General features: G+C 38.1%; 2 protein-coding genes and 1 pseudogene across 3 annotated transcripts; all 3 read right to left on the bottom strand.

The window, feature by feature from the left end:
* Positions 1-1,368: 1,368 nt before the first annotated feature.
* On the bottom strand, positions 1,369-102,270 carry LOC150088338 (uncharacterized). The gene is made up of 5 exons (XM_090370127.1): positions 102,170-102,270; positions 78,974-79,058; positions 60,091-60,352; positions 36,045-36,362; positions 1,369-1,676 (listed from the first exon to the last, which is right to left on the bottom strand). Exons 3-5 carry the CDS (start codon positions 60,350-60,352, stop codon positions 1,369-1,371), a joined length of 888 nt encoding a protein of 295 aa, XP_090226253.1. The 5' UTR covers positions 78,974-79,058; positions 102,170-102,270.
* LOC150088339 (ran-specific GTPase-activating protein pseudogene) lies at positions 20,840-25,576 on the bottom strand (annotated as a pseudogene).
* Positions 102,271-133,433: 31,163 nt separating the features above from the next.
* LOC150088337 (ras-related protein Rab-22A-like) lies at positions 133,434-256,110 on the bottom strand. 2 transcript variants are annotated; one of them, XM_090370726.1, is made up of 8 exons: positions 256,030-256,110; positions 249,481-249,612; positions 239,421-239,545; positions 223,013-223,109; positions 192,319-192,388; positions 169,406-169,499; positions 152,514-152,669; positions 133,434-133,730 (listed from the first exon to the last, which is right to left on the bottom strand). In XM_090370726.1, exons 3-8 carry the CDS (start codon positions 239,461-239,463, stop codon positions 133,540-133,542), a joined length of 651 nt encoding a protein of 216 aa, XP_090226852.1. In that variant the 5' UTR covers positions 239,464-239,545; positions 249,481-249,612; positions 256,030-256,110; the 3' UTR covers positions 133,434-133,539. The 2 variants fall into 2 exon arrangements, with proteins under 2 accessions (XP_090226852.1, XP_090226853.1); XM_090370727.1 differs by lacking the exon at positions 249,481-249,612 and having other exon boundaries at positions 256,030-256,099.
* Positions 256,111-256,716: the final 606 nt, after the last annotated feature.

Raw genomic sequence — 256,716 nt, 5'->3', positions numbered from 1 at the left:
TTGCTTCTGAATCTGGTTTTCCATTCATATTATTAATAGCTGTTCCATCTTCAATATAGCACCTGAACACCATTGATCTTAAGTGTATTGATCCTTTGACATGTTCTTTTATACATGCACTCTCCTTTAAAATAGTATTCACTATTGAAGCAGTGAGACCTAATTCCCTTGCAATAGATGACAAACTTTGTCCTGCTTCATACTTCTTCATTAATCATCTTCATTTCTAAATCAATTTTGTTTTGTTACCTAGCACTACCAGCACTTGCACTTTCCGTTGGTCCCTTTCCTTTCATCATTGTATTTCATGTTGGTCCCTTTCCTTTCATAAATAGGAATGAAGAGAAGTTTCTGAAAATTTGTTTTTTATAGGATTGAAGATTTCAGTGAGGGGAACACATTTCACCATAATACTGTAACATAAAAACCGACAGAATTCCCGTTATCGGGATTATTGTAAAGGCAATGAGATCGAGTTTACTCCCCGTTTATAATAGATTGCGCTAACAGAAAAGCTCAATAAACCAGAAAGTGTAAATTGTTTTTACTGTTTTTTGGTCATGACCTCCAGAAACGTGCTTTAGAAAAATATCACAAAGGCATTCAAAATTGATTCTTATAACATATGATAACGATGAAAGTGTAGTGCAATTTCCATTATAAATATGAACTTTTAGAGAGATAAATAGCTTAGTAATATAGCAAAATTTTCAACTTCCAAGGACTTGGAACGAATTACGAAAAAAAAAAAAAAAAAAACTGTGTTATCGGGTTCACATTACGATATTTTCACGATACCACCATTTATCCCTAAAGATGCAAAATATGTTTCCATGTTTTTTTCAGTTTGCACCGGCCGGTAAAAACTCACATAGAGTCAAATTTGCGTAAGTCGAGTATTTCGTAAGTTGGCGAATTCCTGTATATATATAATTTTGTAAGTGCAGGGATCAACTGGAGGGGAGTCCTGGCTACAACCACTCTTTAACATTACAAATCTCTTATTGGCAATCCAGGTTCTTCCAATTCAGTTTCAATTCAAGACATCTGTTTCTTGATCATTTTGGTATAGGTTCCAATAAAATCCTTATTTTTTTTTTTTTTTAGAAACTGCAACCAGGAACAATAAAAGCAAGGCAGCAAGAAAACTAAAATTAATGTTAATAATAATTTTAAAAATCTTGAATTTAACTTTAAAAAAAAGTGTAATATTTTTAAAAATTGAAATCTGTAGTTCTAAATCTCTTAATTTCTACTTCAAATCTCTTGTCAAGGAATATTAATCAAATGTAAAAGACATGATTTATACACTGTTTTTATCACATTCAATATGTTGTGCCTTGTTTTTGGATGCAAAAAGTCACAAAATTATAATTTTACACATAACAACCAGAAACCAAAAATAAAAAGAACTGAGGCTACAAAATCAGTGTTGCTGATGAGATATGAAGGAGGTACTCCAACCCCATTAGCAGATTTTATGAATTCAGCTAAGGGAAGAATCACATGAAGAATATCTGGTACCATGAAATTAATATCCCGTAGCACTTGATGTAAGCTACCTTCTTTACGTATCACATTGGCAACAAACTGGTCAAATCCACTGGCAAGGATGTGTAGAATGGCAATATTCAGGATGACCAGAAGTTTTCTTGGCGAAATTGGATTATTTATATCTAAATGAGTAAAAGAATACTCAAATTAAATGTTATGCATATTGGAAAAAGCAATAATTAAAACAAACAAATGTATACGATGAGCTACAAAATGAAACACATTACTGCATACAGTTCAACTCTTTTTTGATACCTTTCTTTCCTGCTAAGACAAATGTTGAATACTGTGCTATTTTGCTAATGTGCACAGTGTAAAGTGAATATAATCCATGTTACAATATATAGGGCTGATTTGTTGATCCTCTGATATGTTCTTTTATACATGCACATTTCTGCATGTATAAAAACTGCAAATAAACTAAAGTACATTTCTGCATTACTGTTTGCATGTTATAATATTATTAATATTACTGTCAGCAAAATATCCTTTAATATTTTCTCCACCATTAGGAATTATTCATGAAAGAAACACAGTAAGAGTTATACTGGATGATATTTATAAAATGCAATGGCTGCAAAAGCTTTAGTTATTTGTAATTTTTGAAGTATTATGGATTATTATCTGAATTATAAGAAAGTGAACATTACAAGGATATATCAATGTTTCATGATAGTGAAAGTGTTTTGGAGAAAGAATTTCTAAATACAGTGAAACCTCCTTTAATGGACACACCTTGTTGTGGCCACTCAGGCTTGGGTCTCGCCCATAAGTATTTGGAATTACGTGTTAAGAGACCTCTCTAAAGTGGACACTCTCTAGTAAAGGTGTGGACTTTGATAGTTGTCCTTTCCGATTTTTCACCCTCCCTGCAGCAGACACTTGGCGCCTCCATAGCCAGGTGGGCAGAGCAGCAGTGCGTAGCACACGCTTCTTGATTACACCGGGGTTTGAGCCCATGACCACCAAATACAGAGGAAGTGGAAAGGTCAGGGAATGACCACCACATATCCCCGGAGCAATATGGCCTTAGTTGCTAATGCTCCTAAAAAACCAAATAACAACAATAAGAAACAAACAGCAGACACTTAGATTTTTCCAATTTTTTCAAGGGTAAAATTTCGGATGAACACATTCATTGCTGCTAACACACACACATACGCGTTTTCATAGGTCTTCATTTAGCCATGAAGGCAAGTGAACATCAAGGTCATTACAGTACCAGTGGCACTAATTAGACTTCTGATAGCCATGGATTACTTAAGGAGTAGATTGCAGAATATGTTGTTAATATGCTCATTACTGCTGATATAGAATTTACAAATTTTGTTTTGACTGTCTGAAGCAGTTCACTTAGTATGGCAATAAAATTTTAAACCTGGAAGATGCTATTGCTGAGAGAGAAATGGGAGAGTTTCAGTGTAATGCAAGAATAGTTTTAATACAATACTGTATAATAAATTTCTTTAAAAAAAATTAATGCCCTACAAATGGACTCTAATGCATTTGCATCAGATTCCTCTATAAATATATGCTATGTTAATAAAACTGTCAGTCAAACTTAATTGGACACTTTGATTGAAACCACTCTATACTCTATCACCACTAAACATAGTATCTCTAGATCTTCAAAATTAAAACAAAACCGACTTGCATATCTGGCGCTACCATCTATCTATTCTGTAAAGCTCAGTTTTATTACCTCAGAATGTGTGGTTGTTACAGTAAAAAAAAAAACAAAAAAAAAAAAAAAAAACTAAACTGCAGCCATTATCAACCCACTGCAGGATGGAAGCCTCCTCAACAAATCATGCCGAGGGAAATGGACCATAATCTGCCACGCTGGCCCAGTGCAGGTTGGCAGAACGGCCGTATTTAGCAGTCAGGGGCTTGAACCCCCGGTCTACTCAAAGAGCGTGTGCTACTGCACTCCCGCTCCTGACCACTTGGCTACGGATATGTAGTAAATTTCAAATAGACAGAATCATCTGGCCGATTGTGAGAATCTGTGCAGAGTTCCAGGCCTGGGTAAGAATTTACATTTACATTCTTGTACTGAATTACAGTGTGTCTTAAAAACAGTTAACTCTGAAAGAACAGGTAGAAGTGATAGAATATTCTAGAAAAGAAAAGTGTGGAGTTAGTAAGTTAGCTAATCATTTAAAAACTGGAAAGGCTTCAGCAGCAATTATTAAAAATCAAGAAACTTTATTAAACTGTGGCAGGAAAATGGAAAGCAGTATACCATAAGTTTTCTCATGGCAAAAGGCGCTTTGGTGAATAAACCGACTTTTGAGTGGTTTAGCTGGGTATGCAGTCAAAACATTCCCATTCTCTGGGCCTATAATTCAAACCAAATCTTTAGAAATTGCTAAAGATATTGGCACACTGACGTTAAAGCATCTAATGGCTGGTTGGGTAAACTCCTTAGACATCAAAATATATCCTTAAAAGCAACCTGTGGGGAGTCTACTGATGTAAATTTGGAAACCATTGCTGAGTGAGAAAAAAAAAAAAAAAAAGGCTGCTGTCAATACTTGTTGCATATTCACCAGAAAACATACTGAATGCTGATGAAACAGGTCTTTCACGCAGTTCCGGATAAAACAATGTGCCACTTTACTTCTAGTATGTCGCACCTGTGGGGGGGGGGACATGTTGGAGGTAAAGTGGCAAAGGAGCATCTAACTGTGTTTTTGAATACAAGCATAATGGGCATATGTGAAATACTTATATCTTCAAATAGGCCTATGAGGCTGGGAGAATTCATATTCACAGGCAATTATATTGATACACCAACCGTGTTGTATTAAAATAATAATTTACCTTTACTACTGCAAAATAAATGTACATAACATAGATATTTACAATTAAAACCATTTACAATAAATATATAATACAAATAAAATGAAATAAGAGTGATAAAAGCATTATAAAACGTTAAATATGTTAAAATACGTTAAAATACTTGAAACACTTAAAATACCGGATACCGAAGCTTTCAGAGGCATCTGCCTCCTTTCTCAACAGTACATTTTTAATTGCAACACATCCTTAAAAACTCCCCTGTCTCTGTTAATGGTATTGTTCTCGGATGAACAAATTCGTAAGCTCTCAAGCCATTTGCAGTCCCAAAAATCTATGAGCACGGTCGACGATGACAGCTTTGTCTGGGGATATCTGATGATGCTTCTCCCAAAAATGTTCTGCCACAGCAGACTTCCCATAATCCGCAGTCTTTATAGCATTCATATGTTCCCCCAGACGGTCCTTGAACCGGCACCTTGTTTCACCAACATAACAAGGTGCCAGTTCAAGGACTGTTCAAGCTTACGAATTTGTTCATCCGAGAACAATACCATTAACAGAGACAGGGGAGTTCGTATGCATCCCATCCTTGAGGCTGTAGTACTCGGACAGGATGACCGATTCTGCCTGGCACGTTCCCGAGCCATTTCCGGTTCTAGTATGCATGAGGGGAATACTGCCCATGCGCCTGTGGAACCACGTCAGCCGTGAACCTGCTACTATTTAAGGATGTGTTGCAATTAAAAATGTACTGTTGAGAAAGGAGGCAGATGCCTCTGAAAGCTTCGGTATCCGGTATTTTAAGTGTTTCAAGTATTTTAGCGTTTTATAATGCTTTTATCGCTCTTATTTTATTTTATTTGTATTATATATTTATTGTAAATGGTTTTAATTGTAAATATCTATGTTATGTACATTTATTTTGCAGTATTAAAGGTAGATTATTATTTTAATACAACACGGTTGGTGTATCAATATAATTGCTTGTGAATGTGAAATACCTCTTGTTATAGACAAATCTATGAAGGCAAGGTGTTTTAAAGGTTTGGATTAAGCAAACTCAATGTGCATTGGAAATCAAACAATAAGGCCTGGATGACTAGGAAGATAATGACAGAATGGCTGATAATGACAGTTGGATAAAAGAATGATTTTCCAGAATAGAAAAGTTATTTTATTTCTTAACAATGCCACATCTCACCCACACATTAAACTGAATAATGCTGAAATGGTGTTTTTATCTCCCAATGTCACATCCGCTTCTCAACCATTAGATCAAGATTTCAAAACTTGATGAAGAACATAGTTATTCAAAACTTTTAAAAAGTACAAATATACTACAAGTATAATCTGGATTAGTGCAAAATGGAATGAAGTGAGCCATTCTACAATTAAAACTGCTTCCACAAAAGCAGAATTTGATTTCAGTATTAGTCAGTGTGATGGTGACTTTTGCAGATGCAGCTGATGCATCTGTACTTAATGGCTTGCAATGGACACTAGGAAATTCTTCACTGAGTGGCAATGAATATGTTTCTGTAGACTTTGAAACACTGAAGTAAAAGACATTGTATAAACAATAAAGAACTTATGGAGGAAGAGGATGATAAAGAACCTGAAAAGGATGAACAGCGTGACCCCAAATTAAAAAAATATGCTGATGCATCAGATTACCTAAACACATTAAAAGAATTGATATGAGCAAAAAGATGAATATGGAGGAGTAAAAATAGAAAGTGATCTAATTATCCACAATGAAAATGAAATATTCTATACAAAGCAATTCATATTAATTTTTTACTAAAAGTTAATGATGTTTTATAAAAAACAATGCGAATAAGTTTGTCATTTATCAAATGTATAATGATAAGCAATAAAAAAGTCTGTGCTAAGTAACTAGTTACAGTGAATTTCATTTTTCCGAATTATCGAAACTGACCATATGTATACTGACTACAGAAGATTCAGGGTAGGGGCACGTGCCCCCCTGTCATTTTTTGGAGAATATACACCATTTAAATTCCCTTTGGCTACAAAAAAAATTTTTTTTTTTTCCATTGTTAACATAGGATTTTAGCTAATTTTGCATTGTGGCTTAGCTATTTTCACTGGACTACAGTTGGCAACACTGATGCTGATGTGATCACCATTCTAGTTCGAGGTGTCATGCTGTTTGGTTGTGTGTAATGTTTACTTCAAAGTAATTCAGAGTTTAGCTGTGTACCTGTGTCTGCCAGTCACATTATGTTTTATATTTGTTTTGTTCTGTGCATTATTTTGTGCCTCGTTTTTGTGTGTGTGTATATATAATATACATATATATATATAATTTTTTTTTTATAATATGCATATATATATATATATATATATATATATATATATATATATATATATATATATACAGTGGTACCTTGGTTTGCGAGTATAATTCGTTCCGGAAACGTGCCCGTAATCCAAAGCACTCATATATCAAAGCGAATTTTCCCATAAGAAATCATGGAAACCCAGATGATTTGTTCCAAAACTCAAAAATATTCATATACTGTAAAAATGATTAATACAAAATACATACATACCTTTTCATATTTTTAATATTTAAATTTAATATACATAAAGCAATCGGATTTGTGGTAGGACGACTTTCACTGTCACTAACGGAATCACTGCTATCTGTTGACTCTTTCTTTTTGTGCGACTTTAACAAGGAACCTCTCCAATAACACTTGCCTCCTCTTGAGGATTTCGCGGAAATATGACAATTGCATTGTCGTTAAACAGATTCATCGCTCGCACTATTACAAAATGAGGAGGCACGCTTGATACACATAAACAAAGCTGCGCGCATGTAGCAATTGAATAAACAACACCGTAAAGGCAGAGATACACTATTAACATCTCACATTTTACTAAAGCACATTTCTAGGGGTTACTACCATAAAACAATAAAAACAATTTCCAGTTACGTTCCTGCTAAGGGAATCTGTTATAAACTGGTAGTAAACTCAATCTAATTGCATTTGCGATTATACTGATAGCTGAAATTGTGTTGGTTTTTACGTTATTATGGTAAAATGTGTTTCCTCTTCACTGATATAAAAAACATTAAAAAAAATACATTTTCAGAATCTTCTCTTCATTCCTATCGTGTTGCATTCGGTTGGGGTGATTCTGCGTTCGACTGCCATTTCTTGTAAACACAAAGGAGAATCGTTCATAAGCGAATTCGGTTCGTGTTATATAAGCTATCGTTCGCATATTTATAAATCATGTATGATCGAATTCGTGTAGCGTAAACATGTGTTATACGAGGACTGACTGTACTCGTATTATTAAAAATTTATTAAAAATTTTTTGCTCATCTTGCAAAACACTCGTAGACCAAGTTACTTGCAATCCAAGGTACCACTGTATATATAAGGCAATGGTCAGGCCACACCCTGAGTACTGTGTACAGGTCTGGAAGTCTCATTTTAAGAAGGATGTAGAGTTGCAAGAATGAGTACAGAAAAAAGGGCAACAAGATTGGTGAGGGGAACAAAGGGGTGCTTCTTACGAAGAAAGGCTTAAGTTCTGTAAATAGCAGCTTCTGATGACTAGGCACTTGCAAGGCATCAGATTGAGGTGTATAAAGCCTTGAATGCATTGAGCAGGCTCAATGCTGATGGGATTCTTCCTCTTGCTCAGATTGCAAACCTGAGAGGGTTCAGACTGAGTAAAGACATACATTCAAACTGAGTAAAGACAGTTGTAGAAAAGATGTATGGAAATTTGCCTTTAGCCAACAGGTAGTTGATAGCTTAAATAAATTCAAGGCAGAACTAGACAAACATTTGGAACGAATGGATCAGTGAAATGGGATTTTTTTTTGATTTTTTTGGCTGATGCTGCATAAGCTTGCTTTCTTGCATCATATGCCTCTACTAATGCTAATATATAGAAATAAACTTGTAATTATTTTTATCATTACAGATTTATAGTTATGGATAAAAGGCGAGAAGAGAAACAAACTACTCTTATAACATTTTTTAAATAGTTTAAAAGTAATGAAAGCGGTGTTGACAAAAACATACAATTTGAAAGAAGAAGTGATACTGTGGAGAATACAGGACTTATTTCATCACAAGACGCTTTAGAAGAATGTTCAGCTTCAACTTAAAATGAACTTCAATATGCTAGAGATTTTGGTTGCTATGTTGGTTTTATGCAGAAAATAGTTGATGAAGAATGGTACAGTGTACTGTGTGATTCATAGTGTCCAACTGAAAACTACAAATTTCCTTCCGTTGCCCAAGGAAACAAAAATAGATCATTCAAAATGCACTGGGTAAAGGAATTTCCTTGACTGCCTTATAGTCATACATTTGACGGTTGTTTTTGCAGAATTTGCGTGTTATTTGAAGATGTGTGAAACTTCGTGATAGAACCTTTATCGTCAAACAAAAATGCCAAGAATCAATTCAAAGTACATGAGAAAAATGAATACCATAAGAACAACATAGCGAGGTCTCAGCATTTTATCAACATCATGTAAGGTAAAACATTAAGTATTGAAGTAGTAATGGACAGTGCTAACAAGCGAAGAATAGAAACCAATGGACAAAAATTAATACCAATCATTGACTATAATATTTTGGGAATGCAAAATATCACTTTGGGGGGTCAGGGAGGTGATGGTCCATTTTCGTAGACAAAGACGAAGACAACAATGATAAGTTGAAGACGAAAGGGAATTTCAAGGCATTATTAAGATTTCATATTGATGCCGGTGACAAGATCCTTGAAAACCATTTGCAGACTGTTGGAAAAAATGCTACTTTTATTAGTAAAACAACTCAAAATGAATTAATTAAATGCTGCAGAGAAATTATACAAAGTAAAATTGTTGAAAAGGTTAAATTTTCAAAGTTTTATAGTATCTTGGCTGATGAAACAACCGACAATAGCATTTCCGAACAGCTTTCATTCTGTGTTCGGTATTTTGACACAGAAAAGTGCACTATAGAAGAAATTTTTCTTGGGTTTACCAAAGTTATGAACTTGGCTGGTGAATGTTTAAGTGACACTATAATTGACATTTTGGAAAGGGCAAATTTGGATATTGCATTTCTCCGTGGACAAGGTTATGATGGTGGTGCTAACATGAGTGGGGCATTGAGAGGAGTACAAGCAAGAATTTTGAAAATACAGCCTCTCAACTATTTACACACATTGTGCCAATCACAGGCTGAATTTAGCTTTAAACAAAGCAAATACCGTACCTAGTATTCGCAATAGTCGGCATAATTACAAATGTTAACAATTTTTTAAGAGAGTCTGCCTCAAGAACCCAAATCTTGAGTGTGAAAATAACAGAACTTTTACCATCTCAGAAAGCAGTAAAGGCCAGGAAGCGCGAAACTCGCGAAACATTGAAACTTGTGAAACATTGAAAATGTATACACTGATTGCAATTTCTCATTAGCTGCTTTTCGTGGCAGGGACTCCAAATACATTTTATATGAACTGCAGCACTTCAATGTCTTATAATGGTGCGAGTACATGAAACACAAAACTTCAATATCTTGTAATGGAGTGGGAATTAGTGCTGTAAGTCTGTAATTATCTGTACAGTATTATGATTAGTGGCGGGGATGCCATGAAAGCTGGCTGGGACCACCTAGTACAATAAATAAATTAATTAATTTTTAAAAAAATGCACTGAAAAGGATGGTACTTGTGGACATTGTGGAGTCCAAGGCCACAGATATAGTACACACCATAAGTGCCATACAGAACCACGCCCGAAAGCATGATTCTGTATGGCACTTATTCACCAGAAAGCACTAAAGCAGTTCAAATCAAAAATAGATTATGGCCAATAACCTAAATAACTAGCCCTCTGCACATTTTTTGGGGGGAAGCTCAAGTTCCCTCAACAAATTGCGCAGAGAGCAAAATCAGTGGTTTAGGAGATAAATATCAAAATGGAGAAGGAGCGTATTGACATACTGACTGACAAGGAGCCTTACACCCATTTGGTAAGGTCCAGGGATATACTCTGTCGTATAGGGTAACTGAATCTTCTGATGACACCACCCTGGGCAGTTTTAGTAATTAGAAATACTTCTCTCACATTAACCAAGATCTACACACTAATGGCAGCCTGTGCTCAGTTACAAGCCATCTCTGATACCACCACATCATTTCTCTACACTATAGAGCAGGCACAGACATAACCCCTAGCATTCATTACCTGCAGACTACCCACACCACATTCTCTGACAGCAAGCTACTGTTGTCATATTGTCATGTCATTCAGGCCTGTGGCATAGCCACATTGATGACTGCAGTGGTACCAACAATGGAAAACAAATTGGAGGATTTTTTTTTAGCTATGAAATCACTTTTGCCACTAGTGCTATTGCTACAAAATTTATGGAATGGTGGGTACAAGAAGCTTGGACAACTTCTGACCACCAGACTATAACTTTTGATCTATAACTTTTAGCCTGGTGCACCAGATTGACCAGACACCACCAATGAACAATATAATCAGGTTTAATGGGAAGAAAGATGATTGGGAAACTTTTGTGGAATCACTTATGATTAATTTATAGGATGTTTCTCCAGAGGCACATAGCCATCTGCAACCAGATCAGTATGCTGAAAAAGTTGCAGCAGTCCTGAAAACAGCTTGCACAACAATTAAAAAATCAGCTTAGAAAATATGCAGTCTGATAGAGCCCGGAATTCGATTTTCTCAGGTAAAGGGTCCACATGAGAAAGGCCTTTCAGAGAGCCCGTAGATCCTGGCCTCTCACTGATGTAACTGCCCTAAAAGACATTTGAAAGTATCCTGAAAGCCCTGAGGAATTCCTATACTAGCCTGATAAGAAGAAAAAAAGCCTCCAGGAACACTGACTTCAAGGGAGAGGGTGATCTATTGGATTGTCATGAACAAGCTGCCTAGAGGGGATGTTTGTTTGTTATTTGGTTTTTAGGAGCATTAGCAACTAAGGCCATATTGCTCCGGGATATGCGGTGGTCATTCCCAGACCTTTCCGCATCCTCCATATTTGGTGGTCATGGGCTCGAACCCCGGTCTAATCAAGAAGCGTGTGCTATGCACTGCTGTTCCTGCCCACCCGGTTATGGAGGCACCACCTAGAGGGAAAATTATAAATATAACAGTAACAACTGATGGGTCCAAACCACACAGGGAAGGACATGTAACTAATATTCCAAATATGCTCTTTCCCACCAATAGATTTGAGGTGCGATTAAGGTAGTTAGCCTCAGTCTACCCAGACCACTTGCTACAGCTGTATAACAACTGTCTTGTTGCCAGTAAATTTCCTGCTGCACAGAAGCAAGCCAACCTATGCATCATACTCAAAAATCCTGAAAAGCCACCATATCAATCCAGATAATATGGACCCATAGTCCTGCTACCTGTAGAAGACTACCCACTATACAGAAGCAAATCTGCATACCAGTAAACTATATGGCTTTAAACAGAACAATTCCACAGCGGATGCAATGAATCACATAGTAACTTCAGCCAATACAACAGAGGAAAAAAAATTTGGGAACAAGAGTAGCCTTGTGCAAGCGAAGTTTTTACGGCTCCGGAAAATAGAGAAGTTTTTTTCTGTTTTATTAACTTAAATTGGCATATTAACTTATTTTCTAGAGTACTTTTATATTCCTAATTACAATACTTAGTTTAAATTTTAACTTAGATAGAGATTTTGTGGTTATTAATTAGTATTGGTAAGGGTATCCCATCCACATGTTTTACAAATTTTGCTGAGCCGGCGAACAGGAAGTTTTTTAGCTACATTTAGCCGCTTTATTGACTAATTGTTATATTAAATTATTTTCTATAAGTAGCTTATAGACCTAGTCAAGATCCTTGGTTTATTCTGAATTGAGACAGCGAGATTTTGGAAGTTAATTAATACTTAAGTGTCCATAGATTTACCGTTCATAACTTGCCGCCATTGTTATATGATACATTATATCCTGAACTAGATAGCGTTAGCTTAGTATAGTATAGTATATAATATTATCAATTAATCAGTAAAATTTATTAATCTTGTTAAACTTCGTTGTCAATTAAATTGTACTTTTTAACTAAATACATATAATGACTTAGATTTTACAAATGAAACATAAATAATTAATACATAACTTGATACTGAAGTTATATAACGAAACTCGAAGATAATACTCGATACTGAAAAAATATATATAGTGTTACCAACCGTGTTGGGATACAAGTTTAGGGTTATAATTTTGTACTGAAATTGAAAATTCATTGAAATTGAATCAACCAAAACAGAAATTGAAGCAGCAAAGCAAAAGGCTCAAGCTAAATGGAGTGCTGTGGCTCAGGGGAGAACTGAAGGAGGGGCAGTTGCCTTCTGAATCACAGCCTTTTAAAATGAACTGCTTGCTTGATGTTTGGGGGAGCAATCAGGTACGGGTCATGATATTGCCAAGGGGGTTGTATCTGTGTGTGCGCGCGATATAAGGAGTGTGAAGAAATCAGGCGACAACTCAGTGTTGTTATGGGCCTATATAAGAGCTTGAAGGACAGGGTGGATGCCCTCGAAGGATCTAAATTGAGGGGCCCACCAAGCTCTCAGCTGCCCACATCAACGCCAGAGCTTGCACTTGATCATCACGCAACACAGCAGCAACCCCCATGGCAGAATGCGCTGGTCCCACAGGAACTAGTAGTTGTTAGTGACTCTATTGTCAGGGAAACGGGGAACATGTTATGTAAAAAGGATAGGTGAAACAGGACCAGGGTATGTCTGCCAGGGGGCAAAGGCTGATGACGTAGAGCGGATATCATCTTTTAAGGGCACAAAAGGTGATATTGTTGTACATGTTGGCACTAATGATATAAAGAGTAGGAGACCGGCGGAATTACTTAACAAGTACAGGTCACTGTTGAAAAAAAGCTGTGAATTAGGGTTGAATTTTAAAGTGTCTGCAATTCTGCCCAGTAGTAGCAGTATTTGAGGTTTTTTGGCACAAGGGCCTCTTGGGCCATATTGTGCCTGTTCTTGATTTAGTTATTACTAACTTCACATTACTATAATTAGATACAATAATACAAATTTATGTGTTTTAAATACTGAAACAGTTCCTCCAAATTTGCTTTATTACTGAGAATATGTGATAATGTTAAAGGTTCCTGTAAGTTGGATAGGGAGCTAAAGCTGGATTTTTGGACAGTTGAAAGTTCAGAACATTCAATGAGTATATGTTTTATTGTTAGGTGCGACTGACAAAAGAAACAGAGGAGGGTTCTCTCCCATAAGCAAATACAGGTGAGTTGGATGCGAATGACCAATGCAGAGCTTTGCCAGAATCACTTCTTGTCTTCTGCTTCTCCTGAAACTAGATGACCACTGTTGAGGCTCTTTTTTAATCTGCAATAGTTTATAATTGATTTGAGCTTGCCAGAGATGAGACCATTATTTTCTACATTTTTTTTTTTTTTTTTGGATTTGTAGTCAGTGTAGGGCACTTTCAGTTGAGTGGAAAATCCAGAGTCGGGATGTTTAGCAGCGGAATCCGCATGTTTGTTACCTGGGATGTCGACATGGCCAGGGATCCAGCAGAAGGTAACTTTCTGGTTGTCTGTTTGATAGTAAGATAATTTAGACCTGATGTCTTTAAAAATGGGGTGATAGGGAGAAAGAGTAGGCTGAAATGCAGTTATTGTGCTCAAGGAGTCTGTATATATAAGAGATTGCTCAATATGGAAGTTGATTATGTTGTATAGAGCCAGTTTTATTGCAAATAATTCTGCGGTATAGATACTGCATTCAGTAGGAAGAGACAGAGCTACTGAGAAGGTGGAAGAAACTGCTGAAGCACCTATAGCCACATCTGTTTTTGATCCATCAATATAAATTTGTACTTTCTCTGAGTTGGCCAAGGAATGCGATTTGTGTAGCTGTTGAAAGGTGATATTTGCCAGGGAGAATTTTCCCCATCTTAAGAAGAAATCTTGGAGTAGCAAGATCCTTGAATATGTTCTGAAAGTTAATATCCCAATTGAGTAAGAGTTCTTGCAATTGAAGCCCTGCAGGGTGGTTTTCGTTGGGTTTATTTTGATATAGCATGGTGAACTGAGGGTAAAACAAGTACTGCCAGCTGGGGTGGGATGGATTACATTTAATCTTTGCTGCATAGTTACACAGTAAAATTTTTCTTCTGAGATGAAGAGGAGGTTCATTTGCCTCAATATACAGGCTGTGAACTGGGGATGTTCTGAAGGCTCCCACAGGACGCTGGATGGTGTCCAGACGTAGTAGGGAACTTTTCCTTGCAGAGTCATAGACCAGTGACCCATAATCCAAGCGTGATCTTATTAAAGTTCTATAGAGATGTAGGAGAGAGCTTCTATCAGCACCCCAGGACAAAGCAGAGACTGCTCTTAGGACGTTCAGTTTTTTAAGACAAACTGTCCGCAGATAAGCTATATGAGAAGCAAAATTAAGTTTATTGTCTAAGTATAATCCCAATAGATGGAACTTGTTGGTAAAAGGTATTAGGCATTTTTTTAAATATATTTCTGGGTCCGGATGTAGTTTGCATTTTTTACAAAAATGAATTGCAGTGGATTTCTTTTCTGCTAGAGAGAAACCATTCCATAATGCCCATGATTCTATTTTAGCTATAGAAAATTGAAGTTGCCTTTCAATGGTATTCATAGTTTGGGATTTACAAGAGATAATGAGATCATCGGCAAACATGTACGTTTCTACTGTATTTGGTACATCCCATGTCATATTTGTAATTCTTATTGAAAATAATGTTGCACTGAGAATGGAACCCTGCGGTACACTCTCCTCTTGTTCAAATGATTTGGATAAATTGTTCATGTGTCTAACTTGAAACGTTCTGTGGCATAGGAAGTTTTAAAGAAATTGGGGTAACTGCCCTCTCAAGCCGAAAGAATGAAGATCTTGAAGTACACCATATCGCCAGGTGGTATCAAACGCTTTCTCAATATCGAGATTAATCATGACTAGATGTTCTCTCCTTATGAAGGCATTACGGATGTTTGCTTCTGCTTTTATCATCACATCTAGCGTGGACCGCTTCTTCCGAAAACCATACTGGTTATTGTTTAGCAAGTTGTTTGTTTCCAGGAACCACATTAGCCGCCTGTGCACCATTTTTTCCAGGTCAGTGAAATCGGACCTGGTCAAAACAACTAGTCAATGAAATCGGACGGTAGTTATGTGGAAAGGAGCGATCCTTTCCTTGCTTCGGGAAGGCTAGAACAATTGAATGATTCCAGGAGATTGGGTAGGTATTTTCTAAGAATATTCTGTTGTAATATTTTAATAGAGTTCTTTTGGCTCTGTTGTCAAGTTGCTTTAACATTATGTAGCAGATCCCATCAGGACCAGCAGCGGTACTGGATGTTTTATTTGGTGCCCCTAAAAGTTCTGTTAATGTGAATGGCTGGTTGTATGGATGTGAAACTATTGTAGAAAACTTGATCTTTTGCTGTTCTGCAGATTCTTTAATTCATTGAAAGGTTGGGTTGTAGGTGGATACTGCTGATGTACTGGCAAATGATTCCGCTAGGGCATTTGCTATTTCTCCCAGTGATGACAACTCCTTCCCTTCCCAATTTAATATTGTAGCTGAGGCCTGAACATATTTGCCGTTAAGCATTTGTATTTTCCTCCAGATGATTCTGCTGGCCGTGTCCTTATTTATACTTGAGGAAAAGCATCTTTTTTTTGCTTTTCGTCTTATTTGGCGATTAACTAATAACTTAATCACCTTTAAAAGGCTTTCAGCCTTTTAAAGGTGATTAAGTTATTAGTTGTTGGGAATTTGCAAAGCAAGTTCCGAGCTTTGTTTTTTTCCTGTTTAGTTTGTGTACAATCCTGATTCCACCAGGAATTACTGTGTTTACGCTTCCCCTGCAAAGATTTTGGTATTGCAGAATTGGCAGCTTGCAATATTTGGTTAGTTATGTGTTCTGTAACATTATCTATGGGCTGGGAGTGGACTATTTCGTCATTAAATTGGATATGTGAGGCATATCCACTGTAAATTGCAGTGGCTGGAGACTAGGCACCTGCGCGGTGATCTGATTGAGGTATATAAGGCCTTGAATGGGTTGAGCACGCTGAATTCTGATGGGATCCTTCCACTTGTTCAGATTACGAACCTAAGGGGGCATAAATTCAAATTAAGAAAAGACAGATGTAGATTAGATGTGCGGAAATTTGCCTTTAGCCAGCGGGTGGTTAATTGCTGGAACAAACTTCCATCTGTCGTTGTGGAAGTTGATAGGCTGAATAAATTTAAGGAGGAACTGGACAGGCATTTGGAGGGAATGGTGTGATTTTTTTTTTTTTTTTTTTTTGGCTGATGCTGCATAAGCTCATACACTTGCTTTCTTACATCAAATGCCACTGCTACTACTACTACTACTACTATTCATTCCAATGTGCTCTACGAAATTTCCAAGTGGAGCGACGCAGTGAAAGGGGATTTATACGTGTTTGCAGCTTGCAGAGGATCGGTGGATGATCACTACTCATTGGATTTTCGAGAACAAACCACTCCGTATTGGTATATATAGAGGGAGAACAGATTGATAGATCTATTGCACTATAGATCCTGTAAAAAAATGGATATAGGTAGGCTCACCAGAGTTCAAAAGAGTAAGTTGACAAATATCAAGAAGTGATTCTATTAATTTACCTCTCCTGTCTATTTTTGGAGAACCCCACAGAGAATGATGTGCATTGAAATCTCCAAGCAAGCAGAACAGATGTGGTAGTTGGTCTATTAGATTTTCTAGGTCATCTGAAGAGAATGAGAAATTAGGAGGGATATATATAGATGCTATTGTAAGAGTGGTCCCAATTACAGCACATACTACCACTACTTCAAAAGGAGTTTGAAGAAGAAGGTGTTTCGATGAAACATTGTTTCTAATAAGAACTGCCACCCCTCCACGAGCTGGCGAGTCACTCCTGTCTCGTCTGAAAATAGTGTAATTTTTTATGGTAGGACACACTTGTGAATTTAAATATGTTTCCTGAAGAGATATGCCTGCTGATTCATAGCATTTGATGAGATCATATAAATCATCTTTTGTGTTGCGAAAGCCTCTACAATTCCATTGAAGTATTCTTTCCATTAAGTGGTTTTGTTGGTTGTTTTGGTTTCTGACTGCTTTTTAGTTGTAGCTTGTTTGTGTCTATTTATTTTCACTTTTTCTTTCTTAGGAAAGCAAGGACGTGTCATGTCCATTTCATCAGTTGCATGAAGTTCCAAAATTCCATCATCAGCTTCATTCTGTTGATCAATATCCATTCCAAATGAAATCGGAGGTTGTGGTTTTGTGGTTTCTGTCACTTTTGATTTTGCTGTTGGAGGGACATCAGCTGGAATAGTAACTGGGGTATTACTGGCTTGTTCGTTTTTTTGCTGCAGAGCACACTGTTTGGAAGGAGAGAGTATGGAATGTGCCCAATTAGCGATGGATATATTTGGAGGAACTGAAATATCTGTTTGAATAGCTATGGACTGAAATTGTTGAGCAGCTGTGACATATGTATGCTTTGGCTCTGTTTTCGTTATTTGTCTTATCACCTCTGAATATGTAACTTTGTTCTCCACTTTATATTTTTGGATTTTTTTCCCTTGCTTCCATAGATCGCATATTTTGGAGAAAGCCGGGTGATTACCCTTACAGTTTGGGCAATGAGAAGTGGTAGCAGAGCATTCGGATTGATTGTGTTCCTTTGATCCACAATTAGGACATACTGCCCCATCTCGACATGCAGTTTGGGAGTGTCCGTATTTTTGGCACTTATAACATCTGATGGGATTTGGAATATAAGGACAGACACGGCAATGGAGATATCCTGCTATGACAGATGTTGGTAGGATGGGTGAGCTAAATGTGAAGATTATGCTCCTAGTTGGAGCTAGAATACCATCTTTCCGAGTCATGATCCTCTTTGCTTGGATTACTCTTTGTTCACCTAGCTCTTTCATGATTTCCTCCTCCGATACTGTTAATAAATCCCATTTGGAAATTACTCCCTTTGAGAAGTTTAGGGTGGCATGAAGAGTAACTTTTATTGGTTGTCCGCCAAAAGTGGTCAGCTTTTAACAACTTTGCAGAATGCTGGGATCCCATGGGTCTCTACCAGATCCCCAGCTTGGAGTCGCCTTACTGCTTTTGGTGAACCTGCGGCAGACTCATTTCTGCACAAGAAATGGGGATAGTTGACTCAGAGGCTTGTCTGAAAGAGAGTGAAGTATGAGGAATGTTGGTATCTCCTCTTGAGAGTTTGTTTTCAACCTCTTGAGTTGAGAGAAGTCATTTTCGGTGTCTTTGTTAGGTAGTCTAGAGCTCGATGGCTCTAAAGGTGGAAATGTACTGTTTTCCATCTTTGCTCTTTCAGCCCCGGGAGAGTGGATTTCTTCTCCCAGTTTACCGGCCCCACCACGGGAAGGCAGGAGCAGTGCCGCTGGAGTGACCAAGCGGTATGAAAGTAAGTAAGTTAGTTTAAAGAAGAAAAAAAAAAAAGAAAGGTTGTTTTCCCTTTCTGAAACTTACTTACAATTTGTAAGACTTAAGTTTACTATTACTTAATGATAACATAAAAAAAAATTTAACAAATGAACAAAACTATAGCCTTGAGAAAACACTTTAAAAATCACCCAGAGAATCGCTTGATCACTATAATGCTTGGCACTCAGGGCCAATTCTGCTCCGACACCATAGGAGGGCATATATGATGAGAGCCTTGTGGATCAATTCAGCCCTGGAAAGATTGTGCAAGGCTCAAGGGGTAGAATTTTTTTTCAGCCTGGTCTGTATTTTTTAACAGGAGAGACTGCTTCTACAGGGATGGGATACACTTAAATAGAAAGGGTGCAAGAATATTTGCTGATGCTATTGAGGCAGTGTTAGGTGGGTCGGAAAACTGCTAGCTTGGGGGGATACAAGGACTAACAGATTAACAGTAGCCACTGGCAGAGGTGAAAGTGATTCTTGCACTGCTTCTACTGGAATGAGCAGCAGCCTGGAAAACAAGATGCAGGGTATTTCAGAGACTGCTGGGAGTCACTGCGGTACAAGTAAACACATGGGTTGTGTTAGGGTAGCTAAGAATAGGAACAGGTGCATGTATACTTACATGTACAGCAATGCTAGGATTTTGGTAAATAAAGTTGATTAATTTGAGGTATTGCTCAAAACATCAAAGCCAGATATTGTTGGGATATCAGAGACGTCGTGTCACACAGATATAAGGAATGCAGAACTGCCATTTGGGAAGTACAATGTGTACAGAAAGGATAGACAGGATAGGAAGGGAGGAGGGGTTATGCTATTAGTTAAAAAACACATAAAATCCAAGGAAGTGAAGCCAGTTGACATTGCTGGACAGTGCAGTGTCGAGTCAGTTTGGTGTGACATAAGCATTGGGAGATCAAAATTGAGAGTAGGAGTGTGTTATAGGCCTAATGACTCTGATGAATATAATAAGAAACTCTACAGGGAAATAGAGTGGGCCAGTAAATCAGAGAATCTTATAATGGGGGATTTTAATTTCCCAGATATTGACTGGAATTTGTCAGTTGGTCACTCACACACTAGCAAGGCTTTTGTGGATTTATTGGATGATTGTTTTTTACATCAGCATGTTCGGGAGGCAACTAGAGGGAGTAATACTCTTGATCTGATTATCAGTAGTGATTCTTCATGCATAAAGAATCCGCAGATAAAGGAACCACTAGGTGGCAGTGATCACAATGTACTGATGAGGGATTTACTCAAAGATGTAACTACCGTTGGGGATAAAGGGAAGGGTTTTTGTTTCATAAAGTTTACTACAGTGGTTTCACACAGTTTTTAAATTCTATACAGTGGGACCAACTGATGTCACCAACAGCAAATTCTAAATGGGAAGCATTCAAGGAATTAATCTTGGAAGCTACTAGGCATTTCATACCAATAAGAAATACTGTTCAAAGTTTAGACCTAAATGGATATCAGATGAACTAATGAGACTAGTGCAGAGAAGAAAAATGCATGGAACGCATATAAATTATCAGGAGACATACATGCCTGTTGTAGATATAAGATAATCTGTAATCATTAAGTCACAAAGGAAGTTAGGCAAGCAAAGGCAGATTACGAGAAATCTTTGGCAAAGGATGCAAAGAAAAACAGTACAGACCACTTTGCTTATGTAAACTGTAGAAGGAAGGGGATGAATCAGATTGGTCCACTTGATATCAATGGTTCGACTGTTGATGATTTTGCTCAGGTAGCTAACAAATTGAACGATAGGTAGGTAAGGCAAAGATGCAGGTACATTTATTGATGTTCTGATGTATATCATTCTTACACAATATACAGACCTAGAAGTCTTGAGCTGTAGCAATTCATTAAAAAAAACGTTCAATTTCAGAAGTGATATTAAACATTATTCTTTTTATTATCTAGCATACCATCTTGAGTTTCACCCTTTACATATGTTGTTTCACTGCTTTCACCATTACCATGTGGCAAGTCTGTCAGAGTCAATGCACTCAGTTGAGAAATCACTTCCTTTCCATCCTTCTGAGGTCCATCAACTGGAATATCATTCTCCTCTGTATGCCCATCAAACTTTGAATTTTGATCCAAAATTGCCACTTTCTTTGCATCTTCAAAGACAGCTTTAAATTTCTGAGCATTTTCAGCATTTGAAAACCTAATGGCTAACAATTCTGGCTTTGCTTTTTCATCATCAGCAAAGTCAGCTGGAGTACTCCATACCCATGCTCGATCACTTGTGCTGTTAGGCTTCAGTTCCATGAATGGCTGAATATAATGATTGGCACAAATCTTAAGTGTTTTATCTCTCTTCATTAAAATTCTGTAAGATTGCTGATTTACATGCTTTAAAATTTTAACTTCTCCTGTACACTGCTCTTTCCATTCTGGTGGTTGTTCCTTTCTGTCATATCTGAACTTAGCTCTTAATTTTATTAATTCCTCTTCTTCTTCTTCCAAATTCTTAGTTTCAATAAGGGGCAATTTTACAATAGGTTCAAAATGAACTTCTGGACTTGAAGGAACTTCTTCAGGTTCGTCACCCATGTTAAGATCACTACAGGTTTTAAACCGTGCCAAACAGCGAATTAATAAAACCTTAACAATAAAAAGCCCACAAGCTCTTCTTCCGAACGAGTATTTTGCATCTATATTCAAACATGAGGAATTCTGTAGGGAAGTGGAGGCCAGAAGCTTATCAAACTCTGGAAGGGAGCTAAATGATTTTGTAATAACTGAGAGCAAAGTGGAAGAGAAATTGTTGAAATTGAACATAAGAAAGGCACCTGGGGGGGGGGGATTTATCCAGTTATATTAAAGGAAGCAGCAAAGGAAGTAGGCAAACCCTTAGTCATAATTATGACTGCTTCCTTGGACTCAGGAGAAGTCCCCATGGAGATATGCAAATGTTTATTTGCATATATTCCAATTCCCTATTTTTTCCCAATTCACAAAGTGGGATCAAAGGGTGACACAAGTAATTACAGACCTGTTAGTTTAACTTCTGTTCCATGGAAAATAATGGAGTTACTGATGAAAGAAGCATTACAAGATCATCTAGACAAATATATTGGATACTACTATGCAGTCCCAAAGGAACTGGATGCAAAAAAATAATTTTAATATCATATACTTGGATTTTAGGAAAGCTTTTGATACTGTTGCACACGGAAGGATACTGTAAAATTGTAGCAGTATGGCATTAATGGCAAGTTGCTACTATGGATAAAGTGATGGTTGAGTGGGAGAAGACAGAGAATAGTAATCAATGGAAACTGCTCTTCGTGGACTAATATTATTAATGGTGTCCCCCAGGGGTCTATGTTGGGCTCGTTGTTTTCTGTATTTATCAATGATATTGATGAAGGTATATCAGGCATAAATTTCAAAGTCGGCAGACAATACGAAGGGTGGCAGTATTGTTGATAACAGTATGCTACTGCAACAGGATCTAGAAAAGTTGGACAGATGGGCTGAGAGGTGGCAAAGTGTTGCATATCGGTAGCTGTAACCCCAAAGTAACGTACCAACTGTGCAGTACTACACTCAAGGTATTGGAGAATGAAAAAGACTTGGGAGTAATTGAGCAGTCAGATAGAAGTTTTCTGAGCAGTGCAGACAGCTGCAAGAGTAGCTCATGGGGTCTTGTCAATGATATTTAGGCATTTTGCTAGCAGGGATAAGGAGGTGATTTCTCCTTGTATAAGACAATGGTCAGGTCACACCTTGAGCACTGTATACAGGTCTGGAGGCCTCATTTTAGGAAAGATGTAGAGCTGCTGGAACAAGTACAGAGAAGGGCAACAAGATTAGTGAGTGGAACAATGGGTTGCTGTTACCAAGAAAGGCTTAAGTTCTACAAGTTACAGCCTCTGGAGACTAGGTACCTGTGAGGTGATCTGATTGAGAAGTATAAGGCCTTGAATGGTTTGAGCACACTCAATGCTGATGGGATTCTTCCTCTTGCTCAGATTCCGCACCTGAGGGGGTTAAATTCAAATTGAGCAAAGACAGTTGTAGAATAGATGTGCGGAAATTTTCTTTTAGCAGGCGGATGATTGATTGCTAGAACAAACTTCCATCTGTTGTTGTGGAAGTTGACAGCTTAAATAAATTCAATACTGAACTAGACAAACTTTTGGCGTGAATGGATGGGTAAAACGGAAAGGGTTTATTTTGGCTGACGCTATAATAGCTTCCTTTTTTACATCATATGCCTCTACTAATGCTAATTTAATTTATTTAGGATAAATGAAGACGTACCATCTCATGACATTTTATTGTTATCTTTCTTCAACCGCTTCATTCACTTTATACAAGAGGAGATGTAATTTATCTTCTCAAAAATTTGTGAAATTTTCACATTTCAAATCTACCCCACCCCCATTCAAGTTGGTGGCTCCCAGAATATTATATGTCTCCTCTGGTTTAAAATTTTACTGCCCCATTCTGTCAAATTCATTTATTGTCTCTATCAGTCTCCCAACACCACTAATCACTTGGTACACTTTGATTTCCTTTCCTTGAAACTTTAGTTTCCCCAGAGTAACTTTCCTAACAATGAGTAGTCTTCCTCAGTGATTTTAATGTTCACAACTTCAACCAGTTTCTAGTTACATGAACCCAGCTGGTCAAGAAGGTGAGGCTTTTTCAATTACTAATGATCTAACACAGCTTCTTCCTTTACCTATTAGAATAGCAGACAATCCTAACCACATGTCAAACACACTTGATCTTTTTGCTCGCAAATAACCCTTCAAACTACAATGGTCAATGTCACATATCCTCTATGCACTTCACACAATAACTTGGCGATTGTCTCCTCTCCAATGAAACCACTATCGCTTTCTCCTGTGGCCATTCTCAGTCTTATCACATTTGGCATTCCAGGAATGGGAAATAGGAAATCTCATAGATCACATTCTTGTGATGTGCAAGATTTTTGTTCATTCTTTTTTTTTTGATTGGATTATTGTTTCAAATCTTCTGATTCCCAATGTTTTCTCAGTTTGTATCAGTGAAATTATTCTCAAAAGGATGAAATCCTTTATTCCACACTCCACTTCATCCTGCAGTAAAGGGAAGATAATATCTTGGTTGCATTACAAGACAAATGACTGAGGAGTATGACAAAATTCTCTTTAGGCAAATTGAATGGGCTAGTAAGTGCAATGGGACCTTGCTTTTCCAAGAAATGTGCTAAGACTGTTCAAGACGAACATTGCATATTGCAGATGGCTCGCATCCAGATCTCCAGGTTCATTTTCTGCCTACAAAAAAGCTTGCCACAATTGTAAAGCTGTTATTGAACAGTCAAAAACTAGATTTTGAATAGACTAAGAGTATAAAACTTGTTTCTTCTTGTCCAAACGGTATTGGAGCATTGTGGTCTCCTGCAAAGCTACTGGTTTGCAACTTTTGTCCATCTTTTTACTATTGTCTGCTTCTGTATAGATGCTCCTGTCACCTATATGGTTCTATTGCATCCTCAGCTAAAGATAAAGCTAACTTCTGAGCATCCTACTTTTCTTGTAACTCTTGTACTGAAGACCTGGGTAAATAACTCCTTACCACACCTAATATGCTCCACTCAGCGCCTCCTGTGGTCTTCCGACAGAGAGTTGTTAGAAGAATTCTGAACAATCTTGGTAGCAAGAAACAGGCCCTGATGACATTTCTACACTTGTTCTTAAAACCTGTGTTCCTGTTCTGTGTTGCTTTTTCACTCTTTCTTATTCCACTGGTGTTTTTCCTTCTGCTTGAAAATTTGCATATATCCAGCTAGTTCCTAAAAAAATGATGACAAATTCTTCCCATCCAGTTATCACCCCACTGCACTTACCTCACCTCTTTCCAAAGTAATGTAGAAATTCATCAGCCATCACCTCTTAAGCTATCTTTGAAACCTTCCAATCCAATTGATAAATGATGGTCAATATGGATCCGATCAGTGTTAATCCATTGGTGATATACTGGCTTATGTTACTCATCTTTGATTTAAATAAATAGAAAAGTCTGGTGAAACTTTTATCAGTTTCTCTTAACATTTCTAAAGCTTTTGATCATTTGGCATAAAGGTCTTCTAAACAAACTCCCATTTTATGGTTGCTGATTTTTTTTGCAATCAGGTATCCAGTTTTCTCTCTGACCACTCACTGTGAGTGATGGTAGATGGCTCTTTGTCTTCTTACTCTACTCCACTAATACAACCATATCATAAAAAAGGACGAATTGTCGGATATCCTTGCTCTTCTCGGATTTTACAACCGACTCATACAGATCCTAAGGTAGCCATCGTAATATTTAATAAAAATGTTGACGTTTTACTCTTGTCCTGTTTAACATCACAGCATGCTATTTGCATTCAAGTCTTGAGTCCTAATCACTCGACTTATGTTATCTCAATGTATTGCCCCCCGTCATCTGACTTGACTCCTCACTTACACTATATTGATTCCGTATTCAGTTTATTAGGCCCTATTCCTCTGCTAATTTTACTCGACTCAAACTCCAAGTCTGCATTGTGGCATAGTTCTTTCACAGATGCGCGGGGATTACTGCTTGAGGATACCATCTTCTCCCATCAACTTACCGTCTTGAATCAACCAAACCAGCCATGTACCTTTTCCAATTCCCTGGGTGAATCAAACATAGACATCTCTCTGGCTACAGCCCGTATTGCTCCTTATATTATTGACTGGCACGTAGAAACCGACCTAACGACAAGTGACCATCGCTCCATCGTCTTCCTGCTGGGATCAACTCTTGCTCCTCAACAACCTCTTCGTAATCTCATACGTTACTCTCTTAGAAACATAAAATGGGAACGTTTTAATCGTTCCGTTCTCTCTCAATTGCCTGAAGACAACCTAGAAAATTTTAAATCTCTTACCACCGAACAACTAGCACTGCAGATTCAAAACATTATCATCACTGCAATTCAGAAATCTACGCATAAAAAGAAACTAAAAACTAACTGCACACCTTGGTGGAATAACGAACTATCCTCTACTCGGAAACTTGTACATAAAGCCAGAAGAAATTTTCAGCGTAAACGGCGTACTTGGCCTCAAGAAGAAGTCAACAGATTACATGAAGAATACAAAACTCTCAAAAGAAAATACGTAAAATTGATTTATGAAAGCAAATTGCAATCCTGGCACAATTTTGTCCGTACGTCTAGTAATAATAATCCTTGGGGCGTCATCTATAAAATTGCTAAAAATAAAATGATCTTGGGTGACATTTTTAACTCCGTTACCTCCAACAGTATGGAAACTATTACACTAACAGACTCCATAAATGCCATCTTGGACCAACTGCTGCCTAACGATGATCTCACTATTGACACTTCACACCATCTATCTATTCGTGATTTAAACCAAAAATACCTTCCTTTAGAAGAAACAAGTCCATTCACTGCAGAAGAACTTACTTCAATCTTGAATAAAATTCAGTCAAACAAATGTCCTGGCGATGACCTGATTGACAACATATTTATCAAACACTTTTATGACCTAAGGCCCAAAGTTCTACTTAAATTATTCAACAACTGCTTAAATACTGGAACGTTTCCCAAACCGTGGAAACACGCCATTCTTAAGATTTTACATAAACCTGGTAAGCCACTAGATAATGCGAGATCCTACCGCCCCATAGCCTTGCTCTCTCACCTGGGAAAAGTGTTAGAGAGATTAATTGCCAATAAAATAACCACACTGCAGGGAGCCACAAGCTCCACATCCTCTCTTCAATACGGATTTAGGCAAGGGCTTGGATGCGAAGACGCCTTATTAGAACTCCACCACCTCATTGACTGCTCCACTTCCAAGTACGTTATGGCAATCTTTATCGATTTTGAGGGCGCTTTTGATAATTTATGGTGGGAAAGTGCCCTCAGCAGACTCCGTTCCAATCACTGCTCTCTTCAGCTTTATAAACTTGTTAGAAACTATTTTGCTGATCGCACCGTCACCGTCATCACTAAAAGCACGAAGATTAACAGATCTGTCTCCCGTGGTTGCCCCCAAGGATCTATTTTAGGTCCCTTGATTTGGAACCTAGTTCTCGATGATTGGCTGCTTAGGACTCCTGAATTTCAAAATGTGCGACAACTTGCGTATGCAGATGACATTATCATTTTAGTGAATGGAAACTCAAGATCTGAATTAGAACTCTATGCCAATAAAGTACTCTTTGAACTATCGTCCTGGTCCTCTAAGAACAAATTAAAATTATCCCCAACAAAATCGAAGATCATGATTTTTAAACACAAATTAGACTATCGCAGACCACCAGTTGTAAAACTTGACAAGAAATCACTTCCACTTGTCCGAAGCACCAAATTTTTAGGAGTCATCATCGACGACCGCTTTTCCTTTACTGAGCATATTCAACATCTGTCTGTCAAAGTTAAGAGTTTTACCGCGATGCTGCTCCAAATTACCAGACATGACTGGGGACTGAACACTAAAACCCTACATCTATTTTACAATGCTGCCATAATCCCAATTACAACCTACGCTGCCAGCCTTTGGTTTAGACGTACTGCACTCAAAACAGTACAAACCAAGTTATCCACTATTCAACGTTGCTTTCTCCTCAGCCTACTTCACGTTTGCCGAACAGTATCAACTCCAGCTTTACAGACTCTTGCAGGCACCATACCACTTGACTTGCATGTTGTGTTTAGAGGGCTTTGCTTTTACATCCGCAAAGGCATTTCCGTGGAATTTCAGGGAATCATTGTTAACCCTCAGACTGATCCCAAAACTGAGCGAACCAGATGCTGGAATTTGTTAGTGAATACCTGGCAGAATAGATGGAATTCTACCGAAAAAGGAGCTATCACCAAAAACTTCGTTCCCGACGTAACTGCACTACTTGCATCATCCACCAGAAAATGGTTTTCACCCTCACTGTTTACCTCCTACATACTAACTGGGCATGGTTCGCTTAACGCAAAACTCTACCAATTCAGACTTTCCAATACAGTCTCCTGTCGATGTGGGCTACCGGAAGACTCTCCTCACGTACTTTTTGAATGCTCCATTTACGATGATCTAAGATCGGCTCTTAAGGCAACAGTACCAAACTTGTGTCCCGGAGGTGAGAAGATACTCATTTCTGTCAACAATTTCCAGGCCCTTCAAACCTTCTGCAATGCTGCTTTTAATCGCAGGAAGGCTCTCAACCTCAATGTTAATTCAAGAAATGAAACTGAAAATGCATCATAAATCATAATACAACTGTGCGCTGCCTCGTCGTCCTGATGACGTCATATACAAAATTGTTGTGGCTTTCAAGAACACACAAAGATTTTGACAGATGCTGCACTTCTCTGACTCATCCTTTATCAAGACTCTCTTCAACTAAACCTCTGCTCAGTGATACCGTCATCTACCAGAGACTTCTGACACCACTCCAGATTAACAGAATTCAGAATTATATCTAGAACTTGTTCCTGCCGATCATGATTGAATGACATTACAACTTCTGTTTGACAATACACCTTTTCTCTTTGTGGACCACTTTGGGCAGCACTGCATACAGATGTGGGCAAGAAATGGATAAAGATTTTATTTTTATTTTTATTTTTTTTTTTTTTTTTACTTTATGCTATTCTCATCCTTATTTCTTCGTCTTCTGCTGTCCTTTCTCCTGGGAGTGTGTGTGTGTGTGTGTGTGTGTGTGTGTGTGTGTGTGTGTGTGTGTGTGTGTGTGTGTGTGTGTGTGTGTGCGCGCTGTTGCCGGCTTGCTGGCGCGGGGTTCTTTTGAATGGCTCCAAATCCTCTTTGGACATTCAGTACGTGACTGTTGAGGTTGGCCATGGTTCTTGCGCAGTTGTGGCCTACCTCCCCGTGGTGTAGACGGACACTGGGCAGGCTTTCCAGGTGATCGCCTGCCTGGTGACAAAACGGCCAGAAACAACTAAACAACACAACAACACACACACTGCACGAACATAACGTTACACACATTTCTGGCCTGTTACAGTGCTTTCTGTAACCATCACAGTGTACAAAGACGGAGATGAACTTTCGTTCAGGTGCCGTCCTACATAAGATACTATACATGTCTACATGTCTACTCCACTAATACTGTGCTCCTCAAGTTTCAGTTCTTTCTGCCACTGTTTCCCTCTTGTATATTAATATCTTTCCACTGGCTGGAAATTTTATCTATAGTGTTACTGATAAAAGCACACTTTATTCTACTTTCCAGTTTGTAAAAAATTTCCCTGCACAAACAGGCTCAACTTCTTGAATATCCACCACCAATTCTTTAAATGCTGACTAAGTAATTTTCCAATGGGGCAAAGAAAACTTAGTTAACATGTCAGTGATGATATAGGACCTGACAGGTGCCTCCCAAAAATTGTACCCATGTTCGCTCTTTAATTAATGATTAAAAATATGTAATTTTTTCTAGCTTCCTAATAAACACATTCAAAGTTTTACTGCAATAGTTTCTGATTTTTTTTGCAGTTTCTGCAGAGTATTTAAATGGAAACACCTATTGGGTGCCATGCCACCATTCATGCCACTACTCTTTTTTTTTAATTTCATGAAGGGTAGCTTGGAAACAGACAGGTGCTGACATTGCCATGAAGTTTAAATTACATATTTAATTTTAGGATTACTTGCTTTTGAACTCCCAAGAGTTAAGTAAAAATTTACGTTCTCACCATGGTCTTTCCAGAAGATTTGTTACTGCTTTTGCATAAATAAAGATGCAGAAATAAAACAATATTCAATCAAGATAACACTACTCTGCAGGTAGCAAGATACGTAGGTCTTGTTTCTTGTGCCACAAAGCACATCAAATTTGAAATAAATTTTGAAAAAAATTTTAATAGTATTTGTGCACAAATAAGAAGAAATATATGTTTATGTGCACATTACAATTTTGTGTGCTTAATGGCCTTTTCACTGGAAAATGGCTCAAACTAATAGATTCATGTCCATATTTTACGTCTAAAATATATATATTTTTAATTTTTAGAATTAATAGTTTTTTTAAGTAATAAATGTAAAAAATGTAATAAATGTAAATGTAGCATTGTTTAAATATTTATGTTTTATTAAGAAATAATATGAAGTTTCATATTTCCAGAATTTCGCAATATTCATAATTTCATATTCTCAGAATTTCAGAAAGGCTTTTGAAACTGCTACACAAATTGGAGCAGTTGTTAGATTTGTTGGTGCATCAGCAACTGAGGCTATAATGCACTGATTACTGTCTTATAACTTCCTTGTTTGCCTTAAAAGAAACAGGAGCTCAGATAAGTTGATATTTATTAATCAATTTTGGGAACATAAAAATTTTGAAAAATTTAGAGAAATATTTTGATTAATGAGCATACTGCACTGTTTTGTTGTAATAATTATCAAATTCAATTACTTAAACAATACATTTAAATTAGAGCTGTACATTTTGGATGTTTGTGTCTGCTTTTACTATAGTAAAATTTAATTTAGTAACAAATTTTTATAAATTAAACATATAAAAATGCACTATTCCTGGATTGACACAAAGTATGAAATGAACAGGACAAGTGTGCAGAACATGGAACTAGTCAAATGGTCGTGTAGAACAGTCAGTTCTGTTCTAGTTATTGCTATTGAAGGGTGCTGCCTGTTATTGTAGTATTGATTCTGTTGTTGTAGGTACTTAAGGTTTGATAGTTGGAAGTCCTTGCTTGGCTGCAGGCTGAGCTGACTGCCTGGGCAAGGGGAGAAGCTCCTGGGTGCTTGCTCTCACGGCTATGTTTTGGCTGCATGGCACCATCGCAAAGCCATAGCAGCACTACCAAGAGCTCCCACACTCAGGGTTAACAGGAAGCTCCTATTTGTCCCCAGCTAAGAATGGCTTACAACTGTTAACCCCCAGGCAATATGAAACAAAAGAATCAATACTACAAAAGCATCATCCTTCAGCAACAATAACCAAAACTGATAGTCACCCATGCACCATAAAAACCAAAACCAAACCAAAACTGAGTTGACTGCCCCCCACATGACTAGATTCAGAATTCTACATTCCTCCTGCTCACTGTATGCTTTGTTCATTGTGCACGTTGCATTAATCCAGGAAGAAGATGTAGTGCATTTTGATACTATGTTTAACTATTAAACATTTTGTTATTAAATTAAGTTTTAAACACAGAAGAATAAGGCACACAGACTTCTGAAATGGATGTTTAGTTTAAATGTATAATTAAATTTGTTAAATTATGCAAACAATGTAGTCCACTGTGCTCATTAATCAAAATATTGATTGCTACATTTTACATCATGTCTTTAAGTTCTGGTTCTCCATGACAACTGACATCTTCCTCAAGTGGATCAAGTCACTCGAAACCAAACCCCTGCCTGCCCCCGTCCCCTTAATACAGGGCTCATGTCTGGTTAGTATGGGCTTGGCACACCCAGGGTTCTGAGCTGGATATCATCATTCTTCTCTTTCTTGGTGATTCCCTTCTCCTTCTGACACTCTCTCTCTCTCAGGGTAATTTATAAATTTTTTTTTGGCTGGTGCAGCATAAGCCTCAGGCTTCCTTGCACAAAATGGCTAATAATAATAATAATAATACCATTTTGTCTGCTAGTGTTAGTTACATAGTTACAGCACTGCTCTGATGTTAGCAAAAAAAAAAAAAAAAAAAAAAGAAAAAAATTAATTTTGCAAACAGTAATAGAAATCTAACTCTTCTGTCTAAATAAATTTTACATGAAATTCTCAATTTGCATACAGTGATTTTTGTTACGATTTCTGCTTCTGAAACTAGCATCACTTAAAAGTTTTATATAGGAGTGGAGTCATCTTTTCTCACTGAACAACCTGCCCTATCTATTCATAGTCATAGTCAGTGAGCATAATAAATGGCATAATAAATGATTAATAATCAAAATAATCAACTATATGCAAATGATAGACAACAAGAAAACCGAGGGGGGAAAAATGAGTGTGGAGGGATTCGATATGACATTATCAAAACTAAAGATAAATTTCTGTTACTACTTGGGCAGTAGTCTCTCTGTTTCTAATATTTTCATAATTGATTATATGCAAATTACTTGATTATGAAATTAATAAGAAACTGCAGAAGGAAAAAAAAAAGTGAAAAGATTCAATCTGATATATATATCAGATCAATGTATATCAAGCAGTCATAATGCTTGTTACCAGATTTGAGCATTATGAAATATATGTATATATCAGATCGAGCATTATGAAATATATATATATATCATCATCATCATCAGCCATTTTCAATCCACTGCAGGATGAAGGCCTCTCCAGCAACTTTCCAGTTCCTTCTGTTTTGAGCACTGGTCATCCATTTACTACCCACAAACTCATGAATTTCATCTACCCATCTCTGCCTTTGTCTTCCAGGTTTTCTTCTAGCTCCTCTTGGGTACCATTCTGTTATTTTCTTAGTCCATCTGTCATCATGTCTTCGAGCTATGTGTCCTGCCCAAGACCATTTTAGTTCTTTAGTTTTGATAAGAATGTCCTTTACTTGAGTTTGCTGCCTAATCCATGTGTTTCTCTTCTTATCTAACATTCTAATTCCCAATATAATTCGTTCCATTCTTCGCTGTGTAGTTCTTAGCTTCTCTTCCATTCTTTTGGTGAGTGCCCAAGTTTCACTTCCATAAGTCATGGTGGGGAGTATACATTGATTCATTATTTTACGTTTCAGACAAACTGGGATATTGCTCTTCAGTATGTGACTATATTTCCTGAATGCTATCCATCCAAAATTTATTCTTCTCTTGACTTCCAGCCATTTATCATTATTACAGCTAATAACTTGTCCCAGATAAGTATATGACTCCACCTTTTCAATTACTGCTCCTTCAATCATTATTTCCCTTTCCGTGGCATACTTGTTCATCATTACTTTTGTTTTAGCCATATTCATCTTTAGTCCAAAATCCTTACTAACTGTGCATAACTGATTAAGATTTTCCTCTAATTCTTTGGGATCGTGGCTTATGACCACAATGTCATCTGCAAATCGTAAATGGTTTAGGTACTCTCCGTTCACATTGACTCCTTTCTGCGACCAGTCTAATCTTCTGAAAGCTTCCTCAAGGGCAGCAGTAAACAGCTTCGGAGATATTGTGTCTCCTTGTCGAACTCCTTTCTCGATTTTAAATTTGCTACTGTCTTTGTCTAGTCTAATAAAGGATGTAGCACTCTCATATATTTTCTTCAAAATCATAATATATGGAGTATCTATGCCTTGTCTTTCCAGTGCCCGAAACATTGCCTTATGCTGTATGGAGTCAAATGCCTTTTCATAATCCACAAATGCCAGGCATAATGGTGTTTTATATTCATTTGCTTTCTCCATTAGCTGTGATATTACGTGAAGGTGATCCATAGTTGAGAATCCTGTCCTAAAGCCAGCTTGCTCTTTCGGTTGATTCTCATCAAGTATTCTTTCTAATCTGTTAGTAATGACCCTTGTGAACAACTTGTAGATATGGGATAACAAGCTAATTGGTCTATAATTTCCAATTTCTGATTTATCTCCTTTCTTTTATCTCCTTTCTTATGCAGCAAAACTATGATTGCATTATTCCACTGCTTAGGCATCACACCTTTTCTAATGTGAAGAGCCTTGCCAGTTTTTGTGTTATGTCTCTTCCTCCCAATTTTAACAACTCTACAGTAACTTCATCTTCCCCCGGGGCTTTCCGGTTCTTCATTTTCTTCAATGCATGTTCTACCTCATCAGGAAGAATATCGGGTATGTCGTATGTGTTGCTACTTTGCAATCCATCTTCCCCACTGCTGGTATCATTCCCTCGCTCCTTGTATAATTCTCTATAGTAGTCTTCTGCTATTTGAATTATGCCCTCTCTGCTGTTTATAAGTACACCATCGCTATTCTTCAGTTTCAGTATCATTTGTCTTTCTGTATTACTACTCATGGCTGCTGATTTAAATCCTTTGTTTTCCCTTAATGCTTGCTCTACTTTTCTTGTGTTAAATCTTCTTATGTCCTCTCTGAGTCTCTTTCTAATGGCTTTGCATAACTCAGTATACTCAATTTTCTCCCTGTCAGTGTTTTTCTTGCTCTTCATTTGTCGTCTTTGGTTCATCATGACAAGTGTTTCTTGACTAATTTTTTCTTCTTTGGATTTCTGTTTCCCTATAGGTTTCTTGGGCTTTACCACTTTCAGAAAGTTGTAATATTCCTCGTCGATATCTTGGTCCTGAGCAGTCTGCAGAAGCTCAAACTTGTTCTTAAGTTCCAGTACATACTGCTTTTTCTCCTCCTCTGTTATTTCAAAGACCTTTGTATTATTTACTCAAGTCAGTTTTTTCCTTTCCTTTCCTACATCTATATCAAGTGTACATCTTACCATTCCGTGATCACTTCCAACATTTACCTTATTCAGGACGGTAACATCATTCACAATATATCTTCTGTTAGTGAGGATGAAGTCAATTTCATTAGTTGTTAATCCATTTGGACTCTTCCATGTCCACTTTCTGTTCACCCTTTTCTTGAAAAAAGTGTTCATTACTGACATTCCTTGAGATTCTGCAAATTCCACAAGTCTTTCACCTCTTTTATTTCTTTCACCAATTCCAAAATTTCCTATAGTTCCTCTTTCTGCGCTGTTTTGCCTTTTTCCAACCTTAGCATTGAAGTCCCCCATAATAATAGTGTAGTGGGTTTTCTAGAAGAAGACTCATCTAGAAGACTCTCAATTTCAGTGTACATTTCTTCAACCTCTTCATCATCGTGGCTCGATGTTGGCGCATAAATCATTACAATCTTTAGCTTGTGCCTCTTAGAAATCTTGAGTATTAGTCTTGACACCCTTGGTGATGTACTTTTGAATTCCAAAATGTTGTTTTTAAAATCTTTATGGACCAGAAACCCAACTCCACCTTCACTCCTTTCACTGTTACCATTGGTGTACAGCAGATTTCCACTTGATAAACTTATAAGTGATTCATTTCTTCTTCTTGTTTCAGCCAAACCGATAATATTCCAATTCACATTTTCTAATTCCTTTTCCAGCTCTAATATCCTGTCTTCACCGATGAGTGATCGTACGTTATAACAGGCCAAGTTCAATTTCCGTGCATGGCAGCCTGGTCGTACCCAGAGATTCTTAGCACCCTCTGCTTCCACTCTGATCCTCTCGCTGCCGTAAGAGGGAGAGTGAAAGCTGCTGGGGACTGAGGGCCATTTGTATTGTTGTGCTCTCATTGCTGGAGGGTTTGGTCTTTTCCTCTTCACGCTGACCAGGCGTCTTGAAGAGAACCACTCTACACGTTCGTTGCCACCTAAGTGACGTAACAGGGCTTACCATCGAGAAGGTGTGCATGAGTGGATTTTAAGGAGACAGGCCAACCGGACTTCTCCTAAATCTTCTGTAATAGAGAGATATTGGATCCATCAGTGTTTTAGGCTGAGTGTCTGATAACACACAGGATACCTGTTCCCCTCTAAGCCCCCTTATATATATAATATATATATATATATATATATATATATATATATATTTTTTTTTTTTTTTTTTTCCCCTTCTTCAGTTTCTTGTTGTCGATTTCATAAATACTACTGCATATAATCAATTAGGAAAATGCCACAATCATTTCAATTAAGACTGCCGAATATACCATCACAAACTAAAACTTACAGGATAACCTCAGCAGGTCTAAACTGCCCACAGGATTTCCAAGATCAAATTTCGAAACCCAGTGGCTGGCTCCTAGTGTTGCTGTTACAATATACAGGATAACAAGGTTATCATTAATTCATATAAAGATGTTTGCACTTTACAGCTAAGACAGGTGTTTAACATTCTTATGTGTTTCAGACCAATATGGAGAATAAGCAACTGACATTAAAAAAAAAAAAAAATTTACAGAAGTTCTGGATGAGTTAATTTGTTAATAATTCAAATGAAACTGAGAATATTAACATTTATTTCACCACGAAACAGAGGTAAATTGAAAAAATAGAAAACATCATTAGAGTAAGAATTCATTAACTTCAAAATTCATTGTATTAAGCATTTTAAGTAACTGATCCATAACTTACCTAAGAGGTGTATCACAATTATTGTGGACAGCAGTTCAGTTAAACTGAAAAATAACTGATGATACCACTGGCTATAAAAATCATCATTCCAATAATTGAAATATGACCACCATGAGTAGTAATGAGGATATATAATAGATATAAGGAGGATCAACATGGAAAAACGAATGTGCCTGATATATAGCAGTGATATAGTTCTTTTAGCTGTTTCATACAAGCCAATTATGGAAATTACAGTGACAATCCATATCTTCATGGTGTTATTTGTCACATTAAAATATATATGTTTATAGGCTCCAACTCCAGCTTCATAGTTACCTAAACATATTACAAATTTCATTAGGATTTAACTTATATGGTTTTTAATATCATTTTTAATATATCTAAAATAACCAACAGCAAAAATATATATCTTCATATAATAATTAAAACATGTTTGTTCATTCAGAATGAAAACAGGAACCAAAACTTACTTGTCTATATCATTTTCAATACCTACATTAATCACTTAAAAGCCAGAAAACAGAATCTCAATAAAAATTAATACTTTGTATTAATTTTTATTAATTTTATTATTAAATAAAATTTAATTTAATTTAATTTTTTTTAGTAAAGTTGCCTTTAACAAATAATATTAATCTCTGTATAGTTGTTTACCTCACAGTCATTAGGGACTATAACACATTCCCACTCTCTCATTTTTTTTCTTTCATAGTGCTTAAGTCACACCAAACTGACTCAATAGTGCACTGGTTACCCATGTCAACTGGAATCGCACTGCCTTAGATTTAAAATGCTTTTCAAGTGCATAACTCTTAATATGCTTTTCAAGTGCATAGAGTTAGTGATCTGATTATCAGTAGTGATTCTTCATGCATTAAGAATCTGCAGATAAAGGAACCACTAGGTGGCAATGATCACAGTGTGCTGAAGTGGGATTTACTCAAAGAGGTAACTACCATCAGGGGCACAGGGAAGGGTTTTTGCTTTCGTAAAGGCGACTACAATGGTCTGAGACAGTATTTAAATTCTATACATTGCGACCAACTGATGATGTTACCAACAGCAAATTCAAAATGGGAAGCATTCAAAGAACTTATCTTGGAAGCTACTAGGCTTTACATACCAACTAAGAAATATTGTTCAAGGTTTAGGCCTAAATGGATGTCAGATGAACTAATGAGACATATAGCAGAGAAGAAAAATGCATGGGATACATATAAATTAATGGGTGACATGGAAGCATATGATAGATATAAGCTGGTCTGTAACCAAGTTACAAAGGAGATTAGGCAGGCGAAGGCAGATTACGAGAAATCTTTGGCAAAGGAATCAAAGAAAAACAGCAAAGAATTCTTTACTTATGTAAACTCTAGAAGGAAAGGGATGAATCAGATTGGTCCACTTGATATCGATGGTTCAACTGTTCATGATCCTGCTCAGGTAGCTAACAAACTAAATGAATATTTTGTATCAACATTCACACATGAGCAGTTATTTAGGGAGGGGAATGCCAGAGGTGTATTCAACTCTGGAAGTAAGCTAGATAATCTTGTAATAACTGGGAGTAAAGTGGAGGAGAAACTGCTGAAGATAAACACAAGAAAGGCACCTGGGGTGGATGGAATCTATCCATTTATATTAAAGGAGGTGGCAAAGGAAGTAAGCAAACCCTTAGCCATAATTATGAGAGCTTCCCTGGACTCAGGGGAGGTACCCATGGACTGGAGATGTGCAAATGTGACACCAATCCACAAAGGAGGATCAGGATCAAAGGGAGACACAGGTAATTATAGACCTGTTAGTTTAACTTCTGTTCCAGGGAAATTAATGGAGGCACTGGTTAAAGAAGCATTGCAGGATCATCTAGACAAGACTTCAGTTATAGCTTGGACACAGCATGGCTTTGTTAAGGGGAAGTCTTGTCCGACAAATTTGATTGGATACTATGATGAAGTCACAAAGGAACTGGATGCAAAGAATAACTTTGATATCATATATTTGGATCTTAGAAAAGCCTTTGATACTGTTGCACATGGAAGACTGCTGCACAAATTGGAGCAGTGCGGCATTGGAGGCAAATTGCTGCTATGGATAAATGGATGGTTGAGTGGGAGAAGACAGAGAGTTGTAATCAATGGACACTGCCCTTCGTGGACTAATGTTATTAGAGGTGTCCCTCAGGGTTCAGTGTTGGGTCCATTGTTGTTTTCTGTATTTATAAATGATACTGATGATGGTATAACAGGCTTAATGTCCAATTTGCAAACTATACAAAGGTTGGCAGGATTGTTAAGGACACTACTGACGCTATACTGCTGCAACAGGATCTGGAAAGGTTGAGCAGATGGGCTGAGAGGTGGAAAATGAGTTTAACATTGACAAATGTAAAGTACTAAATATGGGAAACAGCAACCCCTGAGCAACGTATCAACTCTGTGGTACTACACTGACAGTGGTAGAGAATGAAAAGGACCTGGGGGTAATTGTGCAGGCAGATATGAAATTCTCTGAGCAGTGCAGATGGGCAAGAGTAGCTCATGGTGTCTTGTCAATGATATACAGGAATTTTTCTAGCAGGAATAAGGAGGTGATTATTCCATTGTATAAGGCCACACCTTGAGTACTGTATACAGGTCTGGAGGCCTCATTTCAAGAAGGATGTAGAGCTGCTGGAATGAGTACAGAGAAAGGCAACAAGATTAGTGAATGGAACAAAGGGTTGCTCTTACGAAGAAAGGCTTAAGTTTTGCAAATTACAGTGTCTGAAGACTAGGCACCGGTGAGGTGATCTGATAGAGGTGTATAAAGCCTTGAATGGTTTGAGCATGCTCAATGCCGACGGGATTCTTCCTCTTGCTCAGAATAATCACCTGAGAGGGCATAAATTCAGATTGAGGAAAGACAGATGTAGGATAGATGTGTGGAAATTTGCCTTTAGCCAGCGGGTAGTTGGTTGGTGGAACAGACTTCCATCCCTTGTTGTGAAAGTTGATAGCCTAAATAAATTTAAGGCTCAGCTGGACAGGTATTTCGAACAAACGGAGGGGTGAAATGGAAGTGTTTTTTTTTTTTTTTTTTTTGGCTGATGCTGTGTTTTTTTTTTTTTGGCTGCATAAGCTTGCTTTCTTGCATCATATGCCTCTACTAATGCTAATGCTAAAACTCCACTATTCCCATCTGTCCTGTCTGTGCTTTCTGGGCACACAGTACTCCTCATATTCAAACTCTGCATCCCTTGTGTGTGAGTGACACCATGTTTCTGATATCCCCACAATGTTCGCATGTGATGACTTGATCAGTACTTCAAACTCACCAAATTTATTTACTATGTTTCTAGGATTAGTGTGCATGCAAGTATACATTAACTGTTCTTATTCTTAGGTACCCTACATGGGCCTTATATTTACTTGTACCACGATGATGCACAGCAGGGCTTGAAATCTCCAACACCCTACTTTCCAGGCTGTTGCATTTCTAATAGAAGTGATGCAATTTATGTAGTGGGCATAACCCACTGTATATGTTTATTTATTTAGTGGGCATAACCCACTGTATATGATATAACTGAAGCAGTATAAAAATGTACATATAAGTGACATGGGTTATGCAGGTATTCAGACAATACTATGTAACAAAAAAGTTCATGATTATATTTAGTTGTTTCTTATATATATAGTTTGTGTGCTGAATCCAAAGGCATCATTTGTTTTTCTCTGTTAATATTTTTGCAGCAAATGAAGGATTTATGTTTTTCCCTAAGGGTATAACAAAAAGATCTAGACTTCCTTATTAATTTCACAAATATATGCACACCCAGTTTCAATTTCAGTGTTCATTTCCATCTAACAAATTCTGAACAATCATCAGAAAAATAAAGGTTTAGCTTTGAAATTGAGTCTTAGCGCGGTGCTACTCTGCAATGGAAACAAACATACATCAGTTAGACATGTTATACACATGAAAGAATCCTATGGAAACATCAAACTTCCCTTAAGAAAGAACAGGGCCAGGGGATTGTGGCACATTTGCGGAGAGGTCAAAGTTATAGGAAGGAATCCTTTTAGGTCTACAATCTGGCTATACTGTTTATTTTTTTTGTGCAAGTAGGATGGTTCAGTCAAAACCATTCATCATGAAACTAGGATTTAGCCACCTTGCACAAATTCTGTTTTTGGAAATAAAAATGTCACTATAAGCCACTAGTTGATTGATACCATCTAGTTTTACCACTGCTTTGAATAAAGTTAGGTAAAATGAAGAATTTCTTAAAAGCTATGGAAAAGAAGGGAGTTGGTTTTTGATATTATTAAAACTAGTTTCCATGCATTAGTGATGCAAGAATCAAAGGTGTATTTGTCAGTTCGCAAATCAGAGAGTTAGCGAAAGATGAACAGTAACTCTCTGATGTGCAAATACCAGACAGTTATATTTAAAGTATTTAACACTTTTGAAAGTGTTACATCCTTTAAAATCTTGATTGAGAATTTATTACACGCTTACCAAAATCTCAGTTGCAGTCTCTCTCTCTTAAAATACACTTCCTCCATTCATTTTGTTGTTATTTGGTTTTTAGGAGCATTAGCAACTAAGGCCATATTGCTCCGGGATATGCGGTGGTCATTCCCTGACCTTTCCGCATCCTCCGTATTTGGTGGTGACGGGCTCGAACCCCGATCTAATCAAGAAGCGTGTACTACGCACTGCTGCTCCTTCCCACCTGGCTACGGAGGCGCCGATTCCATTCATATTTACTTTTTCCCAAATAACCTTGGATACATTAATGAAGAATATGGTGAACATTTTCAACAAGGTATTGCTACCATAGAGTAACATTATCAAGGAATTGAAAATCCAGTATGCTGGTAAACAGACTACCACTGGACATTGATCATAGAGGCTTCTGATCTTACAAAAGAAAAAGCAAATGAAGAAAAAAATGGCTATATTTTTATACTGTTCATTTTAATATGTTAAACTGTTCATTAAATTTCAATAAGCATAATCTGTATTCCTTTCAAAACCTGTATGGTAAGCAATAGGCAAGTTCAAACTTAGAATCAGCTCACCAAAATCCATGAAATACACCATATTTTGGGTATTAAAACAATCAGAAACTTAAAATTTGATTTCCAGTGTTATTCGAAATTTAAGCACAGCATTATTATCTACTGTAAATTTCAGAAAGGAAATTGCTAGAGTATCACCATTTTAATTTTTTATGCTATTAGCTTACTTAAGTTATTCAATAGTCAAGTCTGTAATACCTAAACACAATAACCTAATAAAAACACCATCAGCAGTTACTGCTATTGAATCATACATTGCTGCCTATGTGAAGAAACCATAAGCGTTTAAATTTCATAAAAAATATATGCATCTAGGCAAGTGTATTTGGCTGTAATAGCAAGAAGCCATAAGGAGATGATGGTCAAGCAGCTTGCTTACTAAACACCGCCAACAACTACCTCAGCAGCTATCGGAAGGAGTGTCGAAGTTTATACTGCCCTGACAGTGTATATACGCTGTCAGGTCACTTTATTAGGAAGATGGCAGTTTATGCTGCATACAACCTGTACCAAAATGTATGAATCAAAGGTGTCACACGCAGGAAATACTATACAGTAGAATAGATCTAATTGATTAGTGTAAAATCAGTTTGGCAGCAATGGGGAACAGAACAGGAACTCGCAGACTTCCGGAAGGCATTTTAGCCCTCTAAACGTCTGTGAGTAAAGTGTTTTAAAGGCTAGTGCAATTCAGGTCTTAAAAAAATAGGAAAAAAGGGCAGAAATCATCCATCGACTAATACAAATTCTGCTGAAAATGTTTAAAGTGATGGAGTGAGGCACTGGATGATTGGAGTGGATTTATCAAGTGACTCTTCACCAAATGATGGCACAATTAACCTTTGCATTTAATGTGGCAGCATCACAAGGCATCATGTACAGCTGGTGGGAATGGCAAAAACAAATTCAAAAATAATTCTTAATTTTTAAAATACACATTTTTTAAATTAATTTCTTAAACGTTATTTATTTTGAAAAAATTACTAAAAGGGCTTTTGTGATAACTATTTACCGGTACAGATTTATAATTTCTTGTTTAGAAACTTGTCAATATATAATTTAAAACAGGAGTCACCAAATGGTCGATCATAGTACATATAAATAAAAATGCACAGTTACATCTTGTTGCTACACTCTCAGTTTATGCAAAATTCTTATTTATGTGAAATACATATCATATGAAGAAAGTGCTAGGACTACCCTTTCGTCTGTGAAAGGGTAGTCCTAGCACCAGCACTGGCATATGATGCAAGAAAGCAGCATGAACCAAAAAAAATATATAACAATAAAAAAAAAACCCTTCCCATTTGCTTAAAAAGTTTGTCTAGTTCTTCCTTGAATTTATTTAAGCTATCAACTTCCACAACGAAAGATGGAAGTTTGTTCCAGCAATCAACCACCAATTGGCTAAAGGTAAATTTCTGCACATCTATTCTTCAACCGTCTTTCCTCAATTTGAATTTATGCCCCTGCAGGTGCATAATCTGAGCAAGAGATAGAATCCTACGATTCTTCTAGGATAATGTCTAGGATACCACGATGTATTAATAAAGGAACTGGATACAAAAAATAATTCTGACATCAACTATTTGGATTTCGGGAAAGCTTTTGACATTGTTGCACATAAAAGACTGCTGTACCAAATGAGTAATGTGGCATTTGGAGCAAAGTTGTTGCTATGCAAAGCGGGGGATGGTTGAATGGCAGAAGACAAACAGTGATTATCAATGAATACTACTCTTCCTGGCCTTCTGTTATTGATGGAGTTCTCCAGATTTCCGTGCTGAGCCCATTGTTGTTTTCAATATTTATTAATGATAATGATGTAGGCATAAAAGGCTTAATATCTAAATTTGCAGATGATACGAAGGTTGGTGAGGTGGTTAACCACAGTAATCAGGATATGGCAAATTAGACAATATCCTTATCCAATAGGCTAAGAAGCAGTAACTGAAGTTCAATATTGACAAATGTAAGGTATGGCATATGGGTAGCAGCAATCCCAGAATAACATACCAACTCTGTGGTACCACACGCGGGATAGTGGAGAATGAAAGGGATCTGGGGATAGTCATGCAGTGAGAAATGAAGTTTTCTGAGCAAGATTAGTGAAGGGTACAAGAGGGTGCTCTTTCCAGGAAAGAGTTCGTTCTACAACTGCTGCATTTGAAAACTAGGCACTTGTAAGCAGATTTGATTGAGTAGACTTTTAACAGATTGATTAAGATGATGGCATCCTGCTTTTTTGTGCAAACTACACAAATGAGGGTGTATAAATTTAAATCGAGGAAGAATGCTTTTGGAAATTTGTCTTCAGCCATCAGGCAGTTAACTGCTGGAACAAACCTCCATTTAGTATAGCAGAAATGGATAGTTCGAATGAATTCAAAGAGCTAGAAAATCTGTTAGAGTATATAAACAGGTGATATGAGAAGTGTTGTTGTTGTTGTTGTTGTTGGTGTCTTTTTTTTTTTTTTTTTTTGGCTGCTTTCTTACATCATTTGCCACTAATAATACTAATAATAATTTGAATCGGTAAGTCTGGATCAGTTTAAAAAGAAAACGCTACATGCTGGTTGTGCTCTATAAGGTCAATTCTTGTAAAATGAGGCATAGGATATTTTTAAACTTGACGAGAGGGATATATTTATAATTTGCTGACAAACAAAACACTTGCTGTTCAAGGAATTTATAATGGTGAAAATTAAGCAAACAAAGAATTGCTATTCTGTTATGCAGCAATGTAGATGGCAGTACAGAACTGTCCATTTGTGATTGGAAATTTCCCAAGACAAGATGTGTTAAAGAAGTTAACCAACTTCCATGCAATTATGAGGCCAATAGATGCGTTTGTCTTATTATTGAATTTTTTCAGTTTTGGTTATTGAGCATGGACAGAAGAATGGCTTCAGAAAAAAAAAAAAAAACTCTGGAACATTCTAATGATTCTACATTGCTGCACGGCACCTTCTGCTGAAACACTTCAGTTGATGAATAGACAGCTGTTGTTTTTACTTCCCAGTACCACCAATTTTAGGCAGCCACCGGATCAAGGCATTATTTATAACTAGAGAGCATATAGAACCCACCTAAGGTATTTGATCCACAGCACAAGAGGGGACAATTTGCAGCCAGAGTAAAATATCTAGGATGCTATCTGTGATGTTGTTATTGCTTGGGACAGTACTGCATCAACTGTTTCACGAGTGGCTTTGGGGAGAACATCATTGAAAAAAAGTGGTCCTTCAAATAAATGTGATAGCAATGTTGAGGAATGAAGACTATTAGTAGAGGCATATGATGCAAGAAAGCAAGCTTATACAGCATCAGCCAAAAAAAAAAAAAAAAAAACTTCCCATTTCACCCATCCATTCACTTCAAATGTTTGCTTAGTTCTACCTTGAATTTATTTAAGCTGCAACTTCTACAATGACCAATGGAAGTTTGTTCGCAATCAACCACTTACTGGTTAAACGCAAATTTCCACACATCTATTCTACAACTGCCTTTCCTCAATTTGAATTTATGTCCCCTCATGTGATTAATCGGAGTAAGAGGAAGGATCCCATCAGCACTGAGCTTGTTCAAACCATTAAAGGCTTTATAAACCTCAATCAGATTATCTCGCAGGTGCCTGGTCTCTAGACAATGTAATTTGCACAACTTAAGCCTTTCTTCGTAAGAGCAACCCTTTGTTCCATTCACCAATCTTGTTGCCCTTTTCTGTACTTGTTCCAGCAGCTCTACATCTTTCCTAAAATGAGGCCTCCAGACCTGTATACGGTACTCAAGGTGTGACCTGACCATTGCCTTATACAAGGGGATAATCACCTCCACATTTAACCCAGGGGCTCACATCTGGTGAGTATGGGCGTAGCACATCCAGGGTCCTGAGCTGGATATCACCATTCTTCTCTTTCTTGGTGATTCCCTTCTATTTCTGAGTCTTGTTTTCTCTCTCTCTCGGGGTTCCAGGTCCTTTTCATTCTCTACCACTGTCAGTGTAGTCCCACACAGTTGATACGTTACTCTGGGGTTACTTCTTCCCTTATACAGTACTTTACATTCGTCAATGTTAAACTTCAGTTGCCACTTCTCAGCCCATCTGCTCAACTTTTCTAGATCCTGTTGCAGCAGCGTACTGTCATTACTGTTATTAACAACCCTGCTGACCTTCATATTGTCTGTAAACTTTGGCCTTAAGCCTGATATACCATCATCAATATCATTAATAAATACAGAAAACAACAATGGACCCAACACTGAACCCTGTGAGACTCCACTAATAAAATTTGTCCATGAAGAGCAGTTTCCATTGATTACCACTCTCTGTCTTCTCCCACTCAACCATCCCTTTATCCATAGCAACAATTTGCCTCCAATGCCACACTGCTCCAATTTGTTCAGCACTCTTCCATGTGGAACAGTATCAAAAGCCTTTCTAAGATCCAAATATATGATGATATAATTATTCTTTGCACCCAGTTCCTTTGTGACCACATCATAGTATCCAATCAAATTGGTCGGACAAGACTTCCCCTTAACAAACCCATGCTGTGACCGAGCTATAACTGAAGTCTTGTCTAGATGATCTTGCAGTGCTTCTTTAACCAGTGCCTCCATTAATTTCCTTGGAATAGAAGTTAAACTAACAGGTCTGTAATTACTTATGTTGCCCTTTGATCCTCCTTTGTGAATTGGGTTCACATTTGCACATCTCCAGTCTATGGATTCCTCCCCTGAGTCCAAGGAAGCATTATGGCTAAGGGTTTGCTTACTTCCTCTTTTTTTTTTTTTTTTTTTTTTTGTTAGTTGTAGGCACATCGGCTTCTGTGGCCATAATGCACCTCCCAAAGTTTTTGCATTTACTTTGATCCAAGCCCGAGGCGGGATTCGAACTCGCAACCTTTGTTGGGGTTGCCAAGCAGGCACTCTACCCACCCGGCTAGCCCAGTCGGCCTTACTTCCTTTGCTGCCTCCTTTAGCATTAGCATTAGCATTAGTAGAGGCATTTGATGCAAGAAAGCAAGCTTATGCAGCATCAGCCAAAAAAAAAAAAAAAAAAAAAAAAACCACTTCCACTTCACCCCTCTGTTCGTTCAAAATACCTGTCCAGCTGAGCCTTAAACTTATTTAGGCTATCAACTTCCACGACAAGGGATGGAAGTCTGTTCCACCAACCAACCACTCGCTGGCTAAAGGCAAATTTCTGCACGTCTATCCTACATCTGTCTTTCCTCAATTTGAATTTATGCCCTCTCAGGTGATTATTCTGAGCGAGAGGAAGAATCCCATCAGCATTGAGCATGCTCAAACCATTCAATGCTTTATACACCTCTATCAGATCACCTCGCTGGTGCCTAGTCTCCAGACACTGTAATTTGCAAAACTTAAGCCTTTCTTCGTAAGAGCACCCCTTTGTTCCATTCACTAATCTTGTTGCCCTTCTCTGTACTCGTTCCAGCAGCTCTACATCCTTCTTGAAATGAGGCCTCCAGACCTGTATACAGTACTCTAGGTGTGGCCTGACCATTGCCTTATACAAGGGAATAATCACCTCCTTATCCCTGCTAGAAAAATTCCTATATATCATTGACAATACACCATGAGCTACTCTTGCAGCCCGTCTGCACTGCTCAGAGAACTTCATATCTGCCTGCACAACCACCCCCAGGTCCCTTTCATTCTCTACCACTGTCAGTGTAGTACCACAGAGTTGATACGTTGCTCTGGGGTTGCTGTTTCCCATATGTAGTACTTTACATTTGTCAATGTTAAACTTCATTTGCCACCTCTCAGCCCATCTGCTCAACCTTTCCAGATCCTGTTGCAGCAGCATAGTGTCAGTAGTGTCCTTGACAACCCTGCCTACCTTTGTATCGTCTGCAAACTTCGACATTAAACTTGATATACCATCATCAATATCATTTATGAATACAGAAAACAATAATGGACCCAACACTGAGCCCTGAGGGACTCCACTAATAATATTAGTCCACAATGAGCAGTGTCCATTGATTACCACTCTCTGTCTTCTCCCCCTCAGCCACCCCTTTATCCACAGCAGCAATTTGCCTCCAATGTCACACTGCTCCAATTTGTGCAGCAGTCTTCCTTTAATATAACTGGATAGATCCCATCCACCCCAGGTTAGTTGTTGGAGTTTTAAGATTCCCTAAATTGAAGAGGTTCAAAATAAAAAGAGAGAAAACTACGGGTGTGGAAGTTGAAAGAAGAGAAAAAAGGGGCGATGTTCAGAGAAGTGTTCAGGAAGGTTGTACCTAAGACAGTGGTGAACAGCATGGAATCTGAATGGAAAGCATTTAAAGACTGTATAGTAGGACTGACAGAGAAGGTTTGTGGAAAGCCAGGCAATAGAAAGAGATGGAAAGAAACCCCATGGTGGAATGATAGAATGAGAGAGACTGTGAAGATCAAGAATAATGCATTCAGGACCTACTTTCAGAACAGAAATGATGAGAATAAAGAGAGATATGAAATCATGAAGAGAGAGGCCAAGAGGATAGTTAATGAGGAAAGAAGACTGTATTTGGAAGAATGGAGCGAAACTCTATGACAAGATATTAACGGTAATAAAAATACGCTGTATGGTACAGTGAGGAAAAGGAGAAGAGATGGTGAACAGAACAAACATGGAATGATGTAGTGCAGGCATGGAAATAGATCAAGACAGGTAAGTCTGCTGGTATGGATGAGATAAATGGAGAAATGCTGAAGGCTACAGGCAAGGCAGGGATAGCATGGACATACAGACTGTTCCGTAAGATCTGGGATGAGAGACAGTTGCCGAAGGACTGGAAAGGTTTGGTCATCCCGTAGTTCAAGAAGGGGAACAGGAAAAAGTGCACCAATTATAGAGGCATCACACTGACATCACATGTGAGTAAGCTGTATGAGAGAGTGTTAGAGCAGAAGATAAGAGGAATGATTGAATGGCCAAGGAACAGTACGGCTTTAGGCCTGGCAGATCGACGGTGGATCTAATTTTCTGCATCAGGCAACTGATGGAAAAGTGTTATGAACACAATAAAGAATTATGGATGGCATTTTTGGATATAAAGAAAGCATTTGATGCAGTAAAGAGAGAGAAAGTGTGGGAGGTTTTGAGAAACTTGGGGATAGAGGAACATCTTGTAGAGAGAATTGAGAATATGTGCACCAATACAGTGAGCAAAGTAAGAACAGTGGTGGGGTTGACGGAGAGCTTCGAAATAACATCAGGTTTGAGGCAAGGAGATGTCCTGTCACTACTAATGTTCATAGCTGTCATGAATGATGTGCAATGTAGAGTGGTGGAACAACTTGGACAGGACCAGATGAAAGTCATGCTCTTCACAGATGACTCCTGCATATGGGGAAAGTGTAGGGAACAAGTGCAACAGCAAGTTGATATATGGGCTAGTATGGCCAATGAATTTGGACTGGTTTTCAATCAGGAGAAGAGTGAAGTAATGGTTCTAAAGAGGAGTGGCGAGCTTGACGGATACATTACAATGGAAGGGAAACAGCTAAAAATGGTTAACAACTTCAAGTATCTAGAAAGCACCATTACAAAGACTGGAGTAATATACAAAGAAATAAGTAGAAGGATACAAGCAGGTGGGAATTTCTATAGGCAGACAAGGGATCTGATCTGGAACAGGAACATACCACTGAAGTGTAAGAAGTTTATATATCAGGCCTGTTACATACCAATTCTGACATATGCATCTGAAACTTGGACTATGAGGAAAAAGGATGAAAGCAGAATTCAGGGGGCAGAAATGAGATTTGTGAGGAGCATAGCTGGAAAGACAAGATGCGACAAAATCAGGAATGATGTGATTAGGAAGAGAATTCAGCTTGAAAAACTCCAAAATAGGATTGAAAGGCCTTGTTTGAAATGGTTTGGATATGTCAAGAGAATGAATGAGAGGCATTTGCCAAGAAGAATGTTTGATTTACAATTAAGGGACAAAAGACCAATGGGAAGACCAAGAATGAGATGGCAGGACATGATAAAGACCGATGTCATTGAGAGAGGAGGAAATTGGAGTGAAATAAATAATGATGGAGAGAAGTACACAGACAGGGCATGGTGGTGAGGCTTCATACGTTGACCCGTGGAATAGCAGAACAATGTAGATGATGATGAATTTCTCCTCCACTTTGCTCTCAGTTATTACAAAATCATCTAGCTCACTGCCAGAGTTTAATTCACCTGTGGCATTCCCCTCCCTGAATAACTAACTCCTCATGTGTGAATGTAGATGCAAAATACTCATTTAGTTTGTTAGCTACCTGAGCAGGATCGTTGATATCAACCATTGATATCAAGTGGACCAATCCAATTCATCCCCTTCCTTCTAGAGTTTACATAAGTAAAGAACTCTTTGCATCCTTTGTTTTGCCAAGGATTTCTCGTAATCTGCCTTGGCCTGGGACTTCCATCTGTTGTTGTGGAAGTTGATAGCTTAAATAAATTTAAGGCTGAACTAGATAAACATTTGGAGTGACCAAATGGGCAAAATGGAAAGGTTTTTTTTTTTTTTTTTTTTTTGGCTGATGCTGTATAAGCTTGCCTTGCTTTCTTACATCATATGCCTCAACTAATGCTAATGCTAACTCTACCACCATGCACAGAACCCTATACAGAATGCAAAAGAAAAGTAAAAGACCTTCACAGACACCAATGACCTCAGGCACCAACTGGAAAACAGGGCTACATTGGTGCCAGGTTTGCTAAAAATAGACACAGAACTGAAAGCAAGTGATGCAAACCAATGAGGAAGTATAATGGTGTAAATAATGTTTTCATGGCAAGCCTTTGTCTCGTAAAATCGGACAAATGCTAATAATTTATTGTAATTTTTCCTGGTAGTGGATCTGAGATCTCATTTTGGATTTAAAATTAACTTTGTGGATTTTTTTTTAAAAAAGGATAGTGTACGCTATTTTTGGAATATTATATATTTTAAGGCAGAAGAATTCTCTTACCTGGGGTTTTCTTCAGGAACGGCTGCATCCGGGTGAAGTGTAATTTGGAAGGAGTTGAAATTGCTTGTATATGGAAGGGAATGAAGGAAAAGCAAGCTTTTGTCCTAAATCCTTGCATGGATGTAGTCTACTTTTTAAACTGATCCTTCACAATATTTAGTAGACAAGGGGGCTAGAACCATGGTCTTCTCAAAGACATACACCTCATATTTGTACACTTGTCTATAGCAACCAAACATACATACACACTGACAAGTTAATGACATGTTAAAAGACACTTATAGTCAGCCATGGGAGAGAAAAACTTTGCACAAAGAAGCACATTTTAAAAAATGTTAATGACAGCAATTTGCAACATTGATGACTAAATCACATGCACCTCAGATATATGGACTAAACTGGCTTTGCATTAGCAGCACCCCTTATGCAGAAATGGACTGGTCTGTGATAATGGTCAAGACTCAAAGTTGGAATGATGAACATAAGGTTGTAGTTTGGTAATCAGTTTGTCTGAGATCTTTCCACTTCAAATTAGCATTAGTAGAGGCTTAAGATGCAAGAAAGCAAGCTTATGAAGCATCAGCCAAAAAAAAAAAAAAAAAAAAAACCCTCCCATTTCACCCCTCCATTCGTTTCAAATGCCTGTCCAGCTCAGCCTTAAATTTATTTAAATTATCAACTTCCATAACAAAAGATGGAAGTCTGTTCCACCAATCAACCACCCGCTGGCTAAAGGGAAATTTCCGCACATCTATTCTACAACTGTCTTATTGGGAGAAGCAGCATCAAATCTCCCCGGACGAAGCTATTATCATTGAAAGGGTGCATAGGTTTTGGGACCGCAAGTGGCTTGAGAGCTTTCGGATTAGTTCCATTGGGAGCAACATTAATAGAGATAGGGGAATGCGGATTCAACCCCTCTTTGAGACAGTGATCCTTGGAGGGGATAAACGATTCCACCTGACACGCTCCCGAGCCACTTCCGGTTCCGTTACGTATGAGAACAATGCACGTGTTATTGAATCACGTGGCATGTGCCGTGAACCTGCAGGTATTTAAGATTGCACTGCAAAAATAAAGCGTACTGTTGAGAAAGAAGGCAGAGCCTTCGAAAGCTTCAGATTTTAGAGCTTTTAATTCTGTATATTTTATTATATTTTATTATATTTTCTTTTTTTTTTTTTTTTTTTATATATAACTTTTGTAAATAGTAATTTATTGTAAATTAGTAATATCGGTTTATTAAACTATTAATTTTGTTTTTTGTTTTATTATTTCAAAGCAAGGTTGGTGTAAACTACTAAAAATTTATGTCTTTCCTCAATTTGAATCTATGCCCCCTCATGTTCTTAATTTGAGCAAGAGAAAGAATCCCATTAGCATTCAGCTTGCTCAACCCATTCAAGGCCTTATACACCTCAATCAGATCATCTCGCAGGTGCCTACTCTCCAGAGTAGGAGACCAGCGGAATTACTTAACAAGTACAGGTCACTGTTGAAAAAAAAGCCGTGAAGTAGGGTTGAATTTGAAAGTGTCTGCAATTCTGCCCAGACACGATAGGAGGGAGTATATGATGAGAGCCTTGTCGATCAATTCGGCCCTGGAAAGATTGTGCAAGGCTGAAGGGGTAGAATTTTTTTCAGCCTGGACTGTACTTGTTAACAGGAGAGATTGCTTCTACAGGGATGGGATACACTTAAATAGAAAGGGTGCAAGAATATTTGCTGATGCTATCGAGGCAGTGTTAGGTGGGTCGGAAAACTGCTAGCTTGGGGGGAGACAAAGACTAATGGATTAACAGTAGCCACGGGCAGAGGTGAAAGAGATTCTTGCACTGCTTCTATTGGAATGAGCAGAAGCCTGAAAAACAAGATGGAGGATATTTCAGAGACTGCTGGAAGTCATTGCGGTACAAGTAAACACATGGGTTGTGTTAGGGTAGCTAAGAATAGAAACAGGTGCATGTATACTTGCGTGTACACTAATGCTAGGAGTTTAGTAAATAAATTTGATGAATTTGAGGTATTACTCAAAACATCAAAGGCAGATATTGTTGGGATATCAGAGACGTGGTGTCACACAGATATAAGGAATGCAGAACTGGAATTTGGGGAGTACAACGTCTACAGAAAGGATAGACAGGATAGGAAGGGAGGAGGGGTTATGCTATTAGTTAAAAAACACATAAAATCCAAGGAAGTGAAGCCAATTGACATCGCTGGACAGTGCAGTGTTGAGTCAGTTTGGTGTGACATAAGCATAGGTAAATCAAAATTGAGAGTAGGAGTGTGCTATAGGCCTAATGACTCTGATGAGTATAATAAGATACTGTACAGGGAAATAGAGTGGGCCAGTAAATCAGAGAGTCTTATAATGGGGGATTTTAATTTCCCAGATATTGACTGGAATTTGTGGGTTGGTCACTCACACACTAGCAAGGCTTTTGTGGATTTATTGGATGATTGTTTTCTACACCAGCATGTTCGGGAGGCAACTAGAGGGAGTAATACTCTTGATCTGATTATCAGTAGTGATTCTTCATGCATTAGGAATCTGCAGATAAATGAACCACTGGGTGGCAGTGATCACAGTGTGCTGAAGTGGGATTTACTCAAGGAGGTAACTACCATCAGAGGTAAAGGGAAGGGTTTTTGCTTTCGTAAACGAGACTATGCTGGTCTGAGACAGTATTTAAATTCTATACAGTGGGACCAACTGATGATGTTACCAACAGCAAATTCAAAATGGGAAGCATTCAAGGAACTAATCTTGGAAGCTACCAGGCTTTACATACCAACCAAGAAATATTGTTCAAGGTTCAGGCCTAAATGGTTGTCAGATGAACTAATGAGACATATGGCAGAGAAGAAAAATGCATGGGATACATACAAATTAATGGATGACGTGGAAGCCTATGATAGATATAAGTTGGTCTGTAACCAAGTCACAAAGGAGATTAGGCAGGCAAAGGCAGATTATGAGAAATCCTTGGCAAAGGATGCAAAGAAAAACAGAAAAGAGTTCTTTACCTATTTAAACTCAAGAAGGAAAGGGATGAATCAGATTGGTCCACTGGATGTTGATGGTTCAACAGTTGAGGATCCAGCTCAGGTGGCTAACAATCTAAACGAGTATTTTGCATCTACATTCACACATGAGGAGTTATTCAGGAAGGGGAATGTCGTAGGTGAAGTAAACATTGGCAGTGAGCTAGATGATTTTCTAATAACTGAGAGGAAAGTGGAGGAGAAATTGTTGAGGATAAACATAAAAAAGGCACCCGGGGTGGATGGGATCTATCCAGTTATATTAAAGGAGGCAGCAAAGGAAGTAAGCAAACCCCTAGCCATAATTATGAGAGCTTCTTTGGACTCAGGGGAGGTACCCATGGACTGGAGATGTGCAAATGTAACCCCAATTCACAAAGGAGGAACAAAGGCTGACACAAGTAATTATAGACCTGTTAGTTTAACTTCGGTTCCAGGAAAATTAATGGAGGCACTGGTTAAAGAAGCACTGCAGGATCATCTGGACAAGAATTCAGTTATAGCTCAGACACAGCATGGGTTTGTTAAGGGCAGGTCTTGTCTGACCAATTTGATTGGATACTATGATGTAGTCACAAAAGAACTGGATGCAGGGAATAACTTTGATATTATATATTTGGATCTTAGAAAGGCTTTTGATACTGTTGCGCATGGAAGACTGCTGCACAAATTGGAGAAGTGTGGCATTCGAGGCAAATTGCTGCTATGGATAAAGGGATGGTTGAGTGGCAGAAGACAGAGAGTGGTAATCAATGGACACTGCTCAACGTGGACTAATGTTATTAGTGGAATTCCTCAGGGTTCAGTGTTGGGTCCATTGTTGTTTTCTGTATTTATAAATGATATTGATGATGGTGTATCAGGCTTAATGTCCAAGTTTGCAGACGATACAAAGGTTGGCAGGGTTGTTAAGGACACTACTGATACTATGCTGCTGCAACAGGATCTGGAAAGGTTGAGCAGATGGGCTGAGAGGTGGCAAATGAAGTTTAACATTGACAAATGTAAAGTACTACATATGGGAAACAGTAACCTCAGATCAACGTATCAACTCTGTGGTACTACGCTGACAGTGGTAGAGAATGAAAAGGACCTGGGGGTAATTGTGCAGGCAGATATGAAGTTCTCTGAGCAGTGCAGACGAGCTGCAAGAGTAGCTCATGGTGTCTTGTCAATGATATACAGGAATTTTTCTAGCAGGGACAGGGATGTGATTATTCCCTTGTATAAGGCATTGGTCAGGCCACACCTTGAGTACTGTATACAGGTCTGGAGGCCTCATTTCAAGAAGGATGTAGAGCTGCTGGAACGAGTACAGAGAAGGGCAACAAGATTAGTGAATGGAACAAAGGGTTGCTCTTACGAAGAAAGGCTTAAGTTTTGCAAATTACAGAGCCTGGAGACTAGGCATCGCCGAGGTGATCTGATAGAGGTGTACAAGGCTTTGAATGGCTTGAGCATGCTCAATGCCGATGGAATTCTTCCTCTTGCTCAGAATAATCACCTGAGAGGGCATAAATTCAAATTGAGGAAGGACGGATGTCAGATAGATGTGCGGAAATTCGCCTTTAGCCAGTGGGCAGTTGGTTTGTGGAATAGACTTCCATCGCTTGTTGTTGAAGTTGATAGCCTAAACAAATTTAAGGCTCAGCTGGACAGGTATTTCGAACGAATTGAGGGGTGAAATGGGAGTAGTGGTTGTTTTTTTTTTTTGGCTGATGCTGAATAAGCTTGCTTTCTTGCATCATATGCCTCTACTAATGCTAATGCTAATGCTAATGCTAATTTGCAGAACTTAAGCCTTTCTTTGTAAGAGCACCCCTTTGTTACCCCCAGTTCCTTTTCACTTTCCACTTCCCTGAGTATAGTACCACACAGTTGGTACGTTTCTCTTGGGTTATTGCTACCCATATGCAGTATTTTGCATTTGTCAATGTTAAACTTCAGTTGCCACTTCTCAGCCCATTTGCCCAACTTATCTAGATCCGGTAGGAGTAGCATAATGTCTTTACTGTCATTAACAACCCTGCCAACCTTTATATCATCTGCAAACTTAGACATTAATCCTGATATACCTTCATAAATATCACTGATGAATACACAATACAACAATGGACCCAGCACAGAACCCTGGGGAACTCCACTAATAACATTTGTCCACGAAGAGCAGTGTCCACTGATTACCAGTCTCTGTCGTCTCCCACTCAACCATTCCTTTATCCATTGTAGCAACTTACCCTTAATGCTATACTTCTCCAATTTGTACAACAGACTTCCATGTGCAACAGTATCAAAATTATATTTGACATTCAGTTCCTTTGTGGCCACATCATAGAATCCAATCAAATTGGTCAGACAAGGCCTCCCTTTAACAAACCCATGCTGTGTCTTAACTATTACTGCAGTATTGTCTAGATGATCCTGCAATGCTTCTTTAACCAGTGACTCCATTATTTTCCCCAGAACACAAATTAGACTAACATGTCTATAGTTACTTGTGTCAACCTTTTGAACCCCCTTTGTAAATTGGTTGATTCCTTTGCACATCGCCAGTCCATGGGATACTCCCCTGAGTCCAAGCTCTCATAATTATGGCTAAGGGTTTGCTTACTTCCTTTGCTGCCTCCTTTAATATAACTGGATAGATCCCGTCTACCCCAGGTGCCTCCCTTATGTTTAAATTCAACAATTTCTCCTCCACTTTGATCTCAGTTATTACAAAATCACTTAGTTCCCTGTTAGAGTTTGATAAACTTCTAGCAGTCCCCTCGTTGAATAACTCCTCATGTGTGAATGTAGATGCAAAATACTCATTCAGTTTATCAGCTACCTGAGCATGATCATCAATAGTCAACCCATCTATGTTAAGTGGTCCAATCTGATTCATTCCTTTCCTTCTAGAGTTATTTACAATCCTTTATGACTTAATTACAGACATAGGCTTCTGTATCATCTGTCATAGGCTTCTGTCACCTGATAATTTATATGCGTCCCATACATTTTTCTTCTCTGCCACGAGTCTCATTAATTCATCTGACATCCATTTAGGCCTGAACCTTGAACAGTATTTTTTTAGTTGGAATGAGAAGCCTAGTAGCCTCCAAGATCAAGTCTCTGAAGGCTTCCCATTTAAAATTCAACGTTAGTAACATTATCAGTTGATCCCACTGTACAGATAAAAACTGTCTGCGACCCCTGTAGTCACCTTTACGAAAGCAAAAGACCTTCCCTTTAGCCTTAATGATAGTTACATCTTTAAGTAATTTCCACATCAATACATTGTGATCACTGTCACCCAGTGATTCCTTTATCTGCAAATTGAATGCATAAATAATCATTGCTGATAATCAGATCAATGTATTTCATTAACTAATTAATTCCAGGGGCTCACATCTGGTGAGTATGGGCTTGGCACACCCAGTGTCCTAAGCTGGATGTTGTCATTCTTTTCTTTCTTTCTTGGTGATTCCCTTCCCTTCTACTTCTGACTCTCGCTCGCTCGCTCTCTCTCTCTCTCTCTCTCTCTCTGTCAGGGTGATTCAGAAATTTTTTTTTTTGGCTGTTGCAGTGTGGGCCTCGGGCTTCCTTGCACTATGTGGCTGATAATAATAATGAAACAGTACTAAAATAGAGGTAATATTTACAATAAATATAAGGTTCAGAACTGAGCTTTCTGATTCTTCTCATCATTATGTAGTTCATCCCAGTTCGGAAACATTTCTTTTCAAATTTCAATACAACACTTTGCCTTTATTTCTTTGCTGGAGTAGTCTTTTAATAACGTGTTGTACAAGGGAGGCCTCCTTTCCACCTCACAAATTGGAGAAGATGTGTCAAACATCATCTTCTCCAAAGTATAATTAATAAACCAATTAAGGCCAACCAACCCATGCACAGGGAGAACATCTCCTCAGGCTATGCAAACGTCAAAACGTGCACACTTGTAACACGTCCGAAGGTGTTTTTTATTATTATTATTATTATTATTATTATTAGCTATATAGTGCAAGGAAGCCAAAGCTTTTGCTGCACAAGCAAAAAAAAAAAAAAAAATCCAATTTACTCAGACAGAAAGAGAGAGAAGTAGAAGGGAATCACCAAGAAAGGTAAGAATGATGATATCCAGCTTAGAACCCTGGGTGTGCCACGTCCATACTCACCAGACGTCGTCATACGCAGTGTTCGAAGTGCCCGTCTAGTTTGCATGCCTTTACCCTCTGCTTCCTGTAAAACTGGGCATTGGAAGGCATCGCTGACGCCGTGCTTCCAGTGCTTGTCTAGTATAGCTTTGCCTAAAACAGTAGATTTGGCAGACAGATTCTGCTGATGAAAAATACAGTGAAAGGAAATGAAAGTATCTCGATCAGACAATTGTGTTGTAACGCAACAAATCCTTCATGTTTTCCTCTCTCATGAAAGGTGCGGCAACTGTACATATACTTACTAAATTACATAAATTCGGTTTCGCTTCACGGAATTTTCTTTGAAGAAGGTGAAGATGTCAATTCCACATGTCTTGGCAGTAAGGATACCCCAAACCAGTAAATTTACCCCATGGGCTCACATCTGATGAGTACGAGCCTGGCACACACAGGATCCTGAGCTGGATATCATTCTTCTCTTTGATGGTGATCTCTCTCTCTCTCTCTCTCTCTGGGTAACTTGGAATTTTTTTTTTTTTTTTTGGCTGATGGTGCAGAATAAGCCTCAGGCTTCCTTGCACCGTACGGCTAATAACAATAATAATAACTCCTTGTGACAATGAAAATCTGCAGTTGTTACACGAATATGCGCTTTGGCGCTTCAGCTTTTAAAGACAGAACCAGGTCCGGCTCCACGTGCCATGGACGGGCATCAGATTGCAGTTGAAGAGTTCAGCTGCTTTCTGATGGCAAAGTGACCTGACATAAACAACATACTACACTCACAAACATCTCTCTTATATTTACTTTTATTCTTTCCTATTCAAAATTTCTTGTTTATACACTTAACTTAGCTTAGATTATGAACTTAACTTAAAATTTTGTTTTGTTTTTTTTACTTTACTTCTCTTTTCAAAAATATGTTTTGTCTTCTTATTTCTTAGCTATCTTTTTATTTATCAGGTCCACTTTACAGATTTTCTGTTTTAAATGATTTAGGTGGAGATGGGCATTTGCCTGGGAACCACCCCAAACCAGTACACACACACACACACACACACACACACACACACACACACACACACACACACACACACACACACACACACACACACACACACACACACACAGTTGTTACACGAATAAAAAATAACACCTTCTCTGAGTCAGTGGATTCGTCCAAAGTGATCAAACAATGAATGTTACTGCTTTGGCATATTACATGAAGCTGTTCTATTATATTACGGGCTAATTCGTGTTGATGATCAGTTATGGTCCTCCTTGAAAGAGGTAGTTGTCTGTACTTCTTAACCTTAGCTGCATATGAGCATCCCACAATTTCAACAGTGCATTCTTTTATGATTTCCACATTGCTAAATGGCTTACCTCTTCTTCCAAGTATATATACTACTTTATATGTCGCTTCAGTGATGTCAGTCCCTTGTCCTGCCTGAGGCCACTGTTATCCTTTTAGTCTGTGTATCCCCCCAAGCTAGCAGTTTTCCGACCCACCTAACACAGCGTCGATAGCATCAGCAAATATTCTTGCGCCCTTTCTATTTAAGTGTACCTCATCTCTGTAGAAGCAGTCTCTCCTGTCAACAAGCACAGACCAGGCTGAAAAAAATTCTACCCCTCGAGCCTTGCATAATCTCTCCAGGGCCGAATTGATTGACAAGGCTCTCATCATATCAAATGTGAAATAATTGTGGGGATAAGACATGCAGGTACAAATATCTCGATAACAGCCAACTTGGTTAAGTGCTCCCATTCTGTGGTGTTACAGGTGTACCATGACTAGCTCAACAGCAGTTGACAATCAGCCAAAGGCCACACGTATAGTTGATGCCTATAGTGAGTACTGTGTCTCATCTCATAGCACAGCAGTGATGCAGCATGGTAGCCCAGCTACCCACTCAGTACAACGTAGGAATATCAAGACAAATGTCCACACAGGCTATGCTCCAGACAGTAGCTTATATAGGAAATGGCAACTTTCATGAGTACCCATGTTCGCTGCAAGACACGAGAAATGTGCTTTGCATGGGCATATCAGCACCAAAACTGAATCACTGACATGCGAAATCTGTTGTCTGGTTTGATGAATCATGTTTCCAACTCTGTCATGCTGATGAGTGTTTGTCCGCATTTGGAGAAAGCAACATGAGGCCACAGCGGCATGCCCTGAGTCCTCTGATCATCATTAATTGAAGGTACAATGGGAATGCCTATCTTTCTGTCATCAATTAACAAGTACACCCCCTTTATGATGACAACTCTGACAACTATCCAGACAACTCTGGCATCTATCAACAAGACAGTGCCATGCCACAAGACTCGTCAGATTGCTAACTGGTTTCAGGAATACGACAGTGAATTCTCCATTCTCCCAACTCACCCAATCAAAACACAAATGGCCATGTTTGGGACCTACTGGAAAAGGATATTTGATGCTACAGCCATCCACCTGAGAACATGCAGGGATTAATGGACACATTTGTGCAATGCATAGGTAGCACTACTACAGGACACCATGCAACACCTTACGGAGTCTATGACAAGACATGCGTGGAATGGACTTAGGGACAAAAGTGGCCCCACAAGGTATCAGGTAGCTGTTACTAATGCAAAGCCAACTCAATGTATCATTACAGGGTAATACAAATAACACAAGTCTGGTTATTAAAGACAGGCATTTTAAATAAGACATTTATTACTGATAATTAGAAACCAACCTTAAAATTTTTATATACACTTTGCATACACTTTTCTTTAAACAAAAAACATTACCTTTGAAAACAGTATCCCAACATGAGCAAGTGCAAGCATTACGATCAACATTTACTGCATATTTATCCCATAGTCGATAGACAAGTCCTAAATGGATGAAAGGAAGCACAATTGGAAAGAGTAATGCTCCTCCAACACACCATAATGTTTGCTTATGCTGATACACCCATATAACTGCTGAAATTACTTGTAGAACCATAACATTGGAACGGGGGACATTCAATGGTAGGGGTAATCCTCCACCATGATGGGTATTCACCATCTAGAAAAAACAAACTGTGCGTGTAAATATCTTTTAATCAAAGTATATTAGTCTTTTCATATTTTCTGGTAATAGAGTAACGTTCAATTATAGAGTAATATTATCAACCAATTCTCGTGCAGTGCTGCTTAGAAAGAGCTTGAAGTAAGCAGATATTCTCTTTTATTTGATCGTTTTGTTTGTTATGTGGTGTATCACAGGCAGCTGAACATTTTTTTTTCGGCGCCTCTGTGGCCAGGTGGGCAGGAGCAGCAGTACGTAGCACAAGCTTCTTGATTAGACCAGGGTTCGAGCCCATGACCACCAAATACGGAGGATGCGGAAAGGCCAGGGAATGACCACCGCATATCCCCAGAGCAATATGGCCTTAGTTGCTAATGCGCCTAAAAACCAAATAACAAACAAACAACATTTTTGCTAAGAGGAGGCAATGTTAATTAAGAATTTAAGATAGAAATAAACAATCCTGCCGATGGGACCACTAATAGCTGAGAGAGTTGTAGTAATTGGGTATCCAGTTTTCTCTCTGACTGCTCACTGTAGGTGATAGTAGATGGCTCTCTGTCTTCTCCACTAATGCTGGTGTTCTCCAAGGTTCAGTTCTTTCTCCACTCTTTTCCTCTTGTATATTAATAACCTTCTTCCACTGACCAGAAATCTTACCCATAGTTTTGCTGATGATAGCACATTGCATTCCACCTGCCAGTTTGTGAAACCTTTCCCACACAAACAGCCTTGACTTCTCAAATATCCACTACCAATTCCTTAATGGTGATCTCCGGGTAATTCTCTAGTGGAGCAAAGATAACTTAGTTGATTTCAATCCTTCTAAAAATCAGTCCTGTCTTATATCTCACAAAAAGGATTCTTCTGCTCACATGCTTATCTTCGATGACACTTTGATTTCTAGGTAAGATCACATATCTCTATTTGAGATTACCCTAACTTTTAATCTCTCTCTCTTGGCATAATAAGCACATTACAAATATTGCTTCCCCTGCAATATTTGAGTTTTCTCTTTCATTCTTGGTTACTTTTCTTACAAACAGCTGTTCACCCTGTACAAATCACAAATCCTCCTTACTATGGAATATTATTCGGGCATTGCCCCATAAACTCCATTTTAGACTTTCAAAAGAGGGCAATTAGGTTAATTAATGGCCCCTTCCCTCCATTCTCTGTTTTATAGATGTTCAGTTTCTGCTGTCTGCTTTTCTGTAGATACTTCCATGGTCACTATTCTTCCGAACTGGTTTCTGTAATTCCCACTCTCTCTCTTCCAAAGCAGTCTGAATACTTGCCGCAACCAATCAACATCATTTTACTGTCCAACTTCAAACTCACAGAACCAACTTTTCTTCTTCCTCATTTATTCATTCAGCTTCTGTTTTCTGGAACAACCTTCCTCCATACGTATTTCGTGAAAATTACAATCTACAGAAATTCAAGTGTAACAGGAAAATACTTGTATATGTAAGAGTAATAAGAAGATACTTGTATATGCAAGTGTAACAAGAAAATACTTGTAATGCAACAAGTATCTTCTTTCATCTTCTCAACCTTCAAACTCATGCATGGTACTAAGTACTATAAGTTCTAATACCTCTCATGTTTGCAGTTTTCATAAAAAAAGGAGGAGAAATAGAAAAGTATTCAAATGAAGACTATAAAGCTTGCACTCAGGTTATCTGGGAGTGTAAATTCCTGCACACAATAATGACATATAGTCCTGAATATATGTTCATTAGTTTATGGCTGTATGTATTTTTATTCTCTAATATGTCAGTGGTTAATTGTTTAACTAAATTATAATATATACATAATGCAAGTCTATAAGGTTCACTTTCAAAAAAATTTACAACACACTAGTTTATATATTAATATTACCTAGTATATATGAATTAATATAATTAGGGTAATTGGCTGATATATGGGAAATGGTATCTCTTCAAGATACCACAACGTTTCAATATTTCAGTAATATATACCGAGATAGTGTATATACATCCTAAAATGTTTCAATGAAACATTTGGGTTGATATATGAACACAGGGGTGCACATGAATATTTCTTTGCAACAAATATTCGTGTGCCTTATTAAGGAACACAGCAATTCTGAAACCTGCTTGGTAAGGAGGAATATGTACTTGACATGTGCATGCGAAGAAAATTCCAATGCAGATACTCAGTAATATGCCCACAACTATCTGGCCACCCTGATATGAATGTTACCTGGTAGCTTGACCATAGTTTGTAAAAGATCAGTCAAATTCACACAAGAAAGATTGAAGACAGTCATATTGCAAGCATACAGAAAGCAAGCTTATATAGCATCAGCAAAAAAAAAAAAAAAAAAAAAACACTACACACTTTTTCATCTATACCCTCCAAGAATTTGTCTAGTTCTTCCTTGAATTTATTCAAACCATCCACTTTCACAACAACAGATGGAAGCCTGTTTCAACAATCAACCACCTGCTGGCTGAAGGCAAACTTCAGCACATCTATCTTGCAACCAACCTTGCTCAAATTAAATTTATCCCCCCTCATGTTTCAGCAAATGAAAGAATGCCATTCACATTTAGCTTACTCAATCCATTCAAGGCCTCAAACACCTCTAAATAGTTACAGGAAACAGAATGATGTTTTCAGCTGAATCCAAACAATGTCCAAATTTCCATCAGATTTCAATGTCAATTAACATTTGGACCATATCTTTTACCTGACCTCTACTGCCCACCACATCAATCCTGAATGAAGTTTTATCATTGCTGTGGAAGATATGCCACTGATGCTTTGTTGAGACAACTGATGGTTTCATTATGACAATGCACCTGCACACACACTGGTTCTGAGGTCCATCCATTGTTGGATACAACATTCGCAGGAAGATGGAGAGGACACAGCAATGTTGTGCCACAGTCAAGTTGTTGAGGTCTCTTGATGATAGCAATGTGCTACCATCAGGAGACCTCAACTAATCTTAATTCTCTGTATTTATTAATTTGGGAACATTCAGAGAAAATAGAGGCAACTAATAAACATTTCAATATCCCATAATTTAGAGCAGCGGTGTCCAACCTACGGCCCGCAAATAATTTCTATACAGCCCATGCAGAAATTGAACTAAAACAGCATTTAAATTTTGTTAATTATCAAGCAAAATTTTCTCATTAAATCTTAAGTTTCATTCAGTAAATGTTATTGTGTATTGTACTTAATAAAATTTTTGAATATTTTAATTTTAGGTGTGTCATTATATTTATTTATTCACCTTAATATCGAAAAGCAGTGATCCTTTTCAGAAAATTTGCATTTATTATATATAGCCTGAAAATAAAAAATGGTAACATCAAAATAAAACTTTCTTTTACATGTAACAAGATATGGAACATGCAACACACTAATTTTTCTCCAATCACTCAGTGCAGCCCACAAAACAAATCTAACTTTGAATATGACCCCTGTATGGGAGAAGGTTGGTCACCACTGATTTAGAGGAACTCCCTAAAGCTGCAATATGTCTAAGTCAATATTAATAGAAGCATTTCTGTCTACTGTGTTATGGCACTCACTTTGAATACATATAATCATGCAACACCGCTTGTCCCACCCTTTACATCTGCTTTACTCTAACAACCCTCTTTTTTTGTTATGAAAAATATGGTTACCATTACTCTTACACCTTCATCCTTCAGGAAAACAAAAAGCTTATATTCATTCTGAAAACCAAATAACAGTGGTAAGCATAATAACAGTGGTCCACTAGATATGAATGGTTTAACACTGTTGATGATCCTGCTCAGGTTGTGGACATGGACATAATGCAAGTTTAAACTGGATAAACATAACAGGTTAGGTATTGATGTCCTCTGACTAAACATTGTACAGGCAGATAAACGTCAAAGAAGTTACCTCATAAAACTTTCATGTTATATTTTGGAAATTATATCCTTTCAAGAGTATATATACAGAACTAAATTTTTCTAAAGTTATTCAAGCTCGTTTAAAATAATGCATCTATTATGTACTTGCTGCCATCTCTCATCTATGTTTCCAACTAATAGTAGACACAGATTTAATATATGGAAGCACGAAAATAGAATGAAAAACAGAGGAAGGACTTACTTCTGTTGGCCATTTTTGTCTGATTTTGGCTTACAAATATGAAGAAATTCTGTGGAATTCAGATCCATAACATGCATATAAATTATCAGGTGATACACAGATACACTCTTGCCTTCAGTAGATATAAACTACTCTGCAATCAAGTCACAAAGCAGGTTAAGCAAACTAAAGCAGATTACAAGAAGTATCAGGCAAAGAATGTAAAGAAAAGTTCAAGCATTTCTTTACTAATGTAAATACTCAAAGGAAGGAGATAAATCACATTGATCCACTAGATATGAATGGTTTAACACTGTTGATGATCTTACTCAGGTTGTGGACAACCTAAACAGGTACTTTACATCTACAATCACACCCTATCCTTAAATAATTGAGGAATTCTTTAAGGATGCCAGAAGTGTATTGGATTCTAACAGTGAGCTCAATGACTTTGTGATAATTGAGAGGAAACTGGAAGAGATTTATACAATTATATTAAAGTAAGCAGCAAAATGAGTAAACAAACCTTTAGATATTATCACAAAGTATCCTTGGATTCAGAGGAGGTCTGGTCCCCATGAACCGCAGATGTGCAAATGTAACCTCAATTCACAAGGGAGATCAAAGGATGATATGAATAATTACAGACCTGTTAGCTTGACTTGCATCCCAGGGAAAATAATGGATACACTGGTTAAACAAGTAATGCAGGACCATGTAGACTGGAATGCTACTGCAGTCACAGCATGGATCTGCTAATGGGTGATCTTGCCTGAGTGGATACTATGGAAGAGTAACAAAAGAAATGGATATAAAAAATAATTCTGATATCATATACTTAGATTACAGAAAAGCTTTTAAAACTTACACATAAGAGACTGCAGTACAAATTAAAGCAGTGTGGCATTACGAGTAAGCTACTGCTATAGATAATGGAATGGTTGAGTGGGAGAGGATAGAGTGGTTATCAATTAGCACTGCTCATCTTGAACTAATGTTATTAGTAGAGTTACCAGGGTTCAGTACTGGGACCCGTTGTTGTTTTCAATATTATTAATGATACTGTTGAAGGCATAGCAGCTTAACTTCAAAGTTTGTAGATGATATGAAAGTTGGCCTAGTAGTTATTGACAGTAATCAGAGTGTGCTACTGCAACAAAATCTATAAAAATTAGGCAGATGGGCTCAGAAGTGAGAAGTGAAATTTAACATTGACAAGCGCAAGGTACTGCATATGGGTAACAGTAACCCCGGATTAATGTATCAATTGTACCTACAACATTCAGGGTAGCAGAGAATGAAAAAGCCATGGGGATAATTTGCAATCAGTAATGATGTTCTCCGAGCTATGCAGCCAGACTAGGCGCTTCCGTAGCCAGGTGGGAAGGAGCAGCAGTGCGTAGCACACGCTTCTTGATTAGACCGGGGTTCGAGCCCGTCACTACCAAATACGGAGGATGCGGAAAGGTCAGGGAATGACCAGCGCATATCCCGGAGCAATATGGCCTTAGTTGCTAATGCTCCTAAAAACCAAAACAACAACAACAACAACAAGCAGCCAGACTGCCAGGGCAACTTATGGAGTTGTGTCAAAGATATAGAAAACTTTTTTCAGCAGGGTTAATGAGGTGATTATCCCATTGTATAAAGCAATAGCAATAGTTATTAAACCAGACCTTGATTACTGCATTCAGGTCTGGAATGCCTCATATCAGGATTAATCTGTTGGAATGGGTGCAGAGCAGAGCAACAAGATTTGCGAGGAACACAAAAGGGTGCTCTTACTAAAGAAGGCTTTAGTTCTGCAAATTGTAGACCTACCTTCTGGTGACTAGACACCTGCAAGGTGATCTGAATGAGTTGTCTAAAGCTTTGAATGGATTGAGTAGACCCAATGCTGATGGCATCTTTCCTCTTCTTCAGACTACACACACACAGATGAGGGGAGACATAAATTGAAATTGAGGAAGGATAGTTATTATTATTATTAGCTATATGGTGCAAGGAAGTGTGAGGCTTATGCTGCACCAGCCAAAAAAAAAAAAAAAAAATCCCTGAGTTACCCTGAGAGAGAGAGAGAGAGAGAGAGCGAGAGAGAGAGAGAGAGAGAGAGAAAAGTAGAAAGGAATCACCAAGAAAGAGAAGAATGATGATATCCAGCTCAGGACCCTGGGTGTGCCAAGCCCATACTCACCAGATGTGAGCCCCGGGGTTAAATACAGTCCATTCCGGTTATTTGGGACACATTGGGACTAGTGCATTTTGGCCCGATTAAGCGGCTGCCCCAATTATCCGAAGTTTCACTTAAATAGTTAAAAATACAATGTACCCACTCATCTTTACAATTGGTTCATTGTACAATCAAATCATGTTACGATGGATCACCATCGTAACGTGATTTGATAGGTAGCATAGTAAAGTACCGTTCACTATACGATGTGCAGTAAGCGCCAGTCATTGTGATCACGTTTGTGAATTGAATATTAATTCTATTAAACAGCGATTCTAATTAGCGAAAATAGGAGGAATATTATCCACAGGCTATAAAAGCAAAGATATATTAAGCACAAATTTACCCTTTATTACCTTACCAATTAAAAAAATTAAATGATACGTGAAAATCGGAAGAATATACGTGATAATCGGAATAATTAATACGTACTGTAATAAGTACGTACGAACTAGTTGACATTTCTGTTCACTGACATTTGTGGGTGGGGGTTAAAATTTAAAACAGTAAAAAGATAAGCAATCAATAATAAAGAACACGGCACACACAAATTGCAAGTAACATAATACACGCAAGTGAAAACGGAGTAACGAGTTACAAAGCTTTAAAAATAGGAATGAAGAGAAGATCTGAAAATTAATTTTTTTATATGATTGAAGATTTCATGGAAGTGTAAACACATTTCACCATAATAACCCACAGAATTCCAGCTGTCGGTATTATCGCAAATTCAGTAAGATCGAGTTTACTGTCCGTTTATGATAGATTTCACTAATAGAAAAACCCGATAAACAGGTGACTGCTAATTATATTTATTGTTTTATGGTTGTGACCTCCAGAATTTCGACCGAACCACGTGGTACCGTCGGAACAATTGTAGGGTAATCTCCAGTGCTGCGGTCTCCTGCCCCGATTAAACAGCTTGCTGTCCCAATTAAGCGAAGTAAACCCTGGCTATTTTCTTGATTGGTTTCTGTTTTTTTTAAGATGTGCCCCAAATAAACAGCTGCCCCGATTAACCGGTGGCCCAAATAGCCGGAATCCACAGTATATTTGTGATCCAAAAATTAACATATTTTCTTCAAAGGTTCAGCCATCACAAGAATAAAGGAAAAGATTATATAAAGCTTTAAAGCAAAACTTTATGTAAACTTTTGTTTTTTTAGTTGCAGGATAGATAAGCAAAAAGTCTTTCCTTCAGCATTGTAGAATAAATGAGCATTAGCATTAGTAGAGGCATATGATGCAAGAAAGCAAGCTTATACAGCATCAGACAAAAAAAAAAAAAAAAATCCCATTTCACCCATCCATTCACTCCAGCTCATCCTTGAATATATTTAAGCTATCTACTTCCACAATGACAGATGGAACTTTGTTCCAGCAATCAACTACCTGCTGGCTAAAGGCAAAGTTCTGCATATCTGTTCTGCAACTATCTTTCCTCAATTTGAATTTAAGCCCCATCAGGGTTGTAATCTAAGCAAGAGTAAGAATCGCATCAGCATTGAACTTACTCACCATTCAAGGCATTATACATCTCAATCATATCACCTTGCAGGTGCCTAGTTTACAGACAATGTAATTTGCAGAACTTAAGAGCATCCTTCTGTTTCCCTCACCAATCTTGTTGCCCTTCTCTATACTCGTTCCAGCAACTCTACATTCTACCTAAAATGAGGTATCAGACCAGTACACAGTACTCAAGGTGTGGCCTGACCATTGCCTTATACAAAGGGATAATCACCTTCTTATCCCTGCTAGCAAAATTCCTGTATATCATTGACAAGACCCCCAATTACCCGATTTGGCGCCTGTCTACACTGCTCAGAAAACTTCATATATGACTGCACAATTACCCCAGGCCTCTTTTATTCTCCACTAGCCTGAGTGTACTACCACACATTTGGTACATTTCTCTGGGGTTACTGCTACCCATTTGTAAATGTTAAAATTCAGTTGCCACTTCTCAGCCCATCTGCCCAACTTTTATAGATCCTGTTGCAGTAGCACACTGTCATTAACAACCATGCCAACCTTTGTATCATCTGCAAACTTGGACATTAAGAATGCCTTCCTCAATATAATTGATAAATATACAAAACAAAAATGGGCCCAACACTGAACTCTGGGGTACTCCACTAATAACATTAGGCCACAAAGAGCAGGGTCCACTGATTACCACTCTGTCTTCTCAAACTCAATCATCCCTTTATCCATTGTAGCAATTTCCCCTCAATGCCATACTGCTCCAATTTGTACAGTAGTCTTCCATGTGCAACAGTATCAAAAGCTTTCTTGAAATCCAAGTATATGATACGAAAATTATTTTTTGCATCCAGTTTCTTTGTGACCACATCACAGTATCCAATAAAATTTTTCAGACAAGCCTTTTCCTTAACAAATCCATGCTGTGTCTGAATGATTACTGCAGTCTTGTCTAGATGATCCTGCAATGCTTATTTAACCAGTGACTCCATTATTTTCCCCGGGAACATAAGTAAAACTAACAGATCTGTAATTACTCGTGTCACCCTTTGTGAATTTGAGATATATTTGCACATCTCCAGAATGCGGGGAACTCCTCAAAGTCTGAGGATGCTCTCATAATTAAGGCTAATGATTTGCTTACTTCCTTTGCCATCTCCTTTAATATAACTGGATAGATCACATCCACCCAAAGTGATTTTCTTATGTTTAACTTCAACAATTTCTACTGTACTTTGCACTCCATTATTACAAAATCATTTTCTGTCCTCCACTTCCCACCAGAATTCCTCATGTGTGAATTTTGATGGAACATATTCATTCAGTTTGTCAGCTTGATTTATTGGTCCTTGAGGCTGTTACAGATATTCTCTCAGATATGCCAGACAAGCTGTACTTTCTACCTGGGAGTCTAAAATGCTGATGGAACTGATATTTGGGTGACCCTCAAGTCAAGTGGACCCAATTTCGGTGAAGTCCGGACAGTCGGTGACAGCCAAATCCTCTGCTTGCACTTTCACGATGATGGGACTGTTAGTAATCCTGGGTATAAGCCCCATGCACAAGCACAAGCACAATGTGGGTGACCACCCAGGTGAACAACGTAAGCAGAGGTCGAGGTGTGGCGCTCATACCACTTGGAGTAATGCCGCCCCTCTATGTTACCAGGCAATACTAGGTGGTAGAAGACTCTCATCAACCGGTGCAATACCACCACTTTGCTTATTGGAGTCTTGAAGTGGTGGAACCCATGTTTAGTCTCCAGTGCTAAGTTCTGGTCAACCCTTCCCCATCTTTTCCATCATGCAGAATGACTGATGACTTTTGAGGTTATGATGGACATTATGGCAAAATCCAATCTTCCTAACATTTTGAGGGTACAGCTCTAAAACGGTGTTCGCAGGCCGGCCACTAGTTAGTACACCAGGCCGAACCTATTGGTTCGGTCTGGTGTACTAACCAGATAATCTTCCTATCTCTACTCTGCCAGATAGTGACTGGAAGGAGTCTGAGTAGTGTGTAAGCAGGGGTCATTGTTGAGGCCAGGTTATGTCAAGGATCTGGGTATATTCTTACCATGTGTAAGCCATATGCAAAAATTTCATTACTTTATACAGCATGTCCCTCTTCCCCTCCGACTTTTTCTTACTATTGAATACACCATGAATTGCCAAACTAATAGAGTAAGCTTATCTGAAAAAAGATCTAAACCTCCCAAACACTTCCTAGTTTATTTCAGAAATATACAGTGAAACGTCCCTTTAACGGACAGCCATGGGGAACGAAAATGTGTCCGTTAGAGAGAAGTGTCAGCTAACAAGAAGTCTGAGGGAGAAAAAAAAAAAAAGAAAGAAAGAAAAATCGTTAAACGTTTAATGTAAAATTAAATTAAAATATATACAAATTTTGAACAATATTTTTGTAAATAATATACAATTACATACACAAGAGATAAAGAAAAATCGTTAAACGTTTAATGTAAAATTAAATTAAATTATATACAGATTTTGCACAATATTTTTGTAAATAATATACATACAATTGTGCTATGCATATTATGACTTTATCTTAAGAAAAATGCATACAGTAATCACTTATTTTCTTTTGCACCTTCTTCCGGCTGATAATTTTGTTTTCAACATTTGTTTGGGGTGAAGAAACCATCGAAAGTCCTTCAGTATCTTCTTCAGCAGCGAAAAACATTTTTAAACGATTGATTTGTATGGTGGTTCATCGTTAATGTTCTTCGACAGAATGACCTCCTTCCATTTCTTCATCCTCATGAGGAACTTCTTGAAAAATATCCATGATAATGTCGTTGATATCTAGAGCACCATCTTCTGTAGTGAGGTTTGAGTCTTTGTAGCCAGGGTCACTTGTAGCAGAAGTATCGTACATTATCAAAATAAATGTTGAAGTTCTTGTTCTTCTTGGTGCTCCACATTGCTGTTCACAACTTCAATTTTTGCGTTTGAGAAGCCAGACTTTACAAAACAGTTCACGACAGTTTGTTTTCTAATTGCGTTTACTGAAGAGGAAATCCATTGAATCGCATCTAGGATGCTGATTTTCTTTGCAAGGTCACTCGCACATGTTACATCGTTCATGTTTGCAATGAGATGTCTTAAAACACATTTTCTGTAGTGAAGTTTAAAATTTTTTTATTATCCCTTGATCCAAGGGCTGACACTCTGCAGATGTGTTTGGTGGCAGAAAAATGATTTGAATGTTGGACAATTCAATGTGCGGGTGAGATGCAGCATTATCCATGAAAAGAATAATTTTTCTGTTTTGACGAATCATGTTTTGGTTAAGGTGACTTATCCATTCGCTCATGATATCTCGTGTCATCCACGCTTTTTTATTAGACTTCCAGTCAACATCCAAAAGAGTCAACTTTATGCCCTTGAAACAACGAGGATTTTGTGAGTTTCCTATAACAAGAGGTTGTTGAAAGTCTCCCAGCATATTTGTACACAATAGTACAGTCAAGCGTTCCTTAGAAATTTTTCCGCCCTGGCACTTTTCGTTTTTTAGACTCGTGTTTTCAGGAAGAGCTTTAAAAAAACAACCCTGTTTCGTCACAGTTGTAAATATCCTTAGCTTCAAAATCACGACATAAATCTTCCAATTTGACGGTCCACTCTGTTACAACCCCAGTATCAACAGATCCACCTTCACCACTTACGGTTTTCCAAGAAATTTTATGCCGAGTTTTGAACTTGTCTAGCCATCCCACAGAAGCTTTGAACTCATTTACTCCCATAGATTTCGCAACCTCCAAAGCCTTTTTCCTAATAATAGGCCCATTAATGGGAATTTTTTTAGCACGTGCGCGACAAATTTGAAGTCCAACAGTTTTCGGGAATGATTTTTGACCCTGATCATTTACGTGTTGCCAAAATTGTTTGAGCAGTTAATTTTTTTTCTTTAGGATGTCGCTTACCTGCGTCTTCCCGATTTTGAATTTTACAGCGAGATTGCGAACACTATTTTTTTGCCGATCATACGCATTAATGAGTTCGACTATCTTTTAAAGTTAAATGTTTACGAGAAGACATTGTGCACTTCACACGACACTGAACAAAACTGAAAACTGAAACTGAAAAGACGAAAGGCCGACCATATTCCCCCTCCCTGCACACACCGAATTCATCAGAAGTTTTACACGTGCCTTAAAATTCTTGAAAAAGGGTTTAGAACCGCGACGTAAACCTTGATAAAATTCAGAGAATCGGAAATAGAAAATAAACACACGATTGAGGCAATACGTGGAAGAAACGTTCCTAGAAAAAGGGCCGTGAGCTCGCCCGCTGTCCGTTATGGGGAGATCAAATTAAGTGCTAATCTAAACGAAACAGTGCAGATTGCCTGTCCGTGTCCGTTACAGAGAATGTCCGCTAGACAGAAGCTGCAAACACGTTAAAACCAATGGAGGTGAGTTGGGGAATTTGAAAATGTCCATTGTAGAGAGATGTCCGTTAACGAGAGGTGTCTGTTAGGAGAAGTTTCACTGTACATGGTCTCAGTTCTAATCTCAACGATGTCCATTTCCACTTGCAGTCTGCAAACCCCATGTACTTTTCCTGAGAGAATCTCAGTTATCCGTTGATTCAACTACTGCTCATCTCAGTTGCACAAATTATGATTCCTTTCACCTCAAAGGTGGTACTTGTGAATATGTCCATTCCGATATTCCCTGTCAGAGATTTGGTAATTTGGAATCTCTTCTTTTCGATCTTCTCTGGCATAAAATCTCTCTTCCTCATTGTGTCAAATTAATCTGTTGCCTCTACTATTCTCCCAACTCCACTAATTACTTGGAGCTCTTCGACTTCCTCTCTATGCAACTTGACTTTCTCCAGGCAACTTTCCTAACAGTGAGGTAATTTTCCTTGGTGATTTTAATGTTCACAACTCCAGCTGGCTTCCGTTTTCTAGTCAAACCAATCCAGCTGGTCCAGATGCTGAGGCTTTTGCAATTACTAATGACCTTGCACAGATTGTTCATTTACCAACAAGAATACCAGACAATCCTAAACATACAGCCAACACGTTTGATCTTTTTCTCACAAACAACCCTTCTAAGTACACGGTCAAAGTCAGTGGTCCTTTAGGCACCTCAGATCACAACTTGGTGACTGTCCCTTCTCCAATGGAGCGTTTATCTCATGGCTATTCCCGACCTCGTATTGTTTGGCATTACAAGAATGCAAAATGGGATGACCTGCGAGATTTCTTTTCTTTGGTCGGATTACTGTTTCAAAACTTCTGATGTCAACGTTTTCTCAGATCGTGTTAGTGAAATTATTCTTGTAGGAATGGAATCCTTTATCCCACACTGCACTTTAAAATCTTGTCATTTATCTAAACCTTGGTTTTCCAAAAAAATGTGCTAAGGCTGTTTAAGAGAAGAATGTTACATATCGTAATTGGCTTGTTTCCAATTCTTCAGTTTCATTTTCTGCCTACACCAAAGCTTGCAACAATTTTAAAGCAGTTATTAATCAGTCCAAACTAGATTTTGAACAGGCTAAGAGTAAAAAACTTGCTTCTTGCCCTAATGGTAGCTGAGCATTCTGGTCTCTTGCCAAAGCTATTGCTCATCTCTGCTCCCACCTCTATCAAAACCAGATGGTCCTGTTGTCACTTCAGCCATGGATAAAGCTGACCTGCTAGCATCCCATTTCTCTTCCAACTCATGTATTAATGATCTTGGTAAAACACCTCCCACCATTCCCAACACGCTCCATTCAATGCCTCCTGTGGTCTTCTGTCAAAAGGATGTCAGAAGGATTTTGATGAATCTTGATGCTAAGAAAGCTCCCGGTCCCGATGGCATTTCTCCACTTGTTCTCAAAACCTGTGCTCCTGAACTTAGTCCTGTTCTTTTCCACCTTTTTTCGCTTTCTTATTCCAAAGGTGTTTTTCCTTCTGCTTGGAAATTTGCTCATATCCAGCCAGTTCCTAAAAATGGTGACAAATCCCTCCCATCCAATTATCATCCTATTGCAATTACTTCTACTCTTTATGGACAAATTCAATGAAAAGGTTCGGTGAAATACAAGCAGTTGCTCTTGACATCTCAAAGGCTTCTAAACAAGCTTCCATCTTATGGTTTGCCAACTATTTTTTGTAATTGGTTATCCAGTTTTCTCTCTGATCGCTCACTGAGGGCGATGGTAGATGGCACTCTGTCTTTTAACTTCTCCACTAATGCCGGTGTCCCTCAAGGTTCAGTTCTTTCCCCCACTCTTTTCCCCTTGTATATTAATGACCTTCTTCCGCTACCAATTCCTTAAATGCCAATCTCTGGTGGAGCAAAGACAACGTAGATGAATTCAATCCTTCTAAAACTCAGTCTCATCTTATATCTCACAAAAAGGATTCTTCTGCAACTATGCTTATCTTTGGTGATACTCCGATTTCTAGGCAAGTTGATATATCTCTTTTGGGGATTACTCTGACTTCTTAGCTCTCTTGGCACAAGCACATTACAAATATTGCTTCTTCTGCATCTAAAAAACTTGGTTTTCTCTTTCACTGTTGGAGTTACTTTTCTTCCAAACAGCTGCTCACTCTGTTCAAATAGCAAATCTGCCCTACCATGGAATATTTTTCCCACAACTGGGGCGTTGCCCCCAAAACCTCTCTCAGGCTTCTAGATTCTGTTCAGAAGAGGGCACTTAGGTTAATTAATAGCTCATCTCTAACAGAGTCTCTCCACTCACTGTCTCATCGACATACTGTTTCTGCTGTAATGAACAGTGTGTCCATTAATGGACACACTGTTCAATGCATGGGTATAAAAAAAGATCACTGCCAACAAGCATGCCTGTTTATGAAGACACCGTATCCAGACAACTCTGGCATATATCAACATGGCAATGTGCCATTCCACAATGCCCGGCAGGTTCCTAACTAGTTTCAGAAACATGACAATGAATTCTCTGTTCATGGCTGTCCAACTCACTCGATCTCAACCCAACTGAGCATGTTTGGGATCAAATGGAAAAGAACATTCCAAGCTATGATATGACCACCACAACTGGACAATGTACAGGCATTAATGGACACACTGTTCAATGCATAGGTAACATTACCACAGGATACCCTGAAATACCTTGGAGAGTCTATGTCAAGAATATGTAGTGGCTGTACTACAGGAAAAAGGAGGCCAACTGGAAAAGAACATTCCATGCTATGACCATCACAACATGGACAGTGCACAGGCATTACTGGACCCATTGTACAATGCATGGGTAGCACTAACACAGGACACCCTGCAATATCTTGAAGAGTCCATGTCAAGAATGTCTTGGCTGTATTACAGGCAAAAGGTGGCCCTCCCAGGTATTCAGCAGTTATTGCTAATTTAAAGGCAACTCAGTGTACATATAATTTTTTTTTCCCTTCTTAGATTTGTGTGTAAAATCATATATATATCTGTATATCTATGTTATATATTTTATTTAATCTTGGAGCTTTTATCAAAATTAACTAGACTGATTACAAAACCCAGGGGTACCCACAGCGAACTGTACCATCACAGTCAGCACTAACATGCTCTGTATGTTTTGCATATACATGGACTGTCTGGAAGAAGAAAGTAACACTATTGGAGTTAAACGCAAAACAGAAATGTCCATTTTGCATTTAACATTAATATCAAGCCATTGCCATTCAATTCAGTTTTACTAAAATAAATTTTTTTTCCATCTTCTCATGATATTTTATTGCACTATTATTCCATACTAGTTAGCACAATATACAAAATAAATATATATATGAGGTGTGGCAATAAATTTCCTGGACTAATGTAATACAAAGAACACAAAGTGAAGGAGTTCAAAAATGGTTTTATTTTTATTCAAAGTAATCATCACCTGAATGAATGCACATTCATTACATGGTTCTAAATGTTTCTGAAAAAGAGTCAGTGAAGGCATTCAAAGAGATCATGTTCAGTTCAGAAGTTATTTTTCTTCATTTCCTCAACATCCTGAAATTTCTTTCCTTTGAGGACAGTTTTCAACTTAGGAAATTAGGGAAGAGAAAGAAGTCCACTGGTGCTAGACTGGGAGAGTAGGGTGGATGGCTGATCTGCACAATTCTATGTTTTGTCAGAAATATCTTCACAAGTGCAGAATGAGCAGGAGCATTGTTGTGTAACAAGAACAAACTGACTTCCTCTCGAAATTGCAGCCTCACCTGCGAAATGGTCTTCAATAGTCTTCGAAACACTTGTACATAGAACGGAACATTGACTCTCTCCCATCAGGTACAAATTCCTTGTGAATCACACTAATTGTCGAAAAACATGATCAGAATCATTTTGATTCTGGACTTCTAAAAACAAAACCTTTTGGCCCTTGATGATTTTGAAGTCCACTGCATGCTCTGATGCTTGGTCTCTCGGTTGTACCGGAACACCCAATGCTCATCTCCAGTGACAATACAAACAAATAAATTATAATCTTGACAAATCTGGATGAAGTCCTCATGTGATGGTATTCTTAGTGCATCTACTCATCTGTGCAGCACAAATTTTGCACAGACCTTCCTTTTCCCCTTCTTTAAGCAAAATTTGACAAATCATCTCCTTCTTCATATCCAACTCATAAGCCATCATTTTGAGTGTCAAATGATGATCTGCCACAATTTCCCAAAATTTTGCAACTCTGTCCTCAATGGTGGCGATTACTTTGAATAAAAAAAAAAACATTTTTGAGCATCTTCACTTTGTCTTCTTTTTATTACACAGTCTGTGAAATTTATTGCCACACCTCATATATAAATGCAAAATATGCCAGTACATAACACAGCAACAAACAAGGGGGGGGATAAATAAAGGGTGTTGCAGAAGGAATACACTCCTAATACAATTTAGAAATGCCAATTAACAGCAATACCAAATAATATAAATTTTAAAAAATACTGGTTAATAGTAGAAGGGGGGGTCCTTGACAGCTCCAGGTCCAAATTAAGTGAAATATTACTACAGGAGAAGAAAAACCAAGCACAACAATGGACTGCCTAAAGCAACACTGCATTAAAACTACATTTAATCTATGAACTTCTCTTTTACATGCAAATTGTATGAAAAAGAAATAATAATTGCCAAATTTCTATTTGTCCAATTTTAATGATATCTGGAATGGCTTGGCAAATATTTTATAAGGTCCAAATATAACTTTCTATGAAAATTCATCCACTGGGAGTAATTGTTTTGTGTAGATGGACAGACAGATGAATACAGTGAAGACAATAGACATTTACGCATATATACTTAGGCACATTAGCATTTTACGTTAATGTGCCTAAAAAGATTAGGCTTCTACTAAGAAATGCCATAAACACAAATATGAACTGACTTTTCTGGGTGAAGGAAAAAAGACTGTGTTTTATTCAATCTGTTTAAGAAAATTTCCATTCATTTGGTTTTCTGTTATTATGAAACAGGATGTTTGAATCTTACCTATTAGTCAATAATCTCTGCTATTGAGCAGATCATCTAGCACTATTCACTCTATACCTGGAAAGAGATTCAAATGCAGTGGACATTAAAGAGGTTAACCTTTAGTAGGTGAGCCAATATTTAACAGTCCAACACTTGTGTCCTAAATGAAACAAATGCACTTGCATGGTCTAATAGACAACCTTTTTTTTTTTTCAATTAGAAAAAAATTAATTTTTAGTTTTTTTTGGTGAATTGAAAAGTGTTTTAATTAATTATGATTTAAAAATACTGAACAAAAATTAACAAGAAAAACCAATAATATTAAATAGTTCTTAGAATTCTTAAGGTCACTTAACCCCTGAATTGAAACATCGATGCTCATGCAGTATCTGATATATGCCAAAGCTATATGTACAGTAGAGCATTGATAAATAATTCAAACTAATTGGGACCAGAGGGTCGGATTTCCGATTTGTTTGGATTTTCGAACTTATCAAAAAAAGTAAGCTTAGAAATAAAAACACTAAGTTTCACTTATGTATATTTATTCATAGGTAATAAAACAAATGAAACTTTAAGCAACAATATCACATATGTGTAGGCCTTTAATGAAAATTAATTATTTTTTGCTGCCCCATTTTTGAACTTCATTTCTTTGTTGCCAGATCTCTCACTCTTTTCAGCAAGAGTAGTTGAGTTGAACAGCATTCAGTTTGTTTGTAGATTTTCACGTATCATTTAATTTTGTTAATTGGTAATGTAATAAAAGTGTAAATTTGTTCTTTATATCTCCATTTTTATAGCCTGTGGATATTATTTCTCTGATTTTCGCTTAATAGAATTGCCATTTGATAGAATCAAAATTTAATTTGCAAACATGATCACAATAACCACTACTTAGTGTAATTATTTTACAGCACTAGCATAAAAAAAAAATAAATGCTGGCTCGTTTGGATTATTCACATTCGGATTTTCTATGCTCTACTGTATTTCATTTCTGAAAAGCTAGTGAAGACTATACAAAAGATTAGTAATAGTCATTGGCATCTCTTAGGTACCAGGCAGGGAGTGATGGAGTGGAGTACAAGAAACATAGACATGATCAATTACATCACTTTAATAATGTAGCTGCTACGTTCACAGTAAATGAAAATGACACTCAATACTGCATAGAAATTAATTAATAGATTCAAAATTAATTTATTGGAAAACCATTTACATTAACAAAATTATATATTTAAGTTATGCAGCATAAACTGAATTATCAAGCCACTGAAGCTAAGTTCAAATAATTTTGTTTTGATATTGTGTAAATTAATTAAATATCAGTTAACTTACTTTGATACGACAGTATTACTTCCTTTTATTTGCTTACTGAAGGAGGGCTTAGTACAGCAATGGCAAACCTTTTCTTGCATGCATGCTAAAATCAAGCAAAAACAAAATTATAACTTTTGCATGCAACAGAAAAGAAAGAAAAAAAAAACTGAGTTAAAATAAGTGGTCTTTATTGATATAAAATATAAAATGGCAACAACACCTAACAGTTTATAATGAGAACTTTGTTACTACATAATGTTTTGCCCAATTACATTATGGTTTCACCACTAGATATGGCCAATGTATCATAAAACAAATTTGTCTTCAAATTAAAATATCTTTTTATAGTGTAAACTATATATGAGCGGGCATAATGTATCTGCTGATGAGGCTAAGAGAACTATACATTTTTTTGGGAGCCGCTAAGTGCAACTTTATTTATCGATTTAAATTATTGTTTTTCTCTAACTTTAGATTTAAATTTAGCAATGTAGTATTTGTTTGTGATTTCCTGATTAATTTAGTGTATTTGTTCTTTACTTGGCCCTTGCAACTGCTTAAAAAATCATAGTCGACTTCTGCCAGCATTGGGCATTGTGTTGTATCGATAAGAATATTCGATTGCCACCATTGTTTTAGTATTGATATAGCAGTTACTGAAGGTCTCTACATAGCTTTGTTGCAGTGTAATCAGTATCATCAGAGGCTTATAAACTATAATTTATAGCACTACATACATGTTTTAATAACTTAACTTTATCACGTAGTCCGTAATATAAGACATTAATATTCTTAGCACTTTTAGTATCGGTGATTAGGCGTAGATATAGTATAAAAAAACATGTAGCTCAAGAGTTCGAATCACATAGGTCAGCGATAAATAGTTAAATTTATTATCTAATATAACTACTTAGAATTTACAAACATTTAAGTTTTATATATTATGTTATAGCATAATATATATAACTTAAACTTGTTAGGAGATATGGAATTCACATAACATAAACTTGATAGGAGATATGGAATTCATATAACGTACACTTGGTAGGAGATATGGAATTCACATAATGTAAACTTGATAGGAGATAAGAAGTTTGTTTGTTATTTGGTTTTTAGGAGCATTAGCAACTAAGGCCATATTGCTCCGGGGATATGCGGTGGTCATTCCCTGACCTTTCTGCATCCTCCGTATTTGGTGGTCACGGGCTCGAACCCCGGTCTAATCAAGAAGCGTGTGCTACGCACTGTTGCTCCTGCCCACCAGACTATGGAGGCGCCTAGGAGATAAGAAATACATATACTGTAGGCTCAATACTGAAATATATATATATATATATTCAATAATGTAAACTTCACGGCATAACTGGTGCATAGTGTTATTATGCATTAGGATATGAGTTTAGTATAGTATTTTTAATTATACTGAATTTGAACCAAAATCATACCTCAGACCAGAGCAGCAAAGCAAAAGCGTAAGGTAATGGGAGTGCCATGGCTTAGGGGGGAAACTAAGAAGGTGGTGGTTGTCCTGTGAATCACAGGACAACCGCCTTATGAAATTAGCATTAGCAGAGGCATACGATGCAAGAAAGCAAGCTTATGCAGCATCAGCCAAAAAAAAAAACAAACCACCTCCCATTTTACACCTCCATTTGTTCAAAATGCCTGTCCAGCTCAGCCTTAAATTTATTTAGGCTGTCAACTTTCACAACAAAAGATGGAAGTCTGTTCCACCAATCAACTACCTGCTGGCTAAAGGCAAATTTACACACATCTATTTTACAACTGTCTTTCCTCAATTTGAATCTGTGTCCCCTCAGGTTCTTAATCTGAGTAAGAGGAAGAATCCCATCAGCATTCAGCTTGCTCAACCCATTCAAGGCCTTATACACCTCAATCAGATCATCTCACAGATGCCTACTCTCCAGGTGCTGCAATTTGCAGAACTTAAGCCTTTCTTGGTAAGAGCACCCCTTTCTTCCCCTCACCAATCTTGTTGCCCATCTTTGTACTCATTCTAGAAACTCTACATCCATCCTAAAATGAGGCCTCCGGACCTGTACACAGTACTCTATGTTTGGCCTGACCATTGTCTTGTATAACGGGATAATATCCGTATCCCTTCTAGCAAAATTCGTATATATATAATTGACTAGATTCCATGACCTGCCCTGACAGCCCGTCTGCACTACTCAGCAAACTTCATATTCAACTGCACAATTACCCCCAGGTCTTTTTCCCTTTCCACTTCCCTGAGTGTAGTACAACACAGTTGTTACATTTCCCTTCAGTTAGTGCTACCCATATGCAATACTTTGCATTTGTCAATGTTAAACTTCAGTTGCCACTTCTCAGCCCATATGCCCAACTTATCTAGCATTAGCATTAGTAGAGGCATATGATGCAAGAAAGCAAGCTTATTCAGCATCAGCCAAAAAAAAAAAAAAAAAAAACACAAAAAAAACACACACCACTCCCATTTCACCCCTCCGTTCGTTCGAAATACCTGTCCAGTTGAGCTTTAAATTTGTTTAGCCTATCAACTTCAACAACAAGTGATGGAAGTCGGTTCCACCAACCAACCACCCGCTGGCCAAAGGCGAATTTCCGCACATCTATCCGACATCCGTCCTTCCTCAATTTGAATTTATGCCCTCTGAGGTGATTATTCTGAGCAAGATGAAGAATCCCATTGGCATTGAGCATGCTCAAACCATTCAAAGCCTTATACACCTCTATCAGATCACCTCGCCGGTGCCTAGTCTCCAGACTCTGTAATTTGCAAAACTTAAGCCTTTCTTCGTAAGAGCAACCCTTTGTTCCATTCACTAATCTTGTTGCCCTTCTCTGTACCCGTTCCAGCAGCTCTACATCCTTCTTGAAATGAGGCCTCCAGACCTGTATACAGTACTCAAGATGTGGCCTAACCATTGCCTTATACAAGGGAATAATTACCTCCTTATCCCTGCTAGAAAAATTCCTGTATATCATTGACAAGACACCATGAGCTACTCTTGCAGCTCGTCTGCACTGCTCAGAGAACTTCATATCTGCCTGCACAATTACCCCCAGGTCCTTTTCATTCTCCACCACTGTCAGTGTAGTACCGCAGAGTTGATACGTTGCTCTGGGGTTACTGTTTCCCATATGTAGTACTTTACATTTGTCAATGTTAAACTTCATTTGCCACCTCTCAGCCCATCTGTTCAACCTTTTCAGATCCTGTTGCAGCAGCATAGCATCAGTAGTGTCCTTAACAACCCTGCCAACCTTTGTATCATCTGCAAACTTGGACATTAAACTTGATATCCCATCATCAATATCATTCATAAACACCGAAAACAACAACGGACCCAACACTGAACCCTGAGGAACTCCACTAATAACATTAGTCCACGTTGAGCAGTGTCCATTGATTACCACTCTCTGTCTTCTGCCACTCAACCATCCCCTTATCCATAGCAGCAATTTGCCTCCAATGCCACACTGTTCCAATTTGTGCAGCAGTCTTCCATGTGCAACAGTATCAAAAGCCTTTCTAAGATCCAAATATATAATATCAAAGTTATTCCCTGCATCCAGTTCTTTTGTGACTACATCATAGTATCCAATCAAATTGGTCAGGCAAGACCTGCCCTTAACAAAACCATGCTGCGTCTGAGCTATAACTGAATTCTTGTCTAGATGATCCTGCAGTGCTTCTTTAACCAGTGCCTCCATTAATTTACCTGGAACAGAAGTTAATCTAACAGGTCTATAATTACTTGTGTCAGCCTTTGATCCTCCTTTGTGAATTGGGGTTACATTTGCACATCTCCAGTCTATGGGTGCCTCCCCTGAGTCCAAAGAAGCTCTCATAATTATGGCTAGGGGTTTGCTTACTTCCTTTGCTGCCTCCTTTAATATAACTGGATAGATCCCATCCACCCCAGGTGCCTTTTTTATGTTTATCCTCAACAATCTCTCCTCCACTTTCCTCTCAGTTATTACAAAATCATCCAGCTCACTGCCAATGTTTACTTTACCTACATCATTCTCCTTCCTGAATATCTCCTCATGCGTGAATGTAGATGCAAAATACTTGTTTAGATTGTTAGCCACCTGAGCAGGATCCTCAACTGTTCAACCATCAATATCCAGTGGCCCAATCTGATTCATCCCTTTCCTTCTTGAGTTTAAATATGTAAAGAACTCTTTTCTGTTTTTCTTTGCATCCTTTGCCAAGGATTTTTCGTAGTCTGCTTTTGCCTGCCTAATCTCCTTTGTGACTTGGTTACAGACCAACTTATATCTATCATAGGCTTCCATGTCGCCCATTAATTTGTATGTATCCCATGCATTTTTCTTCTCTGCCACATGTCTCATTAGTTCATCTGACAACCATTTAGGCCTAAACCTTGAACAATATTTCTTAGTTGGTATGTAAAGCCTGGTAGCCTCCAAGATTAGTTCCTTGAATGCTTTCCATTTTGAGTTTGCTGTTGGTAACATCATCAGTTGGTCCCACTGTATAGAATTTAAATACTGTCTCAGACCATCATAGTCGCCTTTACGAAAACAAAAACCCTTCCCTTTACCTCTGATGGTAGTTACCTCCTTGAGTAAATCCCACTTCAACACATTGTGATCACTGCCACCTAGTGGTTCATTTATCTGCAGATTCTTAATGCATGAAGAATCACTACTGATAATCAGATCAAGAGTATTGCTCCCTCTTGTTGCCTCACGAACATGCTGATGTAGAAAACAATCATCCAATAAGTCCACAAAAGCCTTGCTAGTGTGCGAGTGACCAACCCACAAATTCCAGTCAATATCTGGGAAATTAAAATCCCCCATTATAAGACTCTCTGATTTACTGGCCCACTCTATTTCCCTGTACAATATCTTATTATACTCATCAGAGTCATTAGGCCTATAGCACACTCCTACTCTCAATTTTGATTTCCCTATGCTTATGTCACACCAAACTGATTCGACACTGCCCTGTCCATCGATTTCGACTGGCTTCACTTCCTTGGACTTTATGTGTTTCTTAATTAATAGCATAACCCCTCCTCCCCTCCTGTCCTGTCTATCCTTTCTATACACATTGTATTCCCCAATCTAGATCCAGTTGGAGTAGCATACTGCCTTTACTGTCATTAACAACCCTGGCAACCTTTGTATCATCTTCAAACTTAGACATTAAACCTTATATAGCTTCATCAACATCATTGATAAATATACAAAACAACAATGGGCCCAACACTGAACTCTGGGGAACTCCACTAATAACATTTGTCCACCAAGAGCAGTGTCCATTGATTACCACTCTCTGTCTTCTCCCACTCAACCATCCCTTCATCCATTATAGCAACTTACCCTTAATGCCATATCTCTCCAATTTGTACAGCAGTCTTCCATATGCAACAGTATCAAAAGCTTTCCTGAAATCCAAGTAAATGATATCAAAATTATTTTTGGCATTCAATTCCTTTGTGACCACATCATAGTATCCAATAAAATTTGTCAGACAAGGCCTCACTTTAACAAACCCATTCTGCATCTTAACTATTAATGAAGTCTTGTCTAGATGATCCTGCAATGCTTCTTTAACCATGTGATTCCATTATTTAACCCGAACACAAGTTAAACTAAGAGGCCTATAGTTACTTGTGTTATCTTTTGAACCCCTTTGTGAACTGGTGATACATTTGCACACCTCCAGTCCATGGGGACCTCCCCTGAGTCCAAGGAAGCTCTCATAATTATGGCTAAGGGTTTGCTTACTTCCTTTGCCGCCTCCTTTAATATAACTGGATAGATCCCAGCCATCCCAGGTGCCTTTTTTATGCTTACCTTCAACAATTTCTCCTCCAATTTGCTCTTAGTTATTAAAAAATCACTTATCTCCCTGTTAGAATTTGATAAATTTCTGGTACTCCCCTCATTGAATAACTTCTTGTGTGAATGTAGATGAAAAATACTCATTCAGTTTATCAGCTACCTGAGCATGTTCATCAATAGTCAACCCATCAATGTTAAGTGGTCCAAACTGATTCATCCCTTTCCTTCTAGAGTTTACATAAGTAAAGAACTCTCTTCTGTTTTTCTATGTATCCTTTGCCAAGGATTTCTAGTAATCTGCCTTCGCCTGCGTAACGTCCTTTGTGACTTGATTACAGACTAGTTTATATCTGCCATAGGCTTCTGTGTCACCTGATACTTTATATGCATCCCATACATTTTTCTTCTCTGCCACGAGCCTCATTAATTTATCTGACATCCATTTAGGCCTAAACTTTGAATAGTATTTCTTAGTTGGAATGAAAAGTCTAGTAGCCTCCAAAATTAAGTCCCTGAAGGCTTCCCATTTAGAATTCAACGTTGGTAATATCATCAGTTGATCCCACTGTACAGAATTTAAAAACTGTCTGAGATTCCTGTAGTCACCTTTACGAAAGCAATATCCCTTCCCTTTAGCCTTGATGGTAGTTGCATCTTTAAGTAATTAACACATCAGTACATTGTAATCACTGTCACCCAGTGGTTCCTTAACTGCAAATTCTTAATGCATGAATAATCACTGCTAATAATCAGATCAAGAGTATTACTCCCTATGGTTGCTTGTTTGTTTGTTATTTGGTTTTTAGGATCATTAGCAACTAAGTCCATATTACTCTGGGATATGCGGTGGTCATTCCCTGACCTTTCCACATCCTCCGTATTTGGTGGTGATGATGGGGTTGAACCCCGGTCTAATCAAGAAGCGTGTGCTACGCACTGCTGGTCCTTCGCACCTGGCTACGGAGGCGGCTCCCCTATGGTTGCCTCTCGAACATGTTGCTGTAGAAAACAGTCACACAATAAATCCACAAAAGTCTTGCTAGTGTGCGAGTGACCAACCCCCAAGTTCCAGTCGATATCTGGAAAGTTAAAATCCCCCATTATAAGACTTTCTGATTTACTGGCCCACTCTATTTCTCTGCACAATTGCTAATTATACTCATCAGATTGATTAGGCCTATAACACACACCTACTCTCTTTTTTTTTTTTCCTTCTCCAGTGCTTATGTCACACCAAACAGACTCAACATTGCATTGTCCATCAACATCAATTAGATGCACTTCTTTTGATTTTATGCATTTCTTAACTAACAGCATAACCCCTCCTCCCTTCCTGTCTTGTCTATCCTTTCTTTACACATTGTACTCCCCAAATTCCAATTCTGCACTGCTTACGTCTGTGTGACATCATGTCTCTGATATCCCAACAATATCTGCCTTTGATGTCCTGACTAGCACTTCAAGCTCATCAAATCTATTAACTATAGTCCTAGCATTGGTGTACATGCAAGTATACATGTACCGGTTTTTACTCTTAGTTACACTAACACAGCCCATGTATTTATTTGTTCCACTATGACTCCCAGCAGTCCTCGAAATCCCCATTGCCTTATTTCCAGGGTGCTGCTGAATTGCATTTCAATAGAAGCAGTGCAAGAATCACTTTCACCTCTAACAGGGGATACTGTTAATATATTAGTCCGTGTATCCCCCAAACTAGCAGTTTTCCGACTCACGTAACTCTGCCTCGATAGCATCAGCAAATATTCTTGCACCCTTTCTATTTAAGTGTATCCCATCTCTGTAGAAGTAGTCTCTCCTGTTAACAAGCACAGACCAGGCTGAGCAAAATGTACTGTTTGTTTGATGTTTGAGGAGCCATCAGGAATGCAACATGATAATGCCAAAGGGAATGTCTTTGTTTTTTTTATGTAAACCCCAAACACCAGAGGTATTAGAACCTATAGTACTTAGTACCGTGCTTGCATTGGAGGTTGAGAAGACGAAAGAAGATATTTGTTTGACAATGGACTTGAACTTCTGTAGACTGTAATTTTCAGGAAATACGTATGAAGGAAGGTTGTTCCAGAAAACAGCAGTTGAATGAATAAACGAGGAAGATGAAAAGTTGGTTCTGTGAGTTTGAAGTTGGAGTGTAAATGGGTGTTGGCTGGTGGCAGCATGTGTTCGGACAGTTTTGAAAGAGAGAGCAGGAATTATAGAAGCCAATTCAGAAGAACAGTGCCCATGGAAGTATCTGTAGAAGAGGCATGCAGCAGAAACAGTACATCTATGAGACAGCGAGTGGAGAGACTCTGTTAGAGATGAATCATTAATTAACCTAACAGCCCTCTTCTGAATGGAATCAAGAAGCCTGAGAGAGGTTTTGGGGACACCACCACAGATGTGGGAACAATATTCCATGGCAGGGCGGATTTGCAATTTATACAGAGTGAGCAGTTGTTTGGAAGAAAAGTAATGCCGAGAGTGAAAGAAAAAAACCAAGTTGTTTAGATGCAGAGGAAGCAATAGGAAGCAATATTTGTAATGCTTGTGCCAAGAGAGATTAGAAGTCAGGGTAATCCCCAAAAGAGATATATCATTTTGCCTAGAAATCAGAGTGTCACTAAAGATAAGCATAGGAGCAGAAGAATCTTTTTTGTGAGATATAAGACAAGGCTGAGTTTTAGAAGGGTTGAAATCAACTAAGTTGTCTTTGCCCCACTGGAGAATTACCTGAAGATCGGCATTCAAGGAATTAGTAGCAGATTTTCGAGAAGTTGAAGCTGATTGAACAGGGCAAGGTTTCACAAAATGGAAAGTGGAATGCAATGTGCTATCATCGGCAAAACTATAGATAGGATTTCCAGTCAATGGAAGAAGGTCATTAATATACAAGAGGAAAAGAGTGGGGGAAAGAACTGAACCTTGGGGGACACCGGCATTCGTGGAGCAGTTAGAAGACAGCTATCTACCATCACCCTCAGTGAGCGATCAGAGAGAAAACTGGATAACCAATTACTAAAAACAACTTTAACTGAACAACCTTAGCACATTTATTGGAAAAACCAAGGTTTAGATAAAGGACGAGATTTTAAAATGGAGTGTGGGATAAAGGATTCCATTCCTGCAAGAATAATTTCACTGACACGATCTGAGAAAACGTTGACATCAGAAGTTTTGAAACAGTAATCCGACCAAAGAAAAGAAGAAAAGAAATCTCGCAGGTCATCCCATTTTGCATTCTTGTAATGCCAAACAATACGAGGTCGGGAATAGCCATGAGATAAAGGCTCCATTGGAGAAGGGACAGTCACCAAGTTGTGATCTGAGGTGCCTAAAGGACCACTGACTTTGACCGTGTACTTAGAAGGGTTGTTTGTGAGAAAAAGATCAAACGTGTTGGCTGTATGTTTAGGATTGTCTGGTATTCTTGTAGGTAAATGAACAATCTGTGCAAGGTCATTAGTAATTGCAAAAGCCTCAGCATCTGAACCAGCTGGGTCGGTGTGACTGGAAAACGGAAGCCAGCTGGAGTTGTGAACATTAAAATCACCAAGGAAAATTACCTCTCTGTTAGGAAAGTTGGACTGGAGAAAGTCAAGTTGCAAAGAGAGGAAGTCAAGAGCTCCAAGTGATTAGTGGAGTTGGGAGAACGGTAGAGACAGCAGATGAATTTGACACAATGAGGTAGAGAGATTTTAAGCCAGAGAAGATCAAAGAAAGGAGATTCCAAATTGCCAAGTCTCTGACAGGGAATATCGGAACGGACATATGCACAAGTACCACCTTTGAGGCGAAAGGAATCATACAGCGAATAATTTGGACATCTGAGATGAGCAGTAGTTGAATCAACTGATAACTGAGATTCTGTCAGAAAAAGTACATGGGGTTTGGCAGATTGCAAGTGGAAATGGACATCGTTGAAATTAGAATTGGGACCACGTATATATTTGTGAAATGAATTAGGAAGTGCTTGGGGGGTTTAGATCTTTTCACAGATAAGCTTGCTCTATTAGTTTGACAATTCATGGTGCATTCAATAGTAAGAAAAGGTGGGTGGGACATGCTGTATGACGTAATTAAATTTTTGGGTATGGCGTACATATGGTAAGAATATACCCAGATCCTTGATAACGTGGCCTCGACAATGCTCCCCACACACACACACACTACTCGGACTCCCTCCAGTCACTATCTGGCAGAGTAGAGGTAGCAAGATTATACACTAGCTGATCCGGTAGTCTCCTAGAGAGTTACCCATAGGTTCGGTCCGGTGTACTAACTAGCGGCCGGCCTGCGAACACCGTTTTAGAGCTGTACATCGAGATGTAAGGAATATTGGATCTCGCCACGATGTTCATCATAACCTCAAAAGTCATCAATCATATTGTATGATGGAAGAGATTGGGAAGGGTTGACCGGAACAGCTCTAGAGACTAAACATGGGTTCCGCCACTTCAAGCCTCCAATAAGCAAAGTGGTGGTATTGCACCGGTTGATGAGAGTCATCTACCACCTAGTACTGCCTGGTAACATACAGGGGAGGCGTTCCTCCATGTGGTGTGGGCACCACACCTTGACCTCTGCTTACGTTGGTTCACACCTGGGTAGTCACCCACCATGTACTTGTGCATGGAGGTTATACCCACGATTACTAACAGTCCCACCACCGTGAAGGTGCAAGCAGAGGATTTGGCTGTCACAACCCATCCGGACTTCGCCGAAATTGGGTCCACTTGACTTGAGTGTCACCCGAATATCAGTTCCATCAGTGTTTTAGACTCCCAGGTAGCAAGTACAGCTTGTCTGGCATATCTGAGAAAATGTTTGTGACAACCTCAAGGACCATTGTGGGTGCTCAATGTAAACAATGTGAGGATGTTAGGGAGAGCTTGAAGAACAAGGTGGATGCCCTTGAAGGATTTCAATCGGGGTCCCGTTGACACTATGACATTAAGAGTAGGAGACCTGGACATACTTAACAAGTAGAGTTCAATGTTGGAAAAAAGTCATGAGTTGGGTTAAATTTGAAAGTGTCTGCAATTCTGCATAGAAATGAGAGGAGGAAGTATATAATGACATCTTTGTCAATCAAATCGGCCTAGGAGAGATTGTGCAATGCTTGTGGGGTAGAAGCTTTCCCAGTATGGCCTGTGCTTGTTACCAGGAGAGACTGCTTCTACAGGGATGGGATATCCTTAAGTAGAAAGGATGCAAGAATATTTGATGATGCCATCAAGGCATTTTCTGACACACCTGTTAGGTGTATCAGAAAACTGCTTGCTTGGGGGGATACACAGACAGATTAACAATAGCTGCAAGCAGAGGTGAAAGTGATTCTCGCACTGCTTCTACTGGAATATGCAGCCCCCAGACCATCTCCTCCAATAATTCTGTGATGATATAGAGAAATCTGTAAAATGGGCGTGACATGTAGAGAAAGGCCTGACAGGATAAGAAGGGAGATAAGAATGCTTAGTGAGGAAACATAAAATCTAAGACAGTGCATCCAATTGACATGGGTGGCCAGTGCAATGTCAAGTCAGTTTGGTGTGACATAAGCACTGGGAAAGCAAAAATGAGAGTACGAGTGTGTTATAGGCCTAATAACTCTGATGAGTACAACAAACAATTGCATAGAGAAATAGAATGGGCCAGTAAATCAGAATGTCTTATAATGGGGGTTTTTAACTACCCAGATACTGACTGGAACTTGTGGTTGATCACTCGCACACTAGCAAGACTTTTATGGATTTATTGAATGATTGTTTTCTACAGCAGCATGTTCACCACTGGCAACTAGAAGGAGTGATACTCTTGGTCTGTTAATCAGCAGCAATTAAGCATAAGCAGATAAAGGAGCCACTAGGTGGCAGTGATGAGTATACTGATGTGGGATTTACTTAAAGATGTACTACCATCAGGGGTAAAGGGAAGGATTTTTTTCTTTTGTAGAAGTGACTATGGTGGTCCAGTTTTTAAATTGTATACAGTGGGACCTACTGATAATGTTACCAACATCAAATTCTAAATGGGAAGAATTCAAGGAATTAATCTTGGAAACTACTAGGCTTTTCATACCAACTAAGAAATACTGCACCAGGTTTAGGTATAAATGGATGTCAGATGAATTAATGAGACTCTTGGCAGGAAGAAAACTGCAAGGGATGCATATAAATTATCAAGCAACACAGAAGCCTATGATAGATATAAGCTAGTCTGTAAATAAGTCACAAAGAAGGTTAGGCAAGCGAAGGCAGATTATGAGAAATCTTTGCCAGAGGATGCAAAGATTTCTTTACTTAAGTAAAGAAGGAAGGGGATGAATCAGATTGGTTCACTTGAATTCTATGGTTCAACTACTGATGATCCAGCTCAGGTAGGTGACAAACTGCATGAGTACTCTGCATCTACATTCACACATGAGGAATTCTGTAGGGAAGTGGAGGACAGAAGTTTTTTAAACTCTAACAAGGAGCTAAATGATTTTGTAATAACTGAGAGCAAAGTGGAGGAGATATTGTTAAAGTTAAACATAAGAAAGGTACCTGGGATGGAAGGGATCTATCCAGTTATATTAGAGGCAGCAAAAGAAGTAAGCAAACCATTAGCCATAATTATGGGAGCATCCTTAGGCTCAGGGGAGTTTCCACAAACTGAGGCAAACTGAGGATGTGCAAATGTATCCCCAATTCACAAAGGAGGATCAAAGGGTGACACGAGTAATTACAGGCCTGTTAGTTTAATGTCTGTTCCGGGGAAAATAATGGAGTTACTAGTTAAAGAAACCTTGCAGGATCATCTAGACAAAACTGCAGTTAAAGTTCAAGACACAGGCTGGGTTTATCAAGGGGAAATCTTGCCTGACCAATTTGATTGGATACTACGATTTGAGTGGTCACAAAGGAAAAAAATAATTTTGGATGCAAAAAATAATTTTGATATCATATAATTGGATTTCTGAAAAGCTTTTGATACTGTTGCAAATGGAAGACTTCTGTACAAATTGGTGCAGTTTGGGATTAAGGGCAAGTTGCTGCTATGGATAAAGGGGTGGTTTAGTGTGAGATGACAATGAGTGGTAATCAATGGACACTGCTCTTCATGGGGTAAGGTTATTAGTGGAGTTCCCCCAGTGTTAATTTTTTGGTCCATTGGATTTTGGTATTTTTTTGTATTTTTTCTGTATTTATCAATGATGTTGTTAAGGTATATCAGACTTAATGTCCAAGTTTGCAGACGATAAAAAGGTTGGCATGGTTGTTAATGACAGTAATGAAGGTATGCTACTGAACAGGATTTAAAAAGGTTGGGCAGAGAAGTGGAAACTGAAGTTTAACATTGACAAATTCATAGTACTGCATCAGTAGCAATATCCCCAGAGTAGTGTACCAAATGTGCAGTACTACATTCAGCATACTGGAAAATGAAAAAGACCTGGGAGTAATTGTGCAGTCAGATATATAACTTTCTAAGCAATACTGCCTGTCTGCATTGCTTAGAAAGAGCATCTCATGCCAGACCCCATGAGATGCTCTGCCAGAGCATCTCATGGGGTCTTGTCAATGATATACAGGAATTTTGCTAGCAGGATAAAGAGGTGATTATCCCTATGTATAAGGCAATGATCAGGCCACACCTTGAGTACTGCATACAGGTCTTGAGGCCTCATTTTAGGAAGGATGAAGAGTTGCTGAAACGAGTATGGAGAAGGGCAATGAGATTGGCGAGGGGAATAAAGGGTTGCTCTTACCAAAAAAAAGTTAATTTCTGCAAATTTCAGCATCTGGAGACTAGGAACCTGTGAGGTGATCTGATTGAGATGTAAAAGGCCTTGAATAGTTTGAGCAAGCTCAATGCTGATGGGATTCTTCCCCTTGCTCAGATTATGCACCTGGGGGGAAATAAATTCAAATTGGAGAAAGATATTTGTAGAATAGTTGTGCAGAAATTTGCCCTTAGCCAGCAGGTGGTTGAATGCTAAAGAAACTTCCACATGTTATTGTGGAAGTTGATAGCTTAAATGAATGTTTCATTATTAAAAATAAACTTAGTAATTACTGAATTATTACCATCCTATCTGTAATGGACTATGTTGCATAGCTTGCAGTATAAAAAGCCAAAGCTTTGTATGCTAGAGCAGAGGTAATTGTATGGTAGAGCAGAGGTAATTTTCATCTGGTCATGCAAGTCAAAGTGATAAAATAGCATTTATGGGATATAGTAAAGGTATCACGGAGTTTCAAAAGGGCTTGATTATGGAAGATCGTGCATTGGGCACTACCACATCTTGTTGGTTGCTCATATCCCACTGTGGTTAAGATGTACAAAGAATGGTGTCAAATGGGTTAAACCACCTCCCAACCGACATAACTGTAAAGCAGGAGTGGCCAACTCAATTTGTGACGCGGCCTACTTTTTTCCTTCAAAATGTGCAGAGATCTACCATCTCAAAAATTTCATTGCACAAGGTGCACAAATCGAGGGATGACAGTATATTTAAAATTCGTCGTGATCGACCGAAATTAAATCCGCGATCGACTGGTAGATCGCAGTCAACTCGTTGGCCACCCCTGCTGTAAAGGATTACACAAGGTGGTGCAACTCGTTGTACACTCAACTGAAGATCACTGTGCAACATTGATATTGCAAAGAATATGGGAAATGCAAGAACAATATCCCAATTGACGAAGTGCTGTATACTCAGATATATGGGGTCCACAGTGGATGACTCAAGAGACACCCTCCCCTCGCCACTGATCACTGTCAATGGTGAATGCACTGGTGTCAATAGCACGCTGGTTGGACACTGGAGGCCTGGAAACCAGTCTGCCAGTCGGATGAAACCAAACAACTGTTGCAACATGCCGGTGAACGCCTTCACGAGTAGTGCAAGCAACATGAATCAATGGACCCATCGTGCATGGTGCCCACTATCCAAGCAAGTGGCAGTGGTTGCTTAATATGGGGTATGTTTTTTCACGGCAAGGACCAGGACACTGGTGTGTATGGACCAACATTTCACTTGTGAGGTCTACCAAAAGCTCTTAGGAGCCCATGTGTGTGTTGCATTTTTTACGGGACAGAAACAGGATCTTCCAGGACGATAATGCGGTATGTCATTTGGCCTGCACTGTGCACAAGTGGTTCAAGGAACGTGGTGAAAATATCGCCCATCTTGTTTGGCCTAAAAATTTGTCTGACTTCAATCCAATTGAACACATGTGGGTGGTGTTGGAACAAACAGTGAGGCATATGGACATACAACTGTCATCTATTCCAAAACTATGGAAAGCCTTGTAGGCAGCATTGCTGCAGATGTCTTCAGGTATCTGGTGCAGTCAATGCTTAAGCAAATAGTGGCTGTAATCCATGCAAGCAGTGGTCCAACATGGCATTAGGTAGGTGGTCATAATTCAGTGATAACCGAGGGCATTGGTATACTGCATACATGATTTTTTTGGCATGACCAACCTTATTTTTTAAAACAAGTTATTTAAATTAAAATAAAAGCACAAACAATCTCCATTTCAATTTATTCTTTTTTTTTTTTTTAACAAAAATTGAGCACATACAAGAGATACTAGTGTACACACTTATTTGGTGCTCTTTGATCCAAGAAAGAATTTAGTCGTTGTAGGCATTTTGTTGCAATTATTAAAAAAAATGTATACAATTAAATTTTTTTAACTGTATCTTTTTATATTGTTAACATAACAGCTGTAATTATCACAAAGTACATTAGCATTAGCATTAGTAGAGGCATTTGATGCAAGAAAGCAAGCTTATGCAGCATCAGCCAAAAAAAAAAAAAAAAACCCACTTCCACTTCACCCCTCTGTTCGTTCAAAATACCTGTCCAGCTGAACCTTAAACTTATTTAGGCTATCAACCTCCACCACAAGGGATGGAAGTCTGTTCCACCAACCAACCACCCGCTGGCTAAAGGCAAATTTCCGCACGTCTATTCTACATCTGTCTTTCCTCAATTTGAATTTATGCCCTCTCAGGTGATTTTTCTGAGCTAGAGGAAGAATCCCATCAGCATTGAGCATGCTCAAACCATTCAAGGCTTTATACACCTCTATCAGATCACCTCGCTGGTGCCTAGTCTCCAAACACTGTAATTTGCAAAACTTAAGCCTTTCTTCGTAAGAGCACCCCTTTGTTCCATTCACTAATCTTGTTGCCCTTCTCTGTACTCGTTCCAGCAGCTCTACATCCTTCTTGAAATGAGGCCTCCAGACCTGTATACAGTACTCTAGGTGTGGCCTGACCATCGCCATATACAATGGAATAATCACCTCCTTATCCCTGCTGGAAAAATTCCTGTATATCACTGACAATACTCCATGAGCTACTCTTGTAGCCCGTCTGCACTGCTCAGAGAACTTCATATCTGCCTGCACAACCACCCCCAAGTCCCTTTCATTCTCTACCACTGTCAGTGTAGTACCACAGAGTTGATACGTTGCTCTGGGGTTGCTGGTCCCCATGTGTAGTACTTTACATTTGTCAATGTTAAACTTCATTTGCCACCTCTCAGCCCATCTGCTCAACCTATCCAGATCCTGCTGCAGCAGCATAGTGTCAGTAGTGTCCTTGACAACCCTGCCAACCTTTGTATCGTCTGCAAACTTGGACATTAAGCCCGATATACCATCATCAATATCATTTATAAATACAGAAAACAATAATGGACCCAACACTGAGCCCTGAGGGACTCCACTAATAACATCAGTCCACGATGAGCAGTGTCCATTGATTACCACTCTCTGTCTTCTCCCCCTCAACCACCCCTTTATTCATAGCAGCAATTTGCCTCCAATGTCACACTGCTCCAATTTGTGTAGCAGTCTTCCATGTGCAACAGTATCAAAAGCCTTTCTAAGATCCAAGTATATAATATCAAAGTTATTCCCTGCATCCAGTTCTTTTGTGACTGCATCATAGTATCCAATCAAGTTGGTCAGGCAAGACTTCCCCTTAACAAAACCATGCTGTGTCTGAGCTATAACTGAAGTCTTGTCTAAATGATCCTGCAGTGCTTCTTTAACCAGTGCCTCCATTAATTTTCCTGGAACAGAAGTTAAGCTCACAGGTCTATAATTACTTGTGTCAGCCTTTGATCCTCCTTTGTGAATTGGGGTCACATTTGCACATTTCCAGTCTATGGGTACCTCCCCTGAGTCCAAGGAAGCTCTCATAATTATGGCTAAGGGTTTGCTTACTACCTTTGCTGCCTCCTTTAATATAACTGGATAGATCCCATCCACCCCGGGTGCCTTTCTTGTGTTTATCTTCAACAGTTTCTCCTCCACTTTACTCCCAGTTATTTCAAGATTCTGTAGCTTACTGCTAGAGTTGAATACACCTCTGGCATTCCCCTCGCTGAATAACTCCTCATGTGTGAATGTCGATGCAAAATATTCATTTAATTGGTTAGCTACCTGAGCAGGATCATCAACACTTGACCCATCAATATCAAGTGGACCAATCTGATTCATCCCCTTCCTTCTAGAGTTTACATAAGTAAAGAACTCTTTGCTGTTTTTCTTTGCATCCCTTGCCAAGGATTTCTCGTAATCTGCCTTCGCCTGCCTAACCTCCTTTGTAACTTGGTTGCATATCAACTTGTATCTATCATAGGCTTCTGTGTCATATGTTAATTTGTATGTATCCCATGCATTTTTCTTCTCTGCCATATGCCTCATTAGTTCATCTGACATCCATTTTGGCCTAAACCTTGAACAATATTTCTTAGTTGGTATGTAAAGCCTAGTAGCTTCCAAGATAAGTTCTTTGAATGCTTCCCATTTTGAATTTGCTGTTGGTAACATCATCAGTTGGTCCCACTGTATAGAATTTAAATACTGTCTCAGTCCATCGTAGTCGCCTTTACGGAAGCAATAACCCTTCCCTTTACCCCTAATGGTAGTTACCTCTTTGAGTAAATCCCACTTCAGCACACTGTGATCACTGCCACCTAGTGGTTCATTTATCTGCAGATTCTTAATGCATGAAGAATCACTGCTGATAATCAAATCAAGAGTATTACTCCCTCTAGTTGCCTCCCGAACATGCTGATGTAGAAAACAATCATCCAATAAATCCACAAAAGCCCTGCTAGTGTGTGAGTAACCAGCCCCCAAATTCCAGTCAATATCTGGGAAATTAAAATCTCCCATTATAAGACTCTCTGATTTACTGGCCCACTCTATTTCCCTGTACAGTTCCTTATTATACTCATCAGAGTCATTAGGCCTATAGCACACTCCTACTCTCAATTTTGATCTCCCAATGTTTATGTCACACCAAACTGACTCAACACTGCACTGTCCAGCGATGTCGACTGGCTTCACTTCCTTGGTTTTTATGTGTTTCTTAACTAATAGCATAACCATACATACATAACTTGCATAACTTTTTAAATCAGTACTATCTTTTTACTTTTCTCCTAATAGTATATTTTGCACACTAATACATATGTTGTCATAACTTTTCTGACATGCTCACTAGATGGTTAATTAAAACATTTTTAAAATGCTAAAATTTCTCCCCCTTCACCCCTCAAGCACTATTATGGTACAATCAGCCATTCCTACATATTCAATACATATGCTATTATGCTGTGGTACATGGGATAAAACAATTAACATTTATCCATTATAAAAAAAATTAATAATAACAATAAATAAATAACAATAAAGTAGTAGAAAAAAATAAATAATAAAGTTTTGTTAGACCGTATTTTTTTAATAGTAGTACAAAAAGAAAAAAAAAACTGTGATGCTAACATATACGTGGCACCCTTCACTAACTTTCTGATGCAGACCCCAAATTTGTTAGAACTAAAGGAAGGGAGAGCCCTTCCTGGAAACACCACAATGACATGCAATCCATGCAACATTTCACTGAGTTACTGTTTATTAGAATTGCAGAGTAGGTCACTTTTTCCCAATGTTATAAATTAAAAAATAATTATTAAATGGTACTTTTTTTTTCAGTAAATAAAAGACTGGACACATTGACAAATTCTCAGAAATGTACAGAAATTAATCATAATTCATTTTTCAACATATTTGTATGGAATCTGCAATACAGCTGACTCTTGATTTATACGTGTTTTTGACAGGACCCTTGAATTTCTAAGAAACCACAACCCCAACCTCATCAATTTCACTATTATACTGTTAAGTTTAACATTCTTCTCTAAGTTTTGTTGAGTCAATGTGGGAACATCATGTTAAAACAAAAAGGATTGTTATAATAAGAAATTGTAAAGGGAAATGGAGTGGGCCAGTAAATCAGAGAGTCTTATAATGGGGGATTTTAATTTCCCAGATATTGACTGGAATTTGGGGGCTAGTCACTCACACACTAGCAAGGCTTTTGCGGATTTATTGGATGACTGTTTTCTACATCAGCATGTTCGGGAGGCAACTAGAGGGAGTAATACTCTTGATTTGATTATCAGCAGTGATTCTTCAGCATTAAGAATCTGCAGGTAAATGAACCACTAGGTGGTAGTGATCACAGTGTGCTGAAGTGGGATTTACTCAAAGAGGTAACTACCATTAGGGTAAAGGGAAGGGTTATTGCTTTCGTAAAGGCGACTACGATGGACTGAGACAGTATTTAAATTCTATACAGTGGGACCAACTGATGATGTTACCAACTGCAAATTCAAAATGGGAAGCATTCAAAGAACTTATCTTGGAAGCTACTAGGCTTTACATACCAACTAAGAAATATTGTTCAAGGTTAAGGCCTAAGTGGATGTCAGATGAACTAATGAGACATATGGCACAGAAGAAAAATGCATGGGATACATATAAATTAACACGTGACACAAAAGCCTATGATAGATATAAGTTGATCTGTAACCAAGTTACAAAGGAGGTTAGGCAGGCGAAGGCAGATTACGAGAAATCTTTGGCAAGGGATGCAAAGAAAAACAGCAAAGAGTTATTTACTTATGTAAACTCTAGAAGGAAGGGATGAATCAGATTGGGCCACTTGATATCGATGGGTCAACTGTTGATAATCCTGCTCAGATAGCTAAAAAACTAAATGAATATTTTGCATCGACATTCACACATGAGGAGTTATTCAGCGAGGGGAATGCCAGAGGTATATTCAACTCTGGCAGTAAGCTAGAGAATCTTGTAATAACTGAGAGTAAAGTGGAGGAGAAATTGTTGAAGATAAACACAAGAAAGGCACCTGGGGTGGATGGGATCTATCCAGTTATATTAAAGGAGGCAGCAAAGGAAGTAAGCAAACCCTTAGCCATAATTACGAGAGCTTCCTTGGAGTCAGGGGAAGTACCCATGGACTGGAGATGTGCAAATGTGACCCCAATTCACAAAGGAGGATCAAAGGGCGACACAAGTAATTATAGACCTGTTAGTTTAACTTCTGTTCCAGGAAAATTAATGGAGGCACTGGTTAAAGAAGCACTGCAGGATCATCTAGACAAGACTTCAGTTATAGCTCAGACACAGCATGGTTTTGTTAAGGGGAAGTCTTGCCTGACCAATTTGATTGGATACTATGATGCAGTCCAATGGAACTGGATGCAGGGAATAACTTTGATATTATATACTTGGATCTTAGAAAGGCTTTTGATACTGTTGCACATGGAAGACTGCTGCACAAATTGGAGCAGTGTGGCATTGGAGGCAAATTGCTGCTATGGATAAAGGGGTGGTTGAAGGGGAGAAGACAGAGAGTGGTAATCAATGGACACTGCTCATCGTGGACTAATGTTATTAGTGGAGTCCCTCAGGGTTCAGTATTGGGTCCATTATTGTTTTCTGTATTTATAAATGATATTGATGATGGTATATCAAGCTTAATGTCCAAGTTTGCAGACGATACGAAGGTTGGCAGGGTTGTCAAGGACACTACTCACGCTATGCTACTGCAACAGGATCTGGAAAGGTTGAGCAGATGGGCAAATGAAGTTTAACATTGACAAATGTAAAGTACTACATATGGGAAACAGCAACCCCAGAGTGATGTATCAACTGTGTGGTACTACACTGACAGTGGTAGAGAATGAAAGGGACCTGGGGGGTGGTTGTGCAGGCAGATATGAAATTTTCTGAGCAGTGCAGACGGGCTTCAAGAGGAGCTCATGGTGTATTGTTGATGATATATAGGAATTTTTCTAGCAGGGATAAGGAGGTGATTATTCCCTTGTTTAAGGCAATGGTCAGGCCACACCTAGAGTACTGTATACAGGTCTGGAAGCCTCATTTCAAGAAGGATGTAGAGATGCTGGAACGAATACAGAGAAGGGCAACAAGATTGGTGAATGGAACAAAGGGGTGCTCTTACGAAGAAAGGCATAAGTTTTGCAAATTACAGTGTCTGGAGACTAGGCACCAGCGAGGTGATTTGATAGAGGTGTATAAAGCCTTGAATGGTTTGAGCATGCTCAATGCTGATGGGATACTTCCTCTTGCTCAGAATAATCACCTGAGAGGGCATAAATTCAAATTGAGGAAAGACAGATGTAGGATAGACGTGAGGAAATTTGCCTTTAGCCAGCGGGTGGTTTTTTGGTGGAACAGACTTCCAGCCCTTGTCATGGAAGTTGATAGCCTAAATAAGTTTAAGGCTCAGCTGGACAGGTATTTCGAACGAACAGAGGGGTGAAGTGGAAGTGGTTATTTTATTATTTATTTATTTTTTTTTTTTTGGCTGATGTTGCATAAACTTGCTTTCTTGCATCAAATGCCTCTACTAATGCTAAACAAATTGAACAAAAACTTTGCAGAATAGTTACAAAAATTGCAGAATATATGTGCAGAAATTTTCCTTTAGCCAGTGGGTGGTTGATTGTTGGAAACACTACTATCTGTTGTTGTGGATGTTGATAGCTTAAATAAATTCAAGGAAGAACTAGACAAACTTTTGGATCAAATGGGAAGATTCTTTTTTGCTGATGCTGTATAAGTATGCTTTCTTGCATCATATGCCTCTACTAATGCTAATACTAACTTCAGCTCATCAATAAACATAAAAAAGATGCTAAAGCAGTGGTTTCCAACCACTTGCACAAAATTGCTTTTTTATGATTGAGCAGACTAGACTTTGTATTTAAAGACTAGACATCACTTTGTATTTAAAGTTCTACTGTCTTTATCACTTTGTTTGTATTTACAATTCAGAGTTGTCACAAGATGGACAAAATTGGTAATAGCTTTTGATTTTCTTATAAATCAGTTACTGTACATTTGTGGTAGGTGATGGTTTGTGCATGTTTGATGAGAAGTTATATATAAATATTTTATGCTGGTTTTGGTCTGGTAATCCAACTTCTACCCAAGCAAAGAAATTGAGTCCACATTACTACATGTGGTGATTTAAGACTTCTGCTAAGTGACTTCAAACCAAACATTATAAAACATATATCACTTTATCAAGCCCATCCATCAAATTAAGAATTTATTGACCAGTAAAGTTGTTACTAAATGTAGTAACTATAGACTGTTACTATAGACTTTGAAAAGATGGTATCACTGGATCAAGTTCATCAATTTTGTTGAATTAATTAAACTAAAAAGTTTTAATTGGATTTTGAATATATGTGCAATTGTTACAGTTTTGAAATTTATTGTGGTATTATCTTTTTGGTAGGTTGTGCAAACCTAGTCGGAATAATGCATTTTATAGGGTTGGGTAGAGGGGGCACTGGGGTTGAGTTTATTGAACCACGGGGGCATGGCCAAAAAAGTTTGAAAACCATTGTTCTCAAATGTCAGTTTTAACCAGTCTCTTAACTACATAGAAAAAAAGGAAGCCACTCACGCTGACAACGTGATGCTTCGAAATTTATAAGAATAAATGCAAGACAAAAAGCAACTGTTACAATTTTCCTTTTTCAAAAAAAAAAACAGTCCATATTAAATTTTATGTCAAATCTTTTCATGCCATTGTATACTTTTATATGAATATTAGCATGTATGCAAATAAAATTTAACTTTTCCCCATTTAGGAGTTCATCATTCGTTTTAATTTGTTTAACAAATTATTCGGGATTACAGAAATAATCGGGAATATATAGTATTTTCGCAAATCTTCGCTATTTGATTTGAATTTATTGATCGTTTTCATTTTAATTCAATGTTTGTTTGTTTGTTTTTTTCGAATGTCGCCCTAGGAAGTCGCCTAGTTTGCCTACACGGTCAGGCCGCTAAATTGACGTGTTTAACTGCAAACTCATTACGGTATGATTCATAAATACTATTCTGAACATGGGGGGGGGTAATTCCGAACGAACTTGGTGCCAATCTATCCCCTGTTGCAACAAGTATTGGATTCTTTAACAATTGCTAGATTACCAATTCAATTTAATATGATGTTCCATACCTTAGAAGTTATTTTTCTAAGAAAAGAAAAGCATATTTATTTATGTTTTCTTTAAAGCTAACACACATACCATTACAATTTAACAAATTTCAATAACAAACTCCATTACAAAACATGCGTAAAAGGTGTGAGGCAAATAAGCGCCATCTTCTGTTCGTAAATTGTACACACTTTTCTTCTCAGCATTATTCGTGGTAATGAAAACGAAAATACTGTACATAAATACGTATTATTGTTATTATTATTATTATTCGCCACATGGTGCAAGGGAGCCTGAGGTTTATACTGCACCATCCAAAAAAAAAAAAAAAAAAATTGAGTTACCCTGAGAGAGAGTCAAGTAGAGGAGAATCACCAAGAAAGAGAATGATGATATACAGCTCAGGACCCTGGGTGTGCCATGCTCATACTCATCAGATGTGAGCCCCTGAAGTAAAATATACGGTATATACAGACAAATCATCATTCTTCTCTTTATTATTATTATTATTGTTATTATTAGCCTTATGGTGCAAGGAAGCCGGTGTAGCATAAGCCTCAGGCTTCCTTGCACTATATGGCTAATAATAATAATAATAATACAATACAATACAATACAATACAATTTTATTTATCAAGAGAATTCGTTTACAATAAATTAATAATAATAATAATAATAATAATAATAAAAAGGAAAATAATAATGTGGGCAAGAATAAAAAAGCTACCTATTTGATTGACATAGCAGTACCCAACACTGACAACCTGCAGAAAACCCATGGGAAAAAAAATCAGGAAGTACACGAACCTAAAACAGGAGATCAAAGAGATGTAGCATATGCAACAAGTAACAACCATCCCGATCATCGTGTCAACCACAGGTATGGTGCCAAAGACCCTACATAACAGCCTAGCAGCAATAGGTCTCCCAGCGAACACCTACAAGGAACTCCAGAAAGTCACACTCCTGAACCACCCTGTGTACTTGGTAGCAATACCCGTCACGAGGTGGAACCCCCAATCAGGGAGAAATTATATAAGAGCAATAATAATAATAACCCCCGTATAACACGATACTTCTACAACACGGTTTCGCTCTAACACGATTGACAAATGCTGCAATCCTCGCATAACACGGCACTTATATAACATAATAGCACGGTTAGAAAATTGCGGAAAACCTCGCATAACACAGTATTTTTGAGGTTTTGTGTGCGGGGAAAACTCTGCTATTATGTTGGATGTAATTTTCAACATTTCCATTCTTTTTTATAAATCCCTGCTTTTGGCTTGCTAGTCGTTAGACGGAAAAAGAAAATATATATATATTAGGTATTAGGTATGTTCGGGGTCTGACGGCACCTGGGATTTCTCCCATCTCCGCGTATGTTTTCTGTATCGGACAAGCCAGAGATTTAAGTGTGTGTAGGATATGTACTGTGTAGTTCGTTGTGCCCATTGTTCATCCGGCCTGTTAGCCGCTGGGCCCCTAGTGAGACCCGACCTTACCAATACCCGCCACAGGGAGGCCGGCCGGGTGTTACCAATATTTGTACTCTGGCTGGTCTTGCCACTTACTTTCCTGGGATTTCAGTGGCTAGGACCAATAAAAATAATAATAATTATAATAAATAAATAAATCGAGGTTGATATTAATGATACTTAGCAAGTTAGTATTAATAGTATGCGACGTGGGGCTGTGCGGTGAAAGTGAGTTTTAAAAACCAAATAGGTTCGGGCAAGAATTTTGATGTTCTCTTTTGATTTTGAAATGTAGGGCTAAACGCCGTGCAAGACAAAAGTTTGGGGGAAGGATGAAGACTGGGGGGAAGAAGTTGGAAATAAGGGGCCGACAGAGTAGATAGCCCCTGCAGGTAGTGAGACATGCCCGTGCCCCACCAGAGTGAGAAAATTGGGGAGGCAAGCCTCTCCTCCCCAGGAGTTTGGAAAGAAAGATCCGCTCAAGAGAGTGCGGATTTGGGTCGCCAATAGGCTGTTCCGGCGGGAGAGTGCCACCGTATGTCGTCTCCATCAGTTTGCAGGCCCTAAAAAGCTGGCCGTTGAGTCTCATCTAGGTGGGACACTAATAGGGGGTTAAATCTGGGATGTCATCCTTCCAGACTGCATGTGGTCTGGGTCCTATTTTCTGGTCATTATCTTGGGGTCATAATCAAGTCTACTGGCTGTCATTATGGGGTTTTATCCCTTCTGTGATGTTTGATAGTCCTCACACTACCTTTTGTCATTATGTAGTGGGTCTATGCTGCAAGGTCTGGGGGCAGTGTCCCTTTGTTCTGATGTCACAACTATTTAAAGGTGTTTTTTTTTCGCTTCCATTGGCGGTAATCATGACTCTTGTGGTTAGACAATATATTGTCACTTGTCTTTTCCCAGTTCATTTTGTACTCAGTCCAAGGTCTCTATAGTCGGCTCCTCTGTGCCATCTCGCTGCTATTTGCAGGTTTGTTTTGTCTCATTCCTTTAAGGTCTTCTGTATATGGTGGTTAGTGTTTGGCGCCTGGTAAATAATCCCTGGGAAAAATCAGTTAAGGCTAAATATTCCTCTTGTGTATCTAGTAGATGTGACTCAAGATCCCTCGGTAGATAGTGGACTCTAATTATTAGTCTGCATCTAAGGTCTTCGTATTGGGCACACTCAAACATAATGTGCACCCAGCTTTCTTGTTCCCCGCAAGTACAACGCGGATCCTCCACTATTCCCAATGCTGTAAGCTTTGCATTGAAAGCCCCGTGACCCGTAAGGAGGTAGGTCGTGCAAAGTCCGGGTTGCAGCCAGGTTGGAAGAATGGGGTAAACTCTGTCTACGTCCGGGATGAACTTTTTGGTGATATTCCCTTTTGTTGTGTTTGTCCAGCGGTATTGCCAGGTTTCTTTTAGGTATTTCTGCAGCCTGTTCTTTTCAGGCTTGTGGGTTGCACTGTTATCCACTGTGTAGTCTAGGTGGGTGCAAGGCATTCCTTTGTTTATATAATAGGCTATTCCAGTACGTATGATGTCCAGGTCAAGGGGAAGGGCTCCGGCCAAGACCTGTAGGGCAACAGTGCTAGTGGTGCTGCAGGCTCTGGTAATGGTTAACAGAAGAGTTCTATGGATTGAGTCGATTATGCGTCTATTTACGGCCGTTGATGCCTTGTGATACCAAACCGCAGAGGCGCATGTTATAGCTGGTAGGAATGTCGTTTTATAATATAAGGAGAGTACGCGACGTTTAAGTCCCCAGTAACGACGGACCACACGTGCTAACAGTGCAGAGTACTTCCTTATCTTTGTTCTTAGATGTGTGAGATGCTGCTTGAAGGAAAGATTACAATCTAATATCACCCCCAGGTACTTAAGCTGGCTTTGGAGTTTCATTGTGGTGTTGTTCACCTTTATTTGAGGCGGCTTGTGCAGGTCAAGGGTGCCTTTCAGTAAGATTGAGGATGTCTTAGTTGGTGAGATTTTTAGGCAGTGTAAGGTAGTCCAGTCCTGTAGTATCTTGATGGCATGGTTTGCTTTTACCTCCAACTGGGTTCTACTGTCGGCAGCAATTTTCAAGATTAAGTCGTCGGCAAAAGCTTGGGTTTGGACGTCACCAAGGTCCATGGCCAGGAACTCATCCAAGACAATGTTCCACAACAGCGGCCCCAGGACAGAATCCTGGGGGCAACCCCTGCAGACACGGCATATATTGTGAAATCCTCGTGTTAGATTCTGGGCTATTGAAATTGTACGAAAAAATATAGATTTCAAAGTTTTGTCACTATTGGGTAACACGCCAGGCCATCCAAAAGATTTAAGTCATCCAAACGTTGAAGTAATGTTTCTACTACCTAATACAACTTCTTTAATTTACCTTTAAAACTCATTACATCAGAAAATCGTTACAAAATCCATGGAAACATTTTTCAGTTTTGGACTGTATCGGAATCATAGCTTTATCGCTCAAAGAAGTAAAACCAACCGTCAACATTAACTGCGTGTTGGAAATATGTATGGCCAGAGTCAGTTCATTCAGGAAATATGGTCGAACAGACAGAAAATAGAATCGGCGCGATGTAAACTTGCTTGGTAGGAGAGGAAGATATTGATAATATCACTACTGAAGACGATCAAGAATTACTGGTAGAAAAAGAGGCCAGCGCAGCGGATTTTTTACAGAAATGGCATCGGAGGTAAACTAGATCAATTCAGATGATGATGATGATAGCGCAGATGAAAATTCTGAAGTTCCAAATTTTACACTAAAAAGTATACGGGAAGGCATAAACTTAGCCGAGCAATTAGAATATTATTTTTGAATGCAGATCCTCCGACTAAAAGGAGCACAAAGTTCAAAAATGCTTAGCTCCATACCAAGAAATATACAAAGATCTATTAAGCAAAAGCAAACAAACTCAGATTACTGATTTTTTAGAGAGAGCAGAAGATACATGAAATCTAGATGCTGCAGAAGGTGAAGATATCCTGTAAGAGAAAAAATGTTCTCGTTTGATTGTGCTTAGCAGTGATGAAGAGGAAGAAAATTAAATGAACGTATGTTATCGGGCATACATGTATAACAGTTTGTTCAGTTTTTTTTTTTTTTTGGCTGATGCTGAATAAGCTTGCTTTCTTGCATCGTATGCCTCTACTAATGCTAATGCTAATGCTAATAACTCTTTTTAATAAAAATTAACTTGCCGATAGTTATAAAAAATTGTGTATTTTTGTAAGCTTATGGAACGTCCCCACATTTTTGTACTGGTTCTTAGTCCCGTATAACACGGTTTCGTACTATATTACATTTTATAGAAACCTAACTACTGTGTTATACGAGGGTTACCTGTAGTTAGCTTCATAACTTTATAACTGTAGATATATTAACTTCATAATTTCATAACTGTAGATATATCTTTATGGGTGTGAAAGGTTTAGTCGCTTCCAAGATTAATTCCTTGAATGCTTCCCACTTAAAATTTGCTGTTGTAACATCATCAGTTGGTCCCGCTGTACAGAATTTAAAAAACTGTCTGAGACCACTGAGGAAGGCGTTCACTCTCTTGAAAAATTACAGCTGTGAATTACAGGCCCCGAAAAAGCGATAAGTGTTTGACGTTTCATCTACCTAATTGTTATTTTATATTGTATTTTATAAGTAGCCTTATATTTCTAGTTACGCTGGTTATTTTTATTTTTAATTTAGATAAGAGTTTTTCTAGATTACTACTCAATATATGATGAGTATAATAAGGATGAGTATAATACTTAATGATGAGTATAATAAGGAACTGTACAGGGAAATAGAGTGGGCCAGTAAATCAGAGTGTCTTATAATGGGAGATTTTAATTTCCCAGATATTGACTGGAATTTGGGGGCTGGATACTCACACACTAGCAGGGCTTTTGTGGATTTATTGGATGATTGTTTTCTACATCAGCATGTTCGGGAGGCAACTAGAGGGAGTAATACTCTTGATTTGATTATCAGCAGTGATTCTTCATGCATCAAGAATCTGCAGATAAATGAACCACTAGGTGGCAGTGATCACAGTGTGCTGAAGTGGGATTTACTCAAAGAGGTAACTACCATTAGGGGTAAAGGGAAGGGTTATTGCTTCCGTAAAGGCGACTACGATGGACTGAGACAGTATTTAAATTCTATACAGTGGGACCAACTGATGATGTTACCAACAGCAAATTCAAAATGGGAAGCATTCAAAGAACTTATCTTGGAAGCTACTAGGCTTTACATACCAACTAAGAAATATTGTTCAAGGTTTAGGCCAAAATGGATGTCAGATGAACTAATGAGGCATATGGCAGAGAAGAAAAATGTATGGGATACTTACAAATTAACACATGACACAGAAGCCTATGATAGATACAAGTTGATATGCAACCAAGTTACAAAGGAGGTTAGGCAGGCGAAGGCAGATTACGAGAAATCCTTGGCAAGGGATGCAAAGAAAAACAGCAAAGAGTTCTTTACTTATGTAAACTCTAGAAGGAAGGGGATGAATCAGATTGGTCCACTTGATATTGATGGGTCAACTGTTGATGATCCTGCTCAGGTAGCTAACAAACTAAATGAATATTTTGCATCGACATTCACACATGAGGAGTTATTCAGCGAGGGGAATGCCAGAGGTGTATTCAACTCTAGCAGTAAGTTACAGAATCTTGAAATAACTGGGAGTAAAGTGGAGGAGAAACTGTTGAAGATAAACACAAGAAAGGCACCCGGGGTGGATGGGATCTATCCAGTTATATTAAAGGAGGCAGCCAAGGAAGTAAGCAAACCCTTAGCCATAATTATGAGAGCTTCCTTGGACTCAGGGGAGGTACCCATAGACTGGAAATGTGCAAATGTGACCCCAATTCATAAAGGAGGATCAAAGGCTGACACAAGTAATTATAGACCTGTGAGCTTGACTTCTGTTCCAGGAAAATTAATGGAGGCACTGGTTAAAGACGCACTGCAGGATCATTTAGACAAGACTTCAGTTATAGCTCAGACACAGCATGGTTTTGTTAAGGGGAAGTCTTGCCTGACCAACTTGATTGGATACTATGATGCAGTCACAAAAGAACTGGATGCAGGGAATAACTTTGATATTATATACTTGGATCTTTAGCATTAGCATTAGCATTAGCATTAGTAGAGGCATTTGATGCAAGAAAGCAAGCTGATGCAGCATCAGCCAAAAAAAAAAAAAAAAAAAAAAAAGTAACATAAATAAATAAAAATAACCACTTCCACTTCACCCCTCTGTTCGTTCGAAATACCTGTCCAGCTGAGCCTTAAACTTATTTAGGCTATCAACTTCCACGACAAGGGATGGAAGTCTGTTCCACCCACCAACCACCCGCTGGCTAAAGGCAAATTTCCGCACATCTATCCTACATCTGTCTTTCCTCAATTTGAATTTATGCCCTCTCAGGTGATTTTTCTGAGCTAGAGGAAGAATCCCATCAGCATTGAGCATGCTCAAACCATTCAAGGCTTTGTACACCTCTATCAGATCACCCCGCTGGTGCCTAGTTTCCAGACACTGTAATTTGCAAAACTTAAGCCTTTCTTCGTAAGAGAACCCCTTTGTCCCATTCACCAATCTAGTTGCACTTCTCTGTACTCGTTCCAGCAGCTCTACATCCTTCCTGAAATGAGGCCTCCAGGCCTGTATACAGTACTCTAGGTGTGGCCTGACCATTGCCTTATACAAGGGAATAATCACCTCCTTATCCCTGCTAGAAAAATTCCTATATATCATTGACAATACACCATGAGCTACTCTTGCAGCTCGTCTGCACTGCTCAGAGAACTTCATATCTGCCTGCACCACCACCCCCAGGTCCCTTTCATTCTCTACCACTGTCAGTGTAGTACCACAGAGTTGATACGTTGCTCTGGGGTTGCTGTTTCCCATATGTAGTACTTTACATTTGTCAATGTTAAACTTCATTTGCCACCTCGAAGCCCATCTGCTCAACCTTTCCAAATCCTGTTGCAGCAGCATAGTGTCAGTAGTGTCCTTGACAACCCTGCCAACCTTCGTATCGTCTGCAAACTTGGACATTAAGCCTGATATACCATCATCAATATCATTTATAAATACAGAAAACAATAAAGGCCCCAATACTGAACCCTGAGGGACTCCACTAATAACATTAGTCCACGATGAGCAGTGTCCATTGATTACCACTCTCTGTCTTCTCCCCCTCAACCACCCCTTTATCCATAGCAGCAACTTGCCTCCAATGCCACACTGCTCCAATTTGTGCAGCAGTCTTCCATGTGCAACAGTATCAAAAGCCTTTCTAAGATCCAAGTATATAATATCAAAGTTATTCCCTGCATCCAGTTCTTTTGTGACTGCATCATAGTATCCAATCAAATTGGTCAGGCAAGACTTCCCCTTAACAAAACCATGCTGTGTCCTAGCTATAACTGAAGTCTTGTCTAGATGATCCTGCAGTGCTTCTTTCACCAGTGCCTCCATTAATTTTCCGGGAACAGAAGTTAAACTCACAGGTCTATAATTACTTGTGTCAGCCTTTGATCCCCCTTTGTGAATTGGGGTCACATTTGCACATCTCCAGTCAATGGGTACCTCCCCTGAGTCCAAGGAAGCTCTCATAATTATGGCTAAGGGTTTGCTTACCTCCTTTGCTGCCTCCTTTAATATAACTGGATAGATCCCATCCACCCCGGGTGCCTTTCTTGTGTTTATCTTCAACAATTTCTCCTCCACTTTGCTCTCAGTTATTACAAGATTCTCTAGCTTACTGCTAGAGTTGAATACACCTCTGGCATTCCCCTCGCTGAATAACTCCTCATGTGTGAATGTCGATGCAAAATATTCATTTAGTTTGTTAGCTACCCGAGCAGGGTCATCAACAGTTGACCCATCGATCTCAAGTGGACCAATCTGATTCATCCCCTTCCTTCTAGAGTTTACATAAGTAAAGAACTCTTTGCTGTTTTTCTTCGCATCCCTTGCCAAGGATCTCTCGTAATCTGCCTTCGCCTGCCTAACCTCCTTTGTAACTTGGTTACAGATCAACTTGTATCTATCATAGGCGTCCGTGTCACGTGTTAATTTGTATGTATCCCATGCATTTTTCTTCTCTGCCATATGCCTCATTAGTTCATCTGACAACCATTTAGGCCTAAACCTTGAACAATATTTCTTAGTTGGTATGTAAAGCCTAGTAGCTTCCACGATAAGTTCTTTGAATGCTTCCCATTTTGAATTTGCTGTTGGCAATATCATCAGTTGATCCCACTGTATAGAATTTAAATACTGTCTCAGTCCATTGTAGTCGCCTTTACGAAAGCAATACCCCTTCCCTTTACCCCTAATGGTAGTTACCTCTTTGAGTAACTCCCACTTCAGCACACTGTGATCACTGCCACCAAGTGGTTCATTTATCTGCAGATTCTTAATGCATGAAGAATCACTACTGATAATCAAATCAAGAGTATTACTCCCTCTAGTTGCCTCCCGAACATGCTGATGTAGAAAACAATCATCCAATAAATCCACAAAAGCCTTGCTACTGTGTGAGTGACCAGCCCCCAAATTCCAGTCAATATCTGGGAAATTAAAATCCCCCATTATAAGACTCTCTGATTTACTGGCCCACTCTATTTCTCCGAACAGTTTCTTATTATACTCATCAGAGTCATTAGGCCTATAGCACACTCCTACTCTCAATTTTGATCTCCCAATGCTTATGTCACACCAAACTGACTCGACACTGCACTGTCCAGCGATGTCGACTGGCTTCACTTCCTTGGATTTTATGTGTTTTTTAACTAATAGCATAACCCCTCCTCCCTTCCTATCCTGTCTATCCTTTCTGTAGACATTGTACTCCCCAAATTCCAGTTCTGCATTTCTTATATCTGTGTGACACCACGTCTCTGAAATCCCCACAATATCTGCCTTTGATGTTTTGAGCAATACCTCAAATTCATCAAATTTATTTACTAATGCTAATGCTAATGCTAATGATTCCGATACAGTCCAAAACTGAAAAATGTTTCCATGGATTTTGTAACGATTTTCTGATGTAATGAGTTTTAAAGGTAAATTAAAGAAGTTGTATTAGGTAGTAGAAATATTACTTCAACGTTTGGATGACTTAAATCTTTTGGATGGCCTGGCGTGTTACCCAATAGTGACAAATCTTAGAAAGGCTTTTGATACTGTTGCACATGGAAGACTGCTACACAAATTGGAGCAGTGTGACATTGGAGGCAAATTGCTGCTATGGATAAAGGGGTGGTTGAGGGGGAGAAGACAGAGAGTGGTAATCAATGGACACTGCTCATCGTGGACTGATGTTATTAGTGGAGTCCCTCAGGGCTCAGTGTTGGGTCCATTATTGTTTTCTGTATTTATAAATGATATTGATGATGGTATATCGGGATTAATGTCCAAGTTTGCAGACGATACAAAGGTTGGCAGGGTTGTCAAGGACACTACTGACACTATGCTTCTGCAACAGGATCTGGAAAGGTTGAGCAGATGGGCTGAGAGGTGGCAAATGAAGTTTAACATTGACAAATGTAAAGTACTACACATGGGAAACAGCAACCCCAGAGCAACGTATCAACTCTATGGTACAACACTGACAGTAGTAGAGAATGAAAGGGACTTGGGGGTGATTGTGCAGGCAGATATGAAGTTCTCTGAGCAGTGCAGACGGGCTGCAAGAGTAGCTCATGGAGTATTGTCAATGATATACAGGAATTTTTCCAGCAGGGATAAGGAGGTGATTATTCCATTGTATAAGGCGATGGTCAGGCCACACCTAGAGTACTGTATACAGGTCTGGAGGCCTCATTTCACGAAGGATGTAGAGCTGCTGGAACGAGTACAGAGAAGGGCAACAAGATTAGTGAATGGAACAAAGGGGTGCTCTTACGAAGAAAGGCTTAAGTTTTGCAAATTACAGTGTCTGGAGACTAGGCACCAGCGAGGTGATCTGATAGAGGTGTATAAAGCCTTGAATGGTTTAAGCATGCTCAATGCTGATGGGATTCTTCCTCTAGCTCAGAATAATCACCTGAGAGGGCATAAATTCAAATTGAGGAAAGACAGATGTAGGATAGACGTGCGGAAATTTGCCTTTAGCCAGCGGGTGGTTGGTTGGTGGAACAGACTTCCATCCCTTGTGGTGGAGGTTGATAGCCTAAATAAGTTTAAGGCTCAGCTGGACAGGTATTTTGAACGAACAGAGGGGTGAAGTGGAAGTGGTTTTTTTTTTTTTTTTTTTTTTGGCTGATGCTGCATAAGCTTGCTTTCTTGCATCAAATGCCTCTGCTAATGCTAATGCTAATGCTAATATGTAAAACCGTTGTTTAGTTCGAATCTTGCAGCCATTGTTTTCGTATAGAGAGTGATAGGGTATTCAAATTTTTAATTGTGGTAACTAGGTAGCTCTAACGTAAAATTATATAGTGTAATACGCATCACTGCATTTAGGATTTCATTAGATAGTGTAGTATTCACAATTAATTAATTAAATTTATTGATCTTATTAATTTAAAATATAATGCCTCAGACTAGAGCAGCAAAGCAACGGGCACAAAGTGGCAGGAGTGCTGTGACTGAGAATTGAATGGGGAGATTCTCCCATGCATCACAGCCTAAAAAAATGTGCAACTTGTGAAATGATTGCCGAACTCTCTGGAACAGAACATAATCTAGCTAAGGACGATGTCTTTGTGTACCAGGTGCAGAGAGTGTCAAGAAATTAGGCGTCAACTCAGCGATCTGATGGGCGTCTATGAGAGCTTAAGGTGTAGGGCAGATGCACTCGAAGAAATTAATATGAGGGACCAGTCAAGCTCTTGGCTGCCCAACTCAATGCCAGAGCTCACATTTGTGCATCAGGCAACACAGCCGCAATCTCCAAGGCAGAATGCGCTGGTCCTACCGAAGTTAGTTATTGTTGGTGACTCTATTATGAGGGTAATATAATGTGTAAAAAGGATAGATGGAATAGGACCAGGGTATGTCTACCAGGGGCAAAGGTTGATGATACTGCGAAGCAGATATCATCTTTTACGGGCACAAAGGGTGATATTGTTGTACTCGTTGGCACCAATGACATTAAGAGTAGGAGATCTGCAGATTTATTTAACAAGTACTGGTCAATGTTGAAAAAATTCTTGAGTTATGGCTAAATTTGAAAGTGTCTGCAGGTCTGCCCAGGCATGATAGGAGGGAGTATATGATGAGAGCCTGGTAAACCAATTCGGCACTGGAGGGACTGTGCAAGGCTCAAGGGGTAGAATTTTTTTCAGAGTGTTCTGTGCTTAACAGGAGAGACTGCTTCTAGAGGAATGCGATACATTTAAATATAAAAGGTGCAAGTATTTGCTGATGCTATCGAGGCAGTGTTAAGTGGGTTGGAAAACTGATAACTTGGGGATTTACAGATGAAGGTGATTCTTGCACTACTTATATTAGAATAAGCAGGAACCTTGAGCGAGGGGTGCTAGGGGATTCAGGGACTGATGGCAGTCATCAGGAAACCAATAAATATATGGGATGTGTTAGGGCAGCGGTTCCCAACCGTTTTTAACTCGCGAACCCCTTTTAAGATAATATTTTTTTTTATCGCGAACCCCGTTCAACGTAATTTTTTTTTAGCGAACCCCGTTCAACGTAAATTTTTTTTAGCGAACCCCTTCAACATAATATTTTTAAAGCGAATCACTAAGCCTATATTCTCCAAAATCATATAATATTCTGAAATTTTATTACGAAATGTTTCCAGTACAACGTTTTTATAAGCGACATAGCATAATAATAATTTTGATTATTAAGCATCATTTATACTTCGTAAAGCAGTTATTAATCAGTCCACACTAGATTTCAAACAGGAAAAGAGCCGAAAATCTTGCTTCTTGTACAATGGTAGCCGACCATTCTGGTCTCTTGCCAAAACTATTGGCTGCAATTTTTGCCTATCTCTGTTCTCAATTCTGTCAAAACGAGATGGTTCTTTTGCCACATCAGCCAAAGATAAAGCTGACCTGCTGGCATCCTATATTTTTTTCCAATTCATGTATTGATGATCTTGGTAAATCACCTCAAACCATTCTCAGTACACTCCATTCAATGCCTCTTGTGGTCTTCGTTCAAAAGGATGTAAGAAGGATTTTGATGAATCTAATGCTAAGAAAGCTCCAGGTACTAATGGACCTGGAGCTTTCTTAGCATCACTTGTTCCTCACTTGTTTCTTAGTATTACTCCACCTGTTGCTAAGACCTGAGCTCCTGAACTTACTTCTATTCTTTAGCGCCTTTTTTCACTTTCTTATTCCAAAGGTATTTTTCATTCTGCTTGGAAATTTGCTCATGTCCAGCCAGTTCCTGAAAAGGGTGACTAGTGGCTCCCATCCAATTATCGTCCCCGTTGTAATATATAGGTATAGGTACGTCGAGGGTTAGGCGGCTCTGGAGATTTCTCCCATCTCCGCGTATGTTCTATGTATCGAGTGACAGTACCCTGTCAATGCCAGAGGTCTAAAAGTAATGTATGGGCCATGTGGTATGTAGCTTGTTGTGTCCATTGTTCATCCGGCCTGTTGGCCGCCGGGCCCTTAGTAGGACCCGGCGTTTCCATACCTAGCGACGGGGACGCCGGCCGGGTGTACCAAGAGACTAATTATACTCTGGCAGGTCCTGCCACTTACTTTCCTGGGATTTCGGTGGCTAGGAGCTAGATCGCGGTTGTTTTCGGTAAAACTGCATTTAGAAAGCGCTGCGTGGGACTTTACGCTGAAAGAACTATTTATACAGAGCCTAAAAGGTTCGGCAAAATTTGATGTGATTTAAATTTGGACATGTGGGGCCAGTCGCTATACAGGAGAAAGTGTTGCGAGGGTGAAGACTGGGGGATAAAATAGGAAGAAGAGGGGTCGGATAGGAAGGTGACCCCCCATTTTAAGTGGGGCATGCTTATGCCCCACCAGAGTGAAAATATGGGGAGGCGAGGAGGGGAGTAGAGAGAGGGGAAAAAGCCCCCCCCCTTCCCCAGGAAATAGGAAAAACCAGATCTGCACAAGGGAGTGCGGTTTTGAGTCGCCAATAGGCCATATTACCTAAGGGAGGGGAGGAGACGGGCACCGTCCACTCCCCCCCTGCCAGGAGTTGAGGATTTAAAGAAACCGGGTTAGGGCACCCGGTTTAGATCGCCAAAGGGCAGAAGGTCAGACTTAGGATGTGGCTCTTCCTAACACCCCGACTGCGGGAGTAGAAGATCGTTCCATTAGTTGGTATTTGTTATACTTCAGTTGTATTTCCAGTTCTTCTATTTGCTAGTTTCGGTTTTGGTAAGGAATCTTTTACTGCTACTTGGCGCATTGTCGGTAGTCAGTTCTGTTCCATCAGACATGAGGCTGATGTGGGACTTATCCATCACCAGTGTCGTGTCGCCATAGGCATCCTCCTTTGTTCATTGCCTTTTCTATTTAATAGAGTCAAGTTTAGGTGTAATTTCTGGGTGTTCAGTCAGTAAGGATTTGTTGATTAGGGCACCATTCCTTTACTTATGTTCCCTGCTGCTCTTTCTTGCTCATTTGGTGTGGGTCTATGGTCTACTTTGTTAATCTCCTGCGTTATTGTGCAGCGCGATCAATGTCCTCCTCCTTGCGAAGAGATCCTGCGCAAACTTACTGAACTCTTTGTATTCTTCTTCCGTGTCCAGGTTGGTTGGTTGTTTGGTTATTGGAAGTTTAATGGCACATCAGCATCTAAGGCTATTGTGCGCCAATTCCGTGTCCAGTAAAAGGTGTTCCCGATTACGAGGAAGGTATGTAGTCTTGGTTATCAGGATTCTTCGGAGATCCTCATAATATTCACATTCATACATTATGTGTTGCCAAGTCTGTAACTCTCCGAATCCACAATTTCGGTCGTCTACAATTCCCATATTATTTAGCTTGGCATTTACGGCACCATGACCTGTCAGTAGGTATGCAGTGTGTAATCCTGGAAAAAACCAATGTGGGGTTCTGGAGTACACTCTGCTGACTTGAGGTATGAATTTTCTTGTGATTTCTCCTTTACAGGAGTTTGACCATCTCTCTCTTGCCAGGTCTGCCGCAGATGCAGCACCACCGCGTTTTTTCCTGTTTCCGATTATTCGCCAGATCTGTTGTGTACCCTATGAAGGTTGTTTGGATTCCTCTTGAGTGCATGTACATTAGCCCACAACCCCCCACCTATAGATCAAAAGGAAGCACGCCTGCCAGGGTCTGTAGGGCACCTACAGACCCTGGCAGGGACCTCGTGCCTGCTGTGCTCACCGTACAGCAGGCACGAGTTATAGTTAGTAGAATGTCTCCGGATGGTGTCAAGAATTCTTTTGTTAATGGCTGTAAATACCTTGATAAACCACACAGGCGAGCCGTAGGTTATTGCTGGGATAAATATCGCTTTGTAGTAGAGTGCCAGAGTTCTTCATTTTAGTCCCCAGTCTTTTCTAGTGATTCTTGCAATTATGGCCGTGTATTTTCTTAGTTTCTCTTTCCGGTAGAGGAGATATATATATATATATCTTAAATAAATTCTTTATTGCTAATAAGTACAGGACATGTACTAGAGACAATATGGCCAGGAGTTTTACATTATAAATGAAATTAATTTGTAAAAAGGAAAAAATTACCGTTGCATGGAAATTATGAGTTACAAACATGTAAATTATAATAATGAAAGAATGAGGACTAAACGTCATATGGAGGAAATTATCCCAGTTCCACAGATGGAATCCACTCGAGGAGCATGTGACGGTATTTGTAGTCGGTAGCTAATTTCTGAAGGTCGACTCCAAGACGGAGCAGTGCCTGAATTTTGGGGAGTGCCCTGGCAGGTAGGAACCGACTACACAGTTTCAACCGGTTGTATTTGAGGATTAGTGTGGGCTCTGACCTCAAGGATAGCATAGGATTGTGCCACTGACAGAAATCCCAGATGTTTGGGGCGTTTATCACTCCTGTGTACATTTTTACTGAAATCATTAAACGCCTGCTGTCAATTAACCTCGGGAGCCTGGGTACATTTAGCTGCTCGGCCATGTCAGTTGTTCTCAATTGAGGGGGTCGGCGATGCTTATTTGTGGCCCATTTCAGGGTCCAGTATTCACACGAGAACACTGGTTTTTGAAGTGAGGGCGACGCAGATGCCCAAATTTCAGTAGCGTATAAAATAGCCGGATAAACAGTGGCTTGAAGATATCTGGTTGTGGTTGCTGCATCGTTGGAATGAAGTAAGTGTTTTTGGCTCTCCAGCGTAGGGTATTAAAACGCTTCCGGATGTTGCTTGAAGGATAAGTTTGAGTCTAAAATGATTCCAAGATACTTTAGTTGCGTGCTAAGCTTGATGGTTGCGCCCTCAATTTTAATCTGTGGGGGCCGAAGAGTGTCTAGGGTCCCTTTTAATAAGATTGAGCTCGTCTTTGTCGGCGAAATTGTCAATGAGTGCAGCTTCGTCCATTCCAGTAGTTTTTTTCAGTACCCTGTTTGTCTGGATTTCCAAGCCGGCCGGCCCTTGAGTTCGCCTTCACAGTGAGGATGAGGTCATCTGCAACGCTTGACTGTTCACATCTCCCAGGTCCATCGAAAGGAAATCATCTAGAACTAAATTCCACAGTACCGGCCCCAGCACCGAACACTGCGAGCAGCCTCGATGTGCGGGTTGTTATTTTCTGATACGGTGTTATAACTTCCACTTTTCTGTCATGTAGGTATGATCTTATGGTGTTGTACATTTACACATCTCCAGTCCGTGTGGACCTCCTCTGAGTCCAAGGATGCTCTCATAATTATGCCTAAGGGTTTGCTTACTTCATTTGCCGCCTCCTTTAATATAACTGGATAGATTCCATCCATCCCAGGTGCCTTTCTTATGTTTAACTTCAACAATTTCTCCTCTACTTTGTTCTCAGTTATTTTTGTTCCCTGCTACAATTTGATAACCTTCCCTGTTCCCCCTATTCCCTGCTACAATTTGATAATAGTCTTTGTTCCCTGCTACAATTTGATAACCTTCTGCCATTTTCAAACCTTAATAACTCATGTGTGAATGTAGATGCAAAATACTCATTCAGTTTGTTTGCACTCTGAGTAGGATCATCAGCAGTCGAACCATCGATATCAAGTGGACCAATCAGATTCATCCCCTTCCTTTTAGAGCTTACATAAGTAAAGAAATCCTAGCTGTTTTTCTTAGCATCCTTTGCCAAAGATTTCTCGTAATCTGCCTTCGCCTGCCTAACCTCCTTTGTGACCTGATTACAGACTAGCTTATATCTGCGATAATCTTCTGAATCGCTTGATAATTTATATGCATCCCCTGCATTTTTCTTCTGTTACGAGTCTCATTAGTTCATTAGATAACTATTTGTCCTAAACCATGAACAATATTTCTTAATAGGTATGAAACTTTTAATGTATGTGTATGTGGTATGGTTGTTTATTGGCGCATTAGCTGCTATGGCTATAGTGCGCCTGAAACTTTTAATAGCTTCAACGATTAATTCCTTGAATGCTTCACACTTAGAATTTACTGTTGGTAACATCCTGTTGATCCCACTGTACAGAATTTAAAAACTGCCTGAGACCACTGTACTCACCTTTATGGAAGCAAAAACCTTTTCCTTTACCCCTGATGGTAATTATATCTTTAAGTAAATTCCACATCAGTACACTGTGATCACTGCCACCCAGTGGTTCCTTTATCTGCAAATTCTTAATACACGAATGATCACTGCTGATAACCAGATCAAGAGTATTACTCTCTCTGGTTGCCTCTCGAACATGCTGCTGCAAACAACAATCATCCAATAAATCCACAAAAGTCTTACTAGTGTGTGAATGATCAACCCACAAGTTCCAGTCAATATCTGGGAAGTTAAAATTCTCAATTATAAACCACTCTGATTTACTAGCCCAGTCTATTTCTCCGTACAATTTTTCATTGTACTCATTCGAGTCAATAGGCCTATAACACACTATTTTTGTTTTCGCAGTGCTTATGTCACACCAAACTGACTCAACAGTGCACTGTTCATCTATATCAATTGGATGCACTTCTCATTTTATGTTTTTCTTAATTAACAGCATGACACCTCCTCCCTTCCTATCCTTTGTGTACACATTGTACTCCCCAAATTCCAATTCTGCATTCCGAATATCAGTGTGACACCACGCCTCTGATATCTCAACGATATCCGTCTTTGATGTCTTGACCAACACTTTAAATTCATCAAATTTATTTACTATACTTCTAGCATTGGTATATATGTAAGCATACATGCACCAATTTCTATTCCTAGTTACCCTAACACCTTCCATATACTCACCTGTTTCACGATGACTGCCATCAGTCCCTGAAACCTCCCGCACCCTTCGCACCAGGTCATTACTTATTCTAATAGAAGTTGTGCAAGAATCACCTTCACCTCTGCCTGTGGCTACTTTTAAACTTTTAGTCTGTGAATCCCCCAAGCTAGCAGTTTTCCGTCCCACCTAATACTGCCTCGATAGCATCAGCAAATATTCTTGCACCTTTTTTATTTATGTGCATCCCATCCCTGTACAAGCAGTCTCTCCTGTTAACAAACACAGACCACACTGAAAAAAATTCTACCCCTTGAGCCTTGCACATTCCCTCCTGGGCTGAATTGATTGACGAGGCTCTCATCATGTACTCCCTCCTATCATGTCTGGGCAGAATTCCACACTTTCAAATTTAACCCTAACCCACGACTTTTTTGCAACATTGACGTGTACTTGTTAAGTAAATCTGCAGATCTCCTACTTTTAATGTCATTGGTGCCATGTATATCCCCTTTTGTGCCCTTAAAAGATGATATATGCTTTACGTCATCAACTTTTGCCCCTGGGAGACATACCCTGGTCCTGTTCCATCTCTCCTTTTTACACAATATATTTCCCAACTCCCTGACAATAGTCACCAACAATAACTAGTTCCTTTGGGACCAGCGCATTCTGCCTTAGAGATTGCCGCTGTATTGCCTGATGCCCAGGAGTGAGCTCTGGCTTTGAGTTGGACAGCTGAAAGCCTGTCAAATTAATTTCTTTGAGGGCATCTATCCTACACCTCAAGCTCTCAGACGCCCAGTAGAACCTGAGTTGATGCCTAATTTCTAGACACTCTCTGCACCTGGCACACACACACAAAGACATCCTCCTTGGCTAGATCATGTTCTGTTCCAGAGAGTTCGGCAAACATTTCACAAGTTGCACATTTTTTTTAGGCTGTGATGCATCACAGAATTGACCCCCCTCAGTTCTCCCCCGAGTCACAGCGCTCTTGCCACTTTGTGTCCATTGCTTTGCTGCTCTAGTCTGGGGAATATTTAAAATTAATAAGATCTATAAATTTAATTAATTAATTGTCAATACTACACTATCTAATGAAATCCTAAATGCAGTGATGCGTATTACACTATATAATTTTACGTTAGAGCTACCTAGTTACCACAATTAAAAATTTGAATACCCTATCACTCTCTATACGAAAACAATGGCTGCAAGATTCGAACTAAACAACAGTTTTACATATATTAAGAGTAATCTAGAAAAACTCTTATCTAAATTAAAAATAACCAGCGTAACTAGAAATATAAGGCTACTTATAAAATACAATATAAAATAACAATTAGGTAAATAAAAAGGCAAACACTTATCGCTTTTTCGAAGTCTGTAATTCACAGCTGTAATTTTTAAAGAGTCAGCACCCTTAATGTATTAATGTTAATGTGAGAGAGAGAGTATGGATTAAAATGGCTAACAAAGGAATTATTGAATACACTGAGAAGTGTATCAGATATTTTGCTTTTCTGAAGTGTATTTGTTATTTCATAAGGAAAAAGTTCTACAAAAATCTTATGCTAAAACAAGTTTGGGAACCAGGAATACCAAGCACATTTGCAAAAAGTGCTTATTCAGTCTACCTTGTAAATTATGAAAAAACAAAAAGTGAAAAATATGAATTTGGCTTGTCTGTCCAGTCAAGCATGAAACTCCTTTTAAAAACTATTGAAACACGTAACTGGGAAATGTTAAGCATGTGCTGTGAAAGATAGCGGGGAAAATTGTCATGATTTGATTTTTCTGGGGAAAACTGTCATGATTTCTCTTTTTTTAGAGATCATTTGTATCAGAGCAATATTAATTGATCAATACTGGATTAACTGTCCATTCTGAACTACATACACCTTAATGATAAATAATATATAGTTCCATTATTCAGTTTGAATTCTATTGTCTGATGAATTCCACACTGGTGAAGTATTTGCCAAACATTTGTCAAGGATTGAGACTATTACAGTGTCTGGAGACTAGGCACCAACGAGGTGATCTGATAGAGGTGTATAAAGCCTTGAATGGTTTGAGCATGCTCAATGCTGTTGGGATTCTTCCTCTTGCTCAGAATAATCACCTGAGAGGGCATAAATTCAAACTGAGAAAAGACGGATTTAGGATAGACGTGAGGAAATTTGCCTTTAGCCAGCAGGTGGTTGGTTGGTGGAATAGACTTCCATCCCTTGTCGTGGAAGTTGATAGCTTAAATAAGTTTAAGGCTCAGCTGGACAGGTATTTTGAACGAACAGAGGGGTGAAGTGGAAGTGGTTATTTTTTATTTTTTTTGGCTGATGCTGCATAAGCTTGATTTCTTGCATCAAATGCCTCTACTAATGCTAATGCTATTCATATGGAGCCTTTGGTTTCATTTCCTGGTTGAGATCTGTTGATCAATGAGGATGACCAAAACTCAGCATTGAATATGAAAATTTGACAATACAAAAGACCCAGGTGTCCCATCAACCGTATTTTGGAAAAAGTCTGTCACTACTCTTAATCCTATCATGCTTCATATTTGCAACTTATATCTAAGATTGGGCATTTCAATCAGGTTAACATACTTCTGGTATTCAAAAAAGGTGACAAGTGGTGTGTATAAGATTTCAGACTGTTCCCCAGCAAAAAAAGCCTTTCTAAACTATTTCATGCAGTAGCGCATAAACAACTTTTCAATTTTTTCAAGCCTTACATATCAAAATCAACATGGCTTTGGTCGTGGAAAGTCAGCATGTGTATGTAAGTTTTTTCTCGGAGTCCTATTGCTGTTATCTAGGGTTACATTGCTGTTGTGGCTGAGCTGTATAATACAACATTCCAACAGTGTCATCATCCACCAAGTGAAGCCTGAACCACTTATCCAACTGTGTATATGTATGTGTGTTCTCTGTGAACATATTGCTGCTAGGCTCTTGTGTAGGGTCACATTGCTCTTGTTTCAGAGAAGCTATATAATGCAATGTTCCCAGTGTCATTAACAATCAAGTGAAGTCAACTTTTTATCCAATTCAGGTGTATATGTTTGTGTGTTCTCTAAACCCTATTGCTGTTAGGTTGGGTCACATTACTCTCTGGAGTCTGAGGAGCAATGTTTCCACACTGTCATTAACAATCAGAAAGCTGAACCTTTTATTCAACTCAGTGTATATGTATGTATGTGTTCTATGGGAGCCCTATTGCTGTCATGAAGGGTCACATTGCTCTTGTGGCTCAGAAGCCATATAATGCACGCCTCCGTAGCCAGGTGGGAAGGAGCAGCAGTGCATAGCACATGCTTCTTGATTAGACCAGGGTTCGAGCCCGTCACCACCAAATATGGAGGATGCGGAAAGGTCAGGGAATGATCACCGCATATCCCAGAGAAATATGGCCTTGGTTGCTAATGCTCCTAAAAACCAAATAACAAACAAACCATATAATGCAACATTACCACAGTGCCATTATCAATCAAGTGAAGTCTGAACCATTTATCAACTCAGTGTATTTGTATATATCTGTTCTCTGTGTACTTATTGCTGCTATATAGAGTTGCATTGCTCTTGAGGCTGAGGCTGTATAATGCAATGTTCCCATAGTGTCATCATTTACAAGTGATTTCTAAACCTTTTATCCCACTCAGTGCAATACTTCACAAAATGTGATGTCACCTCTACAGATTATGAAATCAATGATTGGATTATGGACTGAGACATGGTGCTTTACTATTAGTAGTATTGTTGTTCTTACATTATTACTGATAGGGTGGATCCGCCCTGCGATGGGTATTGCTACCAAGCGCACAGGGTGGCTGTAACGTAGATCCAATGTAACAGGTATTCGGGATTGCAACTTTCTGGAATTCTTTGTATATGTTCTCTGAGAGACCTAGTGCTGCTAGGGTCTTTGGCATCATACAATTAACACTATACACTATGTTTGGCTATTATGTTCTGGCTCTTCAAGTAGTGCATCTTGGTTATGCAGCTGGTCATAATCTTGTATATTGTTGGGATACAACTGATAGGCCTGTCTGGATTCTGTTGGGTCTCTGTGGGGTTATTATTTTTATTATTAATTAAATTAGCATTCTCTTTTTATATATATTACAAGATGTTTCATGTGAAGATATTACTAATTCAATTTGCATTGGACTACACATAATTCAAATATCTTTCATATGAAATGAGAAAATTCATAAATAAAAAGAATTTCAATTATATAGTTTTTTTTTTTTTTTTTTTTTTTTTTTGTTATTGCAATGCTAACTCAAATAATGATCTAAATGAAAGAATGCTAAATTCCTTTTCTTAAAGAAAATAATTAACTCAGCAAAAAAACAGTCAAAATTTAGTCACAGAGAATTGTCTTCCAAATTTTTCATTCATTTCAGATTCTTTGTATTTCTGTGAAGTGTATATATAAAAAAAAATTTATCAGTGGCTCTGATTAGCAGGGAAATGATGCAGTGTTCATAGGATGCAAGACATAAAACAGTAAATAAATAAATGAAAAGAATTAAATAAAAATTAGAACTGAAGTTAAAAGCAGTTCAATTCATTCATTACATCAAAACCTAAAACAACAGTTGAGATCAGTCAAAATGACAGCTATAAATTTATGGAGTTAAGGACAAAAAAGTAATATTTAAAAATATAATGGCCAGACATTGCCTAAAATGCAGCCTACAAGGATATTAAGATGACAGTGATGTGTGCCATTTGCAATAAACATTAATAAATACAGAATTTCATATAAACACCACTGGATTGAGGTGAATGAAAATAAAAAGGTTTCAATAGCGTGACACAGGTGTACTGGCCTCATTGTACTCACAGAATTGTACAGAAACCTGCTATAATTAGCCACCTGATTATTTACACCTAGTAGTGTAAATAAAAAAATCTAGATAAATGAGAGCTTACATATGCTCAATTTTTCCTATGTTCTATTAATATTTTGGTGAATAAAAGGTAACTCCTTGTTTTTTTCCAAAATAAAAAAATCTGTATTTATTAATGTCTATTGCAAATGGCATCTTAACCTCCTCCTCCTAAGCTACATTACGGATGTTTGGCCATGACTTATAAAAATATTAAACTTTATTAATAATTAAATAATTCTGTTTAGGTGAAAACAAATAAATTTCCATATTTAACCAGAGAAATGAATTGAAAGTATAAGTGGGGAGGAAAAGAAATTACCAGGGTAGGAAAACTTGGGATTCGAACCGCAGAAAGAGTAAACGGCAATATTTCACATTACCACATGGCTACTATAACCGTATACATATTGTTGCCGAAACCTTTACTTATGTTATGGTTTTCTAATTGTCTGCCGTTCTTATTTTTAGATGGGAGTAATAATAAATTAAAATTATATACTAATAATCTGCAAATTGATATATTGTCCAACGCAGGAACTTTGCTAACTTCTTCACAATGTTCCAGCCTGTTTCTATGTTCTGAAAGTGAGGCCTCCACTGTCTATGCGATTTTAACATGTAGCCGGAATTGCCATTGTCTATGGGAGTGTTCACTCTGTATGTTACTACTCTGTGGTCCACATCTAGTCTCTGATTCGTGATCTTTCACGTGATGCACAAAGACAAATAATCTGTGATTCATGCACACACATACTCAGTAATTTCCATTTCTGTGATCACGACATATGGTTGAAAAGCTGTTACCTTCAGGAAGGAAAATCATTTTTCAAAATTTGCATTACTTTTTAATATTTTTGTGTTCAATTGATTTATTTTCAATTTATTATTTACTGTGATTATTTTGTATTAATGTTATATTCATTTAATTTCTGGAGAGTAGCATACAAGTGTTCTATGTATCATACTGAGGTAAATTTCTCTTATTCTACAAATAATGAAATCAACATAGAATGTATTGTATTGTATTGTAGTTTATACTGTCAAATTCTTGCCATAACTGAACAAAATTTCTTTTGCTCTGTCCTAACATCCTGCTTTACATAAATCTTATTATGGTATACATCAGCAGGTTCCCAACCAGTGGTTCACACTAAAAATTCTATAATGGCATCTGCTTAGATTTATTTACATAGGTATATTATTGTAAACTACAAAATATATACATAATAATAAACAATAAAGTAAAATAAAATTAAATAAAAAGTAAAGAATTGCCAAAGAAAATACATATCCCACAATTCCTTATTAGTTTACTGTCTTACAGTATATCAATATCAATGTTTTCCATACTAAATTTTTTTTGATTCTCAAGCACCCTTATGTACAAGTACTTTCCCCCCCCAGAACCTATAGTACTTAGTACCATGCATGGGTTGAAGTTTGAAAGAAGATACTTGTTTACATTAGACTTGAACTTCTGTTGATTGTAATTTTCAGGAAATACGTATGAAGGAAGGTTGTTCCAGAAAACGGAAACTGAATGAATAAATGAGGAAGAAGAAAAGTTAGTTCTGTGAGTTTGAAGTTGGACAGTAAAAGGATATTGACTGGTTGCAGCACGTGTTCGGATTGCTTTGAAAGAGAGAGCAGGAACTGCAGAAGCCAATTCAGAACAGTGCCTGTTGAAGTATCTGTAGTAAAGGCAAGCAGCAGAAACAATACGTCAATGAGACAGACTGTTACAGATGAGACTGTCTGTGCTGGTAGCACAGTGGTATAGTCACCGTCCTCCCCACACCGGGTGGATAATGCGCAGGTTCGAATCCTGTTGATGACACAAGGAATTTTAATGGTTTTTTTTTTTACTCTGTAGCTGAGTTAGTCGGTCTCAGGCGTAGATAGTAAGGTTTTTTCCCCCTCCATAAACGGGTTTTTTCGTCCAGCAAAACAGGCAAATTGACCAGAGTACACACAATTTAAACAATAAATATATGGGTAGATGCAGTCATTTACGGGTGACCCTAACATAAATTTTTTTTTTTTTTTTTTTTTTTTTTGTTAGAGGTGAGACATTAAATAACCTAATTGCACTCTTTTGAATGGAATCCAGAAGCCTGAGAGGTTTCGGGGGAACAATATTCGTGGTAGGCCAGATTTGCAATTTCTAGAGTCAAACAAGTTTGGAAGAAAAGTAATGCCAAGAGAAAACCAAGTTTTTTAGATGCAGAGTAAGCAATATTTGTAATGTGCTTGATACCAAGAGATATTAGAAGTCAGGGTAATTCCCAAGATCTTGCCTAGAAATCAGAGAATCTTGAAGAATCCTTTTTGCAAGATAAAAACAGGACTGAGTTTCAGGATTGAAATAAAGTTTCACCCCCACCTGGAGATCAGCATTTAAGGAAATGGTAGTGGATATTTGAGAAATTGAAGCTGGGCAAGGCTTCTCAAACTGGAAGGTGAAATGCAATGTGCTATTATCAGCAAAATTATGGATAGAATTCCCAATCAATGGAAGGTCATTAATATACAATAGGAAAACAGTGTGGGAAAGAACTGAACCTTGGGGGACCCCAGCATTAGTGGAGAAGTTAGAAGACAGAGAGCCATCTACCATCGCCCTCAGCGAGCGATCGGAGAGAAAACTCGATAACCAATTACAAAAAACAACTGCAAAACCATAGGGTGGAAGCTTATTTAGAAGACCTGTATTCAAAACACAAATGAAAGCCTTGGAGGTATCAAGAGCAACTGTGTTTCAACCAACTTTTCCATTGAATTTGTCCATAAATGCGTAACATAAGCCAGAATATCACCAGTGGATCGACACTGACGGAATCCATGCTGGCGATCGTTTATTGGACAGAATGCTTCTAGATAGTTTGATTTGGCTGTTAATTGATTTCTCCATTAATTTAGAAAAAGTAGAAGTAATTGCATTGGGATGATAATTGGATTGGAGGGTTTTGTAGCCCTTTTTATGAACTGGTTGGATATGAGCAAATTTTCCAGCTGAAGGAAAAACACCTTTGGAATAAGGAAGTGAAAAAGGTGGCAAAGAATAGAAGTAATTCACGAGCTCAGGTTTGGAGAACAAATAGAGAAATACCATCAGGACCTGGTATTTCCTAGCATCAGATTCATCAAAATCCTGACATCCTTTTGACGGAAGACCACAGGTGGCATTGAATGGAGTGTACTACTGGGAATGGTTTGAGGTGATTTACAAAGATCATCACAATACATGGGTTGGAAGGAAAATACGATGCTAGCTGGTCAGCTTTATCTTTGGCTGATTTGGCAACAGAACCATCTGGTTTTGTCAAGAGGTGGGTAAAAATTGCGGTCAATAGTTATGGCAAGAGACCACAATGGTCAGCTAGCATTGGACAAGAAGCAAGTTTTCTACTCAGCCTGTTTGAAATCTCGTTTGGAATGATTAGTAACTGCTTTACAAAGCATAATAATAATTTTTATTATTATGCTATGTTGCTTATAAAAACGTAGTACTGGAAATATTTTATAATAAAAATTCAGAAATATTATGATTTTACTGAATATAGGTTTAGTGGTTCGCTTTAAAAATATTATGTTGAAAGGGGTTCCCTAAAAAAATTTTTTAGGTTGAGAGTGGGTTCGCAATAAAAAAAAATATGTTGAAAGTGGTTCGCGAGTCAAAAAAGGTTGGGAACTACTGGTATACATAAGATTTATGCTAGGTTTCATTCTCTCTAGATTTGTTCCATCTTGTTGCAAATTTCAGTAATCTCCTCATCACAACTAAATCAATAGGTTCTCTGCCTGTAACAACTAGTGGAGCATCATTTGAAACCATTCTGAAGGCCTGACTCACCCCCCCCCCCCACAATGGCAAACCTCTGTGCAGAAATCAATGTTCACCTAATAGGTGTATTATTTACCATAAAGCCCTGGGCACCACTAACATAAGTTAACAGTGAGAAATACACATCTACAGAATATTCAAAAATTTACCTTTGATCTCCCCTTCTACTCTCACTACTCTTGGAGTGTGTAATACTTATTTTCTCCCTGAGGTACCACAAATGAGGCAAAAATGTTATCCCTCATTCAGAAGTATCCCCCAGATATCTGGTCAATGGGGCACACATAACATGACTGTTAAAGATTTTCACAGTGGGATGACATCCTTCACTTAATCTGCCATTAATATCCATAGTCATGTATTCTATGATAGGGTAGCTCCTGGAACATTAATTCAACTCTGCCAATTCATTCTGTATAAGTAAAGGTCACCGTAAAGACCAGAGACCAGATGCAGTATGGCAGTGGGTCTGCATTTGTGTAGTGAAGGAGTGAGTTGTTTGTGTTGTTATCCATCACTTTGCTAACAGGGGTCAACAGTGGAAGGATCACAAGCTGCCATTCTTGGGACCCAGTCATGCCACGATGAGGAGAGCTACTACATGACTATTGTGAAAAAAATAAAATTAGGGCCAGGAAAAAACACTGAGAATAAAAAAAAAAAAAATAAAATAATAATAAAAGTTAGCTCCTCAGGAATAGGTTATTCAACTCGAACAAGTTATAAAGTTAAAAGAAACAAAACAGCGTAATGTGAAATAAATGCACCACATATATACATACCAAATATATACATATACTGATTTATACCTCTGAGTTCAAGAGTCGTTTTGGATTTTCTAATTTGTAATCAAAGTGGTACTGATTGAAAACCCAAGCATTGTAAGGGTAATTATTCATTTATAACAATATTCCATAATATAATTCTATATTATAATATTCATTTATGATAATATAATAATAATAGAATTAATATTCATTTATTGTCTCTCAAATTGAGCACATATGTGTAGTGACTTGCAAATGCAAGTGTTGGGAAATTGCATTTTGTATCATCACTGATCAGTACACTTTCCGCCCCCCCCCCTCCCCAGCAGTGCAAACTAAATTGATTACACATGCACCGACAATACTAGTTAGAGTTACGCAAATTCTTCACAATTCTACATGCAGTTTTTGTGGGAAGTAAACAAAAGTAACACTTAAAAGGTGCCATACATTGTATAATAACACTATATGAAGTAAGGCAAATGTTTGTTACAGCTCCATTCAATATCATTATAATGATGTCTGCTTGTAGTTAGTTTCAGCAGTCTTTTGAATTACTCAAGATATTCACCCAGTTGCAAGGATCCAATTAGGATTTTGAATTTTTATTGTAGATGTATTCTGAAGAATCCATACTAAAATGTATATAAAATCTTATACTGTTAGTTGGGAAATGGAAGTAACTCTAAAATAAATCATATTTCAAATAATCCAATACTGAATTAACAAGGATATACTGTACTTGTATTATCTTTTTAGTTTTCACTGATTAACTTCCATGTAATTGGAAAAAAACAATTTACAGCTTTTTTATTTTTACTGTACATTCTGAAGCTGCACGTCTGTTATACAATATAAAGTTAAGTCCATTATAAATTTAAAAGAAAGAAAAAAAAAAGTACTATTAAATAAATGCACCACATATGTGCAAAATGGAGTATGAAGAAAACAGATTTGTTGTAATTAGCATTTATACTGTTAGTTATGTTTATGGTAAAAAGTTAGAAATATGATTTTGTACATTTAGGCATCCACGGAAATATATCTTGCTGGTTAAAACAGTCACTCTTCCATATTGCAGAATAGTTTTTCTGCTGAGATGGAAAAAATGTTCAAGTCATTTACAAAACAAGGAGTTAGTTGGTCTCTGATTTTCCTGGGTAGAAGTAGTAGTAGCATGTGATGCAAGAAAGCAAGTGGATGAGCTTATGCAGCATCAGCCAAAAAAAATCACACCATTCCCTCCAAATGCCTGTCCAGTTCCTCCTTAAATTTATTCAACCTATCAACTACCACGACAGATGGAAGTTTGTTCCAGCAATTAACCATCCGCTGGTCAAAGGCAAATTTCCGCACATCTATTCTACACCTGTCCTTTCTTAATTTGAATTTATGCCCCCTTAGGTTGGTAATCTGAACAAGTGGAAGGATTCCATCAGAATTCAGCGTGCTCAACCCATTCAAGGCCTTATACACCTCAATCAGATCACTGCGCAGGTGCCCAATCTCCAGCCACTGCAATTTGCAGAACTTAAGCCTCTCTTCATTCCCCCTCACCAATCTTGTTGCCCTTTTCTGTACACGCTCAAGCAAATCTACATCCTTCCTAAAATGAGGCCTCCAGACCTGTATGCAGTACTCAAAGCGTGGGCTGACCATTGCCTTATACAGAGGGACAATCACCTCCTTTTCCGTGCTAGCAAAATTCCTATATATCATTGACAAAACCCCATGACCTGTCCTGGCAGCCTGTCTGCATTGCTCAGAAAACTTCATATCCGACTGTACAATTACTCCCAGGTCTTTTTCATTTTCTACCACCTTAAGTGTAGTACCGCACAAGTTGGTACGTTTCTCTGAGGTTACTTCTACCCATATGCAGTACTTTGTATTTGTCAAGGTTAAACTTCAGTTGCCACTTCTTAGCCCATCTGCCCAAATTATCTAGTCATTAACAACCCTGCCAACCTTTGTATCATCTGCAAACTTCAACATTAAGCCTGATATACCTTCATCAATATCATTGATAAATATACAAAACAACAGTGGACCCAACACCGAACCCTGTGGGACTCCTGTGGGTCATATAGCTTTCCTTCAAAAATTTGTTTTTTTAGCAAACTCACCACAACCACTGATAACTATGTTGTTCTATTTATTCTATAAAGATATACCAATTATTAAAATTAGAAAAATCATAGGTGGAATTTGTAAACAAGAATATTATTTTGAACACAATCAATTATAAATATTTATTATACAGTAAATAAAAAAATATATTGCAGCAGTTAGTATTATGCTATGTACAAAAGAGCTGTTACAATGAAATTTCTCAGATTAAACTACCACAAAGCATAAATATGCAAAGTTATGAAAATGAATTAAGAAATTAAAACTTAATACAACTAAATAAAACTTAAAAACTAAACACCATAAGTGGAAGTTATGCTAACTCTTGACAGAAGCAGTTACAACCCAATCATGGAGAGTGATTGTTAAGTATTAAATAAATATTAATATGAGGAACACTTACATTCTGAGTAGCTTTTATAAATTAAAATTGAGTTCATTCACCTTTCAGATCTCACTGGGGAGATAAGTGATAGAATACATTAATATCCCGAAACACGTTAACAGCAATATTTAATAGCATTTATGCAATAAAAATGAAGTAAGATTCACCTTCCAGGTGGCACTGTGAGAAATGTGATGAACAGATAAGCAAAGTGTTAATAACAACTTATTTGTTCATCTTTCTCACAACTGTTACTTGGTTCTGCTGTATAAACGTTATTGTATCAGTATTACTTGAAATGTATGTTTTTACCCAGCATCAATATGTGGGTTGCAGAGTTTGGAAACTAGACACCTTAGGGGAGATTTGATTGAGGTGTTTAAGGCTCTGAGAGGCATCAGTAAAATGAATGAGGACAAAATTTTCAAGATTATAAATGATGCTAGAACTAGGGGACATAAATTCAAGTTACGCGGGGAAATGTTTAGATTGGACTGCAGGAAGTTTTATTTTAGCCAGCGAGTTATAAATTACTGGAATAAGTTGCCTTCATGGGTGGTAGAGGCCGACAGTTTGGGGAAATTCAAAAGTCATCTGGATAGTACTTTCGGGTAAGGGAAGCGCATAGGATGATAGGATTAATTTCCTTTTTATTTAATTTTTAATTTCATTTTATTATTTTTATTTATTTATTAATTATTATTATTTATTTATTTATTTAATTTTTGTTTTTATCATTGTTTTGTTCGGATTTTTTTTTTTTTTTTTTGGCTGGTGCAGCATAAGCCATAGGCTTTCTTGCACCATACGGCCGTTACTAATACTAATCAGAAGATTAATGGCTATTTAGTTATCAAAATTTTTTTCTTGCTAACAAGATCAGGAAGGTGAATCTGACCTCATTTTACAGTATAAGTACTATTCAGAATGCAGTGTTAACCTGTTCCAGTATGATAACATTATTTAATGGTTAATAAGCAGTCGGAGTCCATGATTACCTCAACTTCCTCTGTTAAGAGTTGATATATTTTTGGTACCATTCAGTTTTAGTTTCATAATTTGTTTTCACCACTGATTGCTTATGATTTATGCTTATTTACTGATAGGAAATTCCAAGTGACATCCATACCTTCAGCGATGGCACAAATCCATTCATTCAAAGTTCATATGACTTCAGACAGTTGAATGTGATATTATGGCATCACACCACTCAATTTTCATACATATTTGGTACCAGTCAGGCATTCAACACCATTTCATGAGTAAAACGGTCTGATATACATTTAAAATGAAGAAAAGTGTACAATCTGCATGCCTTATTTTGTTTTAAAGTCAAATATACTGATATACCAAAATGAACAGAGTTCACACATCTTTTTTTTTTTTTTTCAAAATAACAGCAGCCAGTTTTAAAGGAAATCCAATATAAACAGTATATAAAATTTCCCCATAAGAAAGTTCAACTTTCTTAACTGTTTTAATTATAAAACTATAAAAATATTAGGCAAGAAATATTAACAACAGAAGAAAGGTCTTCCTTCTCGGTTACACTTTTCAGAAGTAGATTCCCTGAGGTGCAAACCATTAATATCAGATGTGATATCAGGAGTAGATGACCTGCTACTATTTGCATCAGAAAGGTGATTTCTGCAAGATGTTGCTGCAATTATATGTTCTGCTGTCTGAAGAAAGGCCTCTTCAATGCCTAAAAAACAACACAAACAAGAGAAAAAAAAACAACTCATATCAGATCTCTTCATAATACCTTCATAAATTTAATATATCCTAAGCAATATTTATCAATATGCAGTTTACATTCTTAAAGAGGAAGGTCAATTTTTAGGCTTATAATATTTCCACTGCACATGCCCCCCCAGTCTTGCAATGTGTTAGAGCCATATGCAACACCCCTATTCTCATAACACATCAGAGCCACATAAAACACATTGTCACATGCAGAGCCATGTGAAACGTCTTGATTGTCACAATTACATATCAGACCTATGCTATTTTCATGTTCCTTATTGCTTGTGATTGTACTACAGGGTGGGCTGATTATTTTTAATTAATAAAAACTACTTTTATTAGCATTAGTAGAGGCATACGCTGCAAGAAAGCAAGCTTATGCGGCATCAGCAAAAAAAAAAAAAAAAAACTTCCTATTTCACCCATCCATTCATTCTAAAAGTTTGCCCAGTTCTTTGAATTTATTTAAGTTATCAACTTCCACAATGATAGATGGAAGTTTGTTCAAGCAATCAATCACTCTCTGGCTAAAGGCATATTCCTGCACATCTATTCTACAGCTGTCTTTCCTCAATTTGAATTTATGTTCCTCACGTGCATAACCTAAGCAAGAGGAAGAATCCCATAGGCGCCTCCGTAGTGAGCAGGAGCAGCAGTGCGTAGCACATGCTTCTTGATTAGACCGGGGTTCGAGCCCGTGACCACCAAATACAGAAAGGTCAGGGAATGACCACCACATATCCCCGGAGCAATATGGCCTTAGTTGCTAATGCTCCTAAAAAAACCAACCAAATAACAATAACAAAATAACAATAAATAAGAATCCCATCAGCATTGAGCTTGCTCAAACCATTATACACCTCAATCAGATCACCTTGCAGGTGCCTAGTCTCCAGACACTGAAAATTGCAGAACTTAAGCCTTTCTTGTCAAGGGCAACCCTTTGCTCCTTTCACCAATCTCATTGTCCTTCTCTGTACTTGTTCCAGCAGCTCTACATCCTTCCTAAAATGAGACCTACAGACCTGTATGCAGTACTCAAGATATGATCTGACCATTGTCTTATACAAGGGGCTAATCATTGCCTTATCCCTGCTAGCAAAATTCCTGTATATCAGGAATTCCTGTTCCTCTGGCTGCCTGTCTCTACTGCTCAGAAAACTTCATATCTGTCTGCACAATTCTTCATATCTAGCTGATTGAATTTGAGTATAGCACAGTTGGTACATCAATCTGGGGTTACTGCTATCCATATGCAGTACTTTGCATTTGTCAATGTTAACACATTGACTGCCAAATACAAGTTAACTCTTATTTGGCAATCTGGCTCAGAACACTGCCTACAAGTTAACTCAGATTGGTATGACTTGCCTTTCAGGTGCAGCTATGAGTATATTTGTAGCAAATATGTGCAACTGATGGATAGTGTGCTTCTGGGATAAGAATGAAAAATCAACCATGGGGTCAGAAAACAGAAAATTTATTCACAAATACATAAAGAAAAGTGTATTACTAAGACACTACGAAAATAATGTTTATTTGTGATATTTCTTGAAACATTCTTCTACACAAAGAGCAGGCTTTTCTTAGCAAACTGGACAATAACAGCATGTTTTGTGGAGTTTTTTATTCCTTGTGCATACTCGACATGGCACGGTATAGTCGGGTGTGTTTTTTTTTTTAAGTTAGTGGTATATAATGAATTTCGCATTCAGACCTAATCTTCTTTGGAACGTTTAGAACTTTTTCTCCAATCAAAGATTTAATGACTGTTTCTCTGAATTTTATGATTTTATGGTGGAACCTGTTTGTTATTTGGTTTTTAGGAGCATTAGCAACTAAGGCCATATTGCTCCGGGATATGCGGTGGTCATTCCCTGACCTTTCCGCATTCTCCGTATTTGGTGGTGACGGGCTCGAACCCCGGTCTAATCAAGAAGCGTGTGCTATGCACTGCTGCTCCTTCCCACCCGGCTACGGAGGCGCCGGTGGAACCTGTAACTTGACAGAAAAGGATGAGTTATGTATATATATTTCTAAAATATGTAATGCAATTTTTTTCAGCCATCTGATGGTTTTTCTTAGTGCTGAATAATATGAGAGCATTTGATCCAATCGATCTATGCCAGACATTCCGCTATTGTAATCTCGAATTATGTTTGGTTTTATTGAAATTTTTCCATTTCGGTTACGTACCTCAACCATTTCAACAATGTGTGTTAGAAATAGTGAGAACTTCTCTTTTATCCCTCCACTTACATACTACAACATAGTCATTTCATTGCCATGCAACCTCCCCTTTCTTCAATTTTAACATCACCAAATCTTTTGGATTTTCTTTTCTGTTGGTGCCTAATGTTCCATATATATAAGTTTTTCGAGCAACAGAATTATAAAAATTGTCCATATATAATACATATCCTTTGTCTAAGAAGTCTTCAAGCAAGTATAGCACAACTTCAGCAGTATTACCTATGTTTTGTTCAGTTTCTGAGTTACCGGAGTAAATTTTTATTTTCAGAACAAGGCCGTTTGGACTTGCACAGTTCGTAAAGTTTGATTCCATATTTGTGCTTTTTTATGTACTGGCCGAAATTCAGTCTCCCACGCAACATCAGTAATTATTGCGCATAACATTATTGAAATGATTCAAAATTGGTCTTACCTTGCATAGCCTGTCAGCAGATTGTAATGAATTATCTGTGAAGTGAAAATATTGTAATATCAATTGAAATCTATTTTGACTCAAATGATTGCCAAAACATAACATTGTAGAATGCACTTGTACTCTAGGATTGCTCTATTGAAGGAAAAGAACAAAGACCCAGTTGTAACAAAGTCCAAGGATTACTTTCATTTCTGAGATGTCAGTGTCCTTCCATCTTGAAGACCTGGCATATTTTTGTGATTGTCCAAATTTTTAAATTTCTTGCAAACTAGTTTGCAAGAAATTGAAATTATTTAGTCGAACAAACTAATTAGTTTGTTCGACTAATAATGTAAGAAATTCTTCCGAAAAATATAGGTCTACCAATTTTTGTGCACTAAGTTCTGTTGTGTCCATCTTCAAATCAACGTTCTTTTCAAAAATAAATTGTGGAGGAATTTGTGCTATTTCATTCCACAAATTATTGTCATTATTTGACATTATTTGACGTACTCGACTGCGGAGAATGAGGATTATCTTCAGGCTGGGAGCTGGCTTCATCTTTGCTATCCTCAATTGAATTGTTAGAAGGTTCATAATTGTCACAGATCGTCAAAAATCTCTTCAAATTCTGTGTCACTCATATTAACATAGAGCTCAAGCTAGTCTTTGGTCAGTGGTCTCTTCTTATCCATGTTTTAGATTTACTAAATACAAATATTACTAAATCACAAATTACTAAATACAACATACACAGCACAGTCTGTATCACTACTTTGGATTTACGCACAGTGCTGACTCATATATGGCAAATTCTGCAGGTAACAATACGTCTGAGGTAACTGAGTTAACTTGAAGTTGGCAGACGCGAGGAATTTTCTATTACAAACGCCATCTACGAGATAATTCAAGAAGTTTTTTTTTTTTACAACAATAAGCTTTTTTTACGAGTTTTGGTGATGAATATATATTATAATTTGGGTTTTGAATAATTTAACATGCCTAACTCAAATTGGCATTGAGTTAAACTTCAGTTGCGACCTCCCAGCCCATGTGCCCAACTTTTCTAGATCCTGTTGCAGCAGCATACTGTCATTAACAACCCTGCCAATCTTTTTGTATTATCTGCAAACTTGGACATTAAGCCTGATGTACTTTCATCAACATCATTGAATAAATATAGAAAACAACAATGGGCCCAACACCGAACCCTGTGAAGCTCCACTAATAACATTAGTCCATGACGAAGAGCAGTGTCCATTAATTATCACTTTCTCTTTCTCACTCAACCATCCCTTTATCCATAGCAGCAACTTCTCTTAATGCCATACTGCTCCAATTTGTACAGTAGTCTTCCGTGTGCAACAGTATCAAAAGCTTTCCTGAAATCCAAGTTTATTAGTATTAGTTGGGGCATATAATGCAAGAAAACAAGCTTATATAGCATCAGCCGAAAAAAAAAAAAAAACCCTTCCCATTTCACCCATCCAGTCAATCAAAATGTTTGTCTAGTTCAGCCTTAAATTTATTTAAGCTATCAGCTTCCACAACAACAAATGGAAGTCTGTTCCAGCAATCAACTACCTGCTGGCTAAAGCAATCTTCCGCACATCTATTCTACAATTGTCTTTGCTCAATTTGAATCTATGCCCCCTCGGCTTGTTAATCTCAGCAAGTGGAAGTATCCCACCAGCATGGAGCCTGCTCAAACCATTCATGACCTTGTACACCTCGATCAGAGCACCTCGCAGTTGCCTGATGCTCCTGCGAGGTGACCTCCAGATGCTGCAACCTACAGAATTTAAGCCTCTTCTGGCAAGAGAACTCCTTTGTTCCTCTCACCAGTCTTGTTGCCATTCTCTATACTCATTCTAGCAACTCTATAACCTTCCTAAAATTAGGCCTCCAGACCTGTATGCAGTACTCAAGGTGTGGCCTGACCATTGCCTTATACAAAAGTATAATCAACTCCTTTTCCCTACTAGCAAAATTCCTATATACCATTGACAAAACTCCATGACCTGCTCTGGCAGCCCATTTGAACTGCTCAGAGAACTTCATATCCGACTGCACAATTATCCCAGGTCTTTTTCATTCTCCATTACCCTGAGTGTAGTACCACACAGTTGATATGTCACTCTGGGGTTACTGCTAACGATTTGCACTATTTTGCATTTGTCAATGTTAAACTTCAGTTGCCACCTCTCAGCCCACCTACCTAACTTTTCTAGATCCTGTTGCAGTAGCATACTGTCGTTACTATCATTAACAACCCTGCCAACCTTTGTACCATTTGTAAAATTTGACATTAAGCCTAATATACCTTCATCGATATCATTAATAAATACACAAAACAACAATGGGCCCAGCACCGAACCATGGCCGACTCCACTAATAACTTTAGTCTACGTAGAGCAGTGTCCATTTATTACCACTCTCTGCCGTCTCCCACTCAACCATCTTGTTATCCATTGCAGCACCTTGCCCTTAATACCATACCGCTCCAATTTGTACAGCAGTCTTCCATGTGCAACAGTATCAAAAGCTTTCCTGAAATCCAAGTATATGATATCAAAATTATTTTTTGCATCCAGTTCCTTTCTGACCACATCATAGTATCCAATCAAATTGGTGAGACAAGACTTCCCCTTAACAAACCCATGCTGTGTCTGAACTATTACTGCAGTCTTATCTAGGTGATCCTGCATCACTTCTTTAACCAGTAACTCCATTATTTTCCCCGGAACAGACATTAGGCTAACATGTCTATAATTATTTGCATCATTCTTTGAACCCCCTTTGTGAATTGGGGATACATTTTCACATCTCCAGTCATGGGGAACTCCCCTGAATCCAAGGATGCTCTCATAATTATGTCTAATGGTATGCTTACTTCCCCCACAGTCTCCTTCAATATAACTGGATAGATTCCATCTGCCTCAGGTGCCTTTTTTTTATGTTTAACTTCAACAATTTCTCCTCCAATTTGCTCTCCGTTATTACAAAATCATTTAGCTCCCCGTTAGAGTTTAGTAAACTTCTGTCCTCCCCTTCCTTACAGAATTCCTCATGTGTGAATGTAGATGCAAAATGCTCATTCAGTTTGTCAGCTATCTGAGCAGGATCATCGACAGTTGAACCACAAACATCAAGTGGACCAATCTGATTCAACCCCTTCCTTCTAGAGTTTACATAAGTAAAGAAGTCTTTGTTGTTTTTCTTTGTATCCTTTGCAAGGATTTCTCGTAATCAGCCTTCGCTTGCCTAATCTCCTTTGTGACTTGATCTATCGTAGGCTTCTGCGTCACCTGCTAATTTATATGCATTCCTCGCATTTTTCTTCTCTGCCACAAGCCTCTTTAGTTCATCTGACATCCATTTATGCCTTAATCTTGAACAGTATTTCTTAATTGGTATGAAAAGCCTAGTATCTTCCAAGATTAATTCCCTGAAGGCCTACCATTTAGAATTCGCTGTTTTTAACATCATCAGTTGATCCCACTGTAGAGAATTCAAAAACTGTCCGAGACCACTTTACGAAAACAAAAACCTTTACCCTTGTTGGATGGTAGTTACAGCTTTAAGTAAATCTGATATCAGTAACACTGTGATGACTGCCACCAAGTGGTTCCTTTATCTGGAGATTCTTAATGCACGAATAATCACTGCTGATAATAATCAGATCAAGAGTATTCTACCTCTGGTTGCCTCTCAAATGTGCTTCTGTAGAAAATAATCATCCAATAAATCCACAAAAGTCTTGCTGGTGTGTGAGTGACAAATATACAAGTTTCAGTTAATATCTGGGAAGTGAAAATCCCCCATTATAAAACATTCTGATTTAGTGACCCACTATTTCTCTGTGCAGTTGTTCATTGTACTCATCAGAGTCATTAGGCCTATAACACAATTCCACTCTCATTTTTGCTTTCCCAGTGCTTATATCACACATAACACTGACTCAACAATGCACTGTCCACCCATTTCAACTGGATGTACTGCCTTAGCTTTTATGTTTCTTAACTAACAGCATAACCGCTCCTCCCTTCCTACCCTGTCTGTGCTTTCTGTACACATTGTACTCCCCAAATTCCAATTCTGCATTCCTTATATATGAGTGACACCAGGTCTCTGATATCCCAAAAATATCTGCCTTTGATGCCTTGATCAGCACTACTAATTCATCAAATTTATTTACCATGTTCCTAGCATTGGTGTACATGGAAGGCTATTATCTCTGGTAGATGGTGTTGGAAGGATCAGAAATGTGTTAATTGCTTTAAAGGCATTCAGTATTAGTCTAGTTAGTTAAATTGTGTGTAATCATGGAGAAAATTTGTGTGTAATCATGGAGTTGAACGCTATTGTAAAAGTGAATCTGTGACTCAAACCCAAGCATAGTTTTTGCAGAAAGTTCAATGTGAACAATCCCCGCAGGGGCTCATATCTGGTGAATATGGGCTTGGCACACCCAGGGTCCTGAGCTGGATATCATCATTCTTCTCTTTCTTGGTGATTCCCTTCTACTTTTGACTCTCTCTCTCTCTCTCTCTCTCTCTCTCTCTCTCTCTCTCTCTCTCAGGGTAACTCAAATTTTTTTTGGCTGGTGCAGCATAAGCCTCAGGCTTCCTTGCCCCATAGTCCCAGGGGCTCACATCTGTGTGAGTATGGGCTTGGCACACCCAGGGTCCTGAGCTGGTTATCATCATTCTTCTCTTTCTTGGTGATTCCCTTCTTTTTCTCTCTCTCTCTCTCTCTCTCTTAGGGTAACTCAAATTTTTTTTGTCTTGTGCAGCATAAGCCTCAGGCTTCCTTGCACCATATAGCTAATAATAATAGTAATATGGCTAATAATAATAATAATAATAGAGGTATTGCTCCTTCATAAAATGCTATCATCACTTGGGTAAAACAAAGGCAGTAACACTGGTTCTGTTGTTCAAGAGAAACCCAAAGAACCAGCAAAGACTGTAAGAATGCGTGAAAACATTGCAGCTGTGAGAGATACAGCTGCAACAAAGTCCCACTCACTCAGCACTAGTGACATTCTCTATCACTAGGAATCTCCAGATGATCCCCAAGATGAAATTTGCTTTATAACTATGGCTAATATTTTATTCAATTTTGCATTATTATAATAGCCTACATTTAAGACCAGTCATTAGATAGAGCTATAAACTATTTATGCAAGATCCTTTTCAGTATTTTAAGAAGTGGCAGGGCATTTAAATTTATTTTTATTTTCCTTAGTTTCCCAGGGTGGCAGAGTCATTGTAAACCTGGTTTAGGTCTAAGCGGAGTTATTTCATGACAAGACATTTGGTACACGATAGAGAAACCTAGGGCAATTCAAAATTCAAGCCAAATATCAGTAATTAAAATGTAGTAGCCAAGTGGTCAGGAGCAGGAGTGCAGTAGCACACGCTCCTTGAGTAGACCGGGGTTCAAGCCCCTGACTGCTGAATACGGTCGATTGCCAACCCGCACTGGACCAGCGTGGCAGATTATGGTCCATTTCCCTCAGCATGAATTGTTGAGGAGGCTTCAATCCTGCAGTGGGTTGATAATGGCTGCACTTTACCCTTTTTTTTATTATTTATTTTACTATCAGATTATGTAATAGAGTAATTATAAAAATTAGACATTAGATAACATGCACCAAAGTACTGTTATACACAATAGCATTTTTATGTTTATTACAGGTTATCACAAATAACTGAATTGCAATTTGTTTGTATTTACTATTTAAGCATAACAAAACTGTTAATGAAAAGTTTTAGAATATGGGTCATTTTACAACTTATATAGAATAAATTTTGTTACAGTAAACAAGAATATATTTTTGCTAGCACAGGATTACCCAACAGGCATGGTAGGCATGTGTCTGGAGGGGTATCACTCCTAAATCCTCATAGAGGACCTGTTGTTGAAAGAAAAAATAATAAATAAACCAAAATAGTAGTTAATTTAGAGTGATGTTACAAATTAAAGGTGTCATGAAACATTTAAGGAACTAAAATAGAGTAATTAATACAGTGATCTTTGTATATAATTGTGATGTCTGATTTAACTGGTAAAGCTTGTTTGGTCTGTAAACTAATAATCTTTTACCTGCTTAGCTTCCTCCTGTAAAATCATCATATGTCATGTCATGTCATGTCATGTTCCCACACAGGCCTTCCAGGTGGTCTGGCAGCAGGTGCTGCCACCCCAAATAATTGGTGCCCAGGGACCTAAGGGCATCGCAATCTGCCACTGTTTTTCATTGTAAATCTATAGATTTATCATCCAAAATTATTTTAAAGGCAGAGAATGATTTTTCCACATCATAGGAAGTGATTGGGCTAAGTGTCTTCAAAGCCCCTACTTGAAATGGAAAGTTTTAGCAACATTTAGAAAGTTCTTAGCAACATTTCTTTATGGAATCAAAATTTTTGGCACAACACAATATTGAATATGTTATCCACCTTGTCAAAAATGTTGTTCAAGATAGATGTAATATTTCCTTTTTGAGAATTGCTGCTACTCCATTTTTTCCTTCCAAGCACAACACTTGCTCCATCTGATGTGAACATTACTATCTTTTGAATATCAAGATTATATTCGTTGTACAAAAATAAAATTTTTTCTTAAATGGACATACTGTCACAGTTTGTATGCTTTGAAATATCTCCAAATAATGTTTTGTAATATGTTTCATTTTTCACTCAAATAAAATACAAAATTAATAATTTTTGTACTGTAATATTAGTATTTTTGTCTACAATTAATGTGTGGAAAGTAGATTCTCTTATTTCATTCAGGATATTTTTTTATGAGAACAGAATTTATACATTCAACAAATTCAAATGAATAATTTTTGCTTCTCCAATTTTTAGGTATATCTATAAATTTTTCCACGTGTTCATGAATGTCTCGTACAGAGTTCATCGATCCGTTTTTATGGCTAATATCACATCACTAATTAAAACCTTATAACCATATCAAAATTTGATTTCAATCATTCACTTCTTTCCTTTTTTATGTTACGTACTTCTACAGCTTTCCGTCAAAATACTTAAAATTTCACCTTTTTTCAGATTATATGTATCTTCTGACTAAGATCCCATTTTAAATAATCTAGTTTCCATTCTTCCCATTTTCTTCCTGTACTATATTCTCCTGCAACTTTTGCTTCTGCACAAAAAGTATACAAGACGACACCATTTTCTTCATTGTATTGAAAAATATCTCCTAGTTTTAGGCTTTGCTTCTTGTTTGACGATAGAATTTTAGCATCAATTTGTTTTAAAAGCCAATCCTTTTTAAACGTTTTGCAAGTTTTTTTTATTTACAGTATTTACGTCTTCAGTTTTTCTTTTGGATATTTTTTATCTGAAAAATTTTAAAATTACAGAATTTTATTAAGTCTGTATTTTGTAAATGAAGTTATTATAAAATATTAGGAAAAATCACAAATTTTTAAGGCATTAAAATAGTTTATAAACATTTTAAAAAAATTTAAATTTCATATTTTACCTTTTTTAATAAAATATTAACTAATACTAACATTTTTGGTTATACAAAAAAAAAATTCCGGATCAGTAGATCCGCTGACATTCCGCCCACATATTTTTACGTATTAATTAGTAAAAATTAATATGAAAAAAACTAGTCTTCGAAAATTTTCACGATCACAATACATTCCTTATACACTCTATCCCCCCCACCCCACACATACTGTGTATGTGTGTGGTTGAGTGTACGGAATGTAAAAATTCTGACCTTCCCTATTATATGGTATTTATATTATTTTTATAACAATAAACTGACCTTGAAAACATACAATATAAACTACAAACGCTAGTCGTTATTGTTATTTGGTTTTTAGGAGCATTAGCAACTAAGGCCATATTGCTCCGTGAATATGCGGTGGTCATTCCTGACCTTTCCGCATCCTCCGTATTTGGTGGTGACGGGCTCGAACCCCGGTCTAATCAAGAAGCGTGTGCTACGCACTGCTGCTCCTTCCCACCTGGCTACGGAGGCGCCACAAACGCTAGTCCTTTATATATTTGTAATGTAATAATTTTTTTCATATAAATAAAAATTAACACAACTATGCACTATGTATTTGCAAATAAAAAGATGTGGGAACATGTCATGCAATAGCGAATATTATGGCATGAGCTACCCACCCTTCTTATATACATTCTTCCACTAATACTCCTCTTGCCATCTAGTATGTCAGCTGTGTGCGTGGGAAGTAAAAGCACCTGTGCAACTTCATAGAAATCAGTGCATGGCCGCACACTCATTCAGCTTAGAGGGAACAGTGCTTGTAACTGTAGAGCAACTCATATTTTCAAAGGCCTACAAGTAGATAAACACTGACAACATGGTTCTGCCTAATTGCCCATATACTAAATGCTCAATATAATTGACAAGCACTTGCTGTTTCATTGGCAGACATCCAGGTGCACTTTTCTGATTCAATGCAACCTTCCAATATTTTGAATTTTTTCTTAGGATAGATTTGCCTGAAATGTTTTGATCTATTTTTTTATATTATGACTGTAAACCAAATTGCTTAACTTAATGAAAAGGATATTGCTGCTTATGAAAGCAAGAGATCCTTTGAAAATTCACCTTTCTCTTCTCTTGTAGTAGATGGCTTAGTTAAATGTGATCAAGCAATTTTTCCTTGCTTTATTTATTTACATTTTTATTTTTTTATTTTGTTACATTGTGTGATGGTGTTTTCCCACATTGATTGTTCTGAAGTTTTTTTTTGTTGCATGGACCATTCATTTTACAAACAATACAAAAGACAATACTTGCATCAAAATAAAATATTTTGCAATTGGCAATCCATGATTCCTTAAATTTAGTATTAGATTTGTTTTTGGCTTTTTTTTTATTTTTATTATGCTCCTGCCTATTCTATAAATCTTTTTATAGCAAAAATAAACTGTTGTGGTACACATACAAAGAATATACTTTCATTTGGTGTTATTCAAAACACTGACATTTTCTCTCTGCTAGTTATTGCGTGTGTGTGTGTGTGTATATATACATACAACAACACGTTATATACAATAATATGAATTTATACACGGAGGTTGAAAAGTTTCTATCCTCCCATCAAAATGATATATCTCTTTTGGGGATTACCCTGACTTCTAATCTCTCTTGGCACAAGCATATTACAAATATTGCTTCCTCTGCATCTAAAAAACTTGGTTTTCTCTTTCGCTCTCGGCGTTACTTTTCTCCCAAACAGCTGCTCACTCTGTATAAATCGCAAATCCGCCCTGCCATGGAATATTGTTCCCACATCTGGGGTGGTGCCCCCAAAACCTCTCTCAGGCTTCTTGATTCCATTCAGAAGAGGGCAGTTAGGTTAATTAATGATTCATCTCTAACAGAGTCTCTCCACTTGCTTTCTCATAGACGCACTGTTTCTGCTGCATGCCTCTTCTACAGATACTTCCATGGGCACTGTTCTTCTGAATTGGCTTCTATAATTCCTGCTCTCTCTTTCAAAACAGTCCGAACACGTGCCGCCACCAGCCAACATCCATTTACTGTCCAACTTCAAACCCACAGAACCAACTTTTCATCTTCCTCATTTATTCATTCAACTGCCGTTTTCTGGAACAACCTTCCTTCATACGTATTTCCTGAAAATTACAATCTACAGAAGTTCAAGTCCATTATCAACAAATATCTTCTTTTGTCTTCTCAACCTCCAACCCAAGCACGGTACTAAGTACTATAGGTTATAATACCTCTCGTGTTTGGGGTTCTCATAAAAAAAAAAAAAAAGAAGGAATGCTGGAACGTTTCGAAAACCTATTCATTTTTCAACATATTCCACCCCATCCCCCCTTAAGTCAACACATTTTCTGGCACAATCAACTAGCTTAATAATTTTCAAATAGATATTTACAGTATACCCTATTTCAAATAGATATTTACAGTCTACCATATTTATATTTACAAATAGATATTTACAGTATACAGTTTTTATTTTATACTGGGTATACTGTAAATATCTATTTGAAAATTATTAAACTATGGACCCCAGTACTCCAGGCTCATTTGTCACAATCAACTAGCTTTTGTAACCCATTCAAATAAAATTCAGATTTTGACTCAAACCAGTTGTTGACTGCATCCATCACAACATTGTCATGTTGAAGTTCTATCTGTTCAAGTTCTTTGGATTTGGAAATAGAAAATAGTCCAATGGAGCCAGATCCACCAAGTAGGGCAGATACTGCAACAGCTCAAACCCAGTCATGCAGTGTTGCCTGAGTCAAAAGTGCTGTGTGCCGGTGTACTGTCATGATGCAAGATGACTCCTTTGGCCAATTTCCCATGCTTGTTGAGCCGAAATTCCTTATGGAAATGTCTCAGGAGGTTGGAATACTGTGCATTGATAGTGGTACCTCATTTCAGGAAATCAGCCAACTCCTTCTGCATTCCAGAAGACTGACGGATTCCATGACCTTCAAAGCACTCAAAACTTTTTAGGAGGGGGAGAGAAATACTTCCACTGTTTTGACTGCTCTTTTGTTTCAGGGAAGTGGTGCACCCATCTTTCATCCACAGTGACATCCCATCCCCCCAGTGCTTTTTTTTGTAAAAAAAATAGGTGCTGGTACTGATTCTTTGCTATCAGGAAAAATTGAAAATAAAAAGGATATGAAAAGTACTCTAAAATTTTTTCCCCCTGATATTGTTACTTTAGTAGTAATGTTTTTAAAATAAGAACAATGAATTAAGTACGATATATTAACACAGTTTATTAAGCATAAATTTATTATTCAAGTATATAAAAAAATAAGTAAAATTTGAGTAAAATAGGTAAAAATTAATAACTTAAGTAAAAATAATTTCATAATTATTTGGAATATTCTACAAGTTTTTGTAGAATATTCCGAATTTTCATTAAGTTCTCATCGGACACCCTATTCCGACTTCTTTTCTTCCTCTTTGTGTGTTGGTTGCTGAATGATGTTTCCAAAGCAGCCATGAATCGACATATTTTGCTGGATCGAAGGGGGTTAGCGGTGGGCCTACAGTTTTAAGAATCAGTAGTGAAGAAACTGTTTTTGTCATCAACGAAGCGCTGGTTGGGTTGGTGATCATATTCATTTGTGAAAATCCTCGTTCACATTCACTCGATGAAATTGGTATCGTATTCAGAGCGTTCATCAAATGCTTCAATTCTTCCGAAACCTTATCAATTAGGTATCCCCGAATTGCATTTAACTGTAACAATTTTCTATCTTCATTTTCACCAAATGCCAACAATTCATGTTTAGAAGAATTAATACCTTTGTTGTCCTCGTTTTCCTTCTCTTATCATCGGTATTGTCACTAGTTTTTAAATTTGAATTTCCTTCTTTTCTTTTTTTTTGAACCTGTCCAAAATGACGGTGTCATTCCAATATTCAGGTACTGTGACCATATAAACAGAGATAGGGAAAATTTATTGAAAAATGTGGATAATGCACTTCCGCGAAACAACAGATGATTATTTGTGGGGGTAAAAGAAAATCACTTTTCTAATTCTTGAACATTTACAGTTGATTCACAGAGGTGTCCAATCTACAGCCCGAGAGGAAAGTGAACTAAAACAGCATTTTAAGTTTTGTTAATTATCAAAACAATTTTCTCATTAAATGTTTTGTTCAGTAAATGTAATTGTGTATTGTACTTAATAAAAGTTTCGAATATTTTCAATTTTACTTTTACATGCAACAAGATATGGAAAATGTAACATACTAAAGAAATCTAACTTTGAATTTTTTTGAATATGATTCATATTTTCCCCTGTACGGGAAAAGGTTGGACACCACTGCAGTAGAAGGTGGGCCAGAGCCCATTGGAAATACACCTTGATCTGCTCACACTTGACCAGCACAATTTCTCCGTATGTGCGACAGGTGGTCAGACAGATTTTATCAGGTACCACTAAGTTGTAGAATGATAATCCCTTTAGTTCTATTAATTCGTGCAGCAGCACTAATAGCCTGAAGGCCAGAAATGCGAACAGTGTGCAATGAGCTAATTCTCTCCTAATCCGTTCTCTATATGAAAATTTTCTTCGCTCAACGGAAACTATTTTAAATGTAACTTCCAAAGAGAATTAAAAATAATTCACTATAAAAGGACTTTGTTAAATAATGGTCCGACTGAGTAATTTAGAATTATAAAAATGGTTATACAGTTTTATATAGTAAATATCTTAACAATAGAAAGTAAAAAATGCAAATTTAGTTAAATAATTTTAAGCTCATTTGAATAGTAGGTAAACATGTGAAAAATTTACGGAATATTACAAATTTCGAAGTGCATTGCATCCAAATGTCACACGTCGCTGTTAATAAAGGTGCTGGAATGCCGTACCATTGCGTACCGTTGCAAAAAAAGCACTGCCACACCCAAAAGTGAGCTTCATTAGCTTAGAAATGCTGCACAATCTTATAACACCTCCCCACCTCGAAGAAACTTTCTTCATTCCTAAAACATTCATCCCAACCTCGTGAGCTTGCTCATGGGAGATGTTGAATGTTGTCTCAACGTGATTCTACAGCCTTGCATGATTAGGTGATGAATGGATTCCACAGGCCTCCATCTTCAACACTGTCTCATCCATGCTTAAATTCTGCAGCCTGGTTTTTGACAGTGGCATATGAAGGACAAGATTCCCCTAATGTTTGCGGCATTGTCTTCATGAATTTGTTTTGGCAACATTCCCTTTAAATGAAGGTACTCGTGACTGTACGGTGCTTAATTCTCTGCCATCTTTGTTCACCTTCCACACTTCAATGCTCTCTGTGAAGTAAAAAAATATAGTTAAAAACCTGAAATTTTCAGTGAACACACAAGATGAGTCACAGCACAAATTACCAATATTGTCTTTCACAAAAACCTGAGATCTATACGAGGCCAAAAAACTTTTCAACACCCCCCCCCCCTTGTATATACAAGGTGAGGCGCTGAAGTTCCCAGATTAGTGTAATAAAAACAGAATACCAAGTGAAGAACTGCAAAAATGGTTTTATTTTTATTCAAAATAATCACCATTTGAGTGAAGACATCCAAAGAGTGTCAGATTCGGTGGTTATGTTTTTTCTTTGTATCTTCAATGTCCTGAAATCTCTTTCCTTTGAGGGCAGCTTTCACCTTGGGAAAGAGAAAGAAGTCTATTGATGCTAGCTCACAAGAGTACGGTGGATGGTTTAATCTGTACAATGCCATGTTTCATCAGAAATGTCTTCACAATAAGTGCGGAATGGGCATGCAACAAAAACCAGCTGCCTTCCTCTCAAAACTGCAGCCTTATCCAGGAAATGCTCTTTAGTAGCCTTTGAAGCACCAGAATACAGAACTGATTCTCTCCCCTTCAGGTACAAATACCATGTGAATAGCACTCCTGTTTGTTAAAAAACATAAGCATTTCCCAGACTTCTTTAATTAAAAACTTTTTGGGCATTGGTGATGATTTAAGTCCACTGCATGCTCTGATGCCTCTTCCCCAGGCCATATTGAAACACCCAACACTCATCTATAGTGACAATACAGTCGAGGAAATTAGGATTGTCTTGATAAGTCGAATGAAGTCTTCACATGACACTCTTCATTGTTTCTGCTCATCTGTGAGGTAGAAATTTTGTACACGCACAACTCTTCATGCAGAATTTGACAATTCATCTTGTTATTCAGGTCCAACTCATCAGTCATCATAACAGGTGCAAAACTATGATCTCTTGCCACAATTTCCCAACTCTGGCTTTATTTCAGGTGGTTGAGGGATGACTACTTCTTGGGTCATTGTGAATATCCTCATGTCCATGTTTGAACTGCTCATACCATTCACACACACAATAATATGACTTAATGTTTCATACCATATATAGTTTTTACATTTCATACATTTCTGTTGAACATTTTTCCAGTTTAAAGTAAAATTTGATATTCGTTTGTTGCTAGATTGCAATCATGACAAGGAACGTTAATTCTACTAATGAAACTGGTTGTTACTTGCAATCTGTCAGACTACTAGACCATTTCTGTACCACCATCTGTTGGAGGAAATTTGAACTACAACATGACTTGTTTATTTTCAAACTCATTGGACATGGCTGCAATGGCACCAGTGCAAGAACTTTAGGCCTAATGTAGCTGAATGGTCAGGAGTGTGAGTGCAGTAGTACGCACTCTTTGAGTGGACCAGGGTTCAAGCCAGTGTGCTAAATACAATTAACATTTGTATTGATGATTTATTGTGAACTCCACTGACATGGTAGTTGTGGCAGAGTATAAACAAGAATTTTTTTTTAATGCCACACCTTGTATATTTACTGCACTCAGTAGAAATATAAACTTGGCAGTGGTTGCACCCACATCTGCAGCAAAAATTGTGAGCGGGGCAGGTACCCAGTTCCTTTTTCATTTTTGGAAAAGGTTTTATCTTTTCTTAATTGATTGCTATACTTACTGTATGTAATGTTAAGTTAAAAAGAAAATTATATTTTAAGAATAGACTGTTTTACACCTTTATTTTTTAAAAATAAAAATCAAATTTTTCTATTTTATGTTGAAAATGGTTTTGATCTCTTGAACAGATTGAGAGATCAAAAGTCTCTTGATCTGTTCAATTTTAAAATTTAAATGACTGCTAAGTGCACAAAATTTCCAATATCCATAAGCATACATATTTCTGCTTATTATGTATATTCAATACTATTATTTAATTCCATTTTCATGTTTATTTCAAAATGTATCCCAAATTTGGACCCCCATCACTGTGTGCCAAAAATTAAAATTACATATATTTCTTCCCACAAAAGTAGACCATTTGGAGAGAATATTGGGTTTCATGTTACTGTCTTTACGATCATTTATTGAACTTGTGGGAGAGGGAAAACAAATAACTTTAAACTTTAAGGCAAACACAATGATGGCACTTACTAGTACCATGCCACTCTTCAAGAAAAAGCCAAAGAGGCAGGAAATCTGATATAAATGCCAGTTATAATATTAATAATATAAAACTGCTATAAATGCCAAAAACTGTTAAAAAAAAGAAAAGGGGAAAAAAAAAAAACTATTTCATAAATAGTTTCAGATGCCCCACCACTGCCAAGTTAAAGAACTTTCAGAAATGGGTGTTACATCATTTCAATGTTGCATCAGCAACACTGAAATGATGTAACACCCATTTCATTTCATTGAAATGAAATCAGTGTTGTTAATGCAACACTGATTTCTGAAAATTGTTTCTGTTGTGCTTGGAGATGTTTTCAATGAATAAAATCATATTCCTGAGTTATGTCTGTTAAAATTGATTGAAATATGCAAAGTTGCTAGTAATATTCAGGTTACATGCATTTTTATGCACTAATCATTTAAATGGCTAAAATATGTATTTGCATATGTACATATTCTGATATCTAATAATAACTATAATGACAAGAAATTATAAAAAAAAAAAATTGCTGAAATGGCCAACTTCTTGAATACCTGCATGGACTCTTTTATATAGAATACACACTGTTATACAATACAAAATATATATGATTTAATTGGTTTTGTAAGAATTGAACATAATGTTACCACAATGAGAGAGCACATCTCTTTCATTTTCGGTTGCACAAATTTTGAATAACAACGTGTTACCAGAAAGGAGCCACTGAACTCTGCTATGCAAATAATTTGTTTATTGAAAATTTCCTGTTTTATGCACAGACTGCAACAGATAGTTGAATATTCTCTAGAAAGTGTCATTAAAAAAAAAAATTGACCATGTAACTGTCAGAAGCAGAGTAAAAAATGCAGAGCATTCAATAAAAATAAAATACTCTAATTATACAGATGCAAAACAATGAATTTCTACAAAGCTGGATTTGGAAATAAGTTCTTGGACATGATGATTTTTTTTAAGAGTACTGGAAGAGTCTCTCTCTCTCTCTCTCTCCCTCTCTCTCCCTCTCCCCCCTCCCTCCCTCCCTAATTGATGAATTTGGACTTCAATCATTTCCACTGGAATGCTATTGTGAATATTTATCAGTTATACTAATTAATATTAAAATCTCTTACCATCATTTGTAATTGCTGATGTTTCAAAATATAAGGCACCAATTGCATCAGCATACCTGGATGCTTCTTCCCTTGCGACTATCCTAATATGGCCTAAATCACATTTGTTTCCAATTACACATAATGTTACTGGCTCATCAATATTTCTTTGCAGTTCTAAATAAATTTAAAATAAACAACTGAATATGAATAATCTAATCATAAGAAATATTTCTTCAAATTGATAACCTTGAAAGTGACGTTACTCTTAAACCTCAAATATTTCGAACTAGAATTCTTTAAATAATGTGCTGTAATTTATAATCCTTATGACCAATGTTCCCTTTAATTTTTCTTATAGCTGTGCGGTGCAGAAATGCATCTGAGTAAAAAAATTTTCAGACAAGATTAAATATTTAGGACCTCCACATATTTTTTTACGCTGACAAGATTAAATATGTGCAATATTTTTTACAAATTGTTTTAATTATAAGTATGGACATACATTATAATAAAAAAAATGTTAACAATAAATTTGCACTTTACAGTTCATTATTTATTTTTCTCTTCTGTTCTTTGTAGAAGTCCATACTTTGTAGACATCTACATTTATTGTTGCACCATTAGCTAAGTGCAATTTGATTCTCATAAGATAACTTAAATGATCTTCATGTATTCTATTTTGATTTTTTGTTTTAATTGAAATCATAGTGCTAAATCTTCGCTTGCTTGATGCTTGAAATGTACTCATAATATCATAGAGAATGGATACGTCACAAAACTCTACATTTGTAAGTACGAAATTTAAAGTGTCACTGAAAGTTTTAAATGTTCCAGTTTTAGTTTTTTCGGCAATTATAAGTTTTAATTCCGAATATTCTTCTGAATTTTTTTTCAAGGCGTATCACATTAAATTTCCCAAAGTTGAAATTATTGCTTTCATTTGTGATAGCATTAATATCAAATACTTTTCAATCGTTTAATTCATCATCAGGAAATCTGTTATCTAAGTGATCACATACACGTTTGATAAAGTGAATTATAGCTGCAGTGTTAAAATCACTTTGAATTTTTGATAATACTTCTTTTACATTTTCACTCCAGAAAATATTTTTCCAAGATATTGGCTTCTTAATTTGTTTATTTTAGCTTTAACATATTGCATTCAATGATGTTTAAACAACTTTTTTTGTAGATATTTGCAAAGCAATGCAAGCTCTCCTAATAACATCATTGAGCACAATTAATGCCACATGATATTGTGAATTTGTCAAAATTTGTAAACAGTATTTACTAATAGGATCATTACATTTGTTAACCTGCTCATTGCAATATTCGATTAATATTTCATAATTTTTTACTAAAGAATCAAACTGCAAAATGTCTGGATCTGACTTCATTTAATGGTCTAAAAGATACAACATCGTGTTCTGTAACTGGGTTAGTTCTAATTTTCTTTTTTTTATGCTAGACCTGCTAAACATTGTGTACACAATTCTAAGCAACGTCTCTATACCTTGCATAATAGATACATTTTTCCATGTGTTGTCCAATCCCAAATCTTCTCGGTGTGCAACACAATGTTGTTCAGGTAGATGTAATATTTCCTTTTTGAGAATTGCTGCTACTCCATTTTTTCTTCCAAGCATAACACTTGCTCCATCTGACATGAACATTACCATCTTTTGAATATCAAGATATTTGTAGTACAAAAATTTTATTTTTTCTAAAATGGACAAACTGTCACAGTTTGTAAGCTTCAAAATACCTCCAAATACTGTTTTGTAATATGTTTCATTTTTCTCGAAATAAAAAATAAATTAATACTTTTTGTACTGAAATATCAGTACTTTCGTCTACAATTAACGTGTGGAAAGTAGATTCTTTTATTTTGTTCAGGATATTTTTTACGAGAACAAAATTTATACATTCAACAAATTCAAATAAATAATTTTTGCTTTTCCAATTTTTAGATATATCTATAAATTTTTCCATGTGTTCATGAACGTCTTTTACAGAGTTCATTGATGCATTAATTTTTATGGCTAATTTCATATCATTAATTAAAACCATAACCATATCAAAATTTAGTTTCAATCGTTCACTTTCCTTTTTTATGTTACGTACTTCTACTGTTTCTGTCAAAATACTTAAAATTCCACCTTTTTTTTCAGATTACGTAACTTGGTAATGACGTAACTCTTCTGACTTAGATGCCATTTTAAATAACTACGTAATCATTTAATCATTAAGTATTTATTTAATTATTATTTAATTCCATTCTTCCAATTTTCTTCCTGTACTAAATTCTCCTGCAACTTTTGCTTCTGCACAAAAAGTATACAAGACGACACCATTTTCTTCATTGTATTGAAAAATATCTCCTAGTTTTAGGTTTTGCTTCTTGTTTGATGATGGAATTTTAGCATTAATTTGTTTCAAAAGCCAATCCTTTTTAAATGTTTTGTAACTTTTTTTTTTATTTACAGTATTTAGGACTTTGGTTTTTCCTTTGGACATTTATCTAAAAAATTTTAAAATTAAAGAATTTTATTTATTCTCTGTATTTTGTAAATGAAGTTATTATAAAATATTAGGAAAAATCACAAATTTTTAATGCATTATTAAAATAGTTTATCAAAATTTTATTTAAAAAAAGTTTAATTTTTCATATTTTACCTTCTTTAATAAAATATTAAGTAATACTACAAATTTTTGGTTATACATAAAAAAAATTCGGATCAGTAGATCTGCTAACATTCCGCCCACATATTATGTATTAATTAGTAAAAATTAATACGTAATAAACTAGACTTTGAAAATTCACGATCACAATACATTCCTTATACACTCTACCCCCTTTCCCCCACACACATTGTGTATGTGTGTGTGGTTGAGTGGACGGAATGTAAAAATGCTGACCTTCCCTATTATATGGTATTTATATTATTTTTATAACAATAAACTCACCTTAAAAACATACAATATAAAAACTACTAGAACCGCTACAGTCCTTTATATATTCCTAATGTAATAATTTTTTTCATATAAATAAAAATCAACACATATAACATTTCATTATCCACTATGTATTATTTGTAAATAAAAGATGTGGGAACATATGTAATAGCGAATCTTATGTCTCAAGCTATCCCCCCCTTCCTATATCCATTCTTCCTCTAATACTCCTGTCGCCATTTAGTATATCGGCTGTGTGCGTGGGAAGTAAAAGCACCTGTGCAACTTCATAGAAATCAGTGCATGGCAGCACACACGTGCAGCTTAGAGGGAACTGTGCTTATGACTATAAACAATTTGCAATGTTTGTGCCAATAAATCAATCCCCTACTTCTCCTCACTGCAAAGTGGAAATATATAGTGGTACATAGTATTTCACTGAATTAGAAGAAATGATTTAGAAACATTTCGATTTAGAAAGCACAGAATCCTTGCTGAGATTATGTATTGTCTCCTCTGCAATTATCCCTTCTAATTCAATGCAATCCAGTATAAAATATGTATTTTTGTAATTAACACCGATATCGCCCTCACAAAAAGTTGAACTTGTATAAAGTACAGCAGTAGTCAGAGAAAGATGCATCAACATACAATTTTTTTTGATATTTTTTGTTGCAAGATTAAGAAAAAGTCTTAGGAAAGATCCTAAATGAAGACAATGAAAAATGACAAACAATAGGAAAAAATACAAAGTTAATAAAAAAAAGAGTGAGTTTACAATAAAGGAAACTGTCTACTTTTGTTAAAGGTAAAATGAAAGATTATTAACAAAAAGACATTTGTGCTTTATATCCAAAACCTTAAATAATTAATTATTTATAAAGACCTACAAACTATTAATAAATTGAATATTTTGTGGGTCTGCAACATACTTCAATTACAGACCTGTGCCTTTCAAGCATGGAGTCAATTCAGTTTATATAATCAGTTCCCAGCTCATAAGAGACATGTATGATGATGCTTTCTTGAAATTTAAATTTGATTTTAAGTGTTTTTTTTTTCTGAGCTTTTTTTTTTTTAGCACACGATTTACCATCACTTCTTGATGGGATTTATCAAGACTATTTCTAGGTCAAAATAAATGTCATATCATGCAGTTCCTGAACAAAATCTAGGGACTATTGGATAAAATTTCATAAAGAACATTAAGAGGAGACAATAGATAATCTCTATTGCAGAGGATAATCTCTCTAAAACTGCAGAGGAGACAACAGATAATCTCAAGCAAGGATTCTGTGCTTTCTAAATCGAAATGTTTCTAAATCATTTCTTCTAATTCAGGGCAAAAGCCTCAAGGTATGAAAGCCATAAAAAGTCATTCAGTAGCAAAGTAGCAAACCCAGCTTGCCCAAAGCTATCTACAGAAAGAGGTGCTATGCCTGATATGTACAATGATTTTAAAAAGAATAATACTGTAGAAGTTAACAATTATTAATCTGTATAATTTCTTTATTTAGATGTGTGGTATGGAGCAGAATCTTGCTGCAATGTAGAGTTGTGTTTTTTTGAAACTTGTTCCCAATAACAACAATAAGACTGTCCTTTAAAATGTTTATGTAACACTGAGAGGTAGCATACTCAAGGTGGAGTATGACAAAGATCCAGGGGTAACAGTACATCTGATATGAAATATTCTGATCAGTGAAAATAAGTTGCTAGAACAGCCCAAGTCCGTCATTCACAGTTCTTCTGTAAACTTCAGTCAGTATATCCTTTTTCTTGTAATGCAGCTCTACACCATTTGGCTTACTGAACATTTGTATTTATACAATAAGGATGCAAAGTTTTGCTCAGCCTATGCCTTATATACTGCTTACCATCTGAGCTGTTGCTGTTAAATTTCAGTTCATCTGAGAATACAGTCGTGGGCAAATTAACAGCAACTCACCCATTTCAACTTTTTTTTTTTTTTTTTGTTATGAACAAAACACTGGACATTACAAAATTCAAATTCTAGAGTGATAACAACCTGAAAAAAAAAAAAAAAAAAAAAAATACACACATATATATATACAAAGTATATATTAAGGCATATATCACTAATGGATAAAATAATATCAACCACACTGCTTCAAGTGCTTGGAATTTGTTTCAAGTCCTTAGGCCATCCACAGAGTACAGATGGGGACAATTATTTGAGCATTATTCGCATTCCACAACTTAATTCTTTGTACATATGGTAGTCTAAAGTGAGTTGTATGCAATGGAAGGCAGTCAGTTCTGAACATCATAGGGAGTAGCTTTGTTTCCAAGAGTGATCCTGCAATATTGCTGTTTTAGGTGATTCAGCTGTTTGAAAGTAGTGAAGATTGGGAAAAATGCTAGGAAGGTAGTTAAAATGAGGACTCTGAAGGAATATGGAATATACAAAGCAACAGCTGGTTGGCAATTAAAGAAAATGGTACATTTGGGAGATGCTCACAGAAGAAAAGGCATACCAATTCCAAGAGCAGATAAGCACTTTCAATAACACCTTCAATCAAGGCAAATTTGCTTGTTTTAAAAGGCTTGGAAATAAATCACTAGAATAGAAATAATTGGCAGAACTGTAAAGTGAAAGGTGAAGAAAATGGGTTCGAGACCATGTCACTCAATTATAAAGACAATGCTCACTAAACAATGGCAAGCACACGTTACTTTGGTTATGGCAGTAGTAATGATCTCAAGAAGAGCAGCAGAAAGTTTGTTTAGTGATTGAACCAAAAATTGATTTCAGTGAGAGCAATTTCTGTAAAGTTTATTGAAGTTTCAGTAAATCTTTGCATACTCCATGTACAACGAAGAACAAAGTTTCTCACCACTGGTTTGAGAAGAATGTAAAGTTTTTTTGACGGTACTGTGAAATATACAAAAACATTTTCTTTCTCCCCCCCTCAAAGAATAATACACTCGGCAGTGCTAAGAACTTTTTGTTGTCCAGAAACTGTAAAATATTATCTACGCCTGGTAATTCATTTGATTTGAACTCTACAGAAAATTTATGGATGCAGTTAGAAAAAAAAAAGTTCACGAAAAAACATGACAATTGTAAAATGACATGATAAAATGACAATTTCAGCCCATAATTAGAATATGGTATGAAATGTCACAAGAATATTAAAAACCTCAAGTACTCCATTGTGCAGACACTGTAAAGCTGTCCTATATTCTCCTGGATATCCTACAAATTATTTAATCATGTATGGTTTTACACGAGCAACAAAACCATTATCTTTATATAGCACTGAGTATACCATTGTATCAGTATGCTACATTGGTCAAAACAGTAAGGGGATTGCAGAATGTACACATGTTTGTGTAAATAGGATAACATACTCATCTGATTGTATCTTAGTAGAAGCTGAGATGCATTTAGTGTACACTGAAAATGTTCATAGCAACCCCAGAGCGAAACAACAGTTTGCAACATCATTGGAACGTAACACGGCAATAGAAAAGTACCACAAACTTGTAGGAACAGTATTTTCATCTTTATGAATGGCACAGGCATGAATTTAGTATGACACGCAGTCTCCAACAACCAGACATGTTTTGCACAAGTGATGCACTGATAAAATCGAGGTATCAATGACTTCTTATGGAATCAGTCATTACTGAACACTGAATGATCTGCATTACATCTCCCTAGGACAGTGGTCTCCAACTTTTTTTGATCACACGCACCCTTATTTTACTTAAAAATTAAATATATAAGTTTAATATTTTTTAAAATTTATAAATAATTTACACGGAAGGCATTATATCTAAAATCACATATAATTTTAAAAGATCACAAATAAAAAAATACAAAACAAAATTAAATTGAAGTTCAAGTACAAAATGAAATCATTAATGTAACAAGTGTAGTAAATGTAATGTAATACTATTTGTTTTATTTATAAATAATTTACATGGTATGCATTATATCTAGAATCACATAATTTGAAAATATCACAATATAATTCAAAACGAAAATACAAAACAAAACGAAATTAAAGTACAAAGTGGTATAAATCAAATCAACAATATCAAAAAATTTTTAAAATCAAAAGTTTTTGAAATACTGCATTCAATGTGCTTGAATAGTTTTCATTATTGCTGTATATATTGGTTTCTTATTTTGGGACACAGCTACCCATAGATCTGGTTCCAAGTTAAGTTTATTTCTAAACGTGATTTTAATAATAGTCATTACAGAGAAATTCACCTCACAATGTAAGTACGCTGATCCAAATGGAAGGATTGCATCACTTGCTCTGCTTACCAAATCAGGATACTCATTTTTCAAACCTATCCAGAAATTATGCAACGACTTTTCGTGAAATTTGGCTTGTAAATTTCTATCTTCCGTAATGTCAATCAGCTGTTCTTGGGCAGCGATCAGCAGGTGTTGAATCTTTACAGTTTCTACAAATGGACTCAAAATCCATTGATATTCTTTGTTTGACATATTTCCAAACAAATTTGAAAATTCTGTTTCCAATTTTTAAGTGCAAGTATAGTTGTTTTTATTAGTGATATATTCAAATCGTTTTCAACAGAAAAATCACTTAACGATGGAAATATTTCCAAACATCCTTTTTCAAACTGCTCTCTCCAGATTGTGAGTTTTTTCTAACAGCAGTAAGCTTCTTGCACATCCTTAAAACATTGCCTTTACCTTGGAGAGATAGATTAAGGGTGTTAATTTTTTCGAAAATGTCTGCGAAGTAACACACTACTGACATCCACTTCTTGTCACAAAAAAAAACAGCCTATTTTCAACCTTTCTCTTTTTCTAAATGAAAAATCTTATTCAAAGATGAGTATAAGTAACTCATCTTTGAATTCAACAACTCTTTTGAGAACTTTACTGCATGATAACCAACATACCTCATGTGATATGAAAGATTTTCATGGTCACTCCCCATCTCATTACAAAGTATTTTGAAAACTCAATTACTCCAAGGGCTTTTTTTTTTAATAAAATTAACCACATTAATACATCTTGCAGCACTTTTATGTATTTCGGGTTCTAAACTCTTTGCTGTGTGTGTGTGTGTGTGTGTGTGTTATGGGAGTTTAATGGCAGATAAGCTACACTGGCTAGAGGGTGCCTGTCCATAAAGATGTGTTAGGTAATAATTCAGAATTAAAGGCGTTTCAATTTCACTTTAGAAACTATTCAGAAGCGATGATATATTCCAATTTTTTTCAGAAAACAGAAAAGTTTATTAATATTTGCCTGATTGCCAATAATATGCTCTAGTGATATTGGTTCTTGCAGTTTATTCAAAGCATGCATGACTGATGTTCTGTCTTGGTGATATTGAGTCATCAAGAATATGCTTGATTGTTAGATGTACTGAGCAGTGTGGACACTGAGGAGGATCATCACCTGTTGAGTAGATGGAGGTGGGTCAGATGAATATGTCCTATTCTTGCCCGTGCAAGTACCACTTCTTCCCTTCTAGTTGTTTGGATGCTTGAGTGCCAAAATTTTGGTTCCTGTTTCAACTTGAAAAGTTTGTTATTAGTCTGAGTGTGTCATAGCTCTTTCCACTGTTCAAAGCATGCTGCTTTGAACAGTGATATCATGGTCAGAGTCTGGAATACGAACAGAGGTCAAATCTAATGTGGAGGGATTTTTTGCCGATATATCTGCCAGTTCATTTCCCTTTATCGCTGAATGTGCTGGAATCCAACAGAAGTTCATTAATTGTTGATGTTGTTCAATTTTCAAGAGCAACTTCCTGATTTGGTTTAAAACAGGGTGATTCGTATAGGATGGATTTTGCATTGCTCTAATTGAGCTAAGAGAGTCTGTGTAAATTAAATATTTTGAAGATGGGTAAAGATTCAAATTTTTTAGAGCTAATTTTATTCCATGTAGTTCTGTGGAAAAGTTGCTATACTCAGGAAGGGAAGTTGAAATAATAGTGGAGGGAAACACTGCTGTTGCTCAAATGGCTGATTGAGATTTGTACCCATCGGTATATATTGGCAGGAAATCAACATAGCTCTGAATATGACTTGCATGGAGGTGTTTCAGGTTGAGAGTCGGTAGAAGATTCTTACCCCATTGAAGAAAATAGGTATCAAAGTTCAGTTGAGGAGGGAGAGTCCAAGGTGGATGAAAGTAATTCATTACCTGTTGACTATTGTGAAGAGGAACTTTCCAACTCTGTGATATTTCAAAAAGCCGTAGGCCTGCTGGCCTTATTTTATTAGGTTTATTTCTGTAGAGACTAGTCAGTTGAGGATTGAAGAGGTATGGGTGAATAGGATACAAACAGCAACTTTTTATTTTGACTGCATACTTCAGTAGTAACATTTTTCTGTGGAGATGCAAAGGTGGTTTGTGAGCTTCAATATATAGACTGAGTTGGAGATGTGCTGAAGGCTCCAAATGCAATCTGTAATGTACTGTATTGTATAGGATCCAGTCAGCGTAGTACACTCATTCGGGCAGAATCGTAGACTGGAGCACCATAATCCAAGCATGATCTAATCAATGCTGTATATAGTCGAAGCAACAAGGTACGATCTGCTCCCCAAGACAGGACAGATAAAGCTCTTAGTATGTTGAGCTTTTTGAGACAGGTATTACCTATGAGTTTAATATGATCAAGGAAATTTAACTTCTTGTCAAGGGCTAATCCCAAGAATCTGATGTTGTTGGCAATCGGAATGGTAAAGTCTGACATGTGAACTTCGGGATCTGTATGTAATTTGTGTTGATTGCAAAAATGTATAGCAACAGTTTTCTGTTGTGAAAGACGAGGGCCATTGAGCACTACCCACTTTTGTATTTTATTTAGTGATATCTGCAATTGACGTTCAATAGATCTCATGTTCTGAGAATGGCAAGAAAGAGAGAGAATGTCAGCATACAGGTAAGCCTCAACAGTATTAGGAAGTTCTTTTGGAATGGAGTCAATTCTAAGGGCAAAAAGGGTTGCGCTCAGTACAGAACCTTGTGGAACTCCTTCTTCCTGCAAGAATGTCATAGAAAGGAGTTAAAATATCGTACTTGATAAGAATCACTCCATAAAAAGTTCTTAATGAATATAGGCAGGTTACCTCATAGACCAAGGCATGCAAGTCTCTAAGAATGCCGTAACGTCAGGTAGTATCAAATGCCTTCTCTATGTCGATGGAGACCATAATAAGGTGTTCATTTCTCACAAAGGCATTGCAGACTCAGCCTTGATCATGAGATCTAAGGCAGATCTGTTTTGGCGAAAGCCATGTTGACTATTACTCATTAGATTTCGGTCTTCAATTATCCAAACAAGTCATCTATGGATCATTTTCTCAAGGATTTTACCGAGGCAACTGGAAAGGGAAATTGGCCAGTAACTAAAAGGACTGGAGGGATCTTTACTGGGTTTCAAAAAGGCCAAAACTGTGGCAGATGCCAAGACGTAGGATAGATGTTTTCCAGAAATATTCGATTATAAAATAACAGCAGCAGCTGCAATTGTTTGTCGTCAAGTGCTGTAACATGATGTAATATATTCCATTGGGCCGTGCTGCACTGTTGCGTGCTGTTCTAACGGCTTGTAGAAGTTCAAATACTGAAGAGGCTGGTTATATGGTAAAACTAGAGAAGTGCGAAAGTTTATGGGTTGCGGTTCAGTGATGTTCTTGATTTTCTGGAATTCCGGGGAATAGCTTGATGCCGCTGAGACTTCAGCAAAGGTTTTGCCCAAGGCATTTGCTATAGTCAGAGGAGCAGAGTTCTTGCCCATTCCAGGAAAGGATTGTAGAAGGGATGGTCAGAAACTTTCCAGAAAGCTGCCTAATTTTCTTCCATATTAATTTGCAGTCAGTGTTTCTATTTACAGTGGATGCAAACCGAGTCCAGGAATCCTTCTTGGCTTGTTTTTGAACGAGACGAGCTCTTGCCCTTAGTTTCTTATAGTTAATGAGATTAACTGTTGTTGGCGATCGTCGAAATAAATTCCACTTTATTTTTTTCCCTCTTTGCTTTCATGCATTCTTCATTACACCAGTAGTTAAAATGGCGCCGGGCCGTAGGATTCATTAATGGAATAGAGTTTTTAACTGCTGATAACAAGTGGGATGTGATATATTCCGTTCCTTCATCAATGGGCTGTATGCATATAATTTCCTCATCCAGGGTGATAGCTGATTGAAATTTGACCCAGTTGGCATGAGAGAATTTCCATTTCCTGCAGGGTTCAGCTAATGGTGGTTGTGCAGTGAGCATATTACAAATAATTGGGAAACGATTGCCGTCCATTGGATCATTCATAACAGACCATTCCATGACTGGAAACAGTACCAGGGAGCATATTGACAGATCTATTGCCGAAGTTTGTCCAGTTGGCAATTGTATTCACCTGTATTAAGAATAGTAAGATTTTGCCTATCTAAAAAGGTTTCAATCAGTCGGCCATGTGTATTTAATTTAGAAGATCCCCATAAAGGGTGGTGACCATTGAAATCCCCCCAACAGATAGATGGGGAAGGTAACTGCAGTAGAAGGTTTTTCAGATCTTGGTAAGAGAAGGTATGATTTGGTGGAAGATAGACTGAAACTAGTGTTATCGCAACAATTGAGTAATGAAACGTACAGCAACAGCTTCAATTTCTGTTTGAAGAACAATTTGCTTCACTGGAATCTGCGAGCTGATCAAGATGGCCACATCACCATGGGCAGCATTTGATGTATTGAGATCTTTTCGATATATAGAGTAGTTCTTTATGGAGGTGGAAATTTGGGAAGTTAAATAAGTTTCTTGCAAGCAAAAACCCACTGGAGAGTAATGAAGAATAAGGCAATGAATATCGTCAATACTGCTACGAAGTTCTCTACAATTCCACTGTAAAATATAAGGCATTACTTGAGATGAGTATAAGGAGCTGTATCTGACTGCTTTATCAGTATGGCAGTTTTATGCCGGTCAGATTTCTATGTCTTTTTTTGAAAATGTAGGCCGACCAGTGTCCATTTCTTCCTCCACATATATTTCTAAAATCGCGTCTTCCTGGTTGGATGAGTAATTGGTATCCACGAAGGTGTCTTGAATATTTTTTTTTGAATTGCAACTTTTATTATGTGATGCAGTAGCAATCACTGGTGGGGAAGGACATGTCACTGGTACTGTAAGAGGTGTGTTACTTGCCTGGTGCTTAGGGACACTGGACTGTTGCTGAGAGAGGACAGCTCGAGCCCAGTCGGAGATTGATATGTTTAAGGGGACTGTAACATCAGTTTGGGCATAGTAGGAGCAATTATTTTCCTCGCTTCTTGATAGCTTACCTTGTTCTCAACCTTATATTTAACAATTTTTTTCTCAGCCTTCCATCTGTCATGTTTTTGAGTACGCAGGATGGTTGCCTTTGCAGTTGGGGCAAGTCTTTTCTGTCACCAGACATTCAGTTTGTGTATGATCAGAAGATCCACAGTTGGGACATACTGAATTTCCTCTGCATGTCGTCTGAGAGTGGCCATACTTTTTTTGTAACATCTCAAGGGATTGGGTATGTATGGACAAATACAGCAAAGAAGATAACCCACTTTCACTGATGATGGTAGGTTTTGGGAATTAAATGTAAGGATAATATTTTCTAGTGGGTGTAAGGTTGTTGTCTTTTTTAATCATGATTCTTTTAGCAGCAATAACATTTTGATCCCAAGGTTTTTGAGTTATTTCGTCCTGAGTCACGTTCAACAGATCACAGCAAGATATCACACCTTTAGATGTATTTAGTGTTTTATGGGGAGATACACTCACTGGTATATCTGCAAAATTTGTCAGTTGTAAAAGTTTCTCTGTATGCTTATGGTTTGCTGTTTCTAATAGTGTCTCCAGATTGTAGCCTTTTAACATTCTTAGGAGATCAAGCAATACTCTCCAGGATGAAGAAAGGAGATAACTTGCTGACAGGTTGGTCTGAAAGTGAGTGCATAATTAGAAATGCAGGAAACTGTTGTTGGTGAGTTATTTTTCAACCTCTTGGGTTGTGAGATGTCAAAATCAGTAGCATTCTCTGGCCAAGAGCTTGTCGGTGCTAGAGGCGGAAACATATTTTGCTCTGTTTCGCCCTTGGCAGATGAGCTTTTCTGCCAAGGTTTCCGGCCCTGCCACGGGGAGGCAGGAGCAGTGCCTGGTGTGACCAAGTGTAAAGTAGTTATGGGGTTAGTAAAAAACCAATGAGAAAAATAAAGGTGGCTTTCCTTTCTTGCTCTGTACAAGAATATTTTTTTGACAAGAGCTGTTATTAAATAAATATTGTTTAACGAGAGGAACGTAAAATAACTATATATCACTTTTAAGAAATTGCACTGAAAGTCACAAAGAAATCGCTCGGTCACAAACGCTTGGCATCCGGGGCCCTTCTTTGCTGCAATAGCTTGCCTATGGATGATACAATGAATGAATTTAATGTGTGGTACTATCTCAAGATCTTTGCCCTTAAATCCTTATTTTGTTCCAGTCAAAGCAGCCGCTACATCACTAGTAATACTCAAACAGTTTTTCCACAAAATTTTGTTATTGATGAAATTGTCCACTGTTGAGAGCATGTCTTCTCCAGTATACCTTTCTTTGCATGGCTCACAAAAAAGTAATTCTTGTATTTCATCATCAAAATAGAATCTAACAAATACCAAAAGCTGAGACAATGTTAGTTACATCTGCACTTTTGTCCAATTGCTGAACAAATTTTCTATGTTGTTTTACATGTTGCTTAAAAAATTGTACAGGTTTCTCTTCATGCTCTGGGTGCTTAGTTTTTAAATGTTTCGTGATGATTTCTTGCTATCATTGGCTAATATCTCAAGACAGAGTACACATTTGGATGTAGTTTATCGTTGATGATGATAAATGTAAAACCAAATTTAAAAAGTTTTTTGGATAATTTTGAATTTTCTTAGAAAGGTTCTTATTTGAAATTAAGTTGGCACCATTCTTAGTTTGCAATGTGGTTGGTGTTAAAATGTTAAAATCATGATAAATTCTCATGTAGCATATCATAAATGACTTTTATCCAAGTCTCCAGTTTCATTTTCTGCCTACACTAACATTTGCAATTTTCAAGCTATTATTAATCAACCCAAAATCACAAAGGAAAATCTGTTGAAAGTAATAAACGAGTTACTGAACAAAGCTACCGTTGGGCCTGATGGTTTCCCTTATTCATCATTAAAATATCCCGTGTCTTCATTGTATATGTTCTTTTTACATACGGTTAATGAAATTTTGCGAACATCTTCGGTGCCTCAAATTTGGACACACTACTGCGTCAAACCCATTCCGAAGAATTCTAGGCCTAAAACTATGAAGGACTTTTGTCCGATCTCAGTGGGCTCTTCACTCGTTAAAGTTTTTGAAAAGACAATTCTAGTGCAATTTATTGAGCACTGTTTTCATCACCGACCATGCCACCTTCACAACATTGTTCCTGGGTGATCTATTACCACCAATTTCCTTCAAACGCTGTTTCACATACAGGAAGCTTCGAATTCTCAAGCACAGCTCAACATAATTTTTCTTGATGCTAAATCTGCATATGATAGGATTTCCATCACATCTTTACTTAAGAACTACTTCAGGACCTCCAATAACCTCCTCACTGTAGTCAAAATTTTGCAGGAAAGATGGCTCTCTGTTGAGCACAATGGTCTCTTACGATCCTTTACTGTCTTCAGAGGGGGTTCCACAGGGTGGCATTTTGTGAGCAGCGCTGTTTGCAGCAGCTTTGGAATCTCTGCTGGCAAATTTCTAAAACATGATATTGTACGCCGACAATCAGAAGCTCTTCATTCATTCGGATCAGCCGGAGCAAGCGCTCTCTTTTCAAAGAGCTGCAACAAAACAAATCTCTCAGATAAGCACCTTTCTTCAATACATTGGTCTTGAGTTAAATGCTGAAAAATCTGCACAGATGACATTTACAAAGAGGAGAAGAATAAATTCAATGCATGTCTATATAAATGGACATCAAATTAAACTTGTTAACTCTCACAAGGACCTAGGTTTTGTCTGGGATTCGAACCTGTCTTTTCTGGAGCACTTCAAGGAAGCAAGAAACAAATTCTTAGCAGCCTTTTGGTCAGTTCAACAGGAACTTGTGGGTTACGGCAATAGCAAGCTGATAATAGGCTTGTCCGAACTTGTGTGGTAATGGTGGCACTATACACATTGGAAATCTGGTCCTCTGCCCCTCCAACCTACCCGTGGCAGTTCTTGGGGATTGCACATTGGCTTCTTTGATCCCTTAATAGGACTTCAGGACATCCCCTTACTATCTCTAGGGCAGGGGTTCTCAACGGAGGCAAAAATTGTTTTTTCAGGGCAAAAAAAAAAAAAAAAAAAACATTGATATTATATCCATGGTTTGTGGCCCTGCAAAGTTCAACCATAGGATCTGTAATGCACATTAATGTTCCAATGCTTTGTAATTCAGTGTCATTTATTTTTGCAATGATAATTTATCTGCAAGCTCCTCTGGCCATGTGCCAACTGGGGCAGATCCCTTTCCTAAAACTATGAAGTGGCTACATTGTATGTAGAAGTAAGATATAAACATGGATATTATGATAGTACATATTTTACACTACACCAAGTTGAATTTGAAGGAATAATTTATAAAGAACTTATAAAGATCCTTTTGTATTTATGAGTGAGAGAGAGAGAGAGAGAGAGAGAGAGAGAGAGAGAGAGAATGAGATCAAGTATGAAGATTTAATACCAAAACTGTAATTTCATAAAAAATGTTTAACTGGAAGCAAACAAAAAACAGAACAATCTGCTTCCCCAATCGGGAGAAGTAATTCAGTTATATAGACTTCTTTTGGCAGTTCTCTTTTTGCACAACCAACCATAAGTATAAAAATTTAAATATGGTATTCACTATCCTTTTTATGAGGGGCAGTCAGAAAGTAAATTTATAAGGCATATATAGTTTGAGGTTATTTATTATAATCCATAATATGAACAATTCAGGGTAATTGTAATGTCATCCCACTACTTTTCAGTTGTCTTTACAAAGACGGAGCCACATCATACTGTGGAAAGAGTACTTAACCCTGTTGATAGAAATTTGTACTTTTTGCTCAACCATCATCTACACCTGCTGTTTCCAAACTACCATTATTTTGAAATCTGCAGACCTGTTAATCGGTATCAGAAAAAGATGGTAGTCACCATGTCAGTACAGGACTATACACATGACACTCCCACTTGAAATACTGCAAATGTTATTTGGTTGCTGCAGTAGATTGGGCTGTATATTGTTATACAATAGCAGAGAACCTTTCTGGAGAAGCCAGAAATGTTTTTTTTTTTTTTTTTTAATGGCCATCTTGTGCTCTAGAAACTAACTGCTGATGGAATACTGTTTCCGAAATAAGATAGCAGAAGCCATTCTTTGTTTCTTGTGGTCTTCACTGGTACTTAAAACATCCAACATGCACTCAGTTTATTAAAGTAAAATTTCTGAATGCTGGTGATAAGCGGTCTACTTTAAAAATTCAAATCAAGTTGCTGTTCACCCACCTTTTGTTGTTGCAGTTTGCATTTCCCTAAGTGCAATTTTGTCTGAAGTTGTTGCTGTTATGGGTCTGTGACTCTTCACAATTGTCTGTACTGGCTCTTCCACCACAAACTTCATGACCTGGCAATGAATTTCAGCTGTTGACACTTTTCTTGAATTACAGTTTTCATTCCTGAGCCACTATGCCAGTCAATGTGCCTCATTCTACTAACCAGTAAACACAATGTGGCAGATGGCAAGCAAAGAAATGTGCACTGTTACTAACAATGATTAGTGAATTCCTCTGACATAAGCATCATTAAGTGTAGGTTCTTCAGCTGAGAATTTACATGCTCTTGTAAACTTAATTTCTGAACGGTCCCAAATTGCACAATATTTCAGAAATAAAATATATATTTTATACACACCTAAAGCCCAACTCTTCATTGATTGAAAGCTTTCGTAATTTGTAATATCAAACATCAGGATGGCAACATTTGCATTTCTATAATACATTGGAGCCTGGAAGATTAGCAAAATTGTCTTAATATGAAATACAGTAATAATGTTAACTGCAAAAATTAAATGAAGAAAATTATGCACTAAATATTTAATAAAAGGTACTAGGCCTGAATATATGCTATAACTGTTTAAATCAAAATATTTGCATTTATCATTTATAGAATAGGAAAGAAACAAAACATAACATTTGTGTATTAGCAGGTATTAATAAAATATTTTTCACTGGCTTTCATCTCATGTTGAAGCCATTAAAACAAGTTGTATCATTGAGCAGTAAAATTTTTCATTAGACTGTCCACGTGTTACACTGATGATGTGATAATTATTGAATATGCCATTGGCAGGGGGGAAGGGAAATATATTACAAATAAGTAGCTTTATTTCTCATTTAGGAGTAGTGTTGTTTAACTGTAATGCACAAAGAGGAAATAGGAGTACAAAATAGCCTGAACACAAGAATGAAAAGATTATCTTGTCAGTGTTAATAATCTAATGTTCTACTTATAGGGAGTTTGGGAACGAGATTGGCTTGGTGCAGGTGAAGTTTTTACAACTGCAGCTAATAGAGAAGTTTTTCTTAAATTTTTACCATTTTATTGACTTCATTGGCATATTAATTTATTTTCTAGAAGTAGCTTTATATTCCTAGTTACAATACTTAGTTTATTTTGAGGGTTATTGCTTAGTATCAGTAAAACTTGTACCGTTCAAAACTTGCCACCATCGTGTAGTATCGATATGGAATAGCATTACACCTATCTCGAACTTGATAGCATAATACACAGCACTGAAGTAGGAATCTGTTAGCTTAGTATAGTATTGGAAATCAATCAATTAAATTTATAAATCCTTTTAATTTTTATTGTTAATTAAATGGAAATCATGCCCCAGACTAGAACAGCAAAACAATGCGTGCAATGTATCAAAGGGGGCGATTCTCCAACGCATCAGTCTAAAAAAAATGTCCAAAATACAACATGTTTGCAGATCTCTCTTTCAAACAGGACATGATCTAGCCATGGAGGATTGTGTGTGTGTGTGTGTGTGTGTGTGTGTGTGTGTGTGTGTGTGTGTGTGTGTGTGAGGTGCAGAGAATGTGAAGAAATTAGGTGCCAACTCAGCATTCTGATGGGCATCTATGAGAGCTTGAAGAGTGGGGTAGATGCCCTTGAAGGAATTAAAGTGGGAGGCCTACCAAGCTCTGCACTAGTCCCACAGAAGCTAGTTATTGTGGGCGACTCAACTGTCAGGGAAACTGGAAACATTGTTCAAAAAGGATAGGTGAATAGGACTAGGGTATGTCTGCCAGGGGCAAAAGTTCATGACGTCGTAGAGACGATATCTTTTAAGGGCACAAAAGGTGATATCGTACATGTTGGCACTAATGACATTTAGTGTAGGAGATCTGTGGATTTTCTTAGGAAATACAGGTCAATGTTAAAAAAAAGTCGCAAGTTAGGGTTAAATTTGAGTGTTTGCAATTCTGGCCAGACACGATAGGAGGGAGTATATGACGACAGCCTAGTCAATAAATTCAACCCTGTAGAGACTGTGCAGGGCTCATGGGGTAGAATTTTTCTTAGCATGTTAACAGGAGAGACTACTTCTACAGGGATGGGAAACACTTAAATAGAAAGGGTGCAAGAATATTTGCTGATGCTATCGAGGCGTTAGGTGAGTCAGAAAACTGCTAGCTTGGGGGGGATTCACAGACTAATAGATTAACAGTAGCCGTAGGCAGAGGTGGAAATGATTCTTGCACTGCTTCTATTGGAATGAGCAGCAGCCTGGAAAGCAAGTTGCTAGGGATCTCAAGAACTGCTGGGAGTCATGAAACAAGTAAATACAGTAAACCCCTGCTATTCGTGGTATCTGTATTCGCGGTTTCGCTTACTCGCGGTCGCTGATTTAATATAAAATGAAACCTAAAAAATTGTGAATTTTAAAGTGCCATGAACATTTTCCGCCATAAAAAAACATAGGGGTGGCTAAAATTATCTTTCCCGGTCAAAACAGCGCTCAGTGGGTAGGGGAGGGGGTGACAAAATCCCGGTGTGGATTTTTCTCGCTAATCCTTGTTCAGTGTGTGTGTGTTATGCGCTTGTCATGGAAGGTTTCATCGTTTGCTTTTAATTTATATGCTTATAAATTGAATAAATTTATCAATTTATAAATTGATATGCTCACAAAAGTGATAAATCTACCGTTTTGCAGTGTAAAATAGACTTTTTCAAGTGTGTTAACGGAAGAAAGTGACTTTATTGTGGACAAGTTCTTTCTAACCCGTACAAAAATATGGCTACGAATAACAAGGGAAATGTGAAAAGATCAAAGGTGATAACATTTGCGAATAAAATTGAGTTATTAGATAAAATTTCTAATGGTGAAAGTGTCTCCTCAGTGGCAAAACATTATAAAATCAATGAGTCAACGGTACGGTCAATCAAAAAATCGGAAGAAAAAATCCGCCAGTGTCCGTGAAAACGCGCTAATTGCTTCAAAAATTTGCCCTGTAACTCATGATGTTAAATTAGAAAAAACGGAAAAAGCTTTAAATCTGTGGATAGAAGACCGAACTCAATATAAAATTCCGTTAAGTTCACTCATCATTTGTGAAAAGGCAATACTCCTTTATCAACACTTTAGCGGAACTGGTGATAGCACTGGCGGGATAAGTTTTTTAGCTAGCAAAGGCGCTGGTTTGAAAGATTTGTTTGAAATTTCTAATAAATATTACATTTAATATTAAATTGTTTCTTATTTTCATTTCGATGCCATATACTTGCATTTCACTATGTGCTGTCTATGTACATAGTCATATTATGAAGGTACATATAATACATACATAGACAAAATTTTAGACTAGTTTTTCTTATATATTTCATACTTTGGAATGGAATCCCTTTATTACTATGGGAGCCTTAACTCAGTATTCGCGTTTTCGGCATTCGCGGCATTTCTCAGGAACGTAATCCCCGCGAATAGCGGGGGTTTACTGTACATGGGCTGTGTTAGAATAACTAAGATAAGAACAGGTGAATGTATACTTGCATGTACACCAATGCCAGGAGTACAGTAAATAGATTTGATGAATTTGAAGTACTGGTTAAGACATCCAAGGTAGATATTGTTGGGATATCAGAGATGTGGTGTCACTCAGATATAAGGGATGCAGAATTGGAATTTCGGGAGTACAATGTGTACAGAAAGGATAGACAGTATAGGAATGGAAGAGGGGTTCTGCTGTTAGTAAAGAAACACAAAATCTAAGGAAGTGCATCCAGCTGACATAGATGGACAGTGCAATACTGAGTTCGTCTGGTGTGACATAAGCACTGGGAAAGCAAAAATGAGATAGGAGTTTGTTATAGGCCTAATGACTCTGATGAGTACAATGAACAATTATGTACAGAAACAGAGTGGGCCAGTAAATCAGAGTGTCTTATAATGAGGGATTCTAACTTCTCAGATATTGACTGGAACTTCTGGGTTGGTCACTCGCACACTAGCAAGGCTTTTGTGGATTTATTGGATGATTGTTTTCTACAGCAGCATGTTAGAGAGGCAACAAGAGAAAGTAACACTCTTGATCTGATTATCAGCAGCGATTATTCAAGTATTAAGAATTTACAAGTAAAGGAGCCACTAGGAAGCAGAGATCACAGTGTACTGATGTGGGATGTACTTAAAGATGCAACTACCATCAGGGGTAAAGAGAAAGGTTTTTGCTTTCATAAAGGCGACTACCGTGGTCTCAGAGATTTTTTAAGTTCTGTATAGTGGGACCAACTAATGATGTTACCAACAGGAAATTTACCAAGAAGTGACAACAGAACCATCAGGTTTGGATAGAGATCGGAGCAGAGATGGGCAAAAGTTGAAGCCAATAGCTTTGACAAGAGACCAGAATGTTTGGTTACCATTAGGGCAAGAAGCAAGTTTTCTACTCTTAGCCTGTCCAAACTCTAGTTTGGACTGATTAATAACTGCTTTACAATTGTTGCGAGCTTTGGTGTAGGCGGAAAATGAAACTGAAGAATTAGAAACAAGCCAATTATGATATGCAACGTTCTTTTCTTGAACAGCCTTAGCACATTTATTGGAAAACCAAGGTTTAAATAAAGTACAAGATTTTAAAGTGGAATGTGGGAAAAAGGATTCCATTCCTGCAAGAATAATTTCACTGACACGATCTGAGCAAACATTGACATCAGAAGTTTTTAAACAATAATCTGAACAAGGAAAAGAAGAAAAGATATCTCATAGGTCATCTCATTTTGCATTCTTGTAATGCCAAACAATACGAGGTTGGTAATAGCTATGAGATAAGGGCTCCATTGGAGAAAAGACAATCACCAAGTTGTGATCTGAGGTGCCTAATGGACCACTCACTTCGACGGTGTACTTAGAAGGGTTGTTTGTGAGAAAAAGATCAAGCGTGTTGGCTGTATGGTTAGGATTGTCCAGTATTCTTGTAGGTAAATGAACAATCTGTGCAAGGTAATTAGTAATTGCAAAAGCCTCAGTATCTCGACCATTTGGGTCAGTGTGACTAGATAACAGAAGCCAGCTGGAGTTGTGAACATTAAAATCACCAAGGAAAATTACTTCACTGTGAGGAAAGTTGGACTGGAGAAAGTAAAGTTGCAAAGAGAGGAAGTTAAAGAGCTCCAAGTGATCAGTGGAGCTGGGAGAACGTTAGAGACAACAGATGAATTTGACACAATGAGGTAGAGAGATTTTAAGCCAGAGAAGAACGAAAAGAGGAGATTCCAAATTACTAAGTCTCTGACAGGGAATATCAGAACAGACATATGCACAAGTACCACCTTTGAGGCGAAAGGAATCATAGAGCGAATAATTTGGGCAACTGAGATAAGCAGTAGTTGAATCAACCGATAATTGAGATTCTGTCGGAAAAAGTACATGCAAGTGGAAATGGACATCATTGAGATTAGAATCGAGACCACGTATATTTGTGAAATGAATTAGTAAGTGTTTGGGAGGTTTAGATATTTTCGCAGATAAGCTTACTCTATTAGTTTGACAAGTCATGGTGTATTCAATAGTAAGAAAAAGTGGATGGGGCATGCTGTATGAGGTAATGAAATTTTTGGATACGGCGTACACATGGTAAGAATATACCCAGATCCTTGACATAACATGGCCTCGACAATGTCCCCCGCATACACACTACTCTGACTTCCTCCAGTCACTATCTGGCAGAGTAGAGGTAGCAAGATTATACACTAGCTGATCCGGAAGTCTCCTAGAGAGTTACCAACAGGTTCAGTCCATTGTACTAACTATCGGCTGGCCTGGGAACACCGTTTTAGACCTGTACCCTCGAAATGTAAAGAATATTGGATCTCACCACGACGTTCATCATAACCTCAAAAGTCATTAATCATACTGCATGATGGAAGAGATGGGGAAGGGTTGAGTGGAACTTAGTATAATGGGATAATCACCTCCCTGTCCCTGCTAACAAAATTCCTATATATCCTGACAATAATACTCCATGACCTGCCTTGGCAGCCTGTCTGCACTGCTCAGCAAACTTCATATTTGACTGTACAATTAACCTCAGGTCTTTTTCACTTTCCACTTCCCTGAGTGTAGTACCACACAGTTGGTACGTTTCTCTTCAGTTACTGCTGCCCATATGCAGTACTTTGCATTTGTCAATGTTAAACTTCAATTGCTACTTCTCAGCTCATTTTCCCAACTTATCGAGATGCAGTTGGAGTAGCATACTGTTTTTTCTGTCGTTAACAACCGTGCCAACCTTTGTATCATCTGCAAACCTGGACATTAAACCTGATATACCTTCATCAATATCATTGATAAATATACAAAACGACAATGTGCCCAACACCGAACCCAGGGGAACTCCACTAATAACATTTGTCCATGAAGAGCAGTGTCCATTGATTCCCACTATGTCGTCTCCCACTCAACCATCCCTTTATTCATTGTAGCAACTTACCCTTAATGCCATACCTCTCCAATTTGTACAGCAGTCTTCCATGTGCAACAATAATAACAGTAATGACAGTATGCTGCTGCATCAGCATTAGCATTAGCATTAGTAGAGGCATTTGATGCAAGAAAGCCAGCTTATGCAGCATCAGCCAAAAAAAAAAAAAAAAAAAAAAAACCCACTTCCACTTCACCCCTCTGTTCGTTCAAAATACCTGTCCAGCTGAGCCTTAAACTTATTTAGGCTATCAACCTCCACCACAAGGGATGGCAGTCTGTTCCACCAACCAACCACCCGCTGGCTAAAGGCAAATTTCCGCACGTCTATCCTACATCTGTCTTTCCTCAATTTGAATTTATGCCCTCTCAGGTGATTTTTCTGAGCTAGAGGAAGAATCCCATCAGCATGCTTAAACCATTCAAGGCTTTATACACCTCTATCAGATCACCTCGCTGGTGCCTAGTCTCCAGACACTGTAATTTGCAAAACTTAAGCCTTTCTTCGTAAGAGCACCCCTTTGTTCCATTCACTAATCTTGTTGCCCTTCTCTGTACTCGTTCCAGCAGCTCTACATCCTTCTTGAAATGAGGCCTCCAGACCTGTATACAGTACTCTAGGTGTGGCCTGACCATCGCCATATACAATGGAATAATCACCTCCTTATCCCTGCTGGAAAAATTCCTGTATATCATTGACAATACTCCATGAGCTACTCTTGTAGCCCGTCTGCACTGCTCAGAGAACTTCATATCTGCCTGCACAACCACCCCCAAGTCCCTTTCATTCTCTACCACTGTCAGTGTAGTACCACAGAGTTGATACGTTGCTCTGGGGTTGCTGTTCCCCATGTGTAGTACTTTACATTTGTCAATGTTAAACTTCATTTGCCACCTCTCAGCCCATCTGCTCAACCTTTCCAGATCCTGTTGCAGCAGCATAGTGTCAGTAGTGTCCTTGACAACCCTGCCAACCTTTGTATCATCTGCAAACTTGGACATTAAGCTTGATATACCATCATCAATATCATTTATAAATACAGAAAACAACAATGGACCCAACATTGAGCCCTGAGGGACTCCACTAATAACATCAGTCCACGATGAGCAGTGTCCATTGATTACCACTCTCTGCCTTCTCCCCCTCAACCACCCCTTTATCCATAGCAGCAATTTGCCTCCAATGTCACACTGCTCCAATTTGTGTAGCAGTCTTCCATGTGCAACAGTATCAAAAGCCTTTCTAAGATCCAAGTATATAATATCAAAGTTATTCCCTGCATCCAGCTCTTTTGTGACTGCATCATAGTATCCAATCAAGTTGGTCAGGCAAAACTTCCCCTTAACAAAACCATGCTGTGTCTGAGCTATAACAAGTCTTGTCTAAATGATCCTGCAGTGCTTCTTTAACCAGTGCCTCCATTAATTTTCCTGGAACAGAAGTTAAGCTCACAGGTCTATAATTACTTGTTTCAGCCTTTGATCCTCCTTTGTGAATTGGGGTCACATTTGCACATTTCCAGTCCATGGGTACCTCCCCTGAGTCCAAGGAAGCTCTCATAACTATGGCTATGGCTTCCTTTGCTGCCTCCTTTAATATAACTGGATAGATCCCATCCACCCCGGGTGCCTTTCTTGTGTTTATCTTCAACAGTTTCTCCTCCACTTTACTCCCAGTTATTTCAAGATTCTGTAGCTTACTGCTAGAGCTGAATACACCTCTGGCATTCCCCTTGCTGAATAACTCCTCATGTGTGAATGTCGATGCAAAATATTCATTTAGTTTGTTAGCTACCTGAGCAGGATCATCAACAGTTGACCCATCAATATCAAGTGGACCAATCTGATTCATCCCCTTCCTTCTAGAGTTTACATAAGTAAAGAAATCTTTGCTGTTTTTCTTTGCATCCCTTGCCAAGGATTTCTCGTAATCTGCCTTCGCGTGCCTAACCTCCTTTGTAACTTGGTTGCATATCAACTTGTATCTATCATAGGCTTCTGTGTCATGTGTTAATTTGTAAGTATCCCATATATTTTTCTTCTCTGCCATATGCCTCATTAGTTCATCTGACATCCATTTTGGCCTAAACCTTGAACAATATTTCTTAGTTGGTATGTAAAGCCTAGTAACTTCCAAGATAAGTTCTTTGAATGCTTCCCATTTTGAATTTGCTGTTGGTAACATCATCAGTTGGTACTGTATAGAATTTAAATACTGTCTCAGTCCATCGTAGTCGCCTTTACGGAAGCAATAACCCTTCCCTTTACCCCTAATGGTAGTTACCTCTTTCAGTAAATCCCACTTCAGCACACTGTGATCACTGCCACCTAGTGGTTCATTTATCTGCAGATTCTTAATGCATGAAGAATCACTGCTGATAATCAAATCAAGAGTATTACTCCCTCTAGTTGCCTCCCGAACATGCTGATGTAGAAAACAATCATCCAATAAATCCACAAAAGCCCTGCTAGTGTGTGAGTAACCAGCCCCCAAATTCCAGTCAATATCTGGGAAATTAAAATCTCCCATTATAAGACTCTCTGATTTACTGGCCCACTCTATTTCCCTGTACAGTTCCTTATTATACTCATCAGAGTCATTAAGCCTATAGCACACTCCTACTCTCAATTTTGATCTCCCAATGCTTATGTCATACCAAACTGACTCAACACTGCACTGTCCAGCGATGTCGACTGGCTTCACTTCCTTGGTTTTTATGTGTTTCTTAACTAATAGCATAACCCCTCCCCCCTTCCTATCCTGTCTATCCTTTCTGTAGACGTTGTACTCCCCAAATTGCAGTTCTGCATCCCTTATATCTGTGTGACACCACGTCTCTGATATCCCAACAATATCTGCCTTCGATGTTTTGAGCAATACCTCAAATTCATTAAATTTATTTACTAAACTCCAAGAATTGGTGTACACGCAAGTATACCTGCACCTGTTTCTATTCTTAGCTACCCTAACACAACCCATGTGTTTACTTGTACCGCAATGGCTCCCAGCAGTCTCTGAAATACCATGCATCTTGTTTTTCAGGCTTCTGCTCATTCTAATAGAAGCAGTGCAAGAATCTTTCACCTCTGCCGGTGGCTACTGTCAATCTATTGGTCTTTGTCTCCCCCCAAGCTAGCAGTTTTCCGACCCACCTAACACTGCCTCGATAGCATCAGCAAATATTCTTGCACCCTTTCTATTTAAGTGTATCCCATCTCTGTAGAAGCAATCTCTCCTGTTAACAAGTACAGTCCAGGCTGAAAAAAATTCTACCCCTTGAGCCTTGCACAATCTTTCCAGGGCCGAATTGATTGACAAGGCTCTCATCATATACTTCCTCCTATCGTGTCTGGGCAGAATTGCAGACACTTTCAAATTCAACCCTAATTCTCGGCTTTTGCATCAGGATCTGGAAAAGTTGGGCAGATGGGCTGAGAAGTGGCAACTGAAGTTTAACATTGACAAATGGAAAGTACTGAATATGGGTACCAGTAACCCCAGAGAAATGTACCAACTGGGTGGTGTTACTCTCAGGGTAGTGAAGAATAAAAGAGACCTGGGGGTACTGTGCAGTCAGATATGAAGTTTTCTGAGCAGTGCAGACAGGCTGCCATAGGAGATCATGGCGTCTTGGCAATGATATACAGGAATTTTGTAAGCAGGGATAAGGAGGTGATTATCCCCTTGTACAAGGCAATGGTCAGGCCACTCCTTGAGTACTGCATACAAGTCTGCAACCTGTATTTTAGGAAGGATGTAGAGTTGCAAGGAGTACAGAGAAGGGAAACAAGACTGGTGAATGGAACAATGGGGTGCTCTTATGAAGAAAAGCTTAAGTTTTGCAAATTGCAGCTGCTGGAGACCAGGCACCTGCAAGGTGATCTGACTGAGATGTATAAGGCCTCGAATGGATTGAGCAGGCTCAATGCTGATGGGATTCTTCCTCTAGCTCAGATTACAAACCTGATGGGGTATAGATTCAAACTGAGGAAAGCCAGTTGTAGAATAGATGTGTGGAAGTTTTAGCTTTAGCCAGCTGGTAGTTTATTGCCAAAAAAAAAAAAAAACTTTCATCTGTTGTGGAAGTTTATAGCTTAATAAATTTAAGGCAGGACTAGAGAAACATTTGGAATGAATGGATCAGTGAAAAGGGAGTGGGTTTTTTTTTGTGGCTGATGATGTATAAGCTTGCTTTCTTGCATCATGTGCATCTACTAATGCTATACTAGTATGATCACACAGATTAGAGTTTACAATTAGTTATTTGACAAGAATATTCTCGTTAACCTTATTTTGTGGTAAGATGGATTTCAATCATACTGTATTTCTGTGTGGACCACTGACACTAGAAAAGATGGATGCAAGTTGTGTTTTTACTGAAATAGTTAATAAAGCTATGTAAATGTGTTTGATGTGTTCATATATAACAACTGGCAGTTCATTCAAAGTAATAAAAGAGCAAAATACAGAGGGTGGTTTGACAACTGCTACCTATTTCTAAAACAGTATCATTGCAGAACCATGGGTTATAAAAGATTTACAAGGAGAGATCAAGAAGTCCAGCGACTGACTTTTATCTTGAAATTGTGGTATTACTACAAGTTTTGACTTGTCATGGCATGTTTGGTAACATGGACACAATTCAAATCACCTGTTCATCTGAAATCAGTCTGAATTAGCATATGAAGAACAGATGTTTTATGTTTTTTTTTCTGCATTTTATTAAGAATGGTTTCAGTGGGTACAAATTTACATCAAATTTGTTTCAGATTAGGGAAAAGTGTAACAGAAACTCAAAAAATTTTAAAAACAACTTTGGGAGAATATGCTGTGTGTCATGCTATGTGATTTTCAGTGGTTCACAAGGTTTAAAGCGGGCTGCTTGTCTGTTAAAGACAATCCTCACTTTGGCTGCCCTTCAGCATATATATTTTAATGGTAAATCTGCCTTCTAAGTCAATAAATTTTAACAAGATTTGGGAATTCAATGCGTTTCAGCCTTTCATCTTCACTCATGATCATAAAGAGCAGCAATTTCTCACGTCAGGATTTTCATAAACAGGCTGCTGCTGGCCGAGTTTTTCTTTCATAATTACTAATGACAAATTGTGTATATACGTATGCTTATGATCAAGGCACAAGAGCCTAGTCCTCTCAATAGAAGAATTGAAGAACCTCACATAACATCCTCCAGATGCCTCTTCCACTAACAGGTGATACAGAGCAGTTTTTGAGGAGACTACATACACTTTTTGAGCAAGCTTGTATCACAGAAATTGGGGCTCCAGTGAAGGGTTAAACTGCCACAATGAGCCTGTTGGATTGCATTGTGGTTCCAAGGGCTGTACTGGGAGACTGACTCAGGTATTACTCTTCACTATTAACTGCTGTACTGTTGGGATTGATCAGGTTTGAGGAAAAGTTAACTTCTTCATAGTGACCAAAATTCCTGGTTTTGATATCTACTTCCTGGATTAAGCTACTACTCATTTTGAGTCTTCATGGTGGAACTACAAGCATCAACTGGATCCTTGGAGATCATCGCAACCTTATGTTGGGACTTTATAGTGTCAGATGCCTTCATGGTATTGCATGCGATATGGACATTACACTAAGAATGAACTGCCCCCCCCCCCCTCTACGAGGGACCTGAGGTAAATGTACATCAATATTGTGCAGTGGTGCAGCATTGTAAATAGGTTGTGGGGTTGCCAAGAAATCTGGCTGGGATTGCATAGTACAATTAATAAATAAATAGAAAAAAGAAAAAAAAGGAGAATCTATCCTCTCCAAGGTCCAAAAAAGAAAGATGATCTCAATTAAATGTGAAGACCATGCTTATATTATTTTTTGACTCACGTGGGATGTTCATTAGGAATTTATTTCACTGTTTGCACAGGCAAACAATGCAACAGGAATACTATAAAAAAAAAGTTCTACAGTGATTGCATGATGCTGCTCAGAGAAAAACTGGGAAAAATCAGGAACATCAGGAAAAACTGGGCTTCAGGAAATAGGCACTTGCAACATGACATTACCTCTACACACTTGGCACTTTCTTGCAAAGCTCTCCATTGCTGTAGTCTCTCCATCTGATGCACTTGCAAATTTTTGCACTAATTTTTTTTTTATCCCAAGCTTAAAAGCTCCTTGAAAGGTCACAGGTTTACATAAATTGAGGGAATTATTCAGAAATGTGACACAGGAACTATTAGAAATTTCAAAAGAAAATCATCAGAAATGCTTCCAGAAGTGTTGAAATTGGATTGCATTGTGGTATACTGTAATTACATTGCGGTACACTGATGAGCCAAAACATTATGATCACCTACCTAATATGATGTTGGCCCTCCATGTGCAGCCAAAACAGCTTGTATCCAGCGAGGAATGGATGCTACAAGATTTCTAAATGTCATGTAGTATCTGGTACCAACACATACCCAGCAGATCCTTAACTCCTGTAAGGTCCGTGGTTGAGACGCCGCAGATAGGAGTTGCTGTTCCAACACAAACCACAGATGCTCAATGGGATTGATGTCTGGGGAATTTGTGGTACTATTACAGATCAACTTGTACCTGTTGTATGCACCAGTTATTTTCATTGCTTTGTAACTGTCCCCATGATATCTTTTTGTGCTCTATTTGACCAGCCAGCTCCACAGCCATCCATTTTGTTATCCTCCTCTAATATTTTCTTACAGGTATGCATTCATGGCTTCTGCGATTTTTGTTTTAAAAGTATTCCATAATTGAAACGTATTCACCATCCTTTGGCAATCCGCCCAGTTCACAAGTGCCATATAGCACCTTAAACTGTCAAAGTCCCCTCTTCTGAAGTTAAAACCAATGCCTTTACCTTTAAACATTACAAAATCTTTCTTCACCTTCCAGATGACAATTGCATTATCACTTCCTAACAATGTTTCCTGTACTTTAAGCCCTGTGAAGTCATCTGAATTGTTAGTAATGATGAGGTCAAGAATATTCTCACTCTTAGTACCTTCTCTAACATGCTGGTACAAGTAATAACACTGGTCAACACCAAAAATGTTTCTGGCTTGAAAATAGTCAATTCTTCTTAATTTCAGTATGAGAAAAATGAATATAACATTTAAAACTCTTGGTTAGCTCTCAGTTCCACAATGTAGTCCCTCTTATGATTTAGGGGGAATACTGGTGAATACTAGGGAATTGTGGAGTCTGGAGGATAGGTTGGTAACACTGAAACAGGAACCGATACACCATGTTTCTTTTCTTTTCTTTTTTTTTTTTTTTATATTTCTGTGTATCATTTACCTTGCAAGTGATGTCACGAGTGATGTTAATTTATTTTTTTCAAGTTTATGGACAAAAATTTACATAAAAAGTCAGGATGCAACGTAAATGTGTTAACAGTGTTGACAATTTTTGTTATGTGTGGTGATGTGACATTTTCCACTCAGAAATGCCAACTGACTCCACTTGTGAAGACAGCCTACTACCATTATTTTTTGGCTGTAAGGTAGGGGATGAAGACAAACCCAGGGCACCTCTTATTTTCTGCAACACATGTGCTGTAAATCTTCGTGGATGGTTGAATAACAAAGGACGTTCAATGCCTTTTGCCATCCCAATGATTTGGAGGGAGCCTTCAAATCATGTAAATGGCTGTTATTTCTGCATGGTGCCTCCTTTTCAGCATAGCATGTCAAAAAAAAAAAAAAGTGGACTGTGGAATAACCCAACATCCCGTCAGCTATCCGACCAGTGGCACATGGGGATGGTCTGCTTGTACCTTACCCTCAAGAAGAGTACACTTTGGAGTCTGATGAAGATGGGGACAGTGTGAGGAATGATGGTCAACCTGGGCCTTCAACATCACAGGATCCTGATTTTGTTCTTATCTTATTGCATTCAGCAGATAAAGTAGGTGTGTGTGGGGGGAGTACATGTATGAAATAATGAAATTTTTGGATGTGACATAGCAAGGATATATCCAACTCCACGTAGCGTGGCCTAAAACCTGAGTCTCTGATTGAGACACACACAATCACCGAAGGTGAACTAAGTGATCTAATTCGAGACCTAGATCTATCGAAAGATAAAGCAGAGCTTCTGGAATCAAGGCTCCAACAGTGGAATCTTCTGCAACCAAATATTAAGATGACCATGTACAGGAGCAGGCAGAATGCTTTGACTCCATATTTTAAAAGTGAAAACAGCCTTGTTGCCTGCTGTAATGTCAATGGTTTGATGACAGCTTTGAATGTGGAGCACAACCCACAGGATTGTAGGCTATTCATTCTCATCAAAGCTAAGTTTAAAAGCTGTTTTGCTCCACAATGGCAATGCTCTTCCTTCAATTCCTCTAGGCCATGCTGTCCACATGAAGGAGACATATGAGAATATGAAATTAATTCTGGAAGCAATGAAGTACAAAGATCAACAATGGCAGATCTGTGGAGACCTGAAGTTGATCGCAATACTGCTGGGCATGCAGTTGGGATACACGAAGTACTGATGTTTCCTGTGTGAGTGGGATAGTCAAGCTAGGTCCTCGCGCTACAAGAGAAAAGTCTGGCCTATTAGGGAAAAAATGTCCAGCACAATCCTCTGGTTGACCGAAGCAAAATTCTTCTGCCCCCTTTACACATAAAACTAGAACTCATGAAGAACTTTGTTAAGGGAATGAACTAGGATGGAGAAGCTTTCAAGTACCCGAGAGAACAATTTCCACTGTTGAGTGATGCTAAGGTTAAGGAAGGAATCTTTCTTGTTGCCTGCTGTAAGGTCTGCAAATTCGTGAACTTTTAAAGGATGAAAACTTTGAGCGAGCTCTCCAGGGTAATGAGAACACAGCATGGGAAGCCTTTAATGTTGTGCATGACTTCCTGGGAAACTGAAGAGCTGGAAACTATGTTGAGACTGTGAACAACCTTCCAGAAAAGTATCATCAATTAGGCTGCAACATGTCACTGAAAATTCACTTTCTCGACTCTCATCTGGACTTCTTCCCTGACAACTGTGGTGCAGTGAGTGATGAGCACAGTGAGCGATTCTGCCAAGATATTTCAGCAATGGAAAGAAGATATCAGGGTAGATGGAACACTTCTATGCTTGCTGACTACTGTTGGCCAGTAATAAGGGATGCCCCGGAAATGGAATACAAGCGAAAAGAGGCACTATCATGAATAGGCCACATTTTGAGAAAGTACTTTCGGTTCCTGTGCAGTTTCCTTGTGTTCTTGTTTTTTTATGTTTAAATTAAAAACAACTTTTATTTATGTTGTACCAAGGAAATGTAAATAAGAGATTATTTTAATATTACTTTTCACTCCGACTACTACTGAAATTACTATATTCTTAGACAATAGCGAAAGTACTGTATCTCAAAAACTAATAAAAATTTCTGGTCATATTCGTTTTTCTCGACTCAAAATTAGTAAAGTTTGCCTAATTTAAGAAAGGAAACAAATTCAAAGAATTTTTTTGTTGAACAGTGTATACTTATCTAGTCTATTTAAAAATGTTTTTGCCCAACATGAGTTTCCCTCCCTCCCACTTATTCCAACCAATTATAAGACATTCATGCTTGCTTGCTTGCCCATTCCATCTGCATGTAAAGACTGGTCATTTCTTCACAATCTTATGGTCTGTAGATTACTCCCAATCTCATTGTTCCTTTGCTTCTGACTAACTCAGCACACATATTCTATGCTGGCAGATGTAATTTCAGACTCAGCAAAAGCTCTTTTTGCACTCATGCTGCTTTTTATAATAAGTGTAACCCCTCCACCCCTTCTCTTTCCTATCTTTCCTAAATATGTTATACATATTGTAGTGGAACTCGTGATCACCAATTTCTGGGTATACTTATCTAGTCTATTTAAAAATGTTTTTGCCCACCACGAGTTTTCCTCCCTCCCACTTATTCCAACCAATTATAAGACATTCATGCTTGCTTGCTTGCCCATTCCATCTGTATGTAAAGACTGGTCATATTCTTCACAATCTTATGGTCTGTAGATTACTCCCAATCTCATTGCTCCTTTGCTTCTGACTAACTCAGCACACATATTCTGTGTAGCAGATGTAACTTCAGACTCAGCGAAAGCTCTTTTTGCACTCATGCTGCTTTTTATAATAAGTGTAACCCCTCCACCTCTTCTCTTTCCTATCTTTCCTAAATATGTTATACATATCGTAGTGGAACTCGTGATCACCAATTTCTGGGTAGCACCATATTTCTGTTAGCCCTATTATATCAGCATTAGTTGTTCTAAGCAGGATTTCAAATTCAGCCATTTTATTGACAACACTCCTGACATTACTGTTGACACAGTTGAGATTAAATAATCTTCTACAGTTTACTAGCCTGACACACCCCTCGAACTTATTTAGGTTTGTATCCCAAACCATATCTTCCCTTTCATTTGAAACATTGCTACTCTCAGAACATCTTATCAACATCGGGTGTTGTTGCAGCAAAACAGAATTCATGAGACAAATACAAGCATTACTTTGACCCATATCATCAGATAAATGCAGTTGTAAATTATATTTCTATCCATAACTAGCAGTTTCTCTGAGTCCTTAGGGTATCTTCAATGTTACTGGCAAAAATCCTAGCATCGCCTTTGTTCAAATGAATACCGTCTCTACAAAATAGATGCCTACTACCTACGAATAAGGGCCACATTGATAAAATCTGGCCCCCTGAAAGCCTTGCAGATTCCCTCAAGTCTCGAGTTAATCCACAAGCCTTTCAGCATATAGCCCAAACATGATAAGAACAGAATTGCAGACACATGCACATTGTGATCTAATTTATGGCATTTCTTCAATATAGTCATAATTTCTCTGACAGATGGTCAGGTCATGTATGCATAATGCTGTTAGTCCCTACAAGAATAATAATTATTTCTTTCTTTACCTCCCTTAAAATCTGACAATCTGTTGGTAACATCAATTGTTGCTCCTGGCAAATACACTCTGGTTCTGGACCACCTATCCTTATTACAAAATGTTTTCCATTTCCCTGACATTAGAGTTGCCCAATAAAACTAGATCACCTTTGACCAGAGCAGTCTGCACTTGACTATTCTTTTGTGGGTCCCGAATCGGGGGTTCAACACTTGGCAGGTCAGGAGATACCCGAGTCTCTGATGAACTCCCAGTTACATACATTTGTTTCTAAGACCAGGACTTGTTTTTTCTGTGATACAAATTCTTCTTGAAACAACAAATTGTCATTTCAGATCAGTACACTCCTTACATCGGTTGCAAAGAAAAGAATCGCCAGATGAGCAAGGTGTATCTACTAAACCAGCCTTAGAATACAATTATTTACTGGAACAAGCAGCAGCCTGGAGAGCAAAGTTCTGGGGATTTCAAGAACTGTTGGGAGTCACCATGGATTAAGTAAAACATAAGTTGTGTGAGGGCAACTAAGAGTAAGAACAGGTGCATGTATAATTTGCATGTACACCCAATGCTAGGAGTATAGTAAACAAATTTTTTAAATTGGAATTTCTGGTCAAGACATAAAAGGCAGATATTGTTAGGATATCAGAGACGTGGTATTGCACATAAGGAATGCAGAATTTGAATTTGGGGAGTACAATTTGTACAGAAAGGATAGCAGGATATGAAAGGGTTATGCTGTTAGTTAAGAAACACGAAATCTATGGAAGTGCATCCAGTTGACATAGATGGACAGTGCAATGTTGAGTCAGTTTGGTGTGGTATAAGCACTGAGAAATCAAAAATGAGAGTAGGAGTGTGTTACAGGCCTAATGATTTTGATGAGTACAACAAAAAACTGTACAGAGAAATAGTCAATAAATCAGAATGTCTTATAATGGGTCATTTTAGCTTCCCAGATATTGACTGGAAATTTTGGGTTGGTCACTCGCACACTAGCAAGACTTTTGTGGATTTATTGGATGATTGTTTTTTACAGAAGCATGTTTGAGAGACAACCAGAGGGAGTAATACTCTTCATGTGATTATCAGCAGAGATTATTCATGCATTAACAATCTGCAAATAAAGGAACCACTAGATGGCAGTGATCACAGTGCACTGATGTGGAATTCACTTAAAGGTGTAATTCCCCATCAGGGGTAAAGGAAAGGGTTTTTGATTTTGCAAAGGTGACTGTAGTGGTCTCAAACAGTTTTTAAATTCTGTACAGTGGGATCAACTGATGATCATAATAAGAGCAAATACTAAATGGGAAGCATTCAAGAAATTAATCTTGAAAGCTAGCTACAAAGCTTTTCATATCAACTAAGAAATACTGTTTACGTTTCAGGACTAAATGGATGTCAGATGAACTAATGAGACTCGTGGAAGAGAAGAAAACTGCATGGGATGTGTATAAATTATCAGGCGACACAGAAGACTATGGTAGATATAAGCTAGTCTGTAATCAACTCACAAAGAACATTAAGCAAGTGAATGTAGATTATGAGTAATCTTTGGCAGAGGATGCAAAGACCTTTTTACTTATGTAAATTCTGGAAGGAAGGGAATGAATGAGATTGGTCTACTTGATATTGATGGTTCGACCTTTGATCATCTTGCTCAGGTAGCTGACAATGAATATTTTGCATCTACATTCACACAGCATGAATTCTGTGGGGAAGGTTTTTTTTTTTTGTTAGTTGTTGGCACATCGGCTTCTGTGGCTATAATGCACCTCCCAAAGTTTTTGCATTTTACCCTGATCCAAGCCTGAGGTGGGATTCAAACCCGTGACCTTTAGGTTGCCAGGCAGGCACTTTACCCACCTTGCTAGCCCGGTCGGCCTGTGGGAAAGTAAAGGCCAGAAGTTTATCAGACTGATAGGGAGCTAAATGATTTTTTAATAACCGAGAGAAAATTGGAGCAGAAATTGTTGAAGTTAACCAAAACAAAAGCAGCTGGGGTGGGTAAGATCTATCCAGTTCTATTAAAGGAGGTGGCAAAGGAAGTAAACAAACCCTTAGCCATAATTATGAGAGCATACTTGGACTCAGGGAGGTCTCCACAGACTGGAGATGTGCAAATGTATCCCCGATTTATGAAGGGAGATCAAAGGATAACACGATAATTAAAAACCTATTTGTGTAACTTTTATTCCGGTGAAAATAATGGAGTCACTGGTTAAAGAAGAATTGCAGGATCATCTAGACAAGACTGCAGTTATAGTTTAGCTGCAGCATGGGTTTTTTAAAGGTAAGTCTTGTCTAATCAATTTGATTGGTTACTTACTATGATCTGGTCACAAACGAAGTGGATGCAAAAAATAATTTTGATTTCATATACTTGAATTTCAGGAAAGCTTTTGATACTGTTGCACATGGATGACTACTGTACAAATTGGAGCACTGTGGCATTACAAGCAAGTTGCTGCTATGGGTAAAGGGATGGTTGAGTGGGAGAAAACAGAGAGTGGTAATCAATGGACACTGCTCTTTGTGGACTAATGTTATTAGTGGAGTTGTCCAGGGTTCAGTGTTGAGCCCACTGTTGATGTCTACATTTAACAATGATACAAAAGGTTGGCAGGGTTGTTAATGAAAGTATGATAAGGCAACAGAATCTAGAAAAGTTGAGCAGATGGGCTGAAAGGTGGCAACCTGAAGTTTAGCATTGAAAAATGCAAAATACTGCATATGGGTAGCAGTAACCCCAGAGTAACATACCAACTGTGTGGTACTACACTCAGGGTAGTGGAGAATGAAAGAGACCTGGGGTAAAAGTGCAGTCAGATATGAATGAAGTTTCCTGACAGTGCAGACAGGCTGCCAGATCAGTTCATTGGGTCTTGTCAATTATATACAGGAAATTTCCCAGCAGGGATAAGGAGATGCTTATTTCTTTATATACAGCAATGGTCAGGCCACACCTTGAGCACTGGCCTCATTTTAGGAAGGTTGTAGAGCTGTGGGAACAAGTACAGAATTAAAAAGGCAACAGCGCAAGAGAAAGTAATGTGTGTGCTGTGGCTGCGGAATATCAAATCTTGAGTGGCTATATTGCGACGTTTTCCAAGTGAAAGGTTAAGGCTTAATTTCTAAAACTATATATGCAGATAAAGTTTTGGAAATTAAGGAAGTATCTTTATCCAAAGTCCTACAAAATCTTTGTGGAATGTTGGTCCATCACTGAAAATGTCATTTTCAATGATCGACCAACATTCCACTTGTATGGTGAAAAGTTAACAGACAATTGATGCAATAACAGTACAGCAGTTCATGAACATGAGCATGATAGTCCCAAGGTATGGTATGCACTGTTCTTCAACCATGTGATTTAATGATTTTTCTTCCAGGAAAATGCTGTGCAATCCTTAAATAACCTAGGTATGCTTGAATAATATGCAGTACCTCAGCTGGAAGATATGCAGCCATGTGGGGCACCACCATCTGGTGCTGGCATGCATGCAATTTCCTCAATAAAAATTCTCAAATGATGGCTGCCCTGGATGGTCCCATTCCACAGCCTCTTTGTTCAATGGATATCACACCTACAGCTTCCTTTGCATGGAGGCTATGTAAAAGATAAGATGTAGGCAAAAAAAGTTAATGTCAGAGAATTAAAAGACCAGACTAAACAAGGTGGTAGATGACTTTCATCAACCGGTGAAATACCACCACTTTGCTTATTGGAGGCTTGAAGTGGTGAAACCCATGTTTAGTCTCTAGAGCAAAGTTTCCGGCATCCCCCTTCCCCCCATACTTCCCTTCAACCCATGCACGGTACTAAGTACTATAGGTTTTGATACCTTTCGTGTTTGGGGTTTTCATAAAAAAAAAAGCAGTGATTTTTATTTCTCAAAAGATTAGCATTAGTGTTAATAAAGACACATGAAAGCAAGCTTATATAGAATCAGCCATAAAAAAAAAAACCTTCTCATTTCACCCGTCCACTCACTCTAAATGTTTGTCTAGTTTGCCTTAAATCTATTTCAAGGCAGACTATCAACTTCTACGACAGATGGAAGTTTGTTCTTTCAATCAACCACCCACTGGTTAAAGGCAAACTTCCGTACATCTATCCTACAACTGTCTTCCCTCAATTTGAATTTATGCCTTCTCAGGTGATTATTCTGGGCAAGGGGAAGAATCCCATCAGCATTGAGCATGCTCAAACCATTCAAGGCTTTATGCACCTCAATCAGATCACCTCTCAGGTGCCCAGTCTCCAGACACTGTAATTTGCAAAACTTAAGCCTTTCTTCTTAACAGCAACCCTTTGTTCCATTCACTAATCTTGTTGCCCTTCTCTGTACTCGTTCCAACAGCTCTACATCCTTCTTAAAATGAAGCCTCCAGACCTGTATACAGTACTCAAGGTGTGGCCTGACCATTGCCTTATATAAGGGGATAATCACCTCCTTATCCCTGCTAGAAAAATTCCTGTATATCATTGACAAGACACCATGAGCTACTCTTGCAGACTGTCTACACTGCTCAGAAAACTTCATATCTGCCTGCACAATTACTCCCAGGTTCCTTTTCACTCTCTGCTACTGTCAGTGTACTACCACACAGGTGATACATTATTCTGGGGTTACTGCTTCCCACACGCAGTACTTTACGTTTGTCAATGTTAAACTTCAGTTGTCACCTCTCAGCCTACAAGCTCAACTTTTCTAGATCCTGTTGCAGCAGTGTACTGTCATTAGTGTCATTAACAACTGCAAGGAAGTCTTACCTTCCCCCTTCCCATCCCAAAACGATATAAATGACCAAGTTTGGCAATTTTGGGTAAAGAGCAAGCCCGCCTCCCAAACTTTCGTCTTTATATCCAACAAACAGGTAAACCAAACAAAAAATACCATTTACAAAAATAATATACTATAGGCGAGCCACTTGCTTGGGCAATTGAAAAATGATGTTTGTTTGTTGTTGTTGTTGCTTAATATACAGGTAGCTCTCAACTTTACAAGTTAATTCGTTCCTAGCGTGCGCTCGTAAAGCAAAAACTCGTAAAGCGGGAATTTATTTCCCATAGACAATGTAAAAAATAAGGGTTACATTATCAACAATGAATTTGGAAAATTAAATGCACTAGGCATAATCCTTATGGGTTTTGATAATTAACTATATAATATCGGTGTAAATACACCATAGTTAACCCATAAATAGTTAACCCATAAATGTGGTTGCCTTCACAACAAGATAGCTACTATTGAATTACTTCAAATAAATAACGCTTCTAGTAGAGAAGGCTACTGTTATTTATTTTCAACGTACCACCACCCAGACGATCGTTTCGAAGCTTTTTGGCTTCGTCATCAGTGGGCGGGTAGGTAATACAACAAGCCATCTCAGTTGCGAAGTTATATCCACATTATGAGAGATGCCAGAAGGGTGTGGTGGTAATGAATTTGGAAAATTAAATGCACTAGGCATAATCCTTATGGGTTTTGATAATTAACTATATAATATCGGTGTAAATACACCATAGTTAAACCATAAATTTGAGCTACGATTGTAGTGTAGAAGGCATCGTTTTAATTGTATCTCATAATGTGGTTGCCTTCACAACAAGATAGCTACTATTGAATTACTTCAAATAAATAACGCTTCTCTAGTAGAGACTACTAGAGAAGTACAGGCTCTCAAACAGGTATTTTTATGATAGCCTAATTGAGCTTTTAATGGTTTAAATAGTTTAATTAAATTAACTGCCAAGTACATATTTGCTTTTTACTGGGTGACAGGCAAAAAATTTCCCTTTAGCCAAAGAAGTGACTGTAATAAATTGCCCCCCCATCATGCACACACAGGAAGTTTACTTATGAAAGGAAAATGATATTAACATGATACGTATTTTTATCAATACTAATATATTATTAATTTAATTACCATTGATCGAAATCTTTCCTGACCAGCAGTATCCCATATTTGTAACTTTACACGGGTACCATTTAAATTTCTGCAAAAAACAAACAAAGTTTTCAAAGCTGTGTAGAAATTCTTATCTATTAATTGTTATAAACTATTAAATTCAAAGTTTAATTTCACATAAAGGAAGCGACCACTTTTAATTAATTATAGTGGACACTATAATTAACTGAAAGTGGTTGACTCAAGAAACAAAATTCACACGCACAGACTTAGCATTAGCAATAATAGAGGCATATGGATTAAGGTATACAACATCAGCAAAAAAAAAAAAAAAAAAAACTTCCCATTCCCTCCAAAAGCCTGTCCAGTTCTTCCATGAATTTATTTAAACTATTAACTTCCACAATGACAGATGTAAGTTTGTTTCAACCACCTGCTGGCTAAAGGCACATCTATTCTACAACTGCCTTTCCTCAATTTGTATTTATGTCCTGTCAGGTGTGTAATCTGAGCAAGAGGAAGAATCTGATCAGCACTGAGCTTGCTCAAACCACTCAAGGTCTTATACACTTCAATCAGATAACCTCAGAGGAGCCTAGCCTTCAGATGCTGCAAATTGCAGAACTTAAGCCTTTCTTGGTAAGGCAACCCTTTGTTCCCCTCACCAATCTCATTGCCCTTCTCCATGCTCGTTCCAGCAGTTCTACATCCTTTCTAAAATGAGGCCTCCAGTCTGTATGCAGTAATCAAGTCCTGACAATTGCATTATACAAAGGGATAATCACCTCCTTATCACTGCTGACCAATTTGATTGGATACTATGATGTAGTCACAAAAGAACTGGATGCAAGGAATAACTTTGATATTATATATTTGGATCTTAGAAAGGCTTTTGATACTGTTGCGCATGGAAGACTGCTGCACAAATTGGAGCAGTGTGGCATTGGAGGCAAATTGCTGCTATGGATAAAGGGATGGTTGAGTGGCAGAAGACAAAGAGTGGTAATCAATGGGCACTGCTCAACATGGACTAATGTTATTAGTGGAGTTCCTCAGGTTTCAGTGTTGGGTTCATTGTTGTTTTCTGTATTTATAAATGATATTGATGATGGTAAAGCTTAATGTCCAAGTTTGCAGACGATACAAAGGTTGGCAGGGTTGTTAAGGACACTACTGATGCTATGCTGCTGCAACAGGATCTGGAAAGGTTGAGCAGATGGGCTGAGAGGTGGCAAATAAAGTTTAACATTGACAAATGTAAAGTACTACATATGGGAAACAGTAACCCCAGATCAACGTATCAACTCTGTGGTACTACGCTGACAGTGGTAGAGAATGAAAAGGACCTGGGGGTAATTGTGCAGGCAGATATGAAGTTCTCTGAGCAGTGCAGACGAGCTGCAAGAGTAGCTCATGGTGTCTTGTCAGTGATATACAGGAATTTTTCTAGCAGGGATAGGGATGTAATTATTCCATTGTATAAGGCATTGGTCAGGCCACACCTTGAGTACTGTATATATTGACATATATATATACAGTACTCAATATAGATTGACAGTAGCCACTGGCAGAGGTGAAAGAGATTCTTGCACTGCTTCTATTAGAATGAGCAGAAGCCTGAAAAACAAGATGCATGGTATTTCAGAGACTGCTGGGAGCCATTGCGGTACAAATAAACACATGGGTTGTGTTAGGGTAGCTAAGAATAGAAACAGGTGCAGGTATACTTGCGTGTACACCAATGATAGGAGTTTAGTAAATAAATTTGATGAATTTGAGGTATTGCTCAAAACATCAAAGGCAGATATTGTTGGGATATCAGAGACGTGGTGTCACACAGATATAAGGGATGCAGAACTGCAATTTGGGGAGTACAACGTCTACAGAAAGGATAGACAGGATAGGAAGGGGGGAGGGGTTATGCTATTAGTTAAGAAACACATAAAAACCAAGGAAGTGAAGCCAGTCGACATCGCTGGACAGTGCAGTGCTGAGTCAGTTTGGTGTGACATAAGCATTGGGAGATCAAAATTGAGAGTAGGAGTGTGCTATAGGCCTAATGACTCTGATGAGTATAATAAGGAACTGTACAGGGAAATAGAGTGGGCCAGTAAATCAGAGAGTCTTATAATGGGAGATTTTAATTTCCCGGATATTGACTGGAATTTGGGGGCTGGTTACTCACACACTAGCAGGGCTTTTGTGGATTTACTGGATGATTGTTTTCTACATCAGCATGTTCAGGAGGCAAATAGAGGGAGTAATACTCTTGATTTGATTATCAGCAGTGATTCTTCATGCATTAAGAATCTGCAGATAAATGAACCACTAAGTGGCAGTGATCACAGTGTGCTGAAGTGGGATTTACTGAAAGAGGTAACTACCATTAGGGGTAAAGGGAAGGGTTATTGCTTCCGTAAAGGCGACTACGATGGACTGAGACAGTATTTCAATTCTATACAGTGGGACCAACTGATGATGCTACCAACAGCAAATTCAAAATGGGAAGCATTCAAAGAACGTATCTTGGAAGCTACTAGGCTTTACATACCAACTAAGAAATATTGTTCAAGGTTTAGGCCAAAATGGATGTCAGATGAACTAATGAGGCATATGGCAGAGAAGAAAAATGCATGGGATACTTACAAATTAACACATGACACAGAAGCCTATGATAGATACAAGTTGATATGCAACCAAGTTACAAAGGAGGTTAGGCAGGCGAAGGCAGATTATGAGAAATCCTTGGCAAGGGATGCAAAGAAAAACAGCAAAGAGTTCTTTACTTATGTAAACTCTAGAAGGAAGGGGATGAATCAGATTGGTCCACTTGATATTGATGGGTCAACTGTTGATGATCCTGCTCAGGTAGCTAACAAACTAAATGAATATTTTGCATCGACATTCACACATGAGGAGTTATTCAGCAAGGGGAATGCCAGAGGTGTATTCAACTCTAGCAGTAAGCTACAGAATCTTGAAATAACTGGGAGTAAAGTGGAGGAGAAACTGTTGAAGATAAACACAAGAAAGGCACCCGGGGTGGATGGGATCTATCCAGTTATATTAAAGGAGGCAGCAAAGGAAGTAAGCAAACCCTTAGCCATAATTATGAGAGCTTCCTTGGACTCAGGGGAGGTACCCATAGACTGGAAATGTGCAAATGTGACCCCAATTCACAAAGGAGGATCAAAGGCTGACACAAGTAACTATAGACCTGTGAGCTTAACTTCTGTTCCAGGAAAATTAATGGAGGCACTGGTTAAAGAAGCACTGCAGGATCATTTAGACAAGACTTCAGTTATAGCTCAGACACAGCATGGTTTTGTTAAGGGGAAGTCTTGCCTGACCAACTTGATTGGATACTATGATGCAGTCACAAAAGAACTGGATGCAGGGAATAACTTTGATATTATATACTTGGATCTTAGAAAGGCTTTTGATACTGTTGCACATGGAAGACTGCTACACAAATTGGAGCAGTGTGACATTGGAGGCAAATTGCTGCTATGGATAAAGGGGTGGTTGAGTGGGAGAAGACAGAGAGTGGTAATCAATGGACACTGCTCATTGTGGACTAATGTTATTAGTGGAGTCCCTCAGGGCTCAGTGTTGGGTCCATTGTTGTTTTCTGTATTTATAAATGATATTGATGATGGTATATCAAGCTTAATGTCCAAGTTTGCAGATGATACAAAGGTTGGCAGGGTTGTCAAGGACACTACTGACACTATGCTGCTGCAACAGGATCTGGAAAGGTTGAGCAGATGGGCTGAGAGGTGGCAAATGAAGTTTAACATTGACAAATGTAAAGTACTACACATGGGAAACAGCAACCCCAGAGCAACGTATCAACTCTGTGGTACTACACTGACAGTGGTAGAGAATGAAAGGGACTTGGGGGTGATTGTGCAGGCAGATATGAAGTTCTCTGAGCAGTGCAGACGGGCTGCAAGAGTAGCTCATGGAGTATTGTCAATGATATACAGGAATTTTTCCAGTAGGGATAAGGAGGTGATTATTCCATTGTACAAGGCAATGGTCAGGCCACACCTAGAGTACTGTACACAGGTCTGGAGGCCTCATTTCAAGAAGGATGTAGAGCTGCTGGAACGAGTACAGAGAAGGGCAACAAGATTAGTGAATGGAACAAAAGGGTGCTCTTACGAAGAAAGGCTTAAGTTTTGCAAATTACAGTGTCTGGAGACTAGGCACCAGCGAGGTGATCTGATAGAGGTGTATAAAGCCTTGAATGGTTAAGCATGCTCAATGCTGATGGGATTCTTCCTCTAGCTCAGAAAAATCACCTGAGAGGGCATAAATTCAAATTGAGGAAAGACAGATGTAGGATAGACGTGCGGAAATTTGCCTTTAGCCAGCGGGTGGTTGGTTGGTGGAACAGACTGCCATCCCTTGTGGTGGAGGTTGATAGCCTAAATAAGTTTAAGGCTCAGCTGGACAGGTATTTTGAACGAACAGAGGGGTGAAGTGGAAGTCGGTTTTTTTTTTTTTTTTTTTTTTTTGGCTGATGCTGCATAAGCTTGCTTTCTTGCATCAAATGCCTCTACTAATGCTAATGCTATACAGGTCTGGAGGCCTCATTTCAAGAAGGATGTAGAGCTGCTGGAACAAAGGGTTGCTCTTACGAAGAAAGGCTTAAGTTTTGCAAATTACAGAGTCTGGAGACTAGGCATTGGCGAGGTGATCTGATAGAGGTGTATAAGGCTTTGAATGGCTTGAGCATGCTCAATGCCGACGGGATTCTTCCTCTTGCTCAGAATAATCACCTGAGAGGGCATAAATTCAAATTGAGGAAGGACGGATGTCGGATAGATGTGCGGAAATTTGCCTTTAGCCAGCGGGCAGTTGGTTTGTGGAATAGACTTCCATCACTTGTTGTTGAAGTTGATAGCCTAAACAAATTTAAGGCTCAGCTGGACAGGTATTTCGAAAGAACGGAGGGGTGAAATGGGAGTAGTGGTTGTGTTTTTTTTTTGGCTGATGCTGAATAAGCTTGCTTTCTTGCATCATATGCCTCTACTAATGCTAATGCTAATGCTAGCAAAATTCCTGTACATTATTGACAAGACTCCATGAGCTGCACTGCTCAGGAACCTTCATATCTGACTGCAGAATTACCCCAGGTCTATTTCATTCTTTACTTCCCTGTGTTGTACAACAGCACAGTTGGTACACTTCTCTGGGGTTACTGTTACTAATATGCAGTATTTTGCATTTGAGTCACTCAGAAGCCAAACTGATCAACTGCACTTTCTGTAATTTTTTCAATTTTAGTACTACAGCACATGATTAGTGCTTAACTTTTCAGAAACCAAACGATAATTCTATTTATCACCAAGAAATGGCAGAACCATGTATGGCTTCTGAATAACAGTTGATATATTTCAGAAGCCATTTCGATTAATTCCAGCTTGGTGTCAACAGGTGTACATGATCACGGTTATTGTGATGTGTTAAACAAGAAACATTAATTATAAAAGTACAGTGTTTTATAAAAGAAACAAAATTTATGGGTGTAAAATAAAGATGGCTAGTAATTATTATTGTGACATGCAGAGTAATGAATTAGATAGTGATCTTCCAATACTCAGAAACCTCAATTCAAGGAAACATTTTCGTATTTATCGGATTAATCATCAGTTTCAAACAAGGAATATATTGCCCATAACTGCTACCAAAACAAATCGTTCAAATACTGGTCAGAAATGGAGGCAGAATCCTGACAAATGGGCTTGAAATGTTCAGAACTGTAAAAGATTACAAGGTATGTAGTACAAAAACAGGAATAGATCTTTAATGGCTGCAAAAGAATTAAGATAAACCATGTCAGTGTGCTCGGAAATATAAATCAAAATATCACTTCTGATCAAAAAGAACAGGCCATGAGATCATTTTACAACTTGGAGAGTCAAGTTAAACAAAATATTTTTATATGGGATTCTATTAGGATTTCAACAATAAAAAGACACCATCCCAAAGATAACACCAGAAAGCCAAGGAGCTGAAGGATCGCGTGGTTCCCAAGAAATTTCATCATACTTAAGGGATTATCAGCCAACTGGCTCAATATGCAATGGATTAAATTAGAGAAGTCGAAACCACAAATTATACAATTCAAATGCAAGTTTAACAAAGATGTAGAGTTTGATTCAATAAATATTATAAAATCCAAAGCAGGTAGACCATCAATACTGAAAAACATAGATCAGCTCTTGTTATATCCTTCAGGTAGATCTGTAACAAAATAAAAAAGTCATGATGGATCTATTGAAATACATTCCTCCCATTAAACATAACTATTACAAAAATTTAAAGACAAATCAAGGTGATGGTACATTGGATGCATCTGACATTGAAGATAAACTTAATTAAGTATATAAAAACTTATGATAAAATTCATAAAAAAATAATAATGTACTCAGATTCGTCCACTGGGCAAAATAGAAATATTAAAATTGTTCTAAGTTTATTAAAACTGATTCAAAGTACAGAGATAAAAGCCAAATAAACTGAAATGAAATTTTTGGTAAGTGGACATAATTATTTGTCTAATGATTCAGATTTCACATTTATTGAATCACATGCAAAGAAAAATAAAAACATTTTTTCTCCCACTGATTGGTACAAAATCATCAGAACATTTAAGAAGAAAAACCGTTTGATGTGGTTGAGAAGACTCATCAGGACTTTCTTCCCAAAAAACCATTAGAAGATTCCATCACTAACAGAGAAAACAATTACGGGATTATCAGTCAACTGGCTCAATACGCAATGGATTAAATTAGAGCAGTCAAAACCACAAGTTATTAGCATTAGCAGAGACATACAATGCAAGAAAGCAAGCATATGCAGCATCAGACAAAAAAAAAAAGAAAAAAAAAAGAAAGAAACCTCTCCCATTTCATCCATCCATTCGTTCCAAATGCCTGTCCAGCTCAGCCTTAAATTTATTTAGGCTATCAACTTCCACAACAAAAGATGGAAGTCTGTTCCACCAATCAACCAAACACTGGCTAAAGACAAATTTCTGCACATCTATTCTACAACTGTCTTTCCTCAATTTGAATCTATGTTCCCCTCAGGTTCTTAATCTGAGCAAGAAAAAGAATCCCATCAGCATTCTTGCTCAACCCACTCAAGGCCTTATACACCTTAATCAGATCACCTTGCAGGTGCCTACTCTCCGTGTGCTGCAATTTGCAGAACTTAAGCCTTTCTTGGTAAGAGCACCTCTTTGTTCCCTTCACCAACCTTGTTGCCCATCTTTGTACTTGTTCTAGCAACTATACATACTTCCTAAAATGAGGCCTCCAGTCCTGTACAGGTACTATAGGTGTGGCCTGACCATTGCTTTGTACAACGGGATAATCACCTCCCTGTCCTGCCGTGGCAGCCTGTCTGCACTGCTCAGCAAACTTCATATTTCACTGCACAATTACCCCCAGGTCTTTTTCACTTTCCACTTCCCTGAGTGTAGTACCACACAGTTTGTACGTTTCTCTTGGGTTATTGCTACCCACATACAGTACTTTCCATTTGTCAATGTTAAACATTAGTTGCCGCTTCTCAGCCCATTTGTCCAACTTATCTAGATCTAGCTGGAGTAGCATACCATCTTTACTGTTGTTAACATACCGTCTTTACTGTTGTTAACAACCCTGACAACCTTTGTATCATCTGCAAACTTGGAACATTAATCCTGATATAACTTTATTAATATCACTGATGAATATACAAAACAACAATGGGACCAGCACCGAACCCTGGGGAACTCCACTGTCCGTTGATTACCATTCTGTCATCTCCCACTCAAACATCCCTTTATCCATTGTAGCAACTTACCCTTAATGCCATATCTCTACAATTTGTACAGCAATCTTCCATGTGCAACAGTATCAAAAGCTTTCCTGAAATCCAGGTATATGATATCAAAATTATTTTTGACATTCAGTTCCTTTGTGACCACGTCATAATATCCAATCAAGTCAGACAAGACTTCCCTAAACCCATGCCGTGTCTTAACTATTACTGCAGTCTTGTCTAGATGATCCTGCAATGCTTCTTTAACCAGTGACCCCATTATTTTCCCCAGAACACAAGTTAAACTAACAATACTTGTGTCACCTTTTGAAACCTCTCTGTGAATTGGTGATACATTTACACACCTCCAGTCCATGGGGACCTCCCCCGAGTCCAAGGAAGCTCTCATAATTATGGCTAATGGTTTGCTTACTTCCATTGCTGCTTCCTTCAATATAACTGGATAGATCCCGTCCATCCCAGGTGCCTTCCTTATGTTTAACTTCAACAATTCCTCCTTCACTTTGCTCTCAGTTATTACAAAATTACTTAGCTCCATGTTAGAGTTTGATAAACTTCTGGCATTCCCCCCATTCAATAACTCCTCATGTGTGAATGTAGATGCAAAAAACTCATTCAGTTTATCAGCTACCTGAGCATGATCATCAGTAGTCAACCCATCTATGTTAAGTGGTCCAATCTGATTCATTCCTTTCCTTCTAGAGTTTACATAAGTGCTGTTTTTCTTTGCATCCTTTGCCAAAGATTTCTCATATGCCTGCTTTGTGACTTGATTACAGACAAGCTTATATCTGCCATAGGCTTCTGTGTCACCAGATAATTTATATGCATCCCATACATTTTCTTCTCTGCCACGAGACTCATTAATTCATCTCAACCTTGAACAGTATTTCTTAGTTGGAATGAAAAGCCTAGTAGCCTCCAAGATTAAGTCCTTGAAGGCTTCCCATTTAGAATTCAACTTTGGTAACATCGACAGTTGATCCCACTGTACAGAATTTAAAAACTGTCTGAGACCCCTGTAGTCACATTTACGAAAGCAAAAGCCCTTCCCTTTAGCCTTGATGGTAGTTACATCTTTAAATAATTCCCACATCAGTATATTGTGGTGATCACTATCACCCAGTGGTTTTTTTATCTGCAAATTCTTAATGCACGAATAATCACTGCTGATAATCAGATCAACAGTATTAGTCCCTCTGGTTGCCTCTCGAACATGCTGCTGTAGAAAATAGCCATCATATAAATCCAAAAAAAGTCTTGCTGGTGTGCAAGTGACCAACCCACAAGTTCCAGTCAATATCTGGAAAGTTAAAATCCCTCATTATAATCATCAGAATCATTAGGCCTAAAATACATGCCTACCCTCATTTTTCCTTTCCCAAAGCTTATGTCACACCAAACAGACTCGACATTGCATTGTCCACCAACATCAATTGGATGCACTTCTTTAGATTTTGTGTGTTTCTTAACTAACAGCATAACCCCTCCTCTCTTCCTGTCCTGTACACATTGTACTCCCCAAATTCCAATTCTGCACTGATTATATCTGCGTGGCACCACATCTCTGATATACCAACAATATCTGCCTTTGATGTCTTGACTAGCACTTCAAGCTCATCAAATTTATTAACTATACTACTAGCATTGATGTACATGTACATTGATGTACATATTAGTGGAGTCCTTCAGGGCTCAGTGTTGGGTCCATTATTGTTTTCTGTATTCATAAATGATATTGATGATGGTATATCAAGCTTAATGTCGAAGTTTGCAGACGATACAAAGTTAGGCAGGGTTGTCAAGGACACTACTGACACTATGCTGCTGCAACAGGATCTGGAAAGATTGAGCAGATGGGCTGATAGGTGGCAAATGAAGTTTAACATTTACAAATGTAAAGTACTACACATGGGAAACAGCAACCCCAGAGCAACGTATCAACTCTGGTACTACACTGACAGTGGTAGAGAATGAAAGGGACCTGGGGGTGGTTGTGCAGGCAGATATGAAGTTCTCTGAGCAGTGCAGACGGGCTGCAAGAGTAGCTCATGGTGTATTGTCAATGATATATAGGAATTTTTCTAGCAGGGATAAGGAGGTGATTATTCCCTTGCATAAGGCAATGGTCAGGCCACACCTAGAGGTGTGGCCTGACCATTGCCTTATACAAGGGTATACAGGTCTGGAGGCCTCATTTCAAGAAGGATGTAGAGCTGCTGGAACGAGTACAGAGAAGGGCAACAAGATTAGTGAATGGAACAAAGGGGTGCTCTTACAAAGAAAGGCTTAAGTTTTGCAAATTACAGTATCTGGAGACTAGGCACCAGCGAGGTGATCTGATAGAGGTGTATAAAGCCTTGAATGGTTTGAGCATGCTCAATGCTGATGGGATTCGTGCTCTCGCTCAGAATAATCACCTGAGAGGACATAAATTCAAATTGAGGAAAGACAGATGTAGGATAGATGTGTGGAAATTTGCCTTTAGCCAGCGGGTGGTTGGTTGGTGGAACAGACTTCCATCCCTTGTCGTGGAAGTTGATAGCCTAAATAAGTTTAAGGCTCAGCTGGACAGGTATTTTGAACGAATAGAGGGGTGAAGTGGAAGTGGTTTTTTTTTTTTTTTTTTTGGCTGATGCTGCATAAGCTTGCTTTCTTGCATCAAATGCCTCTACTAATGCTAATGCAAGTATACACGAACCTGTTTCTACTCTTAATTACCCTAAACACAGACCATGCATTTATTTGTTCCACTATGATTCCCAGCAGTCTTGGAAATCCCCATTGCCTTGCTTTCCAGGGTGCTGCTGAATTGCATTTCAATAGAAGCAGTGCAAGAATCACTTTCAACTCTACCAGCGGCTACTATTAATATATTAGTCCGTGTATCCCCCAAGCTAGCAGTTTTCCAACTCACCTAACTCTGACTTGATAGCATCAGCAAATATTCTTGCACTAATTCAAATCTTGCAATTCAAATACAATTCAAATGCAAGTGTTTAACAAAGATATATCGTTTGATTCAATAAATATTATAAAATTCCAAGCAGGTAGACCATCAATACTGAAAAACATAGCCACACTTGTTATATTCTTCTGGTAGATCTGTAACAAAAGAAAAAAAGACACTACGGACCTATTGAAATACATTCTTCCCATTAAACATAACTATTTCAAAAATTTAAAGACAAATCGAGGTGATGGTACGTTGGATGCATCTGACATTGAAGGTATTATTTATGTTGATAATAATAATATAATATAATATAATAAATACAATAATAATAAAACAGATCCTATATATATTTTCTGTTGAAAGTTCTGTAATAAATAATGTTATAATGACTTGTGATATTTATTTATTCTGAATTACATATTTTCAGTTCCTAATCGATTAACTCCATAAGTTTATGGAAAATTTGTAAAAACATGAACAAATTTTTTTGATATATTTATTTTTACATATTTTATATCTTGTAATATAAAACCTAGATCTTAAATAATACACTATGTAATATTTGTTAGTGCATATATTTCAAGCTAAATTTAAAAAAACAAAACAAAACAATATTTATAACTTCATCAATTTTCTTTACTTTTTATTTCATGGAGTTGATCAGTTTAGCTTTTGAGTGGCTCATTTCTCAAATTGAACTTCAGTTGCCACATTTCTGCCCAACTTTTCTAGATCCCGTTGCAGTAGCATACTGTCATAAACAACCCTGCCAACCTTTTGTATCACCTGCAAACTTGGATATTAAGCCTGATATACCAGATCAGACAGGAGTGCCCCTTAACAAATCCATGCTGACACTGCAGTATAACAGCATTCCTGTGCAGATGATCCTGCATTACTTCTAGAACCAATGACTCCATTATTTTCTCTGAAAGAAGCCAAGCTAAAAGCTCATGTTTCCTTCTGATCCCCCTGTGAATTGGTGATACATTTGCACATCTCCATTCCATAGAGGTAAGCAAACCTTACAGCTAAAGGTTTGCTTACCTCTTTTAATATTACTGGCTTCAACAATTTCTCCTCCACTTTCCTTTCAGCTTATCACAAAATCATTCAACTGCCTACTAGAATGTGACTTACTTATAGCATCCCCATCCTTAGAAAATTCCTCATATTCACTTGATGCACTGCCTTAGATTTTGTGCACTTCTTTCTGTACATATTGTACTTGCCATATTCAAATTCTGAATCCCTTATATCTGAATGACACCATGTCTCTGATATCCCCACTTTGTCTGCATCTGATGATTTGATCAGTACTTCAAATTCATAAAATTTATTTACTATGCTTTTAGCATTAGTGTGCGTTAGAGGTCTGCACGGGCCCAGGTTCGGTTCAGGTAAAAATAATCATAATGAATTGTTATTTCCAAACATTTCAGACTTTTTCCTACATATATTTTTTTATGTATTTAAATTCTTAAAGTTTTTTTTTTAGAAAAAATGTGTATTAATTGTCCATTGACACTTTTAATTGACTAATAAGGTGCACTTCCCCAATGTCTCCAAAATTCACAGAAATTTGTACTCTTTCGTGGAAATGACCCAATCTGTATTTTTGATCAGTAAAGTAGCCTTTACCCTTAAGCTGACATTAAGTTCCAATTTATGTTACATCATATGAGTCATTATGTTCCCCGGCAATGGGTTCAGTTTTAGTTGTATGTGTACAGTATACAGTATTTATTAAAAGTGTGATACCGTTAATCCCTAGTTCCACTACATCCGAGAGTTTGGGTTGATCTACTTTCAATTCGCGATGCACGGAGTGTATCGATATCAGGCAACAACTCGGCGTTCTTGTGGGCCTATATGAGAGCTTGAAGGACAGGGTGGATGCCCTCGAAGAAACTAAATTGAGGGGCCCATCAAGCTCTCAGCTGCCCACATCAACGCCAGAGCTTGCACTTGGGCATCGCGTGACACAGAGACAACCCCCAAGGCAGAATGCGCTGGTCCCGAAGGAACTAGTAGTTGTTGGTGACTCTATTGTCAGGGAAACGGGGAACATGCTTTGTAAAAAAGATAGGTGGAACAGGACCAGGGTATGTCTGCCAGGGGCAAAGGTTGATGACGTTGTAGAACGAATATCATCTTTTAAGGGCACAAAAGGTGATATAGTTGTACACGTTGGCACTAATAATATTAAGAGTAGGAGACCGGCAGAATTACTTAACAAGTACAGGTCACTGTTGAACAAAAGCCGAGAATTAGGGTTGAATTTGAAATTGTCTGCAATTCTGCCCAGACACGATAGGAGGGAGTATATGATGAGAGCCTTGTCGATCAATTCGGCCCTGGAAAGATTGTGCAAGGCTCAAGGGGTAGAATTTTTTTCAGCCTGGACTGTACTTGTTAACAGGAGAGATTGCTTCTACAGGGATGGGATACACTTAAATAGAAAGGGTGCAAGAATATTTGCTGATGCTATCGAGGCAGTGTTAGGTGGGTTGGAAAACTGCTAGCTTGGGGGGAGACAAAGACCAATAGATTGACAGTAGCCACTGGCAGAGGTGAAAGAGATTCTTGCACTGCTTCTATTAGAATGAGCAGAAGCCTGAAAAACAAGATGCATGGTATTTCAGAGACTGCTGGGAGCCATTGCGGTACAAGTAAACACATGGGTTGTGTTAGGGTAGCTAAGAATAGAAACAGGTGCAGGTATACTTGTGTGTACACCAATTTTAGGAGTTTAGTAAATAAATTTGATGAATTTGAGGTATTGCTCAAAACATCGAAGGCAGATATTGTTGGGATATCAGAGACGTGGTGTCACACAGATATAAGGGGTGCAGAACTACAATTTGGAGAGTACAACGTCTACAGAAAGGATAGACTGGATAGGAAGGGGGGAAGGGTTATGCTATTAGTTAAGAAACACATAAAAACCAAGGAAGTGAAGCCAGTCGACATCGCTGGACAGTGCAGTGTTGAGTCAGTTTGGTGTGACATAAACATTGGGAGATCAAAATTGAGAGTAGGAGTGTGCTATAGGACTAATGACTCTGATGAGTATAATAAGGAACTGTACAGGGAAATAGAGTGGGCCAGTAAATCAGAGAGTCTTATAATGGGAGATTTTAATTTCCCAGATATTGACTGGAATTTGGGGACTGGTTACTCACACACTAGCAGGGCTTTTGTGGATTTATTGGATGATTGTTTTCTACATCAGCATGTTCGTGAGACAACTAGAGGGAGTAATACTCTTGATTTGATTATCAGCAGTGATTCTTCATGCATTAAGAATCTGCAGATAAATGAACCACTAGGTGGCAGTGATCACAGTGTGCTGAAGTGGGATTTACTCAAAGAGGTAACTACCATTAGGGGTAAAGGGAAGGGTTATTGCTTCCGTAAAGGCGACTACGATGGACTGAGACAGTATTTAAATTCTATACAGTGGGACCAACTGATGATGTTACCAACAGCAAATTCAAAATGGGAAGCATTCAAAGAACTTATCTTGGAAGCTACTAGGGCTTTACATACCAACTAAGAAATATTGTTCAAGGTTTAGGCCAAAATGGATGTCAGATGAACTAATGAGGCATATGGCAGAGAAGAAAAATGTATGGGATACTTACAAATTAACACATGACACAGAAGCCTATGATAGATACAAGTTGATATGCAACCAAGTTACAAAGGAGGTTAGGCAGGCGAAGGCAGATTACGAGAAATCCTTGGCAAGGGATGCAAAGAAAAACAGCAAAGAGTTCTTTACTTATGTAAACTCTAGAAGGAAGGGGATGAATCAGATTGGTCCACTTGATATTGATGGGTCAACTGTTGATGATCCTGCTCAGGTAGCTAACAAACTAAATGAATATTTTGCATCGACATTCACACATGAGGAGTTATTCAGCAAGGGGAATGCCAGAGGTGTATTCAACTCTAGCAGTAAGCTACAGAATCTTGAAATAACTGGGAGTAAAGTGGAGGAGAAACTGTTGAAGATAAACACAAGAAAGGCACCCGGGGTGGATGGGATCTATCCAGTTATATTAAAGGAGGCAGCAAAGGAAGTAAGCAACCCCTTAGCCATAATTATGAGAGCTTCCTTGGACTCAGGGGAGGTACCCATAGACTGGAAATGTGCAAATGTGACCCCAATTCACAAAGGAGGATCAAAGGCTGACACAAGTAATTATAGACCTGTGAGCTTAATTTCTGTTCCAGGAAAATTAATGGAGGCACTGGTTAAAGAAGCACTGCAGGATCACTTAGACAAGACTTCAGTTATAGCTCAGACACAGCATGGTTTTGTTAACGGGAAGTCTTGCCTGACCAACTTGATTGGATACTATGATGCAGTCACAAGAGAACTGGATGCAGGGAATAACTTTGATATTATATACTTGGATCTTAGAAAGGCTTTTGATACTGTTGCACATGGAAGACTGCTACACAAATTGGAGCAGTGTGACATTGGAGGCAAATTGCTGCTATGGATAAAGGGGTGGTTGAGGGGGAGAAGACAGAGAGTGGTAATCAATGGACACTGCTCATCGTGGACTGATGTTATTAGTGGAGTCCCTCAGGGCTCAGTGTTGGGTCCATTATTGTTTTCTGTATTTATAAATGATATTGATGATGGTATATCGGGCTTAATGTCCAAGTTTGCAGACGATACAAAGGTTGGCAGGGTTGTCAAGGACACTACTGACACTATGCTGCTGCAACAGGATCTGGAAAGGTTGAGCAGATGGGCTGAGAGGTGGCAAATGAAGTTTAACATTGACAAATGTAAAGTACTACACATGGGAAACAGCAACCCCAGAGCAACGTATCAACTCTGTGGTACTACACTGACAGTGGTAGAGAATGAAAGGGACTTGGGGGTGGTTGTGCAGGCAGACATGAAGTTCTCTGAGCAGTGCAGACGGGCTGCAAGAGTAGCTCATGGAGTATTGTCAATGATATACAGGAATTTTTCCAGCAGCGATAAGGAGGTGATTATTCCATTGTATAAGGCGATGGTCAGGCCACACCTAGAGTACTGTATACAGGTCTGGAGGCCTCATTTCAAGAAGGATGTAGAGCTGCTGGAACGAGTACAGAGAAGGGCAACAAGATTAGTGAATGGAACAAAGGGGTGCTCTTACGAAGAAAGGCTTAAGTTTTGCAAATTACAGTGTCTGGAGACTAGGCACCAGCGAGGTGATCTGATAGAGGTGTATAAAGCCTTGAATGGTTTAAGCATGCTCAATGCTGATGGGATTCTTCCTCTAGCTCAGAAAAATCACCCGAGAGGACATAAATTCAAATTGAGGAAAGACAGATGAAGGATAGACGTGCGGAAATTTGCCTTTAGCCAGCGGGTGGTTGGTTGGTGGAACAGACTTCCATCCCTTGTGGTGGAGGTTGATAGCCTAAATAAGTTTAAAGCTCAGCTGGACAGGTATTTTGAACGAACAGAGGGGTGAAGTGGAAGTGGGTTTTTTTTTTTTTTTTTTTTTTGGCTGATGCTGCATAAGCTTGCTTTCTTGCATCAAATGCCTCTACTAATGCTAATTCTAAGAACATTCACTTGTAACATTTTCTAACCACTTCTTTGCTATATTCAATACTGACCAATAATTCAGAAATACAGGTAAGGGGAATGCTTACACATCATTCATACAGTGAGAATTGCCAGTGAGAGAAGTGACAGTCAGTTCTAATTTTTTAATTTAAGTAGAGGTGGATATCGATATTAGTTTTGGAATTATAATAAATATGATAATTTGAAAATTTATTACATTTTCTTTTTTATATAATTAATATTGATAATTATTATTGTTAATAATTATTAATATTGAATTTTGAATCAGACTATTTTTTTTATTATTATGAAAATTCAAAGTAATGCTAGCAATTTTATTTATATAAAAAGTTTCAACTGGGGTGGGATAAAAATCAATTCTGGGGGAAATGAATTTGAAAAACAAATTTGGGCATGGGTCGGGTCATCTAGACTTTGGGCCAGGCCGAGTAAAAAATAAAAAATTTTGGCCCGTGTAGACCTCTAGTTAGTATGAACCAGAGCTGTAATGCTCAATACCTTCTACGTTCATATCAATATAATTATAATAAACAATCATATATATCAATAAATAAATATCATATCAATAATAAATATTATTATTTTACAAAAGTAAACCTCTAGTGTACGTACAAGTATACCTGCAGCTGTTTATACTTTAATAGTCCTAACACAACTGATTTATTTGTTTGTTCCAGAATAATCCCCAACAGATTGCTTTCTAGGCTACTGCATGATCTAGAAAAATTCTTCTAGATCATGACAAATAATCTATTTGTCTGCATATCCTTTCAGGCTAACAATTTTCCAGCCCAACTAACACTGTCTCAATAGCATCAGCAAATATTCTTGTACCTCTTCTATTGCCAGAGGTGAGTTAGATGATTTTGTAATAACTGAGAGGAAAGTGGAGGAGAAATTGCTGAAGATAAATATAAAAAAGTTACCCGGGGTGGACGGGACTATCCAGTTATATTAAAGTAGGCAGCAAAGGAAGTAAGCAAACCCATAGCCATAATTATGAGAGCTTCTTTGGACTCAGGGGAGGTACCCATGGACTGGAGATGTGCAAATGTGACCCCAGTTCACAAAGGAGGATTCAAAGGGTGACACAAGTAATTACAGACCTGTTAGTTTAACTTCTGTTCCAGGGAAATTAATGGAGGCACTGGTTAAAGAAACACTGCATGATCATCTAGACAAGACTTCAGTTATAGCTCGGACACAGCATGGTTTTGTTAAGGGAAAGTGTTGCCTGACTAATTTGATTGGATACTATGATGTGGTCACAAAGGAACTAGATGCAGGGAATAACTTTGATATCATATATTTGCATCTTAGAAAGGCTTTTGATTCTGTTGCACATGGAAGACTGCTGCACAAATTGGAGCAGTGTGGCATTGGAGGCAAATTTCTGCTATGGGAAAAGGGATGGTTGAGTGGGAGAAGACAGAGAGTGGTGATCAATGGACACTGCTCTTCGTGGACTTATGTTATTAGAGGAGTCACTCAGGGTTCAGTGTTGGGTCCATTGTTTTCTGTATTTATAAATGATATTGATGATGGTATATCAAGCTTAATGTCCAAGTTTGCAGATGATACGAAGGTTGGCAGGGTTGTTAAGGACAACAATGACGGTATGCTGCTGCAACAGGATCTAGAAAAGTTGAGCAGATGGGCTGAGAGATGGCAAATTAAGTTTAACATTGATAAATGTAAAGTACTACATATGGGAAGCAGTAACCCCAGAGTGACATATCAACTCTGTGGTACTACACTGACAGTGGCAGAGAATAAAAAGGACATGGGGGTAATTGTGCAGGCAGATATGAAGTTTTCTGAGCAGTGCAGACGGTCTGCAATAGTAGCTCAGTGTCTTGTCAATGATATACAGGAATTTTTCTGGCAGAGATAAGGAGGTGATTATCCCCTTGTATAAGGCAATGGTCAGGCCACACCTTGAGTACTGTATACAGGTCTGGAGGCCTCATTTTAAGAAGAATGTAGAGCTGTTGGAACAAGTACAGAGAAGGGCAACAAGATTAGTGAATGGAACAAGGGGTTGCTCTTATGAAGAAAGGTTCAAATTTTGCAAATTACAGTGTCTAGAGACTAGGCACCTGCGAGGTGATCTGATTGAGGTGTATAAAGCCTTGAATGGTTTGAGCAAGCTCAATGCTGACGGGATTCTTCCTCTTGCTCAGAATAATCACCTGAGAGGGTATAAATTTAAATTGAGAATGTTTGTTTTGTTTGTTATTTGGTTTTTAGGAGCATTAGCAACTAAGGCCATATTGCTCCGGGAAATGCGGTGGTCATTCCCTGACCTTTCCTCATCCTCCATATTTGGTGGTGATGGGCTCGAACCCCGGTCTAATCAAGAAGCGTGTGCTACGCACTGCTGCTCCTTCCCACTTGGCTACGGAGGCGCCTTAAATTGAGGAAAGACAGATGTGCGGAAGCTTGCCTTTAGCCAGCGAGTAGTTGGTTGGTTTAACAGACTTCTATCCTTTGTTGTGGAAGTTGATAGCCTAAATAAATTTAAGGCTGGGCTGGACAGATATTTGAAATGAACGGAGGGGGGTGAAATTGGAGCATTTTTTTTTTTTTTTTTTGACTGATGCTGCATAAGCTTGTTTTCTTGCATCATATGCCTCTACTAATACTTTAAGTGTATCTCATCCATGTATTTGAAACATGTGTCCTGCTAACAAGCACAGACCATCTAAGGAATCCATCAACTGCTAACTCAAAAATTATCTCAAAAGTGACCATCTGATTAATGATCACAAACATGGATTACTCCAGTGTCAAACAGCTAATGATATATTGGCTTATGTTACTCAGTTTTGAAAAAATACAATGAAAAATTCTGTTTAACCCATTCAGATGCACATGATATTTCTAGGGATTTTCACCATGATTGGCATAAAGATCTAAACAAGCTCCTATTTTATGGATTTCTGACGGTTTTTTGGGCATTCGGGTATCTACTTTTCTCTCTGACTGTTCAATACAAGTATTTCTGCCACACTTTTCCTCTTGTGTATTAATTCTTCCACTGACTATAAGCCCTATCAATTGTTTGGCTGATGATAGCTCACTATGTTCCACCTACAAATTTGAGAACTGTTCTCTTGCATAAACAGCTTTAACTTCTTCCACCAGGTCCTTAAATACTGATACTCAGGTAATTCTTCTGGTACCCAGTAAATAGTCCTTGAGGGCATCACAAATATTCTTTCAGACATACCAAGCTGTGCTTGGCACCTGGGAGTCTAAAATGCTCATGGAGCTGATATTTGAGTGACCCTCTGCTTGAACCTCAACAATGGTGGGACTGTTAGTAATCATCAGTATAATCCCCATGTGCAGTCCTGAAATACGGCACCTAGCACACTGTGGGTGACTACCCAGGCATGAACAAACGTAAGCAGGAGTCAAGTGTGATGCCCACACCACACACAGAGGAATGCCACCCCTCTTTGTTACCAGGCAATCACCAGTTAGTAGATGACTCTCATCAACCAGTGCAATACCACCACTTTGCCTATTGGAGGTTTGAAGTGGCGGAACTCATGTTTAGTCTACACAGCAAAGCTCCGGTAAACCCTTCTCCATCTCTTCCATCATGCAGTATGATTGATGTCTTTTGAGGTTATGACTGACATCATGGTAAGATCCAATCTCTCTTACATTGAGGTTACAGCTCTAAAACAGTGTTTGCAGGCCAGCCGCTGGTTGGTCTTGCCAAAGCTATTGGCTGCAACCTTTGCCCATCTCTGTTCCCACCACTGTCAAAACAAGATGGTTCTATTGCCAGTTAATAATAGAAATAGTAAAGCTGACTTGCTAGCTTCCTATTTTTTCTCTAACTGGTGTATTAATGATCTTGGTAAATCACCTCCCACCATTTCAGTATGCTTAATTCACTGCCTCCTGTGGTCTTCCATCAAAAGGATGTCAGAAGGATTTTGATGAATCTTGATGCTAAGAAAGCTCCAGCTTCTGATGAAATTTCTCCACTTATTCTCAAAACCTGTGGTCCTGAACTTACTCCTGTTCTATGTCGCCTTCTTTCACTTTCTTATTCCAAAGGTGTTTTTCCTTCTGCTTGGAAATTTTCTAATATCCAGCCAGTTTCTAAAAAGGTGACAAATCCCTCTCATCCAATTATCATCGCATTGCAATTACTTCTACTCTTTCTAAAGTAATGGAAAAATCAATTAACCACAGACTCTTAAACTATCTAGAAACCTTCCATCTGATCAACGATTGCCAGTATGGATTCCGTCAATGTTGATCCACTTTTGATATTCTGCCTTACATTACCCATCTATGGACAAATTCAATGGAAAAGTTTGGTGAAATTCAAGCAGTTACTCGGCATTTCAAAGGCTTTTGATCATGTTTGGTATAAAGGTCTTCTAAATATGCTTCCATCGTACATTTTGCCAACTGTTTTTTGTAATTGGGTATTCAGTTTTCTCTCTGACCATTCCCTTCAGGTGATGGTAGATTGTCCTCTGTCTTCTAACTTCCCTATTAATGCTGGTGTTCCCCAAGGTTCTGTTCTGTCTGTCTCTCTCTCTCTCTCCCCCACTCATTTCATCTTGTATATTAATGACCTTCTTCCATTAACCAGAAATGTTATCCATAGTTTTACTGATGATAGCACATTGCATTACACCTTCCAGTTTGAGAAAACTTGCCCTGCTCAAACAGGTTCAACTTCTCAAATAACTGTTACCAATTCCTTATGGTGATCACCAGGTAATTCTCCAGTTCGGCAATGATAACTTGGTTGATTTCAAACCTTCTAAAACTAAGTCTGGTCTTATTTCTTGCAAAAAGGATTCTTCTGCTCCTATGATTATCTTTGATGACACTCCATATATATATCTATTGGGGATTACCCTGACTTCTAAGCACATTATTAATATTGCTTCCTCTGTATCTAAAAAACAGGCGCCTCCGTAGCCAGGTGGGAAGGAGCAGCAGTGTGTAGCACACGCTTCTTGATTAGACCGGGGTTCGAGCCCGTCACCACCAAATACGGAGGATGCGGAAAGGTCAAGGAATGACCACCGCATATCCCGGAGCAATATGGCCTTAGTTGCTAATGCTCCTAAAAACCAAATAACAATAACAATCTAAAAAACTGGGTTTTCTCTTAAGCTCCCGGTGTTACTTTTCTTCCAAACAGCTGTTCATTCTGTACAAATCGCAAATCTGCCCTACCATGGAATATTGTTCCCTCATCTGGAGCAGTGTCCCCAAAACCTCTCTCAGGCTTCTAGATTCCATTCAAAAGAGGGCAGTTAAGTTAATGACTCATCTAACAGTCTCTCCACTCCCCATCTCACAGACGTTCTGTTTCTACTTGCATGCCTTTTCTACAGATACTTCCATGGGCTTCTTCTGAATTGGTTTCTATAATCCTCACTCTTTCTTTGAAAGTAGTCCGAACAAGTATGCAACTAGTCAAGATCCTTTTATTGTTCAACCTCAAACTCACAAAACCAACTTTGCTTCTTCCTCATTTATTCATTCAACTTCTGTTTTTTGAAACAACCTTTCTTTCTATGTATTTCCTGAAAATTACAATCTACAGAAATTGAAGTCTAATGTCAACATATATCTTCCTTTATCTTCTGAGCCTTGAACCCATGCATGGTAGGTTCTAATACCTTTCATGTTTGGGGTTTTCATTAAAAAAAAAAAAAAAAATTTCTTGTCAACCTATTCTGTCCTGGAATGATTGTGCAAGGCTTGTGGGTAGAACTGTTCTCACAATGATCTGTGGTTGTTAGGAGGAGAGACTGCTTCTACAGTAATAAAATGCACTTAAATAAAAGGGTGCAAGAATATTTGCGGATTTTATCAAAGCAGTGCTAGGTTGGTCGGAAAACTGCTAGCTTGGGGAGGATACAGATTAATATATACAGTGTCTTCCATGACACTGTTGCGCATGGAAGACTATTGTACAAATTGGAGCAGAATGGTATTAAGGGTAAGTTGCTACAATGGATAAAAGTATGGTTAAGTGCAAGAAGACAGAGGGTGGTAATCAATGGGTGCTGCTCTTCTTGGACTAATGTTATTAGTGGAGTCCCAAAGGGTTCGGTGTTGGGTCCACCGTTGTTTTGTATATTTATCAATGATATTGATGAAGGTATATCAGGCTTAGTATCGAAGTTTGCAGATGATACAAAGGTTGGCAGGGTTGTTAATGACAGTAATGGCAGTGTGCTACTGCAACAGGATCTAGATAATTTGGGCAGATGGGCTAAGAAGTGGCAACTGAAGTTTAACCTTGACAAATGCAAAGTACTGCATATGGGTAGAAGTAAACCCAGAGAAACGTACCAACTGTGTGGTACTACACTTAAGGTGGTAGAAAATGAAAAAGACCTGGGAGTAATTGTGCAGGAAGATATGAAGTTTTCTGAGCAATGCAGACAGGCTGCAAGGGCAGGTCATGGGGTTTTGTCAATGATATATAGGAATTTTGCTAGCAGGGAAAAGGAGGTGATTATCCCTCTGTATAAGGCAATGGTCAGGCCACGCCTTGAGTACTGCGTACAGGTCTGGAGGCCTCATTTTAGGAAGGATGTAGATTTACTTGAGCGTGTACAGAGAAGGGCAACAAGATTGGTGAGGGGAATGAAGGGATCCTCTTATCAAGAGAGGCTTAAGTTCTGCAAATTGCAGTGGCTGGAGACTAGGCACCTGCGCGGTGATCTGATTGAGGTGCATAAGGCCTTGAATGGGTTCAGCACGCTAAATTCTGATGGGATCCTTCCACTTGTTCAGATTACGAACCTAAGGGGACATAAATTCAAATTGAGAAAGGACAGATGTAGAATAGATGTACGGAAATTTGCCTTTAGCCAGCGGGTGGTTAATTGCTGGAACAAACTTCCATCTGTCGTTGTGGAAGTTGATAGGTTGAATAAATTTAAGGAGGAACTGGACAGGCATTTGGAGGGAATGGTGTGATTTTTTTTTTTTTTTTTTTTGGCTGATGCTGCATAAGCTCATACATTTGCTTTCTTGCATCACATGCCACTACTACTACATTAATAATAGCCACATGAAGAGGTGAAATTGATTGTTGCACTGCTTATACTGGAACCTTCAGCAGTATGGAAAGCAAGGTACCAAGAATTCCAATGTACGCTGTGTTTGTTATGGAACAAAGACATACATGGGATGTGTTAGGGTAACTAAGAGTAAGAACAACTGCATATATACTTGCATGTACACCAATTCTAGGAGCATGGTAAATAAATCACAAGAATTTGAAGTGCTGTTCAAGTCATCAAATGCAGACATTGTGGAGATATCGGAGATGTGGTGTTATGCACATGTACGAGATGCAGAATTTTAACATGGGAATTACAATGACAGAACAATAAGGGGAAGGGATGCAGAATTTGAATATGGAGAGTACAATGTGTACAGAAAGGACAGACAGGACGTGGGGGGGTACACTCTTTGTTCAGAAGCACACATTATTAAGGCAGTGCATCTAGTTGACATGGGTGGTGAGTATAATGTTGAGACAGTATGATGTGACATAAGCACAAAGAAAACAAAACTGAGTGTAGCAGTGTGTTATAGGCCTAATGACTGTGATGAGTATAATGAACAAATTTACAGAGAAACAGTGGGTGAGTAAATCAGAATGTCTTAAAATGATGGATTTTACCTTTCCAGATACTGACTGGAACTTGTGGTTTGATTGTTCACAGACCAGCAAGACTTTTGTGGATTTGAAGACAGTTTTATTCAACAGCATGTTAAGAGGCAACAAGAAAGAACATTATTTTTGATCTCATTATTAGCAATGATTCATGTCAAATCCACAGATATCCACTAGGTGGCAGTGATCACAGTGTAGTGACATGTGGGATTTACTTAAAGATGTAACAAAAATCAAGGGTAAAAGGAAAGGTTTTTGCTTTTGCAAAGGAGACTATAGTGGTTCAGACAGTTTTTAAATTCTATACAGTGTGTCTAACTAATGATGTTACCAATAAAAAATTCTAAATGGGAAACATTCAGGAAAATAATCATAGAAGCTACTAGGCTTTTCATAACAACTAAAAAATACTGTTGAAGGCTTAGACCTAAATGGATGTGAGATGAACTAATGAAACACATGGCAGAGAATAAAAATGCAGGGGATGCACATAAATTATCAGGTGATACAGATGCATATGGTAAACTAGAAGTCTACGTATAAAAGGGTTTGCAATCAAGTTACAAAATGGGTTAGATAAATGAAGGCAGATTATGAGAAATCTTTGGCAGGAGATGAAAAGAAAACCAGCAGACTCCTTTACTTATGAAAACACCAGAACAAAGGGGATGAATCACATTGGTCCACCTGATATTGATGATTTAACTGTTGATGATTCTGCTCACTTTGCTGAAAAACTGAGAAGTTATTTTTCATCTACTTTCATACACAAGGAATTCTTTAGGCAAGCGGATGCCAGAAGTTTATCAAAACATAACAGGAAGCTTAATGATTTTGTGATAACTGAAAGGAAAGCAGAAGAAATATTGTTGAAGTTAGACATAAGAAATGCAACTGAGGTAGATGGTATCTATCCAGTCATATTGAGGGGGGGGGGGAGGGAGCAAAGGAGGTAATCAAACCTTTAGTAGCCGTAATTATGAGAGCATTTTTGAAATCGGGGGAGGTCCCTGTGGACTGGAGATGTGTGAATGTATCCCCAATTCACAAAGGAGGAGTTAAAGGATGGCACAAGTAATTACAGATCTGTTAGCTTAACTTCTGTTCCAGTGAAAATAATGGAGTCACTGGTTAAAGAAGTAATGCAGGACCATCTAGACAGGAGTGAAGTTATACTTCAGTCACAGTATGAATTTGTTAAGGAGAGATCTTGTCTGACTAATTTGTTGAATACTATGATGCAGTAAAAAAGGAACTGGATGCAAAAAGTAATCTTGATATCATACACTTGGATTTCAGAAAAGCTTTTGATTCTGTTGCACATAAAAGACTGCTGTACAAATTGATACATTGTGGCATTAAGGGCATGTTAATGCCTTATGCTAATGTTTTGCCTGGTGAGCCCTATCATCCTATCACTGCTCTTAACATTGTCCCCATGTAGAGGGTGCTGCCTTTGCAAGGGTGCCCTCTATCCCCTATTCTTCTACTTCCTGGTGGAAGCCATCCTATCATCCCCCCTCTCCCCAAACTCATACTGTCACCCTCTTGCTTTTTTTTCTCCTTTGGATCCTCCCAGGCAAGCCTAGGTGTTGCCAGGGTTCACCCTGCAGAAATTTGGCACAAGTAATTACAGATCTGTTAGCTTAACTTCTGTTAAGCTAACAGATCTGTAACACAAGGAATTCTTTAGGCAAGCGGATGCCAGAAGTTTATCAAAACATAACAGGAAGCTTAATGATTTTGTGATAACTGAAAGGAAAGCAGAAGAAATATTGTTGAAGTTAGACATAAGAAATGCAACTGAGGTAGATGGTATCTATCCAGTCATATTGAGGTTGGGGGGAGGGAGCAAAGGAGGTAATCAAACCTTTAGTAGCCGTAATTATGAGAGCATTTTTGAAATCGGGGGAGGTCCCTGTGGACTGGAGATGTGTGAATGTATCCCCAATTCACAAAGGAGGAGTTAAAAGATGGCACAAGTAATTACAGATCTGTTAGCTTAACTTCTGTTCCAGTGAAAATAATGGAGTCACTGGTTAAAGAAGTAATGCAGGACCATCTAGACAGGAGTGAAGTTATACTTCAGTCACAGTATGAATTTGTTAAGGAGAGATCTTGTCTGACTAATTTGTTGAATACTATGATGCAGTAAAAAAGGAACTGGATGCAAAAAGTAATCTTGATATCATACACTTGGATTTCAGAAAAGCTTTTGATTCTGTTGCACATAAAAGACTGCTGTACGAATTGATACATTGTGGCATTAAGGGCATGTTAATGCCTTATGCTAATGTTTTGCCTGGTGAGCCCTATCATCCTATCACTGCTCTTAACATTGCCCCCATGTAGAGGGTGCTGCCTTTGCAAGGGTGCCCTCTATCCCCTATTCTTCTACTTCCTGGTGGAAGCCATCCTATCATCCCCCCTCTCCCCAAACTCATACTGTCACCCTCTTGCTTTTTTTTCTCCTTTGGATCCTCCCAGGCAAGCCTAGGTGTTGCCAGGGTTCACCCTGCAGAAATTTGTGACCCTACTGCCTGGCCCACCTCCACATGGTGAAGGCAATGGTGGGATCTTGGCTTTGCAATGGCCCAACAACAACAAAGAGGCCAGATGAACAACCAACACAACACACACAATGCAAACTACACCCAGCATAATCTACAGTTTTCTGACTTGTACAGAGTTGTATTGCATCACAAAAGATCATCGCAGAGTTGGGGGACCCCTAAGGCCACAAGACCTATAACATTATGTCCTTTCAGTACACATTGCACTTCCCATATTCAAATTCTGTAAACGTTAGGTGCGAATGACACTATGTCTCTGATATCCTCACAACATCTGCATTTGATGAATTGACCAGCACTTCAAATTCATTAAATTTATTTCCTATGCTCCTAGCATTGGTATACATGCACCTGTAGTTACCCTAACACAGTCCATGTATTTACTTTTACCATGATGAACACAGAAGGCCATGAAATCCCTGGTACCTTGCTTTCCAGCCTGCTGCATTTTCCAATTGAAGCAGCACAAGAATTACTTTCACCTTTAACTATAGCTTCTGTTAATCTATTAGTCTGTCCCCCCCCCCAGGCTAGCAGTTTTCTGAGCAGCCTAACACTGTAACATCAGCAAATATTCTCCACCCCTTCTAATTAAGTGTATATTCCATCCCTGTAGTAGAAACAGTCTCTCCTATTATCCAAGTAAACAATGATTAAATTATTTCCTGCATACAGCTCATGGGTGATGCTATCAAAATACTCACCAAATTAGTTAAACAAATTTTTTCTGCGTGCTGTGTTTTATTCAGAATTCGATTCCTACCCAAATGATGCTGCATTACACTCCTGGTCATTGATTCCATGATTTTCTCTAAAACTGATATCAGACTGGTCAGAAATTACCCAATCACTTTTATAACTGCCATTATGTATTAGGGATATACTGTTACTTCTCCAATCCTAGGGAATCTCTGCAGATTCCAGTGTCATTCTCATAATTAAACTTAATGGTTTAATGCACTCTTTTGCCACCTCTCTCAGAATTACTGAGTATATGTCATTAATTCTAAGTGACTCACTTGCCCTCCAGTTCAAAAGTTTTTCTTATAAATAATCTTCAACATCACCAATTTTCTGCTTTCAGCATCATTGCATGGTTTTTCCTCACCACAAAGGGATTTATTTTGTAAACATTGATGCAAAGTATCCACTCAATTCATCCGTAATAATTAGCTATCTAATACTTTCCTGCACCATTTACACAACGTTCTGATATGATCCTTTCTTTTCATTTTATTTGCATACATGAAAAAAATTCCTATAATTCACTTTTGTCATTCTTGCTTTTCTATGGTGCTATCATATATCAGTTTAGCTGCTTTTGCTTCCGTACTTTTTTTATTGCTGTAAAACTTTTCCGGACATCTTTTTCTGTTTTATAAAACTGGCTAGTTCATTATTCATCTATCTCAGAATTCTCCTTGTGCTGTAATTTCTAGAGCACAAGGAGACTTCTGTAACTACAGCTGTAAAGGTATACCATAATTTTAATGAATTTACACTCTGTAAGCTATCTCTCCAGTTCAGAGAGGCCATACAGCACCTTAAGATATGGTAATATTCTTTTCCGAAATCAAAACCCATTCCCTTGCCTTTAACAACTGCTTTGATGAATTTGAAGTACAATGTCTCTCCTCATCATTCCACTGAAAACTCCATGATCACTTCCTGCTAGTGGTTTCGGTACTTCAACACTATGATGATCAGATGGATAATGATCAGATTTAGAATATTCTTACCTCTAGTATTTTCCCTAATATGCTGATACAAATAACAGTCATCCAGATTTGTTCCTCATGGTGAGTTTCTCTCTCTCCCACTTGCTCCAATTAATTAAGAACAAATTGAAATCACTAATAGTAAGACATCTGCTTGACCATTCCACTTGCATAGAGAGGCACTCATCATAATCCTCACAATCTTTGGTCTGTAGATTACACCAACTCTCATCACACCTTTGCTTTCAACTATCTCACACCACACAGATTATATACTAGCATGTGTAACTTCTGAATCTGGGAAAGCTTTTGTAGTGCATAATCATGCTTAACTGAAGAATGAGCCCATCACCTCTACTATTTTTCCTATCTTTCAAAGGTATATTGTATATACTGTAGTGGAACTCTTCATTCCTTATTTCCTTTTTGTGATGCCACATTTCCATTGTTTATTATGTCAGTGGTAGTTGTCCAACAATGAATTTGAATTCGCTCATTTCACTGACAATTACTGTAGACACAGTTAAGATCAAGTATTCTTGAATAGTTTTACTATCCTGACACATCGCTTGAAGTTATTTAAGCTTGTTTCTCTAGCATTAGCTTCCCACTCATTTGAAACACAGCCACCCTCAGAACATCTAGTCAATATCGGCTAAGAAAGCAACAAACAAGAATTCCTGAGATGTGTAGGTGTTACCTTGATTTGTATCAATAGATAACATTAGCATTAGTAAAGACACATGATGCAAGAAAGCAAGCTAATATAGAATCAGCAAAACAAAAAATCTAATTTCACCCATCCACTCGCTCCAAATGTTTGTCTAGTTCTGCCTTGAATCTATTTAAGCTATCAACTTCTACAGCGACCGATGGAAGTTTGTTCCAGCAATCAACCACACGCTGGCTAAAGGTAAACTTCTGCACATCTATCCTACAACTGTCTTTCCTCAATTTGAATTTAGGCCCTCTTAGGCAATTATTCTGAGCAAGAGGCAGTACCACACCTTGAATACTTGGTCAGGCCACACCTTGAATACTGTATACAGTACTCAAGGTGTGGCCTGACCATTGCCTTGTACAAGGGAATAATCACATCCTTATCCCTGCTAGAAAAATTCCTCAATATCATTGACAAGACACCATGAGCTACTCTTGCAGACTGCCTGCACTGCTCAAAAAGCTTCATATCTGCCTGCACAATTACCCCCACGTCCTTTTCATTCTCTATCACTGTCAGTGTAGTACCACACAGTTGATACATTACCCTGGGATTACTGCTTCTCATGTGCAGTACTTTACATTTCTTAATGTTAAACTTCAGTTGCCACCTCTCAGCCCATCTGCTCAACTTTTCTAGATCCTGTTGCAGCAGCATACTGTCATTAACAACCCTGCCAACATTCGTATTGTCTGCAAACTTGGACATTAAGCCTGATATACCATCATCAATATCATTAATAAATACAGAAAACAACAATGGACCCAACACTGAACCCTGAGGGACTCCACTAATAACATTAGTCCACGAAGAGCAGTGTCCATTGATTACCACTCTGTCTTCTCCCACTCAACCATCCCTTTATCCATAGGAGCAATTTGTGCAACAGTATCAAAAGCATATCTACCCAAAAACATTTCTGTATTACCCATTTTCCCCAGGTAGCAATTTCCCTGAACAATTCTTTCTTAATCTCTAAGTTAATTGTTAACATTCTGTACTCAAAGTCTGATGCAATCACCTTTTAACTAAGCCCCAACTACCATGATAATGCAAAATGCTGCACTAATTAGACTGACTTCCGAGTGCATAAGTCTAAATTTTTAGGCTTCTGCACTCAAGTCTAAATTTGTTCCTTCAGTACATTAAATTACAATTAAACAGTCTGCTTCTCCCAGAATAAGTTGCATATTTTTTCTTCTAGCACATCTTTTTACTTTTTAAGTTCAATTATTTAACCTGCAAAAAAAGTACCACCAATAATCTGACGGATTTACAATAAAGATCAATATCTGTTGAATATGGTTCCAGCTTGCAAAACATGAGAACTGACTAAAAACATACTTAACCAAAACAGTGGTAAAAACATAGTAACAGATAAGCCTTTTCTTAGGACATAATAATCAGAACACAAAACACTGCCAAAATTTACGCTACTCCAGTAAAATGAATGTATTGAGGGTTTAGGGAAAAAAAAAAGGTAGCAGTGGAACTGAAGTTCTGTAATTCATAATTTTGGGAACATTTCTCCTAAAGGGTATGAATACATGAAAACCTACATTTTTATTTACATATAAATGCACACACACACAATGATATAAACTCACATTTTGCAAGTGAAAAATGAGGCTCCAATGGTTGGTGAAGCTTGTTTATTAAAGACATGACCAACATACCGAAGGACAACACTGCTCTTCCCGACACCTAAAAAATGACAATAATCTGAAAGTCTGTTTTGTCAGGATCTGTGAACCAAATTATACATGGTGACCCAAAAGTCTTGGAGGGGTTTTATTTGGCATGGATTTTAGTTTGAAATTATTAAGCATTTTGCTTTTTTGCAGTTTGCTGAAATTACACATTTTGCTTTTTCCAATCAAGCTAGTCATCAATACATCACCATATTTCATTCAGGAAAGTGTCTGGAATACTAATCATGATCTGGGTGTCCTTAAGCAAGCTGAAGTCCAAACTGGGTTGATGTAGTTCATAACAGCATCAAACAACACCCATCACATGAACCTGACAATGCTGCTTTCTGACAGTAATCCATCCCTAAAAGTTCCTCGGATCAGATTTTAAAAACAGATATCCATCTGTACTTGTACAATATTCAAATTGTTCAAAAAATTAAATAACACAATTAGAGTTGGCTAACATATGTTATTATGATTTTGCAAATACACAATACAAGTGTTAATGCGATTTTCATTTTAACGGATTTGAGAATGAGCAAACTTTTCAAGTATGGGATCTAAGAATCCATACGAAGTTGTCCAGAAATTTCTATACCATACAAAAGTAACTATTTTGTGCAGCATAACAGCCAACAATAACACTGGCCTTTTTTTTTTTTTGATCTTGCAGGTCAAGCACAGTAGTAAAGAAATACAGTGTTTGAGAGAGTTTCGTATCAAACACAACTGAGATGTTGTTTTTGTTGTTGTTGTTTGTTAGCACATTGGCTTCTGTGGCCATAATGCACCTCTCATGGTTTTGTAATTTTCAAGTGACACAACTGAAAATTATTACCAATCACTTCCATTTTACCAATTTTATAACATTAATTTGAAAGATAAAATGTTTTCAAATAAACCATGGAACATTGAAACATTGTAAAAATATATCCACAAAGATATTACAAATAGTGGTGTGCTAACTGTGGTCCTTTGTTATGGAAAATTACTTCATCAGCACAGAGGAATATTTGCAGTAGAACGTAGGCCATCTTAGTGCCAATTTTTTAAAAGCAGTTTGTAATTAATTTCAATCAATATATTTAAATTTTAAAACTTTTCTCCATTTGGAGCCAAAATTTATAGCCACATAAGCCCCTCAAGGCTTTTGGAATGCCCTTTATATATTTGTTCAGTTAATTGTTTAATCATGAAAATTCACTGAGAAGTTTTCCAGGAGATACAAAATGATAAAGCAGCTAATGCAAATAGTTTATATACATATATGAACAAGTTGCATTACATATATACATACATATGCATGTACGCACACTCAGTCCATATACACTTAGTGATCACTGAATTATGACCAGCTCATTGGTTAATGGACTATGTAACTCACTGTATACAAAGCTGAACAGCTTCTGCTAGAGCAGTGGTAATTTGTATCTGTTCATGTAAATCAATGTGATAAAGTAGCAGTTATGGGATGTCGTAAAGATATTAGAGTTTCAAAAGGGCTTGATTGAGGAAGCTTGTGTGTGTATCAGATGCTTCCATATCGAAAACATCACGTCTTGTTAGTTGCTCACAACCCGCCGTGGTTAAGATGTACAAAGAATGATGTCAGTTGAGTCAAACCATTTCTGACAGAACTCTAAAGGATTATGCAAAGTGGATGTTCATAGTGAGCGAATGGTGCAGCACACTGTATGGGCTCAATGGCAAGTCACTGTGCGACAGATGACATTACAATAAAATTTGAGGAATGCAAAAACAATAACCCAAATGATGATGCACTGCGTACTTAGATGTATGCAGTGAATCATCATCACAGCAGATGACAGAAGAGATGCCGACTCCTCACCGCTAATCACTGTCAATGGTGAATGCTGTGGTGTCAACAACACGCTGGTTAGACACTGGAGGACTGGAAATGAGTGTGCCAGTCAGATGAGTCCAAATACCTGGTGCAACATGCCGATGGACGCCTTTGTGTGTGGTGTAAGCAACACAAGTCTGTTCATCCATCATGCATGGTGCCCACTATCAATGCACATGGCAGTGATTTCTTAATATGGGGCATGTTTTGCTGGCTAGAACTAGGACCCCTGGTTCATATGGACCAATGTTTTTCTCTGATGAAATCTATCAGCAGCACTTAGGAGACCATGTGCACCCTGCCACATTATATGCTTTCCAGGACAGAAACAGGATCTTCCAACATGATAATACGCTGAGTCACTGGACCTGAGTTGTTCAAGGAACACAGTGAAGATATCGCCCATCTTGATTAGACTTCAAATTTGCCTGACCTCAATCCAATTGAACACTTATGGGATGTTCTGTTATAGGAAGTGAAGCATATGGACATGCAACTATTATCTATTCTGACACTGTGAAAAGCTTTGCAGGCAGCATCCCTAGACATCTTCAGACATCTAATGGAGTCAATGCCTAGGTTAATAGCAGCTGTGATCCATGCAAACAGTGGCCCAATACTGTATTAGGTAGGTGGTCATAATTTAATGATCACTCAGTGTATATACATACTTCTAAATAGGCCTACAAGGCTGGGACAATTCATATTGAACAATTAGACTTCACATCAGCCAGTATTCAAATAAACAAATTCCAATCCTGCAACTAAAATACTTTATTTACAATAAAATAAAATATATAGTAGTCTAAAACTGATGTGATTTAATTTACAATAAAATACAAAAATATAAAATATGATGATTAAAGCGATACAAACAATTAATAAAATACCGTAACAACTGTAGCTTTCGGAGATAGCGATCTCCTTTCTCAACAGCATATTTCTGCTGTGTGGCACATCCTTAAATAGCAGATCCACGGCACTCGTCACATGGTTCCTCAGGAGTAAGGCCGGAATTTCCCATTTATGCACCTGAACCGGAAATGGCTCGGGAGCGCGATACCTGAAACCGTTCATCTCGCCCAAGAACCACGGTTTCCAAGAGGGGATGTAAACGTACACCCTTGTCTCTATTAATGGAATTGCTAGCTGCCCCAATACGTAAACTCTCAAGCCATTTACGGTCCCAGAACCCCTGTGCATGATCCGTGATGACAGCATCCTCCGGGGAGATTTGATGTTGCTTCTCCCAAAAATGTTCTGCCACGGCAGACTTCCCATAATTTGCGGAATTTATTGCATTCATATGCTCCCCCAGACGGTCTTTCAGTTGTTGCCCCGTCTCACCTACATAACACACCCCACAATCCGGGCATTTAATCTCGTATACCACCCCACTGTTGGCTTCTTTCGTTATGGGGTTTTTGACACAAGATATCACTGTGTACAACCTCCGTCCCGGGAGTTGCACACAGCGTATCTGGCACCCCTGAATTACTCGTGCAATGTGGTCTGAAAGGCCCGGATAGTAGGGAATGTATGCAGTGCTCACAGGGGAGAACGGCTCAGTATGGGTGGACTCCGCTCCTCTAATAATTCTGTCCAACACCCTCTGGGGGTAGCTGCATTTCTTGAGGTCTGCCGTGACACGAATAATTTTGTCATCTCTGTCCTCGGAGGTGCTACAGTGGGACCACACCCTATCTACTAAAGCCTTGACAACACTACCCTTGTGTTGGCTTACCCAGATTCTACGGGCTCCCCAAGATACATAAAGTGGGTGTACCACTCAGGCCAATTGTATCATTTGTAAATAGTCCCACGTATGCTATCAAGGTACCTAGCCAAGTTGATCGCACCCATAGTAGGACTTTCCAACTTGGTTATCAAGAATAGCAAAGAGTTTGTGGATTTTATAAAAGGATAGACTATACGAGAAGACGAGATTATGATTTCTTTTGATGTTGCATCATTGTTCACTTGTATCCATATTAAATTCGGAGTCCAGTGTGTCAGAATGGCATTAGAAAAGGATGTTTTGTTAAATACTAGGTCTCCTCTTAGTGCTAATGATATTTGTGAAGTGTGGAGTTCTGTTTATCCAGTACCACCATGATTTTCCAAGATGTCATGTATAAGCAGATCCATGGCACAGCCATGGGTTCCCCCATTAGTGCCATAGTGACTAACTTAGCTATGGAAGAGTTGGAAGTTCGAATTTTTGAGGGTTTGGAATTTCCCATGCATAAATGGAAAAGATTTGTTGATGACACATTCACCATTATACAAAAGGGGAGGGAGAATCAGATACTTGATGTACTTAATAGCTTCTCCCCTTTTATTAAATTTACTTCGGAGGTGGAAGCAGAGGGAACCCTACCATTCCTTGACGTGTTGGTTATTAGGGATGGTTGTAGGCTCAAGACCAAGGTGTTTAGAAAGCCCATGTGCCGAGGTCAATATATTCATTATACCTTGGCACAAGCCAGCCAGCCAGGTTTTTTATAAATATGAAAATTTTATAAAATTCAATCTCTTGGTGGTACACCAGTAATCTTTTTGTGGCACACTGGTTGGGAAGGTCTATATTAAAGGATCTGTATAAGTGGGCTCTTCACAACAAGCTCACCACTAGTTCTAAAACTAAGATGATTATTTCTAAGACTAAATTAGATCTAAACAGACCTCAAATTAAAATTAATGGGACTCAACTTCCTCTTGTAACTGAAGTGAAATATTTAGGAGGGACAACTGATTACAAGCTAAATTTCTCTGCACATGTTTTCCCCACTCTGTTCTTGATACGAGGATATCAAGAACAGAGTGGGGATTGTCGAGAAAAAAATTGAAGTTATACTATTCTGCAGTCTTCCTCCCTATGGTTGGTTGCTGGTGCTGGTGCATGATACCATAGGGTGGTAATTGTTAGATTTGAACTAAAACTCATGTCATTGCAAAGGACAATGCTGTTGACTATGATAAATGTTTGTCGAAATCGATGGTTGCCTTGCAGGTATTAGCCAGTGTTAACATTGGACTTTTTCTTAGTGTTTCGAGGGCCATGTTTTCATATCTGTAAACAGATTCCAACTGCATTTATGGGGATTGAGACTGACATCCAACAAGATGCTGAGAGAGAGAGAGAGAGAGAGAGAGAGAGAGAGAGAGAGAGAGAGAGAGAGAGAGAGAGAGAGAGAAAAACAAAAATGTTGGAATGAGTTAGTGAACAAATGGCAAGACAGATGGGATACATCTGAAGGTGGATTAGTGATTAAGAAATTTATTCCTCAGGTTTCTTATTTAATGGACATAAGGAGAAATAAGTGGTTCTCTTTGAGCATTTTCAGATCTTATATTTTTACAGGACATGGTTTGTTAAAAGATAAACTGTATAAATTCAGTCTGAGCAATACACCTCTGTTTTTGTGGAGAGGCCAAGAGTTGGAGCCATGTTTTGTATGACTGTCCACAATATTTGGACATCAAGACAGAATTTGAACCTACTGTGGGAACAATTCCTCCTGGTCAAGAGACTAAACTTACTGAAACTCCCTTTAATCTAAATGCACTTCATGTATTTGCCAATCAGGTGTTTAAAAAGTGAAAATTTCTGCTGACACAAATGGCTTTGGATAGGTCCAGTGTGTTGTAAAAATTGAGTACACAGGTAATAATTTTTATTAAGAAAAAGAATGTACAGTATAAATACTTTATGAAGGCAGTGCAAAGAAAAAGAAAGTTCTATTTTCTTTTTCTCATTTTTTAAAATTCCCCTTTTATTTTTTCCCCTTCCTTCCCCCTCCTCTGGAGTGGGCTCCCAGAGGTGTTTTTTTTTTTTTTTTTGTTTTCTCACAAACTGAGAACCTATGCTTCCTACCTACTGGAACTAGCCCACCTTCCAATGGTGTGGTCAAGTACTCAGAAGCAGCTTTCCAGGTAATTGCTGCTGCTGGGTAGCCAAGCAGCCAGAACAAACAACACAACACACACTAACTACACAAACCTTACACTACTACATATCTGGTTCATATCACTGTAATTTTACAGAGTCTGTAAAATTACAGTGATATGAAGTTGATATGAATTAATATTCTAGGAGCTGCCCTTAACAATAACACATGTAATGGTATACCTTAAACATGCCTTAAATAAGATGTAACGGTGCTTTCCCCACACTTTTGTGTTCAAATAGAAGAATGCCTGGAACATTTAAGGAGTACCCTTTGGCTGGGATCTCTGGGAGTAGTGCCTCCATATATGGTTTTCTTGTGGTCATTAATCAACTGGTGAGGCATCTACATGTGGCAGACTTGAAAGTAGCCCCAAAACACTTGTACACAGTGTTCCATACATAGAGTGAAAATCTCTGCTCAAACTATAGATGGTTAGCTCCTATTGTCATCCATTATGCAATTCTGATGAATGAAAAAGTCATAACACCACTTTCTCACATGCTACACTGATATGATATTAGGGTCATACACAGCTACAAGTTTCAAGTGCTTTTCCACTAGTAGGGTAGGCTTTGTTCACAGAAACAAAATTACTGCTTGCACCTCAACCACATTTAGTACAGTCACCATGTTCCACGTAACCTAAATAACTGCACACACAGAGATTAATCTGTGTAGTTACACATGATTTATTATGCTTCTGCTTATAGGGCGAAGGTTATAGTTGTACTATGCAAGTACATTGCAGGATTATATTTGGAATGTTGTATTTATGTTTGGAGAATGCATTTGCAAAAAGACAGTGAGCTTCTAGAAATTCCCCTTTTATTTTTTCCCCTTCCTTCACACTCCTCTGGAGTGGGCTCCCAGAGGTGTTTTTTTTTTTGTTTTCTCACAAACTGAGAACCTATGCTTCCTACCTACTGGAACTAGCCCACCTTCCTATGGTATGGACAAGTACTCAGAAGCAGCTTTCCAAAGATGGGCAATTTATCTAATGCAATTAGTAAAGGAAGGGGGGTGTCCATATGAGGAGAGATTGCAAAGGTTACAGAGCATGGAAATTTTGGTATCTCAGAGGGCGATCTGACTGAGATGATGTATAAGGCAGTGAGGGGGTGGTGGCAAATTGAATGATAGAATTTCACAGTGAAATGGGGCAAAAACATCAAAGGACAAACTATTCAGAGAACCTAGTAGACCAGATCTAGGAAGTTTATATTTGGTTGTCTATGCTGTCAACTACAAATAAACTATCTTTGTCAGTAGATGAAGCTATCAGTCCAGAAAGACTTAAGAGGTAACTGGATTTCTAGCAGTGGGAAGAGTATGATAGTGGGATTTAGCAAAAACCTAGCTTCCTTTCATCCTATGCTAATAAGCCAATGCTGCTTACTGAAGCAATCAATATGCTAACAAATTAATGAGTTACACCCTGTTTATGAACATTTGTTACTGAGGAATACAATAGGAAACCTTACTTTTTTACTTCCCCTGATAACGACCATAAGTTTGATAATCCAAGAGGATATATAATTTGTACTACTGCAGCGGCATAACTACATCCTGGTTAAGTTGTTACTTTTTGGTATTCCTTAGAAACATTATGTACAGAAACATTTTTGCATATAAACATAATTTCACTTAAACAATTTAGTCAATAAAAGTGAACATACATAGTTTTAACTAATGTTTTTGTTTTAATATTTGTTTTCAAAGTGTTAAAAAAGGATAGATTCATTATTTATATGGTTTCAAAACATTTAAATTTTTAAAATACGGATGGATTGTATTCTCTCACTCAAGCATTAGGGCTGATGATTCGATGTATTTTGGGGTCAGGCTTGGGGTTTGCAAGCCTCCGATTCCGTGGTGCATTGCATCATTGATTTTGTCTACAAGGGTGTGGAATACATGTAAACTATTTGTGTAGTTGTTCCAGCAACGGAGGTTATCAGCACCAGAGTGTTCTACAAGACATCATAGAAATAATCCTCCTTTTATTAACTAATAGAATTTTAACAAACATTTTATCATTTCTGCTGTTGGAAAACCTTAAGTAATCTCCCTGCATTTGTCAACAGCGATCCCGCTGGAAGTCAGCATTTGCGAACCAGTTCCCGAGGCAGTAGGATGGACGAGTATTCAAACGTTGAACTGGCCGACATGCACCTCGCGTATGGAGCTGAGGACTGTAACGGGCACGCCGCTCTGTGCTTGTGCCAGGAACGTTTCTCGCACAGGCGTGCTCCTCATCATACGATTTTCGCACGTGTGCACAGAAGGTTACCGTGAGACTGGTTGTTTCACGAGAGGTACCATGAATCAAGAGCGAACGAGAAAGCCAGACAATGAGGAGAATGTCCTACGTCTTGCAGAAGGCAATCCGAGTACTCGAGCGATAGGCCAACGATTGGGTATTTCCCAATCCACTGTATGGAGGATACTGTCAACAAACCAAATGAGTTCATACCATCTGCAATGCGTCCAATCATTGGAGCCTGCGGATTATCCACTTCGGAGGACTTTTGCTACTTGGTTTCTTCAACAGAAACGGTTCGCAAATGCTGACTTCCAGCGGGATCGCTGTTCACGCAACCTCCCGTTCAATGTCCTCTACTGCATAACGAAGGCATTTCGGACCCTGCAATGCTATGTGATTCCGATTCGCCTTTGTGCCCCCTACACCTCCTGCAAGTTTGTCGTACTGGTAGTGAATCACCCTGTATAACATTGAAGGCATAAATATCAGCTGTGGATACTACATGTGACTGTTAAGAAATGATTTTCTCAGAGAATATCTGACAAGACCTATTTATAGTGTCTTAGAAATATCACTATTTTGAGATTTTATACCTTTCAGTACACAGAACTTGAAGTTGGACTTCACTAGTCTAAAATAATCTATCATTTTTAGAAGATAATAAAAAATTGATTAATAAATTTTTGATACCAATACAAAGGGACCAAAAATAACCAAACTAATGAAACCATCAAAAGTTCCATGGGTTTTTAGTATCAACTACAAATATAAAATTAAATACGTACAAACATAATAGTAGTATTCTCTGATACAGTAAAATCTAAAATAAATTCAAATAACTACATTAAGTAAATAATAAACATACCGAAAAAAAATACAGGGCAGAGACATTAGATTAAACGGGCAGATGGTAGCTAGTCTTTTGGACCCTTCAGCAAAATACCTACTGCACATTAACTGCTGGTTCAAGGTTAATGGCTGTTACTTGTATTTTGAAATCAAGGTATTGTTAGCATATTAGCAGAGTAATTACATAAAACATACTAATGTTTCATGTAATAACTCTGCTAACATGCTAATAATACCTTCATATCTGACTGTAATTGTGAAGTCAGATAGGAAGTTCTCTGAGCAGTACAGATAGACTGCCAGGACAGCTACAGGAATTTTGCTAGTAAGGATAAGTAGGTGATTATCCCATTGTATAAGGTATTGGTCAGGCCACATCTTGAGTACTGTATTCAGGTCTGGAGGCCTCATTTTAGGAAGAATATAGAACTGCTGGAACGGATATACAGAAGAGCAACGAGAAACAAAGGAGTGCTCTTACCAAGAAATGTTTTAGTTTTGCAAATTGCAATGTCTGGATATTAGGTGATATAATTGAGGTGTTAAAGGCTTTGAATGGCTTGAATAAACTCAGTGCTAATGGGATTCTTCCTCAGACTATACACATTAGCATTAGTAGAGGCATTTGATGCAAGAAAGCAAGCTTATGCAGCATCAGCCAAAAAAAAAAAAAAAAAAACCCACTTCCACTTCACCCCTCTGTTCGTTCAAAATACCTGTCCAGCTGAGCCTTAAACTTATTTAGGCTATCAACCTCCACCACAAGGGATGGAAGTCTGTTCCACCAACCAACCACCCGCTGGCTAAAGGCAAATTTCCGCACGTCTATCCTACATCTGTCTTTCCTCAATTTGAATTTATGCCCTCTCAGGTGATTTTTCTGAGCTAGAGGAAGAATCCCATCAGCATTGAGCATGCTTAAACCATTCAAGGCTTTATACACCTCTATCAGATCACCTCGCTGGTGCCTAGTCTCCAGACACTAATTTGCAAAACTTAAGCCTTTCTTTGTAAGAGCACCCCTTTGTTCCATTCACTAATCTTGTTGCCCTTCTCTGTACTCGTTCCAGCAGCTCTACATCCTTCTTGAAATGAGGCCTCCAGACCTGTATACAGTACTCTAGGTGTGGCCTGACCATCGCCTTATACAATGGAATAATCACCTCCTTATCCCTGCTGGAAAAATTCCTGTATATCATTGACAATACTCCATGAGCTACTCTTGCAGCCCGTCTGCACTGCTCAGAGAACTTCATATCTGCCTGCACAACCACCCCCAAGTCCCTTTCATTCTCTACCACTGTCAGTGTAGTACCACAGAGTTGATACATTGCTCTGGGGTTGCTGTTTCCCATGTGTAGTACTTTACATTTGTCACTGTTAAACTTCATTTGCCACCTCTCAGCCCATCTGCTCAACCTTTCCAGATCCTGTTGCAGCAGCATAGTGTCAGTAGTGTCCTTGACAACCCTGCCAACCTTTGTATTGTCTGCAAACTTGGACATTAAGCCCGATATACCATCATCAATATCATTTATAAATACAGAAAACAATAATGGACCCAACACTGAGCCCTGAGGGACTCCACTAATAACATCAGTCCACGATGAGCAGTGTCCATTGATTACCACTCTCTGTCTTCTCCCCCTCAACCACCCCTTTATCCATAGCAGCAATTTGCCTCCAATGTCACACTGCTCCAATTTGTGTAGCAGTCTTCCATGTGCAACAGTATCAAAAGCCTTTCTAAGATCCAAGTATATAATATCAAAGTTATTCCCTGCATCCAGTTCTTTTGTGACTGCATCATAGTATCCAATCAAGTTGGTCAGGCAAGACTTCCCCTTAACAAAACCATGCTGTGTCTGAGCTATAACTGAAGTCTTGTCTAAATGATCCTGCAGTGCTTCTTTAACCAGTGCCTCCATTACTTTTCCTGGAACAGAAGTTAGGCTCACAGGTCTATAATTACTTGTGTCAGCCTTTGATCCTCCTTTGTGAATTGGGGTCACATTTGCACATTTCCAGTCTATGGGTACCTCCCCTGAGTCCAAGGAAGCTCTCATAATTATGGCTAAGGGTTTGCTTACTTCCTTTGCTTTCTCCTTTAATATAACTGGATAGATCCCATCCACCCCGGGTGCCTTTCTTGTGTTTATCTTCAACAGTTTCTCCTCCACTTTACTCCCAGTTATTTCAATATTCTGTAGCTTACTGCTAGAGTTGAATACACCTCTGGCATTCCCCTCGCTGAATAACTCCTCATGTGTGAATGTCGATGCAAAATATTCATTTAGTTTGTTAGCTACCTGAGCAGGATCATCAACACTTGACCCATCAATATCAAGTGGACCAATCTGATTCATCCCCTTCCTTCTAGAGTTTACATAAGTAAAGAACTCTTTGCTGTTTTTCTTTGCATCCCTTGCCAAGGATTTCTCGTAATCTGCCTTCGCCTGCCTAACTTCCTTTGTAACTTGGTTGCATATCAACTTGTATCTATCATAGGCTTCTGTGTCATGTGTTAATTTGTATGTATCCCATGCATTTTTCTTCTCTGCCATATGCCTCATTAGTTCATCTGACATCCATTTTGGCCTAAACCTTGAACAATATTTCTTAGTTGGTATGTAAAGCCTAGTAGCTTCCAAGATACGTTCTTTGAATGCTTCCCATTTTGAATTTGCTGTTGGTAACATCATCAGTTGGTCCCACTGTATAGAATTTAAATACTGTCTCAGTCCATCGTAGTCGCCTTTACGGAAGCAATAACCCTTCCCTTTACCCCTAATGGTAGTTACCCCTTTCAGTAAATCCCACTTCAGCACACTGTGATCACTGCCACCTAGTGGTTCATTTATCTGCAGATTCTTAATGCATGAAGAATCACTGCTGATAATCAGATCAAGAGTATTACTCCCTCTAGTTGCCTCCCGAACATGCTGATGTAGAAAACAATCATCCACAAAAGCCCTGCTAATGTGTGAGTAACCAGCCCCCAAATTCCAGTCAATATCTGGGAAATTAAAATCTCCCATTATAAGACTCTCTGATTTACTGGCCCACTCTATTTCCCTGTACAGTTCCTTATTATACTCTTCAGAGTCATTAGGCCTATAGTACACTCCTACTCTCAATTTTGATCTCCCAATGCTTATGTCACACCAAACTGACTCCACACTGCACTGTCCAGCAATGTCGACTGGCTTCACTTCCTTTGACTTTATGTGTTTCTTAACTAATAGCATAACCCCTCCCCCCTTCCTATCCTGCCTATCCTTTCTGTAGACGTTGTACTCCCCAAATTGCAGTTCTGCATCCCTTATATCTGTGTGACACCACGTCTCTGATATCCCAACAATATCTGCCTTCGATGTTTTGAGGAATATCTCAAATTCATCAAATTTATTTACTAAACTCCTAGCATTGGTGTACACGCAAGTATACCTGCACCTGTTTCTATTCTTAGCTACCCTAACACAACCCATGTGTTTAATTGTACCGCAATGGCTCTCAGCAGTCTCTGAAATACCATGCATCTTGTTTTTCAGGCTTCTGCTCATTCTAATAGAAGCAGTGCAAGAATCTCTTTCACCTCTGCCAGTGGCTACTGTCAATCTATTGGTCTTTGTCTCCCCCCAAGCTAGCAGTTTTCCGACCCACCTAACACTGCCTCGATAGTATCAGCAAAGATTCTTGCACCCTTTCTATTTAAGTGTATCCCATCCCTGTAGAAGCAATCTCTCCTGTTAACAAGTACAGTCCAGGCTGAAAAAAATTCTACCCCTTGAGCCTTGCACAATCTTTCCAGGGCCGAATTGATCGACAAGGCTCTCATCATATACTCCCTCCTATCGTGTCTGGGCAGAATTGCAGACACTTTCAAATTCAACCCTAATTCTCGGCTTTTGTTCAACAGTGACTTGTACTTGTTAAGTAATTCTGTCGGTCTCCTACTCTTAATATTATTAGTGCCAACGTGTACAACTATATCACCTTTTGTGCCCTTAAAAGATGATATTCGCTCTACAACGTCATCAACCTTTGCCCCTGGCAGACATACCCTGGTCCTGTTCCACCTATCTTTTTTACAAAGCATGTTCCCCGTTTCCCTGACAATAGAGTCACCAATAACTACTAGTTCCTTCGGGACCAGCGCATTCTGCCTTGAGGGTTGTCTCTGTGTCACGCGATGCCCAAGTGCAAGCTCTGGCATTGATGTGGGCAGCTGAGAGCTTGATGGGCCCCTCAATTTAGTTTCTTCGAGGACATCCACCCTGTCCTTCAAGCTCTCATATAGGCCCATAAGAACGCCGAGTTGTTGCCTGATATCGATACACTCCTTGCATCGCGCACACACAAAGACATCCCCCTTGGCAGTATCATGTCCCGTACCCGATTGCTCTGCAAACATCAAGCAAACAGTGCATTTTATAAGGCTGTGAGTCAGAGGACAACTGCCCCCCTCAGTTCTGCTCTGAGCCACAGCACTTCCATTAGCTTGAGCCTTTTGCTTTGCTGCTCTGGTCTGAGTCATGATTCTATTAATTTATTAATTAATTATGTTATGTTATTAATTATATTATGTTTGTAATCTAAGTCGTTATATGTATTTATTTAAACGTACAATTTAACTGCTAACGAAGTTCAACTAACGCTATCTAGTACGGTATATAACCTACGGTATATCTAGTACGGTATCACAATGGCGGGAAGTTACTAACGGTAGCGGTAGTTACGAACACGTGGAAACGCTTACCGATACTTTTACAAGGCCGAGTAAAGAATAAATACACCAAATTAATCAAAAAATCACAAAATAATGTTATACTACTAAATTTAAATCAAAAGTTTTAGAAAAACAATAATTTCAAATCAATAAATAAGAAAAATCCACTTAGCGGCTTTGAACACGACTGTCACTAGTAGCCTCGTCAGCAAACTGTCCTAGAGGGGGCATAAATTCAGGAAGGACAGCTACACAACAGATGTGTGGAAGTTTGTCTTCAGCCAGCAGGTGGTTGACTGCTGCAACAAAACTTTCATCTGTTGTTGTGGAAGTTGATAGCTTAAATAAATTCAAGGAAGAACTGTCAAACTGTTGGAGGGAATGGATAGGTGAAATGGGAAGTGGTGTTTTTTTTTTTTTTTTTTTTTTGCTAATGATGTAAAAGCATGCTTTCTTGTATTATTTGCCATTACCAATACTAATGGATGAGACATCATTTGTACCTATTTTTTGTCTTCTGCTTTGTGTTGCTATTTTTTTTTTTTTTTTGAATAAAATCAGTGCTAATGGGATTCTTCCTCAGACTATACACATGATGGGGCATAAATTCAAATTCAGGAAGGACAGCTACACAACAGATGTGTGGACGTTTGTCTTCAGCCAGCAGGTGGTTGACTGCTAGAACAAAACTTTCATCTGTTGTTGGGAAAGTTGATAGCTTAAATAAATTCAAGGAAGAACTAGCAAACTGTTGGAGGGAATGGATAGGTGAAATGGGAAGTGGTGTTTTTTTTTTTTTTTTTTTTTGCTAATGATGTAAAAGCTTGCTTTCTTGTATTATTTGCCATTACCAATACTAATGGATGAGACATCATTTGTACCTATTTTTTGCCTTCTGCTTTGTGTTGCTATTTTTTTTTTTTTTTTTGGTTTCAGTGTAATACAAACATTTCTTGGCAGACAGTTTCTGTTACTTCTATGGAAGTAACAGCAACTGCCTGCCAAGAAATACATTAAAAATGTCTTGTTAAAAATATATATCAAAAATGTTGAGTGCTATGTTTAATTATTATATAAAATGGATTTTTCTCTAGATTATTATTATTTATTTGACAAAATATATTAATATGGGAGCAAGTAATTTTTAATTTAGTATTAGTCAAATGGTGGAAGGAAACCCAGGTTGTTTCTGCACCAGCCTGAATAAAAAAGAATAATAATAACAACATTAATAAAATAAATGTCCTACTTAAGGATTTCCCTCCTCACTGACATTTGAATTTCTCTATGCTGTCAACTCTCAACTCATGGTGGCAACTTATTCCAGTAATTAATAACTTGCTGAATAAAATAAAATTTCCTACAATCCAGTATAAGCCACTTCTTCCATAATTTTAGTTATGGCCACTTGTTCTTGAATCATTTATCACTTGAAAATTTCCCTTTCATCATTTTACCAACCCTTCTCAAAGCCTTAAGATCTCAGTTGGGTTCCTTCTAAGGTGTTTAGTTCCCAAGCTCTGCAGAACACATTGTCTTTCTTTGTATAGGCATCTTTTTGCTGCTCTCTGATATCAGGCACAGTGACATCTTTGGACACTTTTTAAGATGATTGATGCCTTTCTACAGTTATCATCATATCTGGATAATGCATTCCAAGTGTAGTCTTAGAATTACCTTATACAACAGGCAAGTTATCCTGAAGTAGTGCTGCTCGGTGCAGATCATTAACCAGGTTCAAGATTGTCTTGACATCACACCTTAGGCATCTATCCCTTTTGTCAATGTCATTTAAGAAAATCAGAAACAATAATGGTCCCAGTACCAAACATCAGTAAAAATAAGAAAAATGTATTGATAGTATGAATCAGAGATATAATACTCAATGCGTTCTACGTTGATATCAACATTTGTAAAAGAATAAGAGAAGTTTACCTCAATATGATACGTAGAACACTTCCATATGATACTCTCCAGAAATTAAAATGAAAACAATTTAAAAAATCAAAAATCTTACATTACAGTAAGAAATAATTAACAATAAAAATCAAATGAACACAATTAAAAATCAATTGAACGTAATTAAAAAATTAACTTAACGAAAAAATTGCAAAACGATTTTCATTCCTAGGAAAATATTATACAGTAACTTTTCAGTAGCAGCTTATACAGTAACTTTTCATGCAGGACTGAGTCAAATGCTTTGTTAAAATCAAAATAATGTCAGAATTATTTTCTACAACCAACTCATGAGTGATTCTCTCTTTATAAGTGTTGTGTTTCCTAGAGAATCCCATTCTTATATTGCACTTTTAATCATTCTTCCATGATTTTCCATACCACTAAGACATACTGACCAGTGTGTTACATACGTTGCTCTTAGAACCGCCTTCAAGTTTATATTTTTGTTGTTGTTTTTTTTTTTTTAAAGTAGCAAAACATCATATTTAAATTAATTTAAAAAAATAATTTTACATTTAATATATATTAGATTTCATTAGTAAAATGTAAGCTATGGAATTTATTTTCTGAAATAAAAAAAGGCAATTTAAGGTCTGTCAGACCTAGCACCACTGGAATTTTAACAATTGGTGGCACTACTACTACCAGGCTAAAAATACTATTATAATAAAAAAAATAAAAAAATAAAAAAATTACTATACCTTGTGCACCCAGGACTACTGCCTTGGCTTCAACCAAAGGCATCCTGCTAATCACTTGTAGAAATCTTTGTTAGCTTTGTATTTGCTTTTTAGAAGATTCTGGATAAGACGAATTAATGCAATATCTAGAACACAAATATAAAAACAACACATTCCTTTATTGAATGCAAGGTATATACATTAATGTAATATTTAAAGAGCCATTATAGACCAGAAATTAAAAAAGAACAATGTGCCAAGTAGAAAAAAGTGATTGATAAACTGAGGTACAGTTTGTGTAGTAGTAGTGGCAAATGATGCAAGAAAGCAAACTAATATAGCATCAGCAAAAAAAAAAAAAAAAAAATACACACTTCACCCATCCATGGCTTCCAAGAATTTGTCTAGTTCTTCCTTTAATTTATTCAAATCATCCACTTCCACAACAACAGATGGAAGCCTATTCAAACAACCAACCACTCGTTGGCTAAATGCAAACTTTCACACATCTATTCTGCACCATCCTTCATCAATTTGAATTTATGCTCCATTATGTTTAGTCTAGAAAGAAAGCCATTAACATTCAGCTTAGTCAATCCATTCAAAGTTTAAAAAACACCTCAATCAGATCACTGCAAATGCCTAGTCTCCAGATGCCACAATAATGCTCTTATCATGTAATTAGCAACTGTCACCTCATATGAGTCGGCGCAATATGGTCATAGCAGCCCTTGCGCCAATAAATCCCACTCCAACAACAAATGAGTCCAATTCTGTTGCAGTAATTCTTGAATACGGCTAGGTACTGGGTGATATGTTCTCAATTCACGATAGTTCTCTGTGAGAATCCTACATTTTGCACAGTATTTGTGTTGTGTGAGATTAATATGCCCCGTAATTGTGTGAATAGTCCGGATAACTTATGTTATGTATGTGGAGAAGTCATATTAGCTTCAAGAAAGCATCCCTTAACTCAAGCCATAAAAAGGCCTATTTTTTGTAATTTGGGTGTAAAGTAGTAGTAGTAGTAGTAGTAGTAGTGGCATGTGATGCAAGAAAGCAAATGTATGAGCTTATGCAGCATCAGCCAAAAAAAAAAAAATCACACCATTCCCTCCAAATGCCTGTCCAGTTCCTCCTTAAATTTATTCAACCTATCAACTTCCACAACGACAGATGGAAGTTTGTTCCAGCAATTAACCACCCACTGGCTAAAGGAAAATTTCCGCACATCTATTCTACATCTGTCTTTTCTTAATTTGAATTTATGCCCCCTTAGATTCGTAATCTGAACAAGTGGAAGGATCCCATCAGAATTCAGCGTGCTCAACCCATTCAAGGCCTTATATACCTCAATCAGATCACCGCGCAGGTGCCTAGTCTCCAGCCACTGCAATTTGCAGAACTTAAGCCTCTCTTGGTAAGAGGATCCCTTCATTCCCCTCACCAATTTTGTTGCCCTTCTCTGTACACGCTCAAGTAAATCTACATCCTTCCTAAAATGAGGCCTCCAGACCTGTACGCAGTACTCAAGCCGTGGCCTGACCATTCCCTTATACAGAGGGATAATCACCTCCTTTTCCCTGCTAGCAAAATTCCTATATATCATTGACAAAACCCCATGACCTGCCCTGGCAGCCTGTCTGCATTGCTCAGAAAACTTCATATTTGCCTGCACAATTACTCCCAGGTCTTTTTCATTTTCTACCACCTTAAGTGTAGTACCACATAGTTGGTACGTTTCTCTGGGGTTACTTCTACCCATATGTAGTACTTTGCATTTGTCAAGGTTAAACTTCAGTTGCCACTTCTTAGCCCATCTGCCCAAATTATCTAGATCCTGTTGCAGTAGCACACTGCCATTACTATCATTAACAACCTTGCCAACCTTTGTATCATCTGCAAACTTCGACATTAAGCCTGATATACCTTCATCAATATCATTGATAAATATACAAAACAACAGTGGACCCAACACCGAACCCTGTGGGACTCCACTAATAACATTAGTCCAAGAAGAGCAGCACCCATTGATTACCACCCTCTGTCTTCTAGCACTTAACCATCCTTTTATCCATTGTAGCAACTTACCCTTAATACCATTCTGCTCCAATTTGTACAATAGTCTTCCATGCGCAACCAGAACCAAGTAGGCGACCAGAACAACAAATGGGCTCCACACATATGTTGCACTATCTGCTCATCAAAACTCAATGCACGGGTGAATCAAAAAGGACGTTTTACGCCTTTTGCAGTGCCCATGATATGGAGGGAGCCAACAAATCACATCACAGACTTACTTCTGTATGGTGCCTTCTATTAGAAAAAGGAAGACAACGAAGAAAAAGTAGACAATGACATACCCAGATATACCATCTGCAATTTGTTCCATGCCTCATGGTGAAGTACTACCTATTCCTGAACCACTGACTGTTTTTCTGTAAACTCTGATGAAGATCAGCTTGATATACACGAAGAAGTACAGCAGGCATCTGTCTCAAGAGCTCCACCATTTTGTCCAAACCTTTATCCTTCCAAACCATATAAGATCACAGAAAGTGAGCTTAAACCACCTTATCAGGGATCTCTAACTGCTGAAGAAAACGGCATAGCTTTTGGCCTTGACGCTACAAGAGTGGAATCTTCTAGATCATTCTGTGAAAGTGACATTTCATACTCAAAATAAAGACTATGATAAATTCATCAAACAGAAGTACATCCTTACAAACTCACTGTTTGTAAGGATGTTGATGATCTAATGACAGCAATGAACATGAAGCACATGCCCGAAGAATGGCAACTATTTATAGAGGCTTCTAAGATTAGTCTGAAGGCTGTGTTATTACACAATGAAAACATTACCCCAGAGGCTCACATCAGGTGAGTATGGGCTTGGCACACCCAGGGTCCTGAGCTGGATATCACCATTCTTCGCTTTCTTGGTGATTCCCTTCTACTTCTCTCTTTCTCAGGGTAATTCAGAAATTTTTTTTGGCTGGTGCAGCATAAGCCTCAGGCTTCCTTGCACCACATGGCTAATAATAATAATAATATGCTGCCTTCAATACCTCTTGTGTATGCCATCCACAAAAAAGAAATATATATGCAAACAAGGAGAACATCCTCTTAGGTGCACACTATCAGAAGTATGAGTGGCAGATATGTGGTGATTTAAAGGTAATCGCCATTTTATTAGGACTATAAAAGGGTTCCACTAAGTATTGTTGCTTTCTCTGTGAGTGGAATAGTCATGCAAAGGATATCCACTATGAGAAGAGGAGTTGGCCTCAATGAAAATTATTAACACCTGGAATGAAGGATGTAGCATTTAAACCTCTGGTAGATCCAAATAAAGCTTTGCTTCCACCACTCCACATCAAATTGAGGCTCATGAAAAATTTCGTGAAGGCTTTGGAAGCGAATAGTCTTGAATTCACATACTTGCAAGAGAAATTCCCAAGACTTTTTCCAGAGAAGATTAAGGCAACTTTTCAAACACAAACAGTTCGAATGTGCCCTTAGTGATAATGAGAAATCAGCACGGAAAGTCTTTTGAAAAGTTTAAACTGGTTTTCTACGAAAAGTTAAAGATAGCAACTACATGCAGCTTGTGGAAGATCTCATTACATCTTCCATTAAAAACTGGGGTGTAACATGTCATTGAACAGGCATTTATTGCACTCACACCTGGATTTCCACCCGAAAAACTGTGGTGCCGTCAGCGACAAACTTGATGAGTGCTACTGTTAAGACATCGCAGTGATGGAACAAAGATACAAAAGCAAATGGAGTGCCGACATGTTAGCCGATTATTGTCGGGTGGTGAAAAGGGATGCTCCCGAAGCTGAATACAAGCATTAGCATAGGCATATGATGCAAGAAAGCAAGCTTATGCAGCATCAGCCAAAAAAAAAAAAAAAAAACACACCACTCCCACTCCCATTTCACCCTTCTGTTCGTTCGAAATACCTGTCCACCTGAGACTTAAATTTATTTAGGCTATCAACTTCCACAACAAGGGACGGAAGTCTGTTCCACCAACCAACTACCCGCTGGCTAAAGGCAAATTTCCGCACATATCCTACATCTGTCTTTCCTCAATTTGAATTTATGCCCTCTCAGGTGATTATTCTGAGAAAGAGGAAGAATCCCACCAGCATTGAGCATGCTCAAACCATTCAAGGCTTTATGCACCTCTATCAGATCACCTTGCCGGTGCTTAGTCTCCAGGCGCTGTAATTTGCAAAAATTAAGCCTTTCTTCGTAAGAACAACCCTTTGTTCCATTCACTAATCTTGTTGCCCTTCTCTGTACTCGTCCCAGCAGCTCTACATTCTTCTTGAAATGAGGCCTCCAGACTTGTATACAGTACTCAAGGTGTGGCCTGACCATTGCCTTATACAAGGAAATAATCACCTCCTTATCCCTGCTGGAAAAATTCCTGTATATCACTGACAAGACACCATGAACTACTCTTGCAGCCCGTCTGCACTGCTCAGAAAACAAAACTTCATATCTGCCTGCACAATTACCCCCCAGGTCCTTTTCAATCTCTACCAGTGTCAGTGTAGTACCACAGAGTTGATACGTTGCTCTGGGGTTACTGTTTCCCATATGTAGTACTTTACATTTGTCAATGTTAAACTTCATTTGCCACCTCTCAGCCATTCTGCTCAACCTTTCCAGATCCTGTTGCAGCAGCATAATGTCAGTAGTGTCCTTAACAACCCTGCCAACCATTGTATGGTCTGCAAACTTGGACATTAAGCTTGATATACCATCATCAATATCATTTATAAATACAGAAAACAACAATGGACCCAACACTGAACCCTGGGGGACTCCACTAATAACATTAATCCTCAATGAGCAGTGTCCATTGATTACCACTCTGTCTTCTCCCCCTCAACCATCCCTTTATCCATAGCAGCAATTTGCCTCCAATGCCACACTGCTCCAATTTGTGCAGCAGTCTTCCATGTGCAACAGTATCAAAAGCCTTTCTAAGATCCAAATATATAATATTAAAGTTATTCCCTGAATCCAGTTCTTTTGTGACTGCATCATAGTATCCAATCAAATTGGTAAGGCAAGACTTTCCCTTAACAAAACCATGCTGTGTCCGAGTTATAACTGAAGTCTTGTCTAGATGATCGTGCAGTGCTTCTTTAACCAGTGCCTCCATTAATTTTCCAGGAACAGAAGTTAAACTAACGGGTCTATAATTATTTGTATTGCCTTTTGATCCTCCTTTGTGAATTGTGGTCACATTTGCACATCTCCAGTCCATGGGTACCTCCCCTGAGTCCAAAGAAGCTCTCATAATTATCGCTAAGGGTTTGCTTACTTCCTTTGCTGCCTCCTTTAATATAACTAGATAGATCCCATCCACTCCGGGTGCCTTTTTTATGTTTATCTTCAACAATTTCTCCTCCACTTTCCTCTCACTTATAACAAAATAATCCAACTCACTGCCAGAGTTTAACTCACCTCTTGCATTCTCCCCCGAATAACTCCTCATGTGTGAATTTAGATGCAAAATACTCATTTAGTTTGTTAGCCACCTGAGCAGGATCATCAACTGTTTAACTATCAATATCCAGTGGACCAATCGGATTCAAACCTTTCCTTCTAGAGTTTACATAGGTAAAGAACTCTTTTATGTTTTTCTTTGCATCCTTTGCCAAGGATCTCATAATCTGCCTTTGCCTGCCTAATCTCCTTTGTGACTTGGTTACAGACCAGCTTATATCTATCATAGGCTTCCATGTCACCCATAATTTATACGTATCCCATGCATTTTTCTTCTCTGCCATATGTCTCATTAGTTCATCTGACATCCATTTAGGCCTAAACCTTGAACAATATTTCTTAGTTGGTATGTAAAGCTTAGTAGCTTTCAAGATAAATTCCTTGAATGTTTCCATTTTGAATTTGCTGTTGGTAACATCATCAGTTGGTCCCACTGTATAAAATTTAAACTCTGTCTCAGACCATCGTAGTTGCCTTTACGAAAGCAAAGCAAAAACCCTTCCCTTTACCCCTGATGGTAGTTACCTCTTTGAGTAAATCCCACTTCAGCACACTGTGATCACTGCCACCTAGTGGTTCATTTATCTGCAGATTCTTAATGCATGAAGAATCACTACTGATAATCAGATCAAGTGTATTACTCCCTCTAGTTGCCTCCCGAACATGCTGATGTAGAAAACAATCATCCAATAAATCCACAAAAGCTTTGCTAGTGTGTGAGTGACCAAACCCACAAATTCCAGTCACTATCTGGGAAATTAAAATCCCCAATTATAAGATTCTCTGATTTACTGGCCCACTCTATTCCCCTGTACAGTTTCTTATTATACTCATCAGAGTCATTAAGCCTACAGCATACTGCTACTCTCATTTTTGATCTTCCAATGCTTATGTCACACCAGTGCAGTGTCGAGTCAGTTTGGTGTGCTTATGTCACACCAAACTGGCTCGACACTGCACTGTCCAGCGATGTTGACTGGCTTCACTTCCTTAGATTTTGTGTTTCTTAACTAATAGCATAACCCCTCCTCCCTTCCTATCCTTTCTGTACACATGGTACTCCCCAAATTCCAGTTCTGCATTCCTTATATCTGCGTGACACCACATCTCTGATATCCCAACAATATCTGCCTTTGATGTTTTGAGCAATACCTCAAATTCATCAAATTTATTTACCAAACTCCTAGCATTGGTGTACACGCAAGTATACATGCACCTGTTCCTATTCTTAGCTACCCTAACACAACCCATGTGTTTACTTGTACCGCAATGACTCCCAGCAGAGTCTGAAATACTCTGCATCTTGTTTTCCAGGCTGCTGCTCATAAAAATAGAAGTAGTGCAAGAATCACTTTCACCTCTGCCAGTGGCTACTGTTAATCTATTAGTCCTTGTATCCCCCCAAGCTAGCAGTTTTCCGACCCACCTAACACTGCCTCAATAGCATGAGCAAGTATTCTTACACCCTTTCTATTTAAGTGTATCCCATCCCTGTAGAAACAGTATCACCTGTTAACAAGTACAGACCAGGCTGAAAAAAATTCTACTCCTTGAGCCTTACACAATCTTTCCAGGGCCAAATTGATCGACACGGCTCTGTACACATACTCCTATCGTGTCTGGGCAGAATTGCAGACACTTTCAAATTCAACCCTAATTCACGGCTTTTTTTTTCTAAAGGCAAAAAGATCCTATGTTTGATACAGGTGTGTTTGTAGCCACATCTTACTGCCATATAAATAAAAAATACCTTGTATAAATATAAAAAAAATAATTTTTTTGAAAACAAGAGGCAATCTGCCATTTTAAGCACTTTTTCTGTGTTTAGTACACCAAAATCTATAAAGAAAACTTAGTTTCATGTCCGTAACAAGATATGACCCAAAATTTGTTGTTCAGTGTCATCAGCAGTAGTTATTCATTCATTAACAATCTGCAGATAACAGAACTGCTAGGTGGGAGTGATTACAGTACATTAATTTGGGATTTACTTAAAGAGGTAACTACCACAAACAGTAAAGGAAATGGTTTTTCCTTTCATAAAGTAGCCTCTCTACAGTGGTCATGCACAGTTTTTAAATACTATACAGTGTGACCAACTCATGATATTACCATCAGCAAATCCTAAATGAGAAGCATTCAAGGAATTAAGCTACTAGGCTTTTCATCGAAACTAAAAAATGCTGTTCAAAATTTAGGCCTTAATGGATGAACTAATGAGGCTCATGGCAGAGAAGAAAAATGCATGGGATACATATAAATTATCAGGCAACACAGAAGCCTACGGCAGAAATAAACTAGTCTATAATCAAGTGACAAAGGAAGTTAGGCAAGCAAAGGCAGATTACAAGAAATCTAGGGCAAAAGATTCAAAGAAAAACAACAAAGACTCCTTTACTTATATAAACACTAGCAAGAAGGAGATGAATAAAATTGGTCCACTTGATATTAATGATTCAACTTTTTATGATCCTGTTCAGGCTGTTGACAAACTGAATGAGTATTTTGCATCTACATGCACACTTGAGGTATTCTTTAGGGAAAGAATGCCAGAAGTTTATCAAACTCTTACAGGGAGCTAAACGATTTTTTAATAACTGAGAGGAAAGTGAAATTCTTGAAGTTAAAAATAAGGAAGGCAACTGGGGCAGATGGGAACTATCCAATTATATTAAAGGAGGCAGTGAAGAAAGTAAGCAAACACTTAAGCCATAATTACAGGGGCACCACTGAATTGAGAGGAGCTCCTTGCAGACTGGAGATGTGCAAATGTATTACCAATTCACAAAGGGGGATCAATGGGTGACAAGTAATTACAGACCTGTTAATTTAACTTCTGTTCCAGGTTAAATAATGGAGTCACTGGTAAAAGAAGGAATGCAGGATCATCTAGATAAGGCTGTAATTATACTGCAAACAGATCAGATCTGTTTATACTTCAGACACAGCACAGATTTGTTAAGGGGAAACCTTGTCTAACCAATGTGATCGGATACTACAATGTGTTCAAAAAGAAACTGGATGCAAAAAATAACCACATTATATACTTGGATTTTAGGAAATCTTTTGATATTAATGCACATTAAAAACTGCTGTACAAATTGGAACAGAGTGGCATTAAGGGCAAGTTGCTGCTTTGGATAAAGGGATAAAGCAGAAGAAGACAGAGTGTTAACCCATTGATACTGCTCTTCCTGAACTAATGTGATTAGTAGTCCCCCCAGTGTTCGGTGTTGGGCCCAATGTTTTCTTCTATATTTTTCAATGATATTGATGAAGGCATATCAGGCTTAATGTTCAAATTTGCAGATGATACAAAGACATGAAAAGTTAGGCAGATGGGCTGAGAAATGACAGTTGAAGTTTTAACATTGACAAATGTAAAGTACTGCATATGGGTAGCAATAATCCCAGAGCAATGTTCCCTAGGTGGTACTACACTTAGGGTAGTGGAAAATAATAAAGAGCTAGGGGTAACTGTGCATTCATATATGAAGGTCTCTGAGCAATGCAGACAGGCTGCTAGAACAGCTAACAGGATTTTGTCAATTTTATACAGGAATTTTTTTAGCAGGGATAAGGAGGTGATTATCTCATTGTATAAGGCAATGGTCAGGCCACATCTTGAGTACTGCATACAAGTCTAGAGGCCTCTTGTTAAGAAGGATGTAGAGCTGCTTGACAAGTACAGAGATTGTTTGGTTTGGTTTGGTTTTTTTTTTAAGGAGCATTAGCAACTAAGGCCATATTGCTCCGGGTCATGCGGTGGTCATTCCCTGACCTTTCCGCATCCTCCGCATTTGGTGGTGATGGGCTCGAACCCCGGTTTAATCAAGAAGCGTGTGCTACGCACTGCTGCTCCTTCCCACCTGGCTACGGAGGCGCCAAGTACAGAGAAGGACAACAATATCTGTGAGAGGAACAAAGGGGTGCTCTTACCAAGAAAGGCATCAGTTCTGTAAACTGCAGCATCTGGAGACTTTCCAGATACTGCAGTTTACAGAATTGCAGTATTTAGAGTTTACATCACCTGCGAGGTGATGTGATTGAGATTGTTCCTCAGACTACACACGAGAGGCATAAATTAAAATTGAGGACAGTTGCAGAATTGATGTGTGGAAGTTTGCCTTTAGCCAGTAGGTGGTTGATTACTGGAACAAACTTACTTTCATCTGTTGCTGTGGAAGTTGATAGCTTAAATAAATTCAAGGAAGAACTAGGCAAATTATTGGAGGGAATGGATAGGTGAAACAGGAAGTGTTTTTTTTTTTTTTTTTTTTGGTTGATTCTGTATAAATTTTCTTTCTTACATCAATTACTACTACTAATGCCAATGAAAAACAATATATATATATAAATTTGCAAAGAGGCTAAGGCAAATTCTGAGAATAATTTATTTCCACTTTTTTTTTTTTTTTTTTATCTAAACAACAATTTCTTCCAGTGCTGAGGGAAAAGCTTTTTTACTTTATTTTTTCAGTAACAGATCTAGAGTATTTTAACTTCAATATCAATGTTTTCAAGGATTGAATTAATCAGAGATCTTTACCTTTTCTTCCTATTCTTTCTCTTCTATAGACTTTGAAGGAAGCTGCTAGGTTATTACAATACTTTATTAAGTATAAATTCCACTGATTTACCTCCTGTTCCATATATACAAGTCACAACATGCAATGTTTACCTTTAATGAAATGTTTCTGGTAATATAGGTACAAATTAAATTTGAATATTATCATTTTTCACTGAAGCAATGCAATAAAATTTACATTTTCCTGTATGTATGTATATTAATTATATGAAAAACCTTTAAATTAGCAAGTCATTTAATTTTAATTTCCAAGTTTAACTTCCCAGCATAATTTATTTCAAAATGGAATAAACTTTACTTACTTCTGCTTCTAATTTATTAGTAAGAACTAATGAAAAAGAGACACTGCCTGACTTTATTAACATTTTAATTTGACTCAATACACCCATTCTAGCCTTATCATTGCATACATAAAAAAAAAGTAAAGTGCAGCCATTATCAACCCACTGCAGGGTGGAAGCCTCCTCAACAATTCATGCTGAGGGAAATGGACCATAATCTGCCACGCTGGTCCAGTGCGGGTTGGCAGATCGACCGTATTCAGCAGTCAGGGGCTTGAACCCCGGTCTATAGGATACCACAATAGTTTTAGTTAAATAAAGTTTAAGTTAAAGACACAATATAATAGCGTAGCTTAATTTAATTTATTATGATACTCACCTTTTTATATAATTCGCCATTTATCTGGATGGTTATCTAATTTGGTTTGTAGTTCTATTATACATTCTTTGTAGGGATATTTATTATCTTTAATAGCAAAGTTAAAACCATAATCGAGGCTAGCGAGTTCAGTGGAAGAAAAAGGGTATGAAGAAATGTTTATAGTGGAAGATTTTGTGACGGTGTGAGGTTTCTGTGTAAGGATCCCCCATTTTCTGTTGGGTCTGAGTTCGATGTCGTTGATGGCAGCTGCTATACGTATTTCATTATATGTCGTAAGGTCCACCCAAGATTGTGGTGTCATATAAATGGTACTTTAAGATATCTACAATTTTCGAATTGTTTTAGTTAAAGTTAAATAGTTTTAGTTTAATTTGTATCAGCTTTAATCATGTTTATAAATGTGGCACACCTTCATAAAATAATATATAAAAAAAGTGACAGGCCATTGTCAAGCTCTTGGCAACAATGTCATTGTGAACCACCTGTTTAATATGCCCATTTCTTTTGCCACATAATAATGAAAAAACAGAAGCAAATTAATTCACACTACTCTATCCTAAAGCAATTTAATTACCTTTAATTTATGTTTACCTAATCACAGCTGCACTCATGCAACTGTGGGTAGGTAAGCATCTGCTTACTTTTATAGTTGTCTCCCTCCCATGCTGAATGACTAATCCTAATACAAGCAGTCTTTTGTCTAGAGCCATGTGTGTTCACAGGCCATTTTGCATGCTATATCAGCAGAAAAACTCTGATTTCTAACAAAGGAACCAATACAAAAGAATTCCTCCATTAATTGGTTGAACCTTGGCCTTTCCGAACAGGTAACAGCCAGCAAGGTAGCATGTGGATGGTCCTCTGTGGCATTTAACTGCCACGGAGGACCATCCAATATTAAATGTTTATTATCATTAGCATTAGTAGAGGCATTTGATGCAAAAAAGCAAGCTTATGCAGCATCAGCCAAAAAATATATATATATATAAATAAAATAAAATAAATAAATAAATAAAAAAATAACCACTTCCACTTCACCCCTCTGTTCGTTCGAAATACCTGTCCAGCTGAGCCTTAAACTTATTTAGGCTATCAACTTCCACAACAAGGGATGGAAGTCTCTTCCACCAACCAACCACCCGTTGGCTAAAGGCAAATTTCCTCACGTCTATCCTACATCTGTCTTTTCTCAATTTAAATTTATGCCCTCTCAGGTGATTATTTAATGCTAAACTGTAACAGGGAACTAAGTGATTTTGTAATAACTGAGAGCAAAGTGGAGGAGAAATTGTTGAAGTTAAAAAAAAAAAAAAAAAAATGCACCTGGGGCAGATGGGATCTATCCAGTTATAATGGAGGAGGCAGAAAGGGAAGTAAGTAAACCCTTAGCCATAATATGAGAGCATCCTTAGAGTCAGAGGAGTTCCCCGTGAATTGGAGATGTGCAAATGTATCCCCAATACACAAGGAGGGGTTCAAAGGGTGGCAAAAATAATTACAGACCTGTTAGTTTAACTTCTGTTCCGGGGAAAATAATGGAGCCTTTGGTTAAAGAAATGATACAGGATCACCTAGACAAGGCAGCAGTAACAGTTCAGACACAGCATGGGTTTGTTAAGGGGAAGTCTTGTCTGACCAATTTGATTGGATATTATGATGTGGTCACAAAGGAACTGAATGCAAAGAATAATTTTGATATCATATACTTGGATCTTAGGAACGCTTTTGGTACTGCTGCACATGGAAGACTGCTGCACAAATTGGAGCAATGTGACATTGGAGGCAAATTGCTGCTATGGATAAAGGGATGGTTGAGTGGGAGAAGGCAGAGAGTGGTAATCAATGGACACTGCTCTACTCGGACTAATGTTAGTAGTGGAGTCCTCCTGGGTTTGGTGCTGGGCCCATTGTTGTTTTGTATATTTATCAATGATATCGATGAAGGTATATCAGGCTTAATGTCCAAGTTTGCAGATGATACAATAATTGGCAGGGTTGTTAATGACAGTAAAGATAGTATGCTACTCCAACAGGATCTAGAAAAGTTAGGAAGGTCGGCTAAGAAGTGGCAACTGAAGTTTAACATTGACAAATGCAAAGTACTCCATATGAGTAGCAGTAACCCAAGAGAAACATACCAACTGTGAGGTGCTACACTCAGGGAGGTGGAGAATGAAAAAGACCTGGTGTAATTGTGCAGTCAGGTATGAAGTTGTCTGAGCAGTTCAGATGGGCTGGTAGAGCAGGTCATGGAGTTGTGTCAATGATATATAGGAATTTTGCTAGCAGAGACAAGGAGGTGATTATCCCTTTGTATAAGGCAATGATCAGGCCACACCTTGAGTACTGTATACAGGTCTGGAGGCCTTATTTTAGGAAGGATGTAGAGTTGCTAGGAGTACAGAGAAGGGCAACAAGTTTGGTGAGAGGAAGAAAGGGATCCACTTACAAAGAAAGGTATAAAAACTGCAAGTTGCAGCATCTGGAGGCTGGGCACCTGCGAGGTGATCCAATTGAGGTGTATAAGGCCTTGAATGGTTGGAGCAGGCTCAGTGCTGATAGGATATTCCTGCTTGCTCAGATTAAGAACCTGAGGGGGCATAGATTCAAATTGAGGAAAGACATTTGTAGAATAGATGTGATGGAAGTTTGCCTTTAACCAGCGGGTAGTTGATTGCTGGAACAGACTTCCATCAGTTGTTGTGGAATTTGATAGCTTAAATAAATTTAAAGCTAAACTAGATAAACATTTGGAGTGACTAGATGGGTGAACTGTGAAGGTTTTTTTTGGCTGATGCTGTATAAGCTTGCTTTCTTGCATCAAATGCCTCAACTAATGCTAAAAGCATAGGTTGAGGGCGGTGCAGATGTCATCAGTGGATAGTGATGTTCTGGTTGTAAGGCTTAAGTCGTTCTCGAGGAGCCTCCTGGCGCAGAGTACGGCCTGTTGGATGGAAATTGAAGTGAATAATGAGATCACATCAAATGATGCCATGACAGAGCTGTCAGGAATTGAAAGGTGGATGAATTCGCCGCTACTTTTGACGGTGTGTGTGGACCACTCGCGACACTTTAGCCACTGCACATGGCTAGAGTCACTTAATATATTGAACAATCTGAAGGCCATAAACCGCTGCAAAGGCATGAGAATGCACCCCATCCTGGAGACAACCATTCTATACCTCGACAAACGCTGGATTAAAACAGCGCATGTCCGTGCGACAACAATAGGAAACCAGCTTGAATAACGTGACTTCACTCTCAGCTCACTGCACCATAACTATATCAGTTGTATTCAAATTTCAATCTATTAGTTCATAGAGACTTATGTTAAGAGTGGAAGGTACGTGTCCATTTTATCACTGACTGCTGAATTACTGATTTTACACAGGATACCATGGAAAGTCAGTAGTTCCTTTTAAATAAAGAATGCATATTTGATTTGTACAAGCTTTAATCATGTTTGTAATTGAAACACATGTTGATAAATGCAACATTGCAAAAAATAAAAATAAATAAAATATATATCATACATTAACTACAATATTGGCACAACTCAAAAAATATTATTATTATTATTAGCCATATGGTGCAAGGAAGCCAGAGGCTTATGCTGCACCAACCAAAACAACTTCCTGAATTACCCTGAGGGAGAGAGAGAGAGAAAATCAGAAGTAGAAAGGAATCACCAAGAAAGAGAATGATGATATACAGCTCAGGACCCTGGGTGTGCCAAGCCCAAACTCACTAGATGTGAGCCCCTGGGGTAATTTGGTAACATCAAAAATCAGTCCAAGCTAAAATTGTCTAATTATTTTACAGTTGAACAGGATAAGTGCCAGCTTCAAAATTGGTAAACCAACTTTATCTAATTAAGTATTACAGACTGGAAAGATAGAATTATTACCAGTTCATAGGTAGTATTAACTCAAAAATCATATTTTTTGTGATGCATCAGTATTGCAGCTCATGTGTGATACACAATCTCCAAGCTTTTTTCAGACAATGTCGGTGTGAGCCATATAGATGAATATGTAAACTTCTTTAGTTACATAATAAAGAAAGAAGGGGAACTAATTCACACTTAATTGTTTCAGATAGTTTTTTGCAATACATAAACTGCTCTTTTCTGTTCTTGGGAAAGCTTGATTCAAACATAGTAGTTTTGTGATTAAAAAAAATTGAGATCTACTTTTTTTTTTTTTTTTCCTCTATAAGGCAAAAACGAAGACAGTATTTCTGGTTCTTTCTTAGAATATCTATTATAGCTATCCATGGTAAAGTTCCTTCCCTTTGCATTTATTCAGCGTGCTCTGTTTGTTTTCTGTTGCAGACTGAACACTATGTACTAGATCACTTTTCTTTACTAGCTCATAAACATGGTGTTCTCCCTATCAGCAGCACTACAGCCATGGCACAATCCTTAAAATACCAAAGCTCCAAAGCTCAATCTTTGAGAGAAGACTCACTGCCACTGTGCAGACGAGGAAACTCCTGGTGCCGTCAGACAACTAACACACTTTGCCACTGTAAATATGCTAATAGGTCATATTTCAGCTCCTGATCTGTGGGACACTGTTCACTGAAGGATCCCACTCTGTAATTTTTGGGAAACTCCTTCCCTAACCACCAACAAAAACAGGTTTCACATGGCTGACTGGCTTCTCCCTGGGGGAAATGTTGAAAGTTGCACAGTCACTAGATGCAGCCCTTCGTAAATTCGCTAATAACAAGAAGCATCGCCAAAAAAACTTAGACCAAAGACCTGTTCTTTTGCATTAATTGAGCCAGCTCTATAAATTTAATCATATTGTTAACAATGTAACTAATTGATCTCTTGTAACTTGCTAAATAATACAGCATTCCCTGTTTAGGGTATACTAATGAGAATATTGTGTTTCAATTTTCCTACCCAACTAACTCTATTTACTAACACTTTTAACACCTGGCTTGTAAGATATTAGTTATCTTGCTGTCAGCTCCCTCCTTTCCAGTTATTTCTTCACTACGTAAATACCCTGGCCATCTTTCAGCCGTGAAGGGAACTTTGCCTATGAATACATACTTTGCTGTTTGTATGTATATACTTGGCAATGAAGATTTATTTATTGATTTAATAATACACCACGATACATCACTCTCTACGCTATATGAATCTTAACAAAAAACATAATGGAATGAGCTAACATGAATAAATAAGGAGGGAAAATAAATAGACTAACCTCCGAAACAATAATAATAAAAAAGAAAGCTAATAATGTTTGCTTCCAGTGTACAGGGGTGCATTTAAGATATTCAGGGGCGTAGTGGAAACAGCGGCAAAACTACAAATTCTCCTCCTTCTCCTGGGGCGGGCTGTTGAACAACTCTGTGGAACAACCGAGCCAAGTCACATATTCGTCTCCCTGCCCTGCGTTGCCAATAACGGTTGTTTCGCGAATGGAAGTCAATTACCATTAGAATTGGGTTTCAATGGTGTATAAGGGTTTTTTTTTATGACTACTGCCCTGTAAATATTTTTAAATAAAAGTCAGTCAGAAATGCACCTCGATATACGTAAAGGTCTCCAACAAGGTATTTTTTTTTTCCCTGTTATTCCCTTCAGCAATGCAGTACGCCAAGGTTTGTGGCAATGTTATGGTTGAATTCAAGAACAAATAACTGTGAATTCCTCTTATACACTCTGCTAGCTCACCGAAAAGAGCATAAAAGTTTTTCAGTATTGCAGAACTATGATTATATTAGGTAACGCGGATTATTCTCTACGTGCATAAAAAGGGGATTTTTTTTCTTTTTTTTGTTCGTTTTTGGGTAGGTGGAAAGTTTCGTTCGTAATAAAATACATACCAGTAAATACAAGCGCATATCCTAATTCAGGTAGAATAGTCAGTACATACTTCTTACGACTTAAACTAGAGATTACTAATACCCCCAACAAAAACAGTTGATAAAAGTGCAAAAGTTGCAAACCACGTGATGCAAACAAATCGTCCTATCCAATCTTCACTTTCAATTATGTATCAATGGAGCGACGGGGCTCGAAAAAATTAAAAGAAATGAAATTATTATTTTATTTTATTATTATTATTAGCCATAAGGTGCAAGGAAGCTTGAGGCTTATGCTGCACCAGCCAAAAAAAAAAAAGAATTACCCTGAGAGAGAGAAGGGAATCACTAAGAAAGAGAATAATGGTGATATTCAGCTCAGGACCCTGGGCGTGCCAAGCCCATACTCACCAGACGTGAGCCCCCGGGTTTAAGTGGAACGTATATAGAAAGAATTAAATTACTACCCAGGTGAAACTTAAAACAAATATCGCGGCATTGTGGGATCGTCACCGTCCTCCCCACACCACGTGGGTTCGAATCCCGTCGATGACGCGAGGAACTTTAATGTGTTTTTTTTCACACCGTAGCTGACTTGGTCAGTCTCAGGCGTAGATAGCAAGATTTTCTCCCCAAGAAACTGGGGTTTATTCGTCCAGCAAAACAGGCAACTTGACCAGAGCACACACGCAATTTACAGACGTAATA

Source organism: Mastigoproctus giganteus, chromosome 3 (assembly GCF_048544385.1).
Source record: "Mastigoproctus giganteus isolate SK-2022 chromosome 3, ASM4854438v1, whole genome shotgun sequence".
Classification (NCBI taxonomy): domain Eukaryota; kingdom Metazoa; phylum Arthropoda; class Arachnida; order Uropygi; family Thelyphonidae; genus Mastigoproctus; species Mastigoproctus giganteus.
The sequence above is the reverse complement of the archived record's forward strand: the minus strand, read 5'-3'. Positions and strand labels throughout refer to the sequence as shown.

What these genes read in the sequence shown, in the direction of transcription:
- LOC150088338 (XM_090370127.1), bottom strand. Translation starts at nt 60,352, where the DNA reads ATGGTGAATACCCATCATGGTGGAGGATTACCCCTACCATTGAATGTC. An exon ending in TTGGGATACTGTTTTCAAAG is followed by an intron (nt 36,363 to 60,090) that starts GTAATGTTTTTT and finishes TAATATGTTTAG; the next exon opens with GTAACTATGAAGCTGGAGTT. An exon ending in AATTGTGATACACCTCTTAG is followed by an intron (nt 1,677 to 36,044) that starts GTAAGTTATGGA and finishes TTACTCATTTAG; the next exon opens with ATATAAATAATCCAATTTCG.
- LOC150088337 (XM_090370726.1), bottom strand. Translation starts at nt 239,463, where the DNA reads ATGCCTTTGGTTGAAGCCAAGGCAGTAGTCCTGGGTGCACAAG. An exon ending in AGGAAAGATTTCGATCAATG is followed by an intron (nt 169,500 to 192,318) that starts GTAATTAAATTA and finishes CTAATCTTCCAG; the next exon opens with GCTCCAATGTATTATAGAAA. An exon ending in ATCAGCAATTACAAATGATG is followed by an intron (nt 133,731 to 152,513) that starts GTAAGAGATTTT and finishes GTTGTTTTTTAG; the next exon opens with GCATTGAAGAGGCCTTTCTT.